Source organism: Camelus bactrianus, chromosome 14 (assembly GCF_048773025.1).
Source record: "Camelus bactrianus isolate YW-2024 breed Bactrian camel chromosome 14, ASM4877302v1, whole genome shotgun sequence".
In the NCBI taxonomy this organism is placed as follows: domain Eukaryota; kingdom Metazoa; phylum Chordata; class Mammalia; order Artiodactyla; family Camelidae; genus Camelus; species Camelus bactrianus.
In genome coordinates, this window is record NC_133552.1 from 47908483 (window position 1) to 48196840 (window position 288358).

Consider the following 288358-nt stretch of genomic DNA (forward strand, 5'->3'; position numbering starts at 1 on the left):
TCATTACCAGTGTAAAAGCAGGGTGTTTCTTTTAGTTAGCAATAGCCAGCAGCTATCACCAACCCTAAACAGGAAGGAGGAAGGAAAGAAATAGTCCTAGAACCCAGAGAAAAGGACTGTGTGAATAAAGCCAGCTAATAGGAGCGTGACCTTCATCAAGAGACCCAGGTAGCCCTCACCCATCCTGCACAACCTTGCAGGGGGTACTTGCAGGGACTGCTTTCACATCACTTTCCTTCCATGCTCTGATCTCTCATCACTGCCTCCTATTGGTGGAATTCGACCTGAAGCCAGAGGGCAGGGAGTCTGTTGATGCAACTCACAGAGGTCCGTCTCCTGGGGCACAGAGACCGGTGGGGAGACAAATGAAAGATACCCAGGAAGAGGGCAGGGCCAGCAACTTCTGGGTTAGCAATAACACAGCACATAATTTCTCTTTAAGCAGAATGAAACTGGGAAAGAAAGAAAGAAAGAAAAAGGGAGAAAAAGAGAAACTGAAGTATTAAAGAAAGGTGGCGATCCAAGAAGGGCGGGAGAAAACTACTTAATAAACAAATGGAAACAGACTGAAAACTCAAAATTTGCACGTGGTGTTAAAGGACTGTACATTTTTCTAAGCAGAAGTGGAACAATTTTTTCAGTTGTCAGAAAAGTCAATCAAAGACTCTAGAAAGAAATGCATTAATTCATTTTGTAAATATTTGTAAATGCCTACTCTGAAAGGCAGTATGGGGGGTGGTACTTAAAAGCTGGAATTTGGGGCTAGTTTCTCTGGTTTCAAACTCTGAAGGAGCCGTGGACTAGCTGTGCAACCTTGAGAAAGTTACTTCAACTCCGTCTCCATTTCCTCTTCTGTTAATGCTACTCTTCTGATAGGACTGTTTGAAAGTTAAATGAGCTAAAACACATAAAGCACTTAAAACTGCCTGATACTTACTAAGAGTAGAAGAGAGGTTAGCTTTTCTTATTACTTTGTCCTGGGCACTGCGCTAGGTGTTCTTTTAAATCTTATCTAGGAACTTACTTTCTAACAGAGGGATGTAAGGGCTATAATTAATAAGTGCAATAAAATATTGCAGATGGTATGATAAACATTTGGCCATGTGCAGACAGGTCAGAGATAAAAGCAATCAATTGGTTTAGATCAGCGGTTTATATGGGGGGGAACCTTTGATTTGAGTCTCAAAATAATATTAAGTATTTGCTGGGCAGGTTGGGGCATGGAAAAAAAGCATTCCTAGCAGAGGATGTTACATGAACAAAGGCATAAAGATTTGAACTAGAAAGGGATCTTAGGGCAACTGAGTATTGAAGTTGGAGGAAGAGGAAGGAAGATGAACAGGGGACAGGGTTGTAAAAGGTGTAACTGGAATTTGAAAACGAATATGTGTATGTATATGCATGACTGGAACATTGAGATGTACACCAGAAACTGACACATTATAACTGTACTCTTCTAAAAAATTTTTTCAGAAAGAATTTTAAAGAAGGTGTAACTGGAAAGATCCATTGAGGGAGGATGTCTTAGATGTTATGCTAAAGAGACTGTCATCCACCACCACCCTTTTTTCTCCTTAAAGCATCAGGAAGCCAGGGGAATTATTTAATCAGGCGTGTGAGCCAGTCAGATTGGTAAATAGAAAATTTCACTATGAATGGATGATGGAGAAACTATCATGACCACTGGTTGGAGATGAAGAGAACAGGTGAGGGCTACTAAAGTTTCAAGTAAGAGACAGTGGTAGTTTGGACCCGGGTGATGATGGTGAAAAGTACATGGATTCAAGCAATATTCAGCAGGTAAAACCAATATACTGATGACAGATAGAATGAGGATGGGAGAGAATGGGGTTGGGGATGATGCCCAGGTGATACTGAAAGAGAAGCAGGATTGGGAAGATCAAAATGTTGTTTTGGGGTCATGCTGAATTTTGGGTGCCTTTGGGAACTAAAGAGAAGAAACCAAATAGAGTCAAATGATGGCAAATACATCCTATCCAAAAGTCTGAAACTCAGAGAAGAGATCTGGGCTAGAAATAAATGTTTGTGAATCAATTTTGCATAGTTGGTAGCTGAATTCTTAACGCATGGACAAAATAGCAGGGGAGAGAGGGCAGTGTGAGGAGAGAGACTACAACGTTTAATTAACGGTGAATAGAATAGAGGGAGTCTGTTAAAGGTCAGAAAGGGAGCACCTAGAGAGGTGTGAGAAATACAAGGAGAGAGTCATCTAAGGGTAGTACATAGAATGGAGTTAGAAGAACGTGAACAGAAGAACTTCGAAGATTTATCAACAGAAACAAAGGCAGGAAGTACTATTAGTGCAATAGAACCTAAGACAGGAGAGAATTTAGACAAGAATTAAAGAGTTTTTAAAAGTCATACCTAGCACTTATTGTGTGCTTACTGCAGGCCAGTTGTTTCTTCAAGCACTTTAAGTGGGTAGCTCATCGAATTCTCCAGCAATCCTATGAAAATCACATTTGTAAAAATGAGCTCCATTCTACAGATGAGAAAACTGATCTGTAGACAATGAAATAACTTGCCCATGATCACAAAGCTTCCCAGTGGTAAGGACAGAATTTAAACCCAGCAGCATCTAATTCTAGAGTCTGTAGTCATTGTTTCTCTGTTGCTGCGAAGAACCTATGATTGGGGCTATTAGAAGGTTTTGGTGATCTTTGCCATAATGCTATCTTTGGAGACTTACAGAAGCTTAGAGTATCATGTGTTAGAGCTCAGGCAGTGAAGAAATGAAGGCAATGACTAATTTTAATAACAAATGGAAACATCACAAATGCTTGGAATCAGGGAATCATTGAATACACCAAGAAATGACCATGTGATGAAATATTACAAAGCTCTTAAATTTAGGTTTTTTTGAAGGATGTTTACTGACTTACTTTGTAATACCAAATTGAAAAATTAGAATGAAAATATATGATGTGATCCCAATTATTAAAAAAAATTTTTCATGTGAAAGAAATTCTGTGATATGTTGAAAATGATTATTGACTCTAGATGGAAAAATTGGGGGTTATTTTAATTTCCTTTAAATGTGCATATAACTCCTAGTTTTTCTACAGTGAATATGTATAATTTTTATAATCAGAGAAAGTGATGAAAGTTATTTTGTAAAGTTTGTTTCTATTTATTAAAATTCTGTGTTAATTTTCCATGAAATTTTATGTGTGCACGTTTACACATACACAAACCTATTCTATACTATAGTTGATCCTTGCAAGTATGTCCCTGAGATAACTAGGAAAAAAATGTCTTTCTATTCAGTTATGAAAAATAAAAAGTACCTAATTCTTTTCTAAGAGACATTTATTTCAGGAAATAATATATATTATTTAAAATCACCAGTTACAATTTAAGCTTCAATTATGTTTAAAGTTCACGAAGGTGCAATAGCTCACTTTTTCTATGAAGGATAAAATGTGATTAACTGTGGATAACAGGCAAAGTCTAATTTCACAGTCTCACATCAATTAATTTCACTTGGCCCAAGTTCACTCAGTGATAAAGATTATCTGTATTGCTTTCCCAGCCCTCTTCCAAGTTTACCCCATCTTTTTCCTTTTAACCACTGCAGAAGCTGTCTCAAGATTTTAGATTCTTGGAAAAAGGATTAACATTTCAACATATATTTCTAATAATCAAGCCCTGGTCTAAACTGGTCTCTTCACAACAATCAGATATCTAATTTAGCGACTGTTTTCATACATTCATCCACAGGATTTTACTGAATTCATTTCTGCATTTAATTCAGTAAGCAATTGTTAGATGCTTTGTATGTGCCAGCAATGGGATAACGTGATGAAAAGGACAACACAATTGCCTTTAAAAAGCTTGCAAACATGTAAACAAATGTGAACATATATGTAGACATGCACATATACACACAGTTGAATTGGGAATGGGGTGAGAATTCCGGAGTCAGGGAAAAGTTCAGAATGTAAAATGGCATCCAGGTGGCTCTTGAAGGCTGGATAGTAGTTCATCATGCAAACAAGGTAGAGAGGGAAATTTTAGTGAGTAGTTTAGTGTGAATGAAGATGTAGGCACAGAAAAATACATGACGTGTGCAGGAGATGGTGGTGAGTTTGGTGTGGTCTTGGGCACATGGGAAGTTGTAGTATGAGATGAGCTCCCCTCATATTTTCATGTTACAAAGTGGGGTTTATACTCTGGGTAAGCAGTGAAGAAGCATTCCAGTCTTTAATCACCAAATCAGATGATTACAGATTTGATTTTTATTACAGGAAAAAAATTCTGTTGGCACTAGAGAAGGAAGCTGGGGTCAGAAAGAGTTTTTCGGAGGCTTTCAAAACAGATAGTAAGGGCCTGACTGAGGATCCTGGCATGGAATAATGTAAGAAATGGGACTCATTTCAAAGACGTTTCTTGGTAAAAAAAAAAAACAGATTTGATGAATAAGGACAAGGGAGAAGTTAAGGGTGGCTCTGCTCTCTCACTCAACTCATGCTTCCTAAGCAATAACCTCCACTCATGAGGTCAGCTATCACATATCTGTCTGTATCTCCCAGACTTACATCTACAGGACAGACACTATCCATAACTATTATAACCACCTGGATTTCCCATAAACACTTCATAGTCAACAGGTTGGATGAAAGCAGAAATTGTAAACTTCCCCTCTAAACACATTACTCAGCTATACTCTGTTGATCAAAAGTTGGCACCTCCAGGCGTCATTTTCGAGTCCTCTAACTTACCTCCAACCATTCACTTAATCATCAAGTCTGGTTGATTTTTACCCTTGAAATTTTTTTCTCATATCTTTCCTTGCCTTCCTGTCAATGTTGTCACTACCTTCAGGGAGCCATCCATTTCCTTAAATACTACTACCTTTTTTCCATCCAATTCATCAACCCCTCACCCCGCACCCCCCCTCCACCAGTTAAATCTTCTAGAGATTCATTTTCATTTTACTTGGCTCAGGCCACCACTATTTCTCAGTTTTATTATTTTATTGCTTTGTGATCTCCTCACCAGTTCGGTTCCTCAGCAATTGTCACCTGGTCCACTAAGACATCCATAGCTGGTTCCTCTGCTTCTCATTCCATCCGTCTTCTGCTCCTTCCCCCAAGCAAGCCATCCGAAACACAGATCTGCCCACGTCATACTTCTGCTTACAACGTTTCACTACCTCTTTGTCACCTACACCAAGAGGGCCTAGATCTTTAGCAGGGCTGACAGTGTCCTCTAAGCCTTCACCTCCTTCTGCCCCCCATCAATTCCCACCACTCTGGGTTTCGCTAAGTAGTTCCTAATTACATACATTAGCATAACCATAAATATAAGTTACTGAAATCAAGGCTATTTAGTCATTTCCTGTTCTTTTATGCACATACTGTGGTTCTTCAATACCTCTAATTATTGAATTAGAATATATTACAACATTCTCTAAAGCACACAGTAGTCAAGTATTCTTGGATAATGATAATTACAAGTGTAATTCTTGGGCTCTGTATAAAGATATTTAAACTTTGATAACATTTCTACACCTGAATTACAGAACAATTCCTATGGCTCAAACTAAATCTGATTTATTTTCAACACTGGCAAATATTAATAACAATAATGGTGATGATGATGATAGCTACCATGTACTGAAGACCAACTGTGCCCCACCTGTTGGCAGATACTTCATCTACATGATCTCAACAGCTCTCAAATTATGTATCACTGTCCCCATTTTACAGATGAATAGACCAAGTCTCAATGAGACTCAGGTTCTCCCCCAAAGCAATAATGCTAAAGTGAAGATTGACTCCAAATCTCTCTGATCCTAAGGCTCATTCTCTTGCCATCATGACATATTATTTAATAAAAGTTTATTCAATGTATGAAAAAAATACATTAACTACAATAATAAATTATATAAAGTTATCTTTAATCCTATGCTTAAATTTATGCTTTACTTTCACCTATTTTATGTGAAACCACTGGCCAATACTTAAACATTTACAGTAATGTTCAAAGGAGAGCAATATAACGTCTGTAACTTTGCACTTGGCTGTAGAAATTCCCACTAAATTAACTGCATATCAAAGAACAGTCTTAAGCGTACCTCAGCATTTGCCTGTGCCAAGCCTTATGTAAGACTCAGATATTGAAAACTTCCTCAGGGAAGACTTTGTCAACTTCCCTTCCCCACCAGACACATTAGGTGAGATCCCCTCCTGCGCAATATTGCAACACTTGGTCCCCCTCCTTCATACCATTTTTAACAAGCATAATTCAATGAGCTTTTCTATACTCATTGATTCAGGAATATCTCCCACAGAAAAATTAAGACACTTCTGAGAAGAGAGAACTGGTTTGCCTTCTGCCATCTAACCCTATGCCCGGCACAGTACATGTGCTTTTTGCATTTATCAGATAAATGAATGCATGCACAGAAGTGGCAAGAAAACAGATATGTGAAAGTACTTTCAACATCAGGGATCATCAGATATAAATCATAGGGACTGAGGAATGGGACCTGTTGAGAAAGGTAAAAATCCAATTCCAGAGGACCACAGGTGTCATGCTGTGAAGTTATAAACAATAATAAGCAGAAACATAGTATGTTGTGTTTAAGTCTTGTGATGGAAAATATTAGATCATCAATTTGATTACTGTAAGTTTCCAGTTATATGAGCTTTTTTTCAACAGTTTGACTGAACATGTAGAAAATTCTCCTGATAATTATCACATTTTTTTTCACTTACTGCTCTGTAGATAGAAACCTTAACCCCATTTAAGCCCTGTGACATCATTCTCATTAATTTCTCATATACTTTTCCAAATCTCTGCACTCGCGGCGTAAAGGGCCTTTGCAATCACAACTCTCCATTCTTAGTTTCTGGTTTGGCTGATGAAACTAGGGAAGACAGTGTGATGAAAATCATACAGGAGGCTTTAAATTTTCTACCTGCGTGGTGCCCTAGTTCAATGTCTGAGTGATGGAAATGGTCCATGTCCATCAGACCTCATTTTCTGTGCTTGAAAAACTAATCTAGTCACTAGTGAATTGAAAAAATATCTCATAGAATTCAGTAATAACTTTTTTTAACTTGTAAATTTTTATCATAGTGAAGGAATCAATGATCATAGGGAAAAAAGCTTGTGAAGAGCACAAGATTCTTATGTGTAAAATTTGCTACCACATTCAAAGCCACAAAATTATATATATATATATATATATATATATATATATATACACACATTTATATGATCTACAGCAAGTCAGTTGTTTCCCAGGGGCTCAGCTGACTTGTCTTTGTAGTGCCTGATTGCCATTTGTGGTAGCCAGCCTCCCAGATGATCCCCAGTGATCTTTACCTATTTGTGTTCATACTCATATCTAGTTCCCTCTTACACTGTACCGGGGGGGTCTGTGAACAACAGCACACAGAAGAAGTAATGGTATATCACTTCTGAGATTAGGTTATAAAAAGTACTGTGGCTTCTGGGCTTCTGTCTTACATTTCCTCCTCCTCCTCCTCATTCCTCTTCCTCCTCCCCTCCTCCCCCTCCCCTTCCCCCTCCCCCTTCTTCTCCTTCCTCTTTCTCTTCTTCTTCCTCCTCCTCCTCCACTTCCACTTCCACTTCCTCTTCCTCTCCTTCCCCTTCCCCTTCCCCTTCTCCTTCTCCTTCTTCTTCTCCTTCTTCTTCTTTCTCTCTCTCTCTCACATTCTCTTCCCTTCTCCTGGAATAAGCCAGTTGCCATTAACACTGAACCTACCTCTAGGGAGGCCCATATGGCAAGAAACTGAAGTCTCTGGCCAACAGACAGTGAGGAAGTAAAGCCTACCAATAACCATGTGGGTGAACTTGGAACTAGATATTTCAACCAGTCAAGTCTTGAGATGACTATAGCCCTAGCTGATACCTTGACTGTAACGCTAGAGAGACCCTATGCCAAAACCAGCCAGGTAGGCTGCTTCCAGGTTCCAGACCCTCAGAAATTGTGAGCTAATAAATGTTTTAAGCTTCCAAGGTTAAGGATAGTTTCTTACCCAGCACCTACTTCAGAAAACTGTTATGAGAGCAAAAGAAAAGAAAATGCTCCAAAAAAATAATGTAAATACTATCCAAGGTCAATGTATCATCATGGGTCATTTCATCTCCCACTAACTCTGATAGTACACAGAATACCTCAAGTATCTAAAGAGAAATTGTAGCATAACAAATTCAGCTTTGAAATCCTCAAATCTCAGTAAAAGAAAAGGTATCCGAAATATCGCAAGCTATGTTCACTCTTATGAACAATCCACAATTCACTTTGTCCTACTTTCACAGTGAAAATTGAACTATAGTTATTTGTTTTCTTAAGAAATGAAAGAAAGAAATGCTTACCATTCCTCACTAAAGAGATATTATTCTTTAGCACTAAGAAGATAATAATCCTGCTGGGATAAAAAATATATATATATCAAAATTACATTCATAATTCCAGCACTTACTTTAAAAGAGATCTAATGTGTGACCATGACAAATGCATAGCCAGAAATGTTCCTCAAGAAATACTTACCTTTTAAGAAGCTAACGTCTCGGCACAGTTCTTCCAAACTGAAGCTGGCAAGATCTATAATAGTCAGTCTATAGAAAATGAATGAATGAATGGATGAATGAATAAATAATACCATTATCTAAAGTAACTTTAGGATGAGAAATTATGATAATGCTTTAGAGCTTTAAATTCCAGGATTAATATGTTTCAGAAATGATTTAAACTCCAGGATTAATATAATTCTGAAAGTAGTTAAAAGAAAACTATTTCTGGCAATAGATGGTCTACAACAATATATGCCTCTTTTATGACTCATTTTCCACATGAAAAAAGTTTCGACAAATACATTTGGAAGAAGCAAAATGTAATAAATAAACCAAAGAAATAAAAGTGCTTTATAAAGCTGTAAAATACCATATAAATAGATATTATAATATTGGCAATGCTATTTTGAAAGCAAACCATAAAATGGCATTTGGGGGGAAGTGTGGACAGTGAAAAAATAAAAGCTACATAAAAGAATGAGGGAGGAAATTTAGACTCAGTCATGTCAAGAGCAATGTCCTTCTTAACCGCTGAAAAAAAGCATTTCTATTAGAAGGACAGATTTAAGTGATTTAACATTGGAAGACCATAATCTTCTGAAGGATAGAAATCTATGGAAAGATCTGTGAATAATAAAGGAATTGAAAATAGAATAAAGGGCAGAGGGAAGACGAGGAAGAAAAAAGTAAGTAAAGGGATGCTTCTTAACAATATGATTTGAATTTAAAACTCAGAACATCTGCTTTTTATAAAAATCTGAGTGTATTAGCTCATAATAAGGGAACATGTTGACTCCCATCTTCAACTGCAAGAAAGAAAAAGACTGAAAAAGAAAAAAAAAAAAAAAAACCTGTCTCCAGGACAATAAAGTTTTCTCTAATTCAAAAGGGGAGTTTCTAACAGACCAGCTGTATGTACATCTTCCACAAGACAGTTTTCTGAAAAACTTTGAATCAGACAACCCATTCATTTATGGTAATAAACAGTTGTATCTGTAAAAGACGTCTGTTCTATATTTGGTTTTCCTTTCCGATCCTACCATCACTTAAGAATTTTGCACATAAAGAGAAAGATCTCTTATGCTAAAACATTTAATATTTTTAACTTGAGAGGCTCTCCAAAGGACTGCTACAAATACTTCATCCTTCTTAGCTGAAAAAGAAAAACCTGGATTCCGAAGTTTTTTGACTTTCCAGTTTTATTTTTCTCTCAAGGCAATAAATTCTTCTTTTGGTAACAGTTGCTACTAGAGTATTTCCTTTTCTGTAAAGGCAACTTTTAAACTGTATTTTGTGGGAATTGTGTGACTTACTTTTATTAATTTCTGGGAATAAAATATATTACTATAAAACTCCTTAGGTTCTGGGAAAAAATACCTAATACAATGTTTACTTCCTGAGAATATGGCTTTTCCCCTCTCGATGTAGCAAAATTCCATTACTCTTAGATTCACATGGGTTTTCTACATCTGGTTATATTTATCTTTGACTTTACATCTAGTAAAACTATTATTGTCTAACTTAGTTTTACAAATCGTTATGTTTATAATATATTTGAATCCCTTTCCATATCTCATATGGTTTAGAAAAAAACAATAAGCTTTTCTAGGATTTGAATATGTTCTTACCACACCATTTCTCACATGCATCAGGTTAGCATAACCTGGAAAAAAAAAGGATCTGAGTAGAAGGAGATGGCAGAAGAGGGTCCAGAGGGAGCAATCGAATCCATCAACTGCAGGTGTACAAGGGTTTTACAATTCTTTGCTGTCATCATTTCAGCCAGGCCTACAAATTTCCACCTATGCAATGGCTTGAATTGTCTACTTTACTGTCCGAATTATTGGCTACTTGCCAAACCACAACTTTGCCTTAGAAAGAACTCCTTAAATGAAGTGGAGAGTTAGGACAATTATTCAGATATTCAGTCCAAAAGAAATGCATTTTTAAAAACTTGCCTTTTTTGACTTTATCAAAATTGGTATTATTTATACGGATAAACTCATTGTATATTGTATTTTACATCCACAGATACTTCCTTTGTGTAGACGAGAACTGACTCCATCCTGCTATCTAATTCTGAGCAGCTCTGAGTTTAGTTGCCTCCTACCGAAGTTTTTCACAGGCCTATCTATGTTAACATGGGACAGAGATGGCTTTTCTATTATCTGCATAACTCTTTGTGAAGTATTTGATGGAATGGTTTTTGAGAGTTTGATTGACTATGACAAAGACCAGTTATTTTTATTTATAACATAAAGATCGTGTCCAGTTCTTTGCAAGGAGATTTAATAGCCCATCAAAACAATATTTGAATATGTATATGTGTGTTTTTAGAGTGATAAAATTGATGTTTCTCCTCCAAGCTCTATTTTCATCAGTGAAAGGAAGTCAATGATTATTTAAACCTGAAAACTGTTTAGATATAGCAGTGACTTTGTAAACATGAAAATGAGCTGGAAATAGGATGATATAAATAAAATGTAAGAATTCCACATCTCCCAGAAAATATATTAGCCAATCATGGTCTCCATATAAATTGTTAGTTCTCTAAAAATACTTATTGTGTAAGTCAAATTTTTTTTAAGTTTAGTTTATACAATTATGCCTACTCTACGCTTAAGTGTGATATAGATCCTTATAATAATTTATGAGATAATAGCTATTATTATCACTTCAGTCCTTCATCATACATGGTAGTGGCAGTCACTAGACATGCCCACAAATATGCTAATATTCCTCCTTCTGGGCACATGGTAAGTTAGGAGCAGATGAATGACTTTTTTGATCAGAGAAATGTGTGCAAAAGTAATGACTGTCATTTTCATGAAAAAGACGTAAGTGCTCATGTGTGAATCTCAATGTCCCTTTCCCATTGCCTTGATGATCACGGAAGGTCTTATCAAGACAGTGTTTTCATCAGCCTGAGTTCCAGAGCGACTGCGACAAGTAAAGGACCCCTGAAGAACAATTTGAATATGTAAAATAATTGTAAAAAAATTTTTTTGTTTTTGAGTTACTGAGATTTTGGACTTGTTTGTTGCTTCAGCGTAACCTAGCTCTTCCTGATTGATATAGCTATTGCTACTTGCAACTTACTGTTGTTAGTCTGGAACACATAAAGCTGATTTTTTGGGAAGGAAGCAAAAGGGAGAGAGAAATGCCTTTATGCTGCTTCTGCTTTTTCTCACCTTTCCTTCTTTCATTTCCCATCTTCCTATGGTAAATCTTAAGCCCTAAAATGGAATTTTATAGACTCTGGGGCAGGATTGAAAGGAGTTTGTTTATGGATACAGAAGAAAAACATGGAAGCTTTCTATTCAGGACTCTAGGAATATTCTTCTTTGCTGTATTGGGAATATGGTGGGGAGAAAAAAAAAAAAACAGCCAACTTTAGATAATCAAATATCTTCTCTTACTATCAACTCTGAAGAATTAGCTGAAAATATGTGAAATTATCATTTATATGGGTCAAAATGCTTAAGTCATGGTAAAACACCTTCAAGATCGTCACCTCTGAGCCCTTCATATGGTAGTGGAAAGAACGCTAATTTCATAAGATACACTTATGAATCACGTGGACGGAGAAGCTTACTCAAGGAGATCCTTTTACGACTGTTACTTGCAGAAACATTTCCTGCTTCTGCAATATTGATGTCTCTGTAGAGGCTTGTTTTCTCACTTCACAGACACAACTCTGTGACTACTTATAACTCTAGGTAGGATAGAGATTAATTTCTCCTACTATTAGTGAGGAAACTGAAGTAGATGATGAGACCAAGATCACATGAGGGAGATTCAAGGTCATCAGTATTAACTCGCCATGTGATACCTAATAACAGATACCTCACATTTTCTGGTGGGACAAGTATGTTTTTATTTTTAAGTTATGCATGATACCAGAATAACTATTAAATGTAAACAGTCTCTTTAAGAACAAGAAAAGGACTCAAACCAACAAATGACTAAAGTCTAGTTGTTTGAGTGAATCGATTAATTCAGTACAAAATGATATAGCTACTTAGATACTATGTCAGCTCTGCAAAATATGTAGTCCCTCATTCCTAAACTGTCTCTTCAAATAGCTTCATGGCTCAAATTTTCAATTTAAAATGCTCCTAATTAAATTTAAATTTATGCGGGCATCCTAGATCTGAGACTGATGACAGGATATTTGTTAGTTTCACCATTGTCATGCTGATTTCACTTTTCTTCAGTGTTTTCCAGGATGCAGACTATCTTTGTTTTCCCCATCTCAGTTTCCTTTGTTAGTTTACCTTCACCTTTCTAATCCTTAAATGTTGGATGGTCCCAAGGCTCAGTTCTAGAATCTCTTTTTATTTCTATCTGCACTGATTCACTAACTGAGATCCAGTCTCATGGCATTAAATACTATATACAGACTCATAAATTTCAGCTGCAATCTCAACCACTCCCCTGAACTTCAGATTCATGTATCCAATCACCTACTCATCTTCATCGTTTGTGTGTTTAATAAGTATCTCAAGATTAAGATGTCAGAAATCAAATTTCTCATTTCCTGCCCAAACTTGCTCCTCCTACACACTTCCCCATCCCTCCAGTTGTCTCAAGGCAAAAACCTTGGAATGAGCTATCACTAGTCTTCTATCACGTCTTATATCAAAACCATCAGGGAATCCTCTTAGTTATATTTTTGAAATAAATCCAGCATCCCACCATTTCTTGCAACCCCATTACTTTCTGCCGTAACACTTTGAGCCTCATTATCTGTCACCTGAATGTCTGTAATAATCTCTTAACTTCTTGCTAAACCAGGTTTGGTCTACACACCACGGGCATGGGCATCTACTGGGAGCTTGTTAGAAATGCAGAATCTCAGTCCCCATCCTTCTACTGAAACAGAATCTGCGTTTTAACTAGATTCCCTGTGACTTATATACACAGTAATGTATACGGAACTTCATGCTAATTGATCTCTCTATTCCTGCTCCTCTACAGGCCATTTTCAACACAACAGCAGCCAGAGTAATCCTTTTAAAATGAAAGTGATATGATGTCCACACTCTGCTTAAAACCCTCCAGACTGCCTGTCTTACAGCGGGTAATAGCCAGTGTCCTCCCAGGGGCTGACATCAGCACCTGCATCACGTGGAGCTTGCTGCCTCTTAGAGTACAATGCCTACAGCTCTCATTCATTAAGAACATGTTGATTGGAGGAGGAAAGTTTCTAAATCTCCTGGGCAATTCCCTAGCAAACATCTCTCAATGTATCTTACTTCTACAGACAGGTCACTTCATTCTTAACATTGGATTTTTACTGGTTTCAGTTTTTCACTCAGAGAGTGAATTCTACTTTTTCTTGCCTCTAATCTGTAGAAAATACTAACAGAATCTTTGGAACGCTGATTACAATTCCCCAAATGTATTAAGGTATGTATTTTTTGAGTCCTTACCTTTTACAGAGATATATTGAAGCACTTAACAGATACTTACATGGCTGAGATTTACATCAAAAGATTATGAGAGGAGGGGAAGCAGATATGGTATAGATGAAAGAAGATTGGCCACAAAGGAAACTTGTTGAAAGGTACAGGAAGATCGCTTATGTTTTTCTATCAATTTTTGTATATGTTTGAAATTTATCATAACAACATATTTTAATGTGTACACAAATTTGTTAAAATACTTTTATTCCTTTACAAGTTCCAGAATAAATGTATATGGCATCCAAGTTTAGATTTAGTGGTTGACAATCAACAAATATGCCAAAGTAATACTCTAATAACTGCTGTCCTCTGTGCTTATGACGTTTTATCTTTCTCAGGCTGTCTAGATTATATCTCCTATTCCTATTAGTTCGCTAATAGTAGATCATTTTCATATATAATCCTGTCCCTTGTGGAAGTAGGAGAATTTTTTAAAAACTATAACAACTTTAAGTAGCATTAAACTTTGAGTAAAATCATTATCTACCATTTGTGGAAGAGTATTTCACAGGCAACGATGGACATTCTGATTCATTTATTCGACTGCTTTCCTGGCACAGTCTGACACATAGTAGGCAGTCAACAAGTGTAAGCTGAATAAATTAATATGTGAGTAAATTAATGGTGATGATTGTTTTAAAAAATAAAACCTAATCTAGTCTTGCCTTGCTGTCAAAATCAAATTATGGCAAAACTGCATTTTCTCAAATGATCATATCACAAAAGAAATATATATGTCTTACCTGGTTAGGATTGCAACCCAATATTTGTTTTAGGTTGCATTCTCGAGATAAGAGATTCTAAGGTGTAGATGTGTCTGCAGGAGGTTTTCTGGAAAGGAGCAGACAGAAGAGCACCTGTAAGGGTGAGGGAAGTCGGGTTGGGCAAAAGGAGGTATGGAACTGTGAGGTAGTGGTGACAGAGACTTCAGCCAATTCGTTCGTGGCCCTTCAGCTGTCCCAAATCAAAGCCTGGTAATTACATGTGGACTGCCCCTGGGGCTCTCAGCCAAGGGCAGTGTCTTGGGAAGAGGTTAGCTGTGAGTCATCATCTGTCAAACTACAAGGCCCACTAAATATTCATTTTCACATTCAATAGTGGAAATTTCATCCCAAAAAAGGTTTCTACAATTATTTTCTTCCTACTCATTTCTCAATGTGACCTCTGTTCCTACGACATACTGAATCATTTCTATGTAAAAGAATATTGAACTCCTTAAAATTCCCCCCTCTTTTAAACCTATGAAATCTACTTTTCTTTCTCTTTAAGATTCTTGTTCCTTCTTTCTTTTTATTATTTTTTGTTTGTATTTCATTTTAGAACTTTTAAAATTGTACTTAAGTATGTATATAACATAATATTTATATTTTAATCATTTGTAAGTACATGATTCGGTGGACATTAAAAACAAACACAATATTGTGTAACAATCACAATTATCCATATCCAAAACATTTTCATTATCCTCAATACTCTGTACCCATTAATTCCTCCTTCCTGCCTCCTCTCAGCCCCTGGTAACCTCTTTTCTACTTTCTGGCTATGAATTTGCCAGTCCTAAGTACCTCATATAAGTCGAATCATACAGTATTTGTCCTTCTATGTCTGGCTGGTTCATTAAGCATAATGTTGTCATGGTCTATCCATGTTGTAGCATGTATCAACATTTCATTCTTTTTTAAGGCTAAATAATGTTCCATTACATGTATAGACCACATTTTATGTATCCACTCATCTGTTGATAGACACTGGGGTTTTCTATCTTTTGGCTATTATGAGTAGCCACAGAGGCTGCACCATTTTAAATTTCCATTAAAAATCCATGAGAGTTCTAATTTCTCCACATTCTCACCAACACACCAACACTTTTTTTTCCATTTTTTTTTTATTTGTTTGTTTACTTAAAAAAAAAACACCATCATAGTAGATATGAGGTGATCTCTCATTATGATTTTCATTTGGGATTCCCTAATGAGTAATGATGTTGAATATTTTTTAAGTGTGTATTGGCTGTCTGTATATTTCCTCTAGAGAAACCCCTCTTCTTCCAAAGTGCCAATCCCTTTCCAGTTCATACACCCATATTATACCTACGTAGTTGCCTAGGTCTCCAGCCTCTTCATCCCTTGTTGCTCTACTGTTCCTGTTGTGTCAATCCAAAATCCTTTGTTATGCTCACATTTTACTTTTTCCACATTCAATTTCAGGCTGAGCATGATCAGAGAAAGCAGGAAACTCTATGTACTGTATCCATGTCAAAATTCATGCCATTTAACCTCAGCGTGGTACTCAGTGACGCTCTGAAATCCTTTTTATCACATATGTAATGTGGGTTCTTGGGAAGAGATGAGTGAATTTATCTCTTCTTCCTTAGATTAAAATTTGTGCTCATGTCTAAGGATGCTTGATTTTAGGTTCTACAGGAAAATAATTATATCTTAGACATCTGTCTTAGATAGCCGTCTCCCTTTAATAATTAATTATTGCAATTCCTTGGACATAGACGGCACTAATAAATATTTGTTAATAAATGAAAGGATAAATATTAGGCAAAAAGTACCAAACATGAAAGCTATCTTATGCTAAAAAATTAAAATGTACAGATCACACATTCACATATATGGTGTTCTATGGTTTATGTTCCATGTAGAATTCTTTTGAAGAACATAAAATAACTCATAGCAGTGTTGTTCTGGGAGGAGAGAGAGAATCAGATTGAACATACACAGTAAAAGCAAGTAAACAGTGAAATATCATGTACATGTGTATATGCTGGGTGTTACAGTGTATGTGTATGTGTGTTAAGTGTGTGGGAAAAGGGTAGAAAAATTATTTTATTACATCATTAATTACAGACTAATTAAATAGATTGGCAGATTAGAAGTAGGAAAGGGAAGAGTTAAGGAGGAACAAAATTTGAAAATTCTTGGAATATTAGAAACAGGTAGAAACTGCACACATTCAGTGACAGCTAACAGAGTGAAGAGCGGGATTAGAAACTAAAAAGTTATGGGAGAGAAAGAAAACCAGGAAATTGTAGTCATAGTCTATGGAAACTATAAAGAAAGCATTTTTAGGAGGAAAGGGGGGATTTTGACAGTCAACACTTTCTCTTCGCTTTCCAGCATTGATCGGCAGCAAGGGGACCAGAGGAGAGAAACTGACTGAAAAAAGTTGCCAGAGATGGGGATGCAGGAGAGGAACACAGTGAAAAGTCAAGGAGATGAGGGATGTTGGGATGCCAGTGAAAAGCGATTGAAGTCATTACTGGAGCTGAGAGGATGCCCATCTAACTCCATGGATCAGAGCCCTCCATTCCCCTGAACTACATGCCATCTTGAAATTCTACATCATGGAGGCAACTGGTTAGGGGTTGATTTTTTGGAGTAGGGAGTTGTAGTGGACGTTAAAGCAGCCATCTGATGTTTTCATTTACTTAGTTTTAATTTAATTTATTCCCTCCCAAGGCAAGAGTCTGGAAATGGTGTAGAGCTAATTGATGAGAAGAAATAGCTAAAAGTATTTTTTTCTATTTGGAAATAGAATTGGAAGATGAAAGCAATTCATATTAAGAGTTTTATACATTGAAAACAGGCTTCCTGTGAATCATGGGCAGTTGCAGAGAAAACAATTCAGTAGAAATGGAATTGCCAAGTCATAAAAAGTTCACAAATTGCTCTCAATTGAGCTGCTGAATTGATCTGTGGTCTCCATATCCACAGAGGAGGATGTGTCCTGTCCTTGGCACAGTAGAATAATTCTATCCAAAGCACTGCATTCAGTGCATTCTTTTAATTAAATATTGACATTTGATGCATCCAGAGGGCACTAATGGGTGGGTACAGATGAGAAAACTAGAGGTTTGTAGCATAAACAAAACATTTCTTAAAGCATTTCAACCAGCTCTCATATGGGAGAAAGATTTTACTCAGTGCTGCAGCAGAGGACTCCAGACATTTCACTGGACTTTAAAAATCATAGTCAGTACCTATTTTAACAACATGCACTAAAAATTTTTTCAAACAATGTACAGTAGTATCTAATAAAAATCAATCTCTCTTTTTCATTTGAGCCTGATTAGATTTCTGCTTGTCAGTTTCTGCTCTGGTAAATTGATTCTCTGAATCTGCCTGCCCATCTCTCCAATCTGGGGGTCAGTGGTCTGTCATTTGACCTCTCCTCTGATGGATCGAAGAAGAGTTGTTGATTCTTCAATTTGTTCAGATTTTTACTTGTTAGGATGGAACAGCAACTTCTAAGCGACTGACATGAGAAATTGGACAGCAGAAGTCCTTGGGCTTCATTTTCTAAAGGTCTAATGCTATGCTTCATGTTTGATGATTTTTCTTCTACAGCATATAATCCACAGTGAAATTTTTATTTAAAATACTGCATTTTTGGTCTCAATTTTCATCTACTTCTCATTTGTGTTTTCCATTGTTCTCGCCATTATGGTTGTGCTTTCTCTGTTAATCCTTGAGCTGTTTGAACCTCTTGCTTGATGATATAGCATATCTGCCATTTTGGTTCTCTATTGACCAGTTTTTTTCCTAGCAATATATAGGTCACATTTTTCTACTTCTTTGCATAGTATTTTTTTTTTTTGGTCATATGCTGGACATTGTGAATTTTACATTATTAATGTGCTAGATTTTCTTTTTTTTTTTCCCTTTAAAGAATATTGTACATCGTTCTGGTAAATAGCTAAGTTACTTAGATTCAGTTTGCGCATTTCCAGGTACGTTTTAATGCATTATTAGTGTGGCTCTAGAATAGCCTTTGCTCTAGGAATTAAATGGCAGCATATTTTTAATAAGCACGTCCCTCTCTCTAACTAGAAAAATAGAATTGTGTCATAGTTAAGAGCAAGGACTCTGGAAACAGCCTAGACTGTCTCCATTCACATTATGGGTCTATCTATTACCTGCAGGCAATGTTGAGCAAATGCTTAAACTTTTCATGCCTCAATTTTTCTCATCTGCTATTTTCAAATTATCATAATATATTCCTCAAAGAATGGTTGTGAAAATTAAATATGCTTTGAATGTAAAGCACTTAGAATATATCTACTTTGTAGTAATCACTATGTAAGTATTTTTCCTACCATTATTACTACTATTAACCTTTTTCTTAATTTTGTTTTATGACACGTGTACACCTGGCCTGGTAAATTTTAGAGAGAGTTTAGTGCTATGGAATGGATAAGAAAGTTTGCTGATCTAGAGGCTGTAAGAGATGCCCCTCTACAGCCTTGGTCTGAATCTTTGGAGGAGAAATTTGGTAAGTTGAGGATGCACTTTGGATTTTATTTTGTCCTCCTTCAGACCTGAGGATTACAGGTGCAATGCAGATTTATTTGGGATAAATTAGTAAATTAAGTCGGTGTCTGACCGGCGCTTTTACAATAGCAAAACATGATACTGACTGCACAGAGAAGTTCCAGCTCTTCCTGGGAGCAGATTCTCGGGGATGGGATCCTGTAGATCTTTCAATAAGGATTATATGCATCAAAATCATAGGTCATTTCTTTTTTATTTTCTCTCTCACAGAAAGAATTGGGTTAGTTGCCCTAGGCTTTGAACCAATATATGAAATTGGGCCCCCTAATCATACAAACAAAGACCCTGAGAGGTTTAGATCTTGCAGCAATATGAAAAAGCACTTGGTCCAAGACTCTCATTTAACAAAGGAGGAAGCTGTAATGAAATTTTAAATCATATGCCTCAGGTCACTATTTGATGGAAATGCAGCAGCTTCATCTGAGCTCTCTGTACTCTCAGTCTGACCACCTTTCCTTTCTATTTTCTCACCTAAAACTGCAGGGATTGAAGCTTCAGATGAGGGGCAATAGACAAAAATATAAAGGAAGAAAAATCTCTCTTTTTCAGTGCCTCTCCTCTCTCTCGGGTAACTTTTCTCCCTTTTCAGCGTAACTCTCTTTCATTATTCTGCAGGCTCTTGTATTTTCACGTTGACTCACCTCTAGGAAGATAGCCTGGAAAATAAACTCATTCTAAAAAAGAAGTGACCTTAGCCCCGAAGTATAATAACCCAAAGGAGTAACCGCAAGACAATGAAGTTTGACACTGGGTTAACTGGGTAAACAGCTTTTCAAGGGTTAGACGCTCTCCAAGCCCCCTTATTAATGATAACACAAGAGATTATCTAAGCCTAGTCTACGTTTGAGGAATTACTGGTCTTTTGTAATCCCTCTAAGACTGTCAGCTTTTGAGAGCGCCCATCACAGTTCTGATAACCCTGGCTTTATAACCCGGGTATCTGTAAGGAGCAGGAAAAAACAGATTCTCTCCTCAAGTGTCCTCAATCTTTTTTTCCTAAAGAATTTCTTTTGACTTCTACTTGGGAAAATTCTGCTGACAGTGCCAAATACTGAATGGCTAATGAGGAGAGTGGCCACAGGCAAGAAGAGCTTGGTATCATTACCTAACTTCTAAGAGTGGCAACTCCAAGAGGAAAGGCTCCGGGATCAGCAGGTAATATCTCAACATGCCCATCTGCCTCTGCTCTAGAATCTAGATTACCAACCTAGCCACCCATTTCTCCTGACATTGGGGCCCTAGGAAAGAAAAATCCATCCAAATCCTTTCCAAGAAAAGGGAAACATTTCCTTGACTGTGTTCCTTACACGATGTAATTCACCTTGATGATTGTCTCATGCCTTAAAAGCTACTGCCATCCTCCACACTTTAACACTATAAAAGTTATTACTTATTAAAGATTATGGCATAGTTTCTCCAGAGGTTATTAGAACGTCCCAAATAACCCAGCATGATTAAAACTCCTCACGACTTCTGAATTTTTTTAAGATATAACTGTATTCAATACAGTTACTTAGGACTCTTGTCAAAAAAAGTTTACATTTAAAGCTCATTTTAATGAAGGCAATAGTTCCCCTACAAATTCTAACTGTAATTACTCTTAAATTTTTATTTGATTTTGAAATTTTCATTTCCTTTGAAATTCATGTGTAAAGGATAATAATCCTATGAAGTTTTAGCCTTTTAATAAATGTGTTTTAAAACTTCAGTTGGAAACTGAGATTTATGCTTGGGGAAAAAAGTTGTCCTGCCCTAGTAGTATTTGCTACCAAGAATAGATTTCTACTAACTGCCTTTTTGTGGCAATCCCAAAGCTATAGTTTTTTGGAGAAACTTCAGACTTTGAAGGTAGCTGTTGATAATTTATAAACAGATATATCAATGACCAAATTTACTATTTTCATTCAGTAATTCTTAGTTTTTATCAAACTTTCTTTCTCATCTTGGTTATTTATTTTAATCGGCGGCATTTTTCCCTCAGGAGAATCCTAATATTGTATGTTAGGATGACGCAATCGTGCTCTAAGCAGTTTTTCCCACCCTTGATTACTGTACTAACCTTATGAAATAAGCAAAGTAAGGTCATTACCCTTATTCCATTAATTAAAAAGGAAAAGAAAACTGATGTGCAGAGAAGATAAATGACTTGTCCAAAGACTAGGTTAGAGGCACGTTAAACACTCTGATTCAAAAATAGCGACTCATCTCAAAATGTATTAGTGACACAAAATATTTACTTCTTCCTACTTTCACAACACATCCATAGAGAAAGTCCGGAATATCGTTACTCGGCTTCCAAAATGTGTACATTCTCACCCACTCTGACTCTTCCGCTTTGCTAATAGAAAAAGGGTACCTGCGAGTGAGCCGAGTAAACGTGCCATCAGGCTGTATCAAAAGTAAGTGAAAACCATAAAGGGCGAGTTTCCAGCCATTCCCTGCCCCCTTCCCCAGTGCTCACCACTGGGCTGAAAAAAAAAAAAAAATCAGGCTTGTAAGCACCCAGCTATGGCCACAGAGCTGTTTGATTGCTTAAGCCGGGTGGTCAGACAATAGGACCAGAAAGAATGGCCGCTTCCTTCCTTCCTGTTGAGTGTTCTGCCTGAGTGAGCAAATTCAATAGCACTTTGCTTCACAGCAACACTAGGCTCTAGCACGAGGGAAAATCAACAAAGAGCCATTCTAGGGCATTTCCAACCCCACCTAAGCCAAGCCTGTGAGCTATAGAGCCATGGGGGGAGGGGTGGCCAGATTCAGGCCCCCCTGGGGGTGTGCGCAGGGGAGCAGGAAAATGCAGGTTATTGTTTGTGTCGAGGACCGCTGTGTACTCTGTGCACCTGTAATGGCCCAGTTCAGTTGTTATCATTTTCCACTTTCTACTCTGCAGTTCTCTGACATGTTTCAAAACGTTCTTCACTGTAGCAGCAAAGCCAAAACTGGTATGGACAGCTGTGGTGATGGTAACTCTAGAGTCATCCTGAATGCCCCTCCAGTAAGCCATCCTTCTTTTCCCCACTGCCAAAGATTCAAAGTGTAAAAACATCTATGTAGATTAATAATTTGGCCAATTTGACAGTTAAGAATGGGAACCACAGAAGGTGTGAAAGAAAGATACTAAATATGTAATACTATATAGTTCTGTTTTAAGTAAACCTCCATTTCCAAGTTAAAATTGGAATAATTTTGTATTGTCTGGAGAAGCAGATGTGTGTGTGTGTGTGTGTGTGTGTATGGAGAGAGAGGGTATATCATTTTAAATGTCTTTAAAATTAACTATGTTGCATTTCTATACAAGAGAAATAACATTAAAGATGATTCTTTTCATACTGTATCAATGTTTTCTTCTTAACTTATAATTTGTGTATTTATACCTATGCTGTCAAAATTTCAAACAAGTATACCTCTAAATTGCCTAAAAATTAAATATTATCTTACAGAATAATGCGTTACTTGCTTCCTTCACTCTGTGTGAGCCATGCTCAGGATAAATTATGTTAGGAACCTGGAACCTATGAACGTGATGAGATAAAGTACTCCCGTGATTGCCGTGTTGTGTTATATGGCACAGTTGGTCTTAACAAAGGCAGATTATCCAGGTATCCTTGTAGCTTATTTTTGTAGGAGAAATAGGCTGTCCAGGAAAACATTCATTTTAGGAAAAGACAAAACTGGCAGGTAAGTGGAAAAGCAGAATTGAGGCCAGAATGTTATCTCTCACCCAAATTTGCCTTATAGAGCAGTCCCCATGGACTGATCCTTCCAACACTCTTAAGAAAATTGTAAGCAATATAATCTGAGAGATCTAATATAATCATACAAACCCTTAAAAAGCAAAGGATTTCTCCACATGTGGCAGAAGAGGAAGAGAGATTCAAAGTGTGAAAAGGACTTGACCCACCATTGTTGGTTTGGAGACGGAAGAAGCTACATGAGAAGGTGTGTGGGCGGTCCAGAGGAGCTGAGAGTGACATCCAGACAATGCCATCGAGGAAACAGGCACCTCGGTCCTATACATGTGAGGAACTAGTTTCTACCAACAACCTGAATGAGCTTAGAAGGAGATTCTCCCCCAGAACTAATTAAGCCCTTTATTTTATTCCATAAAAATGAGTAAGAAAAATAACTTCTAAAGAAGAACAATAAAATTTCCTAAGAGCCAGAGAGGATATGAAGGTATTTCATTTAAACTTTAAAACAACCCTTTTAAGAAGTCACCATTACTACAGTCCTTTCATAGAGGAAGCGACAGCAGCTCAGAGAGGTTACAGGATTTATCCAGGCTCACACTGCTTGGAATTGGAGCCAAGGCACCTTGACAACAGAGTCCCAGCTCTTTTTATTTTTAGCAATGTAAAATAGGATTTTATTCTGAGAGAATTTCAAACACAGATAAGAGTTGCAAGTACAGAACACAGAACTTTTTTTCCTGACCCATTTGAGACTAAGCTGATCGGATGCCCCATCACGACCAAATACATGTATAGTTCATATAAATAAGGACATTTATATAAGCACAATATGATCATCAAAATGAGGGCGTTAACCTTGATCAGTTACCATCTAATCCTCAGACCCCATTCAACATTTTCCATTTGATCTGATAGTATGCCTTGTGAGAAACGGATCCAGTTCAGAACCACACACTTCAGTCAGATGCCATGTCTTTCATCTCATTAATTCTGGAACAGTTCTGCAGCCTTTGCTTACTTTTCAAGACTTTTGAAAATTATAAGCCAGTTATTGTAAAATATCCCTCAATTTCTGTTTTGCTGTTGTTTCCTCTTGATTAGGTTCAAGGTATGTATCTTGGACAGGTGTATCACCAAAGTAATCCTGTGGTCTTCTCATTGCAATCTGTCGAGTGGCACACGGTGATGTTCGCTTTAATCTCTGGGTTCATTAAGGTGGTACCTGACAGATTTCCCTTCTTTGAAGTTATTTTTGTTGCTTTATAATTAAAAGTATTTTGTGGGGGAGGTTATTTGGAGATATGAAATAGCTTATTCCTCATTAAACTTTCAGTTTATTCCTCATTAAACTTTCAGTTTATTCACTTAACTTCTATCAGTGTCATAGGTTTCTACTTTATTCAATGATATAGAATCCATTCATATCGTTATTTTCTTGTATTTTTATTGTGGCCGGTGGAAGCCATTTAAGCTGGCTGGTGTGTCCATTGGCCACATTAACATCATTTTTTGGTCACTTCCTTATTTTCTGGTACAGTTGCTTTCTGGAACAAAGGCCCTAGAATCAGCCATTTCTTCAAGGTCCTCTGGTTCCTTTGTGTAGAGAATGATGTTTAGAAGCCCATTTTGGGGTGTTCAATGTACTCATTGCTATTGGGGGGTGTTGTTCCCAGGCCCTTTCAACAAATGCAAGAACTAGGCAACAAATGCTTGTGAATACACACACATTAACATCTATTTTTATTTCTATTTCTCTCTCTACACTAAAATCCATGCATTCACACCAGTACCCCCTATTCCAACCCAACATCACAGAGTCAATTGTCATTTTCTCACTTTCTTTATTTTTAGCTTCTGTGTCAGAAGTAAGAACCTGTCTCACATTATCCATCTATTTATACTTTTGATCCATCACACAGTATGTAACCAAACTCCCCTCATCACTGCAACCCTCGTCCCACTATGACTGGGATATACCACCCCTCTCCAGGACACCCCCACATCTAGATGCCCTCCTCATCTGCGTCTTCTCCAAAACCCCATCAGTTTTTCCACATGGACAATTTCATCACTTTGCTTGGACTCTACACGTCATTCCAAGCTGACCAGCTCCATCTCACCACCACCTTGCATGTAGATGCTTTCATCCCCTACTTGGGCTAAACTGGCTGGCGGGCCCTGCGTGAACACCCTTCCTGGGCACTGACGCCCAGCCCCAGGCCACCCCACATGTGAACACCTTCGTCGCCATGCTTGAGCTCCGTATCCTCATCAGGCCTTTGTCCTGCAGGGAGCCTCCCACGCACTAGGGCTTAGTTCTCATGCATTCACGTGGGCAAGGAGAAGAATGAACCTATTACACTTTAACCACATAATGATTCCATTTATAAGTATTTGCACCTGGCCTGAGGGGTAACAGCTGCTACTGAGCCTACCTGCTCAGGAAAAGACAGAGAGGATCAAGTCATTCATTTCGCCCTGATTTCTGAGATACCCTCATCAAAATAAACCAAATTGGATCATTCTGCTCCCAGTGAGTCCATCCTGCCCAGACACCTCTCTTTTCCAGGACATGAGACCTTCCTCTTTGAGCAGTTTTACAAGGCATTAGGAAGATTCATGCTTAGTGAGCAGGACAAATTCTATTTTATTCTTTACAGGAAATGAGGAAGCATTCACCCCTTCAGTCTCTTGTAAATAGCTTAGGCTCTGCCTGCATAAAAGAGAAATTCCTTCAGTGTTAAGCTCTGCTCCAAATACAGAAAGGCATCACTTCTCAGCCAGTCTCCAGGACTATCATATTAGTGAACTGTCGGGCTTATGCCACTCTGTGTTCCCAACTAATTTAGAAGTTTCAAGGACCACATTGTATTCATCTTTGGATCCCTAGTGCCTGAAGCAAAATAGGCTTCTAAAAAATTTTTAATGAGTGATTGAAAGAATGAGTAAATGAGTGAACAGCAGGAGCTATAAAATGAAACTTCTTTCAATCCTTATCATGACACAAAACAATTAAAAGTCTTCATAACCAAACTATTGGTTTACATGTATATATATATGTGTGTGTGTGTGTGTGTGTATCCTGTTTTTGTCCTCCAACACGTGCAGCAATGAGGGACAAGAGGTCTCATATTCCTTATAAAGGAACCAGGGATGACATGTGAATTATTATCATTTCAAAGCCACTTTCTTGTCATTCACTGAAACACCTGAGCTCAGTCCTATTCTTGGTTATAAGAGTTCCCCTTCGTAACTCCCTCTGTTCCTTCCGCATCACACATTAGAGCATATAAGATCATCCTCCAAGTATGAGGGTACAAATAGGCCAAACGTTGTCATATTTTTGCTTTAACAGACATCCATAATCAGTACTGAATACAGACCTGCTAACTCTGGTCCCAGTTTATCTAATTCCATCATATATTTTCAATACACATATAAAGTTCTAAACCAAAATATCTGTTCATAGCTATCTAGAATTTAATAAACCTAGTATTCAAATTTCCACTGATATCTGACATGATTTTCATAGTTAGTAAGTGCTAAACTGGAAACCTTTTAACCAGCATCCCCATAAAGATTGAAATATATTTTAACCTCATTAATATTTTGACTGATTCAAACCACAGTATAACCAAACAAAAATGGTGACAAAGCTTATTGTTTCTATTTATGAAGAAATATTTATAAAAGTAAATATATTTATATTATTCAGCTAAAATACCTCTTTCAATTATATTAGGAAAATTATTTTAATGACACTGAGTTTACAAGAAGAATCTATTTTAAATAAATTACTTTAACAGTTTTATTGAAACTTAGCAAAGTTGAAGATTCTCAGATGAATTAGTCTATAAGATGTGCTAGAAATTTAAAAGATCAGATATTTGGGGAAATACACACACACACACACACAATGTACAACAGTTAAGAGAAATTTACTCAGCCTAAGAGTAGAGTAAAATGCACATTTAAGAAACTATGTATCAAGTGATGTCATGGAAAATGGCAGAGCAGGAAGCTCTAGGGTTAGTCTTTTCACCAAAAGGACAATTAAGCTGGGGCGAAAAAAAAAAGAAAAGACTATCAAAATCACCTAATTTGGAACTTGGGAACATGATCAGACCCTTAAAACAACCAGAGGAGTACTTGATAAAGTAAGAGGCTGCTGAACTTTGGTAAGAATGTGACCTGCACGAAGCAGCTCTGAGCCCTTCTTCCTCAGCCCCACCTTGGCCTTGGGGATGGCGGCCCCTACTCCTAGAGTAGCTGGCTAGTGCCAGGTAGGCACCAAGGGCCTTGTTCTCCACAAATTGAGGGTTGTGTGTTTTGGATGGTCTGGCTGTTCCCCAAGAAACAGGTGCAGATTCTTGCCTTGGTTTTGGCCCCCTCAGACTGCGGTGGAGTTCCCAGCAATAACTTCTACTGGAAGATTTAAAGACATACACATTTATGAAAATTCAGATATTTAAGGAAATAGGTCACAGGCTAAATATATAAATAAATGGGAAAGTATTTTGAATTGGTAATACCCAAAGGCAACATACAATTGCCAATGAGCACGTGAAAAGATAATCAACATCACGAATCATTAAGGAAATGAAAATCAAAACCACAATGAGGTATCTTTTCATACCTACTAGGATGACTAAAGTTTTTAAAATAATATAATAATAAGTATTAATAAGGATATGAAGAAATCAGAACCCTTGTATGTTGTTGGTGGGAGTGTGAAATTCTGTAGGCAACAGTGTGGCCACAGCATGCCACTCTCCCAGGACGTTTATGTGTTCACTGAGCTGGAAGCTCTGCTAAGTTTGGATGTTCAGAGTTTTTACTGAGGTTCCATTATGTAGTTATGGCTGATTGAATCATCAGCCATGTGACTAAACTCAGTCTCCAGTCCCTCTCTCCTCCCTGGTGTTGGAGGGTAAAGCTGAAAGTTTTAACCCTGTAATCACATGCTTCGTCTTTTGGGTGTGGCCAGCTCCTCCCTTTGAACTACCTAAAGGTTCACCTTGAGTCACCTCATTAGCTTAAATTCAGGTATGGTGAAAAGGGCTCCTTTTGAATACCAAATGTCACTCTTATCGCTCAGGAAATTTCTAGGCTTTTAAAATCTCTGTGCCTGGATACTTGATAAAGAACAGAACATGTGACCTATGTGAAGGAGAACAGAAGATGTGACCCCAAAATATGTCACTTTGGCATGTGGATTATTTTGAGTGAAGGTAATCAAGACCTAGCAAACTCAAGAAACATTTTTACCTTTCCCTTAACTACTTAAAAGAATTTAGATGGGGGACTTGATTCCAAGAGAGAGCAACTACCAGAGATAACTGTTAACTGAATGACCTATCTGTATGGCAGATCCAATGTCTAGATACCATACATCTGTTCTTCTTATCCGTGAGTTAGCTTCCTCCCCTTTGAAGATCCAGGCCCCTATCCCTTTCCTTAGCTCGGGATGACATAGAAGCCTCAACTGCCCAAGATGCTCCCTGGATCTTGTATTCTTTGGGGGTTCCCAAATGTATATTATTAAATTTGTTTTTCTTCTGTTAATGTCTTATGTCAATGTAATGAGTAGATCAGCTAAAAAGAGCTTAGAAGGGTAGTGGAAAAATTTTCCCTCCCAGATGGTGACCCAGATGGAACAAACTTCACTGGTTGGACACCACTCACCCCAAGGTTGCTACAGCTGAGAGATCTGGGGACCTCTGACAAAAAGACAGGAAGATAAGAATTCTTACCACATCAGTTTCCCTGATCTCTGCCTGCAGCATTCGGCAGACGTGAGAGAGGTGAGAGTGTATTTTTTCATATGATAAATTTAGATTTGGAAGAGAACATATTTGCAGAACTAGTTTCTTGGGTATAGCAACTCTGATAAAGATTTGTTATGAGGACCCTTGTTTTTATTGATCCTTTTCTTCCCAGAGATGGTCACTCTGGTCCTTCGTCTCTGTCAATTATGTCATTTGCCATAAGAAGGAACATCCGCAGGTAGAACATAGCCATAGGCCCCATCAGCGGGCTGTTCAGGTGTGTCTCACAGACTGGTGAGTTCACGCTTCCCACAGACCATCATTCGTTTAGACAAAGCTGGCTGTGGGTTCATGTGCACTTGAGGTAAAGCCTGTTGCTAAGGGACATCTTGGAAGCCAAAACTGAAAAACTGATGGGTACAGCTTGAGCACTTAAGAGGTATTAGGGTGATGGCCACCAAATCCAAAAACCTGAAGACTGAGTTAGGGTAAGCTGATCATGGAGTGGGCCTGATTGACACAAGGTCACTAACCAACTTCAAGAGAATGTTTGTGCAGTAAGGTAGTCTGTGCAACACCTCATGATCTCCTCAGCGGCACGTCCCTCTTAGGTTCAACACCAAGAGAAACAAGGTTTAGCTAAAGCTGTTAATGTACACGTCAGAAAAACTTGATGAGGTTTTTCTTTTATCTTGTTCTATATCTTGAGAGCTTGGCTTTGTGACCAGTGAGAGTATTTCTTCTGGTCCCCACCAGCCAGAAGGTACATGTGCTGGCATGCATCTTGTTGACCTGTCAAATAGATTGGGGTTCAGAGACTCAAAGTCACAAGCTGCACTCTTTGTCTGACTGTGTCAGCTCCCAGGAGCATCTGTCATAAGGGGTCTCAATCCGTAAGGGGCTTTTGTTGTCTCAACCTTAGCTGTTTTGTTAGTGCTAGAAAAGTCCCACTCCAGCAGTGCCTGCCCGGTGTCACAGATTAGCGAGGTTGTCACTGGAGGCATCTCACATAATCATGGGAAACCAGAGACACCATTTGCACTACACCATTCTTACCTCTCGTAACAACAAAAGGCTTTACTTTCTTATACTATAGCTGGGAGTAAGCTATCTGGGCCTTGTAAGGGCTGCATCTTTTGCATCCTCTTTTGGGATAACTCTTGTGCCCATGGTTAAGCCATAAGGAGTCTTATCAGTTTGAGTCTCTACTGACACCAATATAAGATCCTGCTTATCAACAGCCAGATGCTGGATCCTTAGAATTGGCTCTATATAGAAGGAAACAAAAATAGAGAGCTCTCACCCTAAACAAATGTCTTGTTGGTACCTATAGAAAGGTCAAGGTGAAAATTAGACACAAAGGGATGTAAGATAGCCTTAGGGACTCCCTTAACAAGATGAAAGAACCTAGAAGGGTAGAGGAAAAATCTTCCTCCCCTACACATATGTAAGCAGCAATAATACATTAATTCTATGATAGAATTTTGTTCAAAGTATGTGAGAACAAGAGGAAACCACAACCAACTATTGCCAGAGGGCTGGAGAAAGCCTCGAAGAAGCGATGATGTGATGGAGGGGAAAATGTGGGGAGGTGCATTTTCAGTGAGAAAAACACCTGTTCCAAGTCATGGGTCCTGAGAGAAAAGGGGTCATAAGTGAGAATAGGCCTCGAACGTCAAGGAGGTGGTGAGATTCAGGAGGTGGGGCTGGGGGATCGGTGAGCTGAAGGTGGGAAGTCGTCATCAGTGCCAAAGGATTGGGAATTGATTTTATAGGCAACAGAGATCCCACTGACATTTGTGAAGAGGGAGTATTGCTGTATTTGTTGTTTTTAAAGATAATGCAGGCAGCTGCGAGAAGGGTAGATGGCAGGAAGGAGAAAGGAAGTGAGAATGCCTTCGCAAGGCTACCATAAATCACGTAAACAAAAGTTGATGCAAAACTGAACCTTGCTGTGGGACTGGAAAGGTGGGCAAAGAAGCATTGGACATGGTTGCTGTCTTTGTTAAAATACCCCAAATTGTAATATAAAATATTCATATAAAGTGTTATTCTCTTTGTTAAAGGATGGGGAACTTCAGCATGGAGTCTGACCACACCATCTAGCATAGACACTCCCTGACAGCTGTCCTCAATGAAGCCCCGGAGGTGCACAGGGACGGCCTGGGCTGCACCGGTTCAACCCCGGCCAAGAGACGTGTCAGGAAAGAGAAATAGCTCTTTTTCATGAGAGCACACTTCAAATAATGTAACACTGATGGTCACTTACAAATTAAATCTGACAACTATTTTAATGAAAACAGCTATTCCCCACACTTGCTAGCGTTGCTAATATTTTTTTATTCTTGGGGTGAGATTGCAAGTTCCCAGGAAGCATCATTTGCATACTGAAGTATCTGGGCTGCTAGCTTCCGAATGTTCTTTGTCAAACTTCCTCTGTCATCTCCAGAGTCTGATTTTGTTTTGTTTTATTTTTGCTCTTTCCTCATCTGTTCTCTAAACCTCCATAGTGTTTTGTGCACACACCGAAGTAAGGTTTTGCTTACTACTTGCTCTGTAATAATACTACGTGTGCGCCTCCTCTCCTTGGTCACACTGCCTTAAATGTATAGATCTGCCTTACACAGTACCTGGCGTAAAATGTGTTAATGTGTATTTATTAAATGTATAATGGAATAAAGAATAAATGAATAGAGCAGCCAGTTTTCAGGTCTTTCAGTGAAAGGAAGGGCAAGATGCCAGCCCCTTGGCTTGCTCTTACAGGGAAAATTCATTTCAAAGTATTGCCTAGACTCTAATCCCAAAGCCGACTAGGATGATCAGATAAGAAGGACATTTCTCTCTGGCTTTCTTGAAGACTCTGTTTGTCAGGTTAACTGGAGGCTTTGAGACCTCAGCATTATTTGTCTTTACTTATTGTGAATTCCAGTGTTTGTCGTGTGCAGTTCGCTGGTATTGCAAGATGAATCCTTTAAGCGTGTTTTTAGGATGAAAATAAACACAGCATGGGAGGGCAGAAATGAGTGTATTAACCTCGCAAAACTGCAGAGGCGATGGGAGTAAATCAACCAATAACTATTTGCAGTATTAGTAGGAAGACAGTAACCTCCTTTTCGATATTGTTAAGGCTATTTAAATCTTTTTTTTTAGATTTTTTTGAATTCTCTCTTTTAAAATTAACTGTATTTTAGAAAAACAAGAACTGAGTTAGAGTTCAAGGATAGGCCAATCACACCCTCAGTGTTCGTCTGAGGGGTTGTACTCAATGCAAAGTTTGAGCGCTGATCTCTGACTTCTGATCTTTTGCTTCAGAGCTCTGTTCACTAATGGGTGATATCCTGAAGGAAGCCCTTTTCTCTCCAGATTCTTTTGCAGTTTCCCTTAGAAAATATTGTAAGGATTGCATCTGGAATTTTATTATTGTTATTGAATAACATGATTTATTCTCATTTTCAAAAAGGGTCACACAACAACCTCGAATAATTACCAGTCAGGCAAAGGCAGTGATACCCCATTCCTTTGTTAGAATTTTGAATTTGGATATAGCTGGGAGAAAAATGAAATTTTCCTCCAGTTAGCTGGTGAATTAGTATACCTCCACAATGGGTCATAGCTGCTCCTTCGTGTGTTGGCACCCCTTTTAGTTAATTAAAAACTAGGCTGTCCATACTGATTATTCAGTATGGGGCTGTCTTCTTTGCACTGCTGTTTACTCTGTTAGAAATGTGGAGAGTACACTGTTACTTTGCTTTTTAAATAGCAGATCAGGAGTATTTCATTCACTTAGTCTGACTACGTTCTGCTCTCAGAAACAGAATGAAACACAGGGTCTCACAAAATCAGGGCATTAATATTTGTCAACTACGAAGATATCTGAAATGATGATTTTAATTAAAATGATTTTCTGTGAACGTTTTGTTTCCCATATTCTATTAATAATGGAGAAAATAAATACTCTTTCAGTAAAATACTTGACATTTTTTTCTTTCTCTTTTTTCCCTCCCCCAAAGCAGTAAATCTATCCCTTTCTTGATTTATAAGAGCTCTCCTGAGGCATTCATATGCTTTGAAGGTCTTGCACATTATTACTCTTCAGTTATTATTGTAATAACAAAATAATTTCCCTAAATCCACATTTTACTTTTGGCTAACCTATTTGGTTCAAATGTGCGTATACACAGGAGTTTTAACAGGGTTTCTCAAAACCAGGAGGGCTTTGTTAGAAGCTCTGTAAGAGGCATTCAAGGTTGAAATTCAGCATGACTCTCTGGGCAAACCCAGCACCTCACTCCCGCCTCCACTCCAGCCCTGTGATTCCCTCCTCTCCCCTCCCCCAGAGGAGGAAGCTCGTCAACATTAGCACACAAATGCAAAATAACCAGCCCGGCCTCTCCCTGGGAATACAAATTAGGGGCAGGTAGTTGAAGAGCTTAGAAAGCTGAAATCGTTCACAATGAGAAGGGTGAATAGATGAGAGACTGAAAGTGGGGTAAAGTGTTTAGCTTTTGTCATTTAAAATGACGTCTTTAACTCTTTGCCTTCTAGAGACTACCCCTCACCGAATAATAGAGCTTTGCAATCAAGAGTTCCCGGGTTAAAAAAAAGGTATCGAGTTTCCTTTTATAAAGTATTACGATAAAATTAGATATTGGTTTCACTGGGGCCTATGTCTGACAAAAATACAGTAGAGAGTCTGGGACTTTGAATAATTTACTAGTAGACTTTTTATTTAAAAAAAAAAAAAAAGAGGTCCACATTAGTTGACTAGTGCTTTTCCTTGTTTTTTTTTTTTTTTTTTTTTTTTTCTTCTTTTGGTCACTACTTTTAGCTCAATGCAAATCATGTTTTACTGTATTTATATTTGGCTGAATTTTGACCTGGGAGGTGAGTTTGGCTGTTAGTTTGAAACTTATTTTTTTAATTAGCTGTACCTTACCTAGTAATCAATGACGGAGCCTTGTCACAGCTTTTTGTAACAATTATGAGATCAATGACTAAGCAAGTCCTTTCTTAAGTTGGTTTTGGTTTTCTTTTATTTTATGACACTCCTAACTAAAGCCAGTGCATCACCTTATTCCCCTATTCCTCTTATTTCTCCAGATACATACAATTTTTTGAGAACAAATATGGTCTTTCTTTCTCGGGGTCTTGAATAGTACTGTTTACAATGTTAGTGCTTAAGAAAAAGTAGCAGTTTAAGAATACCACCATGCCAGACCCCTGAGTTTCCCGTAGATAACACAGAGGTATTTATTCATCATCTTTGATTTCACACACAGGTAACGCTGGTAAGTTTCTGCTCTGAAATCTACCAACAGTAAAATCCACATATAAAGTCTAGGAGACGATCATTAATTTCAGATAAGTAGTTCTAAGAAAGGCATTCTCTGAAAATTATCGTTTTGTCTAGGAACTTTCCTCGAAAGCTCCATGGGACTATCCTTCTTTTTAGATTGACATTGGGACACTCCTCCCAACCCCCTTCTTTTATTCCTTGTTTGTTTGGTTATTTTTGTACATTTTAAAAGAAACCCTGTAAGTCATGGTGGATAAAGAGGCAATAGGATGGAAGTTGGTTGATAAAGATGCAAACCTTAGAATGAGATAAAGTTTGAATGGAGGAATCTCTGCCATTTAGTTTGACATCTTTGGATGCTAGTATCTTATCTACAAGTGTAAGATAATATCTACCTCACAACAGGTTGTGGGGATTAAATGGAATTCTGTTTGTAAGAGGCCTAGCTTAGTGCCTGCATCCGGGAACTACTCAAACCACGCAAAGCCACTTTCTTCAGGGAATAAGGAGAACTTGCTTATATTGTAGCTAGGTTATTCACCTGAAGGATGGCTTTAGGAAGGATGCATTGAGGAGCTTAGTCTAATAACATCAATGTTAAGCTCAGCCGGGTTCTGAGAAGGGATCTGATGGAAGACACACAACAAGAAGTAAAACCTAGGGAAGCCCAGAGTAGAGTGATTTGAACAAGAGCCTCCCTGCTGTCATCCCATCTTCTTCACCAACTCCTTTTCAGTAGGTAGCAAGCTCACAGAAGGCTCCATCTCAGTCCTGGAGCTTAAGCCAATGTACATAAGAGTTCCTGGACTCCACTTGGAAGTTCCACCTACATCTCAAACCTCTCATGTCAAAAACAAAATGCATGAACTTCTCCGTGCAAATCCGATTGGCATCTTGTGTCCCCTAGCTTTATGACTGGCATTATTATCTAACCTGGAGAACTGGACTACATTGTTAACTTTATCTTTGTCGAGGACATTCAGTTAGTCACCAGGTCCTGTATATGCTTCTTTCCAAAGTCATTTCTTCTTGATCTTTATTACTACTGGTTTTCCTTAAACCCAGGCTTTGATCCACCCCTTAGCCTCAATACACCCAGTTCTCCTCACTTGAAATGCTGTTGCCCTCCCTTCTCCATCTGAAATGTCACCTTTGTTATGTGAAGATGATCAGAATATGCCATCTTAAATTATGTCATTTTGGCAGAAGACTTATTTTAAGCTGAAGACAATTATAAAACAGAAAAGGCACTCTGCCTTCCCCCATCTGCCTAACGTCAGGACGTAAATTCTCCTTTGTAAAGGTTTACCCCCTTCCCTTTCTCGTACCAGAAAGAAAAAGCACAACATTATCACTGGAGAAAGAAATAGGCACTGATGGTCCTGTACAAGCAAATCTTATTTAAATATCCCCTTTCTTCCATTAATTTTCCCCTCATATTTACCTTCCCATAGTTTATCATCCCTAGAGGCTCAAGCCCCTTTTCCTTTGCCTCATCGCTTCTCCCTAAATTTATTAGTTTGTTTAAATGATATACAAACCCCTAGGCCTAACTGCTTCTTTGAGTCTGTCTTCACTTCTTTTCTATGAAAATCTCTATGCCTGTACTAACTAAAAATATTAATATCAAGTAAAATTTATACCTTTTCTTGAGTTAATCTTTTGTCAGTTTATGCCCCTACTATGTTCAAAATGCTATAAAAGGCCCTCTGAGAAATATAAAGAAGAATGAGACATGGTCTTTGCCATCCAGTAGACAATCTAGTTGGGACAACTTGTTTGGAAGTAGCTCCAAGAAAAGTCAGTTTATAAAAGAGGTACTAAACTTTATTCTACTATCATTCTATGTAACAAAGATTCAGTCTGTCTCTATATAGCAGGTGCTGTACCAGACATTATTTGTACAAAGACTAGTGATCCTAGCAAAGCTAACAATCCAACCAAGAGGCTCAGATAGATAAAGTTAACCACACTGTGATGTGATCTCTTCATCTACATGATGAATGAAATGGGTAGGGAAATCAATCATGGGAATGGTTTTCTTGTAGGACTAATATTTAGGCTGGACCTAGGAGAAGACCATGTGTTACTAAGCAGAACAAGAGAAGAGGCTTTTAGGCCCGTAAGACCCACCAGGAAAGACATTAAGTTAAGAAAACATACGATCTTGTAAGTATAGCTAACATGCAGAAGTGTGTTTGCATTGGGTAGGGGAATTGAAGTAGTGGAGAGAGATAAACCTGCAAATGTACATTGAAACCAGACCAAGAAGTGTCAAATTTTTGGGTAGGGTAATAAAAAAACTTCAATTTTTAAAACAATAGAGTATTTAATATACATTAAATCCTCTGAGTCCCCTTTACATCATCATAGCAAAAGAGTTGGATTTATTTCATTAAATTTGGAATCTTTATTGGGATTGATGAACCCTGAAAAGTAAAGCTATCGACATATATTGAATTTACTTTGGGGGCTGAAGGAGCAGCTCTCCTCCAGGACAGCTGAAAGAGGCTTGTGTGACAGCCTGATGGGAGAGACCTAATAACAAATACCATGAACAAAGGAATGAAGGGTGATTTCAACTAGGAACCCTGGGAGCAAATGTTCCAAATTGCGGGCATTGATTTGCAATCAACCTGCTTTTCATTAGAGTTTATTTATTTAATAAAGGCCATTTTTATTTAATGATGATTAATAATTCACTCTTTCAACACTGAGGAGTTTAGTCAATGTGATGGTGAGGATGATGATGATGACAATAATATAATAGGAGCTCCTATTTGAAGCTTTTTGATAGAAAATTTTTGTAGAATGAATTTTGTCCTGAAAGCTTTATTTGCATTATGCTGTTTAGTTATCACAAAAATCCTCTGAGGTAGATACTGTTTTTTATTCCATCATCCCTCAAAGAAACTGAAGCTCAAAGAGACAATGTATCTTTCCCAAGGTCATACATTTAGTTGCAAATCCAGGTCTCAAAATCTGTGTGACTTTGGAAATGGCATTCTTAATGTTGTTCATATTGTTGTTTTAGAAAGATAATACTAGCTATAAAGGAAAGGCAAAACAGTCACAGGATAACTAGAAAGAGAAAGCAAGCCAGGAGCCTAGAGCAATGGTCTAGGAAAGAAATGAACAGAGTCAGCGTAGAGCACTGACCTTGGGGATGAAGAGCAAGAGATGGAGCCATTTGCAAGACTAAATTGACCAGACTTGGACACCCCTTGGATGTGAAGGATAAGGATAAGAGACATGAGTCAAAAGCATTTCAATATTAGCTTCTGAAAAAAAAAATTGTAATATATGAAAATGTAATGTAATTAGGGAATAGAGCCCAAATGACTGGGCAAATGATGATAATATCATCCAGCACATGGATGGGCATGCAGGTCAATGAGCAGGTTTAAGTGGGATGCTCAGAGAAGTGTCTGGAACTGAAAAATAAACATTTTGGAATCAGTTTCATTTCAATAATAGCTAATACCATGGGAGTAGATGACTTGATGGAAGGCGGGAATCTGTAGTGAGGTGAGATTTAAAAAACAGGCTAGAATCCTGGAAAAATCCACAGTCTATCAGTGGTCAGAACAGATGTTGTGAGAGCTTAAGGATGGCAGGGTTTAATTCTGACTGAGGACATCAGGAAAGGCATCTTGGAGGAGGTGGGAGTCACAGTGGGACGTAAAGGTGCAGACGGAGAGAGTAGTAGAAGGTGGGAATTCCAGACTGAGAAAACAGTTTGCATAATAGCAAGTGAATGTCATTTTAGGAACTTAGAGGGTACTTGGGAAGTTGGGTTGGGAAGGAGAGAAATTGGGCAGTGGTTGGTGGAGCTGGGTGGATGAAGGGGTCAACTTGTAGAGGATATGTATTGGTATGGAAGGTTTCTGAGCAGGAGAGTTACGTGATCAGTTCGGAGTTTCAAGAGGAAAGCTTGCAGAAGCCTCTCCGTGGGAAGTCGGAGGCACTGACCTTTTCCAGGGCAGATCTCCAAATGACCGCTGTGTTAGGGAACCAGAGGGATGTCTTGGGCTTTCTTAGGCAGAAAGGGATGTGAATGAATGTATTTCTTTTATATAAACCCTAGGAAATCTTTAACTCAGACCCCTATCTGACCCATGAACTAAAGAAACAAACTCATTAATCATCTAATTATGAAATATCTGGCTTTTAACTTAAGCAAATTTATAAACTAGTTATGACAGCATCTCAGAAGAAAGATATTTTTCATTATCCCTGTAACTTAAAGAACAGAATCTTAAGTTATATATTATTTACAGTATTAAAAATTTGGAAATTGTTCAAAAGTTTGCCACTCTGAAGAATAAATTATTTGTGACTTTATAATTATTTTTAATTCAGATATGATATATTTGTTCTTACAAGTAGATAAATTTTAAAGAGATTTTTTTCCTGATCCAGAAAGTTACGTAGCTTTCTTTATTTACATATCTCAGTGATTTATGAAGCATATTTTTTGCTTTATTTTGAAGAAAAGGAGAAAAATGCGCTAAGAATTGTTATTTTTGGAAATAATTCTGTTTGTTCAAGGCTATCAAGTTTTCTTAAAGCAGTTTAAAGAGGTTATTCCATTATATGCTGCTTTCCATTTCATATATTACAAATTTTTTTTCAGAAACTAATATTGAAACGCTTTTGATTGTGAATTTCCAGGGGAATATAGGAATGGTATTACTGAAAAAGCAAACACACATACACAAAAAAAATGAAAAGAAATGGGAAAGATTCCAGTGACATTTTAAATAAGAATGTTCAAAAGCCTCTCCATGTCCTTTGCTATTTGCAGGAAGGTTTAGAAGTTTTGCTAGCTGATGTCGACAGTTGTTTAGAAAAGTTTTTATAGGAGATTGGAAGGAAATGCGACTTTCCCACGAGGGAAGGGGAGCAGGGATTCTGCAGGGCTCACTTTAACTTTAAACACCAGAGACGGAAATGGAAAGTCACTCTTCTGAGAGAGTTAACAGCCCTGTCCTGGGCTTTGCAAACTCTCCCTGGAAAGCTTATTTCTAAATTTGTCCTCAGCACTATTCATATCTGATTTATGCTCTATAACAGAAGGTCAAGGGATATTCAAGTTCATGTATCTTAGCCTAAGAATTTGAGTGAGATTAGAATCCCTTCCCCTCCCTAGTGAAGCTACTGTACTATTAGTAGAAGTAGTTTGTTTTCTTTATTCTTTTCTTTTTTTTTTAAATTGACATAGCCACTGTGTTATGATGATGTGAGTGAGTTGTCCTGGTTTCTTTTTGATTTCTGGGAAACACTGAAATACAAGGAGATGCTATGATTAGAATTAGAACTTAAGGGTACGTTTTCTCTGGACATGGACCAAGACACTGAGGGTTTGTATCAACCAGCTTGACATTTAACATTCATGATATACAGATAGCAGAACAGTATTAAGACAAGACATAAATAATCAGAAGGGCAGTTTTCTCAAACCTTGTTTTGAGATACATTCATGTGTGTTCCTTTAAAAAAAATTTTTAAAAAGGCTTCTGGGGTCAAATGCACCTGAGAAGTTGACGAGTTAAAATTAAACAGGTTCCTTTACTTGAGGAAGCCTCAGGACTATTAACACAGTAATGTGTTTTGCAAATCTCCAAGAAAAGGTGAGTATGCGGCATTGCTCACATTTATACAGATACTTTTCTAGAAAAAATATTTTGGAATAAAGTTTGGGAAATGCTGCAGTAATAACATGAATGAATGAATGAATATCTAGCATGTCAATATCGTTCACTTTTTAAAAATACACATACACACACATATACACATGTACACACATTTAATCCTCATAAAAATCATATATATTAGGTACTATTATTATCCCCATTGTACAGGTGAGAAACCTAAGAAATTTTCCCAAAGTCCCATAAATAATAAAAGAGGCCTCCTCCAAGTCACATTCTAAATTTTTCTCTCAGTGATAGCCAAACATATTTGTTCATGAACCCATCAGTGAAAGTTTACAATGTACTATGTCATAATATATAAATATACAAGTATTACTATAATAATACATCATGTCTATAATAAAGTATAGCAAAAATAAAAATTAAAAATGATATGATAAAATTGAATAATGAATGTTTTAAAATAATTTTTTATTATCATGAGTACAAAAATAAATTTGTTCTCACTACAAATAATTAAGCCACATCACAGAATGTATTTAATTTTAAAATTAACTGAATGTTTTATGATACAGTGATTTAAAAATCTGATTCTATTTGAGAACAATGTGAGCAACAAAGGATTAATTTCCAAAATATACAAACAGTTCATACAGTTCAATATCGAAAAAACAAACCCAATCAAAAATTAGCAGAAGACCTAAATAGACATTTCTCCAAAGAAGACATACGTACACATGGCCAACAGGCACATGAAAAGATGCTCAACATCACTAATTATTAGAGAAATGTGAGTCAAAACTATAATGAGATATCACCTCACACTGATCAGAATGGCCATCATCAAAATTCTACACATAATAAATGCTGGAGACAGTGTGGAGAAAAGGGAACCCTCCTACACTGTTAGTGGGAATGTAAATAGGTGCAACCACTATGGAAAACAGTGTGGAGATTCCTTAAAAAGCTACAAATAGACTTACCATATCACCCAACAATTCCAATTCCGGGGCATATATCTGGAGGAAACTCTCATTCGAAAAGATAAATGCACCCCAGTGTTCATAGCAGCACTATTTACAATAGTCAAGACATGGTAGCAACCTAAATGTCCATTGACAGATGAATGTATAAAGAAGATGTGTCATATATATACAATGGAATATTACTCAGCCACAAAAATGAAACAATGACATTTGCAGCAACATGGACCTAGAGATTATCATACTAAATGAAGTCAGAAAGAGAAAGACAAATAGTATATGATATCACTTATATGTAGAATCTAAAAGAAGATACAAATGAACTTATTTACAAGACAAAATTATATTCACAGGTATAAAACACAAATTTACGGTTACCAAAGGGGAAAGAAAGGGAGGGATAAATTAGGAATTTGGGATTAACAAATATACACTACTATGCATAAAATAGATAAATAATGAGGACCTACTATATAGCACAGGGAACTATATTCAATATCCTGTAATAAGCCATAAAGGAAAAGAATCTGAAAAAGAATATATATATATGTATATCTATAATTGAATCACTTTGCTATATACCTAAAACATTGTAAAATCAACTCTACTTCAATTTTTAAAAATCTGAATCATTCAGCAGAGCAAGAAGGGCCCACGTGGATTCTCAGAGTGTATTGGGAGGTGAGCTGTGGTGGAACGGCTACCATCAGAGATCTGCTTCTGGGGCACTGTCTGAGTAAGTGTCATCACCCACCCCGGGCTCCTCTCCAGGACCAGGTCACCTCTGCGCCCCATGCAGCCACTAGAGCAGACGTCTCTCCTCCCTGCATTGGGGGCTGGCCGGTGCACTCCTCATGAGCAGAGCCCAGGCTTCCCTCAGCCCTCCTGTTAGTTTCAGTGGTCCTCCAACCAGCCAAGGGGGCTCTTCTCCCCCATATAGGACCCCAGGACTGGGACACTCAACCTGTTTCTCAAACTATTCATTCCCCAGGGCTTCCCTCTTCCTCTGAGTCCCCTCCCGGGGCACAGGTCCCAACCTAATCATTTTTCTTCCTTTCCCACCCAATTACATGTGTATCTTTGTTATAGCCTTGGTTGTACAGGAGTCCTTCTGCTAGTTTCCAGTTAGTTTTCAGTGAGAATTGTTCTTATGTAGATGTATTTTTGATATGTTCGTGGGGGAAGGTAAGCTCCACATCCCCTTACTCTGCCATCTTGATCTGAACCCCTCATTGTGTTTATTTTTTTTTTCATTTATATATATATATTTATATTGAAGTATAGTCAGTTTACAAAGTTGTGTCAATTTCTGGTGTACAGCACAACAGTTCAGTCATATCATTGTGTTCCAATCAGCAATTTATACTCACAAGCTTCAGATTCCTATAGGAGGGAGAGAGGGAGAGACAGGGAGAAAGAGAGAGAGAGAGGAGCAAATCTGGGATGATATGAGCAATGTAAAGACCTTAGGATAGGACGCACTCTAGGAAATAGTATCTAGTTACTCCCTTTGCCCATGTTATTCTGTAGACTGCACTAATGGCAGCAGAAACATAATGTGGGAGGGCGTAAAGAAACAGTGAAAGCTGGTGGAGTTATTGTAACTTCATCTGGGGTTGGCTGTGGGGTGAATATATTCCCACCAGTGGCTTAGGACCCTGTGATGCCATTGCTTTGCATGCTTGGCAGGTCTGATTGTACTAGATCCCCGACACTCCTCTTGACTGTCCAAGACAAAGTTCTGTACCCTGGTGTAGGAGGACATGCTATCAGAAAGGCTGAGTTTGTTCTCTAAGGAACAAGTGAAGTGAAGAGCTCCCATCATTCAGTTTTGTTGAGATCACGCAGGACATTAGGGTTGCTTAAGCTTGGAGAGCCTTTACCACCTGATTATGCCTCAGATAATGTCAGCATCCTAGCATCGTGAAACCAGCTTCCTGAGGTCCACCAGAGTTTAGGAGGGCTGCCTCCCCGACCCTGAGCAGTTCAGGGAAATGCTGGTCACCCTGAGAGAAGCCGTGCAATTCCTCAAATAGGAAAACGACTTACATTGCAATCCTTCCTCAAGAGCAGGATGAGACAGGCACTCTAGTAGAAAGAATTAAAAGACAACTGTTCACCCAGTGTGTTGTAATCACAAAGCTAAAGCTAAAACACCAGAACTGTGGGTGTCAGGAGAGATGTAGGCTGTTACATCAGAGATTGCTGTGATGGGGAGATGTAAAGAGAATTGGAGACAGAAAGGAACTAACACTATGTAAAATAGAGCAACAACAAGGACCTACTGTATAGCACAGGGAGCTATATTCAATATCTCATGATAACCTATAATGGAAAAGAATCTGAAAAAAAGAATCTATATATACGTGTGTGTGTGTGTATATATATATACGTGTGTGTATATATATATATATATACACACACACACGTATATATAACTGAATAACTTTGTTGTACACCTGAAATGTAAATCAACTATAGTTCAGTAATAAACAAACAAACAAATAAATAAAATGGAATCGAACAATATTTTTAAAAAAGGAACCAACACTTATGCACCACCCTCCATGAGGCAGATATGTGGAAAAGCACATACTTTATCATAAATTCTTATAAAATTTGAGAGATAAGTATTCCTTTTCCCTTCAGTAAGGATGAAGGAACTCAGAGAGGTTAATACACTCATCCAAGGTCACACAATTTTCTTCTGGCAGAGCAGGGATCCAATTAGGATATTGCAAACTCCAAAGCTCATGTTCTTTCTGAGACCCTGCGCCAATGAATAAGTAGAATAAATAAATAAATTGGATTATTTATTTTTGTAAGAAATTACTCCCTTAGTAAAATAAGCAAATAAACTAATAAATGAAATGACTCATAGAGTCTTAGTTATTATAAGTGTGCTCCCTACTAGCACGTATGTTCCAAGCAAAGGATCAGCCTGCATGGATGGCGTTGACATAATCTCTGACAACACGGCAGTGTAATTTGTTCTGGTTCCGCGTGGAGAGACAGGAGCCAGGGTAACTGAGCGAAGGAAAGAGGGAGATGGAACTAGGCATCTGGCCCATCCTTCTGCCTGAGATACCCGGTAGGTTTTTTTCCCTCATGCTCAGAGCAGTGAGAGCCTTGGGGGTTTTTCCTATACTTTCCACTCTCAGAGAGATTCCTCTAGTTTATTTCCAAAATTTGAAACTGATTTTCTTCACTTTCAATGTCTAAGCTTTTTTCTTAAAACTGTCATAATTATATGACAATAAAAAATGAATAAACTACTGTCTCTCCTGTATTAAATGCTTTCGTGGTTTTAACACCTGCAGAACAAACACGTGTCAGAGTCAAGGCAAAGACTGTAGGACTAGTGCTAACTCACTCACGTTAGTAGAGAAAAGGACAAAACCAATAAAAGTACAAGATTTTCTTTTACAGACATTCATGGTTTTGCTTACCACAAAACTGTCACCCTTTTTTTAAGTTAATGAATTATGCAATTAAACTTTGAATTTGTTGATGAAAAATTAATCAGTCGATCTAAGAAAGAAATGGAAAATTTTATTCGAGCCAAATTTGAGGATTATAACCCAGGAGAGCATCTCAGAAAGCTCTGAGAACTGTTCCACCTGTTAGAAAGTAAGGTACAGTTACATAAATTTTTGAGACACAGGGCTGTCCGTTAAATGAGGTATTATTGACAGTTTACATAATCCAGATCTAAGCACCAAATGACCGCTTATGAAATCAAGAAACGTTATCTTTTAAGGAGTTGTCCTGTTGGTGCTAGGCTGAGCAGTACCTGCGTTATTCCTGCCGATGCGGTGCGGGAGGTTTGGTCGATGTGTGATGCAGATACACAAGGCACAGTGTGGGGAAAGAGGAGACCAAAGGGCAGAAAAGAATCCTTTTATGTTTAAATTTTTCTTGTCTTGCCATAAAATATGAATTTTATTTCACTAATTGATAAGACTAGCAGGCAGACAAAATCTATTACGTGGTGATTCACCATCATTTTCTTGTCTAGCCTGTCTATGAATTACACCTAGTGAGCTAAAGGATGTGTGAGGTCTGGGTCCAGAAGGCAGGCGAGGTGAAAAAGGTGAGTCAGTCGACACCCACTCCTCCAAAGCCTATCTAAGACCCCCTGGGAGGCCAGAAGCTGTGAAGTCCTCCCTTCTGCTACAGTGGCTGAAGTCAGTCAGCCTTTTTATGTGTCTAAATGGGAGATAAATTATTGTTAACTTAAAATAGAACATGGTGACTTAGCATGATTGCCATTGGACTTGGGCAATAAGTACTCTTCGCTACTGAAAAAAGAATGCAAAATTTGAAAGTGAAGGTTATACAACCTCTTTATGACCAAAGAGCAGTCTTTTGAAAGGTTGTCTTCACAACAGAAGCTGCTTTTATATTCCTAATGAGGCATAGGAGACAAAATCTGCTCTTGAAACGTTTCAACTCTCTTCAGTGTTCTCTCTTTAATTAGAATGACTCCCTGTACTAATCTCTTCAGCTAGCAATCTAATAGCCATTAGCAGAATTTATTTACTGTTTAAATTACTACTTAAACTTTAGGCTTGATTCCAAGGATTTAGGCAGGTAAGTAAGAGAGGATTTGGTGTTTTAAGTCAAATCCTTGCCTCACCTCTCCCTTCAATGTACGTATAAGAACTTTCCTTATAAAAATATAAACTCAGAGTCTTAGGAAAGGAGATTCTTTTTGGGGGGAGGAGGCGGGTATAGTGGGACAGCAGATGATTATATGTATGTGAATGTACCTGCAAATCTATTGAACTCGGGAAAGTTTAAGTAGATTCTTTGTTTCCCCACTTTGGTAAATGCACTTGCAGATGTGAATCCTAGAGCTTAATGATATATGAGGCAGAGAACAAATTAAAACAATAAAAATAGAGATCTGCCACACTCAGTAAGTCAGCATCTTGTCATTTGCTCTGGGGGAGAAAAGAAAGCTGCAGTAGTAACCGACCTAGAATTTGGGAGGTTCACAATTATAACTCCAGTACATTCCTTGGGCAACATTTATTTGGATAAAATTCTATCAGATTCAAATAGAATATGAAAATTAGTGTTTCCGTTTTTTAAATTCACAACTTTTTTCCATTTTTAAATTAGTCTGTTTAGAATAATTATAAAATAATTACATTCTATAGTTATTAGGGTTAGGAAAATCAATTAAAATAAAATCGTATGTTTCCAAATGTTAACTAAGCAGAGAATTGAATGGCAAATTTTGAGTAAATCATGATATAAATCGTTCTTAAATTCATGGTCTGTGAGAGAACTTCTATATTGTTCAACTACTTTCTCAATTCTGGTTCATTAAAACACAACACAGCAGAGGATAGAAAATGTATTTTTATGCCTTTCTCTTAAAGTATTTTTTTGTAGATTAAATCATTTGGACTAGAATTTTTGTAGCATGTATTTCATTATATTCTTATTCAATAAAATGGACATACTTTATATGGAATAACTAGCTTTACACAATTTTAAATTAAGTATTTTTATATCAAAAAATATGAAGGTATTTGTAATCTTTCATTATTTTATAGGATTAGAATTGCTGAGAAGTACTGGATGAGATCTATTATAACCACTGATTCAAAGGAATAATAGCAATGATGATGATAATTATAAGAACAAAAAAATTGTATTAGACCTCAGGTAAGAAGATAGTTTGGAATAGCCTCATTTTAAATAATAATTTGGTGCTCGTGTTTGAAGATTCCAGAAGGGAAAAAATATCACCGTGCAAAATACACTTAAGAGTTTTCTCTGCAGAGGAATATATGATATTACTTCCTTGTGGAATCTAAAAAATAATACAGGTGAACTTATTTACAAAACAGAAACAGACATAGAAAACAAACTTATAGTTACCAAAGGGGAAGGGGGGAGGGATAAATTAGGAGTATGGGATTAACAGACACAGACTGCTATATATAAAATAGATAAGCAACAAGGATTTACTCTGTAGCACAGGGAACAACATTCAGTATCTTGTAATAACCTATAATAGAAAATAATCTGAAAAAAATGTATATATAACTAAATCACTTTGCTGTGTACCTGAAATTAACACAATATTGTAAATCAACTATAATTCAATTTAAAAAAGAGATGTTTCTTTGCAAGCATTAATAGAAAGATATGATCAAAACATGGGACTTGGAATCAAAAGTCTGGGCTTGAATATATTTTCACTTGCTTGCTATATGATTTGGACAGAATCCTCTCATGTATAGAAACTCCAATTTCCTGCTATGTAAAATAGAAATGTTAATGTCTGTCCTACAATCATCTCAGAGCTACCTGTGAGGATCAAAAATCAAAATGAGATTATGCATGCGAAAGCAGCAAGTCAGCAGTAGGGTCCTGTAAAATGTAATGAATCACTATGAATTGCACAGATGTGGCCCCAATTTGCATGTTAAAATCTGGGTCTAGAACTTGGGGGGAAAACAGAGATAGGGTACATTGGTGCATAATGATATTTAGTCTAAAATGGTTGTATTTCTTTTTTTTTTTTTTTTCCTATTTCAAAAAGCAGTTTATTGTTACAACAGCACCTTAACTCCAGTGCTTGACACTGGAAAAGACATGAGGCAAAAAGAGATGATCTCCTTTAAAATGGTTTTATTTCTATCCTGCTTCACCCTCTGAAGAAAGTGAAGTGGCTTCTTAACAACCAAAGCTGCCATTCACTAAGTACTTTGTCACGAATATTACAAAGCCAAGGCACGTGCCAGATACTGGGGATGTCCCTTGCCCCTGTCAACGATTATACAAACCATCCTAAACCCTGTGAAGATATGTCATAGTTTTAATCACGAAAGAGTCCGCAGAAAGAATAGCTTGAATCCCTCTTTTATATGTGAGTAAATTAATGCTCAGCGATGTTAAGTAACCACCCTAAGGCCATTCAGCCAGCAGTGGTGGCACCAACATGAGATGCCATCTCTCAATTTTCAGTGTACGTGATTTGGACTGTTTATGTTTGTGTTGCATCAAAATAAATTTTTTGGTGCTTTCCTAGAGACCCACAAAAGCTCTAATAGGTCATTTAGACATTAAATTGTTCTTTTATAGAGTTATTTACATACACAGTGATATTTTAAAATAGATCCATTTTCAGAAGAGAAATATATTTTATATTGTTTAAAATAGCTCTCCTCTTAATTCTAGAGGCTTAGTATCCCAATTTAAAAAGTCCCATTCTTTTGTCATCAGGCAGTGAGTGTTTTTTAAATTAAAAAAAAAAATTGTAAAATCTTTTTTTAAATTGAAGTATGGTTAATTTACAATGTTGGGTTAGTTTCAGGTCTATAGTAAAGTGATTCAGTTTTATATATATACATATATATGTGTATATATATTCAGTTTTATATATTTTTTTTCAGATTCTTTTCCATTATAGGTTATTACAAGATATTGAATATAGTTCCCTGTGTTAGACAGTAGTTCCTCGTTGTTTATCTATTTTATATATAGTAGTGTGTATATGTGAATCCTCAACCCTTAATTTATCCCTCCACCTACCCTCTGCTTTCCCTTTTCATAACCATAAGGTTTTTTTTCTGTCTGTGTGTCGATACTCGTTTTGTACATAAGTTCCTTTGTCCCAGCTTATTTAGATTCCACATATAAATGATATCATATATTTCTCTTTCTCTGACTTATTTCACTTGATATGATAGAGGCAGTGAATTTTTGATGTACTGATGAAGGCCTAAAGGCAAAGTAATTCAGGTATAACTATTCTAATGAAGAACCAAGTGTTTCCCCAGATCCTTGTTGCTTGTAGTAATTTTATCTGTCAACTTGGCTGGGCCACAGCACCCATGGATTCTGAGTAAAGTAGATTGCCCTTCATAATGTGGGTGAGCCTCATCCCCTCAGCTGAAGGCCTTAATAGACTGAAGACTGACTTCTTCCAAGAAAGGAATTCTACCTGCAGATGCCTGTGGACTTGAACTGTAACACTGGCTCTTCTCCAGGTCTCCAGCCCGTGGCCCATTCTGCAGATTTTGGACTTGCCAGCCTTCATGATCATGTAAGTAAATTTCTTAAATTGAATCTCCCTTTCTGCACACACACACACACACACAATTGGTTCTATTTCTCTGGAGCGCCATGACTCCATTCACTACTCAAGGGTGATCAGCAGACCTGCAGGGAACTTGTTGGAAAAGCAGAATCTCAGATCCCTCCCTCGACCTATTGTTAAGAATATTCCTTTTGGCAGGATCCCCAGGTGTTTTGTGAGCACAGTGAAATTAAAGAAGTCCTGCCCAGAATGACCAGAAATCAAGAATATTTTTCTCTTTTTCCTCTTCCTTTCATGTGTGTAAGTGTATCTCTGCTGGATTGGTATCTTTCTTCCAAGCATTAGAAGGTCCTTTTATTTCAGGCTAGTTGAATGCTCTGGGGTAGTGAGAGGTTGGTAAGAGAAATTGTTGCTGCTTCTATTTGACTACTGCCAAAGCTCAAGAAATTTGATAAAACTCTTTCCAATTCTGTGATCTAATTCGTTGCCACTAGGAAAGCTAGTCCAAATTTCTGTTTCGATTGATGGAGTAGATACAGAGGCTGCTCTGCTGAGAAAAACAAGTATCTTAAAGGGTCATAAGTATCTAAGATATGAAATGTATGCATATAAAATCATAACAGACTGATCTCAATAATGGTTGGATTGTGGTTGGTAAAAATCCATTTGTTTGAACGACATTTAGAGAGCATCTGCTTTGTGCCAGGTGTTGTGATAAGTGCTGAAGACAGAAAGAAGTTCTCATTCCTGTCTTTAAAAGCCTTACAATCCATTCAGTGGAAGGATAGGCGTGTAAGTAAGTGAGAGCAATAAAAAATACAGCTGCCTCCACAAATGGCCATGAAAGGAAGAAGAGGTAAGTTTTTCTTTAACTAAATTCTTACTCTTCCAATTAATTCCACGTGAAATAATCAGCTGAATTTTCCAAAATGGCTACTTCTTCATACCTTTTCTGTCTTAGACACCATCAGTATATCTTTATTCTATTAAATCCATTCATTCATTTATTCATCAAAGACTCATCGAGTACCTCCTATACCAGGTGCTGAGCTTGGCCTTGGAAATCCGGCTGTAAACCAAATAAAAAAGGGTCTAAGGAAGAGAAAGATTAAACAAATATTCACACAAATAATTATGTAGCTACATTGATAATATGTGCTGTGTAAGAAGAAGCTGAATAATATGAGAGCAACTTACAAGGGGACATCATCTAGACAAAGGTCAGAAGGAGCTTCCCTGGAACCCGACATTTTCACTGAATCTTAAGTGGAAGAGTAAGAATTTCGCAGGTGACTGGATATGGGATGAGGGCTAAGGAAAAATATTCCACATAGAGGCAACAGTATTGGTAAAGGATGTGTGAGGGAAGGAATGAAACTGATGACGGAAAAAGCGAGAAGGCAGACCCTGAGGGTTAGGGTGGAAAGAGGCTGAAGGATAGGTATTGGAGTGGGGAGGAACCAGATAACTCAGGATCCTGAAAGAACTGGAACTCTGTTCCAAGAGCAAAAGGAAGTCATCAAATCTGTTTAAAAAGGGATCAAAATGTTTAGAATACACTTTTGAAGGATTACGCTTACTGTCAATTGGAAAATGTTATGGAATGACCAAAAATGGATTTGGGGAGACATGTATGGATAAAATCCAGGTTCTTTAGTTTAACATTCAGATTCCTCAGAGTTGAGGCTAAATCCATCTTTTCAGTCTTCATTTTCACTTCTCCTTTTTATAAATACGCATTTCAGCCAGACTGGTCTATTCATTCTCCCCCAAATGAGACTTTGCTCAATCCTGATTTTTGGCTTTCCGGAATGCCTCCTCACTATTTTTCAAGAGCCAGGCAAAATTTTATCTGTCCTCAGTACTCTGGTTGAACATTGCCAATTTCTCTAAATGTCCCCAATGTCTATCACATTTTTGAAAATTTAGGACACCATGGATTATAAGAGACACTGATAGTTTTGAACCATGAAGAAAGTGACAGTACTGCTGATAAATTCATGACAAAACCTTAATGTTAGCCTACTGAGATATGCAAATTAGTCATACAGTCTTAACATGGCTCTGAAAATTATCTCATCTATTCATCTACTTTTGAGTCTCTCTGTTTCTTAGGTCCTTTAGGCACTCATTTGTCTTTTGAATGAAAAAATTAGATTATAATTTCTCCAATAACATATTTTTCCTTACTATTAAATTTAAGCCCAATAATACAGTATTTAATAGCTTTGCTTTGGGGCACATGCTAACATCATTTTCATGCTGTTTCATGAAGACACTTTAAACACAATTAAACTTAAAATGTGTAGAACTAGCAATCCATATTAACTCAATAAGAGTGAAGCAATATGATTAGCTATGATCAAGTTTAAGTGCTGCAAACAATGACAAGTATAATTACGACAGCTGCCTAGCCAACGGCAATTGTAAATCACCATTGACTGTAAGATGCTCCTAATTTCAGAGATGCATAAATGAGAATAAAAATGTTCATCTTAAAATTGAAGAACTGTATCTATACCACTCAGCTGATATTTACGTTTGTCATGTATTAATATTCATACTTTTTCTTTCTTAGAAGACTTCAGTATACCTTTACTTTCGATTGAATTCATTCATTTATTCATTCATTCATTCATCAAAAGGTCATTGACTATCTCTTGTATGCCAGTTCTGGGCTCTGTCCAAATGGATAACTACCACTAAATTCTACCTCCTCACACACACACACACACACACACACAGACACCAAAAAACAAAACAAAACACCCGTATTGGTAACATTGTGACAAATCTAATTAGGACTTTATCAATGTAAAGATGTAGTACTTGGGACTATGAATGAATTCCTAAAGTTCTTCTTTCTGATGGGGCCCTCAAAGTAAATTAACATCGGATGAAACTAACATCTATAAATCCATTCACACAGTTATTTGCTTTAGTAGAAATATTGCAAAAATCCATATGGGCACACAAACACACAGATACATGCATATATACATGCATGCAGTCTCTATGGAGAAATTGTAGTAAATTGATCTATATTATTAACAATGTCCATTTAACAGTTCCCTACTAACAGATACTTTATTTAAAGGGTAGTATCTCATTTAATTGCCAGGCTTTTCATGCAGTATGTATTATTACCCCATATTTGAAGGAAGAAACTAAGAGATTAATCACAGAGAGGCTAAGTAACTTGCCTCATAAAATACATGGCCTATGATTCTACAGACAATGTTCCTCCTATTAAGCCATATAAATTTTTTACCTTTGAAGTATTTAATATCTAACAATAATGGTTTTATACACTTCCTTTTCAGACGTCTATCTTAATTTGGATACTCAGATTTGGAGTAATTTCTTATATGAAAAATTTTCATTGCTTTAGAAAAGGATTTACCTGTTTTTTTTTTTTCCAATATAAGTTTATTTTAAAAGTATGCTTCAATTTGTCAACTACTTAGGTGAGTGGGAAGAAAATAACATGTTAGTACCTATCAACAAGCAAAAATTAGTCTAGAAAGAAGAAAAAGGGTTTCTGAACAGATCTTCAAACTTAACAACCCAACATTTTTTTAAACCAGAGTATTATTTATAATGACTTAAACTCTTACCTTTTCTCTAAGAACTTTTAAACAGCTTAATATAAAAGGTAGTAGGCATACCACAAATTGATTAAAACTAGAGTAAGCTAGCTAGTTTCATTTATAGAAGCATCCTAGAATAGGTTTTCATTTGGTGTGTTTTTTTTAGGTGGCAAAGGGATTTTGTGAATTTTGTGGGACAGCTGATTAAGGTTTGCTACTTGAAACAAATTTACGTCCATTAGGAAATGTCAAAAACACTTATAACTAATAAATTCTAAAGATGCACTTCTCTTGAGTGTATACACACACATACATTTATTAGAGGTCAATTTTTAGGTACTAAAATCTCAAAGAAACATTTATTTGAAATTCATCAATCCTTTGGCTTACGTCCATCCTATTTTTGTCTTTTACTTTCAAGAACAAGTCCCTTTCTCTTTCACACCTGGCTGACTGTGGGCTCCTACCTATCACCTCAGTTTAAAAGAATCATTCAAGTTGCTTTGCAGACAACATCCTCTCTGATGAAACTTTCCTGATCCCACATACTACACCCAAGATAGGGTTAATATTTCACACATATCTCTTCAATCTTTACAACCTTTGGGTCAAGAATTATTATCTCTCAGGAGGGAACATTCCTAAAGTCATTCTATGAAGACACCATCATCCTGATACCAAAACTAGACAAAGATAGAATACCAAAAAAGAAAGTTACAGGCCAATATCTTTGATGAATATAGATGCAAAAATATTAGGAAATCGAATCCAATAGCACATAAAAAAGATCACACACCAGGATCAAGTTGGATTCATCCCAGGGACACAAGGACGGTTCAACATATGCAAATCAATCAGTATTATATACTGCATCAACAAAGAAAGGACAAAAATCACATGATCATGTCAATAGATGCAGAATAAGCTTTTGATAAAATTCAACATCCATTCATGATAAAAACTCTTACCGAAGTGAATATAGAGGGACATAGATCAACATAAGATTTAATGTAATCCCTATCAAATTACCCATGACATTTTTCACAGAACTAAAACAAATAATCCTAAAATTTACATGGAACCATAAAAGACAGTATTGTCAAAGCAATCTGAAAGAAAAAAAACAAGGCTGGAGGCATAACCCTCCCAGACTTAAGACAATGCTACAAAGCTACAGTAATCAAAACAACATGATATTGGCACAAAAACAGACATATGGATCAATGGGCCAAACAGAGAGCCCAGAAATAAACCCACACACCTACAGTCAATTAATCTTTGACAAAGGAGGCAAGAATATACAGTGGAGAAAAGACATTCTCTTCAGCAAGTGGTGTTGGGAAAGCTGGAGAGCAGCATGTAAATCAATGAAGTTAGAACACTCCTTCACACATACACAAAAATAAACTCAAAATGGCTTAAAGACTTAAATATAACATACGACACCATAAAACTCTTAGAAGAGAACATAGACAAAATATTCTCTGACATATATTGTAGAAATGTTTTCTTAGGTCAGTCTCCCAAGGCAATAGAAATAGAAACAAAAATAAACAAATGGGACCTAATCAAACTTATAAGCTTTTGTACCGCAAAAGAAAGCTTAAACAAAATGAAAAGACAACCTACAGACTGGGAGAAAATATTTGCAAAAAATGTGAGCAACGAGAGCTTAATTTCCAAAGTATACAAATAGCTCATATAACTGAATAAAAAACAAAATCCAATCAAAAAATGGACAGAAAACCTAAATAGATATTTCCCCAAAGAAGACATACAGATGGCCAACAGGCACATGAAAAGATGGTCAACATCACTACTTATTAGAGCAATGCAAATCAAAACTACAATGAGGTAGCACCACACACCTGTCAGAATGAAGATCTGACAGAGTCTACAAAGTCTGTGAACAACAAATGCTGGACAGGTGTGAAGAAAAGGGAACCCTCCTACACTGTTGGTGGGACTGTAATTTGGTGCAGCCATTGTGGAAAACAGTATGGAGGTTCCTTAAAAAGCTACAAATAGACTTACCATATGATCCAGCAATCCCACTCCTGGGCATATATCTGGAGAAAACTATAATTCAAAAAGATACATGAACCCCAATGTTCATAGCAGCACTATTTATAATAGCCAAGTCATGGAAGCAACCTAAATGTCCACTGACAGATGAATGGATAAAGATGTGGTGTATACATACAATGGAATACTACTCAGCCATAAAAATGAATGAAATAATGCCATTTGCAGCAACATGGCTTGGCCTAGAGATTACCACACAAAGTGAAGTAACTCAGAAAGAGAAAGGCAAATATCATATGGTATCACTTATATGTGGAATCTAAAATATGACACAAATGAACTTATTTATGAAACAGAAACAGACTCACAGACATAGAAAACAAACTTACCAAAGGGAAAGGGGGTTGGGGAGGGATAAATTAGGAGTTTCAGATTAGCAGATGTAAACTACTATATATAAAATAGATAAACAACAAGATCTTACTGTATAGCACAGGGAACTATATTCAATATCCTGTAATAAATCACAATGAAAAAGAATACTTATCTGTATGTATAACTGAATCACTTTCCTGTACACAACTAACACAGAGTTGTAAATCAACTACACTTCAATTAAAAAATTTTTTTAAATAATTATCTCTCAGATGAAGACAGTAAGCTTAGAGAAGTAAAGTAACTTGCTTGTGCCTACACAGCTAACAGGTAACAGAGGAGGACATTTGTACAGTGGTTTGTCTCCAAAGCTCATGGACTTAAGGTACTACAGAGAAAGTAGATGTGTGGACGTATATAGATATTTACAAATGTAGGACTTTTTTCCACTAGAAGAATTTCAGAGGCTTAGCGTTTTGAATGGACATTCTAAAGTGATCAGAGATCTCCCCATGTCCTTTGACCGCACCCTTTCTTGCACAGCTGATGTCTGTCCTTGCTTTGTGTCTGAAGGATATATTACATTCTCCCCACTCCTCCCCTAGCTTCCTCTCAGCATTTTCTAAAACTCAACATTGCTGATGTTTGGTGCTGAATAATTCTTTGATATCAAGACTGTCCTGGCCAGTGAAGGATGTTTAGCAATTTGCCTCTACTTGCAAATGCCAATAGCCCCTCCCTTCCACCCCCTGTAGTGAAACCCAGAAACATTTCCAGATCTTGCCAAATGTCCCCTTGGGAGATCAGCTGCCCAGGGCAGGAAGTGGGTAATTCTACCAATCATTTTCTATGACTTAGAGTCTAAGTCCTAGATTATTAGCCTCCAAAAAGCTACGGGCATCCTTCTTCTTTTGCTAGTCCACAAGCATAGATCTAAGTGAACGCTTTTTTCCTCCCACTTAATGTAACATGTTTTACACTGAAGACACACAAAATATTAAATTAGTGATAAGTAATTGCGCCCTGGGCCTGTAGTTTTGATTCTTCATGTGACCTAGAAGACACATTATTTTGTTTTTATCTTGTGACTTTTCACAGATAACTTAATCAGAGCAATAACCTGTAAACATATCCGTTTCAAAATTTAAGCTTCAAAGTGTAAGTGTTAATGAATGTTTGGAACAAAATCGATCAGGCTGTATCCTAATTGCGCAGGTCAGAATCCAGGTGACACTGAGACCTGAATGCAAATGTTGATTGTGTGTTTGCTGGTGCTCCTAGAGTCAGCTCCTCGAGTCAGCTCCTCACTAGCAGAGGGGCGGATCAGAGACAAATCTCTCTCAGGACATCCTAGCTGTTAGCTTGGCGACGGAGCGGGTTCTAAATGTTTATCCAAAGGCTGTTTGTGCTGCTGCTTGATGCCTGTTAGGCTGCTTGGTCACTGGGCTTTATCATGTTCACAGAGACCCTTAGATATGCATCCTTAAATGCAGCTTGTAACTTATGAAGATGATTTTGTAACAGGAATCTCAGGAAGAGTTTCTGGTATGACCAGTGGCAGATATTTGCGCCTACTTTGGAGCAGGAAAGCTGAATCTACAAAGCATGCACCGAGCCTATTAAGAACTTGGAGAAATGAGAGATGATACAAATATGGTATTTACCAGACCCTGCTTGACTGTAAGCCTTATTGCTGCAAATCAACAAACCAGATGTTACTGGAGCACAAAACCATTTCAAAAATGGAAGTTGTACTAATTTAAGTGCCAGAGATGGCCATCAGGGCTTTGAGATTCACATGGACCTGCCAAGTCAGGTCTCAGGCATTGATTTTCGGCAAGGGCAGGAGTGCGCCAAAGCTCAACCACTTCCTTTTTTTGCCCCCCTCAGCTTGATTATCCCCAATTTGTTCTTCATGGGTATTAATTTTTCTCTTGGTACAGAAGCAAGCTAAAATTATGGGTTAATGATAAGAGGTAAATTCTAGCAAAACCTGGAAAAACAAGAATAAACATCTTTCCAACTTATTTCTTAGATGTGCATCTTAAAAATGTATGTTTAATCCATTTTAGGGAAAAGTTGTAGTGAATCATGAATCATAAAAATGAGAATAAACAGCAAATTATAGCTGTCCAAATATTAATTGAACATCTCTACATTTCATTCAGAATTTGAGATACGAGCATAGTGAACATAGTTTTATTTAATGAGTAAGGAGAATTTTGTTCCATCTCCCTCAGCAAAGAACTCTTTGGCTATTAAAATAGCTGTAACCATTGCAAAGCCCTGGAGAGCAAACCCTCTATGGAGAATGCATCAGTACTTTTCCCATTTTCTTTCATAGCACCATGCTTGTGGCTTTGCTGTGAAGGTCCTGTCTTGCATTAGCCAGTAACCCTTTCTTTTTGCACTACATCAACTCGCCCTGTGATGGGTAAGGAGTAGGCATTCCCCCCAAAAAAGTTAAGTTGAAATGCGTAGTTATTTGGTGCCCAAATTCCATTCAGAGAGGTCGGAGTTTCCTTGTATTAAGCCAAATTATTTATTCTTCTCTGTGTATTAGAACTGTTTTGAGACATAAACTCTATTAAGGTATGCTGAAGCCTCAGATGCCTCATCTAGCAAAGCCAGAACCTAAGGCCAACAGTCTTCCTTCTAATCTCCTTTGATAATATTTTATTAAATAGTTTATTATAATATTAACACATAATATTATAAGGTTATTAAAAAACATCAGTGAGTTGCCAAATAAGACTTTAAAAAAAATTTTAGGTCAATCAAAATAGAATTTTAAATAAAATTTAAAGTTTTTAAACTTTATTTAAAGTTTTAAATAAAAATGTAAAACATTTGGATAAAAGTTTAAGTGCTAATCTTTTATTTGCTGTATTTCTATATATTTTTATATTCTTTCTATATGGAATACATATAATATATATTATATCCTAGATATATTTCTCCCTCTGCTTTTTTAGACTCTAAGTTAAATAAATACTTTTTTTTTTTTTTTAAATAAATATCTTAAATTCTGACCAGCAGTGCACTGTCATTAGTGGAGTTCACATTTGGTCTTTCATTGTTCACATAGCTGACTCTTATGATGTAAGGAAGGAGGTGGTATGGCATCCAAGTAAGACCGAAGTGTAGGATATAGTCCGACAGCTTATCCTCCCAGGAATGGTCAAGCTAGTGATTGAATACTCCTGACGTAAAGCTTCTCTCTGATGATCAGTTAAGCCAAATTAGATGGGCCTTATTTTAAAATTCTGCTCTAGTCGTCAATCAGTGGAGACTCACCCTTAGTATCTCACAGAGAAATGAGGCAATTGGCCTCATTAAAGTAGAAATTAACATAACTTGTGTCTTAACAAATACTGAAAACCAAAGAGTGGATACTGATACAGCATTGGTGTAACTAGTTAATGCCCTGTTTTTATTTTTCTTTACTAAAATAGTGTAAAGTATTGCACACAAGATGACAAGCAATGTTTTTGATCTACACAGTTTAACTTATTTTCAAAGTTGAGATTTAAGCACCTACATCCTGGTCCTTTTGCACCTTTAAGAGGATGGCAAATGGCCAGTTTTGGGAATAACTGCAATTGAAACTCTAAACCCATTAAACCTTTGAAAGTTTTGATCTATGTGTTCAGAAGTGTCAAACCCATCAACTGTCTATCAGATACCTCACAGCACTGTGCAAAGAGCAAACTCATTTATCTGAAATCATCGATATCTTATATACTGGGAGGCAAGCAGTCCTTGAGACCAAAGTGTATTGGAGAAAGAAATTATGCAAAGAATTTGGCTGGGAGTACCTGCACTTGGTTTTGGCTTTCTTCTTTCACAGAGACTGCCCAGAGCGTGCTCCAACTGGAGAAATCTGGCAGGGCCTTAAAATCTCTTCAAAACACATAAATGACTATTTCAAGCAACAACAATCAAGTTGTCATCCTTAAATGAATCTCAATATAGAGAATGCACAGGTTTCTAAGAAAATAAAAAGGCAAGAAACCAAATATATATATATATATGTATATAGTTAAGTTTTCTCCAAATGCTAAGCAATCAACTAATGCTTTCTGTCTCATTATACTTTTAATCTATCACAATATCAAAACAGTGGCCACTGCATTATCAACTTGCATTTATAACATGAATTGTCATCAACTTTAGAGATGAAGAACTTGGCGTGATTAGTCCTCCACCTCATTGATGAGGTGCAACATTTAAGAACTCTAATACACTGAAGTTAAGAGTGAGCACCAGCTGTTTTCAATCCGTTTAGATATAATCATCTCATTTTTTTAAATCCTGAAAATGAATTCTATACTGGTTTACAGACAAACTCAGCATTTAATAGGTTAATTGGAAGCTTCTTGAGGAACCCAATTTTCCTTATTTATCTTTAAATAATTTTCATCAGAACTTCATACTTAAACCAAAACCAAATCCTCTTCTAACTTCAGCTAGTTTATCACCATGTCGTACATTCAAATTAATGAATTATGTTTTACATTGGACTCCATTTAAAAAAAAAGCTAAATTAGAAAGCAATTTGTAGGTCAGTAATTCTCAAACTATACATAATCGCTAGTGGAATGATGAAAAATGCAAATCCCTAGGTTGTACCATCAGAGACTGACTCAGTTACCATAGAAAGAGGTCCTCAATCGACCTCTTCAACAAACACCCCATTGCATCTGATACAATTTGTCTAATACTTTGAAAGCTGCTCATATGATTAAAAAAAGAAGAGGATTCTCATAATTTCTACACCAGAAAAGTTCTATTAGTGCGTATGGTATTTTCTGATGAATAGTCAGGAACTAATTAGTCAAAATTCTTGTGCTTTACAAATCTTGACACCTACACAATGAATAAGATACCCTGCCCTAAATTTTTTTCAATATTTTAATTCCTTTTAGACCATCAGAGTCAGATTAAAGAGTATTAGAACTGTATCATTCAGTATCCCATAGGTTAAACTTACGAGTAAATAACTTCTAAATGAATTTACCCCCTGTGATTTTTGAAGAAAGCTTAGAGGAAACTGAAGGTCCTCATATCAGTGTCTTGGTTGAGGAGGCTCTATAGTTCCTTGAGAGCTGATTTCAAAAAAGCAAAACAGGAGACAGTATGTACTAAGACCTCTTAACCTAAGAGAAGGAGTCTCCCAACAGGAAACGAGAGATTAAACAATACTGACAGGTAAATCATTCCCTAGACTTCCGGTGATTCTTGGCAGCAAAAGGCTGTGCTTTTGGAAGAAAAAATAATCAGCCATAAAGTGACTAATTAATCAAGTGACTTATTACAAATAAGAAAACCCAATATTTGTCAAGATGGGCTTGTAGCAGCTTGCTGCGTGTTTGCTTCCGAAAGACAATGCAAACACTGACTTTATGGCCATACTGCATCCTCTTCCCGCAGAAAAATTTAACAATTTTCTGGATAACTTGATTAAATAAGTAAGACAGGGCCTCTCAAGCTGGCCTGCTTGGGCTTGAATTATTAGGCCAATATAGGATGAAATTTCATGATACCCAGTACCTGAATCGAAACAAGTTAAATATTCCGTGTCTTTTCTAACGTAAGGAACTTGGTATCATGAACTTCAGAATCCAAGACCAAAGAGACTAGAAAAAACACACCCATGGTCAGCAATACATTTTTGCCTCAATTATAAGCATTGATCTGTGTACACTGGATGCCTAACACACAGAGGACAGTCAATAAATGTTGAAGTGAACTGGTTTCTCTGGTCTTGAATTAGCCTCATGGCACTCATTCTTAATACTCTTTATAAAGAAAAAGTCTAATTATTAATTTTTTAGGGACATCTCCTGAATGAATTAGTTAAGATTTTTTTTTAACCTGCAAAAAAAGGCAAATCAGCAAATCAGCAAAAGAGGAGCCAAAATGAGCTCTTACAGGATTCATATGGTTACGTGGGTCAAGTGCTCGGTTATTTCTCCCCTGATGGCTATAATTATCTCTGAAAAATCACCAAATCTCCACTTTACTTTAAAGCAGCAACCACAAGATAATCTTATAGTTACAGTGAAGCTATTTCACTGAAATGCTGTCCTTGACATAAAATGGTTTTTTACTGTGAAAAACAAAAGGTAAAATAAGACAATACAGCTCAGTTTAATTTCAAACGTTAATATATTTTCTATTTTATATTGAACATATGCATCTGTAACCCCTTATTTGCAGCAACTATCACATCCTCATAAAAGGGGCTAAATTTGTAAGATGCCTCTTAAAATAAATATTCTTTTTTATAAAATAATAAAACTTCAAATAAATATTCTTTACACTAAACAATATGTTGAAAAAATTAGAAAATAAAGGTTGAATTTTACTGTAACTGTACAATATACATGAAGTCCAAAGGGAAATCAGAGTCTTACAATAAAGGCTTTCTGTAAGGCAAAATACAATCTAAAAACATACTGATTGATTCACATTCTTCCGAATGTACAACATATTAGTATAATATTTTGTGACTGTGCCACGTAGTGTGGCACAACTTGTTTTTCACAGTTGCAAATATTATTGTATATACAAAAATATAGCACATTATCTCTGGAGAAAACAACGAGGGGGCTGGGGGAGTCATTTGCTAATTTACAAATTTTGCAAGTACTATTCACAAACAAAAACTTTGCTTAGGAGTGTCTGTTGCTTTAGCTTATGCAACACGTGAGTCGCCAAGATCTGTACTCCACACTCTGAGCTCCATTAGCTGAGTTCTAACAAGCATATCAGTTAAAATGGCACATGGACAAAAAGCATTTCACTGCAAACACCAAAGGATATCTCAACCCTCTATTAACAGTGCCAAGATTATAACTGTTTAGTTGGTTGCATATGTGTGTGTTAAAAAAAAAAAAGGAACAATTCTTCTTACTGCAATATTCCTGATTAATGATGCTATGTCGGTTTTTCAAAGTTCCTGGGTGGGACAGTGGGAACTTTGCAGCAAACTGTGTTTGAATTTTTACAGCGGCATCCAGGCCTGTTCACCCGGTCATAACACCCCTGGCACAATTTAAGGCAACCCTTGGCTGGAAGGTAACACCATAAACAAGGCAAAAAGAGGGACATGACCCCCATGGCCGACCAACGTGTACAACAGTGAGACTGGCTACAGGAACACGGGTTGTCAGCACAGTTGTCCTCGTCATCGTTAGAACAGTGATAGAAGAGACCTTTCACACAGCACACACAGGTCCCATAGTCAATCACATTCTGGGCCGAGCAGAGGCACTGCTTGTCGCAGATCCAGTCTGACGGCAGAGGCCTCGGGTACGTGCACTCCTTACACTTGCACTTGCCGCAGTCCTCACACCTGTAGGCGTGCAGCCCCAAATCTTCCTTGCTCAGCGGCTTAAGCTCACCTGGCTTGAGCTCTGATTTGGGCTGCACCCGGATTATCCCGTCAGCAACAGGCCCGGAGGAGAAGGATGAGCCTAACAGCCTCTGTTCAGAGGAACTGCTGCTGGTGCTTGTCCTGGTACTGCTCCGAGACCCCGAGCTGACCGTGCTGATGGACCTGGACAGCGGGGCCCGCGCAGAAGCAAGGGCCTGCGAGGGCTGGAGCCTGGGAGGCTGGCGGTGCTCGGGCAGACCGTGGAGTCTCTCATGTTTGTGCTGAGCGGAGGGGCGAGGAGCAGGCTTGAGCCCAGGTCTGGGGACCACGGTCGGGCCCTCTGTGTACTCATTGGTGTTTCGGATGGCTCTGATCTGGTCCAGAGACAACACATGTACCTGCTGGGTGAGGGCGTCTCTGGGGTCGGGCTCCCCACGCTGCCTGCCACCGTCACGGGGTGCCTGCAGCAAGGGCTGCGACCCGCTGCCACTCTGAGCTCTGGCCTCCATCAGGTCTTGGAAGTGTGGTCACTCCAGCAGGCTTAGAACACATCTGAATTCCTGCGGGAACCAAGAGGAAAGAGACGATTTACACTCCAGGATACTTCCCACTCTCCACCTACCTGAGTTAACTCTTCACTTCCCACTTCCCCTAGAGAAACAGGACTTGAAATGGAGTGGCTATGAGGGTATTGGAATAGCCATCTGATCAATGCCTGTACCAAAAAGTAAAAATTATGACTAGGTACTGACAATTCTTTAATCCTGTGATGTGTAGTGACACAAAGCCGATCTTTGTTCCAATCACGTAAGTAACAATTCCTTATTCAAACAAGCATAAAATTTGCAAGGTTCAGGTTCAATGTAAAAATTGTGGGAAAGTAATGTTGGAATATAACATTGCCAACTGACATTTTCAAAAGCTGAATACCTTTTCAAATTTTGAAATAGGTTTAAATTGATCATGGTCATTTTTGCCTTAAGCATCAATAAATACAGCCTAGAAATTCTTAGCTTTTACTTTCAGTCTGCTTTTATTTCAAATACCTTGAACTATGATTTACCTAGTATTCTGGAACTTTATGAAACTCCATAGGATGAATATGACGTGCAAAATGTATTTCCCCCCAAGGAATACTTATACATTTTATATAACAATCATGCATTATCATTAACTATATGGTAGCACAAAGTTATAGAATTAAAGACATCAATTCAAATCCCATTAGATGCCAGGAAGACAATCAAGCCAACTTACACAACGAGCAACAAAAAGACAGGAACTAATTTTCTTCAACTTCTTAACAACTTAAGAATCACGTATTTTTCAACCTGATAGCCTAGAAAAATTCTGTTCTCCCTGTTTTAGAAATAAATTATGTAAGAATCTTAACTGCTTTGCCCGTTTCCAAAAACCTAGTAATTGAGAACATAAACTGATCAGTGGTAATAGAAAGTGTTTTAAAAATTCAAGTGTCACATCTCAAATCTATCATCCTGACAAGTAACAGCTTAAATTGCCATCTCTCTGTGAATTCTGAAACTACCATCCCTTTGCCAAGTCTACAATGACTGAAAATGCGCAAAGGTGGACCTGCAGCCAGTCTCCAGTTTTCAGAAAAGAGACACAGGCAGGTAACATACGTATTCCAATTAGGAAAAAAAAGCAGAGCTGGAAAACAGATCTCTGCTGTAACAGAAAGGCAGACAGGACAGCATTGCTCTTTGCTTTCACTCCATTTATCGGCTCTTTATCTGCGCCCCAACACCGTCCCCAGCAGGTGGGACACTGTTGGAGCCCCAAGGGACTTTGCTCCGGGAGGACCGGCACAGGCCAGAGGCCAAGCTAACCCCCCTGCGCACAATTCCGAGACAGACAGGCGAGGGGCGCGGGCGCCTGGGAAGGGGACGTGCCCTGAAATGCTAGAGCACGCTTCTCCCTCCCTCCCTTCCCAGCTAGATATCTCCCCCACCCCAGAGAACTGCCTCCCAACTCCAAGAGAGAGAGTCACTCCACCCTCAGGCAGAGGTCACGCAGCCCACCACAGGACGTTCCGGCCAAGGCACTGAACGTCGGGCACTGGTTTCCAGTCCCGACGCAGCGTGGAAGAAAGCCCTGCCTTAGACACACAGCCCGGAGACGGAGGTCTAACTCAGGCACACCGGGCGACTCCACCCTGCGCTGACCCAAGGGGCACTGCCTGCAATGTGCACACGCCTATATATTAAATATATATATACACACACGCGCGCGTGCGCGTATATTTCTTGAAGTCAAAGAAACATACTACTTTTAAAAGAACTTTCCAGGGCCCCACTGCACAGCCAGGAACGCAAGACCCGATCCCTGGGCTGGAAACTTTCCCCGCAGATTTGCTTGCAGTTGGAAGTAGCATCTTTAGAGGAAAGAGGGACTTTAAAAAGTGATTTCAGCTGATCCCTCGCCTCCTTCGCAGCGCCCCCACTTCCCCTCGAACCCTCGCCAGCTTTGAAAAGTGCTTTGAAACCCCCATTAAGAACAGTGTGTGATCAGACTAAAGATTAGGGGAAAAGGACTTCAACACAAGCACAAGGGTGGGGCAAACCGACACAGAAAGCGCTTTGTAAAAACGCACACGATTCCAAATTAAAAAAACAGGCAGCAACAACAAAAAAGTAGATCAGTCCATCAAAGGGAAAAAAAACCTAGCTTCTTTTCCCACCTATTTTCAGGTAATGGAAAATGATCACGACCGCTCGATGACTTCCTGTGCTGGGTCAACCCAATCTTCCAAAAATAAAAAAAGCGTGACCCAGGCCGACCAAGGCGAACGGAAAAAAGAGAAAGCTGCACTTCCGAACCGCAGAGACGCGGCGCCAGGCAGGGCGACGCTCTCACCAACTCCGTGCTCCCTCTGTCCCTCTGTCCACACCGTGCAGAGGCGGGGGGCTCCCCCCACCCGGCACTCTGTCCTTTTTTCACCAGCGGGGTCTCGCTGCCCCCGTGAGGCGAGCGACCCGCACTCCCCTGGTCCTGGCGGCGCCCCTGCCTCAGGATAGCCTCTCCCAGGACTTGCCTTCCCCAAGAGAGGAGCAGGTTAGAAACGCGGGCGCCTGCAAAACACAAAGTTTTCCCTCCCTCTCCCGCTCTCAGCGCCCAGTTCGCGTGCAGTGCACCGCCGGGAGCTGACCTGGGGCTAGCCGACCACCACCCCAAACCCCCAGAGCACAGGCACGTGGGGTCCTGGGGCCGGGGACACTGCACCGGCGCGCATCGCAGCCCCCGTGGAGGCAGGCCAAGCCGGAGGCAAGACACATTTCTGGGCTGCTCCTGGGATCCCGCGGGGAAACTGAGGGGTTAGAGAAAGGCAGGCGGGAGGAGAGACAGACCCCACTCTCAGTCTGGCCGCACCTACTCCATGTTGCCCACAACACGCCGGCCACGGCGCAAGGAAGGGAAGAGCCAGCCAAACCCGCCTCACCGTGTTCGCGGCTTTGCACCAACCCCTCTCCGTTGGATTCTGTTCTTCCTGCGATGTGCAAATAAATCCAGCCCCGATGCGAACTTTCCCCCTCTTCCTTCCAAACTCTTCTTCAGTCTAACTTCAGAGCAATCGGCAGGGGGAGAAAAGGAGAGGAAAATCCGGAGTCAAGCGTCCAGCCGATGAACACTTTGGGCTTTGGGACTGGAGGCGACCCCCCTTCTAGAAGCGCACGCGGAGTATTTCCTCTTTTTTCTCAATGAACTGGAGGCCGAAGCACCAACAGCGAGTCTCTTTTCCTGGCTGATGAGCAAATGAGAAAAGAAAACAGCCTTATAGAGAATCTAAAGCCAGATGGCCAAGTCCTATGGCCCCGGCAGGGTCGGAGCACAGGCAGCGGGCTGGGCCGGGCGGGCGCGGGGGCCTGGGCGCTGCGCGCTCCGCCGGCCCCTCTCCTCCGCTCGCGCTGCGGCGCGCAGCTCTTGGCGGTGCAGACTGGGCGTTGTGGAGGCACGGGGGCGAGGCCGAGGCGGGGGCGGTGGGTGAGGAGGAGGAGGAGGAGAAGGAGGAGGAGGAGCAGGAGGGTCTGGGGCCCGGCTGGGGGGGCTTGCCGTTGGCCTGCGCCCTCGCCTTTCCGGAGGAGGCAGGGAGCTCTGCGGCGGCCTCGGCAGCAGTAAATGGCGTCATGTGGATCCGAGGCGGAACAGAGCAGTTGTTGTCCCAGAGGATATATCGCATCCGGTCCCAGCTCATTGGCTCCGCGGGGCTACATTCACTCACACTCCAGCGCCCGCCAGCGCTCCGAGCCGCAGGAGGCATTCAAAAGGGCAACCGCGCCGCCCCGCGTGTCCCCAGGCCAGTCCTGCCGCCCGGGCGCCGTCCTGCGGGGTGCCCGCGGGCCGGCTGGGCACGGCGGGGTCAGTTTACCTAGTTTCAAGGAAACACTGACTTTAAGGTTTCCCCAGAGGCCATGAGGACGAGCGGTAGCTCGGACTGATTTTAGGGAAATTTCTCCTAGCAACTAGGATAAGGGAACCAACATTTAAAACTAATCCGGGCAGGCAGTGTTAGCATTAAAAACAAGTTGCAGATTTTAGACTTTATTCGGAATCCATTTCAAGCTACCTCTCCGCTTTTCTGTTCCCCCCTCGAGGGGGCGACGGGGAGAAGAGAAGGGGGAGGAGAAGGGGAGCGGGAAGTGAAGTGGGAGGGCTATTGGTTTATTCTTTGTCTACCGGATTAACCCGATTATACACCAGGCACCAGCACAAACCGCCTCCCCCACCTCAGAGCCGCAAACGAGAGGAACGGAATGCAGATTCGGGTTTCAAGTACCTTCTGCTGTTGCTGGGATTTGCTTTTGATTGTGTCGATTTGTAGTTTTTCGATTTTATATTAGATTTTATTTTAAAAGAGGAAGTTAGCCACAGATGGAGACTTTTGGAAGATCTTTCTTACTCTTTTGTTTGACGCAATTGCAGAAGGAAATTCTACAATCTAGGCCTTTTTAAAATTAGTTAATTCAGTCATACACATATATACACGATTACTAAGGGAGACATCATGGGTTTCTGAAAAGCGGGGGGGGGGGGGTGTTGCTATTTCATTGAAGATTTCCTCCTCCACTTAACCAGAAGCGTCATCCTTCATTTCCGATTATCCTTGTCATGTAGAACATTTCTCAAGAAAATCCTATTGTCCATTTTGAAGGTGGTCTGGGTTTTCTTACTTAAAAAAAATAGAAATATGAAGATTGAAAATGCACACATTATGCACTGCTCTAACTGCCATCCATTAAGTAAGAAATGTCCTTGCACCTGGGAGAACCAGTGGGAAATTTACACCACCCTTCCAACATACTCCTCACATTGGATTCTAATGATTTCCAGAATGGTTTTACTTTACAGGGAAGTACGGTCAAAACTCCCGAATAGCACCTGCGAGCTTGCCGTGCTGGGGTTAGAATTCTTGAAACAGTGCTAGGAAAACGTGGTGCTAGATTCCCCCAGGGCCGGCTCCAGCCCACATCCGTTCACAGCTACCCTGGCATTCGCTGCCTTCTCCCGAGCTCTCCTAGAACGTCCCAGGCGCGTTCCTGGCGGCACTGCGCTCTCGCCCTGCCTTCTCCATGTTTCTCTAGCGCTCTCCCTCCTCACCCGGGGTTTGGAACTAGAGGTGACAGGGGAAGTGGCATGCGTTATTTCCGGGCGCTGACCTACGTCCCCCAACCCCTCCGGTGAGGGTGGAGGAGGTTACGTCGGGTCTGCTCCTCGACGTCCCTGGGGCTGCGGACGCGGGAAGACGGGGTCTCCCTAGCGCACACCATTCGCCCTATGCCCCAGTGCTTTGAGCCTTAGGGTGAATGCAGGCGCCGCTGTGCTCACGGACCGTCCGGCCACCAGGGGGCGCCCACCCGGCGCGGGGCTGGGCTGCTTTCTTCCCCTGGACTCGACGAGGGCAGGCGGGATTGCCTTCCAGAGTGTACCTCCGGCCGGCTGGTTCACAGTGAATAAAAACACATTTATAATGTAAGTGCAAGAATTACCATCTCCTCGGACACATTCCGTTTGAATGCGAAATGAGGTACCCAGGTGCAGTACCCTAGCTTTTACCAAGGGGGGACGGAGTTGGGGGCCAAAGCCGGGGCATGCGCGGCTGGCGGGAACGCGCCGCCTGCGTCCGCCCGACAAGTCTCGGAGCAGGTGAAAGAAACGCTTCCTCCCGCTTCCCCTGCACCCGGTGACTGCTTTTTCCGAGACACTTGTGCCCAGGCTATTCTTCCAGCGCTGCAGGAACTCTGTGAAGACACGTTGTTCTGGATCAAAGCGTAAAATGCAATTTAAATTAGGAGCTTCCGGCTGGTTAGAACACCTTCTATTTTTATTGGGTCAGTAGGGAAGAATCTAGGAATTTATACTTATCTTTCATGAGCTAGAAAGAATCCCATGTAATCTAATTCTTTCCTCCCTCCCCCACAGCCGCAGGCTTGCAAGCTGGGAAAACATTTAACCTATAATTTAAGCACAAGGTAAAAATGAGAATCTGTTGGATTCTTTATAATTTACTCCTTACTATTTATTTAGTGCATTTTATTTTTCGGACGTGGTGTATAAAGCAGTATACTGTGGCTCCAAAGTTTACTTAGTTTAGTCCCAAAGAGGAATTATGTTTCTCTGGACGTCTGTGCGTGCACACACAATGAAATGTTTGATGCAGTTATTGTAATGTGTCCAAAATTGATTCTCATGTTACATTCCAAAATTATAACTGGGGTTCATTTTGGAAGATACTTTAGAATTTTGAAAGAATGTTATGTAAAGCTTCACAATGAAGCCCATTCTCAAACGTGTTGTGGAGAGTTCTGGAGAGCTAACCATGATGTGTGAACAGGTGTTTCTGTTTGCCTAATGCTGAAAAACACCAAATCCTTGCAAAGTCGTGCTGCACCAGTACACACCTCCAAGTTCTCTGGAGGCACCAAGTAACGTGGCCTCTTAGTCCTAGCCACTGAACAGGACTGTGTGTCGTGCTTTTGGGATCTTGTCTCTGCTTCATTTAATTTTCTGAATTCATTCTTTAGATTTATTTCATTTTATAATTGATTATCTTTAATTTTTTTTTAATGAGGCAGCATATAAACCTACGTGACTTTTGCCTCCAGTCTTTGTAGAAGGCATTAATAGGGATAGCGTTGATGTGCTTCTTTACAAGTAGGTTGTTGGCCAAGTTAAGCCCCATATTTTCACGGTGGCACTTACTCATCTAAGCTTCTGGTTTATGTTGTAGTCATGGGAGAATGTAGTTTTAAACAACTCTAGTTCTAGTTTCTTTGTGCAATTGACCAAACCAGTTGACCTTACTGGGCTCAGACCTAGTTTTGATAATCAAAGAGATACCTCGCAGTGATACAAAGAAAACTGATTATTTGGTTATTTTGTTAGTTTTATAACCAAGGCAACTAATTTATGTGTTCATATTTAAAGATCGGCCAGAACACAATGGTGTTACTGCTTTCAAGTGTAACAATTCAGATCTTTCAGCCATTATTTCTCCTCATATTCCAGTTGCAATAGTAAACTTAATTTATGCATGGACTCTTCTGGGAGTGACCTTTGTAAGTTAAAGGGCTTTGCAATAATGGACCTTTTGATTTGGCAGCCAGGACTGTAGTCATTTCGCTTTTTGAATTGCTTTGATTCTCCAAATTCTATAGATATTGCCTCTTGGAGGGAACTGGGAGTGGCTGTGATAGGAGTTCAAAATAGACCACTTGAGTTCTTATCTACATCTCTTGGAGGACTGGGGAAAGCTTATCTCTGCATCTGACCTTCTTTGGTGTGTCCTTTTATCCTTAACTAAATGGGGGGTGCAACGGGGGGAGGGGGGAGCAGATCTGGAGTTATCCTGGATAAGAGGAGTGGTTTGATGAGTTGATCTTGAACTGGAGCCTCTGGTTGGCCTAGTCTTTTTCAGAGATCTTACATTCAACCTGAATCCACCTGATGGTTTCTACTGGTTAATCAATTTCCCTGCTAGCTCTGTGCAATTATTATTACAATTTATGCAAAGTCAGATGTGGACTGAAGTTCTGTAACAAGGCAAAACAAAATTTCTCTGCTGACCAACATTTTTCTCATTATATTTCCAGTATATTTATCTTCTGCCCTCAAGGTCAAGCTTCTTCCTTTGTAGGACTGATGTGTGCAGAGAAAGTCTAATCAGTGAGATCACTGCATTGTTGCTTTGCCTTTTCCCCAAAGCCCTAGGTTTGCTAGTTTTATTCTGTTTGTTTTTAACAGTAGATGCCCTTTGTTCTGGGATCTTTTTAACCCAGATGGTAAAGCCTCATAAAAGTGAAAATCATAAATCAAAACGAGGATTTGGATATTACCAAGCTGAGTAGCAGCAGGAAGATTTTAGCCTCTGAATAAAAAGGAGGTGTTGGTTTTATACTTCCCATTGTGTGGACACATGATCAAAAAGGCACAGGAAGTTCAACCTGTTCTCTAAGGAAGATGTAATCAAACAGATTCCACGATAGCTATTCTTATAATCCAGAGGTCATAATATCCAGGCTGTCAGCCAGCCCTGAATTAATCTCAGTTAACAGGTCAGGTCTAAAAATGTTCAATTTGGTAAACAGAATATAAGTGCATGCAGATTCAGTTTGTTTGTTCCTTTGGACAGGAGGCGTTTTGAACATGCAGTGAATTATGAATCTTTGAGAATATTGTGGGGTTATATAAAACAGCTTTTCTATACAAACTCTGTATTCAGTGTGACTCTTCAAGATGCTAGACCACTCCAAGGATCTGAAGAATCTATAACAGGACAACCTTGGACTTCTTTGTTAGTGGACTTGAATTGAACTAGAAAGATTCTTCACCACCTCATTCTTTAAAAGAAGAAAATACTCACTCTGATCTCTGTAAACATTAGATACTCAATAAGTATTTTTCAATGAGTGAATGAAATTAGTGGATATAATTAAAATAAATAAATATTTTTTGCCTCAGTTTTCTAAAAGCAGATAAAGAGTTTTTGAATTTTTAGTGGCAGAATTTAAGACATTGTGCTAGCCTGGAGGTTACTATTGTATTTCGTATAAGTATTGGATAGTAACTGAAGTAAGTTTGTTAAGGCCATGATTTTTAATTCTTTTTTGTTTTTTTTTAACATTTTTTATTGAGTTATAGTCATTTTACAATGTTGTGTCAAATTCCAGTGTAGAGCGCAATTTTTCAGTTATACATGAACATACATGTATTTATTGTCACATTTATTTTTCGCTGTGAGCTACATGATTTTTAATTCTTGAAATAGTAAATGTTACAAAGTTAAAAAAATTTTGAAAATTTTATGTATTTGGAAGGAAGTTTATAAGGGACATCTATTCTAAAACTGTGTAATAAAGAAAATAACAAAAAAAGTTGATCATAGGCAGCTGGGGAATATAAATAAAAGTAAACTCTTAAGAATTTTTTACTTTAAGAAGTGCATCTGGCTAAAGTCTAACTATATGAATAATTAAAATTAAAATTTAGAAGTTAGCACTTTGCTAACTTTAAGAATGCATTTTTAAAATAGCTCCAAGAAAGCCATCAAATAGTGAATGATTTTTGCCTTTCATGTTCTATGTGAAAATCCTCTTGCAGTTTTGAGAACCATCTCACTCTGTATACAGTGCAGAGACATACTTGCATTCTAAAAGATGTTAAAAGCATGTACAGGGAAAATTAGATCTTCCTCTTTTTTTTTTTTAAGCTGTAATTTCTAAAGGAAAATGGTAAAGGTTGAACTTTTAAATATCATAATAGGTTCCAGAGGCTTTGGGAGCTCAAGAATTTTGGAACGGGGTTCAGTGCAGGACATTTTGGGCAAATCTGATCAGGATCCCCTGTTGCTTAAACCCCGACTCTTGGCTTCTCCTTTTTCCTGGGGTAAAGATCCAAGTCCTTAACCCAACTTCCTGGTCCTACAGTCCAGCCCTTTTCCCTGCCCAGCCTTCTGTATGTCACACTATCCTGTTTTCTGCCTTGCAGCTATGACTATTTCCTTTTATTTGCTCAAAAGTACCCCTCTCTTGTAACCAGGACCTTTGTATATGCAATTCCCCTTTTCACTTTTCTGGCCTTTTGCTGGTTTAAGTCCTACTTACCTTTCAAATCTCTGTTGTCTTTCTTTCAGGAAAGCTTTTTCTGACCCTTTGACTAGGTCAGATGTCCCTTGTTCCTCTCCTGACCTTCTCTGCTACAAATATACGTGTAATTGAGTGATCATTTATGAACTGTCTCCTTCACTGCATTCTAAGTGCCATGAGGCCTGGAATCCAAGCCACATGTTGCCTGCCATTCTATCCCCAGCACTGAAGGGCCTGGCACATATCAGTCACTTAGACATTTTAAAATAAGATGAATGAGTGAGATCATTAACCTTAGTTCCCATCTGTAAAAGAGTTGCTGTTAGGATTGGATGATATAAATTAGCTACAAAGGCTAGCATATGGGGATGCTCTGAATAAGCAATGATAATTTCAGTTAAATTGAGCTTGGTAGTTTATTGGGTAAAATGATCTGTTTTGCCTCCATATTTTCAAAAAGTTTTAAAATTACATAGTGAGCACAATTTATGTATCTTATTTGTTTATACTTACGTAGGAATTAAAATAGAGATTTGGAACAAGTTTCAATAGCTATATTCAGCTATTAATAGTATTTCTATAGAAACCTTAACCTTACATTGATTTTTGTTTTCATGTGTGACTTTCTTAGAGTAGGTAGGGAAGAAGGGACCTATTTAGCTGATGTGGTTGTTTCTGACTGAAGTGTCTCCTCATCGAATTGCTTGTTCAGCAAATCTAGAGGCTTGAAAAATGTGAGTTCTGTCTTCTCTGAGAGTGACTTCAACATTTGGGCTCTTATGCAACACTGAGTCTTTAACTGTATATTTTTGGGATGGAGCCTTGTGTCGGCAGCTCCATCCCCTGTCAGGTAGAAGGCACACCTTCACTTACATTTAATGAGGCGTGGCAGAGGGATTTGTTGTACACTAGAATGCTATGATGTTTTGTTGTTTTAAATTCTTTCAGTTATGATCCTGTGAAGGTGAATGGACAATGACTCAGAATAATAATATTAGAGTCTTAAACTATATCACAAATCCTATTCTCCAGCATTCTGGACAAAACTTAAACACAGAGCAAGTACTCTCTATTGTCAGCGTGGCGTGGCCTTCTGGGGGCAGAATTCCTGTCTTCCTGGCCTTAGTCTGGGAGCTGCTGGCATTATCACTTTGCTCAGTGGGTTTGAGATGGGAACTAGCTAGTTTCTGACTATAAGGAGCTAACGATCTAAATGGGAGAGAAGACTGACGAATAGTCATGAAAATTCTGGAAAGCCGTGCAAGGGCCTCTACTAGGTCAGTTTTCAGCCGGGTAATTTGATGCTTGATGGTTTGTTGGCTCTGCAGAGTTAAGGAGGCTCCGGAAGGAGGCAGCCTCTGAGCGGAGCAGTGGGCTACTCGTTTGATCTCTGTGTGCCTCAGTGAACAGGTCCATCGTTCTCCCATTTCGGCAGTACAAACTCTAAGTGGCTTATTAAGAAGCTAAAATTCTCTGAATATATACCAAGAGTGTGGGTGAAAAAGACCTTTATGTCTCTAGTACTGTAACTTTACAATGGAATTCAGATAAGACAGTTCTAGACAGAGGCTGAAATATTTGAATTTCCCAGAGGAATCCTCAAGTGTATTCAAGACATCATAGGAGCGTTTCAACCTCACGCAAGGCCAGGGTTTGTGGCAACAGACAAATGATTGTCTTCACATTATTTGGCATCCTTATCTCACGAATTTCATACAGTTGTTAAAAGAAGTTGTTTTTATGCCCTAGCTTCTCAACCACTTTTCAAGTTATTAGTGGGTTATGATACTTCAGAAATCTAAGATCATACCAAATGTCCTGGGCCCATGGTACCTAAGGGGCAAAGGTCACTAGCTTTATGGCTCAGCAGGGACTGGGAGGAATTTAGCATGCTTTCAGTAAGACCGTAGAGATTTAACCAGCAATCTCTCGTATATTTTGATAACCACGTTCTATCAATTTATATAGAGTACTTTGTTTCAGAATTATCCAGAGATAACTGACTCTGCTCTACTTTTCTCTCTATGAATGCCTCCCAAAGGACAAATGGATTAATTCAATTTTATTTTGTTCTGAATTACATGTTCACTGTAAGAAAAAAAAAATCAAACCGTTTTGAAAACTATAAAAAAGTGGAAACCTCATTAGTGGATAATATTTGGTGAATATTTCTTTTAAAAATCCTTCATTGCTAGTCAATAGATTTCTGGTTTTTGTGGGTTTGGGGGATAGTTGTTTTGCCAGAATAAATAATGCTGTGATAAGCATTCTTGCTCGTATCTTCACACATTTGTCTTATTTTCACACATTTGTCTTACCTTGTTAGAGTACATTTTTAGAAGCAGTTTTTTGAGTCAAGTTTATGCATATTAAATTTTTTGATTATATTGCTAATAAGCTCCCTAAAGAATTACTCCAGTTTACATTTCTAATCCTAGTTTGTAAAAGAGACTGTTTCTCTGTAAGTCTTACCAATAGTAACTTTTGTCAACATTTTTAATCTGTGCTTATCTGATAGGTGAATCATGATATCTCAGTGTTTCATTTTGTCTTTCTTTGTTTACTTCTGAAGTTAAGTATATTTTTTAATATTTCCTGGACACTTGCATTTTCCCCCTGTGATTCAATTTCATACCCTTGGTCCATGGTTTAAATGGGGTGCTCATCCTTTGTCTGTTTGGGCTCTCATTTTACATTGCAAACATTTCCCGTTTTCCATTTATCTTTCCGACTTCCTTTTGGTCTTATTTTGTTTTTTGTTTTTGCCATTGAAATAATACATTTCAATTTGTATGTGAACTCATACCTATCAATCTTTTTATTTATGATTTCTGTCTGTGTTCAATTGCTTAAAACAACTTTTTGGGATCCAAATTTTAAACTTTGATCCTTGTAGTAAATTCATAATTTAACATGAAGACCAAAATCATTGGGAATAATTTGGTATAAATAGTAAAGCACTATTGCTTGTTGGCATACTCATTAGGCCAAATGTGAAGGATGGATACGTTTGGATGGTGAGAGGTAATAAAGGGAGACGATACTGTATAAAATTTTGACTCAGAGCATGAAAATTCTGGCCCCAAATTAAGCTGGAGCTGCCAGATTTAACAAATAAAAATACAGGACACTCAGTCACATTTGCATTTCAGATAAACGACAAATAGTTTTTTCTATGTCCCACGTTGTGTTTTAGCTGGTGACCCCAAATTAAACAACGAAAGTAAATAACAACACAATAATATTTGAAATAAAAGCTAGATAGTCATTTCAAAATGTGCTGCTGCCTTACTTACTGAGATATTTAGGTTATTCAGAGTATTTTTTTAGAAAAAACTCTTATCACCTCCAAAAGATGATTCTCCACGTTCTCAGTGTGTCTCCAGCACATTTGATGTGCACTTACACACCGTCAAGTAGAAGTGTGAATTGAGCTTTATCGAAGACCTAACATATGGATAGCCACATTGGAAAGTTATATATTTTTTCCAAATAGCAAGCATTCTTGTTTTATTTTCTAGATAAGTGGTTCTTAACCCTGGCCACACATTAGCATTACTTGGGAGATTTAAAAAAAATCAGATGGCAAGATCCTTCACACAGAGTCAGCTTCAGGCTGATCTAAGAAGGGGCTTTACGCAATTCCTCAGTCTCCCACGGGGTTAGTTTCCTCACCCATAAAAGGATGATGAAAGTGTTTCCTGTGCCCGAGCATCACCGTGAGGGTTAAGTGAGTGCTACATGTGGAGTATTAGAAGTCTGATTTGTAATAACTCTTCAATAAATGGAAGTCATTATGCTATTATAGCGAAACCAAAATAGAGACTCATAGCTCACGGAGAGCAAGAATAGAAAACGGAGTAGACACCAAACAAAGCATGAACAGATGAAAATGCTAGAACAGGCCCGCACTTGCGGACAAGAGCTAATCATTTGGGATATCTCTTCTCATCTCCGCATTCAGTGGCATTAGGTTTGAAAATCAGCCATGGTGAGTTTATCTACAGCACAGAAATCACCATATGCTGAAATCAAGGTTTTATTTGTTTTGTTTTTTGCATCCTAGAGATCCAGTTATTCATAAAATCACCACCTGAGAGGATCGAAGAATCTGACAGGAAGGGCTGGGGTGAAAAACATGGTGCACTTGCTGCATGGTTTGGCCTGGGCTTGGACCTGGCCAGGACTCCGACCTGTCATTCATGGACCCGGGGCCTGGGCTTCGAGTCCCACGAGGTGGTGGGTGGAGAAGCAAGGAGGAGCACCTGGTTTTAAATCTAGAGTCACCAGAGTGTGATTGAACTCTCAATCAATTATTAGTTCTTGGGGCCAATTATTTAATCCTGCTCTCAAAACCGTAAGGATTTGAACTCATAGAGACAGAGAGCAGAATGGTGATTGCTAGAGGCTGGGGAAGGGGAGATGGGGAGATGGGGAGAGGTTGGTCAAAGGTACAAACTTTCAGTGATACAGTGCGTAAGGATTCTGAGGCTTTAATGTACAGCATGATGGCTATAGTTAGTAACACTGTATTGTGTACTCGAAATTTGCTGAGAGTAGATCTGAAGCATTCTCACCAAAAAAAAAAAAAAAGAAGAAAAAGGTGATATAGGAGGTGATAGATGTGTTAACTAACTTGATTGTGGGAATCATGTCATGATACATATGTGTATCAAATTATTACGTTGTAGGCTTGAAATATATTACAATTTTATTTTGCCAACTTGTAGGCTTATAGCAGGGGGCATAGGAATCCATAAAATAAACATGGTTACCTAACCTTATTTAAATTCATGTACATTCTTAAAACACAAGCCCAAGACAATGATGCTGATGATGAAATCCCCCCAGGTCTACTTTCGGTTAGTTTTGGAATGCTCCGGGAGTGTGTTCTCATCTTTTGCCTTTGTTAGGGACTCAGGTGGAAACAGATGAAAAGTCTTCCTGGAGTGTCTCCAGCTTCCACACTGGTCAGAACAGTATGGTTGTCAGAATGAAATGAGATCACGGATTTCAACTGCATAGTGATTGTAGTCAGTGTCTCAGTTTTCAAGAATGTTTGTTGGGTCAGTTTATGACTTAGGAACTTAGAGCTAAGTAAGCATCCTGCCCAGAGTCTGAACTTTGACCTTGTACCTCAGTAGCCATAAGTGCTCCCTAAGACCACTAGTCCTAACAGACTCACTGGAGACAGCGCTAGAGTTCTACTGCCAGGCAACTTATTGTTGTTGATTGCTACATAAATCAGCATTTGTCATTGTTCTCTTTAACCTTTATTTGACTTGCTTTAACAAAAAAGACATGAGAAACATTTTCTAATAATGATTGAAACATTAGTCACTTATATTACATTGGTTTTGAAAAAAGCAGCTGGCATCATTCTGCTAATTTGCCTTAGATTAAAAATGTGCAACATTGTTATTTTGGATTATTTTCTGTGAATCTATGTATAAAATTGTGCATTAAAAATTCAACATCATACTTTAAATTTCTTAATCACAAAAAAAGCCAAACCACAATTGTAATATTTTAGCAAGAAAAAGAAAAACTCATAGTATTTAGCTATACAGTTATATTAAACCAGGAATTGACATTTGTACAATTTCTCCTCCTTGGAAGCAGCAGGTATATAAAATTATTGTATATTGTGTTTATGCTTCATGCCCTTAAAAATTGACCAGAGACCCACAAAGTAAGTAAGCTCTTTGGAACCCAGACTGCATTGCCAAACTGAGCACCCCTGCAAAACAAACTCTCTTTGTTTGAACGTATGAAAGGTACCAAAAGAGAGTGAAAACCAGTTTTACTTTTTTTTTTTTTTTAACTTTTTTTTTTTGTTTTGGTAGGAGAACCAGCAGTGGAAGAAAAGATCACTTCCTCTGCAGACACTTTATGGGTTTCGGATTCTGTAAACTCTGCCATTGTAACCTGACCCCAAAGCTAATGAAATCCTATTAGACTTTCCCTGCCCTCCTTCCTGCTTCCATCTTTTTGATTGTCTCACCTTGGAAAACCTTGATTTGTATTTGTATACGTGTGTGACCCTCCTGCCATTGTTTGCCTTTTTACCCAGGCACTTTTCACCTACACCCTCTCCTTGCCTCATTTGGCAGTCGGTTTGGCTTCTTCCTGCCTTGAATACCACATTCCCGAGTTATTCAAGCTCAGTCATTAGCACCCTGTCCCCCGACTAAAATTATGAATGAAAAGCCTTGTTGTTCTTTACAAATAACGCAGGCTCCCTCAGTCAGTCAAATTCGAATGGAAGTGACTGCTGGACAAAGGGGTTGGGATGATGGACAGTCCTCACAGCGAGTCATCAATGCCCACAGGAAGTTTTCTGAGCCACAATATAGGTAGAGAGTGTTGGGCGTTCGGGGAGGACAAGCCTAGGGGAGGGGGGCTGCGGGGGGTGCTCTTTGTGTCCTTTTGGATCTTAGGGGAAAACAGCCGCGAAGACCAGAGATAACAATGTACAGAGTCAGTTTTGCCCTCGCGAGATCTTTAAAAATCCTTCCATGGAGACATCTACCTTGCAGTCATTCTGGTTGGAAATGACACACGCAGACAAAAGTGAAGGCACCGGACCATTTACTGGGCTGTGAATGCGGAACGGTGCAAGAGTGGGTTACAGACTGGGAGCTGCACGACTCCCTGCTGAGAAGTGGCATTGTCCTGGGCCCCTTTTTCACAACAGGGGAAAAGGTAATTGACAGCCCGATTGTTTGGCTGGGACCCCTGCTGTTTTAAAATCCTGGAAGGCCCCAGTCACACGTTGTCAATAATAGCCGTCGGAGGTGCGGAGTGAAGGACTGTTCAGGAAACAGTTTGAGCCCTTCAAGTGGACAGGCCTCAGTGACTTTTCTTGCACTCTGGCTGCCACAAGCAGCTCATTCAAAAATAACCTTCAAGTAATAAATCAAACTTGTTTCCTGAACTATACAAGGAACAGCTGGTTATTTTTCCTCACTTTTTTTTTCCAAAGACGAAAAGAAAAAAAAAAAAGAGGAGATTTTTTACTACAGGAAATCAAGCATGTCAAAATTTGGCAAAGCAATTTGGATGATTTAACAGCTGAACACTTCTCTTTTTAATGTTACGCTTTCATCGGTCTTTTTTATTTCGCCTTTTCATTTTTGCATTCAGTTTGCTGCAGTGAGTGTCCCTTATCTGTGCTCTCCTCACTTTTGAAAGCAAAATGAGTTCAGTGTCTTGTCCTTAGAATATTGTTGGTGTCATTTCTAACGTATTGGTCAAGACACTCAACTTCTTCTATGGCTAAAATTTGTTTTCTTCCACAGAGAAAGTTTGGATTTAGACCTATAGCCCATGTATCTGTGTCTCCTGAGATCTGTATATTTTGGACTTCTGATGACAAGGCAGTTTTTCTTCAGTCTGCTGGTTTAGGAACCCCAAGCTAGTGCATATGTCACAACTGAAGTAGTCTGGTATTTTAAGAAAGTACATTTTGGGCTTTTTTCGGTCTTTTTGTGTCTCTCTTTGTGCCTGACTTTGTGTTTTCTTTGTGTGTCTTTCCGTCCTTGAATATATTTGCCCTTCAGATTTTGGAAAAATCTGCCAATCTCTGATTGACCTTACCAATAATTAGAAATATAACCGTAAATAAGGAACATAAAACAATTCCCTTCTGTGATGATTACTGTGTATCTTTGTTTTATAGATGCCTGCTACTGCAAACAGAAATCCATTCTAAATGAAAAACTTTTAAGATCCATCCGAGTTTGTATCTTAGAGATTAGCTTTTCACAACTTGTGGACATTTAGAATTTAAAAAAAATATATTTGAAGATCTGTCAGATTTTAATGCACTAGGTCTATTTCAATCAATTTCAATGTAATTAAACAGCCAGTGTTAAGTAGATATTAACATTATGCAAAACACTTATTTTACAGGATATTTTGACCACTGCATTTAATAAATGAAAAACAAAAGACATTGATTATAATTTAGTATTCTATGAGAAATTATAAATTACACTTTGGGGTTTTGTCCTATATGTGTAATACATTTATTTTTCTCCTTTATTTGGTTGAAGGGATTATTCATTTGTAATAAAACATTTGTAATGAAAGGTATGTTTACAGGAAGATAATAATGAAATTCAATTATAGTAGAACTAGGTCACTATAGGCTTCTTTTCTATTTCTCTCCTTTTCTTTTTCTATTTCTTTTTCTTTGTATTTGTAGTGAGTGACAATGCCATCATAGCACAAATAACCCATCTTTGTGCTACACGATTACACTTACACCCTTTGTATATATACAAATGTCTTGGCTGATATAAGCGTGCATTCAGCAGTGGGAGTGGTTTCCATATAAATGTTTCTTCCATATATGGCTGATGTTCATACTGAACCTGTTTTGATGCAACATTTCTTTACTTTCAGCCTTTAAGCTTCAAGAACCTGTGATACGTGACTGGATGGAATTCCTGGAGAACTGTATTAACATGTTTCGCAGAGTTGAATTCTGAGGTTAGTACCCTGTCAGGAAACAGTGTTCCTTGAGAATTTGCACAGTAATTATATGTATGGTTCATAAATGATTGCATAATATCATTCATAAGTGAATTATAACATAAATCTTATATTTAAAATAAGGTAAAGTACCCAGTTCTGCCGACGACTCGTTCCTTATTCAGTCTCAGCCTTTTGTTTTGCTCAGAGTCGCTCAGGAATTGATGAGTTAAGTGGACTTGGAACCTTCTGGTGTCCTCCTGCAGCCTTGAAACCCCTCCCCTTGGACCTGTGGACTCTGGCCACGGTAGGGGCGAGGTAGCGAGTGTAGACTGCGAGTGCTCTGTGTGGACTTGCTTTCTGGCCTCCTGCTCGGCTGCCAGTCTCACAGCTTGCCCCGAGAATGGACTTCCTGTCCTGTCATTTACACTCAGTATCACACTAAGCACTCTTTGTCACTCAGGCTTTGAGACAGAAGGGGGCGAGATAACAAATCTAGACTGCTTGTGTTGACTTTGTGGATAAAGTAAAGGGCTGGAGTCAAGAACCCTGGGTCTTATCCTCACTTTGCAACTGCCTTTCCTGTGACATTGAGCCAGGCTTTTGACCTCTCCCTTCCTCAGTTTTCCTCATCTATCAAATGAGGATCAGTATGTGGTGTTCTCTTATTTTTATCAGGAGGGTGTGGTTATTGAAAGATTTGCTGAATGCTTAAAGCCCTTAGCAAAAGGAAAAAAGGAATCAGATAAAATGACTTTTTCCTGCTTTTTTAGGGGGAGATAGAAAAGAAACCACAGCTGGTTAATTACTCCCTACTCCCAGAAATAATTCATCCTATTATCCTGCAGGGAATTTTCCCTCCTACCCTGGTCAGTTTTTTCCTCAACCTTTTCTTTTGCTCTTTTCCTCTCTCTCTCTCTTTTCTGTCTGTCTCCTTCTCCCTTTCTCTCTAAGCCTGCAATGTTTCTTTTGTAGCAACGAGCTGTGACATCAGGGTGGGTGAAATTAGCAAAGAGGGGCACCTCTAAAAGGCTTTGTCCAGAGTGGGTAAGCAGAGGCACTGAGGAAACAGGAAGGGCATTCTGAGTGACTGGATAGGGAGTGACAGTAAGGCTATGAGAACTTCTGCAAATTTATTGGGCTCAGAAAGGCAAACCTTCAGAGACAGCTACCAGCTGTCAAGATGGGTCTCTTGGGCCCTGCAACCATTTATTTAGAGGCTCTCTTTGTGAAGTGATGGGGTTGGCAAAGAGTTGGAACCTATAGTGAAATTCAGGGGTTCTCTCACTGGGGTAGGATGGAGGACTTCTGGCCACAGCTATGGCTATATCCTTTTCCCTTTTCTCTTAAATTATGCAACTGAATAGTGTGTAGCTTTGAGTGGAAAGGGACTTCACCCCCTAGTTCAATTAGAATATGTGAAATATCAGGAATTTAAAAGAGTGCACTTTTATACATTTCATTTTTAAAAAGCCTTTAGTGGTGGAGTATTATTGCCATTGTTTTCATTTTGTCTTGTGAAGAAATTGGTATTATGTAGTACAAACCAGGTCTTAATTCATCTAGTATTCCTCATGGCACTTTAAGAAGGGCGTTGTATGTTCCAGCTTGCTTATTTTATTTTCCAGATTTATACACTCATTCATAGGTGTTTAGATTCTTTCATCCAAAAGGCAGCAATATCATTTGGTGTTGTATGCTTTTTTTCCCTTTAATTTTAAAAATTTTTTATTGAAGTATAGTCTGTTTACAATGTTGTGTCAATTTCTGGTGGACAGCACAATACTTCAGTCATATAGGAACATGCATATATTCATTTTCATATTCTTTGTCACCATAAGTTACTATAGGATATTGAATATAGTTCCCAGGGCTATAGAGTATAAACTTATTGTTTCGTGCTGTATGCTTTTGATCTTCTGTACATACATGGTTTTAATATGGTCCAACATTGTGTCTATTTGATTTTTCTTATTGAATCCACTGTACATTTATGGCTGTTTCATGCTATTTTGCTACCTTAGATAGGCTTTTTTAGTATGACTCCATAAAAAAAGCAAGTAAAAAGCTATTACATGGGGGAATATATATATTATACATATGATATATATAAATATATAATATGCTAAAAATGGAATACATAAATGTATACATTTTACTTGTTTTAATAAGGAGGATATAAAAAGATACATACACGTCTGTTTATAATACACAGGATCTGAAGGAGAGGCGGGAGATTACTAACTTTTTAAACTTTCTTTCTGATTTGTTTCACTTTGTACAACAAATATGTATTATTTTATTAATTAAAATACTAATAAAGAAAAAGTTTCAATACTGATTTAAACACTTAAAGAGAAAACTTAGCAGTCATCAATAATATTTGTATTTTACAATTTTTTTTAATTAAGTTATAGTCAGCTTACAATGTTGAGTCAATTTCTGGTGTACAGCACAATTCTTCAGTCATACATAAATATACACATATTCATTTTCATATTCTTTTTCACTGTGAGCGACTATAAGATATTGAATGTATTTCCCTGTGCTATACAGTATAAACTTGTTTATCTGTTTTATATATACCTGTCAGTATCTGCAAATCTCGAACTCCCAGTTTATCCCTTCCCACCCTCCTGTATTTTACAAGGTTTTTGCCAATCTTGATAAAATGTCTAAAGATCCGTAAACACTGTCCCTTTTGTTTTTAGAGCACGCATACTAAAAAGCAATGGTTGGTGCTCCCTCTGCTGGGCTCCCTGCAAGAGTTAGCTGGCCAGTTTGGGAGGATGAAAAAGACAGCCAGGAAAATTACAAAAGATCCTTTGATCTTTAAACACCTTTTTCACGTACAGGTTTTATCCTCGATTGGCAGCAATTGTCAGTGCAGTTCGTGAAAATGTGTTATTTTTTAACATTTAGTAGTGATACTAAAATTGGGCTAGATAATTATAATCTTTTTTAAAAATGAATTTCTCCTTTTTCATATCATAAAGTAGGATATAAAACACAACTACTCTTAATTTATTGGGAATTTTTGAGTGAGGATTAATCTTACAAAACTCACTCTCAGTAATGGGATCTTGTAGTCAGTTGGCTATTTGAGTATCTTCACACTAGTCAGCAAACCTGATGGAGGAGTGACTGTCACTGGACAATTACATTTTCAAAATTAAATGTCTTGTTATTATTACTGAAATCTATACATACCTATATAAAAGATATTTGAGAATTTCTTAGTTTTGTTAATATTGATACGCAAACTACAGGTAAAGATTCTTAGAATTCATTGAATTCATCAGCTTTTTTTTTTCCCCCTGGGAATCCTGACTTTCTTGGATCAGAGTATGTTGAGCCATATATACTATTCCTTTATCAAATACTTGTATTAATTCATTCCTAAATCTTTATCATACTCTGTATTATATGTAATACGGTATTCTGTGTCTGTGTCTTAATGGTGTTTAATGTGATGATTCTGCTTGTACATATTCAATTCCTTCTACTAGTTTTTGCCTTTAGGTAAAAGTCAGTTATAGTATTATCTGACAGAATATATGGCACTATTTTTCTTAGGGATATATATATATATATGCATTTAATAGGAAGCTCTAGAGAATCAATAAGCTTTCAGAGAAAGCATTTTCAATGGTAGGTTTCAGGGAGAGGGCTTTTGGAGTAAGATGAAGTAAGACCTGGAGAAGGGTCACCTCTGGAAAATGGACAGGCCCATGGGAATGGAGTGGAGAATGAAGAGGGCTGCAGGCAACAGGCGGGAAAGAACAGGGGAGGTGCTGTTCAGCACGGGAGAACCAGAGCTGTATCTCCTGGGTAAAGAACTACTCTCCTCTCAAAAAGTCATCTTTGTGAGGGGTGCTCAGGGAAGCCAGACCTCATAAATCAACCTTAATCATCATTGATGAGCCAGATACCATAGTTAGACCCTCCTAACACTCTGGAAAACACCAGGTAGGCACTGAGGCAAGTGACAACATTAGGGACAGGCAGTTTCAAGTAGCAGAGATCCAGCCACAGCTCCTGGAGTTTGGGCATGGGATTTCTCGGCTCTGGAAAGACTGGGGAGAGTGATGAGTGTTGGGCATATGGGTATATTGAAGGTGTGCACATTCTAGGATTCCAGTGCTGGAGAACCTGTGTACCAGGCAATGCATCAGAGCAAAGACAAGATTCAGTTGCTGCAGCTGGGATCTGAGGACAGGAGGATTTCTGCCAGGATCCCTGTCCTGGATCGTGAAATCCGAGAAGTTAGGGTCAAGGCTGATTTGATACTGAACCCAATGTGCTAACAATTTCCTTCATCCTGAATCTGTAGAAGGTTTGCCCACAAGTGCATGTTCACTTAAAACCTACAAGCCACACAGATAACAGCCCAGAGTGGGAATTTTAGGAGATGTTATTGGATGGGAGGTCATGCCCCTTGCATCTCAAATCATGATATATGGGCTAATGCCCACTTAGCCGACTTATAAAGTCACTCTGCATTAGATGTTAGGGATTAAAAAGACCAGAACACCCCTTCTTTAAACAACTTGAATATTCACCATCAGTCCCACATAATTGTTCTCTAATTTTTTATGTATTTGTTTTTAGTTCTGTCCCTTTAGATGACATATTTTAAGTTTCTTAAGTGCAGGATTGTTTTTTCAGATCTTTTGCATTTTCCTAAAAGTTTAACTTAATTTTCTACCCAGATTATTCTAAGTGACAGAGATGTTAGGGTTTTATTTGTTTTTTCCCAATGATGCTCCAAAGAGCTGTAGCAAATCCACTGAGTTTCTACATGAGGGTGGGAGAGGGAAAGGAGCTTTGATTCTACATATTTGGCTTTCGCATAGTATTTCCCTTGAAGAAAAAATTGCCCTAAAAACGTTCAGAAAACTGAGTGTGCTTTGCTAATGATAATCAAATTGATACCTGTGGGAGCAGCCGAATGTAGGGAACTTTTCGTTGAGGATCTACATTTCTAAAATGGGTTCTTTATGAATTGATTTCTTTATGAATAAATTCTTTATGCGTTTTTAGTCCTATACACATCAACTTAAAAATTAAATGTGTTTCTTTTTCTTGTTTTGTTCACAGAAGCTACTCTAAAAGCCATGCTTCTTATTGTTAAAATAACTTAGTCAAAGAGTGCTCATGTGCCCATAAGCTTCATAGTCCAGGAGAAGCAGTTTGGAAAGAGAAAACTCCCTCTGTATTCCCCAGGAGTTCCCCATGGACTAGATCATGTATTTAGGTGGATGCATATTTTCCCCATCCTTGGACCACATCACATCTGACACTATGCAAGGCATTGAACTAAGTCAGGCTAGGAAGCAAGCATATGAGGGCTGGTGGATTTATTTCAAGCTCTTTTAACCAAAGCTATCTTTTTACTTTACTTATATTATCTGAGAAAAAAAGTGTGAATTAGGTATCTTCCTCCTTGCCTTCCATTCTCTTCTAGCTAGAGAGATGGAATCCTTTAGACCTACCTTCCCTGTTAACAGCAGCCATTAGTCACAAGGAGCTGTTGAGCACTTGAAATGTGTAATATACACTAGATTTTAAAGACTTAGTAGAAGAAAAAAGAAGACCGTGAACTTGCTCATTTGTATATTTTCATATTGATTATATATTGAAATGACAATAGTTGGGTTAAATAAAATATTATTCAAATTAATTTACTTTAATTAATTTCTGTTTCTTTTTATTTTTTCACCACCTAAAAACGTTAACTTTACATACGTGACTCATTTCTATTGGGCAAAACTCTCATAGACCAATAGTCTAAACTTTTTTGAATAATAATGCATTCCTTTGGAAATCTAATAGAAGCTCAATAAATCATAGACAGATGCTGTCAGTTTTGCTAGACCCAACACTTGTCTTCCTAAGACTCACCATGCTGTGCAAAATCATGCAATAGAAACTACAGGGCTGGGTTTGGAGTAAACACTCAAAAATGTCATCAGTGAGATGTAAAAAAGATAAGAACGTAATAAAAACGGTAGCACAGTTTTATCCATGGTGAAAGGTAAAGAAATATATCAGTATTATGATAAATATGGTACTTGACCCTGAACACATCTCATCCGTCTGTGGGAGTGGGTGTTCCTGCAATTGCTCTTCTCCCATGCCTGCCCTGGCCCCAGGGCCACTGCCCTGTGTGCCAGAGGAAGAGAATGTTAGGGAGGTAGGAAGAGTGAGGGAAAGAGAAATAAAGAGAGAAAAAGTGCAGAGAGGAGAAAACACAAAATAGGCTGAGAGGACAGAGGGCAAAACAATGAAAGAGCAGAGAGAGTGCATGGGGCGAGCAGCCAGTCAGCAGGGTTGCGGTTGGCTTCTGAGCTGTTGGAAGGAGGTTACCTGAAATCGGACGGGAAGTTGGAACAGCGCATGTAGAAGTTGCAATAGTAAATGGAACAGCAAATAGAGAGCTCGTCGTCCTGGAGAGGTGTGTGCATGCACGCATCTTGTTGATTTGTGTGAAGCTCAGTGCAGTTGGGTGCGGTTTTCTGAGTTGGCCTGGTGATGAAATTGGCACAAGCAGATCCAAAATTAGTGTTGTGCTAAAATTGTCCCTAATTTATCAGTCACGTTGGAACAAATTCGCCTTTTCAAAACAAGCGTGCTAGCAGAACGGACTGTAGAAACATGCGCCGCAATAGATTGTCGTGCACTGCCCACGTTAGCAACCTCCAGACTGGGGGAGTGTCAGAGCACGCCAGGCATTAGGCATCCAAGCTGAAATGCCAGCCTTAGGTTTTTTTCAAGGTATTACAGTCAAAAGGGATTATGAGAAAGGGAGCGAGCAATTCGTGGGTCATGAGTGGAGTGGAGGGGGTGAATGCATTATTGGGGGAATCCATGGGGCTGGAGGACATGTTGAATTTGAGGGGCAGATTGAATTTGAGAAGGTAGATTCCTTTACGATACCAACTGAGAATGATCTATTTGCACAAACCTTTTCTAATCTATGCCAAAATTGTCCAGGAAAATCCACTTGCAAACAAAACTATCCCGGGGACCCTAAACGAATGCTTGATGAGTAGGGAAATTCTAGCAGGTTGCAGAGAAAAAGAGCACAGATTGTCTTAATTTCCTGCCCCTACGTGTTCTGGGCTTTAGTTACAATTGACAGAATTTGGTTCCTGGAAATTCACAGCAATAGGCCTGAGTGTCTGTCAGGAGGAAGTGAATTGGGAAGACCTTCAAGCCACTAAGAGTAGTGAAGTAGCTCTGAAAATTAGATCAAGCCATTGAAGGTAGTTGCCCATTAAACGTAATGATTCTAATGATGATGGTGGTGATGATGCTGCTGCTGATAAGCTAATGTTTATTGGGCTCTTAGGATAGCTGGGAGCTGTACTCTGTGTTCTATGTGGATGATTTTATTCAATATTCACCACATTTTGAGGAGGAGCTTATTTCTGTCTCTTTTCATGGAGACAAATAACTCTGCCAGCATTGCGCTGGTAGCAAGTATCTGAGTTGGGACTTGAATGTAGGCAGTCTAAAGCCGGTGTCGGTGTGGAAACCACCGGGCTCTGGTTTTATTAGTGATCTTGCTGGGGACTTTCCTTGTCCACCATTGCATATTCTGGAACTGTTTAAATGTGTGTCATGAAATGCTATTACTTACGTTATTTTTAAAACAGAAAAATGCACACACAAAAAGGGCTTAAAAGAGGAAGCCTGGAAAAAAGAAATAAAATAAAAACAACTTTAAAAAGTGAAAATCAACTTTTAAATTCAGCATCTGACATTTTATAGTACGTGTATTTGGGTGCCATTACTTGAAAATGTTTTTACTCGGTGCACATGTGGAAGGGACTGTCCATGTGTAAGTTCCTCAGGGAGTGCCTGTTGCCATCACGTATATACGGGATTGCCAACCGTAAATTATAGTAACAGTGGGCAATATAATCAACTTTAAATTGCTGTTCAATTTTATAGAAGAAAAATTTACTATTTGGCTATCAAAATGTTAACGAATGCCATTCATTATTTTTCAGAAGTGGGTAGAATCAATCATTTTTTCACATGTCCAGTTAATTTCCTTGTGTGTCTGATAAAAGGATGTTAATGCTGTTCTGAAGGTAACATATTACTGTAAAACCCTACGTTGCCTGTTTGTTAAAATTATTTTCCATTTGCTTTTCTTTGCTCTAGATTCTAATTTATGAGAAGTATATAGTAAGATATTTCAGATTTAAGCTAAGTCTATTTTTTAATGAGATTTTTTTTTCCTGCAAGTAACAATGAGTAGTACCAGATTTTATTGCCTATTGTTTTTCTAGTTTCTTGGTTCTTGTGTGTGGATTAGAAATAGGAGTTTTTAGGAATGAAAGTAGACCATCTCTCCTCTCCGTCTCTTTTAATCCCAGTCTCAGAGGTTCCAAGACTTGGGAGATGTTATTTCACAATCTTTTTTTTTTCTGTTCCCTTTTGTGTGAGAGGAAAAAAGAGTACACATTTGTAAATGAGACTTTTCTAAGAAACTCTGACTTTTTAAGAATTGCAGTAGGAGCACCTTTTCTCCTATTATAGGATAAATACCCAGCGAGCTGCTCTCCATCCCTTCCTTGGCTTCCTCTCCAGACTTCCCTAGAGAACTGTGTAGCTACTTTGCTTTCCGCATCACCTTACCTGGCTCCACAAACGTTCTTGGCCGCACTTCCCAGGGGGAGGGAGTGTCTGGGGCTGCTGGGGGGCTGGAGCTGTCAGGGGCAGCTGCTTGGCCCTCCGGCACTGGCCATGCTCAGTACCCCTGAAACGGGTATCTGTACACGGCTTCTTGGCTTCTCGGGTGGTATAACTGTGGAGTTCCTGCCAGCAGCCTTGGCCAGGGACCAAAGGAGAGAAAGGAGGGTGGGGACTGTCTCCTTTGCCAGAATAGAGATACCTTCCTGCCCTGAGGGCCTAAAGAGAACTTAGTTCACTCCTTAACATTAAGGAGGAAGAATAAGAATGGCAGGTGGGAACTGATTTTTAGTAAAGGAACATGCTTTTCTAAAAACTATGACACTGATCATTTGGAATAAAAGTTTGAGTTCAAGTGCAGTAAAGTTGATGCCCAAGTATTAGTGATATCAGGCAAGTGGACATTAGTCTGGCAGTTTCCCTTTGAATCTGGGAAAAGGCATTTCTCTCAGAGGCTGAGTCATCTTTCCCGTCTTGATCATGAATGGAAGCATTTCTTGGCTGCCCTGGCATTTCCATTTAGCTTGTCCAGGGCACCAAGAAAATGGTGCATGACCAGACTCTTCCCTTGGCAAGAGACAGCAAGCTGATGATTGCACTGAGGGCTGACTTTCCCCTCTGATCTCTCTCCTCATCTCCTTTCTGCCCTCTGTGCCTCTCCCACAGGGCCCAGGACATGCTCTTCACTTAGGGTGACTGCCCGGGGCCAGGGGCAGACTGTGGGCAACACACTGGTGCTTGGCAGGGTGACGCCCTATGAATCCCAGCACGAGTCCTTGCAAGTCAACTCTCGACCCCGCCCCTGTAACAACCAGATGGGGAGGGGACTGGGGTTTACACTTTCTTCAATATCTGAACAAATGAACTTATTTACAAAACGAAAACAGACTCACAGACCTAGAAAACAAACTTACAGTTACGGGGAGGAAAGGGGGTGGGAAGGGATAAATACAGAGTTCAAGATTTGCAGATACTAACTACTGTATATAAAATAGATAACAGGTTTCTCCTGTATAGCACAGGGAACTAAAATCGGTATCTCGTATTAACCAATAATAAAAATGAATATGAAATGGAATATATGTAGATACAATAATCTGTATACCAGAAATTGATACAACATTGTAAACTGACTATACTTCAATTAAATTAAAAAAGAAAGAAAAATAATGATTTGCCCTACCCTACCTTTTGGAAACAAATTTTAAAAATCCAGTAATAACTCTAGCACCACCACATCCTCCCACCACACCAGAGGGTTGGATCAGATGGATGAGGAAATGGTTTACCAGATCAACTTCTGTGTGCACTCGAGAAAACAAAAAGCCAACGTGCTAATGTAAGATCACCAGGCATATCAAGATGGGTAACGTAGAAGAAGGCGATGGGTCTCAGGTACTTATTCAACATTTCATCCTGCATCCTAACTATTAAACAAAGCACGCAGATGAAGGAGAAGAATGTGAGCCTCTGAGACTCAACACTGTGGCAACTGCAGTGTGTAGCAGGACCCCTGGCACTTTCTCCTGCCCCTGGACAGACCTTTCTCTTCAAGAGAATGAGTGTATCCTGGAAGAATGCCGGGGGACCTTACCCAGCTGTAGGTCATTCTCTTTGCAGAGGGCAGTGGGAGATCAGTGAGGTTCTGAGACCAACTCAAAGTCTTGGGGTTTTTGGGGGGGTCATGGAAAAGAAAAGTTAATTTTTCTCCCCTGCTCTTAATACTTCTGACACTAGAGGTGTGGATTTTTCTCACAATAAGTAATTCTCCAGTTCTCAGTGGACACTATGTCCTATAAATTTAGCTTAATTCCAACACTATCTACCTGGAGATAATGTTAAATCCCCCAAGCCAAGAGCTCATTCTCACAAGACTGTCCGCACCTCAGATGCCAATCACCAAGTCCAGATTTTCACCTGTACTTCTGACCAACCGGGCTTCTCATGACCCACTCCTTTAGGTCTGATAATTTGCTAGAATGCTCAAAGAACCCAGAGAAGTGTTCACTTACATTTGCTGATTTATTACAAAAGGATACAACTCAGGAACAACTAGATGGAAGAGATGCTTAGGGCCAGGTGTGGGACAAGGTGTGTGGAGCTTCCATGCCCTCTTGGGTGGTGCACCTTCCCAGCAACTTCACATGGTCGTCAAACTAGGAGCTTATCAAATCTCGTTGTTCATGAGTTTTTATAGAGCTTAACCTCCAGCCTACCACACCTTCACCTTTCGGGTGGGAAACTGAGTTGTCCCACAGCCTGGGAGGGTGCCAATCATATCAGGTATGTTGCACATGTCTCGGTCATGTTCACTTTATATCTTTAGCTCCAATCCCATACGTTGATGTGGTTTCCTGTGCCTAAAGAAAATACTTGAAGACCTAATAGAAGTTAGACTGATGTGTTTCCAACAGAAAGCACTAGAGGAATCAGACCTCAACCCTAGAAAAAAATGAATTGAGGCCCTCAACAAGGGCCTCAAGATAACTCATCCCACATGACTGGGTAGGAGATCCAGCCCTACTTGCCATGGGAATTGGTTTGCTAATTCTGCTGCAGCCAAATACCGCAGACTAGGCAGCTTGTACAACAGAAAGTCCTCTCTCACATTTCTGGAGGCTGGAAGTTCAAGATCAAGGTGTTGACAAGGTTGATTTCCTCCAAGGCCTCTCTCCTTGGATTGAAGACAGCTACCTTCTTGCAGTGGTTCCCCATGATCTTTCTTCCTGTGTCTCTCTGTGTGTCCTAATCTCTTTTTGTGAGGACTCCAGTCACCTTGCATCAGAACCCATCCTAATGTGGGCTCATTTCAATTTAATTACCTCTTTAAAGGCCCTCTCTCCACATACAGTCCCATTCTGAGGTATTGGGTTTAGGACTTCAACATGTGGCTTTGGGGGAACACAGTTCAGCCCATAAAACAGGCGTAATTTCTCTTTGTCCTCACTCAGAACACCCAAGCAGTGGTTGATTTAGACCTGGCCTTCTCTTTTGAAAGGCAGGAGGGTATTCTGGGAAGGAGGGTGGACTATGAAATTAGATTGTTAACAGTGTGAATCCTGATTTGATCACTTACTCTTTTTACACTTTGGGCCTCAATTTCCCCATTTGTAAGATCTATGTAAAGTCTACTTGGGGATTAGATGAGATCACCTGTGTGAAGTGCTCGGGGCAACAGTGTAGGCAGTAAGCTTAGTTCTACTTCTCTCCCTTCAAAAATAAGTAAAGGTTTCTGTTACCATCAAGGGAAGACTTTCTTTCCTGGCTCCTCCAGTAGGATTCAGTACATTTCTCAGGCGGAAAGAAAATGGCAAAAGGGGTTGCTGGAAGTAGTTCAATACTACTTTTAGGTGTGCCATGGATTACTTAGGCTTTTGTGGGTTGGACCGGGGATTAATAAACATTTAGAGCCCCCCTTTAAAGAAATGGTGTTCAGTTTGGGAATAGGAAATAAGGTAATGCTTGCTCTGAGCAGATGTGAGAGTCTGGTAGGGAATTAAGGACTCAACTAAATGATTACTGAATAAACAGCAAAGCCAGTCCCTAGGATGAAGCAAGTAAGTTGGGTTCGAAGAACAGCTACAGCTCAGTGGACTTCAAAGAAAACCACGTTTGGAGCCATAAGACAACTCTCAACTTGAACCTAGTGGTGGATCTAAGGCTTAGGATTATATTGCTAAGCAGAACTGCTGGGTGTTCACTTATAATTGTAAGCCTTAGAATTTGTTATCAGAGTAAGACTGGGAGAGGTCTGAGTGGATTGCAGTCTTCCACTTGAGGGCAGCTGATAAGCATTTTCTGAGCATAATTATTGCTCACACTTTGCCCATTTATTTCATCATAGAAATAACAGACTGGGCAACATGTAATTTATAGTATATCACCATGTTTCTTTGACTCTCAGATCACTTCTAGAAAACATTTTTGATACCTCTTTTTTTTTTTTTTTTGCTATCATAATGATTTACAGTGACACTGCATGAAGAAAGAATAAAGAAATAAAGTTAAGTAGAGAACTCAAACACACTGTCTACTGGTAATTTTCCACTACTTAAGAGAAAATGTAACTTTTCTCCCAAATAACCCAATCCTTACTCTTATCACTAGTGTACATAACATGATTGATATAGCATATCTGCTATGTAAACATTGCTTTAATATTTTTCATTACTTTTGTCCAAATGACCCCGAGTAAATGTAGTATCTGGCACAAGGTGCTAGAGTTGTGGCACTGATTCAAAGCCAGTGGCTTTGTTGCTCAACATGGAATTCTCAGAACTTTGGCATAGCTGGAGTTTTTTCTTTCCCCCCTTAAAAAAATTCGTTGGAGATTTCATCTTTATTATCCATGAAGCTCTATTGCCTAGTATCAGATGCTAAATGCTAAAGGGAACCAAACAAGTGAGGTACTCTTAACTCCCTAATAAGATAATGATAAAACAAAAAATTGTATATGACTAGTATCTAGTAGTTGGCAAAATATTTAAAATATTTCCATACACACATACACACACACCATTCTGGGGAGAAATAAGAATTCATTTTGGCAGGAATAAAGCTTACCTTTCTAACAAAAGAGGAGACTGTTATCCCCTCATTATCTTTCTGAAATGTCCTCATATTCAATGATAATAATCTTTGGGGAGAATTTTTTAAACCCTCTGAGTCATAGTTGTATTTTCATTCAATGAAGGCAAGCTATCTGCCCTCTTCCTACTAAATCAAGCAAATTTCAGAGATGTTTAGATTTCCACGTGATACCACGTGGAGCTGAAGTACACACTGTTTTTGTTACAGTAGAAAATTAAATGGAGGAAACTGTTTGGACCCATCTTTACATCATTTTACAATAACTGTGATATCACCTTCTCCATGTCAAAAAGAGATGAGTGTATATATTGAATGATCCGAGCTCATCTAAACCAGTCGACACAGTTTTCCTATGTCTACAAAGTATTTTATGACAATTTTTTCAAAGAATTAATTTTTAAAATAAAAGTTTAGTGAGTTATTTAAAGACATCTTCTCTAATGTTAATCTGTAATGCTCACAATGCAATAATCAACTCTGTGGGAGAAAAAAAAAACAAACCCCCAAAACCCTAACTAAAGCAAAACCAAAAAAACCTCACACTTAACTGTATTTTAAACAGGTTGGGCGTAAATTTCCATGATTGGAAAGCTAAACAGAATTACACAAAGACATTGGAAATAGTTGACAGTTATTTTTACTCTTTCATCATCATCATCATTCATCATTTTAGGTCCTATTGAGCAGAACTCTTCAAAAGAAGTTTTCTCCCTGTGAAAATATCCCCAAATCCCCATAAAATCCAAAATAGTCCAGTTTTCTTCATGCACAGAGGCAAAACTGTTTATCACAAATATAATTAGATAAACTGAGATGTTTGACTAAGAGGCAGTGCACACTCTGATACAGCGGACGGGAATATGATGAGAGAGGAGTCTCAATGCCTGGCGTCTAGCTCTGAGTTTGCCAATTGAAAGGTGTTTATTCTTAGATAAATCATTTTACCCCTCACCCCGACCCTCCTTGGTTTTTACATCTACAAAATGGAGAACCATTACTTTGTTCTGCCTACATCATAGCAGACATCTAGGATCAGATGAGATCATGCATGCGAACTTCTTTAAATATTTCCAAGTGTTATGAAAATCTAAGTGGTTCTTCTTATTTTCTGAGTAGAGGTGAAAAGCTTGGTAGACTTGCTCAGAAAACCTGAGTCCAAGTTTTCCTTCTTTTTCCTTACCTTTAAAAAAGGGGTAGAAATATCTACTTCACATATAGAATATATAAATATACAATATACAAAATCTCTGTAAAAGCTGAAGTAGTCATTTATCTTCATGTATGGGAGATTGTTATAGATATTGTCATGAATGCAATTAGGTAAAGCAAGGTAGAATTTATGTAGGAGGTAACGTACAAATTGTTATAGTGTTTTTCAAGCTGTAAAAACATGCAAAAAGCTTTTTTTTTTTTTTATTGTAAATCTCCTTGAAAATGTTAAATCCACTTGCTGACAGTGGCTGAATTTTTCTATAAGATGAACCAGCAGGGAGATCAGGCTTGAAACGTCATCAGCATAGGACTTTGCCTGACAGTGAGCAAATGCCCCTGCCCCGTAGTTCTTATGGAGGGACAGGCGGGAGAGACGTGCTAACTGGGAGGTCGCCACCTCCCTCTGCTGCTGCTACTGGGACCCACTGTTGAAAGCCAGGCAGAAGTATCTAGGATTCCTTTGTATGAAAGGGTCAAATCTAGCTCATCAAGGGGGTGATTTAGAAAACAGTGAACATATAAAGGAAAATCTTTAACCTTTTCTTTTTGAAAACTAAGACAGCCTTTAGGAACTTGAATGAAAGTGACTGATAGGAAGTAGACTATGCAGTTGATGATAAAAATCAACACAGCAGTTTCTAAGTCTGATTATTAGTACATTAGTGCTCCTGTGTCACGTTGATTTTTGATGTTGGTAACCCATTGCTGATACTGCTTTTAATATGGTAATGTTCAAAGGTAAGTGTGACAGGTGTATTAGCACAGCTCCCTCCCTAGGTTTGCGCTGATTTCCGGCAGAGTAGCAGGGTTTCAAAGGCTTCAGGCTCCAGTGCTTTCCTGGCTGTTTGGTTTTCCTCAGAAAGTGGTTCTCATGGCTCTCCAGTTCTGTACTCTTCCTGCTTCAGCTCCTTAAATTAACTTTGTGGCCAGCAACCAGCCTATTTGGCTTTTGGCATATTTTAATAAATGTTGTGCTGTTTGGCAATAGAAAGCAAGCAAAGAGTCAGAAGATCTTCAACCAGATAGCCTTTTATGGTTGTGAAAAAACCACTGCTATTGCCTTTTTTCCATTTTCTCTCTGTGCTGTTTCTGATAAAAATGACTAAAGGGAGAATAGAATTACCAAGAACCCAAAAGATTCAGGATCCTGTAGAGAACACACTGGTGGTTACCTGTGGGGAGACGGAAGAGGGGAGGGGCAACATAGGGGTAGGGGATTGAGAGGCACAAACTACTATGTATAAAATAAATAAGCTGTAAGGATATGCTATACTGCACAGGGACTGTAGCCAACATTTTATAATAATATAATAACTATAAATAAAGCATAATCTTCAAACATTGTGAATCACTGTGTTGTACACCTGAAACTTATATAATATTGTACATCAACTATACCTTGATAAAAATTAAAAAAAAAAATTCAAAGCTCAGTGCAGAAGCTCAGTGCAGAAGAGGACATGAGGTGTCTGGGTAGGCAGGCATAGCAATTTTCTTGCCATATTTCAGCCAATGCAGTGTGTTTGGCATACCATGAGGGTTTCCCATCTGAGGTCCTGGGTTACCTCTTCTGCAAAATTAACATGATGACAGATCAGCAGATATAATAGCTGGAGAAGAACAAACAGATCATTTTCTGGTGTTTTGAACTCCCCCAGGAAGAGTGACATAAGTGAATGAATGAATAAATAAATGAATAAACAACAATCAATGGCAGACAGCATTGATACTTCTGACTGAGAAGGATGCTTTCAAATCAGTTACTTAGCTAAGGACACTTATCTTTAAGATTCCTCAACAGCCATTCCCCTGTCTTTTGGTAAATCACTTTATCTTTTATAATTTTATAATTTAGGTATAGGATCCACTTTGAGTAAATTTTTGTGTAAAGTATGACATTTAGGTCAAATTTGACTTTTTAACCTATTAACATCCAGTGTCATTTGTTGAAAAGTCTGTATACGCTTCACTGAATTTCTTCATGAGTGGAAGTGAATTCATAGTGTTCCATTTTAATAAGCATATTTTCTTTTTCCTTCAATGCAGGTAATTTTTTTCCTATCATGTTTATATATTTTTCTTATTCTATTTGTAGATTTTAAGGAGAAACACATATTACCAATTTCTGATATATCCTTCAATGTAGAGGTAACTCGTAGTGTAATTAAGTCCTTTACTTAATCTGTCCTAGAGAGCAATCACTAATGCATCTGAGTGCTACAGTTTGGATGAATAAATTAAACCTGCTTGGCTTGGTTTCCACTCTTTTTCTTGTGGGGAATAAAAGCCTGAGGGAAGCAAGAACCAGGAAGCAGGATAACTTCTGCTTTCCATGCAGAATTCCATTAATTAATTCCATTAATTCTTCCTGGATCAGACCACCCACCTCCCATCATGAAGAGCAGAGTTTTCACCAGTACTGCCTATGTCTGAATAATAAGTCTGCCTAATTCTAGGACTCAGTTAGGCACATTAGGCTGTCACAGTAAACTGTGTCCTCTAGCTTTGCCTCTATCAACCATAAAGGTGATATTTTGGTTGCATAAGTGCTGGTATGTCTTCCTTTTAGATTTATTCTATTAGGTTTGGATAGCCTCAGCAGGAGAGAGGGATGGTATTTATTAAGGCCTTTTGAAGTTCCCAGCATTTGGTGTATAGGTCAGAAATATTGTTAGACGTAGCAGAGAATAGAACTTGCTGATAAAAATTACACCCAAAGAAGCTTTTGGTATAGCTTTGGACATTTGATTTTAATGTGCATGTAGATTGTTTTGACCTTAGTACTCTGTAGACGTTTATACTGTACTAGCTTTCTACTGCTGCTGTTTTTAGGCACATGGTATTTGACTTTGGTCTGTGTATTAGTCAGCTCATCGTGCTGTAACAAAATACCATAGACTGGGAGACTTAAACAGCAGACATTTATTTCTCATAGTTCTGGAGGATGGGAAGTCCAAGATCAAGGTGTCAGCAGATTCAATTTGTGGTGAAGACCCTATTCCTGACTTGTAGATGGCTGCCTTCTTGCTGTATCCTCACATGCAGAGAGAAGAAGCTCTGGTGTCTCTTACTTTTCTTATAAGGGCACTAATCCCGTCATGAGGACTCCACCTTCATGACCACATCTAAACCTAATTACCTCCCAAAAGCCCCTCCTCCTAATATCATCACATCAACAAATGAATTTTGGGGGGACACAAACATTCAGTCTATGACCTTCTGTAACTGTAGCTTATGGGGGCTTGGGAAAGGTAAGTGATAGTTTTCTACAGATTCAAGGAAAATATTTCAGAATTAAAACAACAACAACAACAACAACAAATCTGCCCATGGGCTATTTTGCTGCCTTATCAAGAGTATAGAGAGACATCTTAGGTGTGGGGTATGTGCAGGGCTCTGGCTTATGGCTTATGGGAGCCAGGGTTTCTTGGCAAGAGCACACAGAGGCAAAGTGGGCCTGGACAAAGGTGCATAGATCCTAGTAAGTGGGCTGTGAATTGTTGTCATCAAATGTCAACCACTTAGGGGGCCAGAACCACATTTGTGAGCAGGTTTCAGGAATGGCCTTAGAGTGCAGACTGATATAGATATTTATGCAGACTTAGCTTTTCCTAAGCACATCAGCTGAGGTGTGATATATTAATGGCACCAATGGTCCCTATTTGTCATGCAATCTCTATGCCCTCTGGTAGTGCTCTCCCACGCTGATTCCATACTTGCTCACGTGACTTTCTTCAACCAATGGGACAGTAGCAGACATAATATAAGCAGAGTTTTGGAAATGTTTTTGAGTGATTCTACTTCCTCTCTTGAGGAAAGTCATGAAAACAAGCCTGTGTAGTTTGCTAAAGGATAAGAGACCACATGAAGCAGAAATGAGTCATCCCACTGATGCTAGCATAGACTACCTGGCCCTGCCCTGCTCTTTCAGGTGAGCACCAACATATGGAGGAATCCAAATGAGAACAGCTAAACTCAGGTCGACAAACAGTTCAACTGATTTATAGATTCATAATAAATAATAAATAATATTACCGTAAGTGTCTACATTTTAGAATGATTTGTTACACAGCAATAACTAACTGATACAAGAAGCAATGTTTCAAAGAGAGAGAAAACAGTTTCTTTAGAAGCCTTTTAAGTATTTTTTGGCCATACCTCTACCCTTCTAATTGCTTCTCTTGAACTACAAGGCAGCTGAGATTTTGGCTTTATATTCTTAGTCTCAGGCCTGAGTAGTCACTGCTGGCTAGACTGCCAAAAATTCAGCTGGATCTTCCTGAGAGGAGTAGAAGGGAGAAAACATACTTGAGAAAAAGACACTGGAGAAAGAACCACTTTCTTGAGGCCTGAAACATTGCATAGTACTGTTCTTTATTAGAACCCTGAGGGCTCATTCTTAAGAATTATAATTAGTTGCTTCAGATTAGGAATCTGGTAAGGATGACTTTTTCCAGTTAAATGTGGAGACAAGATGAAAACTTAATTAGGAGACTTAAAAAAAAATGCCTAAGCCATTTCATAACACAAAACAGTACCCACTGAGGAGGTATAAGGCTGAAAATGCCTGGTCACAAGAATCTGTGGATACTTTCTCACCAGATAGAATCCATACTAAGTTCAACACTGGAGTGAGCAAAAATCAAGAGGTTTTTAGTGTACTTGAAAGGAAAAAAAGGCACCCTGAATCAGACCAGGTGACTGGGGCTGCCTCCACTGCAAATTCCTAATCTTTGCAGGAAAGTAGCACACACATCAGAACGCGCTAGATCGTGCTGCAGTTAACAGACAACTCCCAGATCTCAGTGGCTTTTAACACAGCACAATGCAGTTTTACAGTATATCTTTCACTGACTATGTGTTCTCCCTGGGTTAGAGGGGCTCTGCTTCCTGAAGTCTTTCAGGGACATAGGCTGTTAGAGACTCCATCTCAACACATCCATAATCACCCAGGCAAAAACATAAAAGGGGAATGTGGTAAATGACATACTGGCCTTAAGAGCTACCACAAGGAAGGAACACATGGCACTTCTGCTCAGATTTTACTGGTGTAAGCAAGTCATGTTGGAGAAAGAAATTCAATCATCTGCTTTGCCTGGAAGGAGAGAGGGAGTGGAACATATCTTACTATCTCCCACAGTCTTTCCACTCAACATAATATTCAACTCGGTCTCCTTTGTGTGTGTGGTGTGTGTGCGTGTGTGTGCCTAGTACATTTATTCTCATCTCAAGGAAAACAACCAAAAAGCCCCACAAAGCGAGGACACCAAATGCCAAGTCTAGAGCATTTAGTGATGTGCTGCATTCTCTACACCAGGTCTAGAAATGATGCTTTTGGTTCAGAGACTCTAAGACTAACGTGGTGAGTTCTCTCGGCTTTACACATCCAGTACACAATGATGGTTTTCGGAATAGGGTGACTGCTGTAAACTTTCCCACTCGGAAGGGGGACGGTTGGGAGACATTCAACAGAGGAATTCTAAAAATTTCACCAGTTAGACATTCGGAGAGCCCTTTTACTGAGTGAGCACTGGCCCTCTTATAAAGTGTGCTCAATTAGTATAACTCATAGCCTTTGTCCACCTCTTTACTCACTCTGTCCTGAGGCGTTAGAGTGACAGGTCATTGATCATTTTGGAAAAGCAGGTTGGGGATGATTAAGTCAACACTATCCCTCTGTCTCATGGGAATGAGCCAACATTCACCTCCGCTCCATCGTGCTGCACCTGATCAGGCCCCCATCCGTCCACCCCTCAGGTGGGGTGGTCTGCCCTGACAGCACTGCCTGGTGGATCAGTCAGTGTGCCAACGACTGCGATTCAGACAGCAAGTCTGTGTAGCTGCCCAGATAAGTGACGTACTTAGCCTTTATCAAAATAATGGTGATTTTTTTTTAAATTTTTTTGGATTCTTTATCACTGACCTACTTCTATTTCTCAGTGTTTTCAGATGGGAATGAGTAAACAGGCTTCTCTCAGAGAAAGGCAACTGCTAGATTTTCTATTTCAGAAAGTCCTGTTGGCCTTGTGTTGGGATGTCTTTATTGTCAATATTTATGTTCTTTTCCTTAATCGCTTTGATCTGTTTATTTTATTGTCTTCATGAACGATCTTTTTTTTTTTTTTCAGGACTTTCCTTCATGTTGGAAATTATATTTTAGCGTGCATATTCTATTTCTATTTCTCATTTTTCAGTTTTATAATAGTATAATTTTAGTACTAAATTGATTTTTCCACAGACTTCTCTTTTATGTTATTTTGCTGATATTTGAATATAGTCCAGACAGAGAAGAGAAGTTAGTTCACTTCTGCAGATCTTAACCAACTGACTAAGGGAGAGGAGAGAGGTGTAAGAGTGAAGATAACTCCTAAAAGTCTGGCTTGAATGACTGAGTGGTACGAATCATTGATATGGAGATTTCAGCAGGCGGAAAATATTTTGATTCCTGAAATAAACTGCTTGTGCACATAATATCTGATTGCTTTCCCAGTAACACCCCAGATCTAAAGAATTAGGGTTTTTCACAGGGCAGTCCTGAGTGAGTTGCTTTAGTGGGTGGGAGGGGAATTTAAGAGACATGTAAACACTGAGTTTCAAAAAAGAGGGTTTCTAGAATGTTAGGAAGCAGCGCTAAGAAATGATTGGAAGAGTGGCAAAGACTCACTTAGTAAGTTCCATACTTGCCTTTTACATTGGCTTTTAAGTATTCTTTTGAGGGGATATATGGTTGGACACTATGTGTTTTTTTTTTTTTTTAATATTTTGCCATTTTAAATAATACTGCCATTTTAAATTTAAAAATTTATAAGTATATAAATATAGGTGAGTCTTTTTTTTTCTCTTGGATTTTTACATAAAATAAAATTCCCACAAGGAAGATTTATTTGGTAGAATAATGAATATAATTCCTTTTACTGTGCAGTGGCAAATTGCTTTCCTAAAGATCGCATAATTTATGTTGCCACCAACACTGTGTGGGTATATTTTGTGAACCTTGCATTGTCTGATTTTAAAGGCAATAATTAACAATTATTATTATTACATAAAATTAGTAGATAATTTTAAAGGCAATAGTTATTTTTAGGCATAAAGTGATATCTAATTATTATAAAATATTGCATTTTTTGTTCCTGGTGAGACCTTTAATATTTTATTTATTTACTGATTGTATTTCTTTTTCTATTAATTGCTCATCCATATTTTTTTGTCAGTTAACTATATGCCTTATCATTTTAGTTTTGGTTATTCCCTAAAAAGTTCACATATTTGTGTAGTTAAATTTGTTAATTATTTTCTTTTGTTGTTTCTATTATATTTTAACCTTAAAAAGTCATCACCTCTCCAAAGATCTGATAAATGTAAATTTCCTTTTTAGTTTTCTTTGATTTTATTGAATTTATAAAAAGCGATGCACTCATTGATCCAGAAAATATTGTTGTGTATAGTGTGAGGTGTATCTTTACCTTTTGTTTTTTGCCAGATTATTAACCGTTGATGCAATGAGAGATTTTTAATAAGAGCTGTCTGGAAATGGAGTAGTTTGCTATTTCTAGATGGGGTGGGGAGCATATACTGGGCATCACCCTGTCATGAGTGTCAAGTTTCAAATGGATTGAATTGGAAGATGTTTTAAGAATTCTTTCAAACTTGAGGTTCAGGAAAAAGATGAATTCAGAAGGAAAATTAAATGTGCCTATTTCTTATTTATGGGAGATTTCCTAAGAAGAATAAACTCGTCATTGTTGTCCAAATGACTAATAGAGGATTGTGATGAAAGGTAATTAAAAACAACAATAGCAACAACTAAACTAATGATTTCTTTTATTAGAAAGTAATTTTTTTCCAAGAAGAAGTAATCCGCCTAAAGTCACAGATCAAACTCCTCATAGTGACCTGATGTCAGTCTTTAAAAAAGACTCTTTGAAATGCTCATTATTCTCATATGTGCCTGATTTGCCATAGAGATGCTGTTAATGATGTATCTTCTGGGCATTTAGAGACAAAACTTCTTTGGTCCTCTAATGAATTCTTTCTCTTAGTCAGGTACAAACCTCTGTTCAGTGGAAAATAGTACTCAATTGTCCACAGCCTGAAGCAGTTCCTGATAGAATTTTGTTGCAAACACTTTAAATTCCATGTTGAGTGCTGTTGCTCTGTGCCTGGATTTCCTGTGTCTGGAAGCAGGATGGGCAAAAGATAAGATAATTTACTCACTGGAGACACCTATGATGAAAAAAAACACTAATTATTATCTCCATTTACCAACCAAAAAACCGAGCCTTACCAGGCTGAGATCTGATCTTTGCTGTCAGTAGCAGAATAATTAATTTTATTGAACAAACACTTATATAGTGGCTAGTATGTGCCATCTATATTACAACACTATGAGATGAATATTGTTTTTATTCTGATTTTAAGATGAGGAAGCTGAGGCTCAGAGAGGTTAAGTGACTAGCACCAGTGACACAGCTGGTAAGTGGCAGAGCCAAGATTCAAAGCCAGGCAGTCTGGCTCTGGAGAGCATATTGCTCAGCACTCAGTAAGGCCAGAATTAGGAACAAAAATCTCCTGACTTGTGATTTAGTCCTCTTTCCAGTAAACTAGGTAAGTGCACATTCAGTTATCTGCTGAGTAACGGAAGCCAGATCTACATTTTTGTACAAAGAAACGCCTCTCTCAAGTTTTCATCAAATATTCTCACCAGTCATACCCCTTGTACTTGATCAGCTGCTGGTTTTCGTAAGTGACTCCACCACAAAACAAAAACCAAATTAATGCCCTCTTGTAAGGAGCTGAACCACTGGTACATGAAGTCATAAAGTACTAAAAATTTGCTCCAGAAGTCATATTCTTTAAAAGGATACAGGTGTTAGAGTAGAATTTCTTGCTTGACTGCTTCAAAAAGATAAAAAAGGAAGCCAAAGACGAATGTGGTCGACGTAAAAGGGATCAGGAGACCCCAGTGCTTTCTCTCCTACAGGCGGTTGAACACTAGTTCTATTCTCATCAATGTACTGATCTGAGCCAATGTTCACAACTGATCTGAGGGCAAGGTTAACCCCTGAAGAACCAAGAGAAATAGTAAGATTTCTCAATGCTAAAATTATTTATGTGAGTTTATATGTAATAATGTAATTTATACATTATTATGAGAGTTCAGATAATCAGTACAGTGATTTTTCTCACCTCTAATCTGGATTTGACTGCTGCAGCTAGCCTTGGGAGAGAGCCACTGGCTTATGAATAGTACCCTCTATACAGATTCCATTGGATTCCTCACTTCCTTTTTAAGTGAAGTGCAAATCTGAAAGCACTGTGCTAAAATGTGTCATCAGTTTAAGTTTCTTTGAAGTATCTAATTTTTAGGTGTTTCTGGTAAGAAACAGTAGGAGAAAATGGAACATTAGTTAAAATGTCAATGTTTGTAACATTCAGAGGTATCAATATTGTTACTAGTGTATTGTCTTCTCAGAGTCAGACTTTTCTGCGTAATGAGCTGAAGCATTTATTTAACCAGAACTTTGAGCCGCTTGCTAAGGAGAACTGTAGCATGTGGTTTTCCTCTTCCACTTTTTAATATTTTGGTCTCCAGTGAATCCACATACAAAGGCTTCCTTCCTTTAGCTGGAGTCCACAAATGAAAGGCTTTTCTTTTTCTGATTGTAGATTACCCTGCCAAGAAACAAACACGAGCTGGAGAACATCACTTTAATTTATTGATGGGATACAGATGACAAGGAAGTCTGTCCTCTTCTAGGCTTTTGGGAACGCTTCAGGCTGACCCAGCACAGCCGAGTTCATGCGGCAAAGACAGATTTTTGCCAAAAACCAAAGCCAATAGTCATTGCAAACCTCTGAACCAAAACATTCCTTTAGTGCTTGAGTTTCCCTATAATTTGTGTAGATTCCCCTTTTGTCAATGAAGCTAGCAGTGGATAACTAGCTTAGTGCAATCAGACAAAACAACTGTGCCCTTCATTCAGTAATTAGATGATAGCCTCAGTGCATGCTTTATGGTTTCCGTTCTTCATTCTTTCCTTTCTTTTCAAGTCCTTGGAGACAAACTCTGGGATGTTTGGCAAAGCGGAGGCCCTTGTTGAAAATATCCTGTCTTTTTTTTTTTTTTTTTTTTTACTTTAGGGCTGCTAATAAGTTCTATTCTCAGAGGCAAAACATTAGATGCACACAGCAGGGAGGATCGGCCAAGTTAAAAAAAAAAAGTTTGGTTCTTAGGTATACCGCTATTTGCCTCACTTTAGTTTTGCTCGAGACAGAAGACAGTTTTGTTCTTTTATCTATCAGCAGACAAATGTATTTGATACTCAAGCTAAATGCTTACAGCGGATCGTACATAAATCACTTTTTAAACATTCAGACATAAAAGTTTCATGAGACATGAAGCAGAGACAGAAAGATAGGGAAGCAAAACGGAGAGGAGGGCCGTGTGGTCAGCCTTCACCTGCTTTGAAGCCTGCTCAGCAGATGGCATTTCTGTGTGGTAAACTGGGCTGAGCAGTGGTGGTGTGCTAAAACTTTGACTTTTTTTTTTTCTCAAACTCTTGTATGTTTCCTAAACCGTGAGAAGAAGAGGGAGGGAAATCTTCTGCAAGAAAACAGGGATGCTAAGTCAGGTTCTATTGCCCTTGCTGCCTTGAAGTTGTACTGGGTTTAACATCCACACAATAGGTGTTGTTGGCCGTCTTTCCTGAAGAGTATCTGGCCCTGCTGCTCGGGAGTCTTGGTTGCAAGTGGTACAGCTTGAGCTGCTTGAAGGAAAAGAGGGACTTTTTGGACGGCTCCTTCTCATCGCTGCTTCTCCTGTGGCTTGACCTCTCCCTTTTTTCCTGGGCCACCTGAAAGCACAGCTAGAAATACAGTGTTAAAAAGACAATAATCTAAAAAATAATGCACATATGAAAGAGAAACCGACTCACAGACATAGTAAACCAACTTATGGTTACCGAGAGGGAAAGGGGATGGGGAAGGGATAAATTAGGAGTATGGGATCAACAGATAGAAACTACTATGTACGAAATAGAGAAGCAACAAGGATTTCCTGCAGAGCTCAGAGAACTACACTCAATATCTTGTAATAACCTGTAATGGAATAGAATCTGAAAAATATGTATTTAACTGAATCACTTCGCTGTAACACTCGAAACTAACACAATATTGTAAATCCACTACACTTCAACTAAAAATAAGCTGAAGTCTGTTAAACATCTTAAGAGTTTATCTGAACAAAAATCAGTTGGAATGGGGCAACGCCAAACCAGAAGTGGTTAGAAGTGCTTCTCCAAAAGCAGCTCAGGGACAGGCTTTTGTAGAGCAAAGGCAGAAGCAATGTGAGAAAATTATTGGTTGACTAGAGCTTAAAGCCTAGTTGGCTGTTTGTGATTAGTTACATTTAGGTTTCAATTTCCTAACCTTGTGGCATGAAAGGCTCAGGTTTTGGTTTACTTATACATGCTGCCATAGCATTAGCACCTCCTAAATCTAATAGCTTCCTTACTTAATTAATTTAACAATGGATAATGAAATTTTTGGCCTCAATTATAGTTCTGAGATCAAATTGTTGAAAAACAAAAACAAAAACTACTCTCTTCTCAAACTCCAGATTACCCAGGAAAGTACTTTGATTTGCCTGGTTTGGGGAATTTCCCTCCTCTCGGACCAAACACTTTGGACATTGGGGTGAAACCTCAGTCTAGGTCACAAGCCCATTCTTGATCTGAGGTCAAGGGCGGGGATCATGTATCCTATTTCTATTACATAGAACCACTAGAAATTTTGTCTCTGTTCTTCAGTTTATCCACTTGAAAAACATATTTGATACTTGGGAATGCCATGGGTTGAGATTCTCTCCTGAATATAGCGGAAGTGACTATACCAAGTAGATCTTAGTTGTAACACTGAGGGGATGGGTGGGGTGCTGGTGGTGGTTAATTGAATTGCAAAAGAAATGTTTATTGTTCTTGGCCTGATACATAAGCACAAACAAATGTTATGATTGCATTGAGGTTAAGATCTCAGCTCTGGCCACGAAAGATTCAAGGTCACTAATTTGCAACAATGGGAATAGCTAATGAATGTATGTATGCATGCATGAATGTATATATCAATATGCATATATGTGTATATACATGTATATATATGTATGTATCTATCAATCTAATTTTTATAGCTTCCTCCAGAGCTGAAAAAGGAAACTATCTCTTTACTCACCCTCAACCTTGTGTAAAAACTCGGTTTGTAATTGGGCATCATTCATTCTTCATGGGTGTTACCGATACTTTGGCTATGCTGATGGCTGAGCAGAGTCCATGTGCGTGCATGTGTGTGTGCACACACGTGTGTGATTTTCAGCTCCTGAGTGCTAGTTCATTCAGTGTTGCACAGAGAAGGAAGCACATCTCCACAGAAACATATGAAGACTTTACTTTTGGGGTTTGTAGAAGTTCACTTATTACCTGGTAAGTTGAATGGTTAGTCTTACTGATGGTATGTTAAGAACTCATTTATTTCCTTCAGTCCCCTAAGTAAACATCAGTTCTGTCTATTTCAGAGGAGGAATCCCTTGTGTCTGCTTGGATTCTGCATGTCCTGGAATTCTGCATGTACTACAGCTCTGAATTTGTGGCTGCCAGGAAAATGGAAGGAGATCAACAGACTTCAACTTTGCATCTGTTTGTATGAGGTGAAGTAGAGAATTACATTTAATGTACATTGTTTGTGTGCACGTTCCCTTGGAAAGACACTATGCTGGGGGAACTGCCATCATATTACGTTCCTGGCTCTGTTTCTGCTCTTCCTTAGTCCGAGGCCCCCTTGGATCACAAGTCCGGTGTAATGTATACATTGCTGATGTGATAGCATATAAACCTGTGTCTCCACAGGTTTTTTATTTTATTTTATTTTTCGATCTTTTATTTTGTTTTCCTAACTAGACTTCATCAAATCTTGTATTCTTTGAAAACATGCTTACACTTTTCTTCACCTCCACTCCTTCCTACGTTTTGAGAGGGTTTGCTAACAAGATCTGTTGCCAAATGGCGCTTGAGGTGCTGTGAACCTAACCTGGATTTAAGCAATGTCTGCAGGTGGGTTGCTTAATGCTTTCCCATCACCTGCTGTCCCTTTCCCCACCCCTGTCATTCCAGGAATAAAGAAGAACTGAAGCAGAGTGGCTGGCTCTGTTGCACAATTGCACCTAGCAGATCAGCAGGTACAGATCTCATTTGAAGCCTCCTCCTTGGGTCTATGAGAGAATCTATACCATCTCTTGCAACAAATTCATTCAATTTAGAAAAACAAGCAGCTCTCTGCCAGGAATTTTGCATTCTTTGAACCATGAGGAAAGTTACCTCAGATCCTGCCTCAGAGTTCAGTCTGTGCTTGCCTCCGGCACTAAATAGCTAGTCTTTGCCAAGAACTTGGTTCCAGTTTTGTTTTTTGTTCCTTTTTTTTTCCTCAGCTATTTCTCCACATAATTAAAATAGCAGCATAGACAGTCACTAGGAAAAATGTGACAACTCATGATACAAGGAGAGTGAGGCCAGAGCTGCTAAAACTGGGCCCACAGCTGTAGCTTTTCTGGAGACATGGCTGCGTAGAGCTGGTTACCTCAGGGTCTCACCTTTTTTTAAAAAAATTCATCCAATTAAAAAAAAATTAACTGAAATTCTTTTCTGGTTATGAAAGTTCTATGTGCATGTTGAAGAAAAGTTGGGAAAAAACAAAAGCTAACGAAAACAAAACATCCGTAATCTTATTATTTGCCGTTTCACATGTTAACACATTTCCTTCCATGATTTTCTCTAGCCTTTTTTTTTAAAGATATTTAAAATCAGCTGACTTTTACAATGTAGACAGCTTCATTCACTTAGCATTCTACCAAGAGGTTTTCCAATGTCATTAGGAAATATTCATACACATAGTTTTAATATCAGTATTGTAGCCCATCATCCTGAAAAAAATATTAAGTCTGCCTTAGTGTACTGTTCATTTCATTTGAGGAGTTTGTTGTAGCCAGATTTGTAATTTCAAGTCCAAGTCCTAATGAGGGCTCACACGACTCTAGCGGTCTGGTGTCCCGACACCTCTCTGAGTTCACCTCCTACCACTCCGTCTCTTCCTCATCCGACTCTGGCCCTGGTGGCCTCTTCCCTGCCGGTCTCACTGCACCGCGGGCCTTCCCGGCTTGCCTTCTGCCAGGTGTGCTTTTCCCCAGAAAGCTTCCATGGCCTTTACTTGAACTTCACCTTCTCTTATATTTCTGTCAACACTAAAATTTCAGCCCACTCACATAATTTCCCCAGCTTCATTTACCTATGTCCTTTTTTTGTTTTCTATAGTATCTGTTCCCATTGAACGCATTTGATATGTCTATGTTTGTATGTGTGTGTTGATGTCTGTTGCTCCTACCCCCATCTAGAAGGAGTTCCACCAGGACAAACTTTTTGGCTTTATTTACCACTGTGTTCCTGATCCATAGAACAACAGTGCCAGGTCTTTTGTCTTCAGTTAATATATGTTTAATAAATAAATAAATAAAAAACCCCACCACAGTAAGTGTGTTTGTAAATGAAACTACCAGCATTATAGGATAGTTCCTTAAGTGGAGTTTTTAGATTTATGAACATTATTTATAATTAATAATAAATTATTGAGAAGGATACTTTTGAAAATTACTCAAATGAGATATTCTCATGTAATGTTTTTATTTTTCAACTGAATCAAGGGAAATTAGTTGTCTTTTTTTTTTTTCTTTTGAAAGATCTAGATAATTCAGGTACTAACCCAAATAAGTTTCTTCCTTTACCAGATAGAGTAGGTTCAAAAACCAATTAATTCCATCCATGACTATTTTTCCTCCAGTTTTCTTACTATGAGTGACAAATCTCCAAAATATTCATGTGGAACTTCATTGTTAATATGTCCTGATCCACTATTGTCTGCATGTCTTTATTGAAAAGAGTGTTAGCATTATGAAAGTGCCAATAGTCAAGATCAAATTTAGAGCTTTTGAAATATTGGAACCTAAGAAAAATTGGAACAGTTTCTCCTGTAAAAAATATATATATATGTTTAGCATGGTGAGAATACTATTGGTGTTCTTTCAAAAGCAGAAACTAACATCAGAAATCTTACATCTTAATACAACACAATTTATCTCTACTTTGATTAATTTTGTTTTGGCACCCAGATTAAATATTTGAAACAGGGGCAACTTTCACACTTCTTGGTAGTCCATTATCAGAACATTATTAATATATGCTAGCAACCCATGCCCACCAGTATTTTTCTGCATTTGTCTGAAATTTTCTGGAAAATATTTTTAGAACCTATCCTTTCATTTAAAAAAAAGATTTTAAATGAAGTTACTTAACCAACAAATGTATGGCCAAGTTTGCTGTAGGTCAAAGCTTATACAATTATTTATGTAAAACCATAATCCATTAATTCTTTTGTGTTCTCCAGATTAACTTGTTGTATGGAATATAGCCCAGCTTCATGCTCTTATTTTCTAATACTTCTGGAGGTATTTGAAATGCAGTTCCAGGCTCTCTTGTCCCTGAACAAGGGTTTTTATCTTCGGGTGACAACTACTTCTCCTCCTCTCTCTCCTCCCCCTTGTCCTCATCTCCGACTGCCTTCTGTACACACACATACACACACCCAGACACAGACACACACATGCACACCTGACACATATATACCTATATGTCACTATTTGCTAGATGCCATATCAACACTGGGGACTTCTCAAGTGGCTTCAGCGGGAAATACCTTTCATCTCACTTGATGTCACTGATATTTTAAAGTTACTGTTCCTGAGTGAACATGTGAGTCCCTGAGGTGAATGCACCTTTCTGATGAGCAACTTACTGTTTCACTGTGTTTCTCTTTCCTTGGGTCTTGGAAGTCGTGAGGGGTTCCTATTCATCTCCTCTCCAGTTGTGCAAGTGGGTTGACTCTCTCCACCCCTGTTATAAACTCCTTCCCCCATGACTTCTATAAAATCAAGAGAGAAAAAAATACACTCAAGATCCCATCTCCTGTAAGCCAGAGTAAGGATGCAACATAGTTCTAGGCAAGTAGATAAGGAAGGAAATTCTGAGAGAGGACTTCCCTCCTTTTCTTACCGATGAAAAAGGCGAACCTTGAAGGAAGGGGATTTCACTCTTCCCTTTGCACCCTTCTTTTTTCTTGTCTGCAGTGCCAGAGGTTTAGCAGCTGTCATGTGACATGAGGATGGGAATCATATGCTAAAAATAGCAGAACAGAAAAATTCAAGCATCCTGATTCCTAGGGCAGCGAGATTCTTGTTATTTGAGAGACATTCACCCTTCCTTTGGTCCTTGTTTGTTCGATTTCCAGTTACTTGCAATCAAGCCCAATCCTAACTTAGCCACGTGCCTTACTATCACCTCTCTCCGCGCCACACCTGTTTTCTTCTGAGGCCGTGCCAGGCTCTCATGGCTTCACGTCCTACATTCTGAGGGGCTGCCCGCCAGAGTGACTGAGGCTTTTCTATTCCCGCTTCCCGTTGGAGGCACACCATGTCCAAAAGCCCAGTGGAGTGGCGGGGTCATGGTGAGGGCAAATTTTAACTGATTTTACTGTCTTGTGATGTCTTGCATTTGTTTCTTTTGAACTCTTTTGTCCAGGGGGTGACTTCTGCCGTCCACTGCCCCTGCCCCCCGTCCCCAAATTCCTCTCTGGTACTAGGACATGCATTTTCCACTTGTTTCACCCAGAAGTATACTGAAGCAACTGTTTTTATGTCAACTACAGACCTGCAATAGCAATATCTCATGATGTAATAATGAAGGGACAGATCTGCTATTTAAAGCTATAATCACATTCCAGAGGAACAGGATGATACAGAATTTGATGAATTTGGATTATGCAAAGGTAGGCTTATAACTACATTTGGACAAGAGGCTGAAGAGAGTCAGGCGCATCAGGGGTTACACTGAAGGGATGGACGGAGAAGAGAAAGGGCCACGTGAGGAAGGAAAGGCCAGAGAGATGGTTTAGGCGGAGTCCTAAATTGGATAAAATGATCCATGGGAAAAAAACAAATCATAGCTATTTGGGTAGCCAGAGGCTTCAGTATTTAGTTTGTCTTTTTTAAAAAAATTTTGTTGTTGTTTGGGGGGAGGTAATTAGGTTTGTTTATTTAATAAAAATAAATAAAAATTTAAAAGTTGGATTTGTTTAAGGGGAGGTAATTAGGTTTGTTTACTTATGTAACGAAGTTACTGGGGATTGAGCCCAGACCACATGCGTGCTAAGCACATGCTCCACCACTGAGCTACACCCTCCCTGCTGCAGTATTTAGTTTGAATGGATGCCTTGCTTGAATGCAAATCCTCTTATATATCTTCTCCCACCTTCAATTAAATTTGCTATATTCCTAAATGATTTTGGGAAGGAAACTACAGGAAAAGTGTGACTGTCACCCTTGGCTCAATATTAAGAGAAACAGATGTGGGGAAAGCAGAGTACTTCATGGGTTCAACTGAAACTGCCACTTCGAGGCGACACTCTAAGGCTTCGTTTAAATCACCAAAATCCTGAGGAGTGCGGTTTAAGGCAATGATAACCTGCCTTAAAGAGCCATGTGAACCCAGGTGTTCTGCTCAAGTGTTCTTTCAGATATGAGAAAGTTTGGGGAGAAAAATGTTTGTTTTCCTCTAAAACTTTTCCCTTTCTTCCTACATATAATGTAAGCTGAAGAATGGAGGAACTATGTCTACTTTGCATTCCAGTAGGTTCCCAGGATTCAGGGATAGTGCCAGTCATAGGATAGGTCTCAATAAATACTTCAGCTGAATAAAATTAATTTAGAAATGGCTTTAAGATATAAAATTAGAAGACTATAGAATTGGTAAGGAGTTTTGATTTCTTTTGCTCCATGTGCCATTTAAAAATAATATTTTATTTAAAAATTCTGTTAGACCCCAGAATGTACATTTCTATAGGTGTATTCAGATCCTTTGGTAAAGAAGAGCAAAATTTTCTGCAGAATCCTACTTCTACATTTGGTGAAAAATGTCACTTGTCACTTTTTTTTTTAAAGATTGGTTTGCTGAATCTCATTCATGGTAGAGTTTTTGTTTCTCACTCTTTGTATTTATTTCACTCTAAAATACAGTACTATTTTTGATGAATTTGGAATACATAGTTAAAGAAATTTTAAGCAGAGCATAGTAACCGTAAGTAACTATACATCATGGAAACTTAGAAATACTCTTTTAATCACCTTGACTTAAAGCCAGCCCACTCTGAAATGCTGTCATCGTTGCTTTTATCATATTGTCAGGCTCGTTACTAGAAAGCACAACAGATACACATTCTTCAAATAAAATATCATTAGTGTTTAAATATGGATTGCTATGTAGGCAAGTATTTTCTTGAAAAATCCTGGCATTTCTCAATAAGTTTCACTGCAAACTTCTTCCTCCCATTTTTTCCCACATACATCATTATCTGAAATGACTGTTTTTCCTCAAAAGCAAAGAGGCCATCAGACAAACCATTCCTCAGTTGAACTTTAGGCTTTTCTCTTCTATATTATGAATCAATTCTATTGTTTTCAGTTGGTTTTGAAATCCAAGAGAAGTGGTGGATTGTATTAACGTACATATCCTGGCTACCATATGCCACTGTACTGAAAAAAAAATTACTGTTGGAGAAACTGGTTAAAGTGTAGACTTCACCACTTTGTGTTATTTGTTTACTTATTTAACTTCATATGGTTGTACAATTATCTCAATAAAATTTTTAATTGAAATAAAATTCAAGAGAACTTTGTTTCCAGGCAAGGCAGGTTGACTTTGGAAATGCAGGCTGTCAGTGGTGATGGTTAGTGTAAAATACAGTCTGGATTGTTAATTAATTAATTAATATGTTGCCATATGTGATATCTTTCTGCTACCTGCAGATAAGCTCTTCCACTTCACTTCTGGTTTATCTCTTCTTTCAATGAGAGGCTCGTCTTCCTTTGAATAATTCCTGCTTTACTACGTCCATTTCCCCTTCTTGAGTATTATAGGGGCATTGCTTAATTGTTCCCCAGATGTATTGTTTTACTGCAACTTTCAAAGCTGCTAATTTCTGATTTTGCAAATCCATGTGGCTCTTGAGTGGATAATTCAGTTCTGAAGAATTCCCTGAGTACTGATTATTCAGCCCGTGTTATCCACATGGACCTAGGGATTGGTTCAGTAGTAGACACATGACAATTACAGATCCTTCAAATTCCAGAGAGTGTTGTGGGAATTCCATGTCTCTGTGGTGGGCAGATGTTAAGCCTGCCTAGCTTTTGTTATTAGAAGGGAAACCACCCAGGGGATGATGTTCCTGCACAGAGATGAGCAGATCTGAGAGAGAGCCAGAGAAATGGAGCCTGGATCAAAAATTAACTGAGGACTGTCCTGTCTCTGGATTTTTTCAAATGCATGAGATAAACAAACAAAAACCAAAGCCAAAAACCAAAACCAAAACCCTGCAAAGCAAACTCACCTTTATTGTTGCCACATAATGAGTCTTACTGAACTAGACTGACGTTGAACTCGACAATAGAAAATAAGATGTTGTGAATAAAAATGTAGAACTTGCTGAACCAAAGAAGGAAGGGGTGGTGAATTGCTCTGTCTTGTGCTGGAAAGTGAACTTTTCTTATTTGTGGTGACAAAGGAGTTTTTTGTTTTTTTGTTTTTTTTTAAACTATGGCCTGTTGAATTCTGGGATAAGAATCATGTAAGAAAAATCAGTGCTAAAGTATGTTGTCTATGTTTAGTGTTCCATAATGTCTTAAGATAAAGAGATAACGCTTCTTTTGAAATCAGGCCTCCTGGAAGTTGAAAGGAGATATTTTGTTAAGGAATGTCTTCTGCTTTCAGACTGTTATCAAACATGACTTGAAATCTGGTTATCTGGTTTCTCATAGGGTCAGAAGGACTAAATTCCTGGCCACAAACTGAGGTAAATATAAGCAGAAGCCGGGAGAGAGAGGACTCAGAAGAGGTACAGTCAGAGTACAGGAGGGGCCTGTTTACCGATCTTCTTCCCAGTTCCTCTGTTGAACCTTCTCTAGTTTCCCCCTAGGGGGTAAGGGACCCCTTATATTTGCCTTGTCAGTCTTAAGATTTTGGGTAGAAACTATTATACTGAGGGCTAAGCGAATGGGAGAAACTAAAGCTGGGCTACTAGGAAACAGAAACTTCTAGGCCCAGGTCAGGGTTTAACAGCTCTTACCAGATAACATCTGTGGCTTTAACTACTAACCCTGATCTGGGCTAGAAACAAATAGATTAAGAGTCCTTCTCATTTCCTGAGAGAGCTGTTTTGCCAAAAACCCAACCCAGCCTGGCTAAAAATAGCCTGTATCCGCTCACCCCCCAATCTATTCATAGACCCCCAAATTCACACTGTCAGAAAGTTGACTGCTAAAATAGTCAGCTCTCAGATAAGGCAGCCACTCCAGTGTCCATCACTGATGTAGCAATGGAGGGAAATGGACAGGGAAACTCTCCCCAGAAAACTGTCCTAGGAACTGTGCCATTTAAAGAGAGTGCTTGACTTCAATTCTCCTTTTCCCCAGGTGGGAGGTTTTATTATGATGATCCTGTTTCCTTTCCACTAGTAGCTGCTGGGTGTTGTGTGCTGGACTTCTCAGTTAGCTGTAGGTACTGGAGCCATTCCTCCTGGAAAAGGCTGCACCTGTCACAGAGACCGTGGACTTGGCCTAGATGAGGTCATGGGAAAGGTTTATTGAGTTCACTCCATTTGGGGAAGCAGGGAATATATTTCACATTGGCACCGGTATTTTTGAAAGTGTGTATGTGGGATCAAAGGTATGTTTGGATGTCAGTTGTTGTAACCAAAGGTGTGGACTGTAATGGAGTCACTTTCTGGTTTTCTCCCAGCATCTGTCACCTCCTTTTCCCTTCTCTCACCAACAAATTCTAACTGGGGAAGCCATGAGGTCTCAAGGAAGCTGATCCCACTGTGGACGCTAGTGACCAGTTTTCACTAGAGAAGCAGAAACTTATCAAACCATTCTTAAAGCTGACTCTCCTTCTGGATCATTTTACTTTAAAGAGCCAGTAAATTCCCTTTGTTGTTTAAGCAATTCAAATTGGATTTCATATTTGGCACATAACAGGAAAACATGCTCAATGCTCAAATCTCTTTCTGAAAAGAAAAAAAAAAAAGCTTAACTTCTATCTTCTTCTATCTCCTTCTGCCTCCTTCTAGCTATCATTTTATTATTTTTCTCTTTACAGCTACGGTTGTTGAAAATATAATGTTTGCTTGATCTCTGCCATTTTTTCCCGTCTACTTGACAACCCACTGATTTCTGCTTTCCATCCTCATCACTGTACAGACACAGATATTGACAAGGACATAAATGGCTTGCCAATAGTCCAATCAGTGGACCTATTTCAGTTCCTAACTCATTCCATCCCTTCAGTTGTGTCAGATGATGTAAACTTAGTTTCTTTTCTTTGTTTACTTTCTTAAAGGCCTTCTTCATTGCTTTTTTAAAATATAACTTTCAAACTGCTTTCGCTCATTCTTTTTGCTTTCTCTTCTTTCTATGTTGCTCGGAGTGTCATTGATGCGATTTCTCATGCCCTTGACTTTTAAGCTTTACCCTACATCTTTATATAAATTACAAACATTTTCCTAGTTTTTAACAACCCCCAGGACTCCTCTCACTTCCAGTATTCTTGTTTCTAACCTAAACTCTTATTACCTCTGTGACTTGAACCTTTATTTTAATCTCTGAATACTCTGAACTTGATATTCTCACATATGTTTGCTTCATCTAAATCTCAGCATAGTCCTATGAATTTATACTTGGCTTATTATTTTCTTTTTCATTTTTTCCTGTTACATTGGTTAGGAATTCCCTGTCCTATCTTGGGCCTCATATTAGTCAGGGTTCACCAGAGAAACAGAACCATGAGGTGTATATATATAGAAAGAGACTTATTGTTAGAGAATGGCTCACATGAGCCAGTGAGCCAATTATGGAGAAGAAGAAGTCCTAAGGTCTGCCATCTGCAAGCTGGAGGCCCAGGAGAGCCAGTGGTATAGTTCCAGCCCAAACCCAAAGGCCTAAGAATCAGGAGCGCGGATGTCTTATGGCAGGAGACAGTGGATGACCCAGCTCATGCAAGAAATCAATTTGCCCTTCCTCTGCTTTTGTGTTCTGTTCAGGCTCTTAACAGACTGGATGGTGCCCACTTGCACTGGTGAGAGCAACCTTCTTCACTCAGTCTACTGATTCAGATGCTAATTTCTTCTGGAAACACTCTCGCAGACACATCCAGAAATAATGTTTTACTAGCTATTTGGATATTTCTTAGTCTAGTCAATTTGACACATAAAGTTAATCGCAACCCTTTCTTCATCCTCCCTCCACCCCAAGACAAGGGGAAGATGGAGGAATGGAACATAGATTCGTCTTATCACCTCTTAGCTGTGTGGTAGCAACATTTAAATCTGAGGAGGCCAGTGGAAACTAAGAGAAAGACAGATGATTTGATAACTGTATGCAATTTCTTTTTTCATGTTGACAGAGTCTGCATCTTTAACCAGCAGTATTGGTTTGATATGAGTCAGCAAAGATCAAAAATAAGGTTAAAGGCATGGGAGGAGCTGGTAGAGTCCCTTTTTGGTTAAGTAGCTCCTAATTGGATGGCTGGAATAAGGCTCTGCTTCTTTAGAACCTGTACACTTAGGGTGGTTTTAGGGGGAAATGGAGAAAGCCCTCATACATAAGAGGTCGATGTGGAAGTATTAGTGACAGAGAGCTAGTCCCTTCTTTGTGTTGCTTTTAAAGATTTGTCCTCTGAAATAATTGTTTACAATGGAGAGGGGTATGTTGTATTTCAAGCCTTGCAGGTAGAGGTTGCCAGCAAAGAACAGAGGGCCTGGATCTTGGGTTAGAAACTTCAGGCAGGTAATAATTATTTGAAATCGTTACTCATTGAGAAGGAGCTGCCAAAGATAAGAAAATGATTTTCCAGGGGCTCTACGTGTCCAAGGAAACTAGAAAGAGTAATTGGAGTCATGCCGTCTCATCAAGAAAGGAATTGTGGTCGAAAACGATGTGATTTATTTTCTAGGCTTTTTTCCTAAGCTCATCTCTTAAATTATGGTATTCTCCAGATGTCCATCCTCGACCCACTGTTCTCATGCTGTGAACTCTACCAGAGTGATCTCATTTCCTCTCATGATTTCAGTTCCTGATGACTTCAATTCTCTATCTTTATCCTTGACATTTTCCCACAGATTCATACATCTATCCATCTGTCTACTCTATGTCTCCCACAACGTCATCTCAAAGTCTCACACTCAACTGTTATAAAAAGATAATTACTCCCATCACCACAAAGGTGCTCCATTCCTCATCTGCCTGACTCCTTTATTATTGTTATTTCTCTATTCTTTGTTGTATTTGGAAGTACTAGAAACACCTCATTTACCTCGGCTAAAAATCATCCCCTGTGACTCTCTTTCTTCTCTTTCTCTCACTATTCAACAAATTCTTATGAATTTTAACTGCTAATTCTTTTTCCACCCTCCTCTCTCCTCTCTCATGATACCCCTACCTTAAGTCAGGCTGCCATCCTCTTTTATCCTAAATTATTGCAGCAACCTCCTGACTTGTCTGTGTTGGTCAGAATTTTCACGGGAAGCAATAGAAAATGACTGGCTAGCTCAAGCAGAAGAGAATATTTCCTACAGGTTTGGGAATACTTGTAGAATTGACCAGATATTGGCAAACCAGATTCAGAAAATGCATGGGAAACCAGTGGGGTCTGGTTAGCTGGGGCCACAGCCAAGGTGATGTATCATAACAATCTGTTGAAGATGTCACCACCAGCACTGGCCCTCCTGAGAAAAGTACCATTTTCCCCTCTGGTCCCACTGACACTCCAGCCCCTGGACAGTGCTGTTGTGACATGCCACAGCTAACTGTCCCTTCACATTATTTACAGCATATTCAAAGCCCTGAGCATGCGTATCAAACCCGCCTACCTTACACTGCTTACGCCTGCCTTAGGTAATGGAAGACCGCAAGAAAAAAATCTGTCCTCTTTCATTTGTTGTGGTGAGAAGTACATCCTGCTTTCCCCAAGCTTCATAAAATGGGGCATTTCTCTTAAATTGGAAATATGAAAAAATAGGGCAGCAAGAATAATAACAAGAAGAAAGGTCCGATAAGTGGACTCTCCTAACTGTTTCCCACTCTATTAATCTTTGCCATGGAAACCAGAAGGAAGAGAGGAGACAGGGGTACCCATGAGGAAGTTGCTGCAGAGACCCAGGCAAGAAAGGATGGGCTCCTGAAGTAAAGTTGGGACAGAAGAATGTAGAGAAGTGGGGCTAAATTCAACAGCAATTTGGGATCTTTTTGATGTGTGGGATGAGAGAGAGAGAACTTGAGATTGGTGTCAAGATTCCTTTATTTCTTCATTAGGAAGGAATAAGAGATTCCTTTAATTTGGGGTGTATTTAATTTGGGGGCTTGTGGGAGAGTCAGTGAAAATGTCATATAAGTAGCTGTCTATGTGAGTCTGGGGTTCAGAGGACGGCAAAACCAGAAATGTATTTTTGTGAGCCATTAACATAAAACTGATCATTAAAGTGGTGGGAGCTGTTGGGATCCCCCAGGGGTGGTATACAGAGTAAGGATGCCCAACTCCACGGAAGCCTGATAGACAGGTGGCTCTCTGTGGCAGCCATCCAGACGTTTGGACCACATCACCTCAGTTCTTTCAGATTTCGCACTTGGCTCACTGCTTCTCTTGTGTTGACATTAATCCTGCCAAAATCAGTGATTTCAGTATGCCTCTACTGAGTGTATTTCCATCACCCTGGTCTCTCAAATCCTTGATCTGCTCATTTCCAGAGATTTTTGCCCTCAACTCCACATCAGCCATTCAACAACTTTCTGTTGTCAGACTCTAGATTGCTGTTTCACAACCATGACCTTTTAGCAGATAAGCAAATCAATGAAGTTGTCTTAAGCAGCAATTCCTTTTTCTTAAATTGAAGTATCATTCATTTACAATGTTGTATTAGTTTCTGGTGTACAGCATAGTGATTCAGTTTTATGTATATATATTCTTTTTCAGATTCTTTTCCATATTACAAGATATTGAATATAGTTTCCTGCGCTACACAGTAGGTCCTTGTTGTTTAATGATTTTATGTAGTCTATATCTGTTAATCCCATACTCCTAATTTATTTCTGTCCCCCTTTCCCCTTTGGTAATCATAAATTTGTTTTCTATGTCTGTGAGTCTGTTTCTGTTTTGTAAATAAGTTCATTTGTATCTTTTTTCAGATCCCACATATAAGTAATATCATATGATACTTGTCTTTCTCTGACTTATTTCACTTAGTATGATCAGCTCTAGGTCCAGCCATGTTGAAACAGCATTGCTTTTCAATGAAATGTAGTTGAAAATATCAGCATGCTTAGTATATATACTTAGTGTGAAGCTGGGTTATATATCAATCTTGTCTAACTGTATACAGGATTTACAATTATTCACATATTGTAAAAGGAGAAAAGGAAGATTAAAAGCAGGGGTGGCAGACTTGGGTGGCATTATTTTGAATTTTTCATGAATTAAGAGTATGGTCTTCAAACAAGGACAGGAATAATGTCTTTGAGTAATCAAGATGAAATGGAATCCAATAATCAAAATATTACTTCTGCAATTCTCTCTTTTTACTGCATGAGCAGTTTTCTTTGTCTACAGGATTATGCTCATCTGTGTACAAAAATGGAGTAAACTCTTCTGTCTGAAAAAAAATGCCCCCAAATACATCCTACTCCACACAATGCTCTGTACTCATTATCTTCTTTCCTTGCAGCTAATTGGGCCACTGCAGTCAGATTCTCATTTTCACCACTCTTATTAAATCTCTGCTTTACAAACTCAATGACCATCTGATCGTACTTAATTCGTAAACATTGCTGATCATCATCTTTTCTGAAACCTTTTCCTTCCTTGGCCCTGATTCCTTACCACTCCCCGTTCTCCTCACACTTCACTGGCCACTTGTCTGTAACATTTTACCTTGCTAACTACTTCCTCCTGCTTGAAATAGTCACTTCCTGTGGCTTCAGTGTCACTAGCCCTTCTGGTGTATTTGTCTCCTCTTTGGAGACTACCTAGTTTTCTTTATAGGCTTCTCTTATTATTATTTCCTAAATCTTCAAATATCATGGTTCCTTCAGAGGTCCCTTTTTATGCATCCCTTTATTTAGTTATTATGGAGTCAGGGTTTATGTGCATGGGCGTTATCATAAGTGCTGGGATGTAGCAGTGAACCAAATAAACAGAGTTTGTTTACATTAAGTACGGTCTGGTGGGAAGCAACAGAAAATAAACACATAAGCAAAAAATATGGAGGCAAGCAGGACAATGGAAAATAAAGCATAATGAGAGAGTACAAAGTTACTCGATGAGAAGGCTGTTTTATGTAGGGGCCAGGGAAGGTCCTAAAAGAAGTAAGAGAAGTTACAGGTTATAATTTGGAGATGGGCCTTTCAGAAGGATGTAATAGCAATAGACAAAGAACCTCAAGTTAGGTATGTACAAGAAAAAGCAAGGAGACCAGTGTATCTGGAGTGGGATGAGAGAGAGAGAGGAAAAGGTAGGGTAGGAAGTGGGTGAGAAAATAGAGGACCATATCAAGGAGAGCCTTGTGAATCATAATAAAAATGTCAGATTTTACTCTGAGATGCAAAACCGCAGGACAGTTTTGATCAGCAAGGACTTATGTGATAAAAGTTTAATTTTGATAAGTGAAAACAATGTCAAGGTTGAGTAGGGGAGGAAACATTTGAATGAGAGAGACCAGTTAAGAGGTTCCTGAAATTGGTCCTGTGAAAAGAAATGGTAGCTTGCACCAGGAGGTGAGCATTGGTCAAATTCTGGATATCTTTCCATGATAGAGTTGACAAGATTTCTTGATGGTTTGGATGTAAAATTTGAGAATGAGAAAGAAGTCAAGAAATACTCTAAATCTGGGGGGACTGGGCAACTAGTGGAATGGAGCAGCCATGAACTGAGATGGGGATGACTAGAAGAGGAACAGGTTAGGAGAGGGTGTTGGCGTGATCAAGACTTTGCTATTGCTCGTTTTAAGTTTGTCCTGCCTGTTAGACATCCAAATGTATATGTCAAGTAAGCAGGTGGGTATATGATTCTGGCATTTTAAGGGAGAAATCTATGCTGAGAATATATACTTGGCTACCTTCAGATGATAGTTGAAGACGTGGAACTAGAGGAAAATCAGGAATCACCTAGGACGAATGTGTTAGATACAAAATTAAAAAGTCAGGGTCCCCTCCCTGCCCATGTTTCTTCTAGCAGGGATGACCCTACAGAGCCCACAGTCTTTTCTCTCACTCCACTCCTGTTGCTGTCCTGAGCCCCAGCAATGTCAATGCCATTAACTGTGATGTCGGTGTAGAGCCCTCAGACACCTCTGACACTGAGTGGGAATCTGAGTTAAAACTAATGGAATATCAGTAGCTTTCTAGTTCAGGAGAAAATATAATAGATTTGACTTTAAAGAATAAGAGACTGCCTTTAACACATGAGAGGATGCTCAACATCACTAATTATTAGAGAAAGGCAAGTCAAAACTAATGAAGTATCACCTCACACCAGTTAGAATGCCCTTCATCAAAAAATTTATGAGTAATAAATGCTGGAAAGGGTGTGAAAAAAGAGAACCCTCTTACCCTGTTAGTGAGAATGTAAATTGGTACAGCCATTATGGAAAACAATGTGGAAGTTCATTAAAAAACTAAAAATGGAGTCATGATGTGATTCAGCAAGCCCACTCCTGGGCATATATCCAGAGAAGACTCCAATTTGAAAAGATACATGCACCCCAGTGTTCTTAGCAACACTACTTACAGTAGCCAAGACATGGAAGCAATTCAAGTGCTATCAACAGTGGATAAAGAAGATCTGGTGTATAAATACAGTGGAATATTACTCAGCCCTAAAAAGGAATGAAATACTGCCATTTGTAGCAACATGAATGGATCTGGAGATTATCATACCAAGTAAAGTAAGTCAGACAGACAGACAAATATCATATGATATCACTTATATGTGGAATCTAAAAAATAATACAAATAAATCTATATATGAAACAGAAACAGATTCATAGGCATAGGAAACAAAACCTATCGTTACTAAAGGGGAGGAGGGTGGGGGTAAATTAGGAATATGGGATTAACAAACACAAACTATTATACACAAAATAGATAAGCAACAGGGATTTGCTGTACAATGCAGGGAACTACATTGGATAACTTAAAATAACCTATGATGGAAAATAATCTGAAAAAAATATAACTATTACTTTGCTGTACATCTGAAACTAACACAATATTGTAAATCAACTATGCTTTAATTGAAAAAAAAGACTGCCTTTAAAATACAGAGCCAGAACTTTGTCAATGGAGCGCTGCCAAGTCCTTTCAGAGGCTGCCCGGCTAAGAAAGGAGTAGGAGGATGAGAACCATTAACAAAGCAAGGTCATGCTGGAGGCTCCTTGGGACGTTGACACCTTTGTGGAAATGCTTGCAGGATTATCAGGCTGGGCTAGACTCCTAGTGGAGGAGTTTACTCAGCTCCCTGGTGGATCTTTTTTATTATACCCAAAGAGAATCATCTGAGGAATGTGTGGGAATTGGAGCCTGGAATTACATACTTTTGGTCTCCTCCATTTTGGCTTGTGGTGACATTAAATCTTCTCCCTTCATTGCTGCTCCCGTGTTGCCTTTGGCTAGCATCCCTTCTGAGGTCGTGTGCCTTTTGGGTCTGGCAGGAGGTGCAAGGGGGCAGTTTCTTGGTCAGCAGTGCTAGTGGGAGCCCGCCTGGTGGCATGGATACCAAGAAGACGCCAGCTGGAAGAGTCACACTTACTGCCTTAGAGTTTGAGGTCTCGTCTGTACTCACCATCTTCTCAAAGGCCTGTACCTGTGTGTTTAGGGAAAAGGATATGTTTTTATAAATTTAAGGAAGTGATAAAACACAATGAATAACAGAAACTGAGACTTCTGAATGAAGATATCAGTCATCTGAAATATGAAATATCAGACTACTAAATTAACTATCTACATTTGGAGAGTGTGCTTCAGTTTGTTAAATTGTCTAATGAGTGGGATGTGAAATATCATTGTGTTACTAAAGGGTTTTAGTTTAAAGGCCAGATACAAATGGAGGAAGGAAATTAATTGAAAGGCGTCTCACAGAATCACTGGGAAAGCAGAACAGAGTTTGAGGTTTGATGTAGCAAGAACCACAGCCTAAAACACGTAGTGTAACTGGTCTGGAGAAAATAGGACTGCTGACAACTGCGGCTTGAGGTGTGTCCCACCTACACTGCTGTTGGTGACCCCCTGGTTCTGCCCTCTCTGACCTCACAGCCACCAGCACCAGAGCACATTTTCAGCTGTCCCTTCTTTTCATCATTAATTTCAATGCACACTTCCTGCTACACTTAGACTTCTAAAAGAGAAAACTGCTTCCATGTAACATAAAATTATTCTATATAAAACTGTCTTCTAAATCTTACAAGTTATTGCATCGAGCTATGGCCGTGCTCTCTGGGTAATATCCATTCCTCCCTTTGTTCTGCCGTGACCCCAACCAGCGAGCCTTTCAACCATGGGTTGTGTTGTGATATGAGCCACTTTATGCATAATAGTAGGGGAAATAGAACAAAAATAGTAGGAAAAGTAGTTTAAGTGTCTAAGTTATAAGAATAGATGTAACCCAGAGAGGAAGTTTTTTAAATAATTCACAGAGTGTGGGCTCACAGAGACCATCCTTCAATCCCATCCTTTCTTCTCTTTCCAGCCCTGCCCTCCTCGGACATGAAAACAATCACTGTCTTCTTAACAAGACTTTCTCAGTTCATCACAACCTTTTGTACATTTCCTTTCTCCATGGCCATCATCTTGGATTGAGAGGTTGAAGTATTTCAACAGCCCCTGGACATTTTTTCTTTTCCCTCCCTTTTCTCCCCACTAAATTCTTTCCATAAAAGATGGTTCTCTCGAAAAATACACATCTGATCATGTCGCTCCCCTTCTTCCAGTGACTTTAATTATTCTTTGGAGAAAGTCCACAGTTCTCGAAGTGGTCTGGAAGGTTTTCTCCATATGACCTCTGGCCCTTCCCAGCCCCATCTCCCGTCTCACCCTGGCCTTTGTGTTCCATGTACACACTTCTCTCCCGGTTTCTCCAAAACCTCACTCGCTTTCCAGCCTCGTGGCCTTGCAATGATATTCCCTTTGCTTGTTTTTGCCAAGCTTTCTCCTCCTTCACTTCTTTGGGACTCAGCAAAACTGCAGATCTTGGCGTCTTCATCACACATTTGCCCCCAAACTCAGACAAGCAAGGCCCTTACCTTGACTACTTTTCACGCTACTGATGGTCACAAATATTATTTTTATTATTTGTTAAATACCTGTCTTGACCCATACAACCCAAGGTTCACAAGGAAACAGGCTGTGTCCTCAGTGCCTGGGACATGGCAGGTGCCCGACAGGTAACTGCTGCATAAGTGAACACGTGCACAGGGCCTGCATCTTGGGCAGGGGATTTTGTGTGGCTACTTTCAGGTTTGCATTTTCTCATGATAAAACTCCTCAATTATTGAATCCTCTGACTTCTCAGGTAATTAGTTTTGGCTGGGAAGCTGTTAATAGAAGAATTCTCTTTGCATTAAGATATGAGGCTCATATTTGCCACGAGAGATGGGTCAGCTTTGCAATGGTCCAAGTGTCATTTGTTTTCCAGCACTGAAGTTTGGCGAGAGTAGCTCTCTGTTAATTCAAGTGACCAAGAATTTATGCAATTTCCTCTGAAGAAAGTTATCCTTTTGAGAGCATGAAGAAATATTTCATTCCCTTCACCCAACCCTCATCGTTTCACCAGGTTCCACGTCTCCTTGCACCTGATTTTTCTTTGCTTGTAGCCCCAGTCCTCTCTGCTTTGTATAAACCTCTCATCTTTGAAAATTTGCATTTCAAATGCACGGTGTCCTAGGATGTGTATATTGAACCAGAAATAACTCAGTGACATAGTCTTGCTTATTTCATACATATTTCCAACTTATGACTCATTGGTTTAAAGAGGACAAATGTGAACTAAGAGCAACACAGAGGACTTGATGTACTTGTGCCTGAGCGGAAGATGAGTCACTGGGCTGCTGGCGGAGCGTCCCGGTCAGGGCTGCCTGGCTCAGGGGTTTGAATGACCCCCACTGTTCCCCGGCCCGGCCCTGCTCGCAAACTCACATGCAGCCTCACACAACACACGTCCAAACACCACTCGCTTCTTACTTTAGAAGCCCCGTGGAACTATTTTAGGCCAGAAGGCATGCACATCATAAAGAGAGTGACTGTCTTGGAGGCTATAACGTGATATATGAACACGTCAGAGGGACCCAAAATGGTAGCGATGGCATTTTCATTCTCGGTTTTCAGAGAGTTTTATTTTTCTCTCTCCTTCCACCATCTGTTTTTCTTACTGTAGCAAATGTCATTTCCTACAGAGTTTAATAGGATATGAAGTGGGATTGTTTTACAGTGAATTTTGATGTAGTTTCATGATTTTCCTAAGAGTAGTTTTCTTCCCTCTGGGCCTCCCTCCTTCCTTCCTTCCTTTTCTTTCCTTTCTGTCCTTTTTCCTTCTTTATTTCTCTCTTCTTTCTCTCCCCTTCATTTTTAATCCTCCTTAGCCCCTTTTTTCCTTTCCTTTTTTCCATTTTAATCAGAGAAATGGAGCCAGCTTTGACATGACATGAATCCCACCAACTGAAAAATAGCTCCTATAGGTTTGCTTCTAGATCCTGGAAATGAAATCCATGAAAAGACAAAGTTCTGAAATATGTGAACTTTCATTTGTTTATTCTTGTAACAAACACAGATTCCCAACATGGCATGAGACTGTTAAGCAGTAAATTCCCATTGAAGTGGTGAGCCAAGGATCTTAACTTCCGCGGGTGTTGGTGTGTGTAAATCAGTCAGTGGACGGTGCAGAGTGGGGGCAGCAATGAGAGGGGGACGTACCGGGAGCAAAAATGAAGCCCCACCACTTACATGTCCTTCCTTTGTGATAAGTGGTGTTTAAACTCTACATGTACGAATTCATCTGAATGTGCTCACAACTACGTGCCAGAGGCATTATTGCTTTCTCCATTTTACAAATGAGAAGTCTCAGGCATAAAGAGATGAAGGCCACGCAGCTGTCCAGTGGCAGAGGCAAAGGGGCTGCGCATAGAAGGATCATCCTGGTTTGGCTCTGCTCTTCTCCACCTCCGACACTCAAGAACAAATCTGCAGCATGAGGGAGGCTGCTGCGTGAGTCATTAGAACGGTCTTTTACTGTCTTCCTTTGAGGAGGGGAAACCCCAAAGGGGTTTAGAAAGCTGCTCTCACTATAGCAAAGGGAGGAAACGTCCAGAAGGCAGGAGGGCGGGCTTCTTGCAAGGACGGCTGTGTGGCATAATGGGAAATGGGAGAGAGAAGCAAAGAGAGACCTGGCATGCTTAGAGAATGAGACACGATCACTGGACTAGTTGATGGAGGACCCTACTGCAGACCAGAGAGATGGCAACAGCTGCCCTGGGAAAATCCCGCTGCCTCAACTCTCTTCTCTCTATGACTGATTCAGGGAATTTACTCTTTCTCCAGGAGAATGAGGATTGAGGGAGGAGGACAAGGCTCCATCTGTTGAGAATGGCTCAATTTTGTGGAATTGCTGGGGAGAGCGGTGCCCTGGGAAGATGATATTTTAAACGTAACAACCTGCATTTCTCGGGGACGCATAGGATAGATTTATATTTTGGAGACATCTAAGGGTCAACCGCTGTGCTTTTCTTTTGAAAAATTTCTCTCATTACAGTAGGGTTTCTCCTCCAGCAAGGTCTTCAATACTTAGATGTAGTTAAATGATGGAATCGGTTTCTCGGGTTTCAGATCCTGCTCCTCACTGTTGCTTCTCTCCGATTTATTCAGGGAGTCTGGTTTTGATCCCAGACTCTATTAAATTAGCTTCTTCAAAAAAAGGAAGTAGTCTTTGCAGCCACTTTCAGGAGTAGCAGCTTTGGGAATCCTCACCGACTTTGACTTCATGGCTTTCAACAGGAAGACTCAGAGACAATGACAAGTATATTTTCCAGATTGTCTTCAGGATAAATTTGGTGGGCCCTGTGTAACTTTGGGTAAGACTTTATCCTTGCGCATCTTTTGGCACACACACGTATTGACTTGCCAACTGTTGTGGGGCCCATTCAGGCAAAACTTTCTTGGCACTTGGAGTATCTGAGAGAGGAAAAGAAGATATCTTTTTTTTTTTTTTTTCTTGGCTTTAGGATCTAACATAAAAGAAAGACTCATGAAAATGTGATTTCTTTGTTACATGCTTGAAGATATTTTAGTTTTATTTTGCTCAACTGGAAGATAATTTACCCATAAAACTGGATTCTTGTTACCCAGTGGAACAGGACTAGAGAGAATGGCTACAGAAGCACACAAGTGCTGCATCCCAAACAGAACGAAGCAGGTGAAAAAACAGCAATTCAATAAACAAGCAAAATACAAACAAACAAACAAAAACCTCCAGAAAAAACAGTGGATTGAACATGCCCTATATGGATGTGATGTTTTCATACTTCTTTGATTCAAGCTAGATTAACAAAAATAAGGGAGTTCACTGTCTTTCAAGTTTGAATAGGATACTGGGGGTAGTTCACATGATAGAAAGAGAAGTTTCAGGGATTAGGACCTTACTGGTTGGGACGAAAGCTGAGTCCTGGTAAATTTCTCCTCTCCTGTCATCTCCCCTCCCCACCTATTCTGTTCTCCTCTAGTCTCCTTCTCTCCTCCCCTCCCTGCTTCATACACACCCACATTTGTGTGAGTTCATACGCTCTTCCCAAGTGGCAGGAGCTATTGGGTTACTATAAAGCCAAGATTCACATTCTTCCAGATTAGCAGTCCTGGTAGAAAGAAAATTTCTCTTCCCAGGTTTTCTCCATCCCAGGTAAGGTCTTTGATTAAGATGCCCACTCCTGGACTGAGCAATAATACACATAGAAAAATAAAAATACTCATTATTTGAAAATGCTTATTTTACCAAATTTCATAAAATTTGTATAATTTTCTATTTTATAAAAACTGAACTATATTTATGGAAGACCTACAGAAATACTAAATCCGTCTTCCACAAAAGCTTTCTTGTGGTCCCCTAGAGTTCAGGGGATTCAAGCTTTTGTCATGAATATGAACTCAACAAACATACTGAAGCTATATATTTAATAACTTTATATTTGAAACAATGTGAAAATTTGATTGGTTTTACTTTCCGTCTCTTTTCTTGCCAGTGTAATTAAGAGCAATTACTGTGCCTACTTTGAAGATTGTTCTCTTGGTTAGTGATCTCTGTCAATACTTCATATAGGAAACAAAATAGAAATCATGGTCTTCTTATAAAAAAAAAAGAGTGATTTGAATAAAAGTATTTTGATTTTGTAACGTCCACCCACCAGGATTTTTTAAAGCACATTATTTTAGCTCTTCCAAAGGTCTAGAGATTAAAGACAGGCAAGAAGTACCATTCACCACAGGGTGCTGGACTCCAGGTAGTGGGACAGATGGAGAAAATGCAGCTCATGGATCACTGCAAGTGGGAGGGCAATGACTGAGCAAAAGCAAGCAAACGCATGCCTGCAGGACAGAAGTACAATGTTCAGACCAAGTTTGGCCATGTGTTTTGAGCATGTATTTGAGTGTTATATAGCATATAAACACTTTGGACAACTCTTTGAGAAATTTCAATTGTTATTTTGAGGTTTATTCGTTTACATAGGGTATAGACAATCTATGTCTATATCTGTGTATATGTATACAGTTGTCAATCAACCATACAGTACAATATAACCTTGCAGAGAAGTCTGGGTAGTTCTTAACCTGATCCAATCAGATAGAAGATACTTTATTTTATACGATTTTCTTTTCTGGCCCTCGCCAGAAACCAGTGTTTCCCTGACAAAAGGGAACAGTTGTCTAAATCTTTGTTCTTCACAGTATAGTCTGTCCCACCAGCAATGACGTCACAGCAGAACCTCAGGCTCCACTTCAGACCTACTGTCTTAGAATGAACATTTTAACACAATCCTCCAGATTCAAAGTGCCCGTAGGATTTGGATAAGCAAACAATAATGGTGAAGGCCATTCTGGAAGGAAGCATCAGAGGCAGTGAGGCATGTAGGAATTAAAAGGCCCTGATGACTGATCTGGATGTGGCTGAGTTTTTTAAACTGGAGAATAAGGTAGGCAGGTGGTGTTTAAGGAAGAGCAACAGGATTGCACTTTGTAGGTAAGCATGGAGAGGGAGAGCAGAAGCACCAAGAACCATTCGGGAAACATCGCCCCAGTCTGATGCAAAGGAATATGGGTCAGATATGGCTTCTGGCAACAGGAATGAGAAGGGGTGGGACTCTCTGATTCATTCTGAATTAGTTTATTTAAGTGAACTATTTAAGTGACTGCAATAAGCTTCTATTACCCTAGGAAGATGAAACCAGTAGGTCTCCTTTGAATTGGGGTGTAGGGAGGTAGAACGCAGAGCATGTAAGTGCAGTTGTGAACTATGGTGAAAGAACATGTAAGCCAGGTCTCGCTCTCTGTTTCTAAGGTTTGGATCTCAATTAAATTCCTTTGGGCCCAGCACTGCCATGGTAGTGTAAAAATACATTAAAAAATTGAGAGTGAGGAGGGAATCTATATAGTGTTCAAGATATTGACTTTACCCATATATGATTATCCGGATTTCATAAGAAAAGTTTTTACTTTTACTCCTTTGTTACAAAGGATAACTTAAATATCTATTTTTTGAATATTAGCTAGAAATACTTAATGACACTGACTGTATTACAGTGCAACTTTTCAATACTTAAAAAAAAATTAATGTCCTGAAAAATTCAGGGTCATTATCTTTGAATAGAAAAATAACTTTGAGAAAATGAATGCTTGACAATTACTATTTTTCCTTCATGGTTTTCTCCATGAAATCCACAAAAAAATACTTTAAATTCACTTTATGATTACAATGAATTCAAGAGATTAAGAACATTGGATAGGGTTAGCAATACATCTTTTACATTTTTTTCAGTATAAGATATATGTACTTATTTTATATCCATTTAGCTCAAAGAATTAAAGGGATAAAGCAATACCCTAGGATAGCTAAGATGACTAGGGTATCCCGGACAGAGAACTCCAAGAGTTGTAAACTCACAGCGTTTTACTTAGAATGATGTTTTTGACATTCATTGTTAAATTGTGTTGTTTCAATGGATGTGGTAAACTCTAATTACAAGAGTAAAATTAAATCCAACTAAACCCCCATTTACAGCATATTCCACCTTATTGTTTCTTCCCAGATTGTTCCCATTCGCTCAAAAAAAAAATTTTTTTTTTTTTTTTTTTTGAGTTCTTGCCTTACAGGGATAACTGCAAACTGCAGTCAGATGTAGGAGCCACCTCACCAGGTCTGGGAACCAGGCCTTAATCAGAATGCTTGGAAAAGAAGGGCAAATGAAAATTATTAAGCTTCATTCTCGATTCCTGTTTCTGATTTTAAAGAGGATATCATGTATTAATCAAGCCCTGTGCTGGAGCTCAGAGGCACGTTTTTGAAATATCCGGAAATAACAAGGGGAAAATTTTTGCTCTGTTTTGATAAAATCACCCTTGACTACTTGCTGTGTATGATATATTTCAACAGGCAGTGTGCTAGGTTACAATATACTAAGTTTTAGTTACATTACACTTTTTTTCCTGGACCCAAGGTATAGCACAATAAACAAGGTTGGGTGTGTATTTCTTGAACATAAAAATGTGCTGCACCCGTTTTCAGAGGTGAATAGAAGATGAATTGAGTAGTATAAGAACACAACCCTACAAACAGCTACATGGCAAATAACTTCTGATGAACAGAAAATCGCTTTTATTATAGCAGTGCTTGGGGGGGTAGAGATTCTGAATTTGTGATGATCAAGCTTGTACTTAAGAAAGGGACAGTGAGTGTCTTATGTGAGGGCAGAAAATTATCCCTGTTTTCTACAAAGCTACAAAGTATGGATACTGTCTTCTTAAAAAAAATTCTTAGCAATTAAGTCTCTGATTTATTATCCTGATTCACATTATGAAAATAAACATGTGGATATACTCCCTATAAATTTATTTCCTTACTATGCTAAAGTAACGATTTAAATGTTTGCTCTTACTGGCTCCACTGATGTTAATAACTTTGTTTCAAAGGAGATTCAGTGGTGGAGAGAATGATGAATGTTGGGTGCTCCTTTGTGAAACAGGATCTACTCATGTATAGGAACTGCCTTTCTGCCTCTCTGCTATCCTTCCAGTATTCAGAGGTCATAATTTATAGACTCCTGTATCCTATGTTGTCTACTTTTAACTTGATTCTAAATGTTTCATGATGAAGATGGTCTAATCTTTAAGCACCTTTTTTTTTTTTTTAAAGTCAGGCCTTATGGAGCCTTAAAACTGTGTGAGGACAGAGTCAGTCCATTGTGTGTGTGTGTGTTTCTTTACTCACTCTAGAGTCTTGAACACAGTAGGCATGCAGATCCAAAGCCACATTAGGATTAGGGGAACATGCCTGGGGGAGTCAGAGATATGATTTGTTAAGAAGATGGCAAACTAGTAAAAATTACAAATGTATAACTCTTACAGGAAATTTCACTAGGTGGATTTCGAACAATTTCAGCAATCAGGCAAATTCATATTCCATTTTCTCCTAAAATCTGAAAGGAAGTGGCAGTTTTCTTTAATCTCTTTCTTAAGACCAGGTTACTCTAACAGCTTTGCTTTCCTAGCATTTCACTTCAGGCACTTTCTCCTTTCTGACATTTTTCTGAATTTCTTGCACTGTGGAGAAAAAGAACCCAGGATTTTCCACCAGCCAATTTTTTTTTTTTATACTTCTCTTGAACCACTACCATAATTAACACACACACACACATGCGTGCACACATACACACACACACAAACACAAACACACAAAACAAACCAAAACAGTCATCTGCCTATAGCTTTTTGGGACCCCATGACCAAGACCTTGTTTTAGCAAAGAACCTTCCCCAGAACCTTCACTAGGCTTTGACACAAATAGTGTCGTAATCTTTTTCTTCTTCATTTTTTTTTTTTTGGAGCGCTTTTGTTCCTGGAGCTTACTTACAATGTCTGCTACAGGAAAGCCAGAACAAGCAGCAACAAGACTTAGGACACTGTCTCCCAGCAAAGATAGCCAGCTCTTCACCTCCTGGTAGAGTTAGCAGTTTAATGAATAACAAATTATAAATAGACCCTGAGGTTAAACGATAAGAGGCAGCGTCTTGGCCTCCGTCTTATTAAGTAGACACACTTCCACAGACGTTGGGCCGATCACATCAGTGGGACCCACTGAGGCTAATTCAAACATCCCTGTTGTGTTTTCCATCCTGTTTACTTACCAGGACTGCACATCTAAACAGAACTAACCTTCACAATGATATGTTCTATTTTATTATTGTTTAAAGAGTGAGAAACCCCCGCTTGGAAAATTGGGTATATTTTTGTCACAGTGCAGTAAGTGCTCGGGGTGTGTGGTTATCAGGTTTAGCGTGCGTAGGCTGCCAGAGAGGAGCATGGTCAGACTGGAGAACAGAGGTGTGAAAAATTGTCAAAAATAAGGCTATAAAAACACATGTCCTTTCTTACCAAGCAAAACACGGCTTACATTACTTCAAAGAGCTGAAAGGTCTTGATAAGTGGTGCTGAGGTTTGCATTGCTGTTGATCCAAGTTGATCTTTTTCAGAGAAACAGGTGTCACATTGGGTGTTAGAAAAGTATTTTTGGCTTGTGGGCTGTTTCCATTCATTATGCTCCCATTATGTGCCAGGCATTTTACACAAAGTCAGGGATATAAAAATGAATAAGGCTTGTTTGTTTGTCTTTTTGTCTTTAGGGTGATGTGTAGACTGGGAAGAATAATGGAATTATAAACAAATACTATGGGACATTCTGGTGTGGGGGCTTTGATAAAAATAATTATACATAGTATCTAACGGGTATAGATAACATCAGTCCTGCCGGAGGTTGGTGGGGATTGGGAATGAAAATGAGAGGAGGGACTTTGAGTAACTTGTGAGCAGGGAGTTGCTGGGCATTCAGATATGATTCATAGATACCACTCCCGGGGAACAAAAAGTGATCTGATGAATTTATAGGAGAGGTTCTCAAAGTGTGGTCCCTGGACCAACCGCACCAGCATCACCTGGGACTTGCTGGCATTGTAGACCCTGTGCCCCTCCCCACAGCTACAGAATCAGAAACTCTGGAGCTGGGGCCCAGCAGTCCAACTGTGATGCATGCTGTGGTTTGAGAACCACTAGCTTCAGAGGGTGGGGTTTCAAACTTGACTTCACATCAGGATCTTCTTGGAGTTTAAAAATGTAATGCCATCTCAGAGAGTATGATTTATTTGCTCTGAAGAAATTGAAACTTTGAGGGATTGAATAATTTCCTTTAAGGTCACATAGCTAATAGGTAGGAATTGATGCCGAGGTCAGCCTGGTGCCAAGGCCCGTGTTTGCCCATTTTGTTGCAAGAGCTGTTAAAGTATGTGAGAGCAGAGGTTGACCAGCTTTTCTTGTGGGCACCTGGGCTCACTGTAAAAGACCTCTTATTATTTATTTCTGCTTCCTCAAAAGGAAAGTATCCTTAAATAATAAAGATTCTTGTGGACATGACTTTGTATGTCAAGAATAAGATGTGAATATATCTTAGCTATGTTTTTGTTACTTATTTTTTTTAAATACATTTGTTTCTAAACCCATGAACCATCTAGTTTAGTAAAACATACCCCTATTTTCAGCAAGTCCAATATATAGAAATTTCATATAGAAGTGAAAAATAGAATTACTCTCCAACAGGGCAATATTTTCATATTACTAAAGGATTCAAGGCTGGCTTTCAGGGTTCTCCAGTGCAGTGCTTACCCAGGTCGTCTTTGTGTACTGCTTATGGCCTTTGAGATTTTTAGTGGTGTGCAAATAAGTATTTGTATGCATAATAGTCATGCACTATTTAATGGCTTTTTCTAAGCAATGATACTATCTGAACTCCCTGCTAGGTGCTTTACATGGATTGTCTCATTTAACCTGCACAACCTGCTATGAAATATGCACTATGATTCCACTTGTTTTACAGACAAGGAAACTGAGGCTCAGGAAGATCAGATTATCTCCACGAGCCGTGGGGACTTAAATGTAATAAATTCGGGATTTAATTCAGTCTAAAATCGGAGCGCAGCTTTACACGGTTTTGAACTGCAGGTCACTTTCAGTGTCTGGGTATCCACAGCCCCCCTTTCAGAAAGCAGCTACAAGTCTCTCTCTTTCTTCCTGATCGCCCCTGGCAGCGAGCTACAGGTGGGGCACAGGGGAACTTGGTGATCCAGGGGGTGGCTTGGATCGAGAATTCTTATCTTCACTGAGTTCTGCCTAACTGACACAACTGGATACTTTCTTTCCAAGAATTTTGAAATATATTAATCAGACAGCAGATTGCTTAGAACTTGAAGAGACCAAGAGAAACAGAAACCCATCTGACTGCTGTGGAGATGGTTTTCTTTGTTTACCTGCCTCTGGGTGTTTTCTTACAAAAACTCCTGTCACTGGGGGTGAACCTGCCCTATCTCCATTCTTTGTTATCTCAGAGAGCCTGACTAATATAATCTCAGGAGAATCCAGTGAGAGTTATGTATGTATGAGTCAGAAGTGATTTTATCAGCCTGGAGATGTGAACAAAGCCTCCACCCAGCATCTCTGAGTATTTGTATTGATACCTGAAGTAGTAAAAGGGAGGGTCTGAGTTCTTGATCCAGTTTTACTACCGGGCTGCAGAAGGTCTCTCAGGCACATTTACACTTCCTTTCATTGAAATTTTGAGTGACCCTGACATTCAACATCTATTTCTCTACAACACAATTGAGAAATTGTGGAATCAACAGGATGGCAGAAGAGCAGAGATTCATACATAAGAAGCTTTAATTAGAAATAGATAATTTACGAACATGCTTCTATCATATAGATATTTTAGGCGAAATTATGATTCTTGATAAAGATGAAACTATCTTTTTTTTTTTTTGCCAGCATATTATTTTCTCTTCTATTTGAAATTTCTTTTACAGACCTAGCTGAACTGCTCTTCTGCTCAAATATCTGGAATCATAATTGCCTTCTGTAAAACTTGGCCATAGGCAAAACCTTTGTACATAATAGTACGTTCTCATTCAGCATGCCAAGTCAGGATCTGAGAATACAAGACAGAGTGTTTGATTATCTCAGTGTTGCACGAAAATGTAATATAACTTCCAACTAACTCCTTTTAAAAGTGAAATGTTTTATTCTTGTATGTTATTAAGCAAACTGTCCAAGTCATTAGGTTTTTATTATAATAGTACTTAGAATAATTGGCAGGACATCTGCAGTTCTTTCCCATTTGTGTAATCTGCTTTGACACCACTATGGTAACCGCTGAATACTTTATGTAATAATTATATGAACAAATGTAAATCCAGTTTTCACAATGTATGTTCATCGAGAATATCATCCAACACAATGTAGCATAAATGCATAATTCTATAGCATTCCTCTCCATGAAGGTGATGTCGCCGAGTCCCAGGAAGGTCAGAGATTTGAGAAATAGGCTTTGAAAGAGTTCTTAGACTATATGAGTTTATTGGAAGAGACTCAATTAATTCTATTATTCCACAAATCTCAAAAGAAACCCAAAAAGGATGTTTTGATCAAAATTCAGTCAATTGCTTTTCTGAACAATTTCAGGTTACTGTTAGATTAGAATTTCCATAGAAGAAGTTAGAAGTGTTTCTTTATTTTCATTTGTGGTTTTGTTTTTAAAAATGGATCTGCTGCATGGAAATGGGCTCGTGTTAGCATGAGAGGCCTTTGTCCACACCTGCATCCAAGTTAAGCAGACAGTCTCCTGGCTGTGCAAGCGGAGGCTGCTGTTTCTGTTATAATTATTTGCTTTAGCAAGAGGTCTTATTCTGTACTTGCTTTTCTTCTCGTTGTGGGTCATCTGTTCTTATGACACAGGAGTTTTCCAGATGGACATGCGTTTGTCACTTATCAGAAAATCTGATTTTATAAATAAAGGAAGTGGCATAATGGCCAAAGTGTTTTTTTTATTCCTCTCCACACCCTGAGAAAATGAGAAAATTAATGGGAAAAATCCTTTGGAATGAATGCCATCTCTATATTAAATCTAACCAACATCAGTGTTCCCTTTTTTATAACGGATCTTATTATAATCAGGTCAATTGTTCTTAACTTTTCCCAGCACACATTCCATTATTCCTCCAGCTACGGATGCTTTTCTTCCTTTCTTCCTTCCTTCCTTCCTTCCTTCCTTCCTTCCTTCCTTCCTTCCTTCCTTCCTTTCTTTCTTTCTTTCTTTCTTTCTTTCTTTCTTTCTTTCTTTTCTTTCTTTCTTTCTTTCTTTCTTTTCTTTCTTTCTTTCTTCCTTTCTTTCTTTCTTTCGCAATGCATATAAAGTCCATTCATTGCAAGCCTAACCCAAGATTGCTTTAGTCATTCTATAGAGATATTTTACTGAGGGCAGTACATTCATAATAGAAAGAACAAGAACTTTGGTGCCAGCTGTTTCCACGGTTGATTCCTGGGTCCAGTGCTGAATAAAAGAACCATTGGGGGTGTTCCCGATTCTGAATCCCAATTTTCTCATCTGTAATGGAAGTGATGTCTATCTCACAGAGTTTTGTGAACTCTCAGAGTTTTGTGAAGATCAGGTGAGATGAAATTTGCTTGGCACTCAATGCATTTTAGACACCTATATTCTACCTATGTATGATTGTTTTTCCCTTACGCAAAGGGGAATTTATTTGTATAAAGTGTGTTCATGCCCATGATCAAACTACCCAAATTACTGTACAAGGTTTCTTTGTGACACACGCGGGTCCCCTACCGCTCTTGCCTGTCCTCCTGCTGCGGATAACCATTTTCAACTCTTTCATTTCCTGAAACCTTAAAATTCTCATTTTGCCACCTAGTAGCCTTGCAGTTTCAGGCATTAACTACTGGGAAGATGAGAACAAAGAACTTGCCTCTAAAGTGCCTCACTATCCTCGATGTGCTCATTCTCTTCCTCTGATGCCTTTATGTTATATCAGAATTTTAGTGAGACCCGTGTTCAGGATTTACATTATTATGACTATGTAAACACTAATCACGGGTGATGAGACTTAAGATATACCATAATTGCTTTCCCTTCAAGGAGTTGATGAACGCCTTAACGTTTTTGGTTTAGCTTTATGTGTACTTATTACAATGGAAGCTTTAATTACCATAAAATGTACAAGTCATATGTTCATCCTTTGAAAGAAATCTCTCTTGGAGCTTCCTGACCTGCTTAAATCTGGGCAAGCTGCCCTCTGCGCCTGGTGCACGACCACGCATTTTCCTCTGATCTCTGCTTCTGTCGCCGTCCTAAATATCTCCTCTGCTCTTTCCCGGTGTCCATACTCTGTTTCCTGTACCACACATCTTTTTGCTTTCTTTTGGTTGAGCATATTTTCTAGTAATTTTCTAAGCATGGGCTCCTGAAGGTACCAGTGGATACTTAAATGTCTGTTACATTTTGTATTCCACCCTCACACTAGTTGATAGCTTTACAAGTGAAGAATTTTACATTGGAAACAATTTCCTTTCAGGAAATGGGCTTAGCGCTAGTCTACGCTAAATAAAGTCAAGATGATAGAGATGCTTTTGAGTAACATGGGAGAGGGAATCCAAAATCATACAGAGATAAGAATCTTGGAGTAATTTATGTTCCTTGTTCCAAAGAGGGCCAAAGGGCCTTACCTTCATTCAACTATTAGATCTAAATTAGCCAGAAGAATCCAAGAATCTCTGAAAAGCACTGTAGATGACGTTCTCTGGGGACGTAGCTGGGTGTGTGCCTGTTTGATGTTGTCATTAGAATGGGCCCCCTGATTTTAGTGCAGATGCTGAGATTCCATGGGAGTAGGGACCAGGCAGCATTAATTATATGCCAGAGGCAAGGTGCGTATACTTACTCTATTAGCTGGTCAGGCCTATGGTCATCTTTGATGGCTAAGTGATTGCAGAGTTCTGAGATCAAAACAGACGGTCATGGCACTGAAATCTCCCTTAATCTTTATTAACACAATGTAAGCCTTAGGTTTGCTGAGTTGAAGCCTGACTTTCAGCTTTGGGTCATGTCACAGAGCCAGAGCTCCCTGAATACAGGAGACGGGTACCCTTGAAAAATACCCCGTGTTAGTACCACCCACATGTTTTTAAATCTTCCTCCTGGCCTTCCGCAGAAAGTTTTATGGCTGTTGTGTACTGAGGAAAGTAAAATATCCAGTCCTTTGGAGGGTTACTGGATGTAGACTGAGCCCAGAACCAACTCCTGGGAACCAGGATGTCACTGTGATCACGGGTTAGGTGGCTGTCAGAGGATAAATGAAATTTTGTTCATACAGGGGCCATTGAGTCCCCAAGTCTATGCTGTGATGACTTCCTTAGTTTCTGTGTGGGTAATTTGACGAGATACATTCAGAAAACAGCAGGTTCCCCAGTCTTACCCTGACACATGCTGTTAAGACTACTATGGTGGGGATAGCCAAGAGTAAGCTTGCGGAGTGCACCCTAATAAGTCAGAAGTAATGCCACAGCACTGAGGGGCTTTCGGGAATGAGAGCCACCACCAAGAACTTACCCACCACAACAGTGATGTGATGATTTCCAGGATGTCCCCATTAAACTTACCTGTTTGGTGTGTGAAGAGGTCATATGGGTAGATTTTAGGGAATGATAATGAATTATAATATTTATAAGCACCTCATGACTCCATTTAGCTGTCATTTTATATGGCTCTTTTTCATGGGACAAATTAACACACACTTGGAAGTTGGTTTATTTTGTAGCTATCAATATCTCCAGAAGAAACTTGCTTTTATTTGATAAGCATAAACCTTCACTTTTTACCTTTGTCAGTCCTCTAACTCTAGGACATGATTTAGTCCTCAGGGATCTTTATCATCTCATCATCCTTTAGGCTATTTATCATACTGGTCTATTTTCATCATCTCATCGTCTTTTAGTATCTAATGCTTTTAGTATCTAATGCGATATTATATCAGTCATGCTGCTAGGGCCATGTGGTAGTAACAAAATAAATGTTTTGGTAATACCTACATTTGAAAGAGGACGGAATGTATATCACATAAAATTCAGGGATCCGTTACTTAAAATCTGGGGGTGGGGTCCAGTGGTCTGCAGCTTGTTGATATATCTCCTTCAAAATGTTAAGTCTCCTTAGGGGACCTTTGCATTTTATACAAATAAGGAAAAGATGCAATAGTTTGTGGGCTTATCTGGATTTTGGACTAATACATAACACATGTGGATATGTGGCTCTGACATGTTTATCAAGTGAATTGCTTATAAAACTGTTTACAAACAGTGGGGCCAGAGCAAGAGAAGGCATTCCAGCAGATCTAGGCTGCAGTACAAGTAGTTCTTCCTCTTGGCTCTTATGAAGCAACAAATTCAATAGGGGTTTGCGATTTCTGTGGCAGACTGATGCGGCATAAAGCAAGCACAAGCCCAAATAAGAGAAGTGAGACAGGGGCCACTGAGGTTCTGTGGCAAAGCCTTGTCTTCTTCAGCTAACTGTTCTTGTTACTGGTCTAAGGCAGAGCCTGCAAGCAGGTGCCTGCAACCTGAACTCCTAAAATGAACTGTTTCAATCTTGCTCTCCAAACATAAAGTTAGGCATGCTGAACCGTTCTCCATCAACAAATTGAAGTGGTAAATACAAAATCCAAACTTATCAGATTCTTAAAGCACACAAAAGTTGCATGAGTAAGTGGCTCCATGCACTTCCTTCTCTGCTTCTGACCCCCCCAGGATGGCCTTAAGGGGATGTTCCTACGAAGAGTTGACTTAAGAGGAGGGGAAAATGTGAGTCTGTTTTAAAGATGATACATAAATTGCTGGCACCAGATGGCAGAGGAATAGTTTACTGTACAAACCATCTGAGAGGTGGCATTGAAAGGAAAGGAAACGTCTCTTGCTGAGAAGAATTACTAGTTTATACCAATGCGTGCATAGCGGCTGATGACTAGGTTGACCAGTCAGGGATTTAGAAAGAATAAGACTAGTGACAAATTGGTTTGGGGAAGAGAAATGTGAATCAGCCCTTTGGAATGGATCCAAATTATGAGAACATTTATGCTCTGGGCGAAAACTCCCCACAGGGACTCTTCTGTGGGGGAGTCTTTCAACAGTCAGTTAGATAACATTACCCTATGGATTCAATCCCATCTTTCCTCACCCAATTCAGTGCTTGTTTAATGGGCTCATGAATGAAGGGGTTATAATATCAGATACTGAGGTCATTCATGGGCTTCTCACAAATCTGTGACGTTCCCCTAACTGCAGTGCGTCCGACTGCCACTGCAGCCTGGGAGGCCAGCCTGTCAAAACAGCAACCCAACTTGAGTCCCTGCTGTGTTATCGTATCCTGGAGAGACTGACCTATCTTTGGCACGTTGATGAACTGCTTTGAAGAGTATTCTAAAGCATACTCCTGGAAAAAGAACTTGGGAAAATATTAAACTAAGCCAGAAGTCAAAGCTTAGTTTTGATTTAATAGGGATTCCATAATTACATTCATTTCTTTCCTACTAGGTGTAGTTTTGATTTTCTCTAAGTGATTCCAAACACATCAAGTTGTGGAAAATGCTGTTAACAGTGGTATGAGACCAAACAGAACAAAAATGATCTAAATTTGGAGATAATACATGATAAGTTGTATTACTCAGAGGGGAAAAATAATTTTATACTTATTTGAAATCATATGGCTATTTTTTGTTTCATTACACTCAAATTGCTTTTAATTTTAGTTTGATATTATCATTGAACTCAAAGTCTGTTTATTACTGCTATTCTTTTTCTTTAACCTTCTCAGTCAATAATTATGACTTTTAAAAAGCGATGCACAACTTCAAGGTAATGTCTCCTATTACCAATGATGAGATGTGAGTTAGCAGATTTCTTTGTAAAAAAAAAGTATTTCTCCCATTTTAAGTTGGAGGAAAACTGCTCACTTCTTAGCTGTTGGGAACACATAGTGAATAACTTTTCTGTAGCTGTGTTTTCAATGAATATACAGAAAGAGCTCACAGAGATTAAATTTCAGAGATTACTGCATAGTAGTTTAAAAATTGTCATTAATATTTGTTAGCAATGCTGAAATAAATTTATTTAAATTGAAGATTTACACTAGGAACTTATTAAAAACCACTTAATGAGAAGGTATGAGCAATAAATTCAGGAGAAATCTTGATTTAATATGAATGGATTGATGATGATTTATAATTCTTATATACCTGAACAATCTTCCTATTGTCCTTTTTCTTGCACTTACTCCATAGATAAAAACAGAAGAGTTAAGCTTCCTCTTAATAATACAATACTGTAAGCACTACTTTTGTTTCATATAGAAAAAATTTTTAGGTGTGCTTTAAAAAACAATGAAACCAGCCAATATTTATGATTTGTCTACTAGGTGAATGTTTCCATATGGGGCTAACATTAAAATAATCACAGTTTTGCTGTGAAAGTATTATTGAGGTAATTGAGTAAATGAGATTTAAATATATGTAGCTAAATAACATTTGAATAGTTGTTTAAGAGAGTGTAGAGAAGATATCAAAAACAGTCCGTATATAAATCAATTCTTTTAATCCAATAATTGCTACAGGAATTCAGAGAAGGGACAGGTCACTTTAGACAGCCTTGTCCTGGAATGGTGCCGCTTTTCAATGGGAAATCAAACTGTCTGGTTCTGAATATGCTTTTTTGGGCTAGGATGGACAAACAAGCAGGCTGTTATGGGCTAAGTTTTAAAATTTAAAATATTCAGTTTGGAAACTTCACTTTTAAGACATCAGTGTTAACTAGAAATGTAAAATGGGCAGTCAGACATGAAAAGTACTAGGATTTCAGTGGCCATCAATTCCAGGAAGGAATCTGCACTGTTTAGGAAGTGAGAGAAGATGTGGATGGAGGGAGAGGAAGAGCTCTATAGCACATTTTGGGCATGTGTAACAGAAAAGTTCCAGGGATGCTTATGGTGAAGGGAGTAAATACGTGGGTTGAAGCAGAAGCATCGTAAAGGAGGTAGTTGGCAATAAGATCAGGAACTCGGGATGTTTGTTGAGGCCAAAGATGTAAGACTTTGAATACCAAGATGAATTTAAGCTATGGTAATAAAGGATTGTGGATCAGATTTGGAAGAAACTGATAACAGAGAAGAAAAATAAAAAGACAACAAAGAGTGACATTTTCTCGTGGCTTCCTGACAGCTAGCTGTCCATCACGCTTCATGATGCATCATTCTGTGGAAACTCCATCCCAACTAAACTTATAAGGCCTGTCATACAAATATAACCATCCAAACCAGTTTTTTTGTAGAGGTAAACAAGGTAATGGATTGGTAAATTGGCAAGTGTGTGAGTTTTTTCCGCTATAATGATTCATAAATGTTTCAACTACCAACATAAGAGGTTCCTTTCATTTAAAAAGAAAATAAAGAGGTGTTCAAGAAGGATAATCAGTTCAGATAGATCTCTCACTTACACCTTAGTGTGAATGCTTTTTCTAAGAACTTTTCCCAAAGATGATCTGGCACAAAAGGCCTGGGGCAAAGAGAGGCAGATACAGCACATTAGCATCAGTTCAATCTTCTACTAATCCCCATGTGGGTAGAGACAGGAGAAGGGATGCTAGTGATGGGGAATAAAATAGAAAAGATTGTTCTTCTGGTCCCAACCATACTACCTCAGTTTTGTCCAGAGTCAGCCGATTACCTCTCTGCTTTCCCCAAATTGTGTTGTTGGACAGCTGTTCTTATTTTAGCAAATACATAATGGAATGATCAGGTGAGTGATTGCAGCATTAAGCCTATCAGGCATGTGCTCCCTGAAATGGACATCTTGGAGAATTGCCAGAAAGGTGAAGGGAAGTTTTTATTTTATTACCATATTTTCTCTTTCGTTTAGTCATTTTTATATAAGGAGGGCCACTGATATTCTTTTTCCAGTTCCCTGGTCTAACGGTCACCTTCAGGATGTAGTCTCTTGAGGGTTTTACTGTACGTTTTGAATAGTCTTGAATTCTATTTAGAGCTTGACTTTGCTTTTTATTAGGAAAGCAAGGCATCTTATTTCAAATATGTTTTCCTTGGATAGAATAGATAACAGGCCAAGAATTATGTTTGAGTTCTGAAACTTCCTGGTCAAAGATACTCGGAACATTCATTCTTGAAATATCAGTGTTATCCGGAAACATAAAATGGGCACTAAGATTTGAAGTACAAGGATTTCAATTATTATCAGTTTAAACGTTCAGCTCTTAGTCAAGGTCTGGGATGATTTATGTTAACCATTTAAGAAAAATTACACATGGTCTTATTTTGTTAGTTCCCGGTTGTTATGAATTTGGTTTTGCCCATGTTTGGTCAAGCTGATAAGTTTCTAAGAATTCTTCGACATTCCAGGCTTACTGTTTGTGAGGGGCCTGCCAAGTCACTGACCACATAAGGCTGCTCATGGCAAAGTGTTTGCTTCAGTATTTAGCATCACAGTCTCAAATGGACCAGAAGGACCAGCTGGAGAACACAAGATATTTGGCAGATATGTCAACCAGCATTGTTAGTTATATGTGAAAAACAAGTGTAAAAGCTTGACCCTGTATAGTGTGATCAGCAATGAGGTCATTAAACTGATACAGGTATGATTTAAGTAGGGCCCGAATGGAAAGCTTCATCACATTTCTACAGCCCCAAAATGCAGCATAAAAATATTAAGTATTTATTTAGCTTACAAGCCTGCAGGTCAGTGATTTAGTCTTGGCTCAGCTGGGCAGTTCTTGTTTTGACTGGGCTCCTTCCCACGTCTGGGTATTAGCTGGAGTGATGGAGCAACCGGGCTGCCACCTGTCTGTTATCCTCCAGCGGACCTAAGCGGGGCCTCACAGCAAAGGCAGAGGAGCGAGAGTAGAACAAGGAAATGCACATGGCCTCTTGAGGTCAAGGCTTGGCACTAGCGCACTGTTCACTTCTGTTACATTTTATCAGCCATGATAGGTCACAAAGCTAGCCCGGAATCAAGGAGTAGAAGGTAGACTCTTGATAGGAGAGGTTGCAAAGTGGTGATGAGTTTGACCATTGACACAATAAATTTACCACCAAACCCTGAACTCTTCACCCCTACGCTTCCATGTTTTTGCAGGTCAGTCTAGATGGTTTTGATCTAGGATGATCCAGGCCAGACTGGCCTAAGGACATGAGATTGGATTGCAGGTTCTTCTCAGTGCCGAGTGGATAAGCAGGGACCTCTTTCAGATTTGCAATAGTAACAGATAATAACTTGAGATTCATGTATATGCTATCATAAGTATGAAAATTCCGTGGACTGGATGTTTATGTTCCCCCCCAAATCCTGAGAAAGTGGAGTGAGTGTTGCTGTAACAAATACCTAAAAATGTGGAAGCAACTTTGAAGCTAGGTACAGACATTTCTCGTTTTATTGTATTTCACTCAACTATGCTTCGCAGACGCTGTGTTTTGTACAAAGTGAAGGTTTGTGGCAACCCTGTGTTGTCAGATAATGGTTAGCTTTTCTTTTTTTTTAGCAATAAAATATTTGTCCATTAAGTTACATACATCATTTTTAGACATAATACTGCTGCACACTTAGTAGACTACAGTGTCTCCAGGATCTGCCTGTCGTGGGTGGAGGCTGGAGACATTTTACGGTGTAGACTGGAAAAAGCTTGCATTGCCTCGAACAGTGTGTTAGGAGCAATTTTGATGAGAGCGTGGAAAGAAGAGAGCTGTAGGAAAAGCCTTCACCTTCTTAGGGAATCCTTGAGTAACCCTGAGCAGAACCTTGGTGGAAATATGGGTGGTAGAGCCGACTCTGACAACGTTTCAGATAGAAATGAGACATGTCATTGGAAACTGGAGGAAAGGCCGTCTTTGTTATGACAAAGAGTGACAAAGAAGTTGGCTGAATTGTGTTCACATCCTAGAGATTTGGGGAAGGGGGAGCTTGTGAGGGATGAATTTGGATATTTAGCTGAAGCTATTTCTAGGCAGGGTGTTGACTCAGTGGCTGGGATCTTCTTGACTGCTTACAGTAAAATGTGAGAAGAGAGAAAGGATTAAAGATGGAATTGTTTATCAAAAAGGGAGCAGAATTAAATGATTGGGAAAATTCTTAGCTTATCTATGTTATAAAGAATGAGAAAAATCCGTCACATTAAAGGGTGTGGTCAGCCATCTCCACAGAAGCTGGGAGCTATTGTTGGAGACAGTGAAAGAATGCAAATAGGGGACCTCAGCGGGTGTTGCCCACCTGACATCTCTGGCTCCACCCCTACAACACATGCCTGAATGCCCCACAGCTCTGGCAGGCCAGGCGGCATCTTTGGAGCATGCAGGTGACAAACTTTGGCTGCCTTTGTGCTGCTGTCTCCGCAGGAGTGTACAGTGCATGTGCAGTGGGGACATGGATGCCTCCACCTAGATTTCAAAGGATGCGAGTCAGAGCCACTGGGCACTGGATCCCACCCCAGGATTGTGGACAGAGATGTTAGCCTTGGAAGAGGCTCCAAGGAGAGAGCCGAGATGGGGCTTTCCAGCCCAGCTGTGGGGACAGGGCTGTCCAGAGTCTTGGAGGCCAGCCTCTGCCTGGCAAAACTGCAAGGGTAGAACCCCTGCCCTGGTGGGCATGGAGGGCAGAGCATTGAGCAAAAGAGGATTGTTCTTGAGCCTTAAGGTGTAGTGGAGCTTGCTCCCCGGGATTTTGGACTTGCCTGTTACCGTCACCCCTTCCGTATTTCCTGATTCTCCCTTTTGGGTTGGGAATGTCTGACCTGCGCCTGTTCCACCACTGTGTTTGGGAAACAGGTTTACTGGAAGAGCAATTTGCTCCAGGATAAATCCTAACTTAAGTCTTAACCATCTCATTTAGATAAGATTTTATACTGAGATTTAAAGTTGATGCTGTAATGAGTGAAGACTTTTGGGGCTATTCAAATGGAATGAATGTATTGTGCATGCAAGAGGGACATGAATTTGGGGGGTGGTCAGTGGCAGAATGCTACGAACTGAATGTTTGTGTTTTCCCCAGATCCATATATTAAGGCCCAATTTCCAATGTGGCATCATGTTTATAGGTGGGGACTTTGGGAGTTGATTAGGTCATGAGGGTGGAGGTTAGTGACCTTATAAAGCAGACCGCAGAGAGCTTCCTTGTCTCTTTATCGTGTGAGGACACAGCAAAAAGAGGAACTAGGTTCTGTGAACCAAGAAGCTGGATTTCACTAGACACCAAATCTGCTGGTGCTTCGATCTCGCACTTCCCAGCTATCGAAATCATGAAAAGCAAATATTTGTTGTTTATAAACCACCCAGTCTAAGGATATTGTGTTATAGCGGCTTGGAGTAAGAAAGAGTAGTAGATATTTATTTAAAATGTTTAAAATTTAGCATCATGAAAATACATTGATCTTTTCAAATGTTTTTGTTCAAAAGGAAAAGAAATTAAAAATTGGACTTTCAGGAAAGAGGATCTTCTGGAATGTATAATTGTATTAATTTCAAGCAGTGCTTTCTAATCACCACACTGGTCAGAAATGTCTTATTTTTTGGCTGTCTTTTATGCACTAGGCAGTACTCGGCACTGAGTTTATAAAGTGAAGGAAGAAGACAGGGAGGGGGAATGGGACAGTGACAGAAATTAACAAAGTGCTGATTATTTCTGAATGATATGCTGTTTTCCACTAGTCTTCACTTCTGTTAACCTGTCCTCTCTTCCTGTTAGCATATAGAATTAATCTTATCATGTATAGTGTATACTCTCATTTGGCTGTAGTGATTTGCTCAAGGGCATGTGATCTAGAACAGGCCAATTGATGCCGTTTCCATGTACTTTTCCAGTTGGAGCTAGACAGTAAGGTCCCTTGTCACCTTAGTCAGGACCTGTTAGGATTCAGACCCAGAGCTTTCAGCGTGTGATTCCTGCCGCACAGAGAAAGCTCTCTGCAGAAGGAGAGAATGAAACCTATGTTTAAAATGAAGCAGAGGTGAGAAATGCTGGAAAGGAATGTCTTGACAAGCTTCAAGTTTCTGGATTGAAATGATCTTGAGACCAGCTCCACCTCTTGCTTTTGTGTGCTTTGGTTGCATCGGCCAAAAAGTTCCCCTTTTCAGTGAAGACAGCTTGAGTTGACTTTCTTTCACTGCAAACCAAAAGGTCCTGACTAATCTATTATACTTACTACCTTAGAGTGAGAGGAAGAATATTACCTCTTAATAGATCAAGATCTAGCAGAATGCATGATGCATGATGATGATGATGATAAGAAAAAGAATAACAACAAGAGAAGAGGAGGAAAAGGAGAAAGAAAACATTAACAAACATCTGGTTAACATCTATTGATTTTTCTAACTTTTATTAAGCTTTATTCTAAACGTGTTACTTGTATTAGCTCATTTAATCTTACATTACCCCTTTGAGATGTGTGCTATTTTATCTCAAATGTATAGATGATAACATTGACACAGATGTTCAGTAGTTTTCTCAAAGCCATATGACCAACAGAAGCAGAGAGACAGAGGCAGAGTCGATATTCACTCTAGTAGGCTCTCAAGTAGTATTAGTTGATGGGAAGAAAAAAATGCAAGAGTGATGAAGATAAATAATTACACTGCAGTGTGATAGAGGCAACATTTAATCTTTAACACATCACCATAAAGAAGGTATTATTATTATCCTCATTTCATACGTGTGGAAATTGAGGTTAAGAGAGTAGTGGGTCTTCAGCCATCTCAGCTAGAAAGTGGTGGAGCTGGAGATATACTCAAGCTTACTTGAAAGAACCCTTAGATGTTTTTATATAAGGCTAGATCCTAAGTGGGAGACCATCTTTATATGAGACTTTAAAACATTATGGCGCTTTATCCCTTTTTGGATCTTTCTTTCTATAATTTCTTATAACTATTCCTTTTAAGTTTTGTGTTGTTCACATACTTCAGTAGTACCTCCTTTACAGACAGATTGTTTCTTTTTGCAGGATCTTCATCAAAAATCAGAGCATTCAAACACAATAGATAGTCTTCATTTTAAACCAAATCCTATAAAAATTTCCATAAAAACCTTTTGCAAAGTATTGTTATTGGTCACCTTTGCCAATGCAATGAGAGCATAAGGCATTTTGACCAGCGTGTGATTAGAAAGTGCTGCTTGAAACAAATAGCATTATACTTCCCAGAAGATCCTCTTCCCCGAGAGTCCACGTGTGTTTTCTGCAGTTTCAAGTACATAGACCTAGGTAGCAGAAAAGGCAACCTAGCACTGAAGTCCATCACCCAGCTATTTACTCATCTGCTCTTGCTAGCTGCTACTCCTTTCATGGACTCATCTGTTTTCCTACTACAGTTATGTGGTTAAATGGACAAGAACGTATCTGTGTGGATGGCCTTCCATTCTTCAGCTCTGCCTTAGTGTCGGTATTGTTTTATGCTAACTTCATATCAGTTCATTAAGTTATTTGGTGAATCCTAACACTGCAGTACTCTTTGAATACAAAAAGCTGTTGTCTTTAGCCAGTATTTCTTTTCTAATATAAAATGTAAACAATCTTCATTTTTGGCTTTTTGAACAGTGCTATTACGAATTGCAGCTTTCATTTCTGATTCTTTTCTCCAAATAAAACTTTGAAAATAAATCAGTATGCTATTTCCCAAGCTTACATCATACAACCCTGACATTTGAATCGTTGCAAAAATGTGTCTTGGAAATATTTCCAGTGTCTTTTTAGTCAGAGTTTCATAACTTAATCCCTATATGGGCAATTGCTAACTTCTTTGCATCTTTTCCTGATTATAACTCTACAAAAAAAAAAGTTTTTAAAGTTCTCTGGTTTTTTTTTTTTTTTTTTTTTTTTTTTAATATCAAATAAGAAAAAGAAGCAAACATGGTCTCACACATGAAGATGTAAATATGCTATAGAAGACTTTGATCATTGCCTGCCTTGGGACCCTTCTTTTCCTCTTTAGGGTCTTTTGGGAAGTTGTTGGGTATCAGCACCAGAGCTTTTTCTTCCTCTTTTTCATTACTGCATTTCCCTTTTTTCCCCATTAAGCATCAAGTCCTCTCTTCTCAGGGATTTCTAATTTTTCCTGTTTTCACATCTACAATCAGTATAATTTGGGAATCCTGGTTCTTGTTCTCTTTTGACTCCATTCCACCTTTTGATCCTCTTACCTTCCTTCATCCAGATTGTTAGTGCCAACATTTTTTTTCTGATTTGCCTGCTCACGTCCTGTCTTCTTCCGCCTTTACTTTAGGCGTTTTCTTGTTCATTATCTTCCTTGGTGGTTTTCTGTAGAATCATCAAAGCTTACATGTGAAATACAAAGTGATTATTATTTTCACATTAGGCTTTATATATAAAGAAACTGAAGGACAATGACCTGAGTATGTCACCAAAAATGAATGACAGACCCAGGTCCAGAGGTTAGAGTTCAGACTTAACTCTCAGTCCAAGCTGTCCCATTTAGACTGCCACTGCCCATTTTATGAAAGTGTGAACATGACATTTTGAGCCCTAGCTTTGATTTATTCAACCTTTATATAAATTCACAACAGTAACCTCCAACCTCTTATTTAATAAGATGTTGAATTTTGGGGGCTTCCCATTTTAAATAGACTTCCCCCACATGATACTTCTCTGAAGAAGGCAAAAAAAAAAAAAAAAAAAAAAAAGCCAGTGTGTACTGGATCAGACCTGCTTGACTCAGCAATTTTCTGCAAATTAGACAGATGATGTGCACAACCTCAAAGTATCTTTTTTAAGAAGCAGCACACCACAACCAATTATTAGTCCTCAGACATGCAATCATCCCAGGAATCAAATTGCTCCCAATTTGATGGATTTTTATCCTTTTACTTATCAGAATGTTCTCTCTCCCTCTCTTTTTTTTTTCCCCCCAAAAAAAATAAATTCTGGAAAGATTTTTTTCTGATGCTGAAGAAATCTTGAAAGGTTATCATTGGACTTTGATGGAATTAGAAGCCTACTGATTTGCTCAGAAAAACCTCAGACAAGTTTAAAAATAGTACATAGTTGGTTAATAAAACTCCACTGAGTGGGGAGCGTATGACTCAGTGGTAGAATGTGTACCTAGCATGCACTAGGTCCTGGGTTCAATTCCCAGTACTTCCACTAAAAATAAATAAATAAAAACCTAATTACCAGCCCCCCTCTCCCCGCCAAAGGAAAAAAAAAAAAACTGCACTGAGAAAAGAGCATATGGTTATATTAGTTAGTGAGTTCGATGAATAGCATTCATGTATGACTCATTTTCACTTAACAAGGAGTTATAATTTCTATATATGCAGATGCATCCTGAACTAGGCTTATTTTGAGCTGTAGATTTCCCCTTTTATAGAATATAATGTCACATGAAACCATGGGGAAAAAAAACAGAATTGACTTATAATTTCAGTCAACTGATTCTTTAATATATTCCTGATGTTGGATTTCCAGAAACTCGTTAAACTGTCTGGACAGAATATGATTATTGATCACCTGTATTTTGGTGTTGACTTCTTTATTTTAACCAACAAATGTGATTGTCCCTTTTCTCTTGAGTCATTGCAAGAAAGGTACCATTGCAAGTATAAGGGAGGACCTTTTTCAAATGAATTGTTGCTCTTTATTTGAATATAATCAAACTGACAAGTGATTTATTTGAGGTTGTGAAATTTGTGAACATCAAAAAACCTTTCCTGCATTACTGACAGAAATCCAGGTGGCTGGCTTCTCCCTGTCTCACAGCCCCTTCAGTACGCCTAACCCCTTTCTCCTTTTCTGAGGTGTTTCAGCACCAGCATACCTAATTTGGTTCAAGTACAAAAATGGCTTTTTTTTTTTTTTAAAGCTAACCTAGCTAAATGTTTTAGCTAATCATTCATTGACTAATTTTTCTATGATCTTGGCAAAAATTTCAAGTAACAAAATCATACATTCTGGGTAATTCTTGTGGTCCCATGTTTCCAGCATAGATGAATAGCAGCGGACTTCTGAAAAGGATAGACCTGGGTTTAAATGCCATCTCTAGCACTTACAAATTAGGTAGCTTCAGGCAAGTGTGACGATTAATTTTATGCCAACTTAACTGGTTTATGGGGCACCCATATATTTGGTCAAATAGTATTCTGGATGTTTGTGGGAGAGTGTTTTTGGATGAGTTTAACCTTCAAATCAATAGACTGAGTAAAGCAGATGGCCCTCTGTGGTGCGGATGGAACTTATCCAGTAAGTTGAAAGCCTCAGTAGAACAAAAAGGCTGACCTTCCAGTGAGTAAGAAGGAATTCCTCCTGCCTAATTACCTTAGAGCTGGGACACTATTTTTGTTTTTGCTTTTGTTTTTCCTGCTTTCAGACTTGAACAGAAACATTGGTACTTCCTGGATTCCAGCCTGCCAACCTTTGGACCAGAACTATACTATTGATTCTCTTGGGTTTCCAACTGACTGACTACAGATCTTGGGACTTGTCAGCCTGCATAATCATGTGAGCTAATTCCTTATAATACATCTCTTTCCTTATATATATTCAAAGACCAAACCAAGGTCAAAGGTTAAGCTGTTTGGTCAAATAGAGGCAGCAGGAAAGAAGAAGTACTGGGGATGGTTTATAGGGATCGAGAATGTCTAGAAGGGAGCAGAGAGAATCATAGTTCAGGTCTGATAGGAGTCTGTGACACGGGCACAGTCCTGAAAGATAACAGGTCAGAAGCTTGCAGGTTATCACACAGCCAGGTGTGAGGTGACCTCTCATTGAGGTTTTGATTTGCATTTCCCTGATAATAAGTGATGTCAGGCACCTTTTCATGCACCTGTTGGCCATTTCTAGGTCTTCTTTGGAAAAATGTTTATGCAGTTTCTCTGCTCAGTTTTTAATTGTAATGTTTATTTTTTGTTACTGAGTTGTATGAGTTCTGAAAATATTTTGGATATCAACCCTTTATGAGATACATGGTTTGCAAATATTTTCTTCCATTTTGTAGGTTGTCTTTTTATCCGTGGATTGTTCCTTTTGCTGTGCAGAATCTTTATAGTTTGATGCAGCCCCACTTGTTGATTTTTGTTTTTATTGCATGTGCTTTTGGTGTCATATCCAAATATTCATTGCCAAGAACAATGTCAAGGAGCTTTTCTTTGTTTTTTCTGGAAGTTATGCTGCTTCAGGTATTATGTTTAGGTCTTTAATCTGTTTTGAGTTATTTTTTTGTGAGTGGTTTGCAGCAGAAATCCAATTTAATTTTTCTGCTTGTGGTTATCCAGGTTTCCCATCACCATTTTTTGAAGGACTACCTTTCCTCAATGAGTATTCTTGGCAACTTCATTAAATATTCATTAGAAATTGGTCAAAAGGTACTAACTTACAGTTAGAAGATGAATAAATTCTGGAGATCTAAGACACAGCATTATGATTATAGTTAACATCACTGTATTATAGGCTTCAGAGTTACTAAGAGACTAGATTGTAAATGTTCTCACCACATTAAAAAAATTATGTGATATGATAGAGATGTTAGCTAAAGCCATGGTGGTAATCACCTTGCAAAATATACATGTATCAAATCAATACATTGTACACCTTAATTAAACATACCAATGGTATACGTCAGTTATATCTCAATAAAAAAAAAAAAATTGTCACAGCCAGAGTATGATCATGGGTGCTCAGGCATCAACTGCTTGTCCTCTTCCTTGGTGGCAGTGCCCGCTTAACAAGGATGGATGTGGTTGACTGTTTTATGTGGGAACCAGTTTTTCCTGGATCACAGAGTTAACCAGAGATTTAGAATTTGATCTCAACACTTTCAAATACCAGCTGCTCTGCAGAGCAGGTTTTTCACCACATCCCACGTTCCTCTAGAGTATGCTTTCTGAGAAATCTTCAGGAAAGAGGAGACACTTGAGCTAACTTTTGAAAGGCATTCTCATCAAATGGCCCTAACTGGGAGCACAACAAGTTTAGAGAAGTTAGAGCAGGGGGTGTTTGAGTGTAGGCACAAAGTGGATGTGATAATGGAGAATGAGCTTTGAAAAAAGTACAACTTGAAGTCCCTGAGCTAATAAGTAAAAATGTTACCCTCGGGTCCTGGCGTTATTGAGGAGATCTTTGGAGTATGTGGAGCAGGACTGACATGATGAGATTTGTGTCTGAGCGTGTACTGAATGAACTGGAAGATAATTCAGCTGGAAATTAGTAGATCAATTAGGAAATATTTCAATAAATGATAAGAAATGTGAAGATGTCCAATTTAAGAAATGTCTGTGATGCTGGAGAGCAGAGAACAACTTTGATAGACATTAAGGATGTTCAATGTAGGCAAGAGAAGAAGAGAGAGGAGTCATTAAATGAGATAATTTACACCAGAGGAGGAGTGGCTTCTGCTACCAAGAGATTCTCCAGTTGGCTTGAGACCCTACTTTATCAGGAGAGTTTTGGCAGATAATGTGCACCTTGCTAGAACTTAGCCTACCGCAAGGATTTCTAGGAGAAATCCATTCATGGCCTTCCGAATTTGTAGAGTAGAGCTCTTATTTAATAGTAAGAGTGGATTTGCTTTTGAATTGTACTTTTTCTGAATCGCTGTTACATATAGAGAGTGTTATTGAACTCTAAGATATATTTGGTTCAAATTCATAGTTGTACAACAGGTACTTTTTTTTCTGATACTGAAGATGAGGACTTCACTTCAAAATATTACGTTCATCAAATAAACAGACCATTCCAGCAGATTGTGGCATGCCTATAGGTCCTGGTTCAGTTTATGTTTTCTGTACATACTCTTTAACAGAAAACAGAACCATCTGCCATGATACAGCCAAGAAAACTAATTATTTTTGTAGGTCTTAAAATGGATATATACTTAGCTTTGTCTTTTTATGTGTTTATGATTAGATGCTATTGAGTATTAAGAAATAAAACCCTGTATGACTTTTCCTAAAATCTAATATAGCATGATATCTAACTTAATACCCTAATTGCAAACTAACAAGAGACGCTTTTACAATTATTTCAATGTTTATAAGGTTATGACTCATGAACAAATTACTTTCATGGTTGGGTTGCGTTTATACAAGACAGGGTGTGAATTTTAAAAATGGATCAACAAGATGGGGCAGATTTAGGTGTGGACGTGTTTACGTAACATGTTTAAATATGGGCATAGAGAAGCAGAAAAACAAATACCTCTTTTGGCATGTTCAATAGTTAAAGGAGATTTTGTGCACTATTGTATTAATAAACATTTATGGAAATTGAATGAAAACTGGCATCAGGTAGGATCCTGGCAAAGAGCCTTTTAGTCGAGTCAGTTGAAAGCTAGTGACACCTTAAATCCTTCAGAAAATATGGAATAATGCCACTTGCAAATCCTTCACTTACAGCAGATGGAATGCAGTCTCATTCTAAATGGCAGACTACTCAACAGTGGCAAATGAAATTAAACCAATAACGGTCGTATGAATCTGCGGGGAAAAAAGGAGGCATGAAAGCCAAGAAATTCAAATGGAATATTATTACCGTGTTTCACATCTAATAATACACCTCACTCACAGGCGATGTCCTAACTCACTCGAGTGATTGCCAGTCATATTGTTTGTCCTGTTCTATGTCGATTTGCTCTTGCAAATGCAGCCCAGTAGTTGTTACGCATTTTGCCCATCTCTGAGTCCTGTATCCCTTAGATTTTTAAGAACAGACACTGTGCCTAATGCCGTCCTTACCTACAGTAGGCTCTCTGAGGGGCTGGCAAGTATGAAGTAACTCTTCCCAGAACAAGAGTCAAAAACCCAAGTCTTCTTCATGGTTCTGAAACCATTCCACGTGTCTCCTAACCAACTCTGCCCACAGGTAAAGCCAGCCTGCTTATAGGCAGTCTCTGAGCAAGTTCAGAATTGTGCAGTAAATAGTGCACTGTGCATTACCATTTATGTTACAGCTAAATTGGTCTTATTAAGAGATTAACTATAGGACAAAAGATAACTCCCAGAGGCTTAAGAATTCTCTTTAAAAATGTGTCCTTAAGGAGGAACCTAGAAAAAGGAATTATCATCCAACTAACAAGATACTTAGGAGGGGGTAGCAGAGTGGAGGTTATGTAACAAAGGAGCTGAGACACACTACATAGACATGTAGCCTAGTAAATGTTTCATATATATGTGCAATTATTTACATGGGCTACATCAAAGAGATGCTTGCATCATACTCCACTTTTATTTTGTTTCTTGAGATTTTTCTGCTACTAATAATTGGGAGACTACAAAATGTTTGTCACAGGCTCATATCTTGATTCAGAATTTCTGGGATTCCAACTCTAGGTAGATAATCGGCAGCATCTTTTGGGAGCTTTTATAAAGAGTATTTTCTTTTTCCCCAGAAATACTTGGCAAAGAACTGTGATTTAATGCTCTTGCCCTAAGCTTTGCGGCACTCTCTGAGCTCCCTGTCATTCCTGCTCAGTTCCCAGAGACAATGATGCATCCCTTCTTCCTTTGGCTTATAGCTGCTTCTCTCAGCATTACTAGAGGGTTGTAAATATCAGGGCTCCCGGGTACAAATCACAAACTTCTTTGAAGACCAATTTTTTGCAGTGAGGTTTTTCAGAATCCTTGAAGAGGGTATACATTTTCCTGATGTCTGCAGAATATTATCCAAATGATCCCTGAAAATATCTCACGGATACTGCACTGCAAAGCTATGCAGACTGGAAGTGCCCAAACTCTGGTACCCAAACTTAGTAGCAATCCTGATAGATTTTTCATATGTCCCTGCCCTGAATCTGTGAGGCATTATGGGCTTTGTCTTCTTTCTCTCTTATATCTGCATGTCCAACCTGGTTCATTCCACCTGGTTAGCAAACTCTCAAATCTTCTCTTTATCCGAAGTACCTTTACCATAGCCAAGCCACCTTCTCTCATGTGGATGCTGGAAAAAAATCTCCTCTTTTATTTCCCCACATATACCACTGATCCCTTTCAATCATCCTTCATACAGTAGGTAACTTTATAATAGTACAGATCTTATTATATTTCTTTTCCTAGTTAAAACCCTCCCAATAACTCCTGATTGTTCTTAAGATAAATAACTGACTCGTTAATGTCTCTAAGGCCCTATCTGGTCTTAGACCTACCTGCCTTAATAGCCTCCTCTCTTGCAATGCTCTTTCTTGAGCTGTGATCTCTGGTCATCTTCCAATATTTTCCTCCTGTCTGCCTCAGGACCTTTACCCACGCTCTTCCTTCTTTTGGAATTCTTCTTTTCACTGTCTACTCATCTCTTTATCCAGCTAACTCCTACTAATTCTTCACTTTTTAACTTGAATATCCTTTCTTCAGGGAATCCTTGACTGACTCCAGTTCACACCTTCTGAATAGAAACGATCACTAATTATCTACTTTCAGCACAACAAACTTATTAACCAATAGTCATTGACATTGTTTTGTGCTTTTCTTCTTCTTTAGACTTTAAGCTCCAAGTGAGCATGAACTGTATCTTGTTCTTGTTTACAACATTTACACCATTGTTTTACCTATGCCTAGCTTGTAGCATTGCATCTAGTAGGTGCTTTATAAATATTTATCTATCACTTGCTAAGTGTCTCTGAAAGTGTATACCTTTGGCTCAATGAAGTAAACTTGAACAATAACTCAAATACATGTCTGATTTTACTATTAAGACTTTGGAGCACATATATTTTTTCTTGATTTTTAGTTTGGATAAAACTGTTCATGTTAATAATTGTCCCTGGGAAATTATGTCTTTTTCTTTTACTCTCATATGATGCCTGTACAACATATTACTAAATGCTTAAGAAGACTTTCCATTGCCCTAATTCTTTGCTGCTTCAACATCTCTGGAGATTTAGCTACTTCATTTCATTGTAAAGATTCAGGGATATAAAATCAACATGCAGAATCAGTTGCATTCTGTGTACTAACAACAAAAATCTCTGAAAAAGAAAGGAAACAATCCCTTTCACACTAGCATCAACACCAATAAAATACTTAGGAATAAATTCAACCAAGGAAGTGAAAGATCTCTTCACTGAAAAGTATAAGACTTTGATGAAAGAAGTTGAAGAAGACACAAACAGATGGAAAGATGTCTCATGTTCATAAATAGGAAGAATTAATATTATTATTATTATAATGTTCATATTTCCCCATGCTATCTACAGATTCAGAGGAATACTCTTCAAAATTCCAGTGGCGTTTTTCACAGAAATAGAACAAACAGTCCTAAAGTTCGTATGGAATCATAAAAGACTTCAAATAGCCAAAGTAACCCTGAGAAAGAAGAACAAAGCTGGAGACATCACACGTCGTGATATCAAACTATACTACAAATATTTATTAAGCAAAGTAGTATAATACTGGCATTAAAAACAGATGCATGGACCAATGGAACAGAATTGCGAGCCCAGATACAAACTTTTACACATGAGGTCAACTAATATTTGACAAGGGAACCAAGAATATGCAACAGAGAAAGGCTAGTTTCTTCAATCAATGGTGTTGAAAAAAACTAGATAATCACATGTATAAGAATGAAATAAACTCCTGTCTTACATCACTACAAAAATTAACTCAAATTATAGACTAAAACATGAGTTCTGAAACCATAAAATTCCTGGAAGAAAGCATAGAGAAAAAGCCCCTTGATGTTGGTCTTAGGAAAAACTTCCTGGATGTAACACCAAAAGCACAAGCAACAAAAACAGAAATGAATAAGTAAGGGCGGGTGGGAAGGGGTACATTGGGAGTTCGAAATTTGCAGATACTAACTACTATATGTAAAATAGATAAACAACAAGCTTTTACTGTATAGTACAGGGAACTATATTCAATGTCTTATAGTAATCTATAATGAAAAAGGATATGAAATGAATATATATATGTATGACTGAAACATTATGCTGCACACCAGAAATTAACACAGCATTGTAAACTGACTATACTTCAATAAAAGAGAATGCAAGATTAATAAATAAATAAGTAGGACTACATCAAACTAAAAAATTTCTGCATAGCAAAAAAAGCAATCAACAAAATGAAAAGGCAGCCCACAAAATGGAAGAAAATAATTACAAGTCATATATCTGATAAGGGGTTAATATCTAAAATATATATAAGGAACTAATTCAACTCGTAGCAAAGCACAAAGAGTCTCATTAAAAAATAGACAGAAGGACTAAATAAACATTTTTCCAGAAAGACACCCGAATGGCCAACAGGTACATGAAAAAATGCTCAAAATCACTAATTACCATGGAAATGCAAATGAAAACCACAATGAGACATCACTTCACACCTATTAGAATGGCTATCATCAAAAATATAAGAGATACCAAGTGTTGGTGAGAAGGTGGAAAAAGAGAGCCCTTGTTCAGCTTTGGTGGGAATATACATTGGTAGCCATTACGGAAAACGGCAGGGAGGGTTTTCAAAAAAGGTAAAAATAGAATTATCATATGATTCAGCAATCTTACTTCTGGATATATATTCAAAGGGAATGATATCAGAAATTGAAGAGATTTCTGTACTCCATGTTCACTGTAATACTGTTCACAATAGTCAACATATGGAAATAACCTAAGTATCCATCTATAGATGAATGGATAAATTGGGAGTGATGTATATACACAATGGAATATTATTCAACTACAAGAAAAAGGAAATCCTATTATTGGTGACAACATGGATGGCCCTTGAGGGCAAAATGAAATAAATAAGGCAGAAGAGAACAAGTATTGTACACTATCACTTATTTGTGGAATCTAAAAAAAAATAAACTCATAAAAACAGAGAATAGACGAGCGATTGCCAGTGGCTGTGGGTGGGGCAAGTTGGGGGGTGTTAGTCAAAGGGTATAAACTTCCAGTTATAAGATGAATACATTCTGGGGACCTATTGTTCACTATGGTAGAAATACTTTACAGTCCTGTATTATGTACTTTAAAATTGCTAAGAGAGTAGATCTTAAATATTTTCACCACACACAAAAAAAAGAAACGATAATTATGTGAGCAGATGGAAGTGTTAACTAACCCTACTGTGGTAATCATTTCACAATATACAAGTGGATCAAGCCAACACATTGTAGACCTCAAAAATGAGGTTATATATCAATTATATCTCTACAAACCTCTAAGGAAAATGACAGCTAAATGAAAGAAAAGTGGAGAAATACAGCTAGTTTGAAATTTTGGTGTCAACTTGTAACTGATATTTCTGAGGCCTTTCATGTTTTTCTTTACCGTTCTAACTTGGTGTTTCTTTTTAGGAAGAGAAAAAGAAAAAGAGGAGGCTTGCTGTTTTTGCTGTTTTAGTCTTAATTTTCTTAAGAAATGTGAGAGGGTGGGAAGGCGAAGATAAACTACGTTGGGAACGTATCAGCCCATGGACGGATCTACCTCCTCGCTTGCACTTTTCTGAAGCAATTCCAGTATGAATACAGGAGGAGAATCAGGAAACAGAACACGCTGACAGTCCCTCTTCTATTAACCGTATGGTTAAATATGTACTTTTAGTGGAATTCACTAACTCTACACAGTTTAGTCTACCCTCAGCGGGCAATTAGCCATGTTATAAGCAGCAAACCTGAGACGGAGACCAAACGATCGTCGGTTTGTTAGTACAGGACTAACGTTTGCCTGTTTCTAGTACACAGGACTTGAGTTTATCTAAAATTATAGACAAGCCTTTCCTATCAGCCAAATAACCCTCTGTGGGGTTTACAAACAATTGCAATTTGGAGTCCCATTTAACTTGTTCATGAAGACAAACAGGAAGGGAAAGAAGTGAAATTCTTAAGACTCTGCAATGTAAACAGTTGACCAATGAAGGGACACAGCATTCTAGCCAGGATCTCCCTGGCCCTCGTACTCTTTCAACTCTGTTATTTTCCTAGAATTAAACCAGAATGAAATTAATCCAGTTAGCAGGAATTTATCTTGTTTCAAGATTATTTAAAACAAGGATGGGAAACTGTACAAAATGTTTTCCTCATGGAAAGGCATTAAACTGAAAATATCCAAGACTCAGCCCCACTTCAACTATTGGTAAGAACCTTTGATGGAGGGGTTCGTGGTGGAGAATTTCAACTGAAAATAGTGGGACCTATTCATTGCAGCTACAGTGCACCTGGATGAACTTCTCAAGTAACTCCTTCTAACTTAGACTCTCTAAAAGATAATAGCTAAGGTATAGGGTAATCTACTATAAAAACAAAACCTCCAACTACAATGGATCCGTAAATGTAGGAATTTATTTCTCACTCACATCATAATCCAAAGGTAGGGGAGCATTTAGAGCAAGAAATTGGCCCTTTAAGTCTCACCCATAGCTACACCTTGTGGGTTCAAGGTGGCTATTACAATTTTCATTGTCTTCAGCTAGCAGAAGGGTGGAAGGGATGAAGGGACCTTACGACAGCTGTTTTACAGGAAATATTTGGGAATTTAATATAGATTATACCCTTATCCTTTGCTGAAAGATCACCCCTAGCTTTCAGGGATATTGCAAAATATGTTCTTTGGGCGAGCAGCCATGTGCTCAGCTTCAAGATTGGGGAAGGTGAGAAGAATGGCCCAGAGGTCATTCAGTTTTCTGCCGTAGTGCCTCATAAAGTCACAGTGAAGTTTAAATAAGTTCATATATATATAAAAATGCTAAATTATCTGCAAATGAGTTAACACTCAGAAAATAGAGTGGCAAATTATGCACAGATTCCCAGTTACATGTCATTTCATTTCCAAAAGCATTTGCTTTATTCCTTTGGGAGGACAACAGAAGTTTTCTCTAGAGAAATCATAAACACAATGTAGCCCAATATCTAATCCAGGATTACATTTGAAAAAAATCCCCATAGGCAGGTCATGAGAGTTTTTAATTTAAAAAAAAATTTGTGTTTGTGAAGCAATATTTTTTTAAAAAATTTGTCATAAAGTTCTGATTTTAATGACTTTAGTGGCCTTAAATTTTCTTTTTAGACAATAGCAGTGTAAGAGTGGAGAAGGTTGTTAGAGAGCCTCCTCACTGTGGCTTGATGTGATAAATAATTTGCTCATAGCATGCGTGCTCCTTTATTTCACCTCCAACTTACTTTTGGGGGGACTTTGTTATCAGCAGTAATATATCCTGATCATTTTAAGTCTGTAAGGAAATGGATGATAGTCTCTTTTCAAAAAAAGATTGAATGGCCCTTCTTAGATGGTTCTAAGTACTGCAGCAGCTTCTTAAAATTCTTCTGTCATAATTATCTATATAAATGTGAAACTTTTGTATCCATTCCTTCACTTTTTATTCTCATTTGTTTCACAAGTATTTGGCATATTGTTTTCAAAGAAGGCTACAGTTCCTCCCACCCCACTAGCCCCTTAGTGATGTAACTTTATCACTCTTATTATCAAGAGATGAAATCTCTTTCCCTTCCTCTGGAACTGTGCCGGTCCTGTGACCAGCTATGACCAATGGCATGCAACAGATGTGACACTGTGTGATTTCTGGCTCAAAGTCTTAAGAAGTCTTGAAGTTTCCATTTTCACCCTTGGAAAGATGTTCAGCCTAGACTACCAACTGATAAAAGCAGACTAAAACTACCGAGTGCAGACAAAGGTCATCTGGAGGACAACTTCCAGCATGAGCACCCGAAGTATGTGAGTGTTCCATCTTGGATTCTTCAGCCTCAGTCAGGTCCCCCCAGCCAACACTGTACAGAGCAAGGGCCAAGCTATCTCCTGTAAGTCTTGTTCAAATTCCTGACCCACAGAGTGGTGAGCAGTACAATGGCTGCTGATTTCAGCCACTGAGTTTCAGAGCAGATTGTTACACAGCAAAAGATTACTGGAATTGTCTTTTCTTCTTCTTGACATTACACTGTTTTCCAGAACAGGAACCGTGTTCAGTGAGTTTCTTGATGTCTCTCCACAAGGCAGTGTATTGGCTCCACAATAGCTGTAACTGAGTGAATTAATTCCACTTCATATGTCTGGAGAAACTTTCTCAAGATTCAGTTGATAAAGTTCAGTGACTGTTAGTGTGTTTTGGAAAAGCATCTTTGTTATAATTTGATATTTTAATGCATGACCTTACATAAGTCAGTGGATTGCTTGAGGCCTGGGCGCTATTAATCAAGGTCTCTGAGCACCATCACCTTGAAATTTCATGAAACCACAATCCTGTGAACAGCCCCAGCTAGAGCCACTAATAAAATAGAGAATAAAAATAGGTAGGTATACAGCAATGGATGGAAGGTTGTAAATTTACCCATGCTGAGTTTTAAGGCAGTTGAATTTATTTGTTCTGAATTGTGTATCTTGGCTTTCTATTTTAGAGTAAAATAAATAATATCAAATAAAGCAAAGCTGAATAGTACAGGAGTGACAGTGTGTTTCCCACACAACTCCGTATTTTCTGTAACTAAGAAAAATACCACAAGTTGAAGAAACAACTCTTAAATGACAAAGCAAAATGTGACACCAATATATGATACAAAATCCATGGTCTTTTATCATAAAGACGAAATAAAAGCTAGCCTCTGAGTCAAATATAACATTTCAAAGCAGACATGTGCATCATTAAGGGTTTTACTGTTTTGATTCCTCCTTTCTTCCCTCCCTCCCTCCCCTCCTTTCACTCCCTCCTTCCTTCCTTCCTTCCTTCTAGTGGATGAGCTAATCATGTATAAAAGAAAAGAATTCAAAGTATCAAAATAGAGTTTTGGTCATGTTTCTCGAAGTAACTAAATTCAACACTTTGGAAATGGCCTATTTTATGGTTACTTCTGACAGTTACACATGGGAAGTTGTGTCTTTATTTATCCATTTTTATTTCTTTCATTTGCATCTGAATAACAGCAACTTGTACTGAATTACTGCAAGGATTGTCTCTCCTTCTTTCAAAAGAAAGTCATTTATTAGGTTGCCTTACCTTCACCAACAGACATGTTCTCAGCTTCATGATGGCCGGCAGCCAGAGAAGCAATTTCCTTTCTTTTAAAAGGGGTTGGAAAGCATCTGATTATATCGGGAAGAGGCATTTCAGTTTTCAAGGTGAAAGAACACTTGCTTCTTTATAGATAATGGAAGAAATAAGATACACCAGTGAAAGGCAGAGGGCATACCAATTAAAACTCTCCAGGAAGAGCGGGACACAGTGTGTCCGCATGTTATCTCAATGTAAATTAGCAGGCTGGGTAACAATACTAGTTTTCTCCTTTACAACTTAAATAATTCAACTTTTAATACAGGTTCTTATTGGATGTATTTTCTATACCAGAGCAACTGATAGTACAATATTTATCACTTAAAAGGTCTTAAATATTCTTTCCCTGTCTTAGACTATAAATGCTCAGAATAGGAGTTACAATACGGGGAAAAATTTTTTTCTATTTAGCTTATTTTATCCTGGCCTTTAGAATTTTGTTTCAAAGAAAGAAAACATGGAGATTCCTTGGACAGGCAGGAAAAAAAATAATAGCTATTGAAATTATCTTGAATTGTTGTGAATCTAAGATAAACCTGATGCAGGAAAACTGATGTGGGGCGTGAGGAGGGCCATGTCCCAGGTCTCAGTTGAGACCCTGGGCTGTGCAGGGAAAGAATTCACATGTGAGCCACAGTTGAGTAAAGGTAGATTTATTTAGAGAAACACACACTGCATAGAGTGTAAGGCAAGAGAAAGGCAAGGGAAGAGGTGTGGGAATTGGGTGCTCAGGTTAAAGTAAAAGTGGGTACACACTACATAGACAGAGTGCGGGGCCGTCTCCAAAGAGGAGGGAGTGAAAAAAGGGTGCTAGGCATGGCGTTGCCAGTTTTTATGGGCTCAGTAGCTTCACACGCCTACAGGTGGTACCATTCCAACTGCCCTGGGGAAGGGGCTGGGATTCCCAGGAATTGGGCCACCGCCCACTCTTTGGCTTTTTGCGGTCAGCCTTGGGGCTGTCATGGCGCCTGCGGGCATGTTATTGATGATGCTATTACAATGAGCATATAATGAAGCTCAAGGTCTGCTAGAAGTCAAACCTCCCGCCAACTTAATCCTCAAGGCCAGCTGGGAGCAGAATCTTCCACCATTTCGTTGTTGAATTGCTGTCATTCCTTGAGTGGCTGTGCCCTGCCCCCTTCCATTCTGTCTCAAAACAACATAAATGAAAAATGCCCAGGCTACACAGGCTATTCACTTCATGTTTGTTGTCTGTCCTTTTCCATATATTCTCCATGCCAGCACTGTCCAGTAAAAATATAATGTGAACCATAAATATGAGACACCTGTGTAATTTTATTTTTATTTTTTCCCCATACTCCCAATTTATCAGTGTAATTTTAAAGTTTCTAGTAGGCACATTAAAAAAAAAAACTGGCAAATTAGTTTTCATAATGTATTTTGTTTAATCCAATATATCCAAATAATATCATCTCAGGACGTAATGAATATATATTATTAATGAGATATTTTATATATTTTTTATACTGGGTCTGTAAAGCCTGTTAGGTACAGATTTTACATAAAGCATATCTCTGTTTAAACTAGTCACCTTTCAAGCCCTTCATAACTACGTGTGTCTAGTGGCTACCATACTAATCGCACAACCTGGTTTTTTTATCCAGTCTTCTACATTTCTCTTCCTGATGTTGGTTTTGTCTACTGAAATAAATGTGCAGCCTAAAAGTTGAGAATTATGTTTTATTTGGCGGGCGCACTTGAGCTGGGATGACAGCCTCTCAGATCGCTCTGAGGGACTGCTCTGAAGAGGTAGGGGAGGAGCTAGGATATATAGGAGCTTTACAACAAAGACCGGGTAGTTGAAACAATAAAAGATGACTTGTTATCTAAAGAAAACCAGGCAACTCAAGTTAAAGAATTTAGTGCTTTTCTATGTATGGGAGGAAGCAAGCATTTGGGCTCATTGAATTCATTCCTTTGACAAGCACCTAGCTATTTAGGGCCAGTATCCTGTCCTTTCTTATTCTGAGTCCCCCCAGGGTGCACCACTGTGAGTGGCTGCAGAGGCCGGGCTGCAGGCTTGTCTTCACTGGGGGGTGGCTGCAGCGGCTGATGACTTGATGGTTTCAGCATTCTTTGTTCACTGATATGGTTTGCAGTATTTTTCACTCACAGTTTCTAGGACCATGTCTTCCACTTTTTGTTTTTTCTGGTAATTTTTTCTGTGTCTACTTTAGGGGAGGCACATGAGGTGCCTTCCCTTGCCTGTGGAAGTTTTCAGGAGCTATTTTTATCAGTCTTTCTTACCTGTTTATGTGCTGGTTATCCAGCGCTTACTTAGGGATTCAGCCGCTCTCTGTAATTCACACATTTGCTCCACTTATTGCTAATGTCCGTCCCAATTTATTTCTTTTAGGAAGCTATTTTACATTTTGTAAATCAAAGTGTTTGATCTTTGGTTTTAAAATTTGTAAAACAAGAGGGTGTGAACTAGATGGTTTCAGAGGTTTTCTGTCTGTTTACTATTCCATGACTCTAGGGTTCTTTATATTAACAACTCAGACTCAACATTGTGCAAATGGCTGCCTTACTCAATGTCCAGTTCCCCCATGACAGTGTGTTATTTCTATCAGCACTGAATGTTCTGAGCAAGGACTCTTTTACCTAATGTATCCCACCAATTCTTCCTTCATCATGTATCACCTGCATCTAGACCCCAGTCATCTCTCCGGAATTTTTGCATGTGTTACTCCACTCCTCACATTGTCTCTCTCTAGTGCTTGTTTAAGGTTGTTGGATTAATCATCATCTCTAACTTTGACTTAGACTTTGACTATTTTTGGAGATAGAAAAACCAGAGAGGCCCTTAATGTGTATTTGGAGAGGAATGTGAACTAGAAATTGGGGGATTAAAGTCCCAAGTTCAAGACTGAAATTTGAAATCAGTGTGGAGGTAAGCAGTAAGTGTTGGCCTGATCCAGATGACCTTATAGAAGCAACGCTATTGAGGGAGGATTAATAAAATGGCCTCACTCAGGCCAACAGATTGCTTATTCCTACACTTGCCCTTAAAACTGTCAACTGACCTGCCTGACCGGTTGCTACTCGCAGTTCCAGGCTCATTGTTAAAACTGAAGCTATTGGTCTTACCGTTTCTACTTTATTCCAGTAATTAAGAGTAATAATCATGCTTGGTCTCTGAGTTCTTTTCCAAGGAGAAGGTCACAGGACTATAACTCTACAAAATAGCCTGAATCACCAAAAAGACCACACCTTGAGTGCTTATGAGATAAAGAGATCTAACTGCTAGCCTCTGTAGAACTGGTCGCCTGGAGGCATCATGATGCCATTCCATCTTCTGATGAGAAAATGATTCTGTTGTTATCGATGCTTTATTGTTTGAGCTCTGGCTATAGAACCACCCCACCGCATCCCCAAGGGGGGTTCACGGTTTTGAAGGCACTAGCCTGTTGTGAGTCCCCTTTGCCCGGCAAAGCAATAAAATTGCCTCTTTTCTTCCAAGCTCTAAGACCTTGTCTCTGGGTTATTTGGCTTGTCAGAGACGGGGGCCGATCTTTCAGCAACACTATTATAGGAATATATGAATTAGGCACTTGATGTATTTTTTCTCTGGCCAAATAAATGTTGTACCTCTAAGGTACAAATTAAGAAACTCTATGATAATAAACTGGTTTAAAGTTTGAATGCTATAAAGTTTGAATTTTGAAATCTGTTATATAAGGCTACTCTATGAAATTTATATAACCATCTGTGATCATGGAATGTATTCAAAATGTGCCATACAGTGACGTCTCAACTGCAGCACAGCCAGGCTCCATGAAAAATTTGAACATCATGTACCCTGATTAATACACAGTGTATAGCAGCCCTTTCAGTGTCAACAATATTACTTGTCATCCAACAGCATACCATCATCTTGTTAATTAGAACGTCCTTCCTCTTCCAGCCACTCCGTGCCACTTGTGATTCAATGCTTTCTACTGCTTCTGTTGTCCACTACTTTAACTATGTCTACTTCTGCTGCTCCTGTTTTATATTTAACATCCAGAGATAATCAAATTATATATTCCATATCCAATATAAAAGAATTTTCCTACTTGGTGTTCCCCAGACTGCCACGGTGGGAAACAGCTTCTTTTCTATCTAATCTGGAGATGGCTTATCATTGGTCCATGAAATTATGGTAAGGGTTTCACCATTGCAACTCAAAGCATCATAACTTCTATGCAGAGAACTGTCTAGAGCCGCTTTTCCTTGTACATTTTTGGTTATGTAGATGACACTTACAGCTTTAAGAGTTTCCTAGGGCAAACACCTACTATTCTCTTGGAACTCTTTGAAACACTGCTATTACAAAACAAATAGAACACAGGTTTTGTACTAAAGGAGCTCATAGTCCAACATAGAAATGCAAACTTTTATTTTGCTAAAAATACAATTATGCAGAGAGATAAGTGGAGGTGCAATGAAGAAGTGGTTAAATTTATTTGGAGAGTTTAAGAAGGCTTCATAGATAAGTTGATTTTGAAGAAGCATCCTAATTGTAGATGTTCTCAGTTGAGTATGGAGATAGCGAAGGAAACGAGAAGGCAATTTCAGACTGATGATGCAATCTGAATGGAAGTACAGATGTGTACTCCAGAAGCTGGAAGAAATATGTGGTTAAAGTGTAGAATGCAAGGGTGGTGCAACCAGAGATAAGATAGGATAAGTAGCTGGTGGCCGGATCATGGAAGGCCATGTGCTAATGGGTTTGGACTTTGTTCTACACAAGTAATGGGAAGCTACTGAAAGATTTCAAGCCATTGACTAAAATAACAAGATTGGTATTTTAGATTAGATAATCTGGCTAGCCGTATAGAAGATGAATTAAAAATGGGGGTGCCCTGAAGAATGATACTGGGAGAGCAGGTGTTACACCAGTGGTGAGAGTGCTGGTGAGATGAGGCTTTGAAAAATGACAACAATGAATGGAAGAAGGAGTCAAACAAACAAAAGGATAAGAATTAGCAATATGTAATTATGAATGACTGATGTAGGGCTAAGGATGAAGCAGGAGATTTTTCCCAAATAGATGTTTGGTCCTCTATTTCCATGTGAATCCTGGTGGTTTTCAACAAAAAAAAAGGGAAAAAAAAGGAACCCAAAAGGACGAAGATATTTGGGGAAATTCTGTGTACAATTTTTGTTATTCCAAGAGCTCCAGTCAAGGAGGTATGGCAGATGTTTGGGCATTTATTTTAGCTAATGTTATGGATGAAAATGTCAGAGAGTATCCAGAGAGAAGAGAAGGCCAAAGACTAAGTTATAGGCATTCCAAGCTTTAATAAATGGGCAAGCAGAAGAGATGTGGGGATGTGTAGAGAGGTAGGGTGGAGAACCAAGAGAGAATGGCAGACAGGTTAACAGTGACAAGGAGTGAACATAGGTCAAATGCAACAAGGACTGAAGCAACACATTAGAAAATTATGACATTTACTGGAACATTTATACGTTATGGGGAGGATAAAAATTGTTTCAAGTCATTTGAAGAAATAAATATGAAACAGCAGAGACAGCAATTTCAGATCATTCTTTTGAAGACTTGGTTGTCAAGGAGTGAACTGATATAACATGTGCAGGAGGAATTAATGGAGGTGTTAAAGGAGGATCTGATTTTTTTGTTGGCTTCATCAGTCTATAAAATGGGAGAGCCATTCTGAGCATGTTAAAAGCCTATAAATTAAGAAGCAAAAGTGGGAGAGAAAAATTATACCCAAAGAGGATACAAATTGGACCAAGATAATACAAAGGGTAAAATTAGCTTCAAAGAGGAAAAAAAGACAACTTCCTATAACATTAAAGACAGATGAAATGGTCAGTGAAACTCTCTTTTTAAAAATCTGAATCTTCTTTAAGGTGGAAGTTTTTGAGAATATTTCATAAGATATGTGCAAAAGTGCTCCACACACATGATGTGACTAATGCTGTTGATCTGTATGCTCTAAACATTAGAATTTTCTGTTTCCAATACTAACATTTTGGGATTCCCCCCCCCCCCCAATTTTTATTGCCACCACAAGAAAAATTCCTTCTGAAAAAAATGTTAGTATAGATTCTGCTTTCAGTTTCTACCACTGTCCGTTACTTTATCAGCCTCCACACTGAACAGACACAGACCTGGTTAATTTTAAGTTGGAACTTCTTTCTCTGAGCTCAGAACTTGTTCCAAGTTTGTTCCAATATGGCACTCCTATTTCTTAAAAAAACTCAGTGCTTAAAGTCCAATAAAATTACTTCCTTAAGTTCCTTTATAAATGAATAAATATAGTAATAAGTAAGAAAGTAAAAGAAGTAAATGTACACTTTTTATAAGAATTTACATTTCAGTATTTCTACAAGGTATTGTGTGTGTGTGTGTGTGTGCGTGTGTGTGCGTGTGTGTGAGAAAACAGTTTTTACTGTCTTATCCCTTTTTCTACCTCTTCAAATCAATTTCAAATATTTTATCCATTTCTTTGGAATCTACCTGCATATTTCCAAAAAATAGTCCTAAACTACTTTAATAATATGATTATATTTTTCCAGTTTTAGACATTATGTATTTGCTTACTACAGTGAAAGATGAATATTTAATTCTTTTATATTCCCAATCTCCTTTACTGTTGTCTCCCACTTTCCAATATATGTATTTTTTATTTGTTTGATCAATAATCACTTTTTACATTATTGTGAATATATAAGTATTTTTCATAGGTAACCCATATAAGTTAATATGTTTATATTTTCTTTCTTGGATGCTTTTTTTTTTTTTTTTTTTGGTTTTGCCTTTGAGTTAAAAAGTGTGTGTGTGTGTGTATGTGGGTGTTTGTTTTGGTTGCTTTATTTTCTGCATACCTGCCACTGATTCATCCCCAAACTCTGCCGAAGTGTGAATGTCTTAATATTTTAAATATATAGGTGTTTCTATTCATTTTTTTCTTTTGGGGAATATTCTCCTCTCTTGGAAGCATTCTCCTCTTGGTCTCCTCTGGACTTACCGTCTCTTGGTCCTTCAAGCATGTGTTGTTGTTTTGAGATCTCCTTTACCCACCATCCTAGACATTCCCATTGTATTTCCCCTGCACTGGATCCCCTGAGTGTAGGTTCGTATATTTCTTTTTTCCTGGTTTGCACCCTCATTTTGGTGACATGGCTTCTACTGATTTCCTGAGATAGAGCTCACAGGAGATCAAGTTTGAAGTACTTTGTAAGTATAAAATGTCTTTCTCACACTCTCACATTTTTTTTCTCCCCATTTGGCTGCTGTAAAAGCAGAGTATAGCAATAATATTCATTCATAATTTTGAAGTCATTGTTTTATTTATTTGTGTGTTTGCTTGTCTCGTGTTGCTGCTGACAAGTTCGATGCCATTCTGATTTGTTTCTCTAAGTTTTGCCCCCGTGTTCCACTTTGCAAAGCGATGTGCATCGAAGTGGGGTATTTTCCCCACTTGTGTTAGGTATTCGATGGATTTTTCACTGTGACTATCAGTGAAATATTTTGTTAAATTATTGCCTTGATAATCTCCTTACTGTAATTTCTTCTGTTCCCTCTTTCTAATTTTCCTATTATTTATATAATGAACCTTTGAGGTGAGTGGTCTATTTTTTTAATTCCTGCTTAATATTCTACATTTATACTTTTTATTCTAATTTCTTAGAGATTTCCTTAAGCTACATTCAACACTCTCTAGTTGAGTTTTCTTCATTTGTGCTCTCATAGATCTGATTTCCAAAATTTTTCTTTATTTGTTTGGATGTATTTTTTTTTTAACATCAAGGTGTTTTTTTCATGGAAGTAAGATCACCTGTCTCTGGGAGGCTTGGTGTCTATCACGGACAAACAGACACACAGACACACAGACACAGTTTTCTTCTATTTCTATCTGTTTTCTCCAAATTTGTTATTTTTACTTGTTTGGTCTCTGTCTTTCATGTTAGAGGCTTTATTCAAATATTGGGGGATCCTTGGCTGCCTATAAATATTTAGGAATGAGTCACTAAATATCTGATCAGAAACTTGTGGGCTTGTCAACTGGTGTGCCTTCTTGGTGGGTGATCTGGCTCTGCTGTTTGAACTCCTGACTATTTATGATTTTCAGGTCTTTTCTCTTAGTCTGGTTAGATTCCCCAGGGAGGAGCTATCCACCCTGCTATCAGGAGGGTCTAATACTGGCTGCTAGTATTCTTAGAGTTAGGTAAGGGGAGAGATCAGGGAGTGCTCGCGAATCGGTGTGCCGCCCATTAAAGCTGAAGTGTCTCAACTGGGCCTGTGTTCTCTACTCCAGGATCCCTCTGATTCCTCCTCTGTAGAAAGTAAGCTTCATCCTTCTACAGGAGAAGAGGAAGGGGCCTGGCCATCTGTCATGTAGTTTAGGGATCCATTTCTCTATTGCAGACATTCAATAATCCTCCTGTATTTAACTCCACCATTATCTTCAGGTTCGTCGATACCTGGGACTGTCCATTCTGGAGGATTTATGAGTTTTGCAGTACACGTAATCTTGCTTCTGGATTTTCTCTGTGGATGTCTCAGAATTCACTTTTCTCCAGGCTAAGGCAGTTACTGTTTGTTTGTTTGCTTTCTAGCTCCCAAAGTTGTATTGCTGTTGTCTTTTCTCACATAATATTTGTATTTGTCACTTATTGCCTTAAAAATCCACTTTGTTAATTTAGTAGGGTGTCATGAGGAAACAGAGGTAAGCAAGTGTTGGTTTTGCTGTATAATTTAGACAACTTGGGATTTATAATTTTTTGAGACAAGCATCTAAAATATAGCATTTATTTAAAAACACTGATTTAAGCATAGAAGTCACAACTTCTAAATGTTTAATAAAATGCAAGAAAAAACAACATGAGTTTCTAAAGGTGATAAAATTGAATCATGAATCCCTTTAGTAACAAATAGTCTACGTCTATTTTTATGTGCTTCACACATCTCTTAATAGCTATGAAGAGATTACAGTATCCCCTGTAGATCAATTCCATACTTCTTCTTATTAATCATGCTAACGTTTATAATGCTAGGAGTGCCAGAATAGCTCCTCATTGCAGCTGCACATTCCCGGCCCAGAACATTCTTTCCAGTATGACTTGATTATCCTCATCAACTTTGTAACGACCTTCATATGTGAGGTGAGGGAGTGAAAAAAATCAATCTTGCCACAAATAAGCGTAGATTTAGAGTTCTAATGTGAATTCAGATTAGAAACAGTGCATTAGTTGCAAGAATTAGTTGGAGTGCGCTGCTCATTCTATAGCAGAAACACTAACATAAGTTAAAAATAATAAAAGTAAATTAGAGTAAAAATCTTTGGATAAACATGACTGTTCCTCATTTCCAAGAACTTGGTTAAATACTTAATAATCTCAAAGAATAAATAACTGTTGAGTCAAAGATGTAGACATAATAGTAAATGTCAAAACCAAGGCAAAGAAGATGAAAATATCTGTATCTAGCGATGTCAGTGTAACTTCAACCAATATGCTAGTAAAAAAAGATAAACAACGTGTAAATTAGGATTGAAGAACTGCCTCCATTCTTGTAAGATGCAATTCTGAGGTCTGAGTAATTCTTATATGAGTTAAAATTGTCTACACGATGAGTGGGTTTTGTAGGAGACTTCTATATGGCAAAAGAAATTGAAGAAGATACAAAGTGTGCCTGAGAGCTAACCACCTTTATTCAGGTTAATGGGATATGTGCCCAAATAAGGCCTCAGTCAGACGTTAACAAATAAAATAGGAAGTTAGGGGGAAAAAGTACTGTTTTCCCAAATACTCTTCCTCCTAATGAGCACTTCAGATGACATTAATTTCTTCTAAAAAATTACATGAATTCTTTTTTCCCAAAAAAGTTTATATATATATATATATATATATTTGCCACTTGTCCCTCCATATAGAAAAAAATATTATCCCTATTAAATAAAATAAAAAATAAAAGCACAACAAAAAGATTGATGGGAAGAGAAGGCGGCTGGTGAGATGTTCTGAAAGTAAGTAGATCAGAATAGAAATAGAGAATATTCATGTTTCTTTTCCTTTGATTCTATTTCCAAATACACATCTCAAATTAGCACAAAAGGATATTTAGTAAGTGCTTAATGGCAAGTAATTCTGTTAGATAAATTATAAAGAAATTGAAAGATATTTTGACAGTTACATCCAATGCTGCATTTAAAAGCCAACAGAGAAAGCAATGTAACCAAATTAAAAATAGAATATTGAGAAATAGAATATCAAAACCCTACACACACAAAAATCTAAGGAAATAGTGCAGTGCAGAATAAATTCTAAGGAAAAAAGTCTATGCTAATTAAAAAATCAGTGGGACTGTTTCACTGCATTGACTCATGAACTCAACTTCAAGAGATATCTAATGCAGAGATTTCACTACCTGGGTCAGTTATATGTCTGTCATTCATTCATTGCTTTATTTATTCAACTTATAACAATGAGTGTTTATTTTAAATTGAGTGTCAAGACATTGAAGAGGAAAAACATAGTCTTTATCCTTCAGAAGCTCCGAGAGTTGGAGGTCTGAGATATAAGAACATATAACAATGGCACTGCTATGTGATCACTTTTCCCAAGGATGGGATGTTAGGGATTGCGGTGGGGAGAGTAAAGGAAGGTTTCAGAAAAAGTCAATGTTGATTTCGGTCTAAGTAGGACTAAGTTCTCAACAATAAATCAATGGAGGAATTATTTCAATCAGAATAAAATGTGTAACAACACAGATCATGAAGGGGCATGGATTGATTTGGAAACAACAGCATAAGCATTGTAGATTTTCAGGAAGTAGTAGGAGATGAGATAAAAGAGAAGTGTTTGAAGGGTCTTATGTATGCTACGCCAAGGAATTTGTACTTTAGTATGGGTATTGCGGAGTTACTTAAAAGATTTTTTGAGGGAGACAGACATGATTGGACTTGCCTTTGGAAAGATCTCTGGTAGCATCTTTGAAGGGTGAACTGGAAAGGACAGAACATTTAGGCAGAGAGAAAAGTGAGTAGCAACTGTAATAAGAGAGAAGAGTATCTCTTTCGGAGATATTTAATAGTTAGATTCCAAGGGAAGAGAAAAAAGAACCAACAGTGATTACTTGGTTTCTATTTGGCCAAATGGTGAATGATGTTTCTATTCCTCAGATAAGGCGAGAAAGAGAAGAAGCAAAGGGAAGATAGTACATTTGTTTGGAGTAAATTGGATATTTTAACAATGGCGAGTAAAATAATGTACTTAAGTATAAATGCAAGCAAAGATTTTGGGGGAAAGTAGTTATTTCTTCAGAATAAGTAAGCCTTTCTTTTTTTTTAAATCCTGGAAATGTGTTACTAATACCAATTGATCTCCATATACCCTTTCCCATTCCTGGAATAGGGTATTATTTGAATTTACTTTCTCTGGAACGTTGCCCTTGGCAAATAGGAAAGTCTTTGCAGATGGGATTTCTGCTTTCCCTTTTTTAATTACCATTAGTGACCTTCTCTTTTCTTGACCAAGAAGAGGAAGAATTCAATTAGAGGACACCGTTAGGTTTGAGCTTTGCCTTATAATAACTAGATTTATTTAGTTATCACAGGACTAACAGATGGCCCAAAAGCCACCTTGTATTTTCCAACATGACATTGTTGATCTCTCTCTCTCTTTTTTTTTTTTTTTGGACTAAAGACTAGACAAATGGTGACCAGACGGTTCCGTCTAGAAAAACATAATTGCCAACTCTGATTTAAGCGGGAATAGAAAAACTCTTGGGAGGAAAATGGGAATTTAGCTTCCAGATAGCAGTTTCCATGTGTGAGAGGGTTTTAAATTCTCCAAAAGGAAACAAAAGGAATAACAGAAAAAATCATTTATAGGATTTAGGATGATAAGTTTATTTTTTGGGAATCTACTTAAAATAGCTATTTCTTGCTTGTGTATATTTGTACCAGTAGAAATCATTTAACTTCTTTTTTTCAGACCTTAGTGTTCCCATCAATACTTTAGAAGGAGTTAACTGAGCTGACAGATTTGATTACCCAAAGTGGTCAGTCTCATTTTTTATTTCACTTTGACATAAGACTTGGCACAAGTATATTACAAGCTATGCTCATTTATTGCTGCACTTCTAAGTTATAAATCTGGTTTACATCTATGGAAAAATGTAGTGCAGAATTGAAGACATGTCCAATTATCTGGGCAATTTGTTTTATGAACTTATACCAAATTAAATTGAAAGCATCGTCAGTATTTGTTCTTCCTCTGTGGGCTGCAAATCAGTTAGGAAAAAAACCTTTTTAAACAGGGGCATTCAAAGTTCTGGCTTTTCAGACTGTTTCCTGAATGTGTTCTGATTAAAACAGAACCTGAAAGTCTGATTGATAGTCTCTATTTCCTTTCTTAATGTCACAAATACGTTCAGAATGTTGACTCCTCTGAAAGGTAGAATTGCTGAGCTGAATTGCATTGCCTTCAGCAGTTCTTCATATTAGTTAGAGGAAATGATTTGACTAAGCACCTAAATCATGGATATGCAAGGCTGGTTTTCTCAGGGAAGAGTTATTGAAAGGGATTTCGTGAGTCTCTCATCTATAAAAATGAAATAAAATTCAGCGTAGGATGGGCAATCAAGACGTAGTATTATACACGTAAACTTTAGGATATTTACAAATAGAAGGACTCATTTGATCAAGCATAATATGTAAAGGTGAATTTTTAAGCATTTTTCTGCTGGTAATGAAGAAGTAGGTACCACCCCAGGGATATAAGACTGTGATATTATTGGAGGTGATGGTGGGAAACTCTCTGGTCTGCTTTTTTTGGTTCTCCTCTGTTTTGAGGGGAGGAGGGAGGCTGCTGAGTTAAAACAAAACAAAACAGAACAATGTAGAGTAGAATGGGTAACTTTTAAGGAATCCATCAGTAGTTGATTTGGAATCAGTTCTTGAATTGGTTTCCTCTGGAAAGGGAGGTTGATTGGTTCTGTTCTCATTTTATTTTTGTAACGACTTATTTTTGTTATACAAGTAAAATAAGTTCCCTTATCTTTCTAGGAATATACTGATTTTAAAGTTTTATTCCAATTGTTTTCGCAACTCTGTTTCCTCAGGTGTAAGCTGGCTGAGTTTTGTGTCTCTTTCATTGTGTGGGTTTAATTCTTTGGTGATGTCATACTTGATTGTACCTGTATCTGTCTGCATCCATTTGCTCAGTGTGCTTGGTGGAAGTGCTGTGAACTTCTGGTAAGACGTGTATTCTACTGTGTTTTCAATTAAATTTAAAAAGACACATGCATTTCCTTAAGGTCTTATTGTTCTGGATATTCCCTGTTGTCCTCAGTCAATGACAGCCACTTAGGCTGTGTTGCCCCTTTAACACAAGCCCCCAGACTTGTCTTCTGTCTTTGAGGTTGATCCTTTGCTCCCTGGAGAGACGGCAGCTGCACAAAGGTGGACCTGTCTATTGTCCCTGCGATGTCCTCCCATGCTCAGCCTCCAGGGCTCCCAGGTCTGGAGCACTGTGGTGGAGCACGCAGTCTTTAGTCGGCCTTCTGCCTCATACTTCCTGAGTTACATCTTTTCCTCTTTTTTTCATTCTTATTGTGTCATCACTTAGGAATTCTATGTGGTTTCTGATCTACAGAGACTTCTCATTTTATTTTTGTACATGGCTATCTGTTACTCACTTCAGTGTATTTTCTATCATCTGGAGGGATTTGACATTGCTCAAATTGATACTTTGAATGAAATCAAAGGCTTAATGTAGATAATGGTGCTTACCTAGAATTTTCACTATGATCTCAGTCCAGATTTGCCTTTAAGACTACACTAATTGTGTTTTTACTGGAGATATTTATTGTGGGGCACATCCAGACACCTAGTAAGTGGAGAACTATCATTAAATTAAATTATTTCTATTACTTTTTAATAGTAACAATTTATAAATTTCACGAACATAGATATTAAGTTATAAAATAATAATAAATAAACTTTCTTCTTAATTCCTTGTTGTTGTTATTTTAGGCTTTAAATATAACCACTTTTTTTTTTAATCAAAGAGGGCAAAACAATATCAAAAGGGAGAAATATTTTAAAATTCAAAACTAATGAACATTTTACCTCACCCTTAAGATACATTTGCCAACAAATGTACTCTCTTAGGTTCAAATCTGCAATTATATATGGCAAATCGATTAGCACAAATAGTCTTTTGTGATAAAGGAAAGATTTAATTGCCTAGTAAAAATAACTTGTCTTTGTGGATGAGAATTTTGGTCAACATCCTTTTTTTTTTTTTAAATCATATATAAGAATTTAGAACTATTTCTCAGGAGAGCTATTATGGATGCTTCAAAAGGAGCACCCTTATTATTATTAAATATGGATGCTTCTTATTCCCATATACATTTCTTGATCTGTTTTTCTTTCTGCTGTTAAAATTAAGTGGCTGCTGTATTGAAACTTATCCTCATTGCTTTTTATGCTCCCCAGAACTGTTCACATCATAGTCTATTTTTCTCCATTTATTATACTAATTTGCTTTTTAATTTGACAGTTTCCCTCATGCTTCAATGCATTGTTTTGACAGAGTTACTCATCAGGATTTTACTTGAAAAAGAAAATGATAATTCACGTTCACATTTTAAGCTTAATTCTTTTCAGTCTTTCCTTTTATTCCATAGTTCTGTGTGCGTTACAGTGATGGAGACTATAACTGACAAGATAATGGATTCAACTTTATAAGTCAATCTAGTTGAAGAGGGCTCGCTGGATACTAAAAATTGAACTGAAAGCAAATTTTTAAAAAAATAGGGACTGTCACTCCTCCTCAACAACAGATGGACAATATGATTTATTTTGAAAAGCCGATCCTTTTATGCTTAACCAATAACCAGCTAACTTATATACCGTTTACTCCCGTTCTTTCCTCACAGCGTATGTGACACGGTTGGGTATGCCTTGCACTGGTTTGTGAGTAAAACTGATCTACCTTCATCTGCACTCTGCCTCCTCCCCTACTTGCAGATTCCTCTTACGAATGAGCTTTGTTGTTTTGCACTCCTTTTCTTCTCTACATTTTGTCTGTCCTTCCTTTTTTATTTAGTTTCAATTATCTATTTATCTATCTTCTTTTCTGCTTCTGTCTCAAGTATTTCAACAACATCCTCTGCCATACTTTTTTTGTGAGATCTTTATATATATTTTATTGAAGTATAATCAGTTTATAATGTGTCAGTTTCTGGTGTACAACACAATACTTCAGTCATATAGGAACATACATATGTTCATTTTCATATTCTTTTTCACTGTAAGTTACTTCAAGATATTGAATATGGTTCCCTGTGCTATACAGTATAAACTTGTTGTTTATCTATTTCATATATATATCAGTATCTGCAAATCTCGTACTCCCAATTTATCCCTTCCCACCCCCCTTCCCCTCTGGTAACCGTAAGTTTGTTTTCCATGTCTGTGAGTCTGTTGCTGTTTTGTAAATAAGTTCTTTTTTTTTTTTTTTTTTTTTTTTTTTAGATTCCACCTGTAAGTGATCTCATATGGTGTTTTTCTTTCCCTTTCTGGCTTACTTCACTTAGAATGACAATCTCCAGGTTCATCCATGTTCCTGCAAATGGCATTTGATGGTGGAGATGAGGTTTTCTTCTGCACATTCTTTTCCATTCCCTCCAACCTTCTATTCCTTACAAAGTCTGATAAAGAAGATTGAGAGGTTAAAACTCTTTGAACCTGTCATTTAGTTTTTGGAAAGAGCATTTTGTTTGTCAGTGTTTATGAGTCTGTTAAGCAAAGGTGCCTGTAGCCTGCAGAGGGTGTGGGGGGCAGCTTGCAAATGTCTTCACTTGCTGTCTTCTGCCGGATATCATCAGCCAGCAGCCCCGGGACTGGACTCTACTTGAAAGATAGTGAAAGACAGACCCAGCCAGGAAATTCCTGCCCATTCTGAGGCCCCATTTTTCTTCTTAGGCCAGCTTGGGATGGAACCCGGGCTAGAATGGAAATCCAGGTAGGAGCCCATGGAGTGGAACCAAATAGCCTCCTCTCCGTTACTCAGGATAGTTAAAGAAAATATTTGAAAGCGCTCTAAGTTTAGAATGTGAACTTTATGGACACGATAGAAAATACAGTTGACTATTGAACAGTGCAGGGATTAGGGACTGAACCTCTGAGCAGTTGAAAATATAAGCACAGTGAAAAAAAATGTGACAATGAATATATGCATGTTCATGTATAACTGAAAAATTGTGCTCTACACTGGAATTTGACACAACATTGTAAAATGACTATAACTCAATAAAAAATGTTTTAAAAAAGAAAAAAAGAAAAAGAAAATATGAGTATAACTTTACAGTTGGCCCTCTGTACCCCAGGCTCTGCATTCTCAGAATCAACCAAACTTGGATCATGTAGTGCCAAAGTATTTACTGTTGAAAAAATTCAGGGTCTAAGTGGAACTATGCAGTTCAAACCCTGTGTTGTTCAAGTGTCAACTCTATTACTTTTAACTCAAAATTTAATTTGTTTATAGTCTTTGTATTTACGTGACAATTTATTTAATTTTGGAATATTTTGGAATTATAATAATCATACAAAACCTGTGAATAATATGACAAAGAAATGTAATATTCTTTTGTATAGATTTTTTTTAAAAATCTTACTCCAGTATATACTATTTTATTTAAAATTCTTTTGAAAAGGTTAGTACAAATTCTACAGAATTTGGATGGGATTTTAACATGAATGTGTTTTTAAAATTATCCTTTAATGAGGCCATTATCCTATTAAGTGTATTCCTGCTATTTTACCACTTCTTTGAAGCACTGTTCTAGACAATGAGTGGAGAAAATCATTCTCATTCATAAAGATCAATTTAAATTTCATGGTGTGATCATTTCATTTACTTTAAAGAGAACTACTACTTATTGAAAACATTTAGACAAAAAAAATTACTTCACACAAAGAAGTTAAACACTAAGTTTTGTTACAGTACTGGGAACATTAAATAAATAACAATAGAAATAAAATAGGGTAGAAGTTTTGTTAGCAACCTGGACTTCATTCAAGGGAGAGACTGTTGAAATTTATGCTCAAGTTACTGAGTGTCAATGTATATGATATCTGAACATGTGGGTGTCACATTAATTTTTTTAATCTGCTTTTAAAAACATTAACTGGACAAATACCTGATAAATATTTTTTTTCCTGAAAACATAGAGCTTATGCATGTTTGCCCAGAAGCCCTGTCTTTTCAGCTGAAACCTGTGCCTTACCCCACTTCACTGTCCTAGAGACGCCAATTACCACATAATAGTTGATTAATTTCATACTGGAAAACTTACAGTAACCCATTCTCTTAGCCTCAGATTGATTGATCTAACGATGGATAACATGGTCAGAGTTTGCCAGTGCATTCCTTCTCTAGTATTTTCTTGTTACTATGTGCATTTATTTTGGCTACAGTTTTAATGTGTAAAAAGGTCAACAGTTGCAAATGGACGTTTGTCATGCCTCATTGGCTAGAAGAGCAAAGATGGATTCTCTGGTGGGGGTTGAGTTGGGAGAGGGACAGTAGAAAGAATGGGAGAGAGAGAATGAGAGCAGAAGAATGATAGTGAGGGTGAGAGGGCAAAGAAAGAGAGAGAGAGAAACATGCAGAGAGAGAGAGAGAGAGACATGTGGAGAGAGAGAGGGAGAGCTATTAAGCTGACCCAGAAAGTCAGCTTAGAAGAGAGATGGATAGTCATGATGTCATTTGAATTATTTGAATTCTTAGTTCTCTGCTTTGCCTGCAACTTGGTTGTTCTGCAAGATAACCCAGTATTTTTCCAATAAAAAGTTCCTTTAAAATTTATTCTTATTGAGTATCTGTCATTGACACCAAATTATTTCTGATAAATGGAAATTATACCTTATTTTACAGATCTCATTTGGAGAGATGTCAATTTGAACACAGGCAAATTTGTAAATATGGTCTATGTCCAAAATGCAGAGATCTTCATAAAGATATTTAAAAGCAATTATGGTTAACTTTTAAGGAAAGCAAATAGTCAAAGTAAAACTACTGAAACTATTAAGAGATACTTAGAAAACTTTAAGGCTTTGAGACTAATGTTTTTTTTTTAATAAGTTGAAAAAGACAGTTGATGAAATAAGTTTATATATGAGGTTTGATTACTCAGTTTACCTCATTCCTAAATAATCCCAGTGATTTTGAATATCTTAATAGAATCACCAAGTTGTTAAATGAATTTTGCCCATCCCCCTGCATAAATCCAGTTCACTGTTGTCTGTAAAAGAAGCTCTTATGATCCAGCTTCAAACTTCCTATCATTCTGACACATTTTTTAAGGGTCTTCTCTGTGGAAAGCAGTATTCTCAGTTCTGTACTGATATCAAGGCATAGTCCCTGACATACTGCAACTTTGTTTTTAATAAAGGAGGCAAATGACATATGTCACTGTAATACTGACATATAGAAGATACAGATACTTACTGTATGGATTTAAGGATACTTAGAATGCCAAGGGTCTGGGTCTGCCTTCTTGAGAGCATCACTGTCCTCTTGGCTACAACCGCTGTCCAGAAACCTGGGAAATACAACCTGCTGGGTAGTCTAGGAACCTCTGTTTATAATTCTAGGTTCAAGACTTTTTTTTTTTTTTTTGGATAATGGCAGTGCAGAGTATTTCCTAAAGAGTGTGCCTCAGGGCAGAGCTCTGCTTCTTGCAGGCAGGCTGAGGATCGCGTATACTCAGCAGATTGCCAGTCTTCCACAGAGAACCCGCCTTTAGCAGCTGCTGAACACTCGTAATCATTTCCCAGTTTCCCTGACTTATTTCCTTATCAAATGCTGCAGCCATAAGTCTCTGATTTCCCCGAGAGCTCCGTTTCGCTGCTTTACTTGCTTATTTTTGCTCTGCCATAACTTTCCTTCTTTTGACCTGCGGTCCTGGCTTCCAGGAGACAGCACCCTCATTCTCCCCATTTTCTGACATTGGTTCACACCCAGCTTTGGCATCTCTGCTTTTCCATTTTCAGAGCCTAAGTCTCACAGGGACTGCAATTTACCTGTCCCTTAGTTTTCTCAGAAAAATTTAAATTCTTTTTCGAGGATTTAAGTTCATTTAAATTCACTTAAATACCATTCAGAACTCTGTTGCTGATTTATAGATTATAAGAAATGACTGGAAGATTTTGGGTAGACTGGGGAAGGTCATGATGAGAAAACGGACAGTGTCAAGGAGAGAATAGAAGGCTAGGGAGAATTTAAGGAAGAAACACCATTTAAAAATAAGGTTATTATATGATTTCACACTTGCTTGTCTGTTTCTCCTGGTGTAAACACTATTAAGTAATTTTTCATTTTTCAATTAGCATAATGTCTGGTAAGTAATTGATAGCAAGTAAATATTGTTTCAATATGTAAGTGAAAAATAATAGTGAGAGTTTAAACCAAGGCCTCCAAGGGATGCTGGAGAAGTTTTAATCAACAGAATCTGACCTCTCATTGGAAGATGAAGGGAGGAAGAAGTACAGACTCTCTCAGATTTCAGGTTAGAGTTTTTCCGAGTAGTTGATGGTATGATTGACAAAGCACAGGAAATAGAGGAGCTAGAAGTTTCTGAAGGTACAGATTTTGACTTTGGTTTTTGTTTCATTGAATTTTTGGTACCCTTTGGACAGCTCAAAGGAGGTGTCCAGTGAAGAGTTGGATATTTGGACACAGAACTCAGAGGATAGAGGCTGGAGATCTGGGCTAGACGATCTGATTCTTTTTTTTTTTTTTTTTTGATTGAAGTATACTCAAATTACAATGTTGTGTTAGTTTCTGGTGTATAGTATAGTGATTCAGTTATATATACATATGTGTATATATATATATATACATATATATATATATATATATATTCCTGTTCATATTCTTTTTTATTATAGGCTATTATAAGGTATTAAATATAGTTCCCTGTGCTATACAGTAGGACTTGTTGTTTGTCTATTTTATATATAATAGTATCTGCAAATCCTGAACTCCCAATTTGTCCCTCCCCACCCCACTTCTCCCTTGGCAACCATAAGTTTGTTTTCTGCATCTGTGAGTCTGTTTCTGTTTTGTAAATAAGTTCATTGGTGTAATTTTAAAAATTCTACATATATAAGTGATATCATATGGTATTTTTTATTTCTGTTTCTGGTTTACTTCACTTAGGATGACAATCTTCAGGTCCATCTATGTTGCTGCAAATGGCATCACTTAATTCTTTTTATGGCTGAATATAATTCCATTGTATATATGTATGTGTGTGTGTGTGTGCATATATATATCACAACTTCTTTATCCAGTCCTCTCTTAGTGGGCAAATAGGTTGCTTCCATGTCTCGGCTATTGTAAATAGTGCTGCTGTGATCCAGCATCCCACTCCTGGGCATACATCCAGATGATGTGATTCTTTGAGAGGGAAACCGCAATATTCAAAAAGGGATGAATTGCAAGAATATGCTATAGAGGAAACAGAAACAGATCTATCCAAGAACTAGAAAGGTAAACAAAAGGATAGAGAATAGTGCCAAGGAAATTTGGAGAAGAGAAAAATATTGAATGTTATGAGAGTGCATAAGTATACTTCATATGGTAGTCCTATGGGAGTTGCAGAACTTATTCAAATGGAAGATGAGGAATGAGATGATTTATATAAGCGTTGGTAGAGAATCCTACCGCCTTGCACTGCCCTTCAATCAAAATCTGCCTCTGCGGGGTTGGCTGCAGAGTCAAGAGAGGACTGTGTTGATAGCTTTCTTCTTTCTGTGCAACTGCAGTGCACATGTCTGTCTTCTGCTGCGATCTGGATGGAACTTTCACACTTTTCTTTCTCTAACTGGGGAACATTGCTTGTACACTCGAGAAGGCTGTGAAGAACTTCTGAATCCTCAAAACAATCTCTGGGCAAACATTCCCATTTTTACCTGCAATTATTTATTTCCTAAATAGTATTTGAATATGGTTTGTAACCCAGTGCTTTGTAGACAGCTTGTATCCACCTAGAAGAAGTCAAGTGAATCAATGATGTGGCTATTGACTCATGTATTTATCCATCTGTTAACATGGCCCATAGGAGGCTGATGACAATGAATATTTTTTACAGTATACATTTGGGCACGATTACTAGTCAGTCTAACACATTTTCCAAAAAACTGTTTTTGATCATTTCAAAGTGAATTCACTCTGTGAAGTAAGACTAATAATTAAAGGAAATGAAAAATGATGAGTTAAATGAATAAAGTGGTCAATTTAGATATCCCTTACTCTTGGTAATTTTTGGGAGCATTTCCTTATTGTTTCTATGCTTTAGTTTTGGACTCTGGAAAATTGAGTCTACTTGGACTTGGGCCATTGGCCTATTTTGTGTTTCTAGTTTTTGCAAATTGGAACATACATTAAATGTCAGACTTCCTAAGCCAAAAGTATGTTTAAAATCCCCAATTGCTCTTTTCTAATGGAAAAAATGAAGTGATCTCCAATGGAGAGGGACTCCCTCTTCTGTGGGCTTGCCTGCAGAACAGGGGACTATTTATATGAGCACTCAGAATCATTGTGCCAAAAAGATGGTGTGTTTTGATGTGTCCTATCAATCATTTTGTTCTTTTGTTAAGATTTTTATTTTGTGTTTCACAGAATATAAATCTGGCTTATTACCTTTAAATATTCATGCAGAGTCATATATTACCTTAACATTTTATGTTTCTCTTGGCATAATTCTTAGATTAGAATTAAGAGCTTCTATAATTTATGAGCCAATCAATTGAGTTTATGACTATGAAATGGAACCCATCAAGCCACCGAAGTGAAGATGCATAAGTCAACTTGCTCTGAAAATGAATGTTAGTTACTAGTAACTGAGAACTGTATTGTCCTACCGGACAAAACATTATTTCTGTGATAAATATAAGGGTAATCCAGTAAAATAACCATTTTGTTGTTGTTGTTTCTACTCTGTTAAGGGGACCCAAATCTAGCATCCTTATCAGCTGAATGTTTGTGCCCCCTCAAATTCATTGGGGGTTGAAACTCTAACTCCCAATATGTTGTCATTTGGGAGGAGGCCTTTGGGAGGTAATTAAGGTTTGACTGGGTTGTGAAGATAGGGCCTTCATGACAGAATTAGTGGTCTTACAAGAAGAGGAAGTGAGAATACAGCCAGGTAGAGAATGCCCACAAGAAATGAAATTGGCCTGCACTTTGAGCTTACACTTCCTAGCCTTGACAATTTTTGCGAGAAAAGAGATTTCTGTTATTTGTCACCTGGTCTGTGATGTTTTGTATGGAAGCGCCAGCAGGCCAAGATGTTATTCCCTTAGCTGTTTCCTTGCTTCTTCATTTTCGGAATTTTATTTCATTTTTTGTATTTCACATGCAGACAAATCAATAAACAGAATGTTTAAGGATCTTGAGGTATTATGTAGGCTATAAACAGTGTGATGTGATAGAGAAGTAGAGGAGTGGTCCGGGGAGACCTCACTATTGTCGGAAATAAGTGTGTTTAGCGTTGTAAAGAGTGTGTTGGAGAGTGTCTGGGGAAGAGAGAACAGCCAGTGACTGGCCCTGTGTGTAGCTAAGCAACACTCTTTTTATATTTTCATTATCAAATAAAAGCATTTGACAAGATGACAAAGATGAAATTTGTTTTGGATTTGGATGGGGATGGAGAAGGACTTTGAAAATACAGAATTTTTCTGGGCATATGTGTGAGCTATTTAAAAGAAAAAAACCAAAAATATTTAAAATTTGAACAGTTGTTGAAAATGCAGCTTTCTTGGTAAAATCTACATTGTTAGTTTACATTCTCACTCTTACTCTGTTCCCTACTTTCGTGTTACAACACAGCTTTATGTATCTTTGAGTTCTGAAGGATCTACATTTGTGATTGTGCCTCTTTACAAATGGACATCAGAAACTATGAAAGGATTTGGAAAGTCACTATAGATTTGCAGGAGTGCAGTGTTTTATTTCTGTCGTGTAAGTTAAGGTCTAGTCCCTGGAGCCAGATTTCTGCACCGATTTCCTGACTGAGCTCTGCAAATGTGGTTGGCACCATGCTAGGGTGGCTCAGGTAGCCAGGAACTGAGATTATGTTTACCATCTTCATAAAACCTCATGGAATAAATATAGGCTCCCGTCACCCTTGATTCCACCTCCCACTATAGTCATTAGCAGGAAGGAAGTATCATTTTCATCTCTTGGTACAATGAAAGCTCTGAGAATCTAGTTACAATTTCTCTTAGCAAATGGAATCCCAGAAGTGTCTGCACATAGCTAAAATACACATGTATTCCTCTTAGAGTTTTTTTCAGGCCATGGTTGAAAAATATCTGCTCTTTAAATTATTCCATTGCTTTACAGAGGAAGTATTAATTACATGACTGCAAGCATAGATCAGGCTGGGATGTAATTACAGGGCTCACTGTGTCTCTGTTGTCCAACAGAATTAGGCAGGAAGTGTTCATGGTGCCAGTGGTTTAAGGTGTTTTGGAGCCCATTATGTTTCTGGATCTCTCAAGAACTTAAGCATGGATCAAATGACATTTCTGTTGCCCAATTGTCTGGAAAAACAACAAAGGAGGTATTACTAGAGATACATTTTTACAAGTTTTATGTTTGTGCATTGCTGGAAAATGTTATATGCAGCCTTCAAAATGTAGACTTCCATAGTGTCACTCTTATTATCTGATTTTTCTCTCTTTTGTCACAGTGTGAGTCCATTACTGGGTCTATATTTGGTTATCATATGAAATAGTGATGAAGCTGAGAAGATAAAAATGTGTTTGTATTATATAGTTTACTTCCTTTTTTAACACTACTTCTAAATAAAATTGTTTTTCTCAAATGACTAAGTTTAAATTAGAATGTCAGAATAAAAATAAAAGTTTCTAAAACTACCCTTCCATCTCATTTACTTTTTTGGGGTGGGTTATTAGTTCCTGATTTTTCATCATTCTTCTAAAAATTGAGTCTAAGTTTTTACTTGTTAGTCCTCTTGCAAATTTCCTTGTAGTGATCATGTTTATTCTCAGCTTCTAAGCTCTCTCTTCAATCAGTTAAAGAAGGTTTTCATTTTGCTATAGTTTTCTAACATTCGGGGTCCTATATCTTCCTAAAATTCTTCTCATAGCTACAGATTCTCCTCCATCTCTTCTCCCATCCTAAATACTATATTTCTTGATATTCTTATTACTATTGGGCAATCCACTCTCTCCTCAGACTTTCATATTATGGGGATATTTGGTTTCCTCACAATGCACTCCAGAATACACTTTGAGCGCACAAGTTTCTTAAACCACTTGTGCATGTAATCACTTTTAGTCCCAATTACATAACTCTGACCTTGTTACTGTTTTTGCAATCATTGCATTTGTTTCTTGTTCAAAGTTTTATTTTTCATATTCTTATTCTTTGAAAGAATAAGATGATGCTTTCTATCATATGTCAGAGTGGTAAAAATGAACCTTCAGGGTTGTACATGCCTCCTTTACCCTCTCTTTTTTGGGGGATCATATTAATAAAAGCCATCACCCCAAGACATAGACTTGGCTTTTGACAAGCATCATCATTCTTTGCTTGTCAAAGAAACATCTAATTAGGTTGGTTGATTTGTTTCAGAAGTAAGTGAAAATTCATATTTAATGTATTGCAAGCATTGAAATCCAGGTAAACTTAGGTACTAAGGAACGAAACAAAAATATTCAATGAAAAGACATTGTGTTTTACGAGGTCCACCTAGTGCATCAAAAGAGTAGTGATGTTAAGTCCAAAGGCCTGGGTCTGCATCTTGGCTCTGCCTCTTACTTGCTGTGTGATATTGCTGAACACACCTTCCCACTTCTTTAAGTCTCAGTCATCTGATGTAAAAGGGAAAACGTTATCCATCTCCAAGGATTGTGATGTTAAAAATCAAATAAGATTATGGATGTGAAAGTGCCTAATTTTCTTTTACTATCTTCTGTCCTATAGCTTTATACTACCGTAGTCCCCACTTATCTGCGACCCGTGGTCAACTGCAAGTGATCTGAAAGTATCAAGTGGAAAATTCTAGAAATAAACAATATATAAGTTTTAAACTGCACACCTTTCTGAGCAGTGTGATGAAATTTTGTGCTGTCCAGCTCTGTCCTGCCCCAGACTCACATCATCCCTTTGTCCAGCAAATCTGCCCATTAGTCATTTAGCAGCTGTCTCAGTTATCAGACTGACTGTCCTGGTATCACAGTGCTTGTGTTCAAGTAACCCTTATTCTACTTAATAATGGCCCCAAAGGGAAAATAATGCTGGCAATTTGGATATGCCAAAGAGAAACCATAAAGCGCTTCCTTTAAGTGAAAAGGTGAAAGTTCTCAACTGTATGTGGAAAGAAAAAAAAACATATGGTGCTGTTGCTAAGATCCACAGTAAGAACCAATCTTCTGTCTGTGAAATTGTGAAGAAGGGAAAAGAAATTTGTGCTAGTTTTGCTGTTGCACTTCGGACTACAAAAGTTACAGTCACAGTGCATGATGAGTGCTTAGTTAAGATGGAAAAAGCATTAAATTTGTACAATAAAATATTTTGAGAGAGGGAGACCACGTTTACGTAACATTTATTACAGTATCTTGTAATAATTATTCTATTTTATGATTAGTTTCTGTTGTTAATCTCTTACTGTGCCTAATTTGTAAATTAAATTTTTATCATAGGTCTGTGTGTACAGGAAAAAACATGATGTATACAGGGCTCGATGCTATCTGTGGTTTCAGGCATCTTGGGGTCTTGGAATGTATCCCTCACAGATAAGAGGGGAATGCTGTAGTTAGTCTCTGCTCATTTTCATTAAGTCAGTTCTTTGTTTTCAAACCCGTACTTAGCGTGGAGTAGGAAGCAGTGATGTACCTTTGGTGACGGTCACACAGCATAACAGTTAAGAGCATAGAAGGTAGTCAAGTAGATTTGTGTTTATATCTCAGCTCTCCTGCTTCCTATTGCTGTGGTCTTGGGCAAGATGATTAACTCCTTTAAATATAAGCTTCTTCTTCCATAAATTGGAAATAGTAATAGTATGAGATGGCATATAAAGCACTTAGCACAGCAGCTGGCACACAGTTTTTAAGTATTCAATCAATGTTAGTGATCATGAAAACTGCCAGCCCCCCCACTGCTACAAGTCAACAAATCCATTAATAAGCATCACAATAGCAGGCAGGGAGACAGGGTTGCAGCTGTTTTCTTTCTTTAAAATCTATACAAGATAATGTCCTAGAATCACGTATGTATGCAGCATAAGTCCACTTCACAAAGTAATGTTAGTATGTTTTCTGAATTAGTTCAAAGTATAAACGTTAGGTTTTGTTTAAAGAAATGAAACTCTTCACATATCTTGTATTTATTTTTCTCTTTTAACAGACCACATGTAGGTATCTGTAATGAAGATATCATGTTAATGCAAATGATTACAGCTAAATTAATAATTAAGAGGGCAGCTTGCTGTACTGGAAAGAGCAGTGAACTTCGTAACAGAAATCTCAATTTGTAAGTCATTTATTCCAGCTTCTGGCAGTGTGACCACATACTTGTCTGACTCTAAATTTTGATCTTTAAATTTTCTATAATCCCTACCTCCTTGCATTTATCTACTTGGGTCAGAGAAAATAGATACTGTTTCATGCAGGAAGAAACATAACTGTGAAATGGTCTTTTTAATAATCCTCTTGAAAAGTATACAAATATTTGGCAAAGATGAGGCAAGACTTGGTCAGATTTCATTTGTAAATAAGGTATCTGAGTTTTACTTTAGTAGCATAGGAGAAGACTGATATGAATAAATGAAATATTTTGATTATGAATTTTTTTAAGTGATTGAAATATTAGCGCTTTTCATTCCTGAGAGATGAACTTGTAGATTGCTTTTGGTAGAAGTGTTAAGGAGACAAATTTAGAGTAACCCTCCCAGACTTCAGAAATACTACAGAGCTACAGTAATCAAAACAGCATGGTATTGGTACAAAAACAGACATATGGACCAATGGAACAGAATAGAGAGCCCAGAAATGAACCCACAAACTTTTGGTCAATTAATCTTTGACAAAGAAGGCAAGAACAGACAATGGAATAAAGACAGTCTCTTCAGCAAATCGTGTTGGGAAAACTGGACAGCAGCATGTAAATCAATGAAGCTAGAGCACTCCCTTACACCATACACAAAAATCAACTCTAAATGGATCAAAGACTTAAACATAAGACAAGATGCAATAAACCTCCTAGAAGAAAACATAGGCAAAACATCTTACATACATCTCAAAAATGTTCTCCTAGGGCAGTCTACCATAGCAATAGAAATAAAATCAAGAATAAACAAATGGGACCTAATTAAACTTACAAGCTTTTGCACAGCAAAGGAAACCATAGCAAAACAAAATGACAACCTATGGTATGGGAGAAAATTTTTGCAAAAGATAAAACTGACAAAGGCTTAATCTCCAGAATATATAAGGAGCTCATATGACTTAATAAGAAAAAAGCAAACAACTCAATCCAAAAATGGGCAGAAGACCTAAACAAGCAATTCTCCAATGAAGTCATATGAATGATCAATAGGCACATGAAAAAATGCTCCATATCACTAATTACCAGAGAAATGCAAATCAAAACTACAATGAGGTTATTCCTCCAGCCTCCTTCTTTCTCTTCAGTAATGCTTTGGCAATTCTAGGTCTTTGATGGTTCCATATAAATTTTACTATGATTTGTTCTAGTTCTGTGAAATATGTCCTGGGTAATTTGATAGGGATTGCATTAAATCTGTAGATTGCCTTGGGCAGTGTGACCATTTTAACAATATTGATTCTTCCAATCCAAGAGCATGGGATATCTTTCCATTTTTTAAAGTCTTCTTTAATTTCCTTCATCAATGGTTTATAGTTTTCTGTGTATAATTCTTTCACCTCCTTGGTTAGATTTATTCTCAGATATCTTATTACTTTGGGTGCTATTTTAAAGAGGATTGTTTCTTTACTTTCTTTTTCTGTTGATTCATCATTAGCGTAAAGAAATGCAACTGGTTTTTGAATGTTAATTTTGTAACCTGCTACCTTGCTGAATTCTTCAATCAGCTCAAGTAGTTTTTGTGTGAGGGTGGGAAGGGATAGACTGGGATTTCAAAATTGTAGAATAGATAAACAAGATTATACTGTATAGCACAGGGAAATATACACAAAATGTTTTGGTAGCTCACAGAGAAAAAAATGTGACAATGAGTGTGTATATGTCCATGTATGACTGAAAAATTGTGCTGAACACTGGAATTTGACACAACATTATAAAATGATTATAAATCAATAAAAAATGTTAAAAAAAAAACCCAAAACTTCAGTGAGATATCACCTCACACCAGTCAGAATGGCCATCATTCAAAAGTCCACAAATGACAAATGCTGGAGAGGCTGTGGAGAAAAAGGAACCCTCCTACACTGCTGGTGGGAATGCAGGTTGGTGCAGCCACTGTGGAAACCATTATGGAGATTCCTCAAAAGACTAGGAATAGACTTACCATATGACTCAGTAATCCCATTCCTGGGCATATATCCAGAAGGAACCCTCCTTCAGGATGACACCTGCACCCCAATGTTCATAGCAGCACTATTTACAATAGCCAAGATGTAGAAACAGCCTAAATGTCCATCGATAGATGACTGGATAAAAAAGTTGTGGTGTATTTATAGAATGGAATACTATTCAGCCATAAAAACAACAACATAACGCCATTTGCAGCAACATGGATGTCCCTGGAGAATGTCATTCTAAGTGAAGTAAGCCAGAAAGAGAAAGAAAAATACCATATGAGATCACTCATATGTGAAATCTAAAAAAAAAAAAAAAAAAAAGAAGAGAAATGAACTTAAATATAAAACAGAAACAGACTTATAGACATAGAATACAAACTTGTGGTTGCTGGGGGGATGGGGATGGGAAGGGACAGACTGGAAGTTCGAAATTTGTAGATACTGACAGGTTTATATAAAATAGCTAAACAAGTTTATACTGTATAGCACAAGGAATATATACAAGATTTTGTGGTAGCTCACGGTGAAAAAGAATGTGACAATGATATATGTATGTTCATGTATAACTGAAAAATTGTGCTCTACACTGGAAATTGACACAACATTGCAAACTTACTATAACTCAATAAAATAAAATAAAACGAGGTAAGGATTATTTTAATATGTATATGAATCACTGATATAATCATACAGCTTTCTCCAATTCTTGAAAATGGTTTAATTTACTTAACATTCAATTATAATTTGTCTATATTATTAATTTATTTAACATGTTCACTTTGTATAAGGAAAAGAAATATTTGTTGTGGAAGAGATGGCTATTTATTTGCCAAAAATGTGTATTGTCTTTTCCAAAGAAGAGGTATCACTGGGAGAAGCCTGCCCAGTTTCCCAACGGGAATGCTTCGCAGCCCCCCTGCCAACTCAGTCTAGTCATGTGATTGCATCGTAGCCAGTGGAATGAGAGCGAAATGACTCTGCCTCAGGCTTGCCCCATAAAACTGTCTCACAGTTCACTCCTTCTGCCCTTTCCATTTCTGGCTGGCTGTATTGCAGAAGCCCCGAGGGTGACCTAGAAGCCTTAGAAGCTGATTTCCTGGTTGACTGCTAGCCTGGACTTGGAACACCTACACTGAATATTAGGAGCATAAAATTAAATTCTAATTGTGTGAAACCATTCAATTGTAGGAGTTATTGCAGCCACTTTACATTAGTACATTCTCTCAGCTTCTTCCCGAATTGTTACAAGTTAATATAATCCAAAGTTATGATACTATATTGTTTAAAGCTCTTATGCAATGTTTTAGCCTCAACGTACCATAATAGCCTTCAATTTAGCATATAGGTAGTCTCAGTTCAATTATCAAGAACCTGTATTTATAGATTGAAAACGTTCTTTCTTAATAAAATTTTAATTTTGAGCCCTTTTCCTCACATCCTGTCTAATTTTATATAACCCTTAATTAATATCTCAAAGATCTTACACACCTTTTACTACCTAAAATTAAAGAACTGACACTTCTCTTAGCTCAGGGAGAAAAAGAAAACTCCAAATTTTGAACTCTCAGAAAAGAGATCCCAGAATGATGATTGGCACAATTTTCCTCACTCTACTCCAAATCTTTTTGGTAGTTTGCATATCCCCAGAAGCAAATCCTGAAACAGATATTCAAGTTATTTGAGAGATAATTTCAGGAAATGTCAGTAGAGAGCAGAAAAATAAAACAGGGAAGTGAAGACAGCCCATAAAAAAATGCATTAACAAGCAGATCATTCCTGGGCATAACCAGATTTTGCCCTCATTGAGAAAATCTGGGTACATTTCAGAATTAGCACCAGGTGGGGAGAGCAAGCTGGAATATTTATACACCAAACTCCCTTCTGTTATTGATTGAGGACTGCTTATAGGGGGTGTTAATTCTTGGCCACAGTGGTTTTGGCCAGATAAAATTCACAGGCAATGAAACGCAGGTGTAGACAGCTGGAAATACGAACAACAGGTTTAGCATGATGAGTGTGAGAGGATGTGATTGGGGCAACAGAGTGACTGTTTCCTACTTCAAAATCTTATAGAACAGGAAGCATAGAAATGAAAACTATAAAAATTTTGCATTTACATTCAGCATTTTATTTTACAATGATATGTATACTCTCATGATATGAATTCTCTTTTTAGCCTAATTTTCTATTCCTATAACGTCAAGACCAGAATTTTCATTTCTTCTGTGTGCCTATTTCTTCTAGTGTCTTATCCCTAAGATAAGCCACATGGTTTGGTCTCCTGGACATCTGGTTTTCTGTTAAAAAAAAAAAAGTTTCAGTTTTGCTGAGTGATTTTGTATGGTCCTTTACCATAATCTTTACATTAATTTGGTTTTGCTAAAAGAATGATAGAATATACATTTAGATCCTGAAGAGGGGAAAGAAAGGAAACATATGAGAAATCCTACTTGTGCCTCCTATTTCTCTGGTCAGGGCAGATGTCACTAATGGATTACATCATTCCCTTCCGGAGACATTTCACCCTGAGCTTCAATCACACATTTGTCAATATCACTAACCCTCATGTCCTATTGCCCTTCCATTGAGTTTCTTTACAATTAAAACCACAATTTTTGATCAATTCACTAGCCTGTTTCTCTTCATCTATCCCTGAGCTACAAAACGTTTCTGCAGAAACTCACACACTAAGCAGATGAATACTTTTACCATTTATTGTTTCCAACTTCATTTGGACCCCATAATGGTGTCTGACAACGCTTAGATTCTCCCTAGTTAGCTCTGTTGCCAATTCTCTACAGAGAAAAAATGATTTTTGTTCACTACAGCCTTCTTTCTTATTGAAAGTATCAGAAAACTAACTTGAACTAGCTTCAGCAGTCAGGGGAAGTTATTACAATCTTTCTGGGATGTCTTACATTAGTACATCTTACAGAATCGAAGCATGAGAATAGGACTGATTCTCAGTAGCAACTGGAATCAGGAGATTAAATTCCATCTTTCTCCATCTTGTGTTTATTATCTTCTTTGTGAATCTATTTTATTACTTTATTTTTTTTCTGCGCAGATCACGTCTGTTCTTTGTTCCCTATAGTAGGAAACATGGGAAACACCATGAGAGAACAATGGCATTTAGGTTCCCATTATAAAACCCAGATTACTAGAAAGACAGTGGCTTTTACACTGAAGTTCTGGAAATTCTAGGTGAATGCTCTGAATGGCTACACTTGAGTCTGGTGCCCAATTCTGGGCTAATCAGCTGTGGCCAAGAAGGTGTATCTATGACAGAATAGTTTGTCAGTTGTAGTGTGAACAATACAGATAAAGCAGGGTAGACAGGGCAGTTATTGGAACCATGAGGGGAGTGGGCAAATATTACTATAGATAATTGATTAATAAGCCTTTTCTGCTTTCCTTAAATTGTAACCTCAAAGACTTAGACATAAGACAAGATACAGTAAACCTCCTAGAAGAAAACATAGGCAAAACATTATCTCACATACATCTCAAAAATGTTCTCCTAGGGCAGTCTACCATAGCAATAGAAATAAAATCAAGAATAAACAAATGGGACCTAATTAAACTTACAAGCTTCTGCACAGCAAAGGAAACCATAAACAAAACAAAATGACAACCTATGGTATGGGAGAAAATTTTTGCAAAAGATGAAACTGACAAAGACTTGATCTCCAGAATATATAAGCAGCTCATATGACTTAATAAGAAAAAAGCAAACAACTCAATCCAAAAATGGGCAGAAGACCTAAACAAGCAATTCTCTAATGAAGTCATATGAATGATCAATAGGCACATGAAAAAATGCTCCATATCACTAATTACCAGAGAAATGCAAATCAAAACTACAATGAGGTTATTCCTCCAGCCTCCTTCTTTCTCTTCAGTAATGCTTTGGCAATTCTAGGTCTTTGATGGTTCCATATAAATTTTACTATGATTTGTTCTAGTTCTGTGAAATATGTCCTGGGTAATTTGATAGGGATTGCATTAAATCTGTAGATTGCCTTGGGCAGTGTGACCATTTTAACAATATTGATTCTTCCAATCCAAGAGCATGGGATATCTTTCCATTTTTTAAAGTCTTCTTTAATTTCCTTCATCAATGGTTTATAGTTTTCTGTGTATAATTCTTTCACCTCCTTGGTTAGATTTATTCTCAGATATCTTATTACTTTGGGTGCTATTTTAAAGAGGATTGTTTCTTTACTTTCTTTTTCTGTTGATTCATCATTAGCGTAAAGAAATGCAACTGGTTTTTGAATGTTAATTTTGTAACCTGCTACCTTGCTGAATTCTTCAATCAGCTCAAGTAGTTTTTGTGTGAGGGTGGGAAGGGATAGACTGGGATTTCAAAATTGTAGAATAGATAAACAAGATTATACTGTATAGCACAGGGAAATATACACAAAATGTTTTGGTAGCTCACAGAGAAAAAAATGTGACAATGAGTGTGTATATGTCCATGTATGACTGAAAAATTGTGCTGAACACTGGAATTTGACACAACATTATAAAATGATTATAAATCAATAAAAAATGTTAAAAAAAAAACCCAAAACTTCAGTGAGATATCACCTCACACCAGTCAGAATGGCCATCATTCAAAAGTCCACAAATGACAAATGCTGGAGAGGCTGTGGAGAAAAAGGAACCCTCCTACACTGCTGGTGGGAATGCAGGTTGGTGCAGCCACTGTGGAAACCATTATGGAGATTCCTCAAAAGACTAGGAATAGACTTACCATATGACTCAGTAATCCCATTCCTGGGCATATATCCAGAAGGAACCCTCCTTCAGGATGACACCTGCACCCCAATGTTCATAGCAGCACTATTTACAATAGCCAAGATGTAGAAACAGCCTAAATGTCCATCGATAGATGACTGGATAAAAAAGTTGTGGTGTATTTATAGAATGGAATACTATTCAGCCATAAAAACAACAACATAACGCCATTTGCAGCAACATGGATGTCCCTGGAGAATGTCATTCTAAGTGAAGTAAGCCAGAAAGAGAAAGAAAAATACCATATAAGGTCACTCATATGTGGAATCTAAAAAAAACAAAAAACAAATACAAAACAGAAACAGACCCATAGACAGAATGCAAACTTGTGGTTGCTAGGGGGGAGGGGGATGGGAAGGGACAGACTGGGAGTTCAAACTTCGTAGGTACTGACAGGCATATGTAGAATAGATAAACAAGTGTATACTGTATATATAGCACAGGGTGATATATACAAGATCTTGTGGTAGCTCGCAGCGAAAAAGAATGTGACAATGGATGTATGTATGTTCATGTATAACTGAAAAATTGTGCTCACACTGGAAATTGACACAACATTGTAAACTGACTATAACTCAATAAAAAAATGTTTTTTAAAAAAATTGTAACCTCAACACACTTCCATCCTTCTCAAAAAATAACATTACTTTCTTTTTTTAAATATTCTTTTTCATATTCTTTTCCATTATGGTTTATTATAGACTATTGAATAGAGTTCCCTGTGCTATGAGTAGGATCTTGTTTATCTACTTTGTATATAATGGTTTGTATCTGCTAATCCTGAACTCCTAATTTATTCCTCCCTCACCCTCTTTCCCATGTGGTAACCATAAATTTGTTTTCTATGTCTCTGAGTCTGCTTCTGTTTTGAAAATAAGTTCATTTATACCATTTTTTAGATTCCACATACAAGTGATATATAGTAGTTGTCTTTTTCTTTCTGACTTTCTTCACTTAGTGTGATAATCTCTAGGTCCATCCATGTTGCTTCAAATGACATTATTTCATTCTTTAAGGCTGAGTAGTATTCCATTGTAAGTATTTAGCACTATTTCTTCATCCGTTTATCTTTCAGTGGACACTTAGGTGGCTTCCATATCTTGGCTATTGTAAATAATGCTGCTGTGAACACTGGGGTGCCTGAATCTTTTCAAATTAGAGTTTCCTCCAGATATATGCCCAGGAGTGGGTTTGTTGGATTATATGGCAACCTCCATAGAGTTTTCGATAGTGGCTGCACCAATTTACATTCCACCAAGTGTAGGAGGGTTCCTTTTTCTCCACATCCTCTCCAGCGTTTGTTATTCATAGACTTTTTAGTGATGGCTGTACAAATCTTGGCTTTGTACTCTCTCGTTAACCCACACAACTTGGCCAAAAAAACTCCTGAATCAATGGTTCTCTCCATAATGTGATCTTATGAAGGTGCATTCTTAAGATCCTTAATTCAATAAAATAAAGAAAAAAAACGCATTTACTTTGGTATTCAAGGTTTTTTAGTCTCTAATCCATAATATGCTACAACCTACTTCCCCAGCTTTATGTTTTATTATTCCCTGTATGTATATATTATACTTTATACGGTTTCATTCACTTCATCAGCAGACTTGGAGTTTTCCTACTTCAGTGACTTTATCCTTTTATTACATAAAATGATACTGTTTTTATAGTTTGAAATTTCATTCACCTTTCAATACATGAGTAAACCACCTCTTTGAAATGCTTTTCTTCATCTCTCTACCAAAATAATCTCGGTTTTACAAAGTCTATTGTATTTTCTACTCTGTCTTATATTGTGGTCACTGGAGTACTTGTACCAGTCCATTTATTAATCTAACATTTTCATGTAGATGTTACATAGAATCTTCTTTGCCTTAAAAAAATTAGGCCTTTTTGGAATAGACCTGCATAGACTTCGTAATCCTATGGGAAATAAATACCCTTCTAACTTTTCTCTGGTAGCATTCACTGGCACACAATATTTGCTTCAAATATAGACATTACTGAAGTCTTCATATGGGCTTCAGTTGGGGGGTTTACATAGAAATTCACACATAGGTACTGGTTTCTCACTATAGCAGCCTTTCTCCATCTGTGGATTCTTTGCTTTAACATCCGTTTCTCTTCTACTCGTTTAGTTATTTTACTAACTTCCGCTTCCCATTTTCTTCTTTAGAGTGAATTGCCTCCTCTGAAGCCCTGGCACCGGCCACACCTTTCTTACACATTGTTACTGAACTGCAGGCAGGGGCTGGGTGTTTGTCACCCTTGTATCTTCTGCAGCATCCACAACCACGCCTCATGGTCACTTGACTTGCTGAGTGTTGCTAAGTGGCACTGAATGACTCAGATACTAAATGTCCCATCGCTTCAACATGTGTAAGTAATATAGAGACAGACACAAAACTACAGAAATTCAGAACACATATCAAACTTTCAGCTCTGCCTTTTAAACATGTAAGGGTTGTAGCAATTAAGAACATGCCCCTCTGTGAATTTATACCAGCACATTCCTTCCTCTTTCGAGGAGGGAGAAGTAGACGGGAACTAGATATGTGATATAAAGTAGATTAATAGCTTGTGTGGAGAAATATATTAGGAGAGAACATCCATATTCATAAATAATTTTATTAGCTCAGTTTCTGGTTTCACTTACCTGCAGTAAGTGTCTTCACTACAGGATAGTTTCCATGCTTTGAAATGAATTTCATGAATTCTCTTCTTTTGCCAAAGGTGAGAAGAATTATTTCTTCATGATGTCAAAATTAGGAAATTGTTTCAATAATTTGGATTACAAAACTCACCCATGTCCTCATTAAGAACATTGTTCTTTTCTGACTGAACTCATTTGCAGGAATGTGGCATTCAGAATGGTCTATTGGAGGTAACATTGTTACCAGTAATTTTGTATTATTACATCTTACCTGTAGAAAACTTTTAAAAATGAAATTATTTGAAAGGGTAGAAACTTCAAAATATCAACTTAGAACAATAAATGTGGAATTTTCTCCTTTACCCCTCCAAATTTAATTTTGCTAGATATTATCCCCTTGAGTATAACAAATATGCATATCTTTTAGCCAAGTTTGGATTAGAAAAACAGAGCCACTGGAGTGGTAAAGACTAGGGGATTAATCATAGGGATTTGACTTTACACATTTGTAGGAGCTGGATAAACAGTTGATATAAGCCTGTTTTTCTACATTGGATGCTGGACCTGAAGTCAGTAGGGCAGGCCTTTGGGAAGGAAAGATGGAGAAGCTGGTGACGGACAGGAAACGTTTGTACCCACAAGGGGAGCCAGAACCCACCACTGAGCCTCATCATTGCCGCTGGGGACTTGAATGTGAGGCTGGTGTTCTTCAGCAGGGAGCCAACCTCATGGAGCTGCTCCAAGGGTCAGAGAAAGCAAAGGCGGAGGCCTGACGGGAGTGGGAGCGACCTGTGCTGTTTGATGCCACGGGAGCTGCACATACTAGCCCAGAATTCGGGGAATCTGCTGGAGTTACAGAGAGCTGGCTGAGATCCACTTAGACAAGAGGAGCCGGCAGATCAGAAGTCACATGACACGTGGTGACTGGCATGGAACTTCCCAGTGTGAAAGCACGTAGCTGCCGCCTTTTAGATGTCTCCCCAGATATCTCTTGTGGCCCATGGGAACTATGCAGGAGAGGAATTCTGAGAATCCGAGCTCCAATGATGAGCTGACACCCCTGGCGTGGGAGTGCATCACCTTGAGTAAGTTAATAACAAAAATGAAATAAAAATTCAAATGATCCCATTTTCTCTCTGGAACAAAGACTTCCTCTCTCTTGGTCAATATTTTATTCTCATCAGGATTCTCACCATAGCTTCAGTGCCCGCATCAGATAACATCTTAGGAAGCCTCTTCCAGGTCCCCTTTCCTCCAGGCACACTGGGTATCATCTTAACTGCCAAGGACATTATGAGAAGATAATCAGATAATAAGGGAAGCAACAGCCATATGATGTGGTAATTGCCAGCCTGGGACCTGGAAGCTTTAAGAAAGCTGTTGGGTAATAAGGACGTGGAGACTTGCATGTTTAACTTCATCCACAGTGACCTGATGGGTGTGTTTAGTATGACAGTAAGGCTCTTCTGTTTCAATTCAAACTGAGAGGATTGGAAGACTATTTAAGTTGTCAGGGCAGCCTGATCATGAGCCAGGGCTGCCTACAAACCATTAGTGAAAAGTGCAAGGATATATGTAACACACAGGGCAATAAACAAAGAGAACCTTGTGTGGCGTGTATGAGAACCGTAATGCTTACAAACTGCCCGGGGCTTTGAAAGCAATTTACTGAGAGAGCTTTTACAGTGGCCCACTTTGGAGCTATTGATAATTAACCAAACAAATAATTCAAAGTATGTCCAACTGGTTTCAGCAAATTTCCTTGGGGAGTTGCAATACTTTAAATTCCATATTATGTACTGTTGGATCAGTGTCTTCGGCTGGGCTGCGGCATGTAAACACACAGGACTTGATTCATGATCATGTGGGTAATAACTTCAGATCAATATTTTAAATGATGTAATAGAAAAGCAGCAAGGAATCTCTCTCTCGTAATAAACAGCAGTTGAGCCTTAGCTGTGGGCACAGGCAATCATTATGCCTTCCACCAAGTCTATGGATTTTTGCTTACATGAATTACTGAGTGATAAAAGAGATAACACTTTCTCATAACTGCAGTGTCATTTCATTACTTATTAAATACTCTAGATTTATTCATACATGACACCCAGATACCAAAGGTATAATTCTCACCACTTATTCATGTGGGGTCTGACTTTTGCAGCTGGTCATTTCTGCTTTACGGGGGTCTCAGTGTCTTTCCCCATCTGGACGTGAAGGCATAACGCTTGTCTTACGTTGTGTGGCATTATAGAAGAAGACTGGGCTTGACAGCCAGAGGAACATCTGTTTAAAGGATCTGCTTTGTGCTAGTTTTTGCTTCTGTGTAACAGGGAGGGGCGTCAGTATTCCCCTCTCCCAGGGTTAACCTGAGAGTCACCGAACATAGCAGAAGGCAAAGCGAGTTGTAAACAGTAAGAGACTGTGAAAATAACAGTTCATTTCTGGTTTGTCTCTCAGGTGTGTAGTACCTCAAGGGCTGGTGACAAGGCACAATTTTTCATGTGAAAGGACCTAAACTGAGATGTCTCTGTTTTATGTGGGAAACACGATCAGTGTCTTCCCTGGACACAGTCTGCCTGGTGCTCATTGAAAATACACGTGATTTGATCTCTCTCTTCACCTGACATACGTTTCCCTTTCAAAGAACTGGAAAATAGGGGAAATTTTGTCCTGCTTTCTCATTCTCTTTTTCATTATTAAAACTATTTATGTATAGCAGATGCTTCCATTGTGGGTCACATGTGATCCATTTCCAGAGGATTTGGAGAACTGAGTTTGGATTGCCTTTTCAGTAGTTAAATAACCAAGTTTTTCACTCCATTTCTCCTACTCACCTGTTCCACAGCTATACAGACCCCTACCTCTGGTCTAGCAGCAGATTTTTGGCAATGCTATTTTTTTTTTTTTAAATCTTGCCCAAATCACTGTGTTGGTTAATTTCCCAGCATTCTTGTCCAGCTAATATGAAACCTTGAATTATTCCAATCGTCCATTTCCTTTGTTCTTACTCGAGGGCTGGGGTGGGGGTGGGGGTTGCAAGAGGATACCATGCCTCCTGGATCCACGTATACCCTTGTAGTTGCACTGTCTGGGCCTAGCTGGACCTCACCTAACCACGGAAAACATGAATAGAGCAGCCAAGTAACTGTTTGCAAAATGCATTCTCCTGAACCAAGCCGCCACTGCCCACAGGCTTTGCTCTCTTCCATGCTGCTCAGGCTCTGACCTTTCGTCTCCTCATTCCATGTGTGTTTGCCCCACTTCCAGTATTGGCACCTAGCCTCATTCTTACCTGTACATCTGCTGGCTTCTGTCTCATCTCCATGGGTTGCCAGGTTCAAACTGATTATCCAATATTCTGAATACCTGAGTTTGGCCCCAGGACTACTTTTTAAAATGAACTTTCCCCATAAATAGTTCCAGAAAGGTGGGTGTTTTTAAGATCTGTTTTAAGATCCTCAGAGGATCCAGAGTTAGACAATGGTTTCCAACCCTAACTGAAGCCACAGTTCTCCTTGGCCATACTTTTCCTCTCCATTCTAATCAACATTGCTTTTCCAAAGCAATATTGAAACTCCTACCACTTTCCTCAGACCAGTAACTGCCAGGCTTTTCACTTTTAATCAGTGACTTTGTCTTTTACTTCCTATAAAAAATAGAAGTTATGAGAGTGTGCAATCCCATCATCCAGCCCTCCTTTTCCATCATAACCTGTATCCTCACCAATCTGACATTATTTTCTTCAAATCTTAGAGGAAGCAATTTTCTTTGTCCTATTCAAGGGTCTCCCTCCCCTTCTTCTCCTGATTGTCATTCTGGAGTCTTACTTTTCAGTCTAGAAACGTTGAATTTTTTCTATTGTGTCTAACACACAACCTATCACCTTTAAGCCCCTTAATCTCACCCTATTTTCTCATTTTTTTTTTTTACTCCCTCAATTCTTGCAGAAGCAGCTTCCCATATCTGTTTTGTCTCCTGTCTACTTACCTTCTCCAAAATGGACTGCTTCTGCAACTATTTTCCTCAAAGTACACATTTATGGGAGGGTTAACTAAGAAATTTCGTGAATTAGTAATGTATCGACAAGTGCTCTCGTTCCCCTGCTCATAATTCCTCTTTAATTCTGGCATTTTACAGCCCAGAGTCTCAGTTCCCTTACGGTGCTCCTTGATGGTCTAATTCCCTTACTGAGTAACTGCATCCAGATTTTTCCTATTCAGGTGCCACCTCCCCAAGACCCCTAATACCATCAAAATTTGTCGCCCACTTTCTTTTAGCCACTTTATTTATTTATTTCTTTATTTCCCTTTAGCCACTTTAAAAGGCTACTTGCCCAATCTTATACAGGCTTACACCAGTGTCTGATAATGGCTTAATGTACCATGCCTCATGGAGTACAGTCAGTATTTTAATAATGTCTCTAAAAGTGCCTTAATCCCAAAATCATCATCATTATCATCATTGTCATTATTATTGTTACCTGATGTCAACATAAAGATGCTATGGTAGACAAACAGCAGAGGGAGACTTTTGGTTTTTAGAGTTTTTCTTTTTAATGTCTTCTTAAATCACACCCTGGAGGCAGCTGCTTATTTTGCCCACAGTTTAGCTCTTTCCTGAAAAGAAGTTTAGGGGAAAAGGATTGAAGAAGAGAAGTAAAAACAATTATCATCTTAATTTTTTTTTTTTTTTTTGCTTTTTGCCTCATTTTCTCCCTCACTATTTCTAATTTTCCTGAAATTTTATTTTTGTTTTATGACATTTATTTCCTAAATAATATACCATGATTACTACTTGTATGTGTTCTAGGACGAGCTTGACTTCTCAGTAAAAGATTCTTCATTGTAGCTTTCATATAATCCTCCCACTTCTCCTTACTATTCTTATACATAGTTGGCATCTAGTATGTTTTTATGAGAATGAAATTCCTATAAGCGAACATAAATGGTCAAGCAATCATTCACAGGAAAATAAAATGCAGTACGCGTCATCAGTCAGTAACCCATTTATCTTAGTTGTCATCACTCCAGCAACCTTTGAGGACAAAAAAGAATGTGCAGCCTCAACCTCATATTGACATCCATTTGGATTTTATTGTTGTGGTATGTGATATCTCTGGACTAGAATTTTTAAATTCTCTTTTGTAAGTCTGATGAGCATTACAATACATGCATGAAGTATGTTGGAGTAGATATAATTATTTCCACTTTGAAGCTGGAAACTGCAGCACTGAGAGGTTAAGGAAGCAACGTTCCAAGTGACAGGTTGTAAGCTCCATTAGGTCTAAGGTTATGTCTTATTATAGCCTGCTTTCCTGAACACATGTATAGTCAGTACTCAATACTTGTGGGTTTGAAATGCCCAGGATTGGTCTTAAGTCTTCTGACCTGCTGCCTGAAGCCTTGGACTGTCCAAGGTTGGGCTTTCTGAATAGGTACTGGGAAGGGTACTTTGTATCAATACTTCTACCTGCCTTTTGGTTATGGGACTAGCCACTCCAGTTGAAGATTTGGGGCTCCTCTTATTCTTACAGAATCCAAGTCATAACCAAGATGTGGATTATGGCCAACACCACTGTCCCCCAGCCAAATTTGCACCATCTAATGACTTTTGCTGCCACCACATACTAGTTTTAGCAACTAGTCATGGCCAAGTTTCCTACTGCCTTCAGGGAAACATGCTAGATGTTGCAATGGAAATAGGTGAGGTGGGGGATGTGATGTATGGGGGCACATTTCAGAGAGTGAGGCTCAAGGGGCATATATACTATTTGTGTTGGTACAAAGCAGGCCCAGTAATCAGGAACTGCTTGTAGGTAACATGGTCAGAGATGCCAACCATCTGGGCATGGTGGTGCAATAACTGTCTCACAAAACACCTAAGTGCAGATGTTCATTATGTTGCATTTACATGAAACCCAGTGGCTTTCATTTAATTCTCTGTAACTACCCTCATGGCCTAAAGTACACGTCCAAAATTGGTTTAATCTGATTTATGAACAGAGTGATTTGTCATTTGTATAACTGATGTTTCAAACTGTCAGATGTTTTCTATATATACAGTGCATGTAAAAGAAAACCAGCAACCAGACATTCTGTTCTTAGCACTTACATATTTATCTTTAGTTTATAGAAAGGAAGAGGTAGGTCTTTAAAAAATGTTTAACCTTCTTAGTCTGGGGAAGCTCTTTTGGTTAAAACCATTGTCTATTTTCCAGAGTTCAAATTATATGAAGCACTAGTAATAAGTTTTTAGATAAAGATTCTCATGAAGCCTACAAAAGTTTGACCAATCTTTAAATCATCATTGTATAGCATGGAGCACATGCAATTAGTTCATAACTAGGATCAAAGTGTGAAGATTTCTATGGAACAGAGAAAAATTGAATTATTATCTCCAAACCCTATATTCTGTCATGATACTTTTTCTTTTTTGTGGTACCATCACTACTGAAGTTTAAGTAATTTGAGATTCATATTTCTCATAATTTTGTGCTAGTGTTTTCTATTTATCCAGTTAGCTTTAACAGCCAAAAAGCATCCTGTTATTTTGTTAAAGAAGCCACATACCCCTTGACTAGATCATTGAAATATGAGAAGAAAGTGGAAATTTTGACACACCAAGAAATCACAATACCTTGATCTGGAAACTAGGATCCTTTTAGAAACAATTCAAAAAATTTGTAAGGAAGGAAAGCACAAACACAATGTAAAAGCTAATCAGTTAGTAACCTCACTTTCTTAGGAGAAAAACCAGAGCTGTCTCACCATTAATGTCAACAGTTTGTGGGTGTTTATGAAAGCTGCAAAATTGGATTAAACAAATCTATTTTATTAGATTTTATAATAAAAGCATATTTCTTTTTACTTAGCAATGTATTTAAGATAACTTTATTTTAATCTCCATCTTCATGTAATTTATCATTAACATATAACAAATTGCATTTGGGATTTAATTCCCATCACACAATGTATAAAGATACATATATTTATCATTCCTTCGATGTCTCTCTGTGCTTTCTTCCTACTCTCTCAAGAGGATGTTATTATCAAAATAATGAAATCTCAGCTTCCATATAACATTTTGGCTTTACAATTACCCAGTGTGAAATATGCTGACCACCAAATTGAACAAGCAGATACACAATAAGTCAAGGAGGCTAGTGAGCAGAGATTTTAGTGATGCTCAGGAAAAGAACCAAAAGATATCTGAGGAAGTAACATGACTTTTTGGTTTATTCAAGAGATCTCACTTACAGCTCAAATAGCTTCAGGCTCTTCCAGGAAATTGTAAGTTCAAGGAAAGAAGAGGCAATAACATTGAGCAGGAGAATGGCAGGAGTGGTTATGTCAACTTTTAAAAAAAAATCAAAATGCTATAGAACTTTGACTCAACTGAAGCAAAAGGGAAGTTATTTCACTTACACATTGTAGGATATGAATTAGAGAAGGAAAGACAGAATAGGAGGCCACTATCCACTGTGAATTGATTAATTTCTCCATCTGTGTTTGGGAGATCTGGCTGTAAACATACCGACTATCTGAATTTATCCTCAATATGTTGATATGCTTTGCCTGGATGGCAGGCCAGTTAATGACCCCCATTCATGATAGTCTGCCTATGCTAATGCTTACTTTAATCCCTAAACAATCGGTGCATTATTAATGTGAGCTGTTAAAACAGTGCCTGGAGTTCTATTCTCATACAATCATATATAATCTACATTTAAATATGCAAGGTGCCCACCCTGGGACACCTGGTGCAAGCATGATGCTGCATGAAGGAAAACATCGTGTTTCGTGAGACGTACACAAGTTATTTCTACGAACACGCACAGCGTCCTGCACCAAGTAAAACAATGTGATTCAAAAGATTTAAAGGAAACAAACCAGAAGGACACAAGGGATACTTCCCCAAAAATTACAAGTCAGAGGAGATTGAAAGACTCAGAAAAAAAATTATTTAAGTGAGTAGCCAGTTTTTTCAAAAGTACTAGGTCTGTCTTAGCATGGTAGATCCTCAACTATAACACTTGTTTGAAATAACATTCACTTTAATATAAAGGTTTTGGAAAGTATTAGAAAAGTACAAAGAGGCACATACACACAGATAGATCAGAAGTAATCACTTAATGATTTTGGTGTATATCTTTCTAGGCATTTCACTTTTTCTTTTTGTAAATGTTTATACATTAAAAAATATTTGGGAGTAAGATTCTCCATTTTTCTCTGAGAAATAGTTTTCTGCCTACTGAGTGGTTGTGGGATCTCTCTCATTGAACGTGACAAGTGGACTGGCATTCTTTGGGAGGGATCTAGCCCTTGGAAGGTTCTTTCATTCCATCTTTTGCTCAACGTGAAGACTTGGTGTATAACCTTCCTTGGCCATTGCATTCCCAAAACAAAGCTCTCCATCCTGCCCCATGGCCTGAGCTAAGTTGCAGAGACTCTTTGTTCTTTGTCTCTGCCCAAATTTTAAATTTTAGGAGACATTTCTGAACTGGGGAAATCCTCACTTTTCCATAAATGTTAGCAATTGTCTTTATCTATATTATATATTTTTTCCTATCATAGTTCCTCCAGTAATCATGGCATTGAAAGCCATGATTTGACATTATTTTTTAAATGATCATAGGAAAAACATACTCCTTAGTACTCTAGTAACTTTTTAAAGTTGTATATACCCTCAGATATGTTGATCATAAATTTAACTAGTGATACCAGAAAAATCCATACTTTTAAGTGAATCAACTTTACTGTTAATCTTAATGATTAATCTTATTAAACACATTAGATTAAAGCATGTAGATATACAGTGGCTAAGACCTGAAAATTTATATTTTGATTATTAATACTGTCTACGTAATATCTTACATCATTTTACTAGCAACTGTCAAGATGATGTATCTCAATGGAGAGTACATTTGTACATTTTTAATACTAGTTCGTGCTCAACGAATTATAAAAAGGTTATTCTTTTTAAACTTGTATAATGCTGTCTTGAGGCAGTAGGAGTATATATTAGCAGGCTTGGGAAATTGTTTAGCAAATCTACAAGGCTACACCATGTTACTTTTAAATGTCTCCTGCTTTATATATTGAGCCTCAGTTTTACCTTTTCCCAAAATTAATACCAGAGTAAGAAATTTTAAAAGGCACATATGAAAATGCTCATGTTGGACATATGCTATGAAATTTTGTCCTAAATGTATTATTTTGCAACACTATATACTATATGTTCTCCATCAGTTATAAAGATCTTTTATGCCTTCATCCTCAACACAAATTTTTAAAAGATTATTTTGGAAGAGTGCCTAGGAGCTTCCAAATGCTTTCTATTGAATTTTTAAAAAAATTTTGTATGTTTGTGGACTCAGTTTCTCCATAACTGCCTTAGCTTTGATCTTGATTGCTGATTTTTCAACTAGTCTTTGTGGCTCTGAACTTTTTCATTATGCCTTGGACAAAATTATGTCTCTAAGGAATCCCCCTCTCTCACATTGATAAAGCATTATACCTATTGTCAGTGTAATGTGTTAGTCATAGATCATCCTTGAATCATTTCTAGTGTTTGTATCTATTATACATAAGTACTTCTGATCACCTATCAGAGCTATTATAGACACTCGTGATTCCATGGTAAGCAAGACACACTGCATCCCTGACTTTACAGTTCAGTGGGAGAAGCAGCAAAAACAAATGAGGACATTAAATAATATCAAATAATATCAGGAAGTGGTATGGGCTGTGAAGAAAAATAAAGCAGGATAAGGGTTTAGAGAGTGAAGGAGATGCCCGTCTAGCCAGGATGGTCAAAGGCATTTTCTCTGAGGTGACCTTTGAACATAAAATTTATTAAATGAGTCAGCGTACAATGTAAGCTTCCCAGAAGAAGAAACAGCAAGTGCAAAAGCCCGAAGGTATTTGTGCTTTCCACATCTACTGAGAAGCATAGAGAGAGAGAGAGGAGGGGTAGAATATGAGGTCAAAGAGGAAATCTGAACCAGAAGGTACTGGACCTAGTGAACCATGGCAAGTTCAGCCTGTTTGCATTGGTACAAACAAACTCATTATTTAAATATGGAAACACTTCTACACTGTTGAGAAAATAGCTGCTACTCAGAGACCCTTATGATCTCCTTGCCTTGGCAATTGCCCCGATCCTTCCCATAGGATTGATTCATCAGTAAAGGGGAGAGTGGTCAGTGCTATTGCATTACTTATTAAGTGTTTTAAATTTCACCCATGACAGTGAGGATTTAGGTCTCTACTCTATGTGTTATGGAAAGCTACTGGAGGGTTTTATGTAATGGGCAAGGGATATGTGTGACCCAATCTGATTTACTGATTTAAGATACCAGAAGGATAGACTAGGGAAGTGGAAGAAATGGGAAGCCAGATATAATCTAGAAAGCTATTGTAGGAGTCCAGGCAAGAGATAATAGTGTCTTAGACCAAAAATGTAGAGATGGAGAAAGTGAGGCTTGGTTAGAATCAGGATGTATTTTCATGGCCATATTTGATAGGTGTGCAAGACTGAGCTGTGGGAACAAGTAGAGCCCCAAATGTATAACAACCTCAAACAAAATAAAAATTTGTTTCTGATTCATGGAACAGTCTGGGGTTTAAAATCCAAATATGTTAATCAGAACACAAAAGGTCAAGAGTGGAATAAGTGAAATATAACGTTATTCTAAGGTTCTTATGTTATTTGCAAAGTACTCAGATTATTTGTAGGTAGATGGATAACTGAAACATGCATTAGATTAAATATCAAAAGATGTTTTGATAATATAACAAAAGAAAATATAAAACAAAATATTAAATTAAAAATACTTGATTCACAGAGAAGAAATAAGGAAAGTTAAAACAGAGGAACAACAAATGGGCTAAATTGAGAAGAAATATAAAGATAGTAGAATTAAACCAATATAGAACAATGATTATATGCAATAGGAAAGGAATAATTGCCAAATAAAAAATAGAGATTGTCAAAATGGATTAAAAAGCAATACCTAAACTGTATGCTGTTTAAAATTAAACACCTGAGTATAATGACTCAGACAGACTGAATGTAAAAGTTTGAAAAATGCATACTATACAAGGAAAACAGCGAGGAAGACTATACTACTATCAGAAGAAGGTGATTTTTAGCATAAAATATTACAGGACATCATAATGAACAGTTAATATTGATACAATGCTTAATAAGTCATAATAACTCTAAATGTATTTGGACCTAATAACAGCTTTAAAATGCATGAAACAAATACCGACAGAACTAAAAAGGAAAAAGAAAGTTTTTTGTGATGGAGATTTTGGGACCCCTCTCTCAGCAACTGATAGAACGCTGGGAAGAAAACTCAGTAAGGATGTTAAAGATGTGAGCAACACTATCGACCACCTTGATCTAGCTGACATTTGTAGAACGCTTTTCTAAACAGCTGTAAAATACACATTCTTTTCAAACACCCATTGGATATTCACCCATTTCGACCAAAAGTGGACCATAAAATTATCTCAATAAGAATCATCAAAGTATTGAAATCATATTGAGTATGGTCTCTGGCCACAGTAGCATTAAACTAGACATCAATAACAATAACATATCTAGAAAACTCCATATTATTTGGAAATTAAACAACATGCTTCTGTATAATCCATGGATTAAGGAAGAAATCATAAGAGAATTTAGAAAATATTATAAACTGAATGAAAACAGCAGCACTATATATCAAAATTTATAGGATGCATCTAAACCAGATTTTAGAGAAAAATTTATAGGGGAAAAAGCCCCAAATTCTTACCCTTATAGATGTTACAGAGAATGATTATTTATTGAAAATAAGGATTGTCTTCAATGAGTAGAAACTCACTGAGTATAGTTTTAAGGATGTCCTTTAAAGTGTTTTTTCATTCCTATTGATTTAAAACAACACTGAAATATTTTCTAAAGATAGAATCCTTAGAAAGATACACATCTTTAAATAGATACATTTTGGTTATGGATTGTGTCTTAGTATCTAGTAGAGTCTTTGTTTTGGAGCAAGGTGTGATCTAAACAAAGAATTAAAAAAAATAATAACATGAACATAACATACATAATGTAATATTTTCATCTATCAGTTCTTTCAAGCATTATGACAATCTATATAATCACAAGCTATATATATTATAGACCTCAAAAGCAAGGAATTGTTGTTTCACAAGGCAGCAAATGTGTGTGTGTATGTGTGTGTGTGTGTGTGTGTGTGTTCATGTCTGTGTGTGTATATTTAACAAGGTCCTTGTTTTTATTTTATTTTTTTAATGGTGCTAAGTCCTTGCTACCTATTTGTTTGGAGTCCACTTTGGTTCAAAACAAAATGACTCTTAAAACTACATGTAAAACAGTAAGATAAAAAACTAGTAAAAGAGAAAACAAAGTAGAATAATCAGATAAGGCTAGGGGATAAGTTATATATAAATCATATATAATAAAGCCCTACTAGGTATTAACATATGATAGCATATAATATATAGTATAACATATGATATAAAGTACAGTATAATACATACTAGTATTAACATATAGCATAGCATATAGTTTATAAATAGATAGATAGGTAAATTTTTCCTCCTGCTTATAAAAGCCAAGGCAAACAAATGGCCAGGTTTATGAAAGTTTGGCTTAAACTCTTCAACAGCATTAAGAATTGAATTTACTGATCCAGATCTGAAGAAGATGATTAAGGCTGATAAGGTCAGAATCAATTTTACAAATGGTACAGAAATTGATATGATTGCTGAAATAAGGGTTCTATTTAACTTCCTTGAAAAGGAATCATATTATAGGATTTCCTGTTGCCTTAAGTGCAGTAATACTATGAAGAGGTAATGTGCAATTTGTTCTCAATTTAATTTAAAATAAAAAGCTCTGAGACAAAAGAAATATTCCATTTGTTAGGAAACGATTCTCCAGGAGACTTGAGGGAAAGTACCATTTTAAATCACCCATTTGTGTGTTCCTGTGCTTACCAAAGCTTGTACTTAACCCAGATAAAGTATGCTCTACTGGGAAAAAAAGTTTCTTAAAGTAGTATCTTTGATAATAAATGAAAATAATCATTGTAAGTCATATTGTCTTTCCATTGCTACCTTGAGATTCTCTCTTGCCTCCCTCTCCCTGGTTTGAGGAGTAATTTTTGGTCTTCACATTTCTATTACTTTAATTTAATTTAATTTAATTTTTTATTGAAATACAGACAATTACAATGTGTCTATCTCTGGTGTACAGCACAATATCCCAGTCCATTTCCATTACTTTTAAATATAATTCCTTCACTTGTGTGGATTTTAAGAGTCATATTCCTAACTAAGCTGGTGACTTACGATATCCACCATGCTTCTTGAAAAGTCATGTGCTCCGTTTTACTGCCTCCATTATTATAAAACATTCAATTCTCCTAGGTTATTCATATTTTGTCAATGTTCAAGATGCTTCGTTCATTTCTTTGTGTTCAGAAAACAGCGAAATATATGGTCACAGCTCTTTGCTTACTCTGGTCCACTCAGAGTAAACATGTTATTCTCTTTTCTACCAACTCTTCCGTAAGTTTAGAAATATAGAAGAATGCTAGTCAGCCCACTACCATGACTAGGCCCAGACCACTTCCATTTTTTCATGTGCCTATTGGCCATTTGTATGTCTTCTTTGGAGAATTGCTTACTTTGGTCTTTTGCTCATTTGTAAGAGGTAAAGCCGAATCAGAGTCAGTTAGATATTGAATATAAAAGCTAGTTAGAAGAAAGAGGGACAGACAAAATTTAGACATTAGAGAAAACATTAAGTAAGAAAAATAGCAGGTTTTTAGGCAAAGGAAAACATTGACCCACATGCTTTGCTATTATCATTAGCATTGTAGAAAACTCAGAAAAAGTCTTAGTTAGGCAACAGACCTTCTTCTTATTGGGAAAAACAGACATTTCTTGAGTTTTAATAAATGGGAAAAAATTCCTATGAAGACATGAGAGAATGACCACAGAGAATGAGACTAATAGAATGTATTGTTGGACAGTTACATAAAGACGTCGGCAAGTCTGGCTTATTGTCCAACCCAATGGTGTTGCATCATCATAAAGGATGTCTTGACACTCAGAAGATTAAAGAAGTACATGCAGCTTCTGGAGGATAAGTGGTGAGAATCAATATGCAAAATGAAGTTTATGAAGGCTCACATTCAAAATTTTGTTGCCTCATTTTGTCTAGAACCAACTCAGCCTTGAAGGGGACAACTAAATGTGTACGGCATGGTCACTTTTCATCAATTGGCCTATAAATCACTTAGTCTTGCCCCTTGTTTTATTTACAATAGAATGCATAATATAAGTAATGGTTTAAGTTTTAAAAGGAATTAATAAAATATAAACCGTGTGTGCATGTGCATGAGTGTGTCAATATATATTGCATAGTGAGTGAGTTTGGATCCAATATACCATGAACTCTGGCTCTATAGCCAAAGCTTATATGTGACCTTGGGCAAGGTATTTAATCTCCTTGATCTTCAGTGTCCATATCTATAAAATGTGAGTAGTAGTCTTTACACTAAAAAATTATAAAGGTTACATGAATTCATATATGTAAAGAATACAGAATGCTAGGTGATCAATAAATATTATTTAATACCACATCATTATACCTTGTAAGATATAATACTTATAAGATACAACAACTCTTCATGATATGAATTCTTTGTTTTTAGGATGGTAGTACCCAGTAGTTGTAGAAACCTAATAATATTTCCTTTTAGCTACTTTACGCAGTATTCTTGGTAAAACACTAGATTCTCTTGTATGTTTTCGATGTTTCTTCGAGAGTCTTTGTCTATCATACTTCAGGTCCTCGTCAGCCATTGCAGTACATATTTAGTTAATTTAAAAGTTTAGAAGCTAAGGGCCTCTTTGCAAATCCCTTGACATTTAAAACCAAGCCAAATAAAGCAAGTGGGAGAGTATTTAACATGAATTCTCCAAACAGAGAGGGTTATCAAGTTCATTTACGTGTTTACCAAGGCTGCCAGCCATCCTGACTTGTTCGGAGGAGGACTGTTTTCGTATGAACTGCACTTTTTCTGATGGTCTGTTGGCAGTAAAACAGCATGAAATCTCACTCATCATTGTTACTTACTCAGTGGACCTGTTTTTCATCAGTAAAAAGGTTGGCATTTAATCAGAGTTTGGGGTGCATCATTTCTGAACATGTATACAGTGCTAGAGGCAACAAAAATCATTAAAATTTGGCTCTTGGTATAATGACGAGGTGCATGAATGGGAGTGGAAGTTGTAAAGGGCTATAAAACTGTTAAATTTGGTGTGTGGGAAGAAGAAATTATTTGTAAAACCCATAAACCTCTTTAGACAAAATATCTATTACTTGCTAACTGGCGCTAATGAGCTGTTCTGAAAGTCCAGGTCACTAAAATATATATTTACTTCTCTTTATGTGTAAGTGAACATTACAGAAAGGAACTTCAGATTCTCCTTTTATTTCTGAAGGAAAAAACAAACAAATTTAAGGCATAGGCCATATTAAAAAAGATACCATTTTTAGAAACCATTACCTCAAAAGCAAGAATTTCACATTTTCTTATTTTTATCAGTATAATGAGTTAAAAATATGAATCCCCAAAGGAGTAATGTTTTAAAATATTAATATTAACTTTAAAAAGAGAAAGTTCATCTGTAAATATAAGTAAAGCTTACCATTAAACACCATGACAGTTTAGAGAAATTGATGAGAAGAAAAAAAAAACATTATATCTACAGTTATACCTTCTCTTTATCTATTTTTCTATGTATCCATATCTATACTTCCATCTACATTTATACTCATCTCCATATCCCTACAGCAGTATCATTTTTTTTCCTAGGGAATTAGGTTTATTCATTTATTTTTATTCGGGGGAGATGCTGGGGATTGAATCCGGGACCTCGTGCGTGCTAAGCATGCACTCTACCACTTGAGCTATACCTTCCCCCCTCCATATCTGTATCTTTATATCCATATTTATCTGTCTGAGAAGAAAGAAGCCATGAAAATCAGTTTATTATAAGTTATAAACATCTTGTAAATGAAAGAGATAGATAGAAAACCTAAAATGAAAATCCTTTCATCACCACAGAGCCAGTGTTCTGTCCTTCACTTTGATGTGTTGCTTTGAATCACATTTATCCAAATTGGGATGTTAGAGGAAGGCAGGGTTTGAAATATGGCTTGCTGATATGAGATGATAGTGGGCTTGACTCTTAGACCAGACTCAGTATTTTCTTGGGAAAGTTAAATCCACCCAGCCAATTGCATTAGTAAATTAGCACTAGCACAATTGTAAATCACACAGCTACTGCTGTTTATGTCAAGTGAATAAGGATCACTCTGGCTCTGTGCCAGTAAACTGCTTCCAGATCTCCAGAGGTGGAAGGCTGAGTCAGTCTGTCGTTATGAGGCAAAGAGCCTGAGCAGGAATAACAATAACAAACCAACCTGTTAATTAACAGAAAGAATGAGGATTTAATAAACATTTAATTTAATGTCTCTTAAGATTGGGGATAACGATAAATAAGGAGGTGGAGGACATTGTTTGTAGATAGTCTGGCTTTTACTCCATTCTGATGTGGAAAAGCCTTCTATCACCTAGGATCTGGGCTTTCTAAGTCATTGAGGGAGGACAGTTGAAAACCATATAAAGCCATTTTGAAAATCTGTTTCCTAAATCTTTAAAAACAGCCTCTGATTTTGGTACCTGCTTTATTTTACCCTTGACCTAATTAACTGACCTGGTAATGGTCATGACTAAAACTCATGTTCTGGACTTGATCCCCCCTAAAAATGTCATCGATTTGACCCAAATGTGCTGAGTAACTACTAAGGGCTGAGAACTCTGGCTGCTGGGTGCTGGGGCTGCTCTGAGCCCTAAGGCAGACACAGTCTATGTCCTTTCTGAGGGTGCAGGCCACATTTGCATAAGTAAAACCAGTTCTAATATTGCAGTTTGTATGGTGATATGGAAGTCCAAGATAAGGAATCAGTCCAGGCTTCCGGCAGGAAAACCTCTAGTTTGAAACCTGAAGGATGACTCACGATTAGTTGCGGGCACAATGGAGGATGAATATTTCATCAGGGACAATATGAATGGACAGACTTGGAGGGTGTGTGGTAATTCCAAGGAACTAGAGAAAGATCTATGTGGATGGGGGACAAACTTAGTAGGGAGAAAGTTATAGAGTTCAGGTGACAAAGGAAAGCTGGGCTCTGATTATATACCTGTTATTAAACCAAGTCAAGGAGTTTGAAATTTTTCAAATGTGAATTTTTCAAAGCAAAATGGTGCTTTTGAAGCCCTGTACACTACTGAGAAAATAGTACACTATAGAAGAAAACAAACTTATGGTTACCGGGGGGAAAGAGGATGGGGAAGGGATAAATTGGGAGTTTGGGATTTGCAGGTACTGACTAGTATATATAAAACAGATAAACAACAAGATCCTACTGTATAGCATGCGGACTGTATTCAATGCCTTGTAATAGCCTATAATGAAAAAGAATATGAAAAGAAATACATATATATGTACAACTGAATCACTATGCTCTACACCGGAAATTAACACATTATAAATCAACTATACGTCAATAAAAATAAAGATTATACTGTAATGTGGTTGATAGATTGGAAGGAAACAGAGTGCATATTTAGGAAACTGGGAGAACATGAGGGTTTAGGCAAAAGACAGTAGATGAGGATCAGGAAAGTGCTAGTAGAGGTGAAGAGAAGTGGGTGTGTGTGTGCGGTTGGTGGGGGGGGGGTTGGGGGGATTAATAACGTACACAGGTCACCAGATTGGGCACTGAGGTCGAAACTGGAGCTATTTTCTGGTTTAGGGATTACAGACTAGTGGCAAAAGATAACAGGTACATATTAGACAAACTGATTTTGAGATGCCTGTGGGATAGATGGGTTGAATGCAGTTAAAGGTAGGGGTTTGAAGCTTAGGGGGAAAGTTGGAGCTGTAGATGTAGATTTATCTTATCAGCATATAGATGGTTATCAAAACTGTAAGAGTGTTGGGAGAGTCTTGGGGCAGAGTGTATGGAGTGAGGAAAAGAGAAAGTTTAGGGCAGGGACTTCAGTTTCGCCTCTCAATGACTCACCCTCCTCTTTTATCATACTCCTCTCCTATGTGGGTAATAGAAAGAGTCATAAAATGACAAACACATAATGCTTTAAGTTATTTAGAAGAAAACAGAAAATACCATTGTAAAATTACATCAAAAAACAAGGACCTGGCCTACAGACATAACAGTGGAATGATTTGAGATAATTTTTCTCATAAGGACTTTGATCAGAGTCCTGTTCCTCAAAATGGGGGTATATGCATGAGGAATGATTAATTCTGTGTCTCTTCCAGAGGCAAAAATAGAAATGTTCTAGAACTGGTAATTGGTCTCTGTCTTTTTAAAGACAATCTTTGAAATGTTTATTCAAATTTTTTATACATTATGAAATGTATACTCTGGCTTCTATTCAGATTGCACAAATCTTTTGCCTTTTACATTATGAAATAATTACTACAATAAGTTTAGTAAGCATCCATCCCCTCATACAGATAGAAAATTAAAGAAATAGAAAAAAATATTTTTCCTTGTGATAAGGACTCTCAGGATGCTCTTAACAACTTTCAAAAGGTACTGACTTCCAGTTGTTAGATAAGTAAGTACTAGAGATATAATGTACAGCATGATAAATATAATTAACACTGCTATATGTTTTATATAAAATATTTGTTTTTGTTTGGAATTGCTGTGGAATAGATTTAGGCACTACAGAAGAAATTAAGTACAACCTGTGAGGAATCTAATGAATACAGAGAGTTACCCACTACTGATTTTATATCTGCACACAGTTATGAATGTTTTAAGTAAAAGCTCAGGATATTTCCTTATAGACTTTTGGATTTTTTTCTCAGTAGGTATTAAACCTATACCTATTCTTAGGTAATAGTCATTCTGTTATGCACTTACTTAGTTGTGGTAGTAAAAGCTTTTAAAGGAAAATAAAGTAAGAACAAAGAAAATTTGGTAATCAAACGGATGTAGCGGAAGTGGTTTTATACATTGTTCACCCACACAGGTAAAAACAGTATCTAATGTTCAGGTAACTAAATGAAAGGAAGAAGTAATTGAGCATCATGACAGAAATATGAGACAAAGAAAAAGGCAGATCAATGAAGACCTCTAAAGTGATGGCAGTCATCACAAGGAGGAGGAGAAAGCAGTGGGTCTGGGTTAGAAGAACTTGAAGTGGATTAACATTATGACAGTATGTGCTACCTTTAGATGGCCAGGCTGTGTCAGAAGGTAGAACTCCAGCTGCGGAGAAAAGGGTCAGTTTTTGAGGAAAGGGGCTAGATATTCTGCTAGAAAAGAGCATGGTGTGGTGGCACAAAGAAAAAAATGTGTTTCTCTGACTGGCAAGTCCTCCCTGAGAAACTTTAAGGGGCTTTTCAACCGTCTATATCAAGTAGTTCTAGTGGAATGTAGTAATTTTGAGAACATCAGTTCATTCACCTTAGCTTAAAAAAAAGGGGGAGAATGTCTTCATTGACATCTGTCCTTCTCATCACACGTACATAACTGAGCCCTGTCTGTTTTCTTTTTTTTCTGGATAAGATCTTCCAAATCTGTCATCACTCTAACTCCACTGTCATACTCCTTATTTGAAATGTTTAAATATTTTTATCATTTATGATAAAATTCCTTTGTTTTAATTATGCTGTAAAAATAAATTTTGGTTGTAAAATCTAGGCACCTTTAGACTATAGAAAATCTGAGCTCTTGTAAAAAATAATCAAATTCCTTTCTTCTAATTATATTCTAAAAATACATTTTGCTTTGTAGAATCTAGGCACCCATAGAATACAGAAAATCTAGCTCCTGTAAAAAGTTCATTTTTCTATAATTAGAGTGCAAAATTCTGTCTTTCATAGATGGAAGAAAAAAATCATAATTTGTACTAAAAATAAATGAGGAATGTGCATTTTTATATATGTATGATATAAAAGGTACTTTATATGATATAATTAGATTCTGAATTCAAACTTGATTTATTAGGTCAATGGATTTTGACTTGTAAACAAACTTGAATGAGAAGTCACGGAGCTTCTTATTTCAATGTACTTTAAATACACCTTATAAAAATATTGTTTGTAATCTAACTTTAATTGATTGATAGGAATATAAAATAGTAGGGCTTACCAGGTTCTTTGGGATAGTTCATCTTATAGTTCTCCTTGAGTATGATTTTGAATTTCCTTATCAATATATCACTCTTTTCTGGAACAACTCAAATTTAACAATGTTTCTCTGAAAGCACAGTCCAAGAATGGACATGTATTTCAACATGATCTAAGCGGAGCAGAGAGAGATTCTCGGCTTCCTCATTTCCGATGTCATATTCTATTGATAAAGCTCAAGATTATATTAGCTTCTTCTGAAACAACTATTTGACTTGGTTAAAACAAAATACTAAAGACTTTACAAAGTCTACTTACATTACCTCAGGGATGGGAAACAAATTGGATTCTCCTAAAATCAGTTCCATGCAAAATGTAATGAAATCCTTTTGAATCTGCTAAAAATTTGTTATAATTATATCCAAACATGCATTCCTAGAATTTGAGGTGATGTGCAAAGAAAAAATCAGGGAGAGGGCAGCCTTGCAAGCTTTTTTCAGGATTAAGAAACACACAAGGAGCATTTGGTGTTTATTGATAATAAGGGTGGGAAAAACTAAAGTGTCAAATTAAGTGTTTTTACCTTTAACTGGAATCATTTATAACGCTGCTCACTTTATGCAATTCTAAGGTTGTATGTGTTTACATGTATATGTATATTCTGTAACATATATTTGCTTAACAAACACAGGAACATAAATGAATTATTCTTGAATGAATGCAACATATCTGCTACATAAATTCACTTGGAAACCTTTTGGAACCAGTGTCTTCAAAAGGCAGAAATTCTGAATATGTTTAAGAACATTTAGTTCCCAGCTCCGGGTTGTAGATTACAATCCTGGTTGTTAAATTCCAAAAGGTGTTCTTCATCCACTGTGGCTGTCAGAATCTGGGCTGGAAGAACCATTTATACAACTTAGTGCTTTTGTGGCTCTTTTGTTATGAGTGTGGTCAAGTTTGCTTTTGAGATGCTCACAGAGATAATGCCTTTTCTTTATGCACCATCTGTATCAGCCCACAGGAGGCTCTTTCCGAGGGAGTTTCATGTTCATGTGCAAATATTGTACTCAATGCTTTGAAAGAAAAGCAGTTTTCTTTCAGTTGTCTCAGAAAATTATTTCCTATTTTTCCTGCAGTCTAGTTAGAAAGACCCCCAAATTCTGTCGTATATAATTTAAATTTCAGGCAAAGCAACTAGAGAAAATTCTGTGAGTTTTCAACTTGGAGGCTTGCTTTGCCTCTCCAGGCACTCCAGAGTCCTCATCAAGCTGGAGTGTCTTGGTTTCCGGATGTGTGTTCAGCATTTCTGGCCACCAGAGAGTTTCTTTGTCAGGGGGTCTAGCCTCTTCTGGATAGAAGCCACAACATCTGCAAATCTGTTTTTTCTACTGAATTGGGATACAGTCACTTATCATTATTCTGTTCCTGTTGATATAAACATGATATGCTGAAAAAAATGACCCAGTTATTATTCATTTTGTGTACTTTCATTATTCATGCAGAAATCATTTGTTGCCATTGGAAATAGCATGGATATTTGAAAGTATTTTTTCTGTTATTGTTAATTACCTACATTCCATTTTTAATATGATGGCAATTCAAAAGATCTTATAAATGGACTTTTAAATTTTATATTTGTGATTATATTTATGGAGCACCAAACAATGGGTAAATTATTAAAAGCATTAAGAGATAACTAAAGGAAGTGTTAACAAGTTGGAGTTTTTTTCCTAACTAAAAAAAAAATTGAATATGTTTATTAGAGAAAATAATCTCAGAAGTTTTCATCCAATGACTTATGTATGCCTTCAAGGTACTTCTCTGACAGCACGGTTTGGCAAAATTTCATTCTGGTTTAGAAGGAAACATAATTTTCCTAACCATTTCATGTTGTGGCAGGTGAAGGGAAAGGTTAATGACAGGAATTGAGGACAGGGACACAAAGTGATAACTGAAGATGGAGTCCTTAGGATTCCATGAGATCTTAGTCAACAGTGTCAAGATTTAATCTCCACCTCTCCCAATGGAAAGAACTAAAGTGAATCAACTGAATGAAAAATGAGCCCTATCATTTGGGATATGATGCTGAAGCAGGCTAAAATAAAACACATTTATTAAACAAAGGCCTTGGGATTATATTTTGAGGCTTTTAATTCATCTTCAAATTCTGAATCCTAAGTATCTAGAAGTTTGTGAGAAATTTGGTATTTATGTCTGTCAATGAAGGACACAGATTGCAAGCATAGCACATGTTAAAGATTTTAGGCTACTCTTTGTGAGAGCAAAGGTTGGCACGCTGAAAATATCTGTGCATTTATATGTAATAATGAAGTTTTTTTTATATGAAGAAAGAAAGTCAATTTGTAGTTTATGGATGGACTGAGTTGATCAGTACTGGCCCAGATTTCACTACCACTCTGATTCTAATTCCTTCTCAGACTTTGGTTTTAATTTAATTGATTAAGAAATAAGATCTATATTTTTTATTCCATTTACCTACCATTTCAAAAATGTTGTTTATCTCTTGTTATAGGACGTATCTCATGTCTCTCCATCCAAGATGCAGCTGTGATGTGGTTAGAGTTAGGGCTTAGCGTTAGTCCATCTTTGATGTAGCTGTGTAAAGTATATGCTAAAGATACATTGGAACTTTGTAGCAGTTTTAAAGAAAATTCAGAAATGCATAATATATACAAATACTATAGTTTGTTTCTTTTTCCTCCTTGTTCCTTTTGGAGAGTAATTGTAAAGTTTGGTTTTTTCGGAGACATTTCTCTTTCCTGTCCTTTGATACTTAAACTATTTTATATAAATTTAGAGACAATCATATTGGCTGTCTTCATTTCATTTCTTTGGACCCAATTTCCTCTTGATTGTAAATTTGTCATTGGGGAATCCTTTTCTTCCTTTAGGCCAAACAGCTGTTTTTAATTTTATTTTTCTTCGTTTTTTTTTTGTTTTTTTTTTTCTCCCACTAAGGAGGTCAAGTTCCTTTGGGGGAAAAACTTCAGTTCGTTATGTTCTTTTCTTTTATATCAACATGTACAACAACAAAATACAAATTGCTTTTGGGCTGAGAGTTGCTATGGTAGATTTAATAGGATTCATTTAAATACCTTTGCATTTTCAAATGTTAACACCACTTCCACTCCTCAGATAAAACCCAGTTAGAAGCTTATTATAGTTAATTTACTTTCATCTGCAAATATGAAAAATGTAGTCTTATCTATGTATTAGTGGGTTCCTGAAAAAAACTAACATTTTGTTTAGGTTTTCTTCCTATTTTACTTCGTGTTTGCACTCCATTTTTGAGTACTTAAGACCGGTTATCACAAATCACTAACCCAAAGCCTATTTCAAGTACTGTCAGTGTTCTGGGAACTACTTATTCCATCCATATAGTGTCCAGTATCTTTGAATTAAATGACTCATTACATCTCTGTTCTTCAGAACCAGTGGGCTCTCTTGGGATAAAATTATATAACCGTAATAGTGACTGGCAATATGGATGCTCTTCAAGTGCAGAGAACTGTTAGTAAAATTAGTAAAATAAATGATAGTTTACATTTAACTTGACAAAACCATAATATACAAAATAACAAAACTCAGAAATTTACCGTATATTTTTGAAAATTAGGGTATCATCTAGTCTAAATGATCTTACCTACCTTCTCTTAACCAAAGCAAAACAGCCAAATATAATATTCACTGATAATAAAACAATCCACTTGTTCTTGCTTTTCTTCCTCCCAAGAACTTGATATGGAGATTAATTCATATTTAACTGAGCTATGTGTTATAGAAATACAAGTAGATTCAGTTGAACATTGGGTGAGAAAGTAGTTTAGCTTCCTGTAGCTTTATAATCGTTCCTCCATATTTGAATTTGGGAAGAGAAATCCATGAGTGTGTTTGCTGTGTGGAAGGCCTTGCTTACTTTCTTCTTATTTAATTTTTCTCTTTCTAAAGTTCCAGAGATTTAAGTATTTACTATTTTCAAAAGTTGTGATTCACGAATTATGAGGAAACGTGGGGACATGAGGACACGTGTGGTTTATCGTCTCATTCTCACCTCTGAAATACAGAATAAAAGAGAACTTTCATTTATGATTAAAACCAGGGAAGTCACTAAAACGCCAGTCCATTTGAGAATATCGGCCAGATACAGAATATATAAGATCAAGTTAAGGAAATTACTTGAGTTAAGACACTGTATCTCTAGTGATAGTAACTAGTGAAACCATCTCAGTGGTCGTGTTCATATGTCGGGGGGGGGATGGTTTATCAGACTGGCAAGTGGCAGCCCAATAAATTGGGTTAAGAGTTTTGGTGGCAGAAGTTTCACAAGGTAAATTTGATCTTAGAGGTCAATGCTATTCCTGTACCAAGACAGAGAACTGTCAATGCAGAGTCTAGAATCTGGCATTGTATTTCACAAATTTAACAAATGCACACATAAAAACTAAAGGGAAATGAAGCCATGAATACAATTCTCCATATTTATCACATCTCCTTATCACTCAAAAAATTGTAAAAATGTCAATTAAAGGTTTATATCTACATTACAGAAGAGTTCACCAGGAACCATGAGAACGAAACTAATAAAATAGGTAAAGTCATAGATTTATCCTTGTGGGGCTTTGTAGGGGCGTTTTAGTCATCTATGGCCATTTGCCGATGAACTATAGATAGAGTAAATCCAAGAGATATGTGCACAGATATTTAAAAGTAAAAAAGTAAAAAAGAAAAGGTAAAAAGGAGAGACAGTTCAGAACAAGCTGAGTGATACCAGGGAACACTTTTGGATAAGCGTTTCAGGTAGGACACATTTTCTTACATGATTTAAAAAATCAAACAAACAAGCTACTTAAATAAAATCATTAAAGAAGAAATATAAAAAGATAATGTGATACACAGAATTAGGTTTTTTAAACAAATAAGCCAAAATAAGGAAGGGAATAATCAAAAGAGAAAGAAAGAAAGAAAGAGAGAAAGAGAGAAAGAGAGAAAGAGAGAGAGAAAGAGAGAGAGAAAGAGAGAGAGAAAGAAAGAGAGAAAGAGAAAGAGAGAGAGAAAGAGAGAGAGAGAGAGAAAGAAAGAGAGAAAGAAAGAGAGAAAGAAAGAGAGAAAACTATTATGGAAATGACAACTCATATTAAAAGCAGATGGATGTAGAAAAACTATTTTTGAAGTCAGATTCAGAGATATGAAAGATGGTTTTGAGAGAGAAAAACTGTGTAACTGTATGAAATAAAAATAAGATAAATATAGCTGGATTGAAAATGATAGCTAAGTAGGTGGCACACAGGGGTTATATCATAATGACCTCTCCAGATATCTATAATGAAGAAATAATTGCATCAATATCCAACCAGAAGAAGCTGGTCACTAGACCAACACTTCTCAATATCACGTGCAGAATTAAATGGAGTAGTGTCTGCAGACTATCGAAGGGAAATGGTATGACCATAACATTTTAACCAAGTACAAATCATATACATATAAAGGAAAGGGAAATGTAATTATGCAATAACTTATAAGGATAGTATTTATAGATTCTTCTGAAAAAATTACTTGGAGACAGAATCCAATCAACTGAAGTATGAATCCAAAGAGGGGTTAAAAAACTTGTGAGTGAAACATCTTTCTATAAAGACAGGTAGTGAGCATTGTCTCCAACAGAGAATGCATCTTCTTTGCAAGTGCTCTTGTAATGATTGCAAAAGTAATGAATTTATAACAGACCGTATATAAAAGCATAAATACATTTAAATATTGAAATAATAAAAATCAAAAAAGTTGAGTAAACTATGATAAAACTAGAAAATAAGAGCAAAATTAGAAACAAACAATTATCTAACCACTTGGACATATTGAAATGTTTTCTATCTTTGATATCCTTGGGGCTCCAAAAGCTATCAAAACAAATTTCAGAACAACAAGACAAATGATAATGGGCTACATACCAAGAATATGTGACACAGATTCAGCTCTACAGAGATAAAATTCACAGCAATAAGCAGTCAACAATGAACTACAAACAGTGGAATTATATTAATTAAGCACTGGAGGTAGAACATTTTAAGAGTAAGAAAAATGTTTCAAAAGCACTATAAGTTCTGAGAACTTAATGTAACAAAGCAAAAGAACAGAAGCCTAGTAATTATTTGATGGAAGAGCACAGACCTGGACAAAACCAAAACTGTCACTGCTTAAGCCTTAAAATAATCTTTAGGCCCCCCCAAATGTCTGCTCAGAGTTCATAATTGCTACAGGCTAAGAATCTATTTCTTCCTAAGGTTTTTCCAAATAGTGTTTCTTTCTTTCTTGCTCTCTTTTCTTTCTTTCTTTCTTTCTTTCCCTTCCTTTCTTCCTTCCTTCCTTCCTTCCTTCCTTCCTTCCTTCCTTCCTTTCTTTCTTTCTTTCGTTCTTTCTTTCTTTCTTTCTTTCTTTCTTTCTTTCTTTCTTTCTTTCTATCTTTCTCTTTCTTTCTCTCTTTCTCTCTCTCTTTCTCTTTCTTTCTCTCTTTCTCTCTTTCTCTCTCTCTCTTCCTCTCTTTCTCTCTCTCTCTTTGTTCCTGCCTTTCTTTCTTTCTTTCTTCCTTCGTTCCTTCCTTTCTCCCTTTCTTCCTTTCTCCCTTTCTTTCTTTCTTTCTTTCCCTCTTTCTCTCTTTTTCTTTTTTTTCCCCCTGAAGTGATCTTATCTGTGGAGCAAGAAATAATTGGTCCTTTCACTTCATAGACCACTGCACCCACAAGGAACTTTACAGCAGATCTGATGGAGAGAATGTCTCTCATTTAGTGAGCCCTGCCTTTGAGATGGGCAATTTGGTTGTTCCCCTGAAGGAGCAGTGGGTATTCTCTGTTCAGAAAAAAAAGGTAAATTCGAAGACCCAAGGGGAGACTATGGTGCCATAGCTTAGTTGTTCACTAGATGTAACTTATTTTCATCCAATACCTACAGCTCAACTCCCTTCTCAGCTTCCCTGGAAGCTAGATGTGGCTGTGTGTGAGTTCCTGCAAATGGACTGTGAATAGAATGTAACATAGACATGTGTTATTTCAAGAGCTTTTGTCTTCTATCAGAAGAAGAGTGGCTTCATTGGAAGCCATGGATTGAAAAAGGTAGAGCCTTGTCTTGTCTATTGTAAATAGTGCTGTTATGAACATTGGAGTGCATGGGAAGCAACCTAAATATCCATCAACAGATGACTGGATAAAGAAGTTTTGGTGTATATATATAGAGAGAGAGAATATTACTCAGCCATAAAAAAGAATAAAATAATGCCATTGCAGCAACATGGATGAACCAAGAGATTATCATACTAAGTGAAGTAAATCAGACAGAGAAAGACAAATATCATATAATATCACTTATATGTGGAATCTTAAAAAAATGGCACAGGTGAACTTATTTACAAAACAGAAACATACTCACATATAGATAACAAACCTATGGTTACCAGCGAGGAAAGAAAGGTGGAGAGGGATAAATTAGGAGTCTAGGGTTTGCAGATACAAACTACTATACATAAAACAGATAAACAGTAGGGTCCTACTGTTTAGCATAGGGAACTATATTCAATACTTTGTAGTAACCTATAAAACAAAATAATATGAAAAAATGTGTATGTATAACTGATTAATCATATTGATTCATACACCAGAAACTAATACAACATTGTAAATCAACTGTATTTCAATTAAAAAAAAAGATAAACATAGAAAAAAAAAAGGCAGAGTCATAAACTGGAAGGCACGTGGGTCCCTGAATCATGGATTAAAGAAGAGCTGCCACTAATCAGAAACATGTAGTTTACACTTATATAAAGTAAGTTCTTTATATTTGAAGCATTGTATCTGGAGGTTGCTTCTTATAGAAACTAGTGTTTGCTTATCAGCATGTGGAACACACTTTTTTATTCCTTCCACTACTAGAATTTATGCAATTTTCCTTTTTTTCCTATAAAATAGCCTATTCTGTTCTGTCCTTGGTCCAAATATTTGATTATTTTAGACAAGAATTTGCTGTATAAAATGTAGAATATTTTTAAAGATTTGACAAATATTTTCAAAATTCTCTCTTGAAATATTGTGCCAATTTTATAATCTCACCAGAAATGAATAAGGAGTCAAAGTTTTCTGGAGTAATATTCTCTCTTTCCACTGATGAGTGATGAAAAACCTTCCCCTCTCTCTATATATGTTTAATACAATACATTGTCTGCTTTGGGACTATGAATTCTGATTTCTGTGTATTCTAGACCCAGATCCCACTGTTTAAATTATTGGAGTTTTATCATATGTCTTAATATTTGGTATTATGAATTCTCACTTACTTCTTTTCCTCAAATGCCTGTTTCTAGCCACATATTGATGAATCTCAGAAACATTTTGTTAAGAACCTTAAAAAGTTCTATAGGAAATATACGAGATGCATTCATTTAGTAAATATTTTTAGGAAATTCAATATATTTACAATATTTAGCGTTTTCAACCAGAAAGATGTTTTTATGTTTGCTTATTAAACTACCTTAATAAAAATCTGCATTTTTCTTCATGTACTCATCCACACTTCAGTCAGACTATTTGTACTGCAATATGAATGGAATGCATGAGATTTAAGCCTATAGGGAATATGTATGTTTTAAAAATTGTATTTGAAATCATTTTCTGTGCAAAAGATTCTGCTTTTTAAAAATGAGTTAATGTGAACCAACAATGGCTAAAAACATAAAAGGCCCATTTGTTCTCTTTTTAGGGTGATTAATACAGCTACACGCTTTAAAATGTAGGAATTAGTAGTTTCTTTACATTTTTAAGGGTCAAACTACATCTGAATACTAGGTCTGGCTATAGACGCCACACTTTAAGACAAGTTTTGGAAAGGTGAACTTGCCTAACAGAGGAAGATTAAAAATTGTGAAGATCCTGGAAATCATGCCAAACATAAAATAGTTTAAAAATTGGGGATGTGTTAGCCCCCCCAAAAGGAAAGGCTTCATAATAGATGTAACAAAATATGTGAAAGGTTATCCCATCAAATGTGGAGATTTTTGGGGTCTTTAATGTATGACAAAACTAGAACAGATAAAGACCCAATGATAGAAATGACTGAAATTTCAATACAATGTTAAGTGAAACCTTTTAACCTCTTAAAATGTCCAGAAGTGAGCAGGGTTATTTTCTGAGGTGCTGAGTTCCAGCTGGAGCCGGACAGGCCATCTGTCAGGGATGCAGGGTAAGATACTATTCCACAGGGTCATAGCCTGGCCACTATGTCCCTAAGGTCCCAGGCAGCTGTGATTTTGTCATGAGGATGTCATTCAGCAAAGGTGGTCCCTACGGTTAGTGGAGCCGCATTTGCACCATCTCCGCAGTCATAGCTAGAGCCAACTATGATTTTATTCTTCTGTCTTATTAATTCTATGCCGTAAATACTCCACGCAGAAAATTCTCTATTCCTCGCACCTGCAGTTGAAAAGTCCAGTTACACAATCAGGAGTTTCCTTCTCGTATTCAAATGGTGGTTCCAACAGCAATACAATTTCCTCTGCCACAATTAAGTCTTTTTTTTCCCCCTTAAAAACATTTGGCCATTATTGTATGGTAATCATTTTAAAATAATCTCAGCTTCTAGGCCCAATATACAGACTTTTTATAGAAATTTGTGGAATCTGTAATAAAAATCATCATTATAATTTGGGGCATAGAATTTATATATCTAATCTTTTACACAATAATAGTTCACTTAAAAAGCAATCTTATGAAACCATATCTCCTGTATCTAAGCTCATGAAGTTAAAAATAAATTGAATCTAAGAAATAATGCATTATATATGGACATCTACAGGGATACGATACTGTCTTTGTCCTAATTTTGAGCACAAGTGAAATGAAGAGTTGGAGGAATTGGCCTCGTAAGACTTGGTGCAGCTCTTTGTTGGAAGGGAGGTGGTCATACCTTTCACCACAAACTAATTCCCTCAGCATATGCTTGCCACGCTAGGGAGTCATCAGAACAATGATGTATCATGGTCTCTTTGTAATGTCTTCTTCTTCTTCTCCTTTTTTTTTTTGCAGAACGATGAAAAAGCATAAAACAACTTTTAGGACTTTCTTGTTTTTATCTCATGAATTTTCTTAACCGTTTTCTTAAGTCCCTGACAGGTCTGGGAAACTTTGAATGTTGATGCATCCTCTCCTTGTGCTGTGTCTTGTGCTGTCAAACTGCCTGGGCTCACTGAGGAAGGAGCTGAGGGCCCTCCCTGGGTGGTGGGGCAGCAAGTTTCCCATCGCTCACCCGGGGATCTTTCTCTACCCCTTTATCGAATCCTCCTTGCTCTAGTTTCTAGGACCTACCCGGTATGTCATAGTTTACCTTTCCATCCTTTTCATTGTTTTCCTGAGAAAACTGGGGGACCTGCGGTAAATTCAAATGCATGTGTTCAGTCATTTAATGTGATTAGTTTCCTTGGTCGAACGTTTATTCCAGAAGAGCTATTAGGGTAAAAGGATAAACAATCCATTTGGATACATCAGGTTCTTTTGAGAAGGAATTCTGAAGCCCTGAGTTGGACGAGGATGATCATGAGGCAACGGACAGATGTGATATTTAGAAGAAAGTAATAGCAGACGTGTTGGAAGCAAGGAGTAAGGGGAGTGAGATAAATACATGAAACGATAACTGTGAGAGAGTGTATTAAATGCAATGATACAGAGAGCACAGCATGTTATGAGAGCTCAGAGGAGGGAACCCCAGTCATATTCAAGGGCATCAGGCAAGGCCAAGGATGAGAAGGCATCAAATGTAGTCACTTAAAGGTCATTGTTAGGAGGTGGAGCCAGAGAGTGTATTCTAGGGAACTGAGTTAGAGACAGACAATAAGGAAAGCTGCTTTTTAAGAGACTTGATTATAAAAGAAAAGAAACTTCAGAGGCAAAAGCTAGAGAGGCATGTAAAGCCTGGAAAGGTTTATATTTAATGGGAGCAACTAGAGAGTATTTATGTGCCGGTGTAAAAGAGCCATTAGTAAACACGATTAAATGCCTGGACTGATGGATAATCCCTGGATCAAGGTTTGGAGCGGGTAGGCTTCAGGAGCAGATACATGAATGGCCTGGAAGCTGCTTCCTCTGCGACAGGGTAAACCAGGTGAGGAGAGACGGGCAGCTATGGAAACAGGAATTCAGGGGTGTGTTCATAATGACCTCTGACTTGTTCTGTGATGATGAACGTGTAGAAATCTGCTGTGAGGTCAGAGCATGTTGAGACAAGGGGCCTGAGGGTGAAGGTGAAAGCTGGGAATGCATGACCACTGCAGAGGGAGCTTCTTCATACAGCTGGACGGCTGAAAGTACAGATGGAAACATGTAAGACAGTTTAGTTGGAATAATCTCATAGTCTACGTAGTTGTATGTGTACATCTGATCTCTATTTTGAGCTGTGCCGAGCATTGCAGCAGGGGTGGTTTTGCAGAGGGACACTTTGGAAGAGGGTGATGGAAGAAGGATGCAGGGCAACAGGTCATTAAAAATACGATGTAAATGAACTAAAAAAAAAATAGAGAGAAACGGGTGATATCAGGAGATTTATTTGGCAAACTAAAAGGGTTATAAAAACTTAGTGACAACAGAAAGTGACTGTTGTGGGAAAAGGATGTCAGCGCTTCTGCTTGCTGAGGTGGGGTAGCGGTTGCAGGTTGGTGCTGATGCGGCTGCTTCACTCTTGAAGCTGTCCGTTTGCGCTCTCCAACTTTTCTGACGAGGAGGACATTTGGTCTGTTGTTCTAGACTTCTCAAAGAGCCAGCTATTGCTTTTATTTGTCTATGATTAGTCCTCTTACTGCTTTATTTTTTATTTGATCATTTCTAAACACTTGCGGCACTGACTTGATTTTCTAGCTCAATCACTCAACTTATGGTTGCATAGTCTGTAAGAAAACTCCATTCTCTTTGGAGAACTCAATGCCAGTCTTTACTTCAAGAGCAATTCTGACATTGGTAGGAACTCTTCCGATTTGTACCTCCACGTAATAGCTACAGCTCACTCACTTCCCCAGCCAGCACTGCCTCTGATCATGTGGTGACTTGGCGTTTACTTCTCATGGAGCTTCTTCATATAACATGCATGTGGGTTTGTGTGTTCCTCTCCTTTGTACGTTTGTGGCATCATTCTGGCCTGGTCTGCCTTTGTACATTCCAGAAATTCTTCACTCCTCTGGTCAGCTGAGAGCACCCTTCTGGGATTTCTAGTTCTGCTGTTGCTTACATCTATTTTTATACTTCCTTAATAATTTCAAGGGAATTTTTGATAGAATTAGAGGAAATTCATATGTTCATTTATCTATATTGCTAAATTGAGTTGAAATTGATCTATGATATTTTTGTTTTTGTATTTGTCTAAGAAGACAAATATTTTCTTTAGTGATAGCGATCATCTCAGCACGTTCTGTGTTATGGACTGAATGTTTATATACCACCAGTATTCATGTGTTGAAGCCCTAACCCTCACTGTGATGGTATTAGGAGACAGGGCTGTCGGGATGTAGTTAGGTTCAGGTGATGTCATGAGGATGAGGCCCCCACGACGGAGTTAGTGTTCTTGCAAGAGGAGGAGACACTAGAGCTTTCTCCTCCTCTGTGGAAGGGGTGACCTTCTCCAAGGCTTGAGGAGAACCCTCGCTGAAACTGAATCTGCCAGTACCTCTGTCTTGGACTTCCCAGTTTCCAGAATTGTGAGAAATAAACATTTGTTTTTTAAGCCATCCTATCTGTGGTATTTTATCATAGTAGCCCAAGCTGACTAAGGCAATCTGATGACACAATTTTTCTTCCCCAAACATTTCTTAAGTGGTTTAAATTACTGTAAATGTACTTTGCTTCCTATGCCACTGGCTGAAAAATCCTTTCCTCAGTCCACCAGAGGAATCTTTCTTAGGCTGTCCTTAATTTCCTTAGACTTCTTTTTTAAAGGTGTCAGAGGCTAGAAGGCTGCAAATGAAGTGATGAGATGTTCCCTGCTTATGCATGATTCTGGGGCTGTCTCCCTTGATCACGAACTGCCTGTGTTATACTGATTTCTCTGAGCTTTGACTTGTCCCTTGAGGTCGAAAGAGCGGCATCCTTCAAACTTTAGTATGAATATGAATTATCTGAGCATCCTTTTTAAAATGCAGATTCTGATTTGTATGTTTGGGATATAGCTTGATAATCTGGATTCCTCATGAGCAACCAGGGCATGCTGGTGTTGCTCTATAGGACACAGCTTGAGGAACAAAAATAAATGTATATAGTTTCCTTTAAGCCAACCACACACATCAGTTTAACGAAGCACTTAATAGCACACACAGAACCAGTCAGCAGCAGTGACTCCAGTTTCTCATCTCCCCACTGTCTCTCTTCTGTTCTTTGGGCAAGATAACCTCACAGGCTACATGTGGCTGGTGATAGAGTAACATTAGTGATGTTTCTTGGGCCATATCTTGATTTCAGCCAGTCTCCCTCTATAGTTGGTCCTCTACTCCAAAGGGGATCAGCCATGACTTTAAAAGGAGGCCCCGGGTGTCACAGGAGAAAGCAGAACCAGCGCTAGTGTCTCACGCCGCCATGCTGTCAGAAGGGAGGACCTGGATCTTCATGGTTCTTCCCCCTCAAGTGGTTACACTGAAGCAGGAACTTTACTGCCCGATGACTTCTTTCCCCAAGGGCTGCTCCTAAGGACGTGTCTTACTTCCTGTGGGCTGAGCAGCTTTACTTTGCTAAGTGACATAGATTTCCATCGCCTTAAAATATTTGTGGTCACACTCTGCTGACCAACCCAAAAGTACTGCCGGCTTTCTGATCAAAGTACTTCTTCTTTTATAAACTGACTGGATATTTGTTCTCCTTTTTTCATCTCTTAATACCAGAAACAACAAACAGAAAACTTAAGACATTCCCTATAAGACCCATAGTGCTAAAAACCTTTATTTAGATTTTATGTATTTTCTCCTAATTGATATGTATTCTTTTTTTAATGGAAGTATAATAGAATTGCAATGTTATATTAGTTCCAGCTGAACAACTTAGTGATTTGACATTAATATACATTAAGACATGATTACCATGCTAAGTGTAGTTACCATGATAAGTGTAGTTACCATCTGTCACTATTTTTCAGTTATTATAATATTATTGACTATAATACCTTCTGTATATTACATCCCCGTGACTTATTTATTATATAGCTGGAAGTTTGTGCTTTTTAATCTCCTTCACCTATTTCATTCTATTTTCTTTCTCTTTGGCAACCACCAGCTTATTTTCGGCATTTATGAACCTATTTCTGTTTTGTTTTGTTTGTTTGTTTTATATCTTCCATACATAAGAGAGAAATCATATGATGTTTGTCTTTCTCTGCCTGACATTTCACTTAGCATAATTCCCTCTAGGTGCATCCATGTTGTCACAAATGGCAAGATTTCATTCTTTTTCACGGGTGGGTAATAGTCCATTATATATATATATGTGTGTGTATAGATATATATATATATCTCACATCTTTTCTATTGAAGTATATAGTTGACCTACAATATTTGTTAGTTTCAGGTGTACAACATAGTAATTCAATATTTCTATAGATTATACTTCATAGAAAATTATTATAAAATATTGGCTATATTTCCTGTGCTGTACATTACACCCTTGTAACTTACTTACTTTATACCTAATAGTTTGTTAATCCTCTTCTCCTGTTTTGCCCCTCCCACTATCTCACTTCTCTCTGGAAACCACTGTTCTCTGTATCTGTTTTATTTTTTTGTCTCATTTTCTAGATTGCATATTTAAGTAATAATATACACTATTTATCTTTCTTTGTCTGACTTATTTCACTTAGTACAATACCCTCCAGGTACATCAATATTGTTACAAATGGCAAAATTTCATTCTTTTTTAATGGCTGAGTAATAGTCCCTTGTACATGTATACCACATCTTGATCCACTCCTCTATCTGAATGTATCATGCTACTTTCTTATGGTTTGCAAAGTTTCTGCTGAAAAATCAGCTGATAGCCTTATGGGGGCTCCATTGTATGTGACTCATTGCTTTTCTCTTGCTGCCTTTAAATTTTTCCATTTAAATTTTGCCGTTTTAATTATGTCTCAGGTGGGTCTTTTTGGGTTCATCTTGTTTGGGACTGTCTGTGCTTTCTGCACCTGGATCTCAGTTTCCGTTTTCAGGTTAAGACAATTTCGGACATTATTTCATCAAATACCCTTGCTGCCCCTTTCTCTCCCTCTTCTTCTGGGACCCTTATATTGCAGATACTGGTGTGCTTGATATTGCAGAGGTCCCTTCAACTATCATCATTTTATACTTTTTTTCCTCTTTGCTGTTGTGATTGGGTGATTTCCACTCTTCTGTCTTCCAGGTCACTTATGCATTCTTCTGCATCTAATCTGCTATTAATTCCACTTAGTATATTTTTAATTTTGGTTATTTGTATTCTTTAGCTCTAATTGTTTTCTTTTTCCTAGTTCTTTGTTGAAGTTCTGTTTCTTTATTTTTCTTCTGAGTTCAGTGAGCATTTTTATGACCGTTGCTCTGAATTCTTTATCAGGTCCATTACTTATCTTTGTTTAATTTTTTTTCCCAGAGTTTTATCTTGTTCTTTCACTTGGATCATACTTCTCTATGGTTTTGATTAGCATTTCCTTGATTAATAGTGATGTTGCGCATTTTCTCATGTGCCTATTGGCTAGCTGTATGTCTTTGGAAAAATGTCTGTTCAGGTCCTCTGCCCATTTTTTAAATTGGATCATTTATGTTTTGATATTGAGTTGTATTAGTTCTTTATATATTCTAGATATTCACTCCTTATTAGATAAAGGATTTGCAAATACTTTTTCTTATTCAGTAGGTTGCCCTTTGGTTTTGTTGCTGGTTTCCTTTGCTGTGCAAAAGTTACTTAGTTTAATGTAGTTCCATTTGTTTATTTTTACTTTTGTTGCCCTTGCCTGAGGAGACAGATCCAAAAAAATATTGTTACGACTAACGTGAAGGAGCTGGCTGCCAATGCTTTCTTCTAGGATTTTTACGGTTTCAGGTCTTACATTTAAGTCTTTAACATGTTTTGAGTTTATTTTTGTATATGGTGTAAGAAAGTGGTTCAGATATATCAATGTGTATTCTTATATAATTTTTAAGCTTGTATTTTTAAATTTAGACATTAGTTATAAGTTCATTTTGGCAGTGATTATACCTTTGTTTCTTTGTTACTATTTACAGCTTTAGTAGAATTAATATCGTGTGTACATTCATTTTGTATTCTTGACTGAATAAGTTTTAAATTTCGGTTTAGTAAATATTTTTCCAATGACACTTCATTGCCTCCAAGGTACACAAAGATTGACTAATAATTGCCTGCCAAGTTGGGCATAGTGGTGATTAAATGGTATTGTTAGGTTTTTCCTTAACCTAAATGTTACAGAAAGAACTAGACCATACTGTACGGTGATTAATTGCTCCCACCAGATGTGTGTGTGTGTGTGTGTGTGTGTCTGTGTGTGTGTCTGTGTTAGAGAGAGAGAGAGAGAAAGAGTTCAAAAGCAGATGGACTCTAGTGTGCTATAAGTAAACAGAACTCTGAAACTTCCTAAATGATACATACTGCTAAAATAATAAAATTTAAAATGGGGTCAAGGGTTCTGAATGCTTATAGTGTGGTAATAAAAGCTAAAATGAAGACTTCAAGTTTTGGACGACCAAAAGAGAGAGAATAGTGAAGTAGATAACATAGATGAAAATTATTTCAAGGAATAATAAGACATAGAAGAGAAAGAGAACACACCGTATTCATTAGAGAAGCATAAGCCTCTACTCAACCCATCAAAGTCCCTGAATCATTTCAAATTCAGTGTTTTTAAAATCTCCAAAGACTTTCCTCACTCTCACCTCCTATAGCCACTCTTTAGAGAGCTCAGAGAAGTGGTTGGTAGAAAATCTCATTCAGTTGGTTAATCCTATGTCCCAAGTCCTCCTCTATACTTGATAGCCCAAGGTAATTATTAATAGCATTTCTTTTACTATCAACTGTCATTAGAATAGATGATAAATTGTATAAAACCTACCCTTGGGCAGAAAGGAAGGTAAATACAAATAATAGAAATGAAAACCTACCTTCTACCAGTAACACCCGTATTAAAGTCCTTTTTTGTACTGATTCGGAGCAAGACTGAATTTTCTACTGAGTGAGAATGAACAGTCTGCACCACGCTGAAGGGCAAGGCAAAGAGGAAGGCAGTGGGAGGGAAAGCTACAGTGTTTGCTGGAATATGTCCTTCAGTGAAGGCATCCTTGTGCAGGGTTTCAGTTCTTGTTTCATCAGCTTATTGTCTTAGACTCTTAGAGCTAGTGGTTCTGTCTAGAGCAGGCAAAATCCGTCTATGATGAAGGTCAGTGCAAATGGAAGCACATAAGAAAATATACTCCCACGTCTTAATTTTCTTTTTCCCCTGGATGAACATGTGTTCTAGTCTTAGAATCAGGAGAGCTAATATCATGGGAAGTAAAGGCTATTTCCTAGACTGATCTGTTGCCCAGTACCACATCCTAAGGTGCTGAGAAGAGAACAGCTGGGAAGGGACCAGCACCAGCTGCTTGGAGCCTGTTTTCATGATTTTTATTATCAGTTGTAGGATGTCAGACATGAAAGAGCTGCATGGAGACTTCAACTTCCAAAGGTTTCTTTGAAAGAATCATAGAAGCAGAAAAAAATTTCATAAGGAATATAAAATAAAAGTTACATTGTAATATGGATAAAAGGTAACATTATTTCACTTCTTATTTTGTAAATGTTTACCAAATAGTATGTAAACCAGATTTTATCCTGAGTATTCATAATGCTTTGTTTCTCTAATATTAGTTCTCATATTCTTAGTTGTTTTAAGAACAGTTACGTTTTTCTCTACAGCTTGGAGTCATCTGTGATAACCTGTAACATTTAATTTTGATTCTTTATCACTCTTATAAGTTTCCTTTAATTCTATCCTCACAGGTACAGCCATTTTTCCTTTTTCAAACAATCCTGGACATTGCCATCAACTAAATTTTCTAAAAGCAACAGTCTAAACTTGCTGACTGAAAATATTTCTATGAATTTTCCTTGATTTCCAAATAATGGATGAAATATTTATTTTAGTATTCAAGGTCCTTCAAAATTTGGTACTTATCAATTTTCTGATGGTATCTTTTATGCTTTCTTTACATAAAGTTAATGTTCCAGGCAAATTAGAACATTTAATATGGCAGCAAAGGCCCTTCACAGGTCTTCTGTCCAGTTGTATCACATGTACCTTCTGTTTTAACCATTAAAAAATCACTTAAGCAAGACATGGAAGCAACCCAAGTGTCCACTGAAAGATGAATGGATAGAAAAGGTGTGGTGTGTGTGTGTGTGTATAAATACACACAATGGAATATTACTTAGCCATAAAAAGAATGAAATAGTGCCCTTTGTAGCAACATATATGGACCTAGAGATTATCATACTAAGTGAAGTATATCAAAGAAAGACAAATATCAGAGATATCATTTATATATGGAATCTAGAAAAATGATACAAGTGAACTTATTTACAAAACAGAAACAAACTCACAGACATAGAAAACAAACTGATGGTGACCAAAGGGGAAAGAGGGGTAAGTGATAAATTAGGGATTTGGGATTAATATATACACATTAGTATATATAAAATAGATAAAAAAAACAAGGTCCTACTGTATAGCACAGGGAACTATATTCAATATCTTGTAATAAACTATAATGGGAAGGAATTTGTAAAAGAATATTTTATATATATATAATGTATATATAATTGAATCACTTTGCTGTACACTTAAAACTAACACAACACTGTAAATCAACTATACTTCAAAGAAAATAGAAAAAACCTATCCAAACTTTATCTAATGCTTCCAGATGATTCATTTGTTTGTGCTTTTGAAAACTGTTGCTTCCTCAAATATCCCCTTTGCTTCACATGTTGGAATTCTAAGTCATCTCTCAAAATCTAAATCAAGAACACCCTGAGGAGCCTATCTATGTTTCCCAAGCAGAGACGATCATTTCATCCTTTTGGCCATCCTTGTATTCAGTGCATTTCTTTATAAATATGCTCATGGCAATATGCCAGGATAATATGTTCTCTCATCTCTCTCTCCCTTCTGAGCCTGGAGAGCTAAAACTCTTGTTCATCTTTGTAAAATCCTAGGATAGTGGGTTCTCAGAAAGTTAACGTTGACTGCATGAATGTTCCATATTCCTTGAAGTGCATTTTTTTTCATCTCTGTATCATTTTTTGAAGCCAATTTCTCTTCCTAGAATGTCCTCTGACTCCCCGTCCATATGTACTTTCAGCTGTTAATAGTGAGAGAATGCGTGGCTTTGAATTGAAGGAGTCTTTGGTCTGAGGATCACCTCTTCACTCCTAGCCTGAGTTATATGGTTTCAAGACAACCTATGCATATATATATATATATATATATATATATATATATCTCACATGCTTAGCACTTGACATTATAATTCTTTACATCACAGTCCTAACCACCTGGCTGATGACTGTATCAATGCAGGAAACATATTTTAAAATATCTTTGTAATTTAATACTTAGTATTAGCCCTGCACATGGGAAGTGCTCAGTAACTGTTACTGAATATGAGTTGATGGCTTTATTTCCATCGACTTGACATCTCACGACCCAGAACGGCTTTGTGCCGATGATAACACGGGGATTGTGTTGCACACTCTTTCCTTATTAGTTGCATAAGCTCAGGGGACTCTCACTGATTAGTTATTTATCTTAAGAAAAATCCTTTACTCTCATCTCAGTATCCTTCTATGTTAATTCTGAATCTGTAAAAAATTTTCTTTTTACATCTCCTTTAAAAATTATCTTTCTTGTGGAATCATATTATATGTCTTCTGAAAGTCTGAACAAGTCATCTTCACTGATTTCTTCCCAGTCATAGGCTTAGTTATTTCTGAAAGAATCCATACAGCTTAAGCATGGTTGTTTTTTTTTTTTTCTTAGAGAAACCTTTTGTCTTTTTTATACCTATTATGTTTCTTTCTTTGGCCCATCCATTAATATAGCCTCCATGTGTTTGTCAGGGAAAAAATTGGTACTCATTGGTCTGTATTTCTCAACCTAATATTTATGATCTTTTACTTGGATTTGATTCACATGAGTAATCTAACAGTACTAAAATATGGTAGAAACAGAATAATAAATTTCACTTCTCAAGCAAGAGTTTTGTATTTTTTCATCTTTATATTTTCCAACCCTTTTCATGGATATAATCTTATCCTAGGAAATTATGCTTATAGATACAGTGAATTTTACACTGGGGTATATTTTTTTCAGTGTCTAATAAAATTTAGGAATAAACATCTGCCAGGTGTTTTCCTCAATAAAGACCACAGCATGCAGTTCAATGCTAATCTCTACCAAGCCATCCCTTTTGTATTCTTCTTTTTTTCTATTTTTTTTCCTATTGTGCACATCAATATCTGGCATGCTACATAGTTTGCTTGTTTTTGTATATTACCTGTCTTTTCCTCACTGGAATGTAAGGGCCATGTAGCATGTAGGCAGAAACCCGAGACTGTTTTGTTCATTGATTGCTTGATGTAGAATAACTCTACAATAAATGTGTGCTGAAAAGATGAATTCATTTGGTTTTGTGTTACTTCTGTTTATTCCTGAGCATGTATTGTATGTATCGATCATTCAGTATCGATCATTCAATGTTATATTCTCCCATTGACGTATCGAGTTTTTTATACTTACCTATTTCTCTGTCTTCTTCTAGTTGATTCTTTCCTCTTTCTCTATTGAATATTCCATAGCCTTTTTATTATTATTATTTATGCCACTAGAAAGACATTTTAAAAGGAATTTGGAACAGAGAAAATAAGTCAATATTTTATTCATGTCTTGTGCAGATAAAGCATCTGTTAAGAGTCAATGAATATGTGAGCCAAAAAGTGTTGCTGGTACAACCCTTGGAGTTAAATGGAGTAGAGTGGAGCGAAGCATCAGTTGGTACTTGAGCTTTGGAACCATTAGGCTTATTAACACAATGGCCATACTTCCTCCTTAGGAACTATGTACCATCCTTTCTGTAATTACAATATATTTGGTTCATAACATGTTTTTCATTTATTGTTGATAGTTTAGGACTGGTTATTTTCAGTTCAAGTGCATCAGATAAAATGATGCAATATTTCATGGTTCTTATTGTTAGTAACTTATGTAAGTAAGTTACTAACAATATACAAATGTTCATGGTTACTTATATCAAAGTAAAATAGGGTGGACATTTCAAAAATAATTTTTATAAATTCTTATGAATACTTTAAAATTCTGACTTTTTAATACTTGGTCACTTTAAGTGATACCATTCAAAGTTGGAAAAAGAACTCCTTGACTCAATCCATTCAAAATCTTTTAAATTTAAATACCAAAATCCAATCAAACTGGCGTCCTTGCAAATAACTTGAGTAAGCCACATGAGATTCAGTAGGATTACATAAAACTTTTGATAAGGATTTATGCTCCCAAAGCATAGCAAAAACAAATAGTTAAAGTTAGACAAATTTACATGCATACTCAGAGGTAACTGATCTTCAGGGGTGCAAGTGTGGGGCATAGAGAATTCCTATTTGTTTCTCTGCCAATTTCTCTCTATGTTTCTTCATTCAAGCCATAATTGCATTGCTAAAGATTCCACTGTGGCAAGTGAAAAGATGAATAGAATTTAGGTCTCTTTTGTGAGCTCTAAGAGGAAAGAGAAAGGACACAGTAAAGCTTTTATTGACCCAAGTCCAAATCCAGTGTGTCTAACTAGGAAATTGTTCATTCAGATGAAAGCCAAAAAGCATCTCAGCCTAATGCGGCTGAGACAGCAAAATCAATTCTGAACACAACAGCTCTGTTTAGTAAATGTTTAAAGGAGAGAAAGAGGTCCTGCACAAATTAATAAATGATATTAAGAATAAGAGAGATGTAGCCTATGCCTCATATCCCTTTTGTAATATGCTCCTTTTTACAAGGTACTTTGCTGGTGAAAGAAAAATGAATATTTTCTTCACCCATTAAAAAGAAAATACTATCTTACTAAAACAGTGGTTCTCCTAGAACAGTTATTTTTTAAATATCATTGATAGTTTATGCCGCTTAACTAACTTCTCTTTCCAAAGACAGGATGGATTTACTTTCACTATTAATCATGTTTGGTCCCACTCCTCTAGCATAAAGAAGTCTTGAACATAACTAAAGACTGGTCTTTACCTTTGTTTTGCTATTTATTGACTGATATTTTGCTTGCTGCTAATTTTTTAAAAAAAGGATAAAGCAATATTTAAATTTATTTCTATGATTCAGTCTAGGAAGAAGGGATTTTTAAATGATGGATTTCATGATGTTATGAAAGAAACATACCAATAAGCATATTTCTTATTAGATTCCGTGGACAAAGGATCAGAGTTTGTTCATGATTGTCTGACGTCCATCATTAGGATTTTGTTGGCTCCAGACACGTGCAATATAACTTCTTTTCATTGTACATCTCTTCATTATCTGTGTTTTGGTAGATAAAAATCTGTATTTAGTAACTGTCAATCAATATGCCTTTGAAAATATCTTTATGTAACAATTGCTTCTTCATATTGTGCTCTTACCAAAAATATTATCTTACCTGACTTATGTTTTCATAGTGACATGCCATGCTCTAGGTTCTCTGGAACTCTTCACTTGATTTATACTAGAGAATGAGGTAATCACTGGAAATCATGCTTTTTTCCTGTAACAGCACGTTACATTTAGTATGTTCAGCTAGGTGAGTATTTCAGGTTTCAGCATAGGGGACCAGTATCACTTAAATATTTGCCAAATGATGAATTTACATTTATTTATATTGCAGGGAATCTGTATTATAGATGTGAAAATCTTGTTAGTTTCAGTAACTACTTAGAAGCTAGACTCTGCAATGTTGCACCAAAAAACTATCACAATAACAAATTCAGTTGAAATACAGGCTTATATTGTATGCCATGCTCATTCGGCTATTTGTGTACAGAGTATGAAAATATACATTATTTTGCCAGCACCTTAATCTAATGTTGCCTCTAAAATTACCAACATAATTGGACTGGGTCTAGGTTATTTGGAAATGTCCATCACATGATCATTATTGCAGTTGTAAGAACTGATTGGATTATTTATTAGTTTGTTGAAAAGCCTATGGCCAGATACAATTGCATTGTGCAATACTGAGCTGTTTGTGTCATTACAGGATGTAATTTTGCATTAATGTCTTGGGAAATAGGAAGTGCACATATAAATTCATTTTATAGGTCATATTGGAATCTTTATTTCAAATAAGTATGTGCTCTTTGTTCTTTTCCCACCTTATCTTTTATGCTCCAGTTAGGGCTTTCTATGTGACTTCTGTGTACCATGCTGTCTTTTTTTTTTTTTTTTTTTTTTCTTTTTCTTTTTGCTCTTACTTCTGTTTGGATTATCCCTCTAGACATTCTTCTAGGTAATTCCTTTTCAGTTCAGGTGTCATTTTACCCAGGAAGTGTTAAGATTCTATACCTGAGCCTGGACTGAGTGCTCTGATAACAGATATTTCCACTATTGCAAGCACGAGATCATATACCTATTTATTTATTTGTATTTTTGACAAATGTTATTGTATATATTTAAGATGTACAGTGTGATGATTACCAAGATCAAGATAATGAACACATCTGCCACATCTAAATTATCCACCAGTGTTTTCATTTCATCAATCAGCTCCTTAAAGACTGTGACCATTGTAATCAACTTTGTACCTCCGTGCTTACAGGAAGGCCTATCCATAACAGATTCTCAGGATCTGTTTTCCTTTATTTGTTTTGCTTTTGTTCTTTGGTTTTCACATCTTTATTATAAAGTGAAACTTAAATAAGCCATCCAAAATTAATATATAGCTTCATCAATTATTTTAGTTTGGACACATTTGTAATCACCACCCAGATTGTCACATGAGAATGATGCCAGCTACATCATTCTCTGAGCTACCCCAGAAATGCTCTATTTGCTCCATCCCAATCACAGCCTTCTCCTCTCCAAAACTCACAATTATATTGATCACTTCTGCACTTTTCTTTATATTTTATCACACAGTTGTACATTCTTAGACTCTAAAGTTTACTCTTGCCATTTACTTTTAATTTGATATTTCTTTTCATTTATAGCCTTCATGTTCGTTCACTCATTTTCCTTATAGTTTATCCATTCAAGAACTTGGATTATTGGATTATAGAGTTCACACACCCTAGATTTTGCCGATTTCAAACCTAGAGTGTAGTTCAACAAATTATTCTGCCCTCTGTTTCCTATATCTGGACTCAGACACTTGATCAGACTCAGGTTTGACCCCTTTGGCAAGTTTATATGTGATGGTTTGTTCATTCATCCAGAGGCATATAATTTCTAGTTTTCACATTTTTATTTTTATGTTAGTAGTCATTCATGCTCAATGCTTTGATCTGTTGATTCTTTGGACATAGCAGAATGTTGTTATAATTCTTTCAATTATTAGTTGGTATACTTTTTAATGTATATATATATTTTTATTGAAGTATAGTCAGTTTACAATGTTGTATCAATTTCCAGTGTAGAGCATAATGCTTTAGTCATAAAGGAACATACATATATTCATTTTCATATTTTTTGCACCATAAGTTACTATAAGATATTGAACACAGTTCCCTGTGCTACACAGTATGAAATTGTTGTTTATCTATTTTATATGTACTAGTTAGTATCTGCAAATCTTGAACTCCCAATTTGTCCCTTCCCACCCTCTCCCTCCTGTGAACCATAAGTTTGTTTTCTATGTCTGTGAGTCTGTTTCTGTTTTGAGAATAAGTTCATTTGTCTTTTTTTTTTTCAGATTCCACATATGAGTGATATCATATGGTATTTTTCTTTCTCTTTTTGGCTTACTTCACTTAGAATGACAATCTCCAGGTCCACCCATATTGCTGGAAATGGCATTATTTTATTATTTTTTTATGGCTGAGTAGTATTCCATTGTATAAATACACCACAACTTCTTTATCCAGTTATCTGTTGATGGACATTTATGTTGTTTCCATGTCTTGGCTACTGTAAATAGTGCTGCTATGAACATTGGGGTGCATGTATCTTTTTAAATTAAGGTTCCTTCTAGATATATCCCCAGGAGTGGGATTGCTGGATCATATGGTAAGTCTGTTTTTAGTCTTTTTAGGAATCCCCATACTGTTTTCCATAACAGCTGCACCAAACTATATTTCCACCAACAGTGTAGGAGGGTTTCCTTTTCTCAACACCTTTTCCAGCATTTATCATTTGTGGACTTTTTAAATGATGGCCATTCTGACTGGTGTGAGGTGATACTTCATTGTAGTTTTGGTTTGCATTTCTCTGATTATTAACAGTATTGAGCATTTTTTCATATGCCTGTTGCCCATTTGTATGTCTTCATTGGAGAATTGCTTGTTTATATTGCTTATATATATTGCTGCCCATATTTAGATTAGATTTTTTTTTCTTATTAAGTTGTATGAGCTATTTATATAGTCTGGAAATTAAGCCTTTGTCAGTCTCATCTTTTGCAAATATTTTCTCCCATTCCGTAGACTATCTTTTTGTTTTGCTTATGGTTTCCTTTGCTGTGCAAAAGCTTATAAGTTTAATTAGGTCCCATTCATTTATTTTTTATTTTATTTCTATGGCCTGTGTAGACTGCCCTAGGAGAACATTGCTAAGATTTATCAGATGTTTTGACTATGTTTTCTTCTGAGAGCTTTATAGTGTCTTATGTTTAAGTCGTCCAGCCATTTTGAGTTTATTTTTGTGTATGGTGTGAGAGAGTGTTCTAACTTCATTGATTTACATGCAGCTGTCCAGTTTTCCCAGCACCATTTGTTGAAGAGACTGTCTTTACTCCATTGTATGCTCTTTCCTCCTTTGTCAAAGATTAATTGACCAAAGTATAATTTTAAAAAAATGCTTCTTTTTATTTGTATGTTACCTGGTGATATAATTCATATAAGAAAAGCAGGAAAATGCTCTTTTTTTATTGAACAGTTTTTGCGGTAATACATTTGTTCCTTATCCCCCCAAATTATGATCTGAGGATATACTTTGTATGATTTCAATTCTTTAAAATTGCTTACATCTTTCCCTTTTTTCTTTGCCCCACTTATGACCTATCTTGGTAAATGTCTTATTTGCCCTTGAAAAGAATGTGTCTTTGCAGTTGGGTGGAGTCACCTACTGCCAATTAGTTCAATTAGTTGTCTACGTATTCTGTGGATTACTGAGAGGAGTGTTGAGGTTTCCAATTGCGCATCCAGCCATATAGTTGTTTGCTTCATGTAACATGAAGTTCTCTTGTTAGATGTATACATGTTAGACGTATATGTGGTACATCTTTTTGAATTGACTACTTTAACAAAGGACTTTGATTTTGCCATCTAGTTTCTCTATAGATTTTACGTGGGGATTGAGAAACTCTGGTACTCCCTTTCCAGAATCTTCAGGAAAGGTTTTTACATGAATAAAAGATCAAGAATACTGTAAGCCTGTAGGCTGCTTTTATGTGGACTAGGGAGAAGACATTCCCCTCTCAACAGGCACACATCTATAGACATGTATCTTGGGAAGCAAATAATTCCTTAGTGTGAATTTGTGAAAGGTGCCTCTTCCTATGGTTGCGTGCAGCCCCTCCCAAGGCACACATCTTGTTGTGAAGCATCAGGCCATATTTTTGCCTCTGCTTACTCTTAATCTAGTTCCTCTTTTGCTTAAAGAAACTGTACAGTCATTTGTAACCATTCACAGTGGTTCTGGTAATTACTTCCAATGAAGATATTGCAAATAGTTTATGTTTCAGTGTTATCTTTTCTATGTCAGAACCATAATGATAATACATGAAGTATGGAAAAGGAAACTAAAAACTCTTAGATGGGATCAAGCATAACATAAAAGCCTCCATGGTCATAAATGAAATAGAAATATATGTGAGCAAGATGAATTCACGGCAATGCTGTACTACCAGCATCCTATGGTAGTAAGGAAGTTACTCCTGCAGGACCATATGAAACAAGTGTTCTGTGTGAGCTGGGGGAACTGAGCCAAGTTCACTGCATGAATATGGAGGTTTGATTGGCACTGATCCCACCTCCCACCTGTGAAAGAAACTGGAAAAAAATTCTAGTTGCTTTCTGTTTTTATGGGTTATAGGAAATGGTGAGCCTGGGGACATGAGAGGAAATAAGACAGGATCACCAGCAGGATCTGAAACTTATTTTCCCTCAGCTCAGTGGCTTGGTATCTGCATTACCTATAATGTCATTGCCTTGCAGAAAAGACCACAATTTCATTTTAAGATCTTGTCCTGGACTGGGGACGTAAGGATGAATTTCTGTGACCTTGCCGGGGTCTACTTCTAGCCTCTTCTGCTTTCTTTCAGAAGTGGGGTATAGCTGACTCACAGCTTAAGATTCTTTAGTATTATACAGCTTTATTTTGGAGACAGTTGGAAAGTTCTGAATGTGGATGATATATTAAGGATGATATATAGAACAAAGTGTAGAACAAAGTTATAGTTCTTTGGAGATACATGGTGAAGTATTTAGTGTTAAGGAGGCAACGGTGTCTGCAACTTCCAGATGATTTAGTGGGAAAAGTATCCATATATCTATCATCACTTATCACCTATCCATATATCATCTACCTCTCATTTGTGGAGAAATGAAGACTTGCAGTGAAATATTAACATTTGATAAATAGAGATGAAGGAATGTGGAAATTTATTGTAGTAGTCAGTGTGGATTTAACAATTTGCAAAATAAAATGAATAAAGCAAATACAAAACAGGATCTCTGAGGTCTTGTGACACACTTCTTTTTGACCCCATTTTCCGGCCACAGCCCTACTTTCCAAGATAATCAGGATTAAGGCCTTAACCAATAAAGTAACTTTTTTTTTCCCTGTTGTCTCAGTGACACGATAAGCCAAAAATGACCAGGTGAAGGCTCAAATCCCAGTTTAATGTAATGGCCATTATATCCCCTGATACAGGTATTCTTCTTGGCATATTTCCTACCGACAGAAGACAAAGTTCAATGAGAAGCAAAAACGCTTTACGAAAGGGTCATTTGGGTTTATGGCTATAGACATCCTTGGAGCAGTGAATTCTGATCATGGGAGGAATAATACTATATTGTGTGCTGATTTAAAGAATATATCATGTGTTGAAGGACCAAGCCCTGAAGATGTTACCACTCAGACTGCACCATGTTCAAGTATTCAATAGACCATTCAACATTTTCTCAGGCCAGCTAGTACGTGAATAAACTCCATATCAGAAATTTATTGTCTTACAGCTTTCGGTGAAAAATGAGATTCTATATCAGAAACCACTAAGACCATGAAAAAGCATTCAGCAAATGGATGATAGCATTAGCAGAAGCATTGCAAGTATAAGAGTCAAATACATGTCCTGAGTATCTGTTGAGTGACGACATGTTCATGATGGAAGATGTCCAATGAAATAAAACTGCCATTAAGTGGCTGAGTGCTGCCCTGCAGGAAATTGGAGCTTGGTGCTGGTTTCTGCTGTTTGTCAGGCTGGGCTGTCAACATTGGTAGTAGCCAGAGCTTCTTTTCAAGAGGAAATCGTTATTTGCATACCCATACATCATCTCTATCTCTGCCTCTGGGGTCACCTTGTACATCAGGCCACTGGGCAAGCGTTGGGATAGCCAAGCAACAAGGCAGATTGACATTCACAGCAAAGGTCATTTTCCCATATGATTGATAAGAATCTCCTCTGGAGTGGATGCTCTTTGGTGAACACTTCATGAGACACAAATATCCTCACACTGTGCCCATTCCAAGATTCTATCCGCACATAATTCTCTGGACTTCTATGGCCCTAATCGTCTACTTATTCCTTCCATGCCCTTGGATATCTAAAACAATAGTTAGCCACTCCCCCAAAATTGATGTAATTGATGTAGATCCATCTCTAGACAACATTTATTTCAGTGTACTGAGAAATCAGTCACATATCACCATTTCTGCTCAGAAGGAGTGGTTTCCTTACTACTGTCTTTCAAGGCCACCACTGAGGGACTGCTATACTGCAGTTGTCAATCTCTGGCTAATATCAACAAATGATCATGCAGCCATGAGAATGAGTTGTGAGGCCATAGGTGATGACTATGGGTAAGGTGTTAATGCAGCAGGAGCCAGTGTTTTGTGAACCTATTACACCTGCTCATGCAGTAAGCCTGTGTTTTAAGGATCTTCTTGAGCCCAATCTTGTGCATAATACTTCCTCTTGATAATGGAGTGTTGTGGTGCACATCCAAATTTACGGATATGTAGATCAGATAACATCTAGCTTGTAATAGGCATTTTAACTTACATGATTATCTAGTATACCATTTTCAGCCATTGACCCTCTGTAAGGCACAGAAGCATTCCAGGAGTTGATGAAGTAGGCTTTGAACACTATAGATTTTTACTTGCTCATAAAGACCTGAGTGAAGGCATAACTCACTGAAAACTGAAACTGCTGCTAAGGATCCTAAGATTGGAAGTTTGATAATTGGATCAAAAATCACACTCTAACTTAGTACATGTAGCCTCCAAAATTTAAAGAGGTCTACTAAGACTTTTGTAAAAGTTGAGGGTGAAAAAAATGCAACAATTTATCATTTTTTAAATTGTGTGTGAAATTCATATAACATTAAATCCATCATTTTTGACCATATTAAAGTGTACACTTTTGAGCATTTAGTGCTTATACTGTGCAATCATCACCACGATCTAATTCTAGAACATTTTCATCACCTCAAAAAGAACCCCCATACCTGTTAATCAATCAATATCCACCTCTTCCTCCCAGTCCCTGAAAACCACTAATCTGCTCTCCATCTTGACGAATTTGCATTTGATTCATATGGAATCATACAATATGTTGCATTTTGTGTCTGGCTTTTTTTTTCATTTAGCACACTGTTTTAAAAGTTCATCCATGTTGCAGCATATATTAATACTTCATTCCTTTTAATGGCTGAATAATATTCTATTGTATGGATCTATCAAATATTTAATTCATTTATCAATGAATGGACATTTGAATTATTTCCACCTTTTGACTATTATGAGTCCAGCTGCTATGAACCTTTGTGTACAAAGTTTTGCTTGAAAACTTGTCCTCATATGCCTAGGAGTAGAATTGCTGGGTTGTAGTATAATTCTATTTTTAACATTTTAAGAATTGTTTAACTGTTTACTGTAACATCTACACAATTTTAGAATCCAATCACTAGTGTATGAGGGTTCCAGCTTCTGCACATCTTCACCAACTTTTGTTTTTGTCAGTTTAAAAAAATTATTGCTATCCACTGGGTGTGAAGTAGCATCTCATTGTGGTTTTGATTTGCATATGTTTATAACTGTTCAGTCTTCTTGATGGATTAACCCTTTTTTGTCTCTCTTTATCACTTAAAATGATTTTTTAACTTAAAAATCTATTTTCTCTAATGTTAGTATAGTTACCCTAGCTCTCTTTCAGTTACTATTTACTTGAAATATATTTTCCATTTTTCATTCTCAATCTATTTGTGTCACTGGGTCTATGGTGAGACTTATAGATAGTAGGCACTTGGATCATTTTAAAAATTCATTTTTTCAATCTCTGACTATTAATTGAGACTTTAACATATAAAGTAGTTACAACTAAGGAAGGACTTACCTCTGCCATTTTGCTATTTGTTTTCTGCATGTCATATTTTTAGGTTGTTCCTCATTTTCTCTATTCCTGCCTTCCGTTGTCTTTATGTGATTTACTTGTTAGTGAACAGTTTTGATTCCCTTCTCATTCCCTTTTGTGTGTATATTTAAAGTTATTTTCTTAGCAGTTGTCCTGGACTTCACAATAAACATCCTAAATTTATGACAATCGAGTTATAATTGCTGTCAACCTAACTTCAACAGTGCACAAAACTCTGTTCCTATACAGCTCTATGCTCACCTTGGTTGTTGTTACTAATTATATTTTGATATATTGTTTACTCCAATAATAAAGATGTATGATTACTTTTACATATTTGTTTTTTAAACTATGTAGGAAATAAAAAGTGGATTTACAAAGAAAAACACAGTAATGCTGCCTTTTATATGTGTTCATGTAGTTACTTTAACTCAGGAACTTAATTTTTTTCATATGGCTTTGAGTTACTGTCTATTATTTCATTTCAACTTTAAGGACTGCCCTTAGTGTTACTTGTAGGGCAGATATACTGGTACCAGACTGCCACCCCTTTGTTTATCTGGAAACAACTTTATTTTCTCTTCATTTTTAAAGGGCAGTTTGCCAGGTATAGAATTTTTAGTTGAGAGATTTTGGTTTTGTTTTTATTTATTTTTTAAAATTTCAGCCCTTTAAATAGATCATTCCATTGGCCTCCATGGTCTCCAATGAGAAACTGGCTGTTAATATTATTGAAGATCACTGTGTGTGGTGAATCACTCTTTCTGCTGCTTTTGAGAGTCTCTCTTTGTCTTTGCACAGTTTGATAATAGTGTGTATTGGTGTGGCTCTTTGTGTTTATCCTACTTGGAGTTTGCTGAATTTGTGGATGTGTAGAGTCATGTCTTTTATTTAATTTGGAATGTTTTCAGGCATTATTTCTTCAAATATTCTTTTTGCCATTTTTTCTCTCTTCTTCTGAGACTCCCATGATGTGTGCATTGGTCAGTTTTGTAAGGATCAACTCCAGGTAGAAGCCTCTTAGATCTAACATACAGTGGAAAAGGAAGAACTTCACAGAATAAGCCAAGGTGTATAGAGAATAATGGACAAAGAAGCTATTTCCAGGGAGCAGAATTAGTCTATTCAAAGAGCATTCTCCCTCTTCAGGGTAGATGAACTTCAAAATGTCTACCTAGTATATTTCAGAATTTTACATACTTCAATCGACTATTTATTCCTTATCTTTCCTTTTTTTTTTTAGGTTGTCTTATTTCTATTTCTCCATTTTTTATTGGGTATGTGTAGGCAAAATAACATGTCTTTTTAGTTTATAGCTTTCAACTCAAGAGAAGCCACTTCTGAATGTAATATGGACAGTCATGAATCCTTTCCTAATGGAAAGACTACCATACATAACCCAGAAATCCTATTCCTCAAATTTGATGATGTGACTGGATAGGATTTGTGTGCTGTCTCCACTGACTATATTTTAATGCAAGAGGGGGAGTATTCCAAGTATTGGTGACCAAAAGGTTAGACTGTGGCAATCACTGGAGCTACTCTCAACTATATTCCAGTTCTCCTTCTTTAGTGTATGTGTTAGGATTGGATGTCCCTTTCTATATGAGTGGAAGTGACATATATCTTTTAAGAGCCTCTTAATTATTCACTATCATCTTGTCCCTCAACTACAATGATTATGAAAGGAAGTATTAATGTGGCGCCTCCATCAGATTAGATCTATGAATGATATACAAGGAATAAACTTTTATGATGTTAACATATTGGTCAATTTTTTTTAACTGCATTGTAAACTAGGTTATACTGGCATTGATACTGTCTAAAAGTGAAATCTAGCCTCAAAGGGATACATACAAATAAAGCCCTCAGAAACAGAGAAGGCATGGTAAAGAAGATGGTGGTGAACATTGAATCCATTAAAAAAGAGAATCAACACTAAACTCTGATTGGAATTACAGTCTAAAAAGAGAAAAATAAATATTTGAAATCTTGGTAATATAAAAATAAGAAAATAACTAACACATTTCATTAAGTAAAGGAATAGTAAGAGTGCTAATATCCTAATATTTTGTACAGGATGTGAAATAATGTATAATTTAAAATATAGTTAAAGTAACTTTGTAATATTTAAGAGAATGTCTCATTCCCAAAGAACATTCATCTAAAGTTTGAAAATTGCTTTGTTTTTAATTCAAGTTGTCTTCTGTAAATTCAAATACAATAAAATTTTAATAAAATAAGTTAATAAAATTAAATTTTTTATTTAATTTTTCACTGTAATGACAAAATAATATAATCTAGGTTTTATAATACCATGTCTACCCATCTGTCCACCTATCCACTTATCCATACATCTGTTATTCATTCATTTATGCTTTTATTTATGTATCTTTCTATTTACACATAGTAATGAAGAGATATGCCCAAAGTGCTATCTTTAGTAATATAATTACAGTAATTTATAAGTGGTAGGATTTGTAGAAATATTTTCCTATATGTTTTGTACTTTTTGTATTGGATGCCTTCTTTCTATCATTTTTTCAAAAGCATAAACTTGTAAATCTTAAAAAAAAATGAAAAAAATACAAACCTCTTGGCTTCAAGTTCCTCAAGTAACTTACTTAGGAAGCATAAAATCAAACCTCCCTGTTCCTTCCTATTTCAGTTCCTATCAAAATTCTTTTCTCGTCAATAATTTTAACATACTGAAAAAAAAAGACTTTGAGGGAAAGTAATAGGGTCTATTGGATGGGGTTTAGCTCCAGTGTTTTAACTGTTTGATAAAATACATGGAAATAATCTGAGAAGAGGTTGAAGGGAGTTGGGAGAAGCACATGTTTGCTTGAAGCCACATAATAACTAAGCTCTTGAACTTGACTATTCTCTAAGGCTTCATGTTCTCTTTACTTCACACTTAATTTATCAATTAATACACCCATATTTTGAAACATTGGATTTGGGAAATTGAATTATTACTAGTCTGGTGATTAAATTCCTCTATCCATCTGCTAGTAGATTGTCATTATTATTGGAGCCTAGCTCAAATGATAATAGCCATTATAAATCACTATCATTAAATTCAGATAGTGATTGTATAAAATCTTTTAGAAAAAAATGCTTGAACTAGATTTTTTTCCTGTATTAAAATTAGGACAAAATTTGAAATGCAATATAATAAGCTGAAACTGAAGTAGATTTTCAGAAATCTAATGATGTCTTCAAGTAGCACACTTTGGCTGGTCCGTTGTTTGAGACTGCATCCGGAGAGGCTTCTGGTCTCATGGATAGCCAAGCACTGGTGATGTTGTGATGTTTGTTTAATTAATGGGATTTGTTCTACTCCCAGAATAATTTTAATGCTGTTAGTGCATTTGCCAAGCTTTTTCATTCACTGAGAATCTTTGTTGTTTTAGAATAAGGCGTTTATTCCCGGAGTCACAGAACAAAAGTTGTGGTTATCATCTAAAACCACAGCTGGATTTCTGTGTCATTTGTATTGTCTACTATGAGCAACCATATAAGTGAAACAAAGAAGATACAGTAGAGTTCTATTAGAACCTTATTATGTGCTTCCTGTTAAAACAGAATGAAAAGCAGTCTAGTTGTATAACCAGTGTTTCCAGTTTCTTATTACTATGAATTGAGTAAATACTTAAAGTACATTTTCAGTTATTTATCCATCTAGTAAAAATTATTTGAAGGCCTCCTATTTATACGAGGTACCCCAGAAGTGTCACAGATACGTAGTCTCTCCTCTCAAAGTGTTTGCCACCTAGCGATGGTTCACTACGTACATAACAGTGACGTGTTTACCACAAGCTTCTATAGCATTCTGTATCTGCTTTCACAGCAGTTATGCACTCTTCGTCAGTATTTATTTTAAATAATTTGTTGAATGTCCTCCTTTACTGCTGGGTCCTAAACTCCCCATGGGTGGGAACAGAGTCCCTTTTGTGGATGGCTGTATCCCTAGTGCTTCACACAGTGAAAGGCACGCTGGTGACAATCAAGCTGAAGGAAGGTTGTTAAGGAGGTCTGGGGTACAATGTGGAGTCTGTGCTGGTTTGGAAAAGTGGTTCAGATTAAACTCATTGAAATTGGAAGAGAGAGAAGGGATAGGCCAAAAAGGAATAATGTGGTCAATGTTTTGAGGCAAATTGAGGAGGAATGAATATTTATGAAATAATGAATTACTCAGGTCTACTGGAACAAAGTTAGATGTCAGAAGTCGTGAGGGGAGGGCAGTGGACACTGGAAAGAACACCTGAGTCATATTATTAGCATTTGACATGTAAGGACTAAAGGATTTAAACCTTTATTTAATAAAATGTTGAGAAATTTTAGGTATGATTCCACAATTTTTGTGTGCATATCCATAATCTCAATTTTCTAAAAACATTTTTTAAGAGCTGGAGAGTTTTTGAAGGGCAGAAGCTGTGCAGACATAAACTTGGTAATTACAGTAACTGGCATCATCCCTCGTGTATTTTTGGTGTTGGGCATATATTTTTGATTAGATGGTCATCTGAATTTGTTAAGTGAAACAATATTTTCAAAGGTGTGAAGTAATTCTTGCTTTGGACTATAGAGAGATAAGAAGGAGGCAACTAGAAAGTTAGATAAGAAGAAATACAGATTTAGAGGTAGATAGATGGATAGATGAATAAAAACAAATATACACACATAAACACACAAACACATATACAATCAATACACACACCTCACCACACCCACACAGACGTACACACATACATGGCATACACTTAGATGTATCCACACAAGTACACATATGTACATACAAATATATATACACATTCACAATCACAAACACACACAGACATCCCCACACATTCACGCTATCTATTTGGGAGAGACAATAGATAAAATATTAGGATTATATTATAAGAAACACAGATAAAGCACACAGAATTATCAAGGAAAATAGCATGAGAAGGGCAGACAAATAACAGATGGAAGAGGATTTAAAAGAAAAAAAATGAAAGAATGAAGAGTTTATTCTCCGTGAAGAAGAGTCATCCTAAGTAGATTACCGCCTTGGAGGCAGATTTCCCAAACTCACACTGTGCGTTGCCAGATACTTACTTACACATCACGTATCATCTACACGAGGATCTGAGTCTGAGGATGGGTGGCATAATCATACTTAGCAAATTTGACAATGTTTCCATTTAAATTTGTCTCTTTACTGAACTCAAATGCTTGTTTTAAAGAAAATGAAAAAAAACATAGAAAAACAGAAAGAAGAAATAAAGTCCATTACTACAAACCCAAATTTGAATAGTGTTAATTATTTTTTTCATTCTGATTTTTAAATCTGCAGAACAGGTGTTTCCTCCTGGCATGCTGAGGGGGCGCTGTGTGAGGTTTGACTGCTTTTGTCTACTCTGGGACTCAGATTGTAAACTTTGTTAGTTCAGGGGATTCATCTGATCTGGTTAGCCATCTGTAGCAGTATCAGGAAGGGTTAGGAACATTATACTTCATGAGTCTACTGAAGGGACTAACAGAGTGACAAAATCAACCTTAGAAAACATTATTGTTAATTCCAGCATAAACAGTATATACAAACAATTCTCCAGTGATCTATAAAATACTTAAAGTTTGTGTGCCTTCTCATCAAGAAGGGTGAACAACTCTTTTTCCTGTTTAGGTAGACTCTTTTGGGTCAAGATGCTGGAGAAAACATCTGGTCATATTAGGATCGGATGTGCAGAGTAAGTCTGATGGTGACAGTTTCTCTTAGTTTTTCTTCATTTGAGAGCATCTTGACTTTCACCGGAGTCCTGCAAAATATTTCACTGGATATAGAATTCTGGGTTGACTGTTCACTTCTTTCAGCTCTTGAAAAATTAGAATGAAAAAAAAAATTAGCACTATTTAAATTATTTTTCCTTTACAGAATTCAAATGCTTGTTTTAAAGAAAATGAAAAAACGTATAGAAAAATAGAAAGAAGAAATAAAGTCCATTAACACAAACTCAAATTTAAATCCACTGTCATTCAAATTGTTCTTGACATCGAGATAACAGGTGGGTTTTTCACTGCTTTTAAGATGTTTTTTGTCTTTATTTTCAGAAGTTTGAGTATGTTGTGTCTTGGTGTGTTTCTTTGGGTTTATTCTGTTTGTAGTTCATTCAGCTTCTTGAATATACAGGTTTATTTCTTTTGCCAGATTCAGAATTCTTTCTGCCATATTCTTTGCATACTTCTTCAGCCCCTCCCTCTTCATCCTCTCCTTCAGGGCTCTTGATGGCACAAGTACTAGACCCTTTGTTATATTCCCACAGGCCCATGTGGCTCTTTCCTTTTCTTTCTTTCTCTTTCTTTCTTTTTCTTTTTTTTTTTTTTTTAGTGTTTTGTCTCTGTTGTCCAGATTTGCTAATTTCTATTTTCTACATTCAAGCTCACTGATTCTTTCAATTCCCCCTTTCATTTGGTTGTTGAGCCCATCCATTGAGTTTTATTATTTCAGTCATTACATTTTTTTGTTCTAAAAGTTTCATTTGGTCTTTTTTATATCTTCCATTTCTTTGCTGAGTTTTTATACTTTTTCAGTTGGTTTAAACATCCTTACAGTTGCTTGTTAAAGCGATTTTTATAATGGTTGCTTTAAAGTCCTTCTCAGTTAATTCTAACATCTCTTATCTTCTCAGTATTTTTCCTCCATTGATTGTTGTTTTTCCCTTGAGATTTTCCTGGTTCTTGATAGCAAGTGACTTTCAATTGAAACTTGGAAATTTCTGATATTATATTATGAAACTCTGCATCTTATTTAGCTTCTGTTTTTAGTTGACTGTTTTTTTCTGATATTATTCTGGCAGGGACAGAGGGTGGGGTGGGGGTGTGTGGAATCAGTGCAGTGAGCATAAAAATCTAGGTCCCTCACTCAGCTTAATGACACCTGAGTAGAGGGTTCCTCATTACTGCTGGGCAGAGGCGGAAGCCTGGCTCCCCACGAGGCCTCCACTCCCACCACCCTGGCTGAAAGGGGTAGGAGTGCCTCACTGGGGCTCCACTGATACCATGGAGGGGATGGTCCCGTTATCTCTGGGAGCTGGTGCAAAGTCCTAACTCTCCATTAGGCGTCTTCTGACACCACCCCAGCAAATGGAAGGAGGGGCACCTCACTGCTGCCAAGTGGGGTGGATAGCTAGGCCCTTCACTCTGCCCTTGCTGATGCAGAAGGGGACGAGGCCTTCATTTGTCCTGTGGTGTTTGCCTTGAGTAGAGCAGTTATTGTCTAAAAGTATCCTGCTAGGCTGTCCATCCTCCTTATTTTGATTAGAGAGAACACTTTTCTTTTTTTTGGGTTGTGACTGTTGGCTTTTCTGAGTTGCCAGTTTCTTCAGCTCCAAGTCTGCAATATATGAGGCAAAAAGGAAACTCAGGAAGCTCATCATTATGTCATTCCTTGGGTCCCAAGTTCCCTTAGCTGATCTGACTTTTTCTCTCCATTTCTGAGAGTCTTCTTATGTTTGCTTTACATAATGATGCCAGGTTTTTTATTTTATGTATGTAGAGGGAGAAATAAGGAAACATGCGTCTACTTCATCTTTCCACAAGAAGGGTTTTGAGAAAATAGATATTAAGGAAATGACTTAACATGAATTCACAGAAAATCAGAAGTCTGAAAAGGTACTCACTTATGGTCTTCCAGTCAATTCAAAGTCCGTGCAGAGACTGGTAATCATTCATATTCATTTTCATTAATGATCAAAAACCAGACTGAGCACCATAGATCAGATCATCATGATAATTATCTGACCAGTTTCTCTAAGAGGAGATTCTTGAATAGTCTTTCTTGGAGCAATTCTTTAAAACAGAACAGGTTTTCATTAGATTCTGCTGACAGTGCTCTGACTCAAGGGAATCTTGGGAGATACCTTTCAACTATTTATGTAGACAATAATATGACTCCTAACATGTTATAAATGTTAAATAGGCATTTGGTTGTTTCACTAAAGGTCTTCTATATAGATAACATTTCTTTTCAAAGTAATAATTTGAAAGGCAATTTTGGGCTTATTTTATTTCCTAACATGTCTTTCAAGTAAATCTTTCCAGCCCTAGAATAGCAATGCTTGGTCTCCTGAGATTCCTCCTATGAATAGCCAAAGGGATAATTGCTTGGCTACATGGGTTTCAACATAGTTTTTAGAAAAATCATAGATATCCAAATGTAGATTCTGGCAATTTGGGATGTCGCGTCAATATGAGGAATTCCCAGGGGGACTCTGGAACACTCGTGGAATTACTAGGTTACAGCAGTAAACATAGTGGGCATAGTTTTTCAATAGTCAAAACAAAGAATGATCTATGTAACATATTTTGTATAATAAGTAATGGAAGTGTAATACAAAACAGGTGACTAATACTGCTTAACTATTTAAGTGTACCATATGTGATAAAATATAGCCAAATGGTAATTTAATCACTTCCATGAAAATATAGAGACATTCCAACATTTAAAATGCACATGATTTACCGTGTTGTGAACTTTGAGGCTATATATGCCATTGTGTATAGTGATGAACTTTTCACTTTACTATATAGAATCAGTTATAAAAAAAAAGTAAATGAATATTCAAATATTCTGGGAAGGAATAGTTGTGCTTTTTATGTGAAGAAACCAGTCATCCCAAAAATATATTTCAAGAAATACGTTCTGCCATGATGAGCTGAACATTTGTACTGTTTAACTCAGTTCCTGAGAACACGAGACTCACGGATGAGATCCTGCCCTTTGGTGGACCTTGAGCTGCTGCTCTGCCCTATGGTTATGGACTGTGCCCCTGTCTGAGACTGTCCCTTGGATGATGCAGCTTGTGAACATCAGAGGAGAAAATATATTTGAAAAACTGGAAAATCTAAAGTATTTCTCCTGATATTGGTTCAGCAACATTAGTTTTCTTTACCATAGAGAAAAAGTAAATAATTAAACAGAGTAGCTGTGACATGTGTACGTGATAAATACAATGACAGAATTAATAAAGCCCTTGGTCCTGACCTGTTTGGGGCAACTTGTGTGGGATACTTCTGGCTTGAGTCAGTATCCAAAGTTGTCATGTTTTCTTCCTTTGAGCCTTTTTCCAGTACCAATACGTATACTTGCACTTTCCCTAGTCAGCTTGGTCTTGACACTGTATCTCGTTAAGTGAACAAAGTCGGTGTGAAAGGCTCTATACTGAACAATCCGACTGCATGACATACTGTATAAGGTAATTCTACAGAGTGGTGAATAGATCAGTGGTTGGCAGACATTCAGGTGCAATGGGATGAGGGATGAATAGGTGAGGTGCAGGGGATTTTTAGAGCAGTGAAACTATCCTGAATGATATTTTTAATGGTAGATACATGATATTGTGCATTTGTCAAAACCACAGTACAGTACAACACAAAGAATGACACAAACTATGGCTTTCCCTTAATAATAACATATCAATGTTGGCTCATCAATTGTAATAAATATATCACACTAAGGCAAGCTGTTAATGAAAGAGGAAACAGTGTTAGAGGAGATGAGATAACTGGGAACTCTCTGTTCACATTTTCTGTATACCTAAAATTGCTCTGAAAAATAGTCTATTAATTAAAAACATACTAAATTAAATGAAATTGTAGAATGTAGTATACAGTATGCAAACTTTTAATTAAATTTCCTACTTTTGAGCCCCTCCCTCTGAACCTTACCTGTCTGGTATCTTAGTCTCTGGAGTGGAAGTCCTCCCGCCCCTAACCCCATCACAAACAGTAGGTGAAAAGAGGTTAAAAAGTCTGGCTTTTCATGAATCAGATATTTTAACCAATCTCTTGATTTTCTGTCTTAATACTTTGGCTTCTGTAGACCTTGAACCTGCATCTATCTAAATATGCTCACTGCTGTTCAGTATTCTCCTGTCCAGACAGCTCAGTCAAACCTTCCTCTATTCTGTTTATTCAATCACTATTCTGTTTTCTGTCTTCAAAAATTTGTTGTAATATCTTGTCTACTGTTGTCTCTTCTTTTTTCTTCCCTTGTTAGTTTAAACATTCATATATTGCTTTACCTTCATTTTAGCGAAGCTTCAGGGTGAGAAGGAAAAAGCACATATAGCCAGACAGCTATCTTTGATTAAAAATATATACCATATGGTTCCCATTTTTTTCTTTCTCTGGACACAGCCACTTTTATTAAGTAAAGTTAAACATCATCTTTGTCAGTACACTGCACAATAACATGAACTGCTTTAAATTGAATAATAACTGTTTTTGGCAATGAATTAATTCAACAGAACCATTAGACAGCATTGGATGTAATTATTTCATTAATGGAAATGAAGTATTGCAATATTGAGGGACTTGCATACATATTGAAGGACACTGTGGATAAGAACTATGGCTCAAAGCCAACTCAGAGCAATTCACATTTCAAATAATGAAATGATGAATTTTCATTGCTTTTTTTTCTTTTTTCCCTCTCTAAGCTTTGCATCCTGATTGAAGCAAAGACATCTGTCTTTTCCCGGATAACAAGAACTCTGGTTGCTGTGGCAACATATTGACTGGGGAACTTAAAATAAAAGTGGCTCACTTGCAAATCACTTTTTTTTCTTTACAAAAAACAGCACACATTGGCTAAAAAGCTCTACTAGAATCTTTATAATTAATAAACCTGTTGTTTGCTGAAGGATTGTATCCTAAAACTTGCATGTTAAGCAGGTAAGTGGATTTTTGGCTTTTATGTAATTTTAAACTGTGAAACACTGCACTACATCATTTTAAACAAGTACTCCTTCCTTCCTTCTCTCCTTCCCTTCTTCCTTCCTTCCCTCTTTCCTTTTCCTTCATTTTTTTCATTCCTCTCTCTCTATTTTAAAAAAAATGGGATGGCAGGGATCTGGGTGGGTGTACGAGGAGCAGTAAAAGCAGTGAAAGAAACTCTTCAAAGGCCTTTGCTAAAGCAGAGCCTGGTTGCTAGGGCTTGAAAAGATTGTTATTTGTAGCTAACACAAAGTTATTCCAAAATGCACTCAGCCTTAGAAGCAAACAAGTTCCAAATTTTTAAGAGAGGCATGGATTGAATCTGCCAACATACGAAAATAATCTTTTCACACTTTGGGATGCACACATATTTGTGCATTAAATTTCATAAAATACTGAGGGGGGAGAATTTTTTTTTTAATTCTTAAATCGAATTTAAAAATTTTTATAAAACTCATCTTTAAAAACTCATATATTTAAAAACAGTTGAATTTTTTATACAGTTTTTATTTGAAAATTTAATGTCTTAAGTCCTGTTGTGAAGTTGGGTGCATCAACAACAAACTTGCATGACAGGAAAATAAATGTAATTCTACTTCAGTTTTATTTATTGACTTTCTTCCAAACCTAGAGCCTTGTAATTTGTTTCTTTTCCATTTGTTTCACAAAGTTACACAAAGTAAATGATATTTGATGGGTGAACCATAAACATGAACATATTTAATATAAAGCTATTTAAAGTAATTAAATAATTACTCCAAATTTTGCTATAGGACCAGGCCAAGGTAGTTTACATAGAATTAGTAATTTTAACATCACAATAAGTTCAACAAGCAAAGGAAATAAAAGTGACATTATTTATGTTAACTGTTGGGTATATGATTTGAGATACTCAGTTTTCAAAGCTATTTATTGGTACAGAACAATATAGTTAAAAAAATTTTTTGAGAGCATATAAATTTAAAAACTAACATTTTAGAGTAATGATCAAATGTTAATCTCTCTTTTTCCACCTCCCTGGTAAGGATGTACGCCATCATAATGCAACCAAGTGTGATATTTACTTAGTTAGAGATTTTTAAGGTAGAGAAGACTAGAGATATAATCTTCCCTCATGCATGAGGATGGTAAGACACTAAGTTTACAAATTTGATCTACAAAATTTATAGATCTTTTTTCCACAAAGCCCCTTTGTAAGTATGGATGATGACAACAAAGAAAATTTCTTTCATGCGAAGCTTAAAGGATATAGCAAGAAGTTGCTTATATACATTAATTTCATTAGATAGTTCTGGCATCTGAAGAGTGAAGTACAAATTCTTCAAGAACAAGGATCCCCTGATGATGGTAAAGAGAGAGTTTGTAATGGAGACAGAAGAGTAATTGACTGGTCACTTCTGGTTTTGCTTTTTTCTCCGTATCGGCCCCAGTGTGTCCTCCTTCCTCCTCATGCCCAACACTCATGTCCACCGTCTTGTTTCTCTCTAGAGCTTTTGTGACACTCAAGGGATCTAGCTTTATTTCTTCTATAGTCACCTCATTCTAGAAATTTCCTCTTAACCTCAAGATTTTGTTTTCTTGGTTCTTTATGTTATTAGAGCAGGGGCCAGACTGGTAAAATGAGTTTTCTGAAGGATTCTAGGGAGATAAGTAATGAGTAATGACTAAGTAAGTATTGCCGTGTAAAGACTGAAAGCAGAGGAGAAACATTCACTTCTTATTTCTTTAAAAATATACTAAATTGACCATGCATTGATCTTCCCTCAAAAATCTCAATGAATTCTACTAGGTGCAAGCTGCATTGCCTCAGCATAAACCAATATCACTTGAAATTAAGTCAAAAAAATTAAACACATACATACCAAAACTTCAGCATCTTGAAATAAAGAACCATACTTTAAAATACCCAAGGATGGATGAAAAAAATGCCAAATTACATTTTCTAGAATTTAATGAAAGGGTGAACAAGATTTTAAGCTTATAAGTTTTTCAGTGAGTATTCAATATTAGCATCTCTCAGCATAATTTATTTCAGGAACAAATCAAAATGAACCAATATGTTCATATCACTTGAAACTGAAATAAGATTTGGTAAAACTCATTAGTCTCTGAATTTTAAAAAAAGTCTATGTAAAGCAAAATAGAATAGAACATAGACATTATATAAAGACTACTACAAATCAATAGCAATTAGCATAATAAATATTAATACCTAAGGCCACTTAAACTGGGATTTAAAGCCATAAAGCTAGGATTAAGAGATACAAACTACTATGTATAAAATAGATACACAACAAGGATATATTACATAGCCCAGGGGATTATAACTATTCTCTTGTAATAACTTTTAATGAAGTATAATCTGTAAAAATACAGAATCACCATGCTTTCCACCTGAAATTAATATAACATTGTAAATCCACTATAATTCAATAAAAAAATGTAAAAAGTAAAGCTAGCTTTACAAATTGAATTGTTTTTGAAGTTATGTCTTAGGTAAGAATACAAGAAAATTAAGTAATATAAGTTTATGTTTTCACAGAGCCCCCAAAATAAGTTGAATTAATCTCTATAAAAATAATTTATTTGCAATAATGATACAAATAACTATTTATAATTTACTCTGTGCCACTTTTTAAAAACTAATCTCATTTTAATTCTCTCCATGGCCCAATATGTTGTCTCTTCCTACAGATGAGGGTATAGAGTTTATGGATGTTTCTTAAGTGGAGACAGCTAGGAAGCGGTACAATCTAGATTCAAATATAGGTTTAACTCAAAGGTTTAGTTCTACACAACCATTCAACACTTCCTTTTGCATTGAAGACTTCCGATTATGGAGAAATTAACTTATTTCTTGGTGTATCAAAAATTAAAATTTCAGATAAATAAAAAATTTTAGTATAAATGGGAATTCATTGTATAACAGACTAATTGTCTGTCAGGAATAGTTTAACAGCTGAATCACTTCTATTAGTTTTTAAAATTAAAGCGGTCCATCCTTTAAAAGATCTATTTGTGTGGTTTTTTTTTTAAATATCACTTAAATTTTAGGCCAGACTGTCAGTTACAGTTAATTAACCATAAAAGTAAATTCAAAACTAGACAGAAATAATCTGTCAATTTAATACAACAACTTTCTGATATTTTTCTCTAGAATAAGGATAACAAAACCATAGTATTTAGCTAATTTATTTAGTATTATCTAAACTACACTTATACGATAACTTTCGAGTGAACATGAAACTCATGTATTTGGCCCTATGTAAATCAAATCATAAATTTAGGAAGTAAATTGTTCACTTTTCACCATAAAAAGTCATGAAAGAAAAGTAATATATGGCTACCTTTAAAGAAAACAGTTTTTTGTTTTTTGGTTTTTTGATATTTTGTTATCTTGTGCACACCACTGTAACCAGGAGAGGACACACCTTCCTACACAATAGAAAATCCAAAGGCAAGGGAGGCGAGAAGGAGTGTCATAACCCTCTGGCTGTAGCAGCTGCAGACTGAGTTGGCATCACTAATGCACTTTAGAATATTTGAGTTTTAAAGTAATTCTAACATGCTCTGTATACAATGAATATATTTGAGAAGCTGTTTTCGACAGCCCAGAAATCAAACTTCGTGGTAAGACGTATAGTTCAAGTCCGATAGCTGTTACTTCTTTGAAAAATTATTACAATAAAAGAAAAGATTAATTATGTATTTGGTGCAAATTTAGCGACTTTGACATCACAGTTCATCTTCGTCAACTGGTATTTATGGTCTTTGGCCACTTTGTACATGGCATTACTCTATATTCAATTAGGATTCAAATATTGATTTTGTCATGAATAAGCAGGTTATTATAAATCACTGTTTCTTATGATAAATGGAATATTAAGAAAAGATAATTATGTAATTATGGACACACGATATTTAAAATCTACTTTTGCAGTTGAATACATTTATTTGTCTCTGAATCCATTGCATTTGAAATCATTTAAATGGTTCTATGCTTTTTTCTTCTTTCTTTCTTAATCAGAGTATCTGAAAAATGATAACTGCAAATCAAATCCATTTATAATTCCAAGAATAAATTAAATGAATATATAATTATGAAATAAGTTTATTCCTTAGTTTCAGACACATTAACCTGAATAGAAACTTCAAAAATTTTTTAATGCACCTATTGTTTTAGGAATTCTATTATGACCAAAATTTATGGCTTACGTGTTTATGCTTCTTTAATTAATATTTTGTTACCTTTCCTTTCTGTAGCTGCACTCTTAATTAATGTGTCAATTCATGTTTATAAATCCCATGATGAAAAGAATTATCTTTTTTTATTATTCTTTATGCCAGTAGTTCTTAACCAGGGGGAAGTTTTCCATCCTGGAGACATTTTTGATTGCTACTAAAATTGTGGGGAGAGATGCTACTGGCATCCGATGGATAGAGGACTGGGATTCTGCTAAAGCTCCTACAGTGCACAGAGCAGTCCCCTCCATCAAAGAACCATCTGACTCAAATGTCAGTAAAGCCACTGCTGAAAAATCTTCTTTACAGAATAACCTTATAAATGGTATGAGTTTTAGTTCTATAGTTTGATGAAACGTGAGGTAAATGTAATCTCTTTATCTTGAGTTGCATGTCATGGAATGAAATGAGCCTCTCAAGTCAAAGGGCATTTTTATGAGGCTAGAAAAATCAACAAGTGGAAATAAAGGTGAAGCAGTTTGATTCCAGTAAGTTGAGATCAAAGCTTTTAGATGATCTTTGGGACAAAATCTTGACTGTCTCAACACAAGTGAAAGCTAAGCACATTTAATCCAACAGTTTGAACTCTGTTGCATGTGCGTGTATGAGAATGAGCAATGTCCCCTTGAGAGGGATATATGTGGAACTAGATGTTAATATGTTTTTAAGGAAAGTGAGGTTCCGATTAATGCAAGGAGGAGAGGTGAACATGATGAAGAGGTTAAGCATATAGATGAAAGCTATATAAAATAGAAGGAGGCTTAGGAGAACAGTGTGGGCATTGTTGAGAGAAGTCCTCTCCGGAGGGAGAATCAGGGCACAGCTTAGGTGGGGATGGCCTTCCTGTGCCGCTCAGGCTGAGGCCCCAAGGACTAAAGAGGTTTTAGTATTTCAGAACTCAGTAATGCCGCCAAGACAGAGAAAAGAAATTACCAGGATCTGTAACTTTTAAAATGCAACTGGATTTTTCTAATTGAAGAATTCAGCTCAGAGTGGGAGATAAGAATAATTAAAGGTCATTTTGGCACGTGGCTCAGCCTGAAAGGGATAAAGGGCAGAGCTGCATTGATTGTGTTTGAAAATATGAAAAACTTCATGCAAAAGCATATTATTCGTTAATACATTTCTTGGACAGGTTGGCTTTACAGATTTTATACCACTGATGGATGCAGAGGAGCTTCAAGATGATGGAAAAAATGCAATTTGGGGGATATTGTTTAAAACTGATGATGTCTTTATGAGCTAGAGGAAAATGTTCATTGGGTAGAATTACCCCTGAAACATTGAGAGAATTATAGACACATCTCTTGATGGAGTCACTGGAGCCTTTGGAATGGGGGTTGGGGAAAGGTCTCATTTTAGGAATGAAATCAGAGATAAGGAAAAGGAAGAAGCAGGGGGATTTCAGCATGGGAAACTCAGATCTGATAACAGGTTCTCAGAAAAGAAGGGGAAAAAACTTCAGTTCGGAAAAGTCTTAGGATTCCCATATCACGTGCTTAGTACCAACTGTATCCTGAGTCAGATTACCAGATGAGGAAGGCCAGTACTGACACACCTCCTCCTACTGTAGGACATTGGACTGGAATGAGCCTTCAGGTGTTGCTCAAGGTGTTGGCTCAGCTTAGAGGAGGTATGAAGAGGTTTAGAGCAGAGGGGAGAGAGGTTGGTATCTTCTGAATACCAACTATTGGCAGGACACTGCCCCAGGCACTGAGATGGCTGCTGCTCTTTCCCTAGGAGAGACCACACATTTTCTTTAGAGAAACTTTCTTCAGAAACACCCTCAGTTTCTCTAGGTACAGATAAGGGTCAATAGGAGGGTTCAAGTGTAAATAAGGGGTCATATATCAGGATATACCTGACCATAGACAAGACTTCCAGCTCCCTTTTCAGACTAATGTCAAGTTTGCTGGTAGCTGAGCAATACCCCAGGCAGGCAACCAAATGATCCGTCTCTGAAGAAACAATGGTCCAAAGAAAAGACCTCTGAATTCTGATATTTGGAAATTTCTGGAGTTTGACCAGTAACTCATCATTCTATAATCAATGACAACATTTCCATGAACCTAGAACTTATACTCAGCTTTAATGACTAATTCTTGCACATAAATGAACAATAAAGGGTCACCAGACTTTGAGGAAGAGCTCCACGTGAAAGAAGGAGGCCTATCCCTGCCACACCACAGTGGAATAGAGTATCGAGACTCTGCTTCTAATGAGGTCAGAGAAGTTCCTATTGGACCAACCTCCCACTGATAGGATAACTACATACTCTGGACAAAATACTTCTAAAACTATCCAAAGGCATTAGAGAGTGGACAGAGGCAAGAGATACTGTAGAAGACCTCATACTTGGAAGAATGAATGGCATGGAGTGAGTTTCCCATTTTTTAAAGTATCTTTAGGCTGATACCAGGCTGAAGTCCACAGTACAGGGTGATTACTTAAGATTTTATGTTTTAGAAAGTTTTTTTTTTTCCGTTTAAGAATTTTTCTTTTTCAGGAAGAGTAGGGTGGGATGTCCTGCAGTAGAGCCAGGAAGCCCCCTTTGCATAATAATTTGGAAGACAGAATGAAATATAACGCTCTAGTAAGGAACACTGTGCAGGTGTCTAAATGACAAAGAAATGAAAGGAAGTTAATCCTATGAAAACATCAATTTTATATGAGTTGAGTAAGAATTTGTATGATCTGTGTGCCATATTCTTCCCTAAATGGTCTATAAATATTAACTCATCTGATCCTCAATAATAGTAATAAAGGAGGTAGGTACCATTCGATACAGATTTTACAGATGAGGCTATGGAAGCAGAGAGAAGTTGGGAAACTTCCCCCAAAGTCTCACAGCTAATAAGCGACAGAGTTCTCTCTGGTTCCATTATGAACAGACGCTATAACCAAGCAGTACATTTCCCCTGTACAATTTCTCACATAATCTTTTGTGAATTAGGGAGCCACGGCAGTGTTTCAGTACAAGAATTTTAAGGAGGTTCTTCTTTACTCAAGGCTTTGAGTAAACAAGGATCCTTTACTTGGCTTCAAGACCACTCAGCTTAGTTAGAAGGCACCAGGTCATTTTTTTTTATCCTGTCTTATCACAAATGCAGTGTGCATTTCTTTCATACACTCTAATCCCCTAACTCCCGACTCAGACCAGGGACCGCGCTGGGGCGGCAGCCAGGGGTTGGGCGCCTTGCCCACGACCACCTGCCTTGCGCCCCCCACTGCTGCCTACTAGCAGGTCCTTGACTGATGCACCAGCCGCCCAGAATCTTCTCCTTCCTCTTTCGTCTTAGAGCTCGCCCGCCTTTCCCGAGCTTTCCTTTTCTCTGGCCCGCCTTGAGAATTTCCTGTACATCACTGTTTGCTAGTGCTCCCTCCCTGAGAATCTCTTGCCCACCTTTTCCTGCCTCTTTTCTTTTCCCCCTTTCATCTCGTTCCCTACTGCCCTTCACCACAAGGACTCAGGGTTGCCCAGCACCTGGTCCGTTGCCGGCCTCGCTGTTCTCAGCAATACTCTCGTCATCCGCACGGCTTAATTCAACTGCTTTATTTGATGTACCTATTTCTCAGAGAACTGCTAATGATGAGAAAAGTCGAGTTTATTTTTGGAAGGGGTTGATGTTTCACACCTTTCTTGGTAATACCACAGTTGTGTGTGAGGCTTTAATTTATACAAAATAGGTATGTTTTCTTGGCAGGTAGGCAATAACAGAAAGGTACCCTGTCCCTTATAGTAAACACGACATAAAAGATTATGTAGTTAATCACCATAAAATTATACAGAGAGCGAACAAAACTTCAGAACAATTCTTTATTCAAATTATAGAATAACCCGAAGGAAAATCAACCTGAATTTTCAAATTCCTATAGTGTAATGAGGAGAAGTTTTGTCACCTTTTAAAATTTTCCATGTGGTCTCAACTTTGATTAGTTTTTTCTAAAACTAAAATGCCGCTGGATAAAAATCTGGAATCAAGGCTTTCTACATATACATTCTATTTATATAAAGCGTTTTTCCCCTTTAATCAATTCTTGTAATCTACAGTGATAGGCAAGTCAGGTATAATTTTCTCTGGTTATGGCACTCGTATACTCATTTAAAAATAGTAAAATGTTTTATTTTTCCTTCTTCACTTTACTGAAATTGGTGGCTTACATCATACTGAGAGGCCCACATGAGTATTTGTTTTTAAATTAGGACCATATTCTCAATTCGCTACACAATAAAGGGATTATACATTTAAAAGAACTGTATGCAATCAAGAAGAAATTTTAATTAATCACAAATAGAACTGGCCCAATGGAAATAATTTGACCCGACAGTTTGAGGTTTGATCAGCATAACACAGAGATTAAGAAGACTTTTGACCTGAACAGAGTCGGAATTGGTTCAGTCTGGAACTTTAGAAAGGGAACGCTAATAGGTTCAAATCACACAATATCACTGTTTCCCTACTGCTATCATCCCATTAGCAAACAGTGAGAAACTTGCTTCGTTTCTATTGAAACCATCCAGCAGCATATATAGCTCTGGTCTACAATGAAGCAACAGAGATTATGCCACAGAAAACTATAATCTTTCTCCCATGTTCTATGTGTAAAACACCGAGCCAGCGCCTTTGAAGCCCTAATTGACTGTCTGTATCAATTAGTGGCCTGATCGCTTTCCACCTTACATTTATGTCTCCACAGTAACCGATTGGCATTTGGAGAAGGATGGGAGTACTTACTGGGAAGTACTTAAGTATGTACAATATAAAAGAATAATTGAAATTTTTAGTTAGCTAGAGGAACTGGGCTCAGCAACTCATATTTTGTAACAGCAACTTTCTGTGGAAAGCCAAAAGTTTTACTGAAATGGAATTCTTCATTAAAGTAACAGCATTAATGTAATAGGTATACGGATTATACAGCAAGAGTTAAAAAAAAATTCAAGAACTGGAAGCATTGAGAGTGAAAAACTGATGATGAGTTTAAGAACCCTGTCACAAGAATAATGGATAAAGAAACATGAGATACAGTAAAAGGCAGGGTGGGGGTTGGGAAGAACTTGGCTTTGATGTCAGAGAAACTGGAGTTTGCTTCTTGCTTCCAGTTTCTTAGCTGATATGACTGTTAGAGAGCAGTGTAATCTCTCTGAGTCGCAGTTTTCTCACATGGTAAGTGGGAATACTAGTATCACCTTTGTGGGTGTGTTGAGGGAATTAAGCAAGCTAATGCATGTGAAAGGCTACGACTGTTTCCTGGCCCACAATACATGCTTAGTAAATATCACCATCATCATCACCGTCATCATTATCATCATAATTTCAGGGCTGGAAAAGAGGACAGGGAAGTGCAATATGGTGACTAATGTCTAATTTAAAAAAACAAACAAACAAAAACCCCTATCACTTTGAAAAGACTTATTCTACAGTACTCTGAAGGCCAAACTAAATCCAATGCATTGAAGTTATGAAGAGCAAATCCATATAAGCAAGTACTTTTCCATCAATTTGAATGGAATGCAATCGGAAATCAATCTGATTGTGGATAACCACCTATCAGATTGTTAGAGATAGGATGATTGCCTACATTGAGATAAAATGGATGTAGAGTTCCTATGATCTAAAATATTTTATAATTACCATATTTTCCTGTTAAGAGAAAAAGAAATCTGCAGATTGGTCAACTTCCTGAATTTGTTAGGGCATAAATGCCAATAATTATAAAGGTATCAGCCATATAACAATGATAGAAAACTACACACATAAGGGTCCATAAGAAATGAAATTAAAATAGGATTACAGTAAATAGAGATTGAAAATATTTGTGGATACGTACTAATATAATGTGACATTCTGAAATTGTACAACATATACATCAATTACAGAAGCAACTAAAAGCCATCTTGCTATAAAAAGATGAACATGTAACAATTCAACCTAGGGATTATATAATTTCCAGGTTACTAAAACAGGAAGTTTAAATTTTACTGAAAGAAAATTGTGACCCTCAAACATTGGTCAATAATGATTTTCACAATTTTACATCATAAGTTTCAGAGAGTATAATTTTTTTTCAAAAATCTATAACTGACTCAACATTTTTCATAGCAAATGAACAGAAAAACATAGAATCAAATTATAGAAGAAAAATATGTAATCATTACATTCACTCTGTGACCAATCAAAAACTTTGGTTACAAACCTCTTTGGGAAACAAAAATGTACACAATCAGAAACAAAATGTTTCTTATCCTGTTGTTAGGAAACAGCTTTAGGATACCAGGGTGGTTTTATCTCCACATATATCCAGAGTATGAAACTAAGAATATCATTTTCATATAACTAATACACATGTAAGAGTGTGCTGTGAACCATATGGATGATTCATTGGAGATTTTGATGATTATGAGAGCAAGAGGCAGGGTGAATCCTAAGGCTGAGTGCCAGGAAATACGGTGTCTAGTCATGATTCTGGCACTAATTAGGTATGGCTTTGGGGAAACCACCTAAACCCTCTGACTTCAGTTTATTCGTTTATAAAATCATAGCACTGGACTGGGTAACCATAAAATTTACTCAGATTAGAAAGTAAAAGAATACATCTTTTAATAGAACCTTTTATTCTATCTCAGATTAACTGTTGTAATTTGTTGGTAGAAAGATAGGGGCTAGAAGTTTTCCTGAAAATTAATTTCCAACTTTAAAAAGACTGTACTGTTTTCCCTGCTAAATCCGTGGGTCCTTAATTGAAGTTTAGGAATCAGATCTTGAGAAAGATATTTCTTTGAGAGATTGAAAGCATAAGGTTTTTAAAACTCAGATATTTTAGTTAGAAAATTGTGGCAATAAAACTTCTACTCTTATTTCCCAGGGTTATGTCGATAGGGAAAGGAAATTCATTGAGCAAATTGGCACTGCTTTTTCCCCAGGTCTGCAGTAAAGTAGTATGGTCTTAGCTCTTACCTCTCTGACGACCTTTTTCAAACAGAGTGCCTTCTGACTTCTTTAAATTTAAGGTCATTAGATGAATGGATGAAGAAGTTGTGGTGTATATATACACAGGAATGGAGTATTACTCAGCCATAAGAAAGAATGAAAAAATGCCATTTGCAGCAACATAGATGGACCTACAAAGTATCATGCTAAGTGAAGTAAGCTAGACAGAGAAAGGCAAATATCATATAATATCACTTATAATTTAATAAATGATACAATTGAACTTATTTACAAAGCAGAAATAGATTCACAGACATAGAAAACAAACTTATGGTTACCAAAGGGGAAATAGGTGGGGAAGGGATAAATTAGGAGTTAGGGGCTAGCAGATGGATACACACTACTATATATAAAATAGATTAAAAACAAGGTCTTACTGTATAGCACAGGGAACTATATTCAATATCTTGTAGTAACCTATAATGGAAAAGAATCTGAAAAAGAAAAAAATATATATATGTATACATGTATATATAACTGAATCACTTTGCTGTACACCTGAAACATTGTAAATCAACTACAATTAAAAAAAAAGATATAATTGAGAAGAACAAAGAAAAAATTTAGGGTCACCATTACTCATTTAACCAATTCCAAATCTCACGAAAGTTTCCAAAATGCAAAAATTCATCTGCGAGAAAACAGATTTTTTAAAACATAATTTAAATATTACCTCTAAATTTGAGATTGTGATACACTGATTTTCTTATAGCACTTTTTTTTTTTTTTTTGGTCTATGGGTAATAGAGACCATAGGAGGAATTATTCTTGAATAAACCGAAAATAAATAGCAATATACATGAATGGTACAGAAAAATTCACCTGTGCTTTAAAATTAAATGCTATCTCCTCCCTCAAAATTCTGATGTCCTATTTTCTTTGTCTTTGCTGATGTCTTCTAGCTTATAATTACTTTGAACAATAATTCTCTATAGACTTCTTCTACAAGATTCATGCAATACAAAAGATTAGTATAAATTTGCTGAGAATATGGCCACATGCCCAAGCCTAAACTCATCTCAGGTAAAAAGAAGGAAACAATGGAACTGGTTTTAAATAGTCGTGGTTCACTCCATGGTACCAGGAATAGTCTTACTGTTCATGAAGACCCTGGGCCTGTCAAAGAAGGAGATTAACAATAAAATTAGGAGGAAGGAATTTGGGGGTAGCTGTGGAGTGGCCAACCAGCCAGTTTAGTTGTTCAGGCTGGGGGAAGAAAGCCTGTGGCCTAACTGTTATAAAAAGCAAAGAACATTATCACCATCCACCTCCAATTCCATAAATAGGATATATTTTCAATAAGAAAAACTATCACTTAGAGCTGTGTTTCTCAAATTGCAAGTGAATGTGAATTAAGTGAGGCTCTTTTAGATTTGTAGATTGTGATTCAGTCTATCTGGGGGAGCAGCCTGAATTTCCACATTTCTAACAGCCTCCCAAGTCCTGTCCATGCAGCTGGTCCAGAGACCACATTTTGTAAAGGAAGGCATGTGATGCCAATCTAACGTCACTTCCTGGCTAATAAACATCACCTGCTCAAAGAAAGTAATCATAGATAGTTCTGTAATGACAGAAGGGGGGCTGATTCTTTGAAGTTTAGATGAAATCTTTTGATTTTATAGGATGTTGTGAGCCAATTGCTGTTTATATGTCAGTCATTACACAGGATATTTTTTAGGAGGAAAATGTGTATTATTTTTCTGTAATCAAAGTAATTAGAACCGAGAACAATTTAATCCAATTTCCATAGTTCTCAATTCCTAGAATCTGATTTATTTTACCCATGCAGAATAAAACCTATAAAAAGAAAGTAGAATTTCAAATTTCTGTTTAACAAAGGAAGGATGTGGGTAATCTGAATAGCTATTAATATATGTCACTATTATTTTCTGAATTTTTAAAGTGTATTAGGCAATTATTAAATAAAAATTTGGCTGGCCCTACTTGATAGGAATCTAATGCAAGGATTTGAATCATTCAATAATATCAACAATAGAATATCCTACGGAATTTTACAAACCCAGCTCAGGCCAGGTGCTTTAGTAGGCTATATTCAATTTCTCAACCTCTGGTTGTGAACTTTACAATGCACAACTGGTTGGAAAGGAAATAATTTAGACAATCAATATAGTTTAGTAAAATTGATTTTTTAAAAGGATCGCATAAATGTTACATTAAATTTACTTGCATTTTAATATTGTGAAAACACATTCATATATAACATCTCAAGAAGTGTTGGAAGTGAGAGAAAAGATAGAAAAGCATGGTCGGTACCTGCTACACAGAAGCCATTAGTTACCTGCATAGGACAGCTGAAGATGATTTTTATGAAGCTATAACAGATGCTTTTGATACCCCAAGTCACATTTTTGTAGATCTGCCTCGAATTTTAAGTGCACAATTGGTGAAGATTCTCTGTTCATTGACAGCATTCCGTCTCGAATATTCATTACGTATTTCTCTAATTTTCTGCCTCAGGGTCTTCTCAAAAGTTGGTCTGCCTGAGTCTGCTCAGCTTATGTGCAATCACAGGCTGAATGTTTGGAAAGCCAGTTCTCTGAAGCATTCTATATGTTTCCTGGCAGACTGGATCTAAAGTACTCATCCTTAGAATGGCCTTTCTTCCAGACCTGTCTTACTGTTCCTGCTCCCTTGCTTTTTTCCCCTCTTGGGTCACTTCCACATTAACTCGCTGCATGTTTCAGGCTTTACTTCTGGGTGAACTCAAACTAATATGGGACTTTTACAAAGCTTGTTATGTAATATTTATTATTTAGTCTTATTCCATGAACTTCAAGGAATTCTCTAGGAATAATTAGGGGAATCAAAAAAGGTAATTAGGAGATAGATCAAATGTCTTGTTTCTGTGTTTATTGGATGAATGTGAATAAGCAAATGAATGGATTCTGCGATTCTAATGTGTTTTAAATAAGGACAGACATTTATGTTGAACTTACATGCTACACTTGTGTACTTAGTTTTATTTTATAATGGAATTAGATACAATAAATAGCTATTTTTCAGTCACAGTCTATTTTGCATTCTGGAAGGGTTAGAATAGCTGAATTAAGGACTCCAGAGCAGGCACTTCAATGGCATTGTTTTATATGCACTAATACATCCCTTTTTAGGGTGAAAGGAATCTCAGAGGTATGTATGCCTTCTGGGGAAATTTTGTTTTAACTTTGATTATAATATGTTTGAAAAATATTCCCTAGAGATGTATATGCTTATGTATGAGAGAGAGTGTGTGTGTGTGTGTGTGTGTGTGTGTGTGTGTGTGTCCAAGAGGAAACTGAGAACTTCAGGCCATAGGCGATGTGAGATTGGTTTACCACACAATGCTGGAGGGACCCCCATGGGGAGGGACTTTGGCATCCTCACCCACACATACCACAACCACCATGTGTTATCATTTTAGACTCTGATACTCTAACTTTGGAATTTGTACTGCTGTGGGTGTCTCAGACAATTTTATTTTTCTAGATGAAAAGGGTTATCCATCCTTATATGAAAGTCATAATGCATGGAGTTTCCTGAAGGAGTTGGACATTTAAGTGATGATGAATTGAGCAGAAGAATATTAGAGCAGAACTCAAGACAAGGAAGCAAGGGTAAGGATGGGGCAGAGAGTCATGGGAAGCAATCTAAGGATTCCAGAGGAGGGCTTAGCAGAGGCACAGACCACTGTTGTAAACAAGTAATCACAGGTAACTGCCAAGATGTATTAACCTCCTTTGATTTCTCTTTAGTCATTGCTTTCATTATCATATGTTTATTTGTCTTTGTTTGCCATCCCAGATCCTCATTGGTCAATTGCTAGACCTATAGATGTGAAAGATTAGATGAGAATTATGAGCACAGTGACTGAGATAGAATAGCTGCTCATTATACTAGTGGTATCTGTACCTAGATGAGTTATTGATAAAAGAGGAGGCTTGTTATATGTACATGCAACGAATAACTTAAAATATCCTATGCCTCTAGTGGATAGACCTCTGCACTTCCTGTTCACTCTTTGACTCCACAGCCATGCTGCTTGTGGAGTGCCCACAGGCTTGTACAGGAAGTCTATCCTTCTGTTTTTAACAAATAGAAGATGGTATGAAATAGATAAACCATATGCACTTTAAAAATAGCACAAATCTAATTAAGTAGCAATTATCATCCTTTCTTAAAAAAACCTTTACTGAGGCATCATTGATACACAGAGAACTGCACATTTTTAATGTGTACAATTTGATGAGTTTAGGCATATGCAAACACCACAGACATCCAAAACGTCACAGAGTTTCCTTGGGTCATTCTCTCTCTTTTCTCCTTTGGTGAGAACATGTAACAGGAGATCTACCTCAATGAATTTTGAAGTGCACAATACTGTTAACTAATACTGTTAACTCTGGGCAATATATTCTACGAGAGATCCAACAGTCTTCGAGCGTGACTGAAACTTGATATTCATCGAATAACACGTCCCCATTTCTCCAACACTCCAGCCCTGGCAACCACTCTTTATACTCTGTTTCTATGAGTCTGACTATTACAGATACTTCATATAATTGGAATCATGAAATATTTGTCCTTCTGTGGTTGGCTTATAAGTGAGCCTGGAGGGCAGCATTGCTAAGGGAAATGTTTTTCTTGATGAAGTTTTATTCTTGTAAAATTTCAGCTATGGCATATTCTCCACTGGAACTCACACCGTTTTTTTTCCTTGTGGGCATAGATCATTTCCTTTCACTTTACTAAATGATTAGGATATGAGGTAATCTAATCTACTTAGCATAATTGACATAATTCAAAGTGGTAGAATTGTTTATGGGTTGGAAGTAAGTAACTTTTAAATGTATTGTCCACATGTCATATTCATTAAATTTTGTGAGAAAGCCACTAAGTCACAGGTGGGTGAAAAAAACGTAAGATTATTTGAATACTTGCTCATCTTACTGTTGTGAGACCTTTGTCTTACACACTCTCCATGTCTCTAACATAGTGTTAAGTTGTTCATGCCTAACTCATGGGGATGATTTGGTGATACTAAGAAACTGCTTTGAAATAGTGGTTGTTTAATGAGTAAATGATGATGCTGTGTTCTAATTTCCATCTTTTTGCTTAATAAATTATTTAATAAAACTATTTTTCATCCTGCGATATTTATCAATTGCCTTCTACTATGCTAAGAATAATATGGATATCAAGATATGTAAAATTCTTAATATATTTAATAAGACCCGCTCTGTATTGCCAAACGCAATTGACCCAAGCAGCCAAAAATCTGAGTGTGATTTTACAGTTGGCTCTTTGTACCCATGGTTTTGCACCTGTGGATTCAACCAACCACAGATCATATAGCATTGTAGCACATATTTATTGAAAAAAAATCTGCTTGTAAGTGGACCAACACAGTTCAAGCTCATGTTTTTCAAGGTCAAATGTCATTTCCAATTCATATATTCCTTGACTTACCTGAAAGACAGTGCTACAGCATTTAAATTTGTAAATAAGTAAAATAAAAAGCCAGAGGATTAAGATAAATACTGCTAAAATGAGCAATAAATTATATAAAATCAGTATTTATGCAAGATGATTCTGGACAACATTCTTTTTGAGCAAAAAATGGCAAATATTAATGATTTGTCCCATGTTACACGCTACACATGCTAAGGTCAAAATTTTGGATATATAACTTACCAAACATTGATTGTATTCCTTGCTTTGTCATCTTACAAATGGAAATTTGTTAAATTGAAAGGGTAGTTAATATAATTTTGGCAATGGATTGATATTTTGTAGCAAGACTTGATTGACACTCAGTAATAATTAAACACCTATGTGCAAGATATTTCATTAGGCGCTGTGGAGGATATAAAAAACAAGTCTGAGGCATTCTTAAAAATTAAAATCAGCAAAAATAAAGGATGAAGGGAAGGATACCAAGTTTGCAGAAATATGAAGGCAATTGTAGTTACATATGTATTTAGTAAGTTTTTGCTTCCATCGATCTGATTTTCTTTTATTTTGTTTTGTGTTCCTAGAGATAGGCTCTGTTAAGGCCAATAAACAAACTTACTCCAAACAGGGAAATTTATCAGCCTCTAGTTTTCTGGAGCAGGAAAGCCACATGTTTCAAACAGAAGATTTAAAAGGCTCTGCACTCAATTCCAATATGGGGGCTGAGGGTTTCTCTATACCAACAAGCAACTCTGGGACACCAGCTGGGCATCCTACAACAAAGCCTGGATGACAGCACATTTGTTTACAGTATGGTTTACTGAATATTTTAAACCCACTATTGAGACCTACTGCTCAGAAAAAAGGATTGCTTTCAAAACATTACTGCTCATTTACAATGCACCTGGTCATCCAAGAGCCCTAATGGACATATACTATGAGATTAATGTTGTTTTAATGCCTGCTAACACAATATCCATTGTGCAGCCCATAGATGAAGGAGTGATTTTGACTTTCAAATCTTATTTAAGAAATACATTTTGTAAGGGTATAGCTGATGTAGATAGTGATTCCTCTGATAGATCTGGACTTGATTCATCATTCTAGATGCCATGAAGAACATTCATGATTCATGGGACGAGGTCAAAATATCAACATTAACAGGAGTTTGGTAGAAGTTGATTCCAACCCTAGTGGATGACTTTGAGGGTTTCAAGATTTCAGAGGAAGAGGTAACTGCAGATGTGGCAAATATAGCAAGAAAACTAGAATTAGAATTAGAAGTGGAGCCTGCCCAAGGCTATAGAAATAAAAGCAAAAATAAACAAATGGGACCTAGTCAAGCATAAGCTTTTGCATGGCAAAGGAAACCATAAACAAAACAAAACAAAAAAAACAACCTATGGACTGGGAGAAAATACTTGCAAATGATGCAAACAACAAGGGCTTAATTTCCAAAATATACACAAATACTTCACACAACTCAATAACAACAACAAAAAAACCCCACCCAATCAAAAATGGGCAGAAGACTTAAATAGACATATTTCTAAAGAAGACACACACATGGCCAATAGGCACGTGGAAAAAAAATGTTCAGCATCACTGATTATTAGAGAAATGCAAATCAAAACTACAATGAGGTACCACCTCACACTGGTCAGAATGGTGAGAATCATTAGAAAGTCTATAAAGAATAAATGCTGGAGAGGGTGTGGAGAAAAGAGAACCATCCTACACTGTTGGAAGAAATGTAGATTGGTACAGCCACTATGGAAAACAGTACGGAGAGCCTTAAAAAACAAAAAATGGAGTGCTGTGTGATCCAGCAATCCCACTCCTGGGTGTATTTCTGGAGAAAACTCTAATTCAAAAAGATATTTGCACCTCAGTGTTCATAGCAGCACTGTTCACCATAGCCAAGACATGGAAGCAACCTAAATGTCCACAGACAGATGATTGGATAAAGAAGATGTCATGTATATATACAGTGGAATATTACTCAGCCCATAAGAAAGAATGAAATAATGCCATTTGTGGCGACATGGATGGACCTAGAGATTATCATACTAAGTGAAGTAAGTCAAAGAAGGACAAATACCATGATATCACATGTATGGAATCTAAAAAATGATACAAATGAACATATTTACCAAACAAAAATAGACACAGACATAGAAAACAAACTTACAGAAACCAAAGGGGAAAGGCATGGGGAGGGATAAATTAGGTGCTTGGGATTAGCAGATATAAACTACTATATACAAAATGCATAAACAACAAGGTCCTACTGTATAGCACAGGGAACTATATTCAATATCTTGTAATACGCTATAATGGGAAAGAATGTGAAAAAATGTATAACTGAATCACTTTGCTGTACACCAGAAATGAATACAACATTGTAAATCAACTATATTTCAATTAAAATATAATTTTAAAAAAGGAAGTGTAGCCTGAAGATGTGGCCAAATTGCTGCAATCTTAGGATAAAACTTTCACAAGTGAGGAGTTGCTTCTTATGGATGAACAAAGAAAGTGGTTTCTCGAGATGGAAACCACTCATGGTGAAGATGCCATGAGGACTGTTGAAATGACAACAAAAGATTTAGAGTATTATATAAATATAGTCAATAAAGCAGCAGCAGAGTTTGAGAGGACTGACTCTGATTTTGAAAGAAGTTCTACTGTGGATAAAATTCTATCAAACAGTATTGCAGGCTACAGAGAAATCTTTCAAAAAAGGAAGAGTCAATCAATGCAGAAAACTCCATTGTTGTCTTATTTTAAGAATTTGCCACAGCAACCCCAACTTTCAGCAACCACCACCACCACCAGCAGCCATCAACACTGAGGCAAGACCCTCCACCAGCAAAAAGATTAGGATGACTTGCTAAAGACTCAGATGAAGGTTGGCAATTTTTTAGCAATAAAATATTTTTAAATTAAGGCATTTACGTTGTATTTTTAGATATAATTCTATTACACAGTTACTAGAATACATCATAGTGTAAACATAACTTTTAAATGCAACAGGAAATGAAAAAAATTGTGTGACTCACTTTGTTGTAATATTCATTTTATTGTAGTGGTCTGGAACGGAAGCAGTAATATATTGGAGGTTTGCCTGTAGTGATTTGTCTGGACTAGTTACTTTGTGTTTTTCAAACATGGATCATTAGGAGATACAGAGAACTTAATGGTTTATGACCTTGATCATCTCTATCCTTAGTCTGCCTTAATAAGTTTGTCAAAGACACTTACTCTGGAGTCTCAAATCAATATCATACCTATGAGAAATTAGGCCTTTGTACTGGAAATAGATTAAACTCAGGACATTTAAGTAATGGAATCTAATTTGTGTGATAAGAGATTTGTTCTCAGGGTCAAGATGAATTCATATTAAAATAGTCATAGCTGCAATGTGCAAGTTTGTGGGTTTCAGATTGGTGGCATCAGACAGATTTTAACGGTGTAGGACTGGTTGCCCTGATTCTACTCTTTGTGGTGTTTTTGTTTTTGTTTTATTTTAATCTTTTCCTCTTCTTCATCACTATCACCAATTTATAGAAGCAAGGAGGCAACTTTGTCAGGATCAAGTTATAGGGTTCAGTGTGGCACTTCTCTGAGAACCAGACACACAGTGTGCTCTCAAATAAGCTCTTGTTTGTTTCGTTGTGAGTTTTGGGTATTGGGTGAGGAGAGGATGATAAATAAGATAAATGCAGAACAGAACATCAAGAGATGCATTTTGTCTTATCCCCAGAACATCCAGAGATGCATTTTTTTTGTGGTTGTCTGTCCTGGCTAAAGACCCCAAAAGACACTAGGTACGTAAAAATTAAGATTTTAGCTGTAGCAAATGGATTAGCCACAGAAAGTGAATGGAACTAGTTAACAAAGAAAGTTGAATGGAAATTCAGACCAGTATCACATAGAGGATTTCCCATCCTAATAATATTAGGTGAAGGAAAAACTTAATCAAATTACCACAAACAAGGGCTCTTCCTCTATGGAACCATCCCAATATGCGAGTCAGGTTTAATAAAAGTAAGAAAGGAAACTACAGTTAGGAAATAAACTTCACAACTTTGTAAGTGAACCAAACACTATTGCTGAGATTTTGAAAAGTGGAAGAAAAAACCTCAGTGCAACACAGAATCATCTTTATACACAGGGTTTGATATGGCAGTCAAATGACAATCTATGTGGGGGGAAAATACAACAACAAAGATTAATGTCGAGATGTCTTTCCCTTTAAGTAAAGGAGAACCAGGACCAAGGTAAAAACTATGTTGCTAATACTAGCCATTTTTTAAAGAGGTTAGGAGAATCTCAAAGTAAGAATGGTTGAGTTTTCTAATACAAGAATAGAATTGCAGAGAAGAATATGTGCCATTAAATTTATAACCTTTGTACTCAGGACCTAAAATATTCAAATTTGAGGAAATGGGAGATTTTAGGGAGAAGCAGCTGATCCATGTTGATCTACAGAGGACTGCGCAACGGTCTTGGGAAATACAGGTAACACCAAAGGTTGGATAGCACAAATTTCTACTTCAAATCTATGTCCAAGGGGACTTTCCAGATGACCAGATGCATGAAAAGGAGGTGAACTCAAAAGAAAAGACACACACAAAAAAGACACCGAGAAATTTCCAAATCTGTCATATCTTTGCTCCTCACACCAAAATCCAGGTGCTGAATATTGGAGGTCCCCACGTTGCTCTGAAATTCACTTTAAGAAGTGCAAACGTGGGTTTTAACCATTCAAATTTAAACCCCTTACACATCTCATTTATCCTACCAGTCTGGTTACTTTCCATCAGGAGCCAAAGAACGTAACCAAAGGTGGGTGAGACACCAGAGGAAATTGAAAGGAAGGGACTCAAAAGCTCAAAGAAGAGCTGACGTCAATCCCCTCTCCCCCTTCCCAACTGTCATAATGTCAAGTTCAGGTTAAGGGTGAGAAGGAGGGCAGAATAACACAAAAATTTGGCTTTAATTTACCTTGTCAGAAACTCAAATAACGTATTAATAAGGTAATAGTGGGGCAAAGGTGAGGAGAGAGCCATGCCGTGTAGGTGTTGGTAAGAAGAAATAAGGGAATGTTTCCTAATAATTCATTATACATGGGTAAAATTTTAATTAAGCAGAATTATTAGAAACTTTTACTGGATATACATTTTTATTAAATGTGGCTTGGGTAACCTGTAGGAATATTTTGCATATATTGGCATAGGTTTTTTTGGTAGGATTTCAAAATTACTGTATGTAGCTTTTCATTAGCTAAAGGCTTTTAAAGTTCCAAGTTATATTTGAAAACATAGTAATATTTAAAGGAATTATTGACTTCTTAAAGTGATACATTGATGAAATGAAATTCCAGACCTCAGAAAAGTTTGTGAAATAAAGACAAGGTGAACATACTTGACAGTGAAAGATTTAAAGAAGTGCAGAGGAATCTAATGAATTTTGAGGTAAGGTTGAGCAAACTTGTGACATTTCTTTCCAAAGCTCCACCTTACTTTATCCTACCTTACTCACATTTTTCAAACTTCATTGTTAAAAAATAATAAATACTATACCTATGTAAAGTCCACACTGTTCAAACAGACTCCGTATTCTACTGTCTCAATATTCCTCAAACCTCTTTCTTTCTTACTCAGTCATACCTGCATATCTCCTGAAACAATATACTTTTATCTAACACACCGTTATTTAGTGATTTCCACAGATCAGATACTATCCCAGACAATGGATAGTTTGCTGGAGAAACTTGTGAAGCATAGGGATAGATTCTAATGAAATAAAAGCTGACCTTTTGAAACTGGGGAAATACTATATTACTAACAAATTAAAATGGATATCTTCTTGTAATATGAATGGTGTAAATGAACCTTGTTTTAAAAAAAAACTAGATGCAAACAAGTTTGGGAGCAATCCATGACATAGAAATAGGTCCTATTTGAAGACTCCAGTGGTTCCAGTGGTGTCTTTTTAATTTCTCATCTTCCCCCACTATTCTGCAGCATTTTATTTTTTGGCCAAGCCCTCTGCGCCATGTTCTTTTCTCTTGGCTTCCCAGAGAGAAAATTCTTCAAGCTCTTCTTTGATAGTTTGCATCTACTTTAACCTCTCATTTCTATAACTCCTTAAAATATATGCATTTCTCCAAATCTTCTTGTCTCTCTCATTCAGCACTAAGGATTTAACCAAACTCCTGTAATTATTATCATCAACACTATTTTATTAGCATCACAGACGAAATACGTGCAAAATTACATACTTCATTTTCCCAGTCAAACTAACTCTTTCTGTCTCCATTCTCCTATTTATTTGTGCTCAACTTCAGAGTCTTACTTAGCTTATTGTTCTGTTTGGCTCGCCACCATGAATTCGTTCAGTCTTTACCCAGTCAAGTATTTAAAAACTTTCTTAAATTGTTTTTCCTTATCTCCTAAATCCAATACTATACAGTCTTATTTGGCCTGTGTTATTTCAATATTTTAGGACTTGTTTCTCAATATCAGTTTCTCCCAGTGATCACCCCCATCCTTTGCAATATTCATTGTACTGGGACTTTTAAAATACTTTTTTTGAAGCCTATTTTGTGTCACTTCATTGCCCCCAAAGACATATCATCAGACTTTTGATGTCCAAAGGGTAAACTTCAATTTCTTTGGCACAGCATTTAAGGTGCTTCACTGTCCAGCTGAACATCAAGGCATGATGTCATAGCATAGAATTTGTACACACGTCTTCTCTATTTTTAGACTAGACTAGATTCTTGGAAGGCATGTTCCATATTTAATTAATCATTGTTTTCCCCGAGTAACGTAATGCCTGTCCTGGGGTTGTTTACCTTCTTGGAGCTAAATATATGTTAGTTGAATAGATCATTGCACTGGAAAGTCTGAGCTAAGAAGATTATTCCGTCTTCTACTCTTCTTCCCATTTTCACTTCAGTAGAAGAGTAATTGTCTTCTGTTTTTGAGGATGGACTTAGTGATAAAGTCTTTACTTAAAGGTATTTGTTTTAGTGGGGAGTATGTGGGAATGTTTTGTGAGAGGGAAGGGTTTTCCTAATCCTAAATTAGAATTTGGAATGCATTTTTCAAGTAAGGAAAAATATATATATTGGTTAGACGTAGTTGAAATAATGCAACTGGTATTATATTTCTGGGCTCAGAAGTTAAAGAGACCATCCAGGACTCTGGAAACCAAACTACTGTTACTATGATTTCCATAAAGAAATGTTTTCCAAACTTCAAAAAAATGACATATATAATAAGCTTGCTTTTTTTTAATTTTACAAAAAGCTTTTTGACACAACATATTTATAGCTTGGACTTCTAACGTGGCTGAGATAAAGAAAAGCGATATTATTTTATTACAGTGGATTCTTTATTTTTAAAAAGGCTTCTGTAAGTTAAAAAATTGCTGAAAATAGTAAGGATTTTATACAATTTCAAAAATACTGTTTCTGTCAAGTTTTTCAAATATGTGTTATATTAAGTGTAATATCCTCACTTCACTTTTAGTTTTGTAAGATTCTAGTATGTAGCTTAAACATAATTTTTAGAGTTTCTTTGTCTTAGTCCATATTTAGAATTAGCTCTTTGCCTACAAAAATAGACTAAAAGGTAATTGCACCTTTTAAACATTTAAATAAGTTTTATCTAGCTTTTGTTTAAACTTGTGGCAAAAGTCACAGTTAGTTCTCTTTTGGGACAGAGTTCGTATCTCCTACCCATTTTTATTTTTAATCTTTTTGTTTGTTTTTGAGAATATCAGAAATATCAGGCATCATTTTTGTGAATAATTCTCCAGATGTTGCCCCACTAGTTATTGGTATAAATGCATTTGCAGGAAAGTTTAATTGCTGCTAATTTGACTCAGGATCCTGTTTATTTTCCTAATTGCTGCCAGACATTGAAGGAGTGGTTAATATATTAGAAACCTCCTGTTTTCCTGAACCTTTGCCTTACCCACTGGCAATTTTGTTAGGGAGAAAAAAAAATCTGCTTTTCATTTATTTTCCCTACCTTGAAAGCCCTTGCATAAGATCTGGCAACACTATGCTAAAGACAGTACTTTAAAAACATTTCCCTCTTGCATCTTCTTGTATGACGATACCATCTTATCCCATTTGTCACAAATGTGGACAACTATTATTATCATCACGTGTGTTGTATAATAGTGTTATTCCCATGACCAAAAAGGTGCTTTTAAATTTAATAATTTAACATTAGAAGATACTGACTCTAAGCTATACACGATGATAACAGAGATGTGGTCCTGGCAAGGACAGTGGGTCAAACGTGAAGAGAGAACATGAGTGGGTGCCGGGCACTGCAGTACAGATGGCCACGTGGTGCAGTGGAGCATAGAGGAGGCTGGGGAGGTCAGGACCGCTATTCAAAATGTTCCATCTTATAGAATTTAACAGTAAGATTTCTGCTCCATGTTTCACCATATAAATAACTGAGAAACTATAAAAGAAATAATTTCAATATCTTTTTTTGCACACACCTCTTATTTCTCTTCATTTCAATGTTTTCTAATTTTGAAGTGGTACCTTCAAAGAAAGAAATAATTTTCCCCTTGTCTCCTTGCCTCTTACCTCCACCAGATAAATATTTTCTCCAGATCTTTAAAAATAATTTATCAATGATGTTTTATTTCAAATATTCAACTCAGTAGCTTTTGTTGTTGTCTTTTTTATTCAGAAAGCAAAGTAAAACTGCAATTACCTACTTGGCTACCTCTTTGTGTGAATCCAACAAAGTTGTACTGATGAGTTCAGTGGTTTCTCAGATTTCAGAAAAGCTTATTTCTTATTAGAGGAATTTTAATAAATTAGTAACTAACATGATCACATTTGCTTTTTTGATGATTTATTGTCATTTTTGTTCTCTGGTCCTTTCTTATATTCTGTGACCCAGTAAACTCTCCACACCTTTATTGTAAATGAATTATTATCTTCTGCCCTCATGACTTCACCCAATTCCCTTTCATTCTGGAACTATGATAACATTGCATCCCTTTTTATCACTTCTTATTGTAGCTC

General features: G+C 37.4%; 1 protein-coding gene and 2 long non-coding RNA genes across 4 annotated transcripts; 1 reads left to right on the plus strand and 2 right to left on the minus strand.

Moving 5' to 3' along the window:
- Positions 1 to 61713: 61713 nt before the first annotated feature.
- On the minus strand, positions 61714 to 66333 carry SPRY2 (sprouty RTK signaling antagonist 2). Its single transcript, XM_010966343.3, has 2 exons — positions 65665 to 66333; positions 61714 to 62764 (listed from the first exon to the last, which is right to left on the minus strand). Exon 2 carries the CDS (start codon positions 62711 to 62713, stop codon positions 61766 to 61768), a length of 948 nt encoding a protein of 315 aa, XP_010964645.1. The 5' UTR covers positions 62714 to 62764; positions 65665 to 66333; the 3' UTR covers positions 61714 to 61765.
- Positions 66334 to 68220: 1887 nt separating this feature from the next.
- Positions 68221 to 188589, plus strand: LOC123611690 (uncharacterized). Its single transcript, XR_012511742.1, has 7 exons — positions 68221 to 68551; positions 68643 to 68692; positions 80714 to 80800; positions 107856 to 107987; positions 108451 to 108515; positions 153034 to 153164; positions 160953 to 188589. It is a non-coding gene; the product is annotated as an uncharacterized LOC123611690 (long non-coding RNA).
- Positions 103102 to 113986, minus strand: LOC123611691 (uncharacterized). 2 transcript variants are annotated; one of them, XR_006718784.2, is made up of 4 exons: positions 111436 to 113986; positions 111179 to 111304; positions 104477 to 106155; positions 103102 to 103513 (listed from the first exon to the last, which is right to left on the minus strand). It is a non-coding gene; the product is annotated as an uncharacterized LOC123611691 (long non-coding RNA). The 2 variants fall into 2 exon arrangements; XR_012511743.1 differs by having other exon boundaries at positions 103102 to 106155.
- Positions 188590 to 288358: the final 99769 nt, after the last annotated feature.

Excerpts from the sequence above, each read along its gene's own strand:
- SPRY2 (XM_010966343.3), bottom strand. The coding sequence starts at position 62,713 with ATGGAGGCCAGAGCTCAGAGTGGCAGCGGGTCGCAGCCCTTGCTGCAG.